We start from the raw sequence: 232,889 nt of genomic DNA, 5'->3' as shown, positions 1-232,889 counted from the left end.
AATGATAAACACCACTGAATAATTGAATAATTCAGGTCTCATGGTTAAATACATGTAGATGTGTAGGTTATAGAATCTTTTAGTATATGTGCTGCGGAAGCAAGCACATAGAATATTTAACATCAGACTGGCAAACAGATCAGAAAATACATGTGAACACAGGAAGTCCTATGGAAGTCCTATGAGTTGTGTTTTGAAGAATTCCTCAAGGAATTTATAACCTAATACAGATGAAGCCATCAGTGCAGGCAGCCCTCTTGCAGTCATGGATTTGGGTGTGAACTGAGATTTTGGTAGTTTGCTATGCCAATCCATGCTTTTTCCTCGGCCAGTAACTAGATTTTTGCTCAATATTGGTGAAGTCCAGAAGCAAAGGAGAGGGCAGATGGTGGGTAGTTGCAAGACTGTAAACACATGTTTTACTCCTGAAATTTTATACTATTACTGGAGTATGCAGGTAGCCTCGTTAGTTTCCTCCAATCTAACTATGTGTTTGAAAGTATTCCTATAATATTTGACAATATGTATGAAGAGTCTTACAATGATCATATTATTTGATCTAGTACTTTTTCTTCTAAGAAAGTATGCTAAGGAAATAATCAGAAATGCGAACAAATGCATCTGGAACAAGGGAAAAATTTGTACTCAATATGGAAACAGCTAAGTAAGCTTTTTTTTTTTTAAGATTTTTTTTATTTATTTGGCAGAGAGAGAGAGAGACAGCTAGAGAGGGAATACAAGCAGGGCGAGTGGGGAAGGGAGCACGCTTCCTGCCGAGTAGGAAGCCCGATGCGGGGCTTCATCCCAGGACCCTGGGATCATGACCTGAGCCGAAGGCAGACACTTAACGAAGGCAGACACTTAACGATTGAGCCACCCGGGTGCCCAGCTTTTTTTTTTTTTTTTTTTTAGGTTAGGAAAGTTTTGTTACAGATATAAGACAATTCTCATGTGATCTTAAAAAATATGGCACAAAATTGGGGTTCCTGGGTGGCTCAGTTGGTTAAATGTATGACTATTTGTTTCAGCTCAGGTCATGATCTCAGGGTCATGAGACTGAGCCTTCCATTGGGCTCCACGTTCAGAGGAACTCCCTTTCCCTCTGCCCTGTCCACCCCCGACTCTCTCTCTTAAATAAATAGATCTTAAAAAAATATGGCACAAAATTACTATATGTTATCCTTGACTAGAAGGATTACAGGTGGTTTTGGTTTATTCTACTGTAAAAAAATCTTTGAAATTTAGTGGGTGAAATTTAGCTCATCCATTCTGGCTATTTTTGCTTTCATTGTCCTTGGCTATTATTTTACAACTTTGCAGAGAAAGAGGTTAACATGTAGAAAATTGATAGTAATGCAAATATTTCCTATTGTAGCTATGCAAATTATTCCATTAATGCAATGGAAATGAATTTTGTCTGGTAGATAATAAATATCTCCATAATCCAAATCCATTTGAACTGGTTATAACATCTTACTGGTTCCCTCATTAATTAATGAGTTAAATAAAATCTTTGATATGTACTCATTGTATATTTATATGAGTCATGATTTTACCTTTTATGAAAGCTACCCCTTAACAGTAGGTGTTTTCTATATTCTAGATTTTTTTTTACAGTAAACATGTATTGCTAATTTTTAAATAAACTTTTAAGTATAACATGCATGCTATACCTAAGTTTAACATGTATGCATGTTTTAAATATGTATTCATGCATACAAAAATTTACAGCTCAGTGAATTTTCACACAGTCTGTATAGCTATGTAAGCAATCCACAGATCAAGGAATAGAACATTCTTTTTTTTTTTTTTTAAGATTTTATTTATTTGACAGACAGAGAGCACAAGTAGGCAGAGAGGCAGGCAGAGAGAGAGGAAGGGAAGCAGGCTCCCTGCTGAGCAGAGAACCCGATGTGGGGCTCGATCCCAGGACCCTGGGATCATGACCTGAGCCGAAGGCAGAGGCTTTAACCCACCAAGCCACCCAGGCGCCCAAGGAATAGAACATTCTTATGACCTCAGAAGTTCCTTCATGTTTCCTTCCTAGTCACTATTACCTCCCCACCAAATGGGTGAACAATCCTGATTTCTAACATCAGAGATTCATTTTATCTGACTTTAGCTTTATATAAGATTTATTTATTTATTTGAGAGAGAGGGAGACAGCACACATGTGCATGTGTGAGCAGAGGGAGGGGCAGAGAGAGGAGAGAGAGAATCCTTAAGCAGACTCCCTGCTAGGCTCAGAACCTGACTCGTGGCTCGATTTCAGGATCCTGAGATCATGACCTGAGCCTAAATCAAGAATTGGACACTCAACCAAATGAGCCACACAGGTACTCCTGACTTTAACCTTATATAAATGCAATTACATGGTGTGTACTCATTTGTGCCTGGCTTCCTCTACTCACTATTATGTCTGTGAGATATTATCTATGTTGTTGTATAAAGTTTTAGTCCTTCATTCTCATTGCTGTGTAGTATTCCATTATGTGACTAGTATACACATTATTTATTTTTAAAGATTTTATTTTTATTTATTTATTTGAGAGAGACAGATAGTCACAGAGATAGTGAGAGAGAGCACAAGCAGGAAGGAGAGGGAGAAGCAAGCTCCCACTGAGCAGGGAGCCGGACCTGGGGCTCAGTCCCAGGACCCTGAGATCATGACCTAAGTCAAAGGCAGAAGCTTAACTGACTGAGCCACCCAGGTGCTCCTAGATTACACTTTATCTATTCTACTGCTGATGAGCATTCAGATTGTTTCTGGTTGGGCCAGAATAATGTGTCTGTGCATATTCTTGTACATATTTTTTGGTGAAAATATGATTTCTGCTGACTAGCACATGTAAATCCGAAAAAATAAATCAAAACTACATAAAAATCAAAACTACAAATCAAAAATCAAAACTACATTAAAAAAGTCATTTTCCCTTTTCCCTCTACAGACCATTCTATCAATATGCAATTTCCTCAATAAACAAATTCTTTTAAAATATAAATGGTGGTGCCTGGGTGTCTCAGTCGGTTAAACGTTTGCTTTCAGCTGAGGTCATGGTCCCAGGGTCCTGGGATCTAGCCCTGCGACAGGCCCCTTGCTCGGTGGAGTGCCTGCATCTCCCTCTGACTGCTACTCCCTCTACTTGTGCTCTCTCTGTCAAATAAAATCTTTATATATATATATATATATATATATATATATATATACACAAGTGTATTCCAGAATTAATCCCCATTCACACCTTATTGTGAATTTCTATAATCTGATGAAATCAATAGCTAGTTGAGAAGCTTCCCCTGGTGCTAGAGGGGGTAAGGAAATCTGGATGAGGAAAAAGGAGTGGGAGATTGGGTGTGATAGGAAGACAGTGAGTGTTGGAACTTGAGGGGTGAGGCCAGGGAGAAGGAGGCAGGAGAGGGGAGATATACTGACTTTTCCATTCATTCCAGGTCTTGGCTGTTTCCTTCTGACAAGAATCACTAAAATGATAGTTAATGTGATCTGTCTGATTTAAAATGGTTTACAGTTGACAAAGTGCTTTCATATATCCATTACCTCGTTTGATCTGGCTCTCACAAGAAGTTGGGTGTTTTCACAACTGTTCTTCTTTTAGATGCTTAAGGCTTAAAGTTGGATATCACAGTTGGATGGGTAGGATTCCAATTCCTCCCTCTGAGGCCAGGCTCCATAAGCTAAACACATTTAGTTCACCCTCTCCAGAACAATTTGGTATCTCCCTATTCAGTTCCCATCTCAGAAAGTAGAGAAAGAAGGAGGAATTGAAGTGCAGAGGGAGCAGAAAATATGCCTTTGACATCTTTCTTATCAAATATTGTAGACCTTAAGGGATAAGCTGGAGGTCTGTCATAGGTGATTAAAGGGGCAAAGTGGTACAGATTTGCAGAGTCTACACTTTGGCCTTCTGCAAGCGGGCAGTGACTGGACAAAGATGGTAGGGTAGGGTGAAGTGGGTGAGTGGGGGTGTGGAAATCCAGGATAGGCCCAACCCAGCAGGCTTGGTAGGGATGGAACATGGGAATAGGAATGAAAATGGCATTGGAGCTGCTGAGCACAGTCTGAGCTGAAAAGAAATGTTAGTGTTTTTAAGCTTTGGGTGAAATGGTGCAATGGATGGGATGTCCTAAAGAACTTGTAGTGAGTCTGGGAGTGCAGGTGGGTACTAGGTAAGTGGTTGAGCAGCTAGTCTGAGATCTTGGAAGTGATGAGCAAAGAGGCCCAGGTTGGGGTGTGGTCAGGCATCTCAGTGAATCTTGTTTCAAGAAGGATTTTCAGAACTTTTATTTGGACTTGTAGCTGTTTGAGAGTCTTTGAATATGGTTCAGTTGAGCTTACTGTAAAGACCCCCAGCAGTCCTAACATCAGATGGCAGGGGAGGGGGATGTAGCGCAGGCCTCCTGTGAACAATCAGGCAGAATGAGATTCACATGAAAACCCCTGACAGCTACTTCCCTGTGTCTTTTGCCTCAGTGCCCTGAGAAAGGATTAAGGCTGATCCATGCCAACCCTGTCAATGGGCTCATTCTAACTTGGCAAGCAAATCGTTGTTTACAGTTTCTAGGTGTGCATTTTCTTAGAGATGGATTCTGTGCAAGAAAAATCAGATTCTTGTTGCCAAGGTATTAATTTAACAAATAAACAAGTTGCAAAATGCCAAAGGGGAGCATGAAAATGTTTCCAGGCTTCCCATTGGGCTCATCAAGAACTGCTTGTCTGCTACCTCCCACACTAAAAAGACCCAACATCTTTGCTGTAGAGTGTTTCATCCTTTTCCTAATCAAAGCTTACAGTTATACCTTGGGACCTCAGCACTGTATACACATAAGAAGCCTCTCATTTAATATGCAAAATAAACAAAGAGTATGTTTTCCATTTTGAATCTATAAACATAAAAGGGTATAGGAGATTAAGTGTTCTGCATCACATAATAAGGGATTAAAACTGGATCCTTAATTTGTGATTAGGTATCTATCCTCCATAGAGAACATAGAGTTTGGGAGTCTCACTTTCTATAGACTCAAACCATTAGCCCCGTAACCTGGTCAGGCTGTTGGTTTAGACATATTTCATCAGGGCTTGGCCCCCTGAAAGAGCAGGCAGCCCTCAGTGCTTCTTATTCTCTAACTTCTAAAGCATCCGAAGGATTTGGCTATCCCACAGACCTCTGAGATAAGGGCCGGATTGCCCTTCCAGGATTTCAGAGTTGTTCTTTGGGGACAGCCCAACCCTGATTGCTCAATTTTGCAGGCACAAGAACAGATTAATTATCCCTACGTGAGTTCCTTTTCCAGGCTATCTGAGGTTTCTTGGATAACGTTTTAACTTATGAAATAAAGTAGTAGCCTCTTTAATGTTTCTGCTACAAATGGCCTTTTCTATGTATATTTTAAATTTCCAAAAAACAGTCTTCCTACAGATGAATATAAATATGAGTTTCTTTCTTTTTTTTAAAGATGTATTTATGTATTTATTTGAGAGAGAGAGAGTGGTGGGGAGGGGCAGGGAGAGGGAGAGAAGAATCCACAGGCAGACTCCCTGCTGAGTCTGGAGCCACACTCGGGGTGGAGCCATTGCCCTGAGATCATGGCCTGAGCCGAAGTCAAGAATAGGATGCTCGGTCAACTGAGCCACCCAGGTGCCCCTAGAAACTTGAATTTCTTAAAACTTCATGAAGCTCTTTATATAAGGAAAAAGACAAACAAATGAGGGGCTAGTTATACATGCTATTAACACAGATGGGTATTGAGTGAGTTTTGCAAGGCATGAAATTGGGATGTTATGTATCTTTTAACTTAAAAAGTGTTCCATTTGGGGTGGCAGGAGGAAAGGAGATAGCTCTTGGAGTTGAGTCATGAAACCTGTTGCCTTTGGAGAAGAGGAGCAACTGGGTGTCCACCAGCCTGGTGAAGGTGGAATGAGTGGTACAGATAGTGTTAAAAAATTTTTTTAATACAGTCTGCTTATTAAAAAGGAAGACTTTCTCATATTTCAAATAGGAAATATGACAAAAGACAGAGGGGAGAAAACAAAAAACACCTTAATACACCACTGATTACTAATTTCTGCAGTGGTTTTCCATTATTTTGGGAATTAACTTCTAAATTCAGGGAGGAATGATAATTACCCTTGAAAATACCCTAAGTCACTCAGTTTTGGAACAGAATGTTGCTTCCTCAGTGAGCAGCTAATGAAGTAGTTGTGTTTATAAGCCTTGTTATTTAAGAAACAAAAATAAAAGTTTCTGTTAACACTGGAATCGCACTCAGCACGACTAGATACTCAAAGCATGAAAAGCACATGGGACCAGAAATGGTTCAAATTCACATCACCTCCTTCATATTTACTGAGTTAAGTTCAAGCTAACTGAAAGGAAGGTAAGGCAGAAATCACCATACCATTTAATATATTCTCACCTGCTCTCCCCTCCTCCTTTCTTTCTCCACTTTTCCTCTTTGTTCTTTCTTTTTTGCCACCTACTCTTACTAAGTTTAAGTGAACCCTAGTGATGATAATGCTAAATGATGCTACTGTATTTATAATACATTTGTATCTATCCTTCACTAACTTTTAAAGTTACAAAAATATATATACATTCATGAAAAAATTCAAATAGTACAGAAAGTATGAAATAAGAAGTAAAAATCTTTTTCCAACCTCTTGTCTCATCTGTTGACATTCTTTCCACTTTGAGAGAAGGAGCAAGACCCAGTGTTGGGAGCTCCTTTCTGCACTTTTATAAACTATGCTCTTTGTGAAAGTTGTGGTTTTTTTTTTTTTAATTAAAAATTTTTAAAAAAAGATTTTATTTATTTATTTGAAAGACAGAGCAGGCAGGTGGACAGAAGGAGAGAATCTCAAGCAGACTCCCCACTGAGTGGGGAGCCCGATGCAGGGCTTGATCACACAACCCTGAGATCATGATCTGAGCCGAAATCAAGGGTCAAACACTTAACCGACTGAGCCACCCAGGTGGCTAATGAATGTTTGTATTTTACAATTATTTTAGTGGGACTTGGAGAGCAAGAGGAGAGGAAATGCATCTGCTCAGTCTACCACCTTGAACCAGAAGCCCTTTAAGAGTTTTAAAAACTATGCTTATATTCACACATTTATTTATTTTACAAAATTGGAACCATTGAGCACATATTGGTTGTCACCAGTGTTTGTCCTTAATAAACTTTAGAAAAAAAAATTTTTTTTTAGGGTTTACATAAAGAGCGTTTATTAAAGCCACTACTTAAAGAGGCATGATGAAAGCTATGGGAATACCTGATTGTGGGGAGACTGAGAACTAACAATGAGACATTCCTAAACCCTCATGGAGAGACACCCCTTCTGCCAAAGTCTGCAGCACCCAAACAGGGAGGGATTAAGGACAAACAGCATGATTATCTACCTCCTCCTGACACCTGTTCTCATGCGGATGCCTCCCTTTGGCCAGACCAACAAAGAAGCCAGCCAGCAAGGGAACCTGAGTGATGCAGACTGCCCTGGTCAATACCTGGGGTTGCAGAGTTCAGAGACTGGATCTAAGGCAAATGAAGAATTATCAGCACAGAAATCATTCAAATTATGTTGCAAATGTACAAATTATTTACATATGAGTAGAGGGAAGATACAACCTTCTATTAGTAAAATGTGAAGTAATGTTAAATATTTTGGGTTGATGAAGGCTACCTTTTAATCCTCAGATCACCTTCGACCTTAAGACCTAAGTTGTCAACCTAAGACATTCTGTGTTACTCATGAAAATAATGAGATAATAAGAGGTGAGATTAGGATGTCCCAATCAGACTGTCTTTTCTCTTCTAATTTATTAAACTTTAGAAATCTTATCACATTAATAAATATTTACCTATAACATTACTTTATTTATTTATTTTTAAAATTATTTAATTGACAGAGAGAGACACAGTGAGAGAGGGAACACAAGCAGGGGGGTGGGAGAGGGAGAAAGAACCAGGTTTCCCTCCGAGCAGGGAGCCTGATGTGGGGCTTGATCCCAGGACGCTGGGATCATGACCTGAGTTGAAGGCAGACGCTGGACGACTGAGCCACCCAGGCACCCTCCTATAACATTACTTTAAACATAAATAGTATACCTTCTATGGATGTATTTAACTAAACTCTTATTATTGGATATGTAGGTTGTTTTTACTATTTTGGTATGATAACTATAGCCTAGATAGTTTCACTGTAAACATTTTTGCTGTAGACATCTTTGCAGTACTGCAAACATTTTCACTGCATAACTAATTGGCCAGAAGGCAATTATGTCATAAAAGAGAAAATAATGAAAAAATAAAAAAGAGATATTAATGAGGACATGGTGAAACATAGAAAAAAGTTAATAAATTAATTATTAATTTCTTCTTACTTTAAGAGAGGTATCAGTTTTCCAAGTGCCAGGATGTATATTTGTAACTGAGCTTTGTACTGGGTTGTGAAAGCCTTCGATGTGGTTGTTTGTTCTTTGCCTATTGTCACAGGCCCCTAATCTACGTTCCAAAGTTCCATAGGAAATGTGGAAGAAATGCTAACTCTAGGATGCACTTGTTACTGATCTTTGTTACCTTTATAACTGGTATTTTATCATTTTCTAGTATAGTCTAGTATGCAGTTTGGCTTTATACTCTCTTATTTCACACTTCTAGTAAGTTTATCACCATATTTCCTCACAAGTTGATGTACATATTTATCATCTACTATTTTAAGACCACCATGTCTACTCATTGCTGCATAGACCATTATGAGAACTAGCTAAGATTTAAATAATATAAAAATGGGAACTTTATCAATGGAGAAATGAAACCAAACTGTCAACGAGTTATTTTATTTTTCATGGCAAAATTGCCTTACAGCCAATTATTATGGGGCAAAAATGTTTGTGGCAAAGATGTCTATAGCAAAGATGCTTATGGCGAAAGTACTGGACACAGCTGAGATGATCTGCCTAGTAAGTAGCTCAGTCTTTGCACATATCCTTAATTATTTCTCAAGATATAGTTCTAAAATTGAAATTGCTCCCCAAAAGATATGTGCATTTTTAAAGCCTTTAAGTGCAATGGGTATTTGCTATTTTTACCTCTTAACTGTGCAATCTAGAAGCTAACAATGAATATAGCTTCTTTAACTAGGGTGGGACACTACTAAAAACTTTTTTCATGTCAGGGCACCTGGGTGGCTCAGTTGGTTAGGTGTCTGCCTTCAGCTCAGGTTGTGATCCCAGGGGTCTTGGGATTGAGTCTTAAGTAAGGATCGCTGCTCAGTGGAGAGCCTGCTTCTCCCTGTGCCTCTGCCCACTGTCCCCGCCGCAGCCACCTGCCCCCGCTCCCCCCTGCTCATGCTTGTGCTTTCTCTCACTCTCTCGATCTCTCTCTCTCAAATAAATAAATAAATAAAGTCTTTTAAGAAAACAAAACTTTTTCATGTCAAGATCTGCCTCATCTTCCAATGTAGGATTTCCCAGCACTAGGCTTGTGGGGGTGGAAGCATGATCCACCTCCTTCCAAAAACTGGAGTGAGTCACTATCCGCTTTCTTTTCTCCACCCTCACATCCCAGCTTTTTTTTTTTTTTTTTTTAAGAGAGAGAATTCAGCCTAAGGGTTCCATTGGATTGGAATTGGAGAGAGGTATCTGTTCCAGGTCTTTTTGCTTCCAGACTGGAATTCACCTCATCTCTTAAAACAGAGCATTCTTAAGATAAACTCTTATCTAAAGGCTAATTTAAGGTAACTTAACCAATGTAACAAAGTAAAAAGAAATCTCAAAAACAAGTTTTTGAAACTATTAGCAATAAAAAGGGCCATTTAAAAAATAATAATGGCCCTTTCTGGCTCTCAGCCATCTTGGTGGCTGCTCTTGGTTGGGGCTGTCCTACGTGTAAGGCAGGAGGATGATGGCTGCAAAGAAGACGAAAAGTCACTGGAGCTGGTCAACTCCAGACTCCAAGACATTATTGAAAGTAGAAAGTACGTGCTGGGGCACGAGCAGACTCTGAAAATGGTCAGACATGGAAAAGTGAAACTGGTCATCCTCACCAGCAACTGCCCAGCCTTGAGGAAATCTGAAATAGAACACGGTGCCATGTTGACCAACACTGGTGTCCATCACATCATTATAGTGGCAATGATATTGAACTGGGCACAGCATGTGGGTAACATTACAGAGTATGTACCCTGCCTATCATTGATTCAGGTGATTCTGATATCACTAGAAGCAAGCCAGAACAGACTGGTGAAAAGCAAATCATGTAATTTTTCTTTAACAAAACTGGCCAGAGCTTGTGTTTTTTTTGTTTTTTGTTTTTTTGTTGTTGTTGTTTTTTTAAGTGAAATGAACTTGTGATGGATATTATTCTGGTGGTAAGATTAATGTGAATTCTGATGTCTGGGTAGATTCCCCATGTAAGCTACATTCCTTCCTATCTGAACTCTAGAAGGCTTTCACAGACCATCTTGGGGCGTGAAGAAAATCCAGCATGTGGGCATGCACACATACCTCACCACGCACACTCCTCTTTCTGTTTTCCTTGCTATTGCTACTACCATACCACCATCATCAAAGTCTAGCAATGCTTTCAAAATATGTAATGTGGTCATTATGGCTGATCAAGGCATTTTCTAGGTTAAAAAAGCAAAGGACATACAAAAATGAATTTTCAAAATCTGTAATGGTGTATATATTGTTTTAAATTTTACAGGGCACTTTCACATATCTCACTTGGTCTTATAATACTCCTACTAAATAGATGTTAAGACCCCCTTTCACAGATAACAAAACTAGGTGGATAGAGGCTTAAAAATTCTTCAAGGCAAAGTTTAAGGTTTTTCCATTTCAGGACGCTCCCCTTCCTGTAGGTTCTGTGCTCAGGGATTTCATCCTACTGAAATTGCTCTTCATCTGAGGAGGAAGCAACAAGATGAACTGCTAATTCTCTGGGGTCAGGGATTTTATGTTTCTTCTTACAAAGCCCTGACATTCTGCTTCCCATCAGGATCATGGACAGTTTGAGCAGGTTCCTGTACCAGACCTACCTGATGAATGAAGCAAATGATTCTGAATTTCCTTTCTCTAGGACTAAACTCATGGACACAGAAATACAGGCTAAGATCTTTCAGTAAAACTAATTCCTACTGTGGGTCATCTTACATTCAGCTAATTAGGAATTACTTTTTTTTAATGTGCATATTTTTTTTAAAGATTTTATTTATTTATTTAACAGACAGGGATCACAAGTAGGCAGAGAGGCTGGCGGGGTGGAGGCGGGGAAGTAGGCTCCCTGCTGAGCAGAGAGCCCGATGAGGGGCTTGATCCCAGGGCCCTGAGATCATGACCCAAGCCAAAGGCAGAGGCTTAACCCACGGAGCCACCCAGGTGCACCAGGAATTACTTTTGAGACAAATAAGCATAATTAGAACTTCGCAAAAACACTTCTGTAAAATCTTAAATGATTCCTATCAGAGAGCTTTGTTTTGCCTGAAGTGGACAGAAGCACTAACTTGCTTAAATTAATAATTGGGAGTAAAAAAGAGAGAAAATACCAGAAATTTCCCTTTAAAGTGGCCAGGTTTATGAGTTAAGATATCTAAGAAATGGAAAGAATTTAACACGGTTCATAATCAAGGAATGTGGCCAGACTGGGAACCAAAATTGTTCTGGGGTGATATGTTCATATTTTTCCATTAAAAAAAACCTTACATTTAGTGGTTGGGTACCAGATTTATTCCTAAAACCTACTGAAATTCATTGACTTTGAAATGGCACTTTCAATTTCCCAGAGATTCCATCCTCACCCTAATCCCTATGGAAACCTTGAGTGTAGCAGAGAACTGAGAAACTGAGACTTGAGATCCATTGGACCCTGAGGAGGACTGCGGGGGAAAGTGGACTCTCTGGGGTTCAGTAGCTCTCAAATGAGTGTTATGCTACCTCTGGGAGACGACCCAGAAGAAAGAACCATCAAGAACAACAAATAACTGTTCATGGCTAATGATTGAGAAACTTGGGTTTCTTCCTTTAACTAGAAATTAAATTCCATTTGTGTTTTCTATGGAAGGGACTCTTGTATTTCTTTTGCTCCCTATCTCAGTCAGTTGTCAGAATTTGCATTGAACATATAGCTGATGCCTAGAAATACTTGCTTCACGAACGGAATAGGGAGATTAAGATAACTGGCATGTCTTGATGTGCTGGGTCTTTGCAAAGATAAATTTGAACACAAGTGGAGATGATAGCACAGGATTTGTCTAAGATCTGAGACGTAGAGCAAGGGTGGGCAAATGAATTATTAATGAGTAGTTACACAAAAGAGTAAAGAGAATCCTTCCATAGCAAAAGCTTTACCACTAAGGAGCTAATAAGGGGTTTGGGCATATTACCTAACCTTAAAGCCCTCATCTATAAAATATGGATAAAAATAGGAACTATCATATTAGATTACTATGATGATTAAATAGGACAATGCATACAGAGTAATTAGAGGAGTGCCTGGCAAATAGGAATCAAAGAACCTAGAAGGGCTGTCAGGTGCATCTATGCAGATGGTTAGATCTCTGGGGCACCCAGAATCAACAGAAGCCTCTTAGACATAAAGGGACCATGGGATACCTACAACATAAACCAGGCTTGGACATCATATTGTGAACTAATTAAGGACCAGCTAAGATACCCGTCCCATTCCAGAAACCATGAACTGAGCCACCCTGGTGCCCCAGAGTGTTAACTATAGTTGTCATGTTGTACATTACATTCCTAGTACTTATTATCTTATAACTGTAAGTTTCTACTTTTTGACCACTTTCCACCAATTCCCCCTCCCTCACCCTAGTAACCACAAGTCTGATCACTTCCTATGAGGTCTTCTTGTTTTTCTTTTGTTTTTCTTTTTAATATTTTATTTATTTGACAGAGAGAAATCACAACTAGGCAGAGAGGCAGGCAGAGAGAGAGGAGGAAGCAGGCTCCCTGCGGAGCAGAGAGCCTGATGCAGGGCTCGATCCCAGGACCCTGGGATCATGACCTGAGCCGAAGGCAGAGGCTTTACCCCACTGAGCCACCCAGGTGCCCCCCCTTTTTTTCCTTTTTAAAGATTGCACAAATAAGTGAGATTATACAGTGTTTGTCTTTCTTTCTTTGACTTATTTCACTTAGCCTAAAGCCCTCTAGGTCCAACCATGTTGTCACAAAAGGTAGGATTTCTTGTGTGTGTGTATGTGTTTATGGCTTAATAATATCTCATTGCATTTCTAAACCACAACTTCTTTATCTATTCATCTGTTGATGAACACTTAGGTGGTTTCCATGTCCCCAAACCTTTTAGAACAATGACCTATACTTGACCATACTTTTATTTTTATTTTTATTTTTTAAATATTTTATTTATTTATTTGACAGACAGAGATCACAAGTAGGCAGAAAGGCAGGCAGAGAGAGAGGAGGAAGCAGGCTCAGTGCTGAGCAGAGAGCCCGATGCGGGGCTCGATCCCAGGACCCTGTGATCATGACCTGAGCTGAAGGCAGAGGCTTTAACCCACTGAGCCATCCAGGCACCCCTTTACCATACTTAAAAAAAAAAAATTATTTATTTGACAGAGAGCACATGAGCAGGGGAAGGGGCACAGGGAAAGGGAGAAGCAGACTTCCCACTGAGCAGGGAGACTGACACAGGGCTTGATTCCAGGACTCCTGGATCATGACCTGAGCTGAAGGCAGATGCTTAACCAACTGAGCCACCAGGCACCCCCTGACTACACTTTCTTAGATTGGGCAATAAAACTACATTGCTTTAAAAGTATACTAACATTCACATTTACTCACCAAGTTCAACCCTGGTCTTTTATTTGGAAGCAGATCAATTCTTACTGCAATTATTGAAAAAGAACACAGTGCTCTTGCAACAGTGATGACATTCCAAGAGGTGGGGTAAGAAAGGAGACATACAAAGCAACTGCCTGAGGTGGAGTGTTGACATTTGGGAAGGATGGAATGTGGAAAATCACTATCACAGATATTTGAAAAGAGGTTCAGAAAAATTCACCATTTGGAGCCACCTGTTTTACAGTGTAAAAACTCAGCAGCCTAACTGTCAGACATGGTCTCTAGGCATTCAGCATTCATTTTCACCACCTTGCATAGATAATCCATTCCCATTTTGCAGTATTATAGGAGCTGGAAGTCTCAAAACTTATATCGTTCTTTTCATCATACACAAAAATCAATACCAGATGAATTGTAAATCTAAATGTAAACGGTAAAACAAAGTTTTCACACAAAAAAATTGGAAAATACTTTGGGACCTCAGAGTCAGCAAAGATTTCTTAAATTGGGCACATACAAAATAACCGAGCCATAAAGCAAAGCCTCTGATAAGCTGAACTACATCAAAATCATAAATGTCTTTGGGACACCTGGGTGGTTCAGTCGTTAAGTGTCTGCCTTCAGCTTGGGTCATGGTCCCAGAGTCCTGGGATCGAGCCCCACATTGAGCCCTGCATTGGGCTCCCTGCTCAGCGGGAAGCCTGATTCTCCCTCTCCCACCCGCCCCCTGCTTCTGTTCCCTCTCTCACTGTCTCTCTCTCTCTCTGTCAAATAAATAAATAAATAAAATCTTTTTTAAAATTATCAATGTCTTCATCAAAAAACCCTATGAAAGGAATGGACAAATAAGACACAGAATGGCAAAAGGTATTCCCAATACATACACTCAACAAAGGACTCATAGAATAAAGAACTACAAAGAAGAAAAAGTCAGACAAGCCAATAAGAAATTGGGTGAAAAATAGGCAGTTCATAGAAGAGGATATCTCACTGGCCAATATACATATGAAAAGGTGCTCCACTTGTTAGACATCAGGAAAATAAAAACTAAAACCATAATACAATTTCAACACATCGTATCAGCCTTTCAACAGAATAGCTAAAATGTAAAAGTGGAAAATACAAGGTTCTGGTGAGGATGTGGCATGGCACATCCCTCACTTTGGAACACTGGTAGTATCTACTCAAGCTAAACATATGTATTCCCTATAACCCAGAAATCACACATTTATATATCTAACTGAAGGGCGTGCATATATTCACCAATGCTCCTGAAGCACTGTTTGTAATCACTCCCAAACAGAAACAACCCAAGTGTCCATGTGCAGTAAAATGTACAAATTACGTTATAGTTATCCTAAGGAATACTATACAGCAATGAAAATGAAGATGCTCTTGCTTAGCACAAAATGGATGAATCTTACAAATACAATATTGAGTGAGAAGAGCTGGTCACAAAAGAGGACATACTACCTCATTCTACTTTGTGGAATTGCTCTATGGTGTTAGAGGCCAAGACGGTAGGTAGCTTCTGGGAGGATAATGCCTAGAAAAGATCATGAGGGGGGCTTTCTGGTATACAAGTAATTTCTGCTTTCCAGTCTGGGTTATGGTTACATGGGAACACTCACTTTATAAAAATTCATCAAGCTGTACCTGATTGTGATTTGTGCATTTTTCTGTATATATACTTCTGTATATATACTGTATATATACTTTTCTGTATATTATACTTCAGTGAAAATTGACTTTAAAAAATCCCAACAACTATAATTCTTAGACTTTCCTGCTAATAGGATTCAGTATACAATTTGGATTTTGCCAGTCAGGTATAATGATGTGAGACTGGAAGGTAAAAGCAAGATGGAGGCTATTTCCCCCTGCCTATTAGTTTTCTCTGTTACTTTTTGATATGCCTGCTACATTAGATGTGATTTTCAACAGCCAGACTTTCTGTGCCTCTGCATTGCCACCAATTCCATTGGTGAGATGTGGCTGGGATGCAGCTATGGTCTCCATAGGTTCCTGATCTCTAGGTTGTTGCTGTGTGGTATGACTTGGAAGCCTAAGGGCCGCGCTCTAACCTCTGCTCTTCAAGCCCACCTAATTGTTTTGGAAACATCTAATTCCTTGTATTCAACACCAAGAGTGGTGTCTGCACTGAACTCCGGTTGACACATCAACTTATAACACAACTGATAGGCAGTGTGGTAGGGTCCAGGTTGGTTTTAAATGTCTTTGAAAAAGGAAGTTACCATTTGCAATCCTACCACCTAGGATCAGCATTATCATAAGATCTGCTTTAGAGCTAACCTAAATCTACTCTGATGTGCTGTAAAGCCATTTACTTCAGACGATATACAGCTTTCTGCTGCCATTCGAAGATGATTCTTAAGGCATTCTTTGTCTTCTCTTCACAGCTAAATAGTGCCAGTTCTTTGAACTTTTCTTTGCATGTTCTGCAACTCTACCTAGTTGTGGCTATTTGAAAACAGTATTTATATAAGGACTGCCTATTCTGGTAGGATTAGTTGTCCCTTTCTCTTTCTTTCTTTCTTTTTTTTTAAATTGAAGTATAATTTACATACATTAAATTAGTTTTAGACATATGATGTAATGATCTGATATTTGTCTATATTGTGAAATGGTCACCACAATAACTCTAGTTAACATCTATCACCATACATAGTTACAGAACTTTTTTCTTGTAATGAGAACTTCCAAGATTCACTCTCTTTGCAAATTTCAAATAAGAAAAACAATTTTTTAAATAAATATTTTATTTATTTATTTTTAGAGAGTGAGAGCACGAGTTGGTGGGAGGAGCACAGGGGGAGGGACAGGGAGTGGGAAAAAGTCTCAAGCAGACTCTGCACTGAGCATGGAACCTGACATGGGGGCTGGATTTCACAACCTGAGATCATGACCTGAGCTGAAATCACCAATTGGATGGTTGACTCACTGAGCTACCCAGGGACCCCAAATATACAATACAATATTAACTATAGATAATGCTGTATATTGTATCTCCAGGACTTTTTTTTATAACTGGAAATCTGTACCTTTTGGCTCCTTTCACCCATTTCACCTCCCACATCTCCCATCTCTGGCAATTACCAATCTGTTTTCTGTATCTATGATTTTTTAAAAAATTCCATATGTAAGTGATATCATATAGTATTTGTCTTTCTTTGTCTGAATTATTTCACTTAGCATAACACCCTCAAGGTCCATACATGTCAAAATGGCAAGATCTTATTCTTTTTTAATGGCTGAATAATATCCCCATTATATGCATATATATACCACATTTTCTTTGTCCCATCATATGTAGATGGACACTCAGGTTGTGTCCATATATTGGCTATTGTAAATGATGCTGCAATGAACATAGGGGTGCACATATTTTTTGAATTAGTGTTTTTTTTACTTTCTTTGGATGAATACTCAAAAGTGGAATTGCTGGATATGGTATTTCCATGTGTAATTCTTTAAGGAACCTCCATACTGCTTTCCATAGTGCCAGCACCAATTTACATTCCCACATAAACAGTGCACATCCTTGTCAAAGCTATTATTTTTTGTCCTTTTGATAATACCATTCTAACAGGTGTAAGGTGATATCTCATTGTGGTTTTGATTTGCATTTCCATGATGATGAGTGATGTTGAACATCTTTTCATGTTCCTTTGGCTATCTGTATGTCTTCTTTGAAAAAAAAGGTCCACTCAGATCTTCTGTCCTGTTTTTAATCAGCTTGTTTTTTTGTGGTTTTTGTTTATTTGTTTTGTTTTTTTGCTATTGAGTTGTAGGAGTTCTTTATATATTTTGGATATTTTTGATATTAACCCCTTATGAGATAGGTGATTTGCAAGTATTTTCTCCCATTCATTAGGTTCCCTTTTTATTTTGTTGATTGTTTCCTTTGCTAGGTAGAAGCTTTTTAGTTTGATATAGTTCCATTTGTTTATTTTTGTTGACATTGACATTGGTCATCACCAAGACCAATGTCAAGTAGCTTAGTGCCTATGTTTTCTTATAGGAGTTTCATGGGCTCAGATCTTACACTGCATTTTTCCATATATAGATGTAGTTTTGGTATGTCCATGGGAGATGGTGAGCTCAGGATCCTCCTATGTCATCACCTTGAACTGGAACTAGCTGTCCTTTTCTTTTGGTTATACTCCTAGGTACACTCTTGTTTATCTGACCAAAATCTTACACTGCTGACTCAAGTTTAGGTTATGGTCCAATAGATTTGTAGAAGGTTGAAAAATAAAACTTGCCAACCATAAGCAACATTTTTTGTCTGGCTTCCCAGTACAGAACAATATCTAATATAACAGCTTATAAACAGTAAGAATCAGAGGTCAAAATAAAAATTATAGGCAAAGAGAGATTACTGAATTGTAGATTCACACATTTAGAAGAGACTTTAGAAATAGTCTTTATATACCAGGATATTGAAGCTCAGATATGTATCCAGGCTTTGAGTCATTGCTTACTCTGAACAGTCTTGCAACTCAGAGTGTGGCCTTCAGACCAGTAGCATCAGCACCATCTGAGAGCTTGATAGAAATGCAGAATCTCCAGCCTCAAGCCCCACCAAATCAGAATCTGCATTTTAACAAGACCCCCATGTGATTTGTATGCATGTTAATATTTGAGAAGATATAAGCAAAAGCACCACAGGTTTTTGTCCTACTATTCAAAATCTTGCATAAATCATATTACAGAGAAAACCTGATCTCTTTTGGGCAAGAGCTGTACTATTACAGGTCCTGGTCTAATACATTATTTGAATAGCTGGATTAAATAAAAAGAAAAACTCTAATGATCTCTGGGAAAAGAGGCCATCTATTTGAGCTGTGCTTGTTTTTAATGTACCCATTCAGATTTTAATTCACTAGAAAAATTAATAGCCTATTTGGTGGTAGCAAGTCCTGCAAAAATAAGTGCAATAAAATGGAAGTATTTAAATGGGTATTTAAACTATGCAGTCATCAGTGATTTAGTTTTCAATTACACAAAGGTAATTACACTAGAATCCACCTCATTCACCCTTCCGTGAGAAAATGCTGGAGTGTTGTAATAAGCTGATGCTTTCAGGCAATGACTGATCTCCACTCCTTGTTGGCCAGGACCTGAATTCATTTACTTTAAACAGTTTAGGGTGTATGCTAGGAATATAAATTATGGAAACACCCTTTGTGACCCTTCTTACAAAGGAGGTCACATCATTATAAGGGGGCATGTGAGGCTACAGGCCTAGCTTCTCAGACTGGGAAGGGCTCACACAGCATGCAGATTTGGCTCAGGAGAGAAAGGCGGGACCATGGTAAAGAACTCCCCCACTAGGCTCTTCCTCTAACAGTGTTAAAGTTCCGTGTGTGGAGGAGGGTTTCTGGGATGCTGGTAATGTTTTGTTTCTTAATCTGGGTGCTGGTTACATGGGTGTGTTCAGTTTATGAAAATTCACTAAGCTGTTCACTTACAATAAAAACTCTTTTCCATGTGTATGTTATACTGCAATAACAAATTTTTTAAAGTGTAGAAAGTTAGAGTTGCATAAGACCAGTTTTTTGTCCTCCCTCCTATTCAGATGCAGGGGGTCTGTGTCCCCTACTTTGAGAAACACAGCCTAGAGTAATCAACGAGGTTATAATCAGGGAAAACTGATGAGCAAGTTTCATTAACCCACCATATTCATAGAGGTGGACAAGTAAATCCAAACAGACCATAATGCATAATGCAAGGTGCACTATGTTCTAGGTGCTATGTAAATACATTCTCCTGGTCCTCACCCTTGAGAGGACGATATTATCGTCACTTACAAATGAGGCAAATGGCATGCATACAGCAGGCTGGACCAAAAGACTTGTCAGATTTGTCAAAACCAAAGTCTATCTTATTTTCACTAGTGCCACTTCCAGACGGTTTGAAGGAGCAAGTAAGTCACAAGGACAGTCTGAGGGAGGTGAGAGTGGACAGAGAAGGAACATAGAACTCTTTGCCAAGATTAAGGGCAGATTGCAAGTAGGCACCCATGAATATTTTAGAATCCTCTGGCAGCTTCTCAGAGGCAATGCTCCGAGGCCAAACCCATGGGACCGCCAAGCACCTGGAGAGTCCTGGACCATAGCTTGAACTTGGTTGAACATCAATTTCACCTTGGGAAGGTTTGAAATATACAGATTCACCAGCTCTACTCTAAAGTTCTGGATTCAGTACCTTTGAGGTGAGGCCTGAAAACTCTTTAAAAACCACCCCAGGAAATTTTGATGGTCAGCTGGGCTTGGGAACCACTACTGCAGTTATGCTGACCACAAGAAAGAGTCAGACTTGGACTGACCTTGGCAGTAGTTCATCACAAGCCAACCAGGGGAAAGCAAAGGGTACATAGGGGCACCCTCAAACTGTGAAACTATAGCCAGATGTTAGGCCAAGAAACAAAGCAGAAAAAAAGGAAACTTGTTATCATGAGATAGAAACTCATGACTAGCTTATGTCTGCAAATAAAAAAGCCTGCTCTTGTTGTATCCTAGGCATTTACAGTCAACTAGAGTTTCTCCTTTAGTTTGTTCACAAAGAGGGCATTAAAAGGGTTAAATTTTTTTTAAATTTTACCTTTTTAAAATATTGAGATATAACTGACTTATAGCATTTAAAAGTTTTTAAAAAGATTATATTAGGATTTTTAAACATATTATAAAAAGAGAGACAAAGTACAAACTTCCAGTTATAAAATAGAGAAGTCATGGGCATATAATGTACAGCAGGGAGATTATAGTTAAAGCTGTAAAAAATGTAAACAGTAAGTAAATTTAATATCTCAGATCTCAATATGAAATCCTTGGTCTAGGCTGTTTTTAATTAGAAGTTTGAGAATTTTGAACAGAGTAAAAATGGGCTTTACAAAATTTAAGGAGATGGTATTGCAAAGGTAACAAGATCCAAGGGCACCCTCTTCTACCCCATCAACTTGAACTGGTTTATTCTAGATTTAAACTATGACTTTGAACAACCTAGATTTCTATTTGACCCCAGTGTTCAGTGGTAAAAGTACAGAGGTGATTATGTACGGTCAATAACTTCCCTATCTCATCTGTCAACTAGAATAAATAGCTAAAACTGATAAGTTGATAAAGTACTTTTTTCTATTGGAGAGTTAATAACTTACTCTGAAGTAGACTTTAATTACTAGACCTTGCTAACAACTGACATATGAATTAATTGCCAAGTTTAATCCCTCTGCAAGTTTAAAAGAGAACTTCACAGCACTCAAACCTAAGGGAAATATTTATGATATAAATGATAAAACACAATTCAATCCATTATTCATCAGTATAAATGGGAACAAAATACAGGGAACAATAAAATAAGCCTAGAACTGGAGCTAATTAGGTTTAAGAAAACCTTTTTAACCCAAACATGTTTTCATCCTAAGCCCTTGTCTCATTTGAGGAAACAACCCTAGTTCTTTGTGTATGAGATTAGAGGCCCATGTTTAATTTTTTCCGACATGTAAAAGTGGTGTAAAGGGATCCTTGAGCCAAGAAGTATATTCTGGCTTCAAACACCAGGGAGCTGATCAATGTCCATGAATTTTGTAAAAAGTTAACATTACTCTTCTGGATTTAAAAAAAAAAAAAAGAGGGGGGAGGGTTACAAAAAGGACAAATTAGAACACACACCCAAAGATTAAAGAGATCCTTGGTGTGTCCTCAGTTTCCCAGTTTATTCAGATTTTTGTTTTCGGTTTCGGTAAAACACTTCTAAAGTGGAAGAATGTTTAGTTGCAAGTATAATTTTCTAAATAGCTATAGCAGAACAAAAACAATTATTAAAGTAGGTTCTTCTTAAAAAGATTTTATTTTTAAGTAATCTCTATATCCAATATGGGGCCAAAATCACAACCCCGAGATCAAGAGTTGTACACTCCACTGACTGAGCCAGCCAGGTGCCCCTCAAGTAGTTTCTAGTCTGAACTTCTTGATTTAAGAGTCATAGTGGGGTGCCTGGCTGGCTCAGTCAGTTAAGCGATTGCTTTAGGCTCAGATCATGATCCCGGGGTCATGAGACTGAGCCCTGTGTCAGGCTCTGAACCAGGCATGGAGATTCTCCCTCTCTGCTGAAGATTCTCCCTCTCATTCTCTCTCTCTGGCCCTTCTGCACTTTCTAAAAAAATTAATAATAAGTTTTTTAAAAAGGCTCATAGTAACCTGAGATACGGCCTATTGTATTACCTCTTTAGAAGGGAAATTATTGGTGTGCCTGGGTGGCTCAGTTGGGTAAGCATCTGCCTTTGGCTCCGGTCATGATCTTGGGGTCCTGGGATCAAGCGTTGCATTTGGCTCCCTGCTCAGCAGGGAGTCTGCTTTTTCTTCTTCCTCTGCCCCCCTTCCCTCCACTGCTCATGCTCTCTCTCTCTCTCTCTCTCTCGCTTGCTCTCAAATAAATTTAAAAAATCTTTAAAAAAGAAAAAAGAGGGTGCTTGGGTGGCTCAGTGGGTTAAGCCGCTGCCTTCAGCTCAGGTCGTGATCCCAGGATCCTGGGATTGAGTGAGTATCAGGCTCTCTGCTTTGGCAGGGAGCCTGCTTCCCCCCCCCCACCCCCGCCTGCCTCTCTGCCTACTTGTGCTCTCTGTCTGTCAAATAAATAAAAATAAAAAATCTAAAAAAAAAAAAAGAAATTATAGATATCAGAAAAGTGGTATTTTAAAAACTCATATATCTTCGCACTTATGATCAACTGATTTTTGACAAGGGTTTCAAGATAATCCAATGGGGAAAGAATAGTATTTTCAACATATAGTTAGGGATAACTGAATATTATATGCAAAAAAGATAAAGTTGGACCTTTACCTCACACCAAATATAAAAATTAACACAGGGGCGCCTGGGTGGCTCAATTGGTTAAGCGTTTGCCATCAGCTCAGGTCATGATCCCAGGGTTCCAGGATTGAGCCCCACATCAAGCCCCTCATCTGCTCTGCTGGGAGCCTGCTTCTCCCTCTCCCTCTGCCCCTTCCCCTGGTTGTGATCTCTCTCTCTCTCTCTCTCTCTCATGAATAAATAAAATCTTAAAAAAATTTAACACGAAATGGAGCAAAGACCTAAATGTAAGACCTAAAACTATACCTTTAGAAGAAAACATAGGCATAAATCTTTGCAACTTTAGTCAATGGTTAGTTATATATCGCACCAAAAACACAAGCAACAAAAGAAAACATAGACAAATTTGACTTCAGCAAAATTTCTGTGCTTCAAAGGACACTAGCAATAAATGTACAGAATGGAAGAAAATATTTGCAAACCATATATCTGACATGAGAGCCACATCTAAAATACACGAAGAATTTTTATAGCTCAATAATGAGAAGACAGCCCAAATTAAAAATGGGCAAAAGATCTGAACAGACATTTCTCCAAAGAAGATATACAAATGGTCAATAAGCTCATGAAAAGATGCACAATTTCATTAGTTTTCAGGAAAATGGCAATAAAAAATCACAGTGAGATACTACTTCATAGCAACTAAGATGGTTAGCATAAAAAAGACAGATAATAACAAGTGTTGATGAGGAAGTACAGAAATTGGAATCTTCATGCATTGCTAGTGGGAATGTAAAATAAAGCAGCCTTTAAGGAAAACAGCCTGGCAGTTTCTCAAAAGGCCAAACACTGAGTTGCCATATGATCCAGCAATTCCCCTTTTAGGTATATAACCCAACACAAATGAAAACATGTCCAAAACTTGTATACAAATGTTCACAGCAGCATTATTCATGACATCTAAAAAGTAGAAACAGTGCTGCCTGGGTGGCTCAGTGGGTTAGGTCATGATCTCAGGGTCCTGGGATGGAGCCCGCATCAGGCTCTCTGGTCAGCAGGGAGTCTGCTTCCCCGCTCTCTCTCTGCCTGCCTCTCCGCTTACTTGTGATCTCTCTCTCTGTCAAATGAATAAATAAAATCTTTAAAAAAATAAAAAATAAACAGTAGAAACAACCCAAATTCCATCAATTGATGAACGGATAAATAAAATGTGTTATATCCACACAATGGAATATTGTTTGGCAATAAAAAGAAAGTACTGATCTCACAGATAAAGCTTGAAAGCATTAAGCTAAGTGAAAGAAGCCAGTCATAAAGGACCACATATTATACAATTCCATTTATATGTAAGGTCCAGAATTGGCAAACCTATACAGACAGGAAATAGATTAGTGATTGCCTAGGGCTAGGGCAGAATGACTAGGAGTGACTCCTAATGGATACAGGGTTTCTTTTGGGTGTAATGAAGATGTCCTAAAATTGTGGCAATGACTGCATATACGTGTAAATATACTAAAAATGTTTACAGATTCTTTTAGAAAATTTACCTTAAATATGGACATTAGTAAAACAGGCAAGGATACTCTATCAAATGAGATAAAATGATATCAAAAGTTGGGGAAAGTGCTTAGGGTACCAAAACTTTTTAGAAATCCAAAACAGGATTTTTACTTTTTACTGTCTGGGATACATTTTGGACCTATTATGTCAAATAAACCTAGAATAGTAATTTTGAAGAGTTATTCTTCACAACAGGTAAAAAATACATTGCAGGAGCCAGGACTGCCCCCTAAAATTTGTGAAACTGAGGGTAAAGGTACAAAAGGATGTCCATATTCCATACGTACATGTAAAAGTTATAAATAAAATATGTTCTATTTTCCTAACTTGATAACTTTGTCTTCCTAATGACCTGAAGTCCGAGTCTGAATGTATAATTCTTAGACACTTTGCTGTTCTGCACCAGGACATGGAGGTATGGGGAGAGCTGAAGCTATCCCCCTTCTTTGCCCATTCCCAGCTCTGACTGAGAAAGACATGTCTGGGATGTGTGGATGCCCCAGCCCACATACCACACTCTGTGCATACCCCTAAGACTCTCCTTGGCCATCTTCAGGCTACAGAGTGCATATACTGGCAGCATGGTCTGCCCTTGGGAGGATAGAACTGGAGAAGCATAGGCAGGCCTTGGAAGTGAACTTGGGGCACCGAGACAAGGAATTCTAAGGTGGTCCAAGTTATCCAGACTGTGATTGAGTAGGGATCGATGTGGATTCTGAATGGGTACATCCCCTTCATCCCAGTCTCCTCACTCTGTAGTGAGGGGCTCAGCCAGGGTGGGTCAGAGAAGGTCCCTCTAAAAGTTGAAAGGCAGTATCAGCAGGAGCTCTACCTTGTGGAATGTGATAATTAGTCTAAGACACAGAATCCTGGCACATACCTCAGACCTGCTTCAGCAGGAGGAGGGAGGCCAGATCAAGCTTGTCCAGACAGGGAAGATGGATCATGCTTCACTCACCCTGGAGGGTTCACAGAAGCTTATCAATTCTTGGCAAAGCAGAATAGCTCAATCTGGGAGAGTCTGTCCAGATCTGAATGCCAGTTTAGTTAATGATTTAAAGGGGCACTCAACTTTTTGTTTTATGGAGATAACGTCGGGAAGATTCTGGTGTTATTTTTGTAAGGGCTGCTGAACTCCCTGTTTGTCCTCTTCCTTGTTGTGACTTTTGCTCTCTCACCCACCACGGTTCTCATAGTGCCAAGGACCCACTTCTTCTTAGCCTATTATTGGTGTTGATGATTTCAATAATGATCCTGATAGAAACCCTCATCTCCTTGGTCCTTCATTCATTCCTGTCTTCCTAATCTCTACCCTGAATGAAATCCATCATGTACTTTCTGTTTCCATTCCCAAGCAGAAGATATTGCTGGAGAAAATTTAGAAATCTGATCCAAGCTATGTCAGGGGACCGTACAAGATGAGCCTTCACTACTAAAGGTGATTCTTTGAATTTTCAATCAAGATACATGCCTTCCTATGACATTCCCCTCTTCTTCTTTTCTGTATCTCTCCTACTTCCCCCAAGTCCAAATCCTACCTCTTGCATATCACTTTCCCATTTTGCTTAATGAAAGAAATTAAGATTCTACAACATGAGCCTCCCCTTTCTGTTTCTTTCCTCCTTCCCTCCTCCCCTTCCTTCACCCTTTCCTTCCTTTCTTTTGCATTCACTAAAACCTGGGATATATTCTATATTCCTCTCTTTCCTTTCTTTTCTACCCCTGGTCCGATCCGTAACCACGTCCTATTGATCTTCCCCCTTAAACATCTCCTCAACCCACCCTCTCCTCTTCATTTTGTCATTTTCTTGATCCAGGCCTTCATCATCTCTGCCGGTCTTCATTCAATTGTTTTCTAAATGGTAGCCATGGACACTAGTCTCAACCTTCTCCATTTCATCCTCTGTAGTCCTCCCAGAGGGATATTTCCTTAGAGAAGGAAGTAGAGGCTGAGTTGGGGGTGACAGAGCAGGGAAGAAGGGAGAGTCAAAAGAGAGGAAGGCCCAACATCTGGAAATCAAAGAGAGACATTGAAGGGAGAACAGAAATGCCTGCCATTTGGACTCAGTTTCTTCATAAAATCTTCAGTGAAATCTGCTGCTTTGTGGGGTTGATTTACTTTTAGAGAAATACAGCAAAGTACTGTATCCTGCTTTAAGGTGAAAGGCAGTGCATGTGAAGCCAGATCTTATCTGGTTTGCATGTTCAGTTTATTCTTCATTCATTCATTCGTTTGTTATTTAACAAATATTTATTGAGCACCTACCATGTATGAGGCACATGCTAGGTGTTGGAGCATATGCAGTGATCAGGACAGAAACAATCTTGTCTTGAAAGCATTTATAGTCTAGTCAGAAAGCAGATAAATAAAACAAATTAAAATATGATAAATGCTATGACCTGAGAAAGTTATGGGAGTACATGGAAGGGACACATCAAAGTCAGGGGTGAGAGGGAGGTCAAGAAGGACTTCCTGGCGAGCTGGCATTCACTCTGAGACCTGAGGAATGTGCAGGAATTAACCAGGCATAGGGAAAAGTTGGGGAAAATCCTCTAGAAATGTTAGAAAGTCCAGAGGCGAAAGAGAGCACAAAGAGCCCATGGAACTGAAAGAAGAGGGAAAATTGCAGGAAATGAGTTGGGAGAGGTAAACTGGGGACAGATCTCAACTTGTAAGTCAAGTTTAAAAGTTTAGAGTTTACCGAAAGGCAATGGGAAGGTACAGACAAGCTTTTAGCAGGTGAATGACCTGATCAGATTTATGATTTTGAAAGAACATGTGATAGGATGATATGTGAAGTATGAACAGAATGCACTCTCTTCACTCATCTCCTTGGGCTCTGAACTATAACCTGTACCCTGACACCAAGCCAACCAACACACACACACAGACATACACCCCCCCACCACCACCATGACCACCACTGCCACCACCACCAGACTCTTTTAATAGAGTAGAAAGTACATTAAATATTGTGAAGATAATCTGATGCTGAGAGACAGACCCAGAACTATACTGTAAAAAGGAAATACAAAGGATTCTGTTCTTTAACCCAGAGATTAAACTGAAATTGGGAGAAATTAAATAATTAATTTTTCTATTGTTTGAGATTAATGCAATTCCACACATGTGAATTAATGAGATTAAACAATGTACACATGTGTGACTATGAATCAATTTTTCCTGTCTGTGCTATGAGTGGAGAAGAAATGACCTGATATGGAAGGGGACGTGCTGGACAGAAGAAAGAGATGTTTCTGGGTTGCAGGCAATGTGATTGCTCCTCTGTAAGATGAAGCTATGTGGGACCTCATGTACACCCAGCCTGCCCATCACTCCCCATCAGAGCCCAGGGTCACAAACAATGGGCCCTGCTGGACTGACAGAGTAGTCAACAGTGGCATTAGCAGTTCATACCAGCATTCAAACCTTACCCAGATAGATCAGAGGAAGAGCTCACACTCCATCACACCATGCAGCCAATCATACATGGACCTCCATCCTCTCTCCACCAAGCAGTCAGGGATGACACACGAGTTTCCGGCTCCATCAATGAGTCCAGGGTAGTGCTTACTACTCATAGGGAAATTCAGGAAGAGGTACATGTTTGAAGAGGAAATGAGTTCACTTTAAGATGCCTTGGAACCTACAGGTGGAGATGCCAAAAATGTAGCTATCTGGGTCTGAAGCTCAAGAGAAAGATCTGGGCTGGACAGATATCTGGGAGCATGCAGGGGGTGTCACAGATGCCCAGGAAATAGAAAGTATGAAAAGGAGGACATGTCAAATGTCAAGTAAAGAGAGGACTGACAGTTGTCCCTGGCGTGCAGCTATAGGGAGATCACTGGTTATTTTGGAGAAAGCAGAATGGGAGAGTGAACGGAAAGTGAGGTAGTTGAAACAGTGAGTGGAGATAACTTTCCCAAGCTATAATTTTTCCAAGTGGATAACTTTTCCACTGGCGAGGAGTGACCAGGCTGTAGGTGGAGGGGGAATGTGGCTTTTTTTGGAAACTGAGGAGGAAGGACCAGTAGAGAGAAGAGGTTGAATATATAGATAAGAATGAGAAACAATAACCGAGAGTGAGGTGAATGAGAAGTCAGGAGACACTGGACCCACACCGTGGGCCAAGACATGGGCCTTAGAGGCCTTATCTTTTGTAAAGAGGTGAGGTGGAGGAAAGAGGCAAGGTGGGGAAAGATGCAAGCTGATAGGCTGGCTTGGAAACCCAAGACTACTCACATCTCATAACTTCTGTTTCACCCCCCTGACAGGTGGAAAATAAAACCACCTACAGTGAAGAGTAAAGAAGGCAAGCTTGGAGGTTTGGAAAGGGGAATTCCCGAAATAGCTGCTCTGATGACTCAGAAAGAAAGAGCAAGCAGGTCAGGGGAATGTGGTAGGATGGCAGGCAGTACGATGTCCCACGTGAGGTTGCTGAGCTGAATTTTGGGCAGCCCAGTCTGTATGACCATGCAGTTTTCTCCGGCAGTGTCCAGTAGCCCAGGCAAAGGAATGACCAAGGCAAACAACTAGATTCAAGTTTTGTCAGGCAGTTGAAACAAGAATAGTGGAGCAATGGAGCAATGGGGTTGGGGCCACGTGTCAGAGGTTAACATTAGAAAGCGTGGAATCTTTTCTGGATAAAGAAGGAAAAGGAGCCAGCAAGTAGAGGGTAGATAAGGAGAAAGAAGAACAAAGAATTCTTAATTAGCTTGAAAAATCAATAGAGTAAAAATAACCAGAGGAAAAAAACTAGAGGAATAGAAAGTCATGAGTTCAGAGGTGCTTGTGGTTTCTTGATGACCGAGCCTGGGGTGGCCATGAGATTGGGTGATTGAAACAGAATAGAGAAGGAAATCAGAGATGGAATCAAGGAACTGAGAGAGATCAAGTGTGCCTCATGGTCATAACACATGTGCCCGACTGTTGGCAGAATTTGGAATGAAAAGGAATACTGGGGTTCATTGCTAATGTCTCTACTAAATAAAGGACATGGCTAGGCAGTCAGTGGATGACAGCTGAGGTGGAGAGTGTGACTTTATGGCTATGTATGTAGTCTGGGTCTCAGAGGGCAGAGAACTGAGGACCATGGAGACGACAGTGTTTGACAGAGGGTGCCTGACCCAGCAGCCTCCACTTGTGAGAGCTACAGGGGAAGCCACATTAGGGCTCGAAAGCCAAAGAATGTCCAGCAAAGAGGCTGGGAGTATCAGGGTCTTTGCTGATGAAGAAATGGGATTCCGGCAGTCACAGAGGAAAAGTTTAGGAGGAAAGGGGGGACAGAAGCTGAATCAAGTATGAGGATGAGAGTTCAGGGAGAATATAATCCCTTGAAAGGGCTTCCTTCTTGGGCACACATCAATATGTCAAGGGTCTCAGGGATGGCAGGTTTGACAGCTGCATGGATGCAACAGAATTAATGGGCCAGGGCTCTCAGGATTCAGCTTTGTCCTGAGTATGTGACACCTCTGAGTCCTGGGTCTCAGAGTAATCTGGGTCTAGGCTCCAAGGAAAGTGCCAGAGTGGAGGGCTGTGGGTGGTGTGCGGTGGTGTGGCTCTTGAGATGCGTGCAGGCCAGGGGCTGGGTGATACTCAATATCCCAACTTCACTCTCTCATATTCTGCATTATCTCAATGCCTCTTAGTCTAGTCATTTTAGGACTCAGTTTTGTCTCTCAACTTAAGACTCCAGGGGGAAAGTATTCAGTAGCCTTAGAGCACCAGGAGTTGTTTTGGGAAAGGCAGATTTCCTGACACATCAGAGCATTAACCGATTATAACCCAAGGAATATCAAAAGGTACTCCTTCAAGGAAAGATACAGTGTTTAGTATAATGTCCTGGAATGTTTGCTTTCATTGAAGAAAAAGAGAGAGAGACAGAGACAGAGAGAGAGAGAGAATTTAAAAGGACTCTGATACAGTGCAAATTGATTTTTTTCTAAAATGTGAATGGCAATCCACTTAGCCTCAGGTTGGTCTATTTATGTATTATAGTTATGTTCAGTCTCCATGGTGAGGTTTTTGTTTTTGTTGTTTGTTTAAAAGGTCCAGGTCACATTTTAGCTTCTGTTCAGTTCATTACACATGAACAATTTAGTGTTCTTTAGGATACCCCCGAGCCCTTGAAATGCCATATGTTGAAGGGGTACCTTCCTTATGGTCTCCTTGTCAGCAGATTTTGCTATGAACATCTTGCTGGTAGACCCCATTGTTTAAAAAAAGAAACAACAACAACAAAAAGAAACAACAGGCCCAAAATGGAGTCATTTATGCCAAGCCTACACCACCGAACCAATACTTAATACCTAACTTAATTGCAGTTTCAGCCTCTCCCAGGAATGTAACCTTGAATCAGTCAGGTTGAAATTTCCTGGTCAGCAGTAGTGAGGTAACCTGCCTGATAGGTCCTTTCCATCCCCTAAAGAAAGATGAGATGATCTGTCTTTTCCTTACCCCTGCCTCTACAAAAGCCTTCCATTTTGTACAGTTCCTCAGAGCTCCTTTCTAGTTGCTAGATGGGATGCTGCCTGATTCATGAACTGTTGAATAAAGCAAACTTGATTTCTAAATTTATTCAGTTGAATTTTTTTTTTAACACCATGAGAAATAATGTTTTAAAAAACCTTAGTGAGGCTTTGAAGTAAAGTATATAGGTCTTCTCTCTAACTCTGTTCTACTCCTTTCCTCTTGCATAGTAAATTCCACCGTAAGTTGCATGCTTTTAATGGAGTGTTACCTTCTGCTTACTTAAACTTCAGTGCACCATCTGGTGACATGGGGATCATTTTACAGCAGGTTCAAAGCATCGGTTGACAAAAGGGCCAGTAAACAGCACTGTTTATATCTTAAATGAATCCAACACTCACAGCAAACCAGGTGGCTTGGAGTTTGGCCGTATCAGATGCCCAGTGTCATGATGCAAACGACCATGCTTATATGACTTTCTTCTGCATGGTGTGGGAACACCGATGACATTATGGTTAAGATATAGAAAACACAGCTAGCGTGGGAGAGATGCTAAGTGGTCAGTTTCCTCATTCACTGATATGTTTGTCCTTAATTCTTTACATCCCCACATGACTGATTCAATCTAGTCGAAAAAATTAAGTGTAATCATCATACCTTAGGTTCTGCTTAAAAAAAAAAAAAAGGAAGAAGGGTGAGTGGAGGGTAGGCAGTGGATGGCCATTTGCTGCTGAAGTCAGTTGGCTCTGAGCTTTCCTGGCATTTTTTCATCTGTGCTGCCATCTAGAGAGGAGAGTTAGAAACACACAAAGGTAAACTGGAAGTCCCAAGATGGAGTACGGGAAAATGGACTAATTTGTAGAAAACTGTAAGAAACATCAGTGAGATTTGGGGGTGATAATTTTATGTTTTTTTTCCCCTCTCTCTCTCCGCCCCTCCCACATACAAGGCAAGACTTGGATATCTGTTTATTGTTGTCTATTACAACATTCCAGGTATCGTGGGGAAGCCGTTTCCTGGATTCAAACTGACTTCTTACATAAATAAAATTCAATTGTATTAACTTTCTAGTACCTCCAGACTAGTGTCCATAGTTAAAATATTACTGAAAGTGCTCATATTCTCAGTCCTGCAGGATTTGGAGAAGAAATGCCAAGGGGTGTGTGTGTGTGTGTGTGTGTGTGAATTAACAAGGTAAAGAGGGCCTTTGAATGCAGTAGGACAGTTTCCTGAAGTCAGTGTGTTCAACAGAAACTACTAGTTCTGTTTATAGGTGAAATATTGGCCAAATAAATTGGGGGGAATGCTAGGTAAGCAATTTTAAACACTTTTCTTTATTACAAGCAGGACTTCTGATAGGTTATAATTTACCAATATACATTGAACTTTCAAAAGAGGAGAATGACGGGCAAAATTTCCCAAACTTACTTGAACTTGAAACCCTGGGCTTTTCATAGAACTGGTTTTGTGTGGAGCAAACTTTAGGAAATATTACAACAGGGAAAGGCAGTTGGCCTGCTTTGGTTTGAGTAGAGATTGGGGAATTTAACTAATTTTTCCCTGATGAAGGGTTATGGGAGTAGGATTTGATAATTGCTACTTCCAGGTAAAACAAAGTAAATTTACCTACAACGTAGGCTAGATTATCTCTCGCAGCTTGTACATCAACTAGCTCATAATAAGATAGGGTCTTTTTAGCCACATTTAGGGTGCTCTCACCCTATGCAAGTACAATTTGGTGGAGAGAAGAGGGAAAACTGATTAAATATTATTCCTGCCTTTGTCAAACCATTCCATAAGTGGAATGCTAAGGTTAGATACAATTTACTAAAATTATTATACCAGATTTATTCATCATAACTGAAATATTAGGGCTTTGTTTCCCCCATGGAAGAAAATGGCCTTAAAGAAATACTGTTGTAGTAGTATCCACTGTTTGAGGATTTCGCTTTATTATTTTTTTTTAAATTAAAATGTCAGTGGCGATGAGAATATTTCTGTATTAATTCTGAAAAATGACATTCTTGGTGAAACTAAGTGAACAATATTAATGCTTCTCTTTCAATAATTTTCCTGCACTTTAGGAAAGGAAATATATAATTCACACTTTTGACTTAAGAAGTAATGTCTCTGTTTAGGTATTAATAAGGATAATGATAAATTATCATCTCTCACAAGGGACACACATTACTTTCATTTTGTAGAAGCAACTGGGGCTCAGAAAAGAGAATCAGTTTGTCTGATTGCTTGTAAATTGTGGGGGTGTGTTTCAATTCTAGTCCTGTTTGCCCCAAATCCTTATGGTACCTAAGATGGTGGGGCAGAGTAAGTTTAGAAAACGTTTACATACCCCCGTTATTCTGTAACCTAAAAATATGACTTGCCAAACTGAAGTGAGAAAAACGGTTTTCCTGGGAGGTAGAGAATTTTACACATACATATACATATATGACACTGTAGGCTTTATGAGAGCAGAAACCATCGTACCATGTCTGTTCTCTTTACCATACTAAACACAGTGCTTAGTATGTAGGTTCTCAATAAAGATTTGCTCAATGAAGTACACACAAATGATGATGTTTGGGATTGGGTGGTGGGCACACAGGAATACCTTCAATATCCTATTGTCATTTTTTACAAAAGAGTTCACAGGAGATGACTGGGTGGCTCAGGTTGGTTAAGCGATTGCCTTTGGCTCAGGTCATGATCTCAGAGTCCCAGGAAGTCCCAGGATCAAGTCCTGCATCAGGCTCCCAGCTCCACAGGGAGTCTGCTTTTTCCCTCTGACCTTCTCCGCTCTCATGCTCTCTCTCACTCTCTCTCTGGAATAAATAAATACAATCTTAAAAATAAAATAAAAATCAGAATAAAAAAAAGAATTCACGGTTATGAATCTATGAAGTCTTCTCTCTTCATGAAATGGTCTGAACTTGGTCAAGGGCAGTATCCAAACTTGCACATGTATTTCCCAATCAAATCTCAATAATCAGTTCATCACATTGTGAGTCAATTTGTGTGGTTACTAAGAACCTTCCCCTGCTGAGTTGTATTCATTCTCTAACAAATTCAGTTCCTGTAAGTGGATAAAATTAGCAGGCTTGAAAGAAAACTAAATTTGAAGGCAAAGACTCAATATTTTTTATACTTGTATTCTTGGTGCCCTGCTATATGATAGGTGCATAGCACATGTTTAAAATGAAGGAAGAAAGCAAGCAAGTGAGGGGCCAGTGGTGGGTGATTTAGCGTTGGTTCAGCCGTTTAAACTTGGCCCCTCATTTCCCCTTTTTTGTTCCTCAGTTTGCTTATCAGGAAGCTAGTGTTGATCTAGTTGATCACTAATGCCCCTCTAGATTCTTTCGTGGTATAAACAAGACCATGTTTCTTTGTGTCCACTAGGGGGTACTGTAGTACCAGTGCAGTAGCCGCCATCTTCCAATTTATCCAATTCTGGTAAACTCTTTTTCCTGAATTTACTCCCCTGAGAAACATTCCTTACTTTTTACTTTCAAACTCAAATTCATACTATAAAGTATAAAGTATATGATTTAATTCAGTAATAGAAACTGTATAAACCTGGGAAGAATTTAGCTTAATGACTCATTCAGCTCAGTAGGGAAACTAGAATCATAGAGTGATTTGCATAGTAAAATAATGAGATGTTAAGATTTTGCTTGGGCCAAAAGAAGGGCCTTGAAACTCTTAAAAGAAAATAAAATGGAACAAACTCTAGCTACCCTAACAAAAAAAGACATAAACTTAAGAAGTGTGCCAAATCTAAGCCAAGAGAGCTATATCAAGAGTATAAAAGGAGGCTTAAGAAAATAGAGATATACCATGTTCTTGGATAAGAAGATTCAAGATTGTAAATATTTTAAATTATTTCTCATATGTATTTATAAATATAATACAATTCCAATTAAATTCCAATGGGATATTCTTGGAAACATGATAAAAGAGCTGTGAAATTCATTGATAAATATTAAGCTGAGAAGAGCCAAGAAAGTCTTTAACCTTTTGAGGGGGAAGTGTTGAGCCATCAGATGTTAAAAAATATTTTAAAATGGGGGCGCCTGGGTGGCTCAGTCGTTAAGCATCCATGCTCGGCTCAGGTCATGATCCCAGGGTCCTGGGATCAAGCCTCACATCGGGCTCCCTGCTCAGCAGGAAGCCAGCTTCTCCCTCTCTCACTCCCTCTGCTTGTGTTCTGTCTCTCTCCGTCTCTCTCTGTCAAATAAATAAATAAAATTTAAAAAAATATTTTAAAATGGCTGCAATTAAAACTGTCATAGTGATAACAAAATAAACAGACCAATAAAACAGAAGCACAAGTCCAGAAATAAACCCAAGGGTATGGTGGCCTGGCTGTGTGTGTGTGTGCCCATGTGTGTTGGCTACTTTTTATCCCAGCACTTTTTCCAGTATGGAAACTGATAAAGGGCAGATTGTCGCTCTTCTAGACAGTAAGGCATCAGCACAGAGCTGAGGTTTGTCCAGTGGGATTCTGACACTCAATCCAGAAGGAGTGATACAAAGGTGCATGGACTAGCAAGTTATTTACAGAGATGGTAGTGACCTCAATAATCCAGGAGAAGAGAATGTCTGGTGGTGGCAGTGTCACTGAAAACATTCTGCTTAGCCTCTTCCCATAACGGCTCTTGGCCAAGTTCTGGCAGCATTCTAACCAGACTGTTTCTACAGAGGTTCTTGGCTGAGTTTTCTGTTGCCAGCCTCTTTTGGCTCCTATCCATTTTCTGAGCCTTGTTTTTAAATTTCCCATAGATTTTGTGAGCCCTTGTTTTCCTTCCAACAAACTCCACTCTGTTTAAGCTACCTAGAGTTGATTACTAATGCTTGCAACTATGAATCCTGACTTGTACAGAAACTGGTGATGGGGAATTGGTTATAAACAACAGACTCTTAACAAAATGAGACTAGTTATCTAGACTCATTATGTTCGAAGATAATAAAAACTCAATTAATATTCAGAGATGGGATGCTGGAAGACCATGGCTTGTTATAGTTAAAGAAATTAGTGCCTGTGAACATTAGGACTAAGGTGGGCATTGAAGACAAGAGCATGGAGGACCTAACTGTTGTTACCATAGAACAGTATGAAGGATATGAGGAATTCAAGAGCTGTGTGCTGAGGTTAGCTGTTTCTATTGAAGAGATTAACAAATGAAATCTCTAGCTTCTCATTTTAAAACATGCAATGAAACCCAAACTAGAATTTGTTAAAAGAAATTCTTATCACCCTAGGACTGAGATAGCTACAACTCAATATTTGTTTTTTTCTGATTGCTTACAAATGAGTTGAATTCACCTCCCACCTCTGGGGGTCTTACATGAATATATGCTAAGGTGCTGATCCAAAAAGAGTTATAGTCTTAAAATTAAAATGCCGTGTAGAAGAGAATTTGGAGAACTTAGATAATTCTCACCCTTAAACTCCACTGAACCTCCCTTGCCAGCTGAAGCATTATCTCCGTTTGCTTATGAGGCTGTTCCTCCTTTGTCTGATAATACTGAAGCACCTAGTTTGAGGGAGTTACCTTATAAGAGGAAGCCAGTTTTCTAATGCCCACTCTTTTTTTTTTTTTTAAAGATTTTATTTCTTTATTTGACAGACAGAGATCACAAGTAGGCAGAGAGAGGGGGAAGCAGGCTCCCTGCTGAGCAGAGAGCCCGATGCAGGACTCAATCAGAAGACCCTGGGATCATGACCTGAGCCAAAGGCAGAGGCTTTAACCCACTGAGCCACCCAGGCACCCTCTAATGCCCACTCTTACTCCGAATATCTCCAGATCTTTAGAATTAAATTCTGGTATGTTTCAAGAGACCAATTACAAAGTGAATTTCAGGAAGAGATAGCTCCAGCACCAAAGGAATTGAAGAGTTTTGCTAATTAATCTGTGGAGTGGGTTAGAATATATTTTAAGAATGCTGGATGAAGGAGAGGAGGACCCAACTGAATCCTGAGCTGATTTACAAACAGGGTTTATAAGAGATTCTGGATTAACTGTTCTAGCTTGAGAAGTTGGGGATAATTCTGTTTGTTCTGCTAAAGTTTGACTGAAATCTGGACATAACAGTGACTCATGTAAAATGAAGTTAAGATGCAAATCTCTTCAATAAAATGTAAAAGAACACATTTAAACATTTCAAGAGACAGGAATGATGGGGCGGATTTATCATTTCTGACCCAATCACTCACCTCAACTATGTCTTTCAATAAGGTCCAGAAGCCATTCTTCACAAATGCCTTTAGAGAGTATGTGTGGCTGTGAATCTAAAGTGAGGGATAAAGCATTGTACTTGAACCCTTTACCAATATGAAGAGGCACTATTTTCGTGAACTTTTTTGGATTTTAGAGTCTTGCTACTGGGTCCCAATGTAACAACTAACCCTGGGACACCGAGTGATAGTAATTTCAATCGCTCAACATGATCCAGATGTTATCTGAGACTCCTAGCCCAAGTTGAAAAGGTAAATATAGAACCAGGCTTGGACAGGTTTTTGAAGGCTAGTAAATTTTATGAGAAAGTTGCCTATATTCTCTTGTTGCTTACTCATGTCAGACTGCTGTCCCTTACACATATGGTTTCATGAGGGTATTCACATGACCACAGAGCCCAGAAGGACAAAGGAAAAGGATAATCCTCACAATGGGAAGAACTTGAACTAGTAATATATCTCATTGTTCAATTTGCCTGGAATCAGCAGTGTCTAACAATTTGATTTTGTAACCTGAGCAGCAACTTGGGAGGGGTAAGACTGGTGACAAGGATGTTTGAGAAAAAGGCATGTGATAGGACCCTTTAGGAACAGACCAGGGGATGTGAATATGATTTCCTATACTGTTAAAAAGAGAAGAGATGATCAAATTCCCTGGTTATAATATTTAAAATTTTAATTAGCTTTGGAGCTTATACTGGAGATTAATAATTAAAACAAACTTGATCCGGCAGTAGTTGAATGTGGTAGGGTGTGTGTGAGTGTGTATGGCAAAGATCTCACCTAATTCCTCTTCAATCTTCCCTTATAAACCCTTAGGCTCCTCAGAGCATGGTTTGAAAGCTGCTAATCTAGTCCATCCTCCTTATATATTTTTTTAAATTTTTAATAAAGATTTTATTTATTTATTTGACAGACAGAGATCACAAGTAGGCAGAGAGGCAGGCAGAGAGAGAGGAGGAAGCAGGCTCCCTGCTGAGCAGAGAGCCTGATGCAGGGGCTCGATTCCAGGACCCTGAGATCATAACCTGAGCCGAAGGCAGAGGCTTAGCCCACTGAGCCACCCAGGTGCCCCTTTATTTTTATTTTTTTAAATTTTTATTTATTTATTTAACAGAGAGAGAGAGTACGGGAGGGAGAACATGCCCATGTAGGGGGAGCGGGAGAGGGAGAAGCAGGCTCCCCCCTGAGCAGAGAGCCCGATGTAGGGCTCGATTCCAGGACCCTGGGATCATGACTTGAGCTTAAGGCAGACGCTTAATAGACTGAGCCACTCAGGCACCCCGTCGTCTTCCTTTAGAGATGAGAAAATGTCCAGAGTTGACTTGAACTGCCTCAGGCCATACGCTAGTGGCATAGCCAGGATGAAACTCAGGTCTGCCTCTCAGGTTAGTGCCCTCTCTGAATAGCATATTACTTCTGTAATTGGGAATAAGTCCCACTTAATGGCAACTTCACTCTTCCCTGTTATTTAACTCATAACTTATTGAGACAGAAAAGTATCATCATTTCTGTTCTTCAAAACAGGGAAAACAGAATGGCAGGGGTAAAGACCAGAATTAAAAAGGTTAGGGCGCCTGGGTGGCTCAGAGGGTTAAGCCTCTGCCTTGGGCTCAGGTCATGATCTCAGGGTCCTGGAATCGAGCCCTGCTCAGCAGGGAACCTGCTTCCCCCTCTCTTTCTGCCTGCCTCTCTGCCTACTTGTGATCATCTCTCTCTCTGTGTCAAATAAATAATAAGTCTTAAAAAAAAGAATAAAAAAGGTTAAATATTTGAATGCATATTTATAATCTCTGTTATATAACATTTTCCTCTCAGGCTTGGAATGGCCTTCCAGCTATTAGTGTCTAAGACTGTGCTAAGCATGTTGTAGTCATTATGTCATTTAAAGGTAAGGCAGATTAATTCTTTGAAAGACATTGTGTCCAGTGGTAACTTTTCTCTTAACTAAAGGCTGTATTGTCCAATATGAAAGCCACTAGCCACATGAGGCTACTGATCACTTGAAATTTGGCAAGTCTGAATTGAGATATCCTATAAGTGTAAAACACACACCAGATTTTGAAGACCTGGGATGCAAAAATAATGTAACACATTTCATTAGTAGTTTAAAAATATTGATTGTATGTTAAAATGATATTTTGGGAAAAATTGGTTAAATAAAATATTAAAATTAATTTCACAGGGTTCTTCTAATTTTTTTTTGTTAATGTGTCTACTAGAAAATTTAAAATTACATATGCAGTTTGCTTTAACTTTCATTGATCGGTGTTGATATAAGGAAATCAAACCAAACCAAGTGGAATTCGGCCAAAGTTCCCAGTAGTTCATCAGAGTTGTCAGAATTCTAAAGATGTCAGTTACTTAAGTCTATGAGCTGCTGAGCTTTTACTTTTGACAAAATTGCCATTCACAAATTGGAATTTTCACACTTTACAGAAAATATTGGAATGGCAGTGAGCAAGCTGGGACAGTGTCTAATTCTGTTTTTAATACAGAATGAATTACCTTGTTGGCATTTGATATTTTTGCTTTAGAAATCAGTAGACAAGAGCTATTTAGTTCCCCAGAGAAGTTATAGCAAAAATGTGCCTTCTGGTTAATTGTTTCGAACATAGAAATATTTACACTGAAAATCTGAGCCTCATATCACTCTATTATATCCTTTCCAATATTATTTCACTATAAAGTTTTCATTTCTCTACCTGCAACCATGAGCACAGAGTAGGCAATGAGTTGATGGTATTCTTTATGATGTGTGATATACAAAATTTAGGTTGGCTATAATTATTCTTTTAATTATATTCACTAAATAAAACCAATAAGTCAATAGAATATACTATTTTAGATCTATTACATAAAATGTATTATATTATACGGACACACACCAGCATGACAAAACTATAGTTAATGCCTTCCTTATCAGAGAACAAGTAGGAATCCTAAATTTCCAGAACTTAATGATTTCCGTGGCCTCCTACCTGGAGGAATTCCAATAAAGTACAAATAGCCTGTCAAGATATAATCATATTACAGCTGTCTTTGAAATGAGATATTCTGTGAGTGCTACCTGGGGACAGAACAATCTTACTTGCTAAAATGGATCATAAAGGTCAGTGGTGATGCTCAGCTAGATTAGTGTCTTCTCAAATCTGTTCTCCACCTTCTCCTGTGTTGATGGTATCTCCATCTATTCACCGTCCTTCCATACTTCCTCACTTTCATTCCCTATATCCAAGCGATCGTTAAGTACTGCCAAGTCTACCCCTGAAATTTCTCTTGAACTCTTCCCTTTTCCAACCAGGTGAGTCCCTTATCAACTAGGCCTCATACACCTGGAATAAATAGCCTTTATGTGATTAGGGTTTCCAGAATAAGGACCTTTGAAACTATTTTCCCATTTCTAAAAAAGATTTTATTTATTTATTTGACAGAGAGAGAGAGTATGAGCACAAGCATGGGGAGTGGCAGGCAGAGGGAGAAGCAGGCGGAAGCAGACTCTCTGCTGAGCAGAGAGCCCAATGTAGGACTTGATCCCAGGACCCTGGGATCATGACCTGAGCTTAAGGCAGATGCTTAACTGACTGAGCCATCCAGGCACCTCTGTTTTCCCATCTTAATTTTTTTTATTTTATTTTAAAGATTTTATTTATTTATTTCACAGAGAGAGACACAGTGAGAGAGGGAACACAAGCAAGGGGAGTGGGAGAGGGAGAAGCCAGCTTCCCACTGAGCAGGGAGCCCGATGTGGGGTTCAATCCCAGGACCCTGAACAACCCTTAACAACTGAGCCACCCAGATGCCCCTATCTTCCCATTTTAAATGAAGTTCCATACTGCCACCAGGATATCCTAAAGATCCAAACAGATCACTTACTTGCTTGAAAACTTTCCAGTTAGATCTCCACTACCTATAAGAAAAAGTCCAAACTCTTTAGCATGACATTTAAGTCTTTGTATGTTCTTTTTTCTTTTTGTCTTTGTATGTTCTAATCTCAGTCCCTTTTCCAGACTTACGTCCTGCCTTTCCACCAATCTCATCTAAGAAAATTTAAGTTTAAAAAAAAAATCACATAATCCATTAACATTCTGAATTTTTTTTATTGATAATATGTGAGGGAACTGAGAGGATTTGTATGTGGTATAATAAAGCTGACATTACTCAAATACAAATCTATTATTTATGGAAGATTTATTCAATGTATTTCCTTTTGTCAAAGAAGTGAGAGTTCTTTTGATAGCAAGTGACAGAAATCTAATTTGAATTAGCCTTGGCAAAAAATGAGAAATAATTGGCTTATAAATGCCAAGGAAGCATTATAAAACCAACCTAAGAGATGGGCAGGGCTGCAGTTGGCCTCAGGAACAACTGCAGGAAATCCACTGCCATCAGAATTCCTTTTCACAGTTGGCTTGGCTCTTCTCTGCATGTCAGCTTCATCTGCTCTCACTGCAGGATTTCCCCACAAAGCAGAAAACAACAACAGCTCTTTGGGTCAGTGTCTTTTAACAACCATATAAATGACTCTTTCTTGACCCCAGCTTGAAAAATCCACAGGAAACTTCTGATTATACTGGCTGAGGCCAGGTTCCTACCCACAGACCCAACAAGTCTGACCAGGGGCGTGGGGTCATATAAGCAAGAGAAGTTCTACTTATAGCCGTGTGGATGGTTGTGGGGCAGGGTGATATCTTAGGAAAGAGCTTTTGGGGAAGGCAGTCTCACTGACATCTATGACGGCAATTCTTAAGTAATTTTAGTAGAATTAAAACAGCTGAAAATTGTATGACTAATTATATTTAACTTCAATTATAAATACTATTTGATTGCTTATTCTATCTAAGATTTGCTATTTGTTTTAAGGTATCTAGTCATAGGGGTTCCAGATACTGTAATTATATTTCCTAATAGTTACAGCTTGTATTTTGTTTTGTTGCTTATTTTATTGGTCAGAACTTCCAGAATCACATAAAAGAATCATCTGTATAATTGTAAAATTTTCAGGTATATGTATAAATAAAGCTTAATAGGGCAAGGAAGCAGGAAAGGGACATCTCAATTGAGTGATATATATGTTCCTGTTGGAGCTAGAAGGGAACTCAGATACAACATACCAAAGCTTATAACAAACCAGGATGCAGAGTATGGCATTTCCAGTTTTTAAAGCATTGGATCAATTCTATACAGGTTGATGAACTTCTGTGGCCCTGAGATATTATCCCTCTTCTACCTCTCTGCAGTCCAACAACTAAAGATTTATATCATGGCATAGTGGGGGGCTAATTGGTTCTAACTCATTGTTTAATATTTTGAGTGTCAGTGATACTAAAACACAGTGATATTAAACACATCGTATAATTTGACCCCTGGTGGGATATACCCTCAGTACCAAAAAACCCCACAAAACAACAACAAAAAACCACCACCACCATCACAACAACAAAAAAAAACTTGCAAAAATTTTTCATATTATTTAAAAAAAAGATTTAATTGATTTATTTATTTTGAGAGAGAGTAAATAACGGGGAGGGGCAGAGGAAGATGGAGAGAGAATCTTAAGTAGACTCCCCACTTCACTGAGTGTGAACTTGGGGCTCAATCCTACAATCCTGAGATCACGACCTGAGCTAAAATCAAGAGTCAGATGCTTAACTGACTGAACCACCCAGGTGCCCCTCAAATTATCTTTAATGACTAAATTTTCTGTAAAAATTCTGAAAGTGTTAAAGTAGTTAAAGTAGTCTAAAAGGAGGGGACAAGATTTTCAGCAAAAAGAATGGAATACAATTATAAAATCAAAGAAGTAAAACTCTGTAATCCTAAATTTGAATAGAAAATATCAGTATGAACTCATAATAGATTTTCTTATTTCTGTTCACAGAAAAGGCCTAGAAGCAGTTAACAAACCAACCATAGAAGTAAATACAATTACTGCCCAGATTGTAGTCCCTAGGGATTCTTAGAGAAATGTCTGATTAGAGATCTGGGGCAAGAAATGTATGAGTCTGGACATCTTGTCATACAAAAAGTGAAGAAGCTATCAAAGACTACTATGTGTCAAAAGGACCCTGGAGCCAACTGGAAGAGGTTCTTAAAATCGGAGTGTCCGTAAGAGTAACCACAACTGATCAAACACATTAGATAGGTTTAAATCCTGAGAACATAATGATATTTTAAAAACAGTTTCCTCAGTCACCTTTAGAGGATGATAATGAACCAAGTCATTATTCTGAAAACTGGTAAATAAAAGGAAAGAATCAAGCATTTAATCTGCCTTTCTTTTATGAACTGTGTCTCATGGCAATTAACCAGTTGAGGTCAGGAAAATTGTAGAAATAGGTATTATAGAAATAGTCTAGCTAATAAATGAAGAAGAAAAGATATAATTAGAATATTACCAATTGCAAACCCCAATGGAAATAATGGAGCTAGGCAATTATCATTAAGGATTGTTAATGTATAAAGAAAGAAGATTAGATATCACTATCTCCTGATGGAAAAACTCCTTACCCTTGTGAAGTGTTTTTGTAAAGAAAAAAAATCAAGCCTGAACCAGATCAAACCACTAGACCTAACTAGAATTTTATAGGTGATAAAGGGAACAGAGAAATATTTACAGATCAAATAATATATGTAGACTATTTCACAAGAATCCAGTGGGCACAGGGGTAGGGAGGAAAGTGGGTGGAGAATAGATGAAGAGAGAAGGGCTATGAGGTGCTGACTATTGTGGCTGGGGGACAGGTCATTGGACAAGACTCTCGACTCTCGTGAAAGTTTGAAATCTTCCATAATAAATGTCAACAAATAAGTTAAATTTATTTAATATCATCCGTGGACGTCACATAATTAAATTCCCTAATTTTACAGATGGTACAAACTGAAGTCTAGAGAATTAGTCAGTGGAAAAAACTTCTCACTTACTCTACTAGCTATGTGACCTGGGCCGAGTTACCTAACTTCTCTGAATCTCAGTTTTGTGAGAATTAAAGGAAATGAAACCTCTAAAGTGCCTAGCACAGGGAGCACAGAATAGGTGCTCATAGGTAGCAACTGTCACTTTCAGGATCCAAGATCACACAGCTTATTGTGGCATAGAAAGATCTAGAGCACACATTTTCCTTTAAAAAAAAAATTATTTACTTTTGCAAGAGAGAGAGAGAAAGTGCATGCACAAGCAGGAGAGGAGGGACAGAGGGGGAAGCAGACTTCCCCCTGAGTAGGGAGCCTAATGCAGGACTTGATCCCGGGACCCTCTGATCATGACCCCAAAGGAAGGCAGACACTTAACCAACTGAACCACCCAGGCCCCTGAGCACACATTTCCCAATTGGTATTTCTGTCATAATATGTCATTTCTTTTGAGTAACAGGCTTTTAATAAACACTAGTTGAACTGGGGGGGTGGGGGCCGGGGGGAGCAACTCCCCAATAGAAATTGGCAATTGACAAGAAGAGGTTTTATCTGAAAAAGATTTATTTTTCCAGATATCATACCATATTATATCTTTGATAATGGCAAAGTTTAGTTTCTCATCTGATAGTCAAGGCCTGACAGGATCCTTCTGCAAGTCCACACATGATTCCATGAGGGAAGATTGAAATAAAAGAAAGTTCCTTTAGTAGGCTTTCTATTTCGAAATCTGTAACATGAGGCAACTAATTATACATGGTAATAGACTTGCCCAAGTCACTCTGCCACACAGGGGTGAATGGGATTAGAACCTAAATTCCCAGATCTATGTGTTTGGCTTCAGTGAATGTATCATTTTTAGGTGTTTACACATTAGGGAGGATGATTTCCACTGCAAAACATACAATGCACGGTATTATCCTTCTAAGAATCAACAATAAGGCAGTTCAATTTATCAGCACATGGGCTATTTCTTTGTTTGAGATATTAGTTTCAGTGGATGTCCTTGGCATTTTAAACTTCTTATCATCTGCTATGAAAAATAGCCATGGGGCTTTAAACAAACACCATAGCCAGTGTTATGTATTTGTTGGCATTACTTGTTTTGTTCTATATCTTTATAAGCCTCTTTCTTCTCTTGCACTTCTTTTAGTAAACTTTCATAAGAAAGGCAAAGAGGACAGGATGCCTCTATTCTCTGCACTTCTCTGTGGAAGTGAGGGAGAACATACGATGAATTGATGAATGGAACCGATCAGACTAAAGGACTTAGGCCCAGTCTTGTACTACAACAATGGGAAAAAAAAATCAAGCTAGCTTAATCAATACCTAACATTGTGTTAGATGCTGAGATACAAAGATGATTCAGACAACATATCAGTTCAGCGTACCTGCCCTCAAAACAGAGTTTAGGAGGTTAGGTGGATGGGTATCAAAACAACTGTGATTTAAAAAAAAAAAACAAAAAACAAAAAACAAGCAATATAACTGCTAAACAGGGGTAAAAACAAAACACTTGGGCAAGAGGAGAGAAGTTCTGACAAGAACAGGCAGGCTTGGGACACCTGGGTGGCTCAGTTGGTTAAGCAGCTGCCTTCGGCTCAGGTCATGATCCCAGCGTCCTGGGATCGAGTCCCACATCGGGCTCCTTGCTTGGCAGGGAGCCTGCTTCTCCCTCTGCCTCTGCCTGTGCTCACTTACTCTCTCTCCCTCTCTGTCTCTGACTAATAAATAAATAAAATCTTAAAAAAAAAAAAAAAAAGAACAGGCAGGCTTTCAGAGAGAATGTGGCACGTGGTTGGGACTTTGACAGACCTCGCTTTAGCTGACTAGGAATCAGAATTCAAGACTTGCCACACAAAACTCTTGGTGGTTTCAGTATGTAAAGGAAATGCTACACGACAGGGTGTGTCCTGAGAACACTGGTGTGGCTGCAAGAGCCAGCTGCATTTCTACCTGAGGGTTCTTTCTCGCCATTTGGAAATAAAACGTAAAGGCATGGAAGATAAAAATAAGCAAGCCAAATCAAAATAAAAAGAATAACCACACAGAGGACACAGTAAGAACAGGGTAGTTTCCCTCTGCTCAGAGCCTGTGTGTCAGGAAAGGGGCTGTGTGCAGGACGAGTGTGGCCGTTCATTCAACAGATACTTAACAAGCCCCTCCATGTGCTGGACACTGTGATAGATGCGAGGGTAGAGCAGTGAACGAGACCCCTGTCATCTCTGGCTTCATGAAGTTTATGTTCTGACTAAGCAGTCAGTCTTTGAAAAACAGCGAAGTATAGAATTGCAACTGTAATAAACATTGTGGAGGAGAAGGGCAAGATGCTAGGGGAGCCTCTGACCAGGGCCCTCACGTATTAGGGAAGTTGTCCTTGAAGAAGTGACATTTGAGCGGAACCCTGAAGAAAAAGTAGGGGTGCACAGGCCGGAGTTAGGGTTAAGGGCAGGGGGGAAACCAGGCTGGTGGTAGCACAGTGTGGGTGGTCCACAAACAATGAGAAGGCTAAGGAGGTGGGTGAAAGGCTCTCTTGCACAGCCTTGGAGGCCCCACTCATGATTTGGGTCATTACCCTTGCATACCAGGAAGCAACACCTTTTTGAAAGGTCATGCTGTGTGCAGAATAGAGAAAGGATCAAAGGGAGACAAATACAGGTGTAAAAAGGCCAATCAGCAGGTTATTGAGGCCTCCCTGCCCGGAGTCCAGGCAAACAAATGAAGGTGACTTGGATTGGGGTGGAGACAGTGAGATGTAGAGAATCCAGAAGAAAGGTTGGGAGGAGGAGGGCACCATCTGAAGAGAGCATGGCTTGACCAAGTCAGACAGTGTATGTGTGTAAGAGGGGACCAGATTTTATGTCAACAAGACTGCACTGTTTTTAGTTATACTCTCTTTCTCTTCATGCCAGAATCCCCACACTCCCAAACCTGGCCCCAGGTCAGAAGAGAACTTCAAGAATCAGGCATTCTTTTCCTAATCCCCATATACAGAAACTGGGCAAGATGTGGCTTGTGGGGTCACACCCTAGGCTTTCTCACTCCTTTTCCAGAATCTTGGGTTCAACCTTAACCAGAGGCAACAGGCAAGGATGCTAGGAAGTTATAAGAGGAAAGAGAAAACTTATAATCAACTAGAAAGAGAGAGTAGCTGAGTAAATATGGATTAACTCTACACGCTGAGTTGGAAAAATAGATCGTTATGAGTCCCCCAGCCTCCCTGTCTTGAGTGGAGATAAAATCACCCTTTCGAGTGAATGTTAGCTGTAATCACGTTTGAGGCTCCTGTCTGCTGAAGCAACACCTAGTACTCGACTTGGACCTTGCGGTCACTTAGTCAATATTTGTTGAATGGAAGCATGATTATAGCAAAGGGTGAGGGCTGTCCCAAGATCCTGTGAGCTATATATTCTCAGCACAATTTAGAGTTCCGCAGCTCCTGTCATTTCATTGTAGAAAGGAGAAGGAAATAGGGAACAGATAAGGGCTTCCTTACTGCTGTGGAAACAGGAACTTTGTGGCATATGAAGTAAGTTTTGGGCCAGGAGTTCTAGTAAAAAGTTGACCAAGGCTGTGTCTTTGCTTTCTTAAAGTAAGGGGATCATATAACAAGGGCTGTAAGTCTAACTAAGTATGAAGAACAAGGCCCCAAAACTCACATAGATTTGGGTGGGGAAAGGAAAGAAAGCAAGCCAGTTATTGGAGGCAACTAGAGAGCTTTTCCCCCACCCACATTTCAAAACTAAACTGAGACAGTGCTCAAGTGTGCATTCCTCTCTCTGGTTCCTGACTAGGAAGTGATTCCTTTATCTGTTTTTGTTCATATCAGCAGCTATTATTGTCTAAAACAAGTATTCTCACTTCACAAAAGTCCTTAGTTTCCCAACAACTTTCCTTACAACACAGGAAACCCAGTGACCTTGCCAAGGACCTGGGTTCGTCTCCTTTTCTTCAGCCACAGTCTCTTAGGGTCCTTACCCAGGGTGGCCAAGACTTAAGCCTCCTTTCCAGGCACTTCAGTGTTCAAGGGCCAAGGGAAAAAAATTTTTGTTTTAACCTCTAGCAATAAAGATGGTTTTATAATTTCTAATGAATTCTATTCTTCATGGGAATGAGAGCGGGCATGGGGAGGCTGGCCCGGGATCTCTGAGTTTATCTGCTCTTGCAAACCGTGGCCTCTGTAGCCAGGGGAGCACCCTGGACTTTAGGATACAAGTAACAGGTAATTAAGGCTCTGGCAAACTGAACTCTTCCAAAAGAGGTTTGGGCAATGGTTAGATCCCCTTGACGTGTCAATCGAGGTAGAAATCAAGGGCCAGTGGTAACACATTGAAACCTTCTTACTGGAAACACTGATGGCCAAGCATTTCCCTTATCTTTTCTTTTTATCTGAGGAGTCAGCAAGCATAATTCTCAAAGAGGGATTTTTGACAAAGGGCCTTCAGATAAAAATGTAATTATCAAAACCAAATTTTCAACAAAGGGCCTTTACACACTTATAATTCTCCTTCCTTATAATAAATATTCAATCTCTTTCTTTGAAGGGTCCCAAAGGTCTTGCTTAAGAACAATAGATAATAGTCATAGTTTCCTCATTCTATTAGTCAGAAAAAATTGTGAATTCAGAGGATCTTTAGTCATAGGTGAGCCTTTCAAGATATCCTGTAACAAGGGTTGACATAGAAACATGAAAAACTCCCAGCAGACACAAATTTAAGAAAAAAAAAAAAAAGCATTAAGTTGGCTTTATTTGGGTCACTTTGAGGGGATAGGCTGGGGCCTACTGGAGTCTAGTTAAACAGCAATATACTGGTTTGCCCTATGTTCTTTCAACAGGGTTTCCATGGCAATTCTGTAGATTTTCTGGCTTGTCAATAGCAACTGCCTCTGACTTGCCAACAAGTGTAATTACAATAGACCTGAAATTCTAAAGCCATATTCATCCTACTTGAATGAAGTTGTCTTGTTAGGGTCAGAATAGGGTATTTGGCACCCAATCAGCTTCCACAAAGAATCATCTAGAACTGTGCTAATACGGCATCCATTAGCCACATGTGGCTATTTAAATTTAATAAAAATTAGATAAAAATTAAAAACTTAGTTTCTGAATTTCAAGTGCCATATTTCAAGTGCTCAGTAACCACAAGGAGCAAAATGGCTAACTCATGGGCAGTCCAGTTACAGAGCATTTCCATCATCACTGAAGTTTTGTTGGATAGTACTATCCAAAAGAATCATTTATTTGCAAATATATCAATTAGTAATCCAATCTGTAATTCATTTAAATTGGGACAACTCCCTAAATTCTTTCAGCCTCCTAAAAAAACTGAAAAAAAAGCAAACAATCTCTTCTTCACCTCTTGAAATGGCTCTTTAATATTATATTTCTATGTAGCTCCAAGTTGGGGGAGAGAGGGATAAGTGTCCTTATTAGTGAAGTTGGGGAATGATCCATATTGGTCAGAATCCACATTGTTCCTGAATTTGAAAGACTCATGGACAAAGGCTATCCATATCTTGTATTAACTTAAGGAACTGCAGAAGGTTCTTTTGTCTTGCTTTGAATATACCTTTTCCGCCTACTCATTGATATATCCTCTTTCAAGGAGGATATATATATTTTTAAGTGGTAATATTTTTTAAAAAAGATTTTATTTATTTGACAGAGAAAGAGAGAGAGAGAGATAGATAGATCACAAGTAGGCAGAGGCAGGCAGAGGGAGCCGAGGAAGCAGGCTCCCTGCTGAGCAGAGAGTCCCATGCAGGGCTTGATCCCAGGACCTTGAGATCATGACCTGAGCCCAAGGCAGAGGCTTAAGCCACTGAGCCACCCAAGTGTCCCCCCCCCCCCAATATTTAAACATTACCATATAAAGATTTAGTATAAATATCCTTGGGAGAAATACACTAAGCTATAAATGACTCCTATTTACTACTTTCCAATAGGTTTTTATTGGAAATGGAAGAGAAAGTTCAAAGTTGCTAAATTCCTAGATTGAGATGGAATTTGTTAAGAAGGATCAGAAGGAGAATGATTTGGAGTGGGGATAGATTTTTATTGCTCAATTTTTGAAAGGTTGGCCTTTGGTATTTAGGGAATATATAATGACAACAGAATGGACAGAATATTCAGCTCTGGTTTCCATTTGTTTTGAAAGCGGGGTCCTCCTGTCCCTCCAGCAATTTACTGATTGCTGTCAGCATGAACATGGTCAATATTGGTTTAGGGTGGTATCTTAAAGAAGCATTTGACTCTTGGTGACATTGAATTACAGAATTTCAGAATGAGAAACTTTGGGTAGCATTTTGTCCACTTCACTAAACCAAGACTTTTCAGATTCTCTTCTGTTAAATTTCAGGGGGCATTTTAAATATCAGGGGATATCACAAAATTTTATCTGATTTTCATTTCTAAGTTGCAAAACCTGGTAGATTAGAGTAGATACTTCCTGCCTGTCATCTCTATTTTCCATCACATGGAAAAACACCTACTAATGTTTGTGGAACTGCTGAGCTGCAGTCCCCTACTTTAAAGACGAAGAAAATGAAGGCTAGAGAAGGAAAAACCTTCTCCTAAGGTCACAGAGTGGGGTAACAGTAAGATAGCAGCAGGAGAAAATCTTCTGTGTGTATTTTCCGCTCCACTCTGCTGATTGCTCACAACTGCCTTCTTTCTTCAAATACTTAGTTCTGGAGGCTGGTACAGCTTCCCACCCACAGTTTAACTGGGTGCAATTATTGTATCTCTCTAATTTTTGCATTTATTTATTTATTTCTTGTCCAGCAGTGTTGAAAGCATCAAATGATAGTATTTTTCTTGTACCAAACAAAGACAGTTTAACATTAAAGAAAAAAAAATACTAGAAAGGAATACAATAAAATACTATCAGCTTATCTTTCTGGGTGGTAGAATGATAAACTATTTTTATTTTCTTCCTTATCTTTTCTGGCACATTCCAATTTTTCTACAATGAACATTAATTTTAAAAGTTTTTATTAAATTTTTTCTCATGAATTACTTTATAATCAGAAGAGAAATATACATATATATGTATATTTATATACATATATAATATAAATAAATAAATATACATATATGTATATGTAAATATATACATATACATATATTTATATATTTATATATGTATATGCATATACATATATGTATGTACACATACATATACATGTATATACATATACATATATGTATATATGTATATATGTATATGTATATATATATAAATAAATATACATATATATATATTATCTCCTTCTCCTCCTATTCCTACAGTTTGAAAGGCTCCTGCCTTCACTTAAATAGAGTGGAGCAGTGGGCTTCCATTAAACCAAGTAAAGGGCACATTAAATATCCAACAGATTTTTGTAGTCAAGGAGGACTCTCACCTGTGCTATTCCATTTTCATATTTTCAGCTGAAAAGGAAGACTGTTGTCTGAAATGATTGCTGGTCTTTCAGTTGAAACCAGCTCAATCTCCTTTTCATTTTATAGCACATGTCTTGGCTTTCTGTAAATGTGCAGTTTTGCTTCATTCTCAACAATCCATTGATTTTCGTATTTCATATATGTGTGTGTGTATGTGTGTGTTTTAAAGGAAAACACCCTTTATATACCTACATAATTCAAGACAATAAGGAAGTATAAAATATTAATCCTAGAGGTAGACTTTTTACTTCACTTGGCAGGTAAAAGGTAATTAGTTTAACTTCCTGAATATTGCACCTACATATTTTCTCATGATACATAAAGAGGAGTATATTCTTAGGCTTTTGTATATGAGAAATAAAAATAAATAAAAAATAAACCTCAGAAACTATTAATGATCTGTGACTGTGTGTCCGTGTGTGAGAGAGAGAGACAGAGACAGAGAAAGAAAGAGACATAAAGAGATTGAGAGAAAGAGAAGGAAGGAATGGGTCCTGATCCTCTATTGGTTAGCCTGCGTATGTTTTAAGATGTTTTTCTGCATCTACCACCACACACACACACACACAAATCTACAAAATCCCACAGAAGTTAAACTCTGAGTTTCTTCCAAAGTGAGGAAATGTGAAGAATTTGAATTTTTAAAAAAAAGATTTTATTTATTTGAGAGAGAGAGACCGAGCACACATGTAGTGTATGTGAGCAGGGGTAGGGGGGAGAGGGGGAAGGGAAAGAGAAAGGGCAGAGGGACAAGCAGACTCCCAGATGAATGTGAAGACTGCTGCAGGGCTAGATCCCAAGACCCCAGGATCACGACCTTTGCCAAAGTCAGATGCTTAGCCAACTGAGTCACGCAGGCACCCTGAAAATTGGAATCTTTTAATAACTATTTAGACATTTGTTTCTTTCCCCTCTTCTCCTTTGCTGAACCCCAAGCACCCTCACCATACCAGTTCCCTTATGCTGCTAATCAAAATAAAAATCTGTCTGTAGCATCTGTTTTGCTACTTTTCAGCTTTGCCCAGATACTAACAATTAGACAATGGTCAAAATGGACAATTAGAAGATGTGCCAATTTTCTCACTGACATTTTTCTATTTAACAGATATGTAATATATATTATAAAATTATGTTTTCCCCTAGGGGACTTAATAGAGGAGAGGTATTCATTTAGAGTTTTAAAAAATGTAGCCCAAAACATTTTTTCCCCCAAGTTGGGTTTCATGCAAAATAGTGGCTCACCACTGAGCCAAGATCACATCCTTGGTCATTTAAAACATTTTTTACTTTCTGCCATTAAAACCACATTCCTCAGTATCTCCTTCTCCAAGGGCCAAGTGTGAAGACCAGGAAATACCCCAAACACTATGGATTCATAGTTTATCCAGTTCAGTTAATGATTTAAATGACCTCTTCGGGAAGAATCCCTTCTGAAAGCCACCTTTTAGTTACTGAAAAAGGGGGTTTCAGGAGGCCCAAGGCAGGCATGGAAGGCCTTTTCTTTACATCTCCCACTTCCTTGCTCCCCTGTCTCTCCATCTGTTGTCTCCTTTCCTTCTCTCCTCCTTCTCCTCCTCTCTCTCCTTTTATTTTTACCACCTTTTCTCCCTTTCTCTCTCCCTGCCTGCTATAGAATTTAGCCATGTAGAAGATGGATGGGCCCTTTAATGCCAAAATCTTAGTGTATAGCCCTTGGGGATTATACTATGAGACTGTGAGAACATAAACTACTCCTATTTACTACTGTTATCAATAATAACAATTATTACTACAACCAATAAAGTTATTATAACTATAACAACTCTTTATTTTTGTATCATGATACTCATAAAAGAATGTTTCCCTCTAATAGCTATCTGGTTTGATTCTTAGGGCCTTGTGAAGAAAGGCAAGCATTATTTCTATTTTTCAGATGAAGAAATAAGGTTGACGTGCCTGTAGTAGCACAGGTAGCTAGCAATGAGTTTGGGACTGGAACCTGAGTTCTGGTGGCTGTATTCTCTTAGATGGAGTTGAAACTGTAAATTTAAGTTATGGAGAGTGGTACCCAATAACAAAGGTTTGTGGTTACGAGTAACTGCTGGTGTAGATAAAGGAATTGTGCCTAACCAGCAATTCCTTATACACTTGCCAGATGTGGTTGAGATGGCTTTTGCCTCGTCTTACTACCAGGGGCTATTCCTGCAATACTCTTTGGTTGCCTCACATTTGAATTTTAAGATGAAAGCCAGGATTTAAGCAGACACAAACATATACAGGGTTTGGAGCTTACTGTAAAACAATAAAATAATTTTCTTTTTACAAATGTGTTACTTTGGGGTGTCTTTACAGTAAAAATAGGCTTTTAGGGCAAAGAGGAGTAAGTGGGGCAAGGTCAGTGAGTAGAGGACAACAAAGACAGCAGGGGCTAGAAAAAAGAGTGAAAAGACAGCATGGGTGACTCACGACCTTGCTCAATTGTGGTGGCATTACTATTGAACCTGGGAGAATTTTGCCATAATCTCCTGCAAGGTTGGCTCCAGGCAAGCTTGTGAAAGAAGCTTTTTTTGTAATTCTTCCAGAACCACATCCCTTTGTATAACTAAGAATCCTTCCTAGAACCCTTATGCAATCTCTAAATTACACCTAAGGGCTCTTTCACTCCATGCCCTGAAAGTATTCTAGGCCTTTTCTACTTTTCCATCTTGGTTTCACTGCCGGAGAACTGTGCTCTCATGCTCAATGGGATCATTGTGTTACTCTAGTCATACTTCACATGGCAGTGTTATCTTTCTGCCTTTATTTGTGGGGAAACTGTGAGATAGCTCTGTGTTACTTTCTACTTTCTCTGTGTAGAAGAAACTGGTGTGTGAACTCCTGAACTATTACCTTTAGGTGATAACTTTCAAGTCCAAACTCAAGTCCATGTAGTAAAACTGTAGGCATCTCAAAATCAACATGTCTTAAAACTGGACATACGGTTTTCCCCTAAATTTGATCTTCCTTTTGTGTTCTGGCAATTCATTTCTCAGTTGAGTAGGCTTGAAATTTGCTAAGTTTTATATGGCAAGAGCTGGTTGGAATTTCCCCCATATCCCTAGATTCCTCCAATTCTCTTAATCAGAGTAAATCCCTCTCCTACCTCTGGTACCTTGGAGCCCTTTGCTTGTATCTACAGGAGAGCAAACCACATTGTATCTAATGGTGGTCACTTCTGAGGATGTGTGTGGTCTCTCCTCCAGGAGCCTACAAGTTGCCACCAATCTCTTCTCTGTCCTGTTATCTAGGCCCTGGTATATAGCAGGTAGGGCTGGTGGAGTGTGCTGGAATGTCACAGGTTATAGGAATTGAAGTCTCTACCAAAGCATGCTCCTCAACTTAGCTATGCTCTCAAATGTGTCCTTAGTGAGAGCTCTTCACCATTCTTCTCTGCAGGTATTCTGATCGTGAGTACCCTGTTCCTTAGACACCTCCCTGGCTTACTCTGGAGAAAGAGCCTCGCCTCCTGTTTCATTCTGAAAATTGAGAACACTAAGGAAGAACTTCCTTCCCAGACAGTACTTTTTAGGCCAGAGATCTTTTTTCTTTTCTTTCTTTCTTTCTTTTTTTTTTTTTTTAAAGATTTCATTTATTTATTTGAGAGAGACAGAGCAAGCATGAGCAGGGGGGGAGGGAAGAGGCTGAGGGAGAGGGAGAAGTAGACTCCCCACTGGGCCGGGAGCCTGATGCAGGGCTCGATCCCAGCACCTGGGATCATGACCTGAGCCAAAGGAAGATGCTTAACTGACTGACCTGATTTTGCATCCTGACTCTCCTAAATGACAAGATGCCTTCTCTCTCCACCAAATTTATAGACAATTTGTCTGTAAAACTGGGATAATATTAGTGCCTTCTCTAAATGGTTACTGTAAAGATTGAATTATACAACCTATGTAAACCACTTAGTGCAGGGCCTGGTGTCATGAATATTAATTAATGTTGTTATTAATAACTTTCTCTCTCACCACCTACAACTTCGTCTTTCTCTCTTAGCCCACCTTCTTTTTTCCTCTTTCTACCTGGGCCTAATTCCTCCTCACCTGTGATTTGTCCCCTCTGCTCTTAGTTATCCAGCCTCATGAAGCACCTCTCACCCCAACTGCCCTGTTTCTTAATCTTTCCTCTCTATTGACTTTTTTCACTCCACATTCAAAGAGGTTCTGATTTTCTCATTGTAAAATAACCCTCCTTCAGTGGTGCATCTCTCTTTCTCCTTTCTTATATTACTCCTGACCCTTCACAGCCAAATTCTCAAAAGGCCAGTCTACACTTATTGTCTCTACTTCCTTACAGCCTCAATCCCTGCAATCCCATTTCCTTGATAACACTCTTGCAAATGTCCCTAATAATCTCATGACAGCTAAATCTGGGAGACACTCTAATGTCTTCACCCGGGGCTCTGATATTTCTGGCCAACCCCTACTTGAAATTCTCTCCTTTCCCTGTGCTTCTGTTTTCCCACTGTTTTGAGTTTGCACGTCCATGGCCAGTTCGCTTTAGTCTCCCTTTGAGCCACTCTTTTTCCACTCTACATTTAAGTGTTGGTATTTTCCTAGTTCTGGGCCTCAGACCTCTGTTCTCTATAAGTTCCTCAGTGACCTCACCTACCCAAAGGTTTCAGCCACCACTTTTCTCCTGATGACTGGAACATCTCTATTTCACAACAGGGTTGACCACAGGTTTCTTTACCACAGGACTCCTCTAAAGCATTAGTGTGCTAATGGGATTGGTAGCTCTTTGGAAGAGGGAATGATGGTATACATCATGGGAATGATGGTTTCTCATTTATTTGACCACGAAACCTTCATTTTGTTTTGTTTTGTTTTGTTTTGTTTCATTTCATTTCATTTTTCATGGAGAATCTTGCAGACTGGTGCTCCAGGAAACATACTTTGGAAAATGATGTTTCATTCCTTACTATTCCCAGTCTGATTTAGTTGTGTTTCCTCTGGGTGCCCGTAAGCATTTGCACACAGTGTACTCTATCTTCACCATGCTGTACTTCTCTGACTCTGCCACCCACTCCTTGAAGGCAAGGCTTCTGTCTCTTTGCATCCATTGCACAGAGAGTTTGCTCAAAAATACCTGATGCATGATGCAGGAATGAATGGTAACCTACTTCTTCCTGGCATAGTAAAGAATATTCTATGGCACATTTAAAGTAGTACTAATTGGGCAGTACTTGACCCTGACAGTTGGTCTTGAACGGTCTTATGTTAGGGGCTACAGTAGCTGAAAAGAAATATGAGACAAATTCTTTTTCCTCAAGGAAGACAAAATAAATGCAAATAAAGCCATGTGGAAATATTTAAGTGTTAAGCTGTATGGGCCTGACTATAAGTGCTAGGGGTACTCTGAATTTGTAGAGATCACTGAGGTCTGGAGAAGTCAGACTTGGTAAAAGGTATTATAAGTGATACTTGAGTAGGACTATTCTGGGAGGAATGTAGGTTAAGAATAATTAAAAAGAGGGAACTTGGAGAAAATTAGAATGGCTGGGAGTGAGGAGATATGGCCTGGCATAAACTGTGGTGGTGGGAATAGGTGGGAATAGTGAAGAAAAGGCCATTCCTTTTCTGGTATAACTTGGTGATGGTCAGAATGGAAGTGGAAGGACAGGAGACAAGTAAAAGAGAGTTTTCAGGTTTCTATTGGAGCCTGACAGAACAGTGGCAGCACCAGCAGATTTGAAGAAATTAGTTATTGCAGGTGTAGCCAATCCAAGCACTTGGAAGTTACAATTCTAGAATATACTGAGAAGAATGTAGAGCTAATTACTATGCAAGGTACACACTACACAGAGACTTGGATTATAAATTTAAAGAATATGTCCAACAGCTGAGCTGACATCATTGACTTGATAAGGTCTACAGATAAAATTGACTAATAACTTGCATAAATTTCAGACCAGGTTTGCTAAAAATGTTATGCATGACAAACCATGAAAACAGTAATGAGAAGTTCATGATTTCCCATAAGCAAGTAATTCATTTTGTGATCTACCAATCCTGCTGTTTGCAACAAGTTCTCTAATTTCCCCGGCCAGGGGGAGATAATAGAGCAAAACATGTCTTGACCATGCACGTCTTCAAAATATTTGCTGTTTTCACAGTAATTCAGTACAATGAAACATGCTGGTACTGTAAGTCAACATTTAACAGTAAATTATTTTAAGGAAACAAAATCAGTAGGTTTTATTTTATTTTTTTAAAAGATTTTATTTATTTATTGGTTAGAGAGAGAGAGAGAGTGAGCGCGCACAGGCAGACAGAGTGGCAGGCAGAAACAGAGGGAGAAGCAGGCTCCCCACCGAGCAGGGAGCCGGATGTGGGACTCGATTCCAGGACGCTGGAATCATGACCTGAGCCGAAGGCAGCCGCCCAACCAACTGAGCCACCCAGGCGTCCCAAAATCAGTAGGTTTTAAAACTCAGACACAGTTTAAAAGTAACGTAAGTGATGAAGTCCCAAAAGTTCATTTTCACTTTTGTTTCCTTTGCCTTTGGAGATATATCATGAAAGAAGTTGCTGTGGCTGATGTTGAAGAGATTACTCCCTATGTTCTCCTCTAGAATTTTGACAGATTCCTGTCTCACACTGGGGTCTTTTATCCATTTCGAGTTTATCTTTGTGTATGGTGTAAGAGAATAGTTGAGTTTCATTCTTCTACATGTAGCTGTCCAATTTTCCCAGCACCATTTATTGAAGAGACTGTCTTTTTTCCACTGTTTATTTTTTCCTGCTTTGTCGAAGATTATTTTACCTTAGAATTGAGGGTCCGTATCTGGGCTCTCTACTCTGTTTCAGTGGTCTATGCATCTGTTTTTGTGCTAGTACCAGACTGTCTTGATCACAGCTTTGTAGTAAAGCTTGAAATCAGGCAATGTGATGCCCCCAATTTTGTTTTCCTTTTCAACATTTCCTTAGCAATGCGGGGTCTCTTCTGGTTCCATACAAATTTTAGGATTGTTTGTTTCAGCTCTTTGAAAAATGCCAGTGGAATTTTGATCAGGATGGCATTGAAAGTATGGATTGCTCTAGGCAGTATAGACATTTCAACAATGTTTATTCTTCCAATCCATGAGCATGGAATGGTCTTCCATCTTTTCGTGTCTTCTTCAATTTCTTTCATGAGTGTTCTGTAGTTCCTCATGTACAAATCCTTTACTTCTTTAGTTAGGTTTATTCCCAGGTATCTTATGGTTCTTTGTTCTATAGTAAATGGAATTGATTCTCTAATTTCCCTTTCTGTATTTTCATTGTTAGTGTATAAGAAAGTAACTGATTTCTGTACATTGATTTTGTATCCTTCCACATTACTGAATTGCTTTATGAGTTCTAGTAGTTTGCGGGTAGAGTCTTTTGGGTTTTCCATATAAAATATCGTATCATGTCATCTGCGAAGAGGGAGAGTCTGACTTCTTCATTGCCGATTTGAATATCTTCTATTTCTCCTGCACAGCAAAGAAACAGTCAACAAAACAAGGAGGCAATCAATAGAATGGGAGAAGATATTTGCAAATGACATTACAGACAAAGGACTGATATCCAAGATCTATAAAGAACTCCTCAAACTCAACACACACAAAACAGATAATCATTTCAAAAAATGGGCAGAAGACATGAAAAGACACTTCTCCAAAGAAGACATACAAATGGCTAACAGACACATAAAAAATGTTCATCATCACTAGCCATCAGAGAGATCAAAATCAAAACTACACCGAGATACCACCTTACACCAGTTAGAATGAACAAGACAGTAAACAACATGTGTTGGAGAGGATGTGGAGAAAGGGGAACCCTCTTACATTATTGGTGGGAATGCAAGTTGGTGCAGCCAACAACTGGAGAACAGTGTGGAGATTCCTCAAGAAATTAAAAATAGAGCTTCCCTATGACCCTGCAATTGCACTACTGGGTATTTACCCCAAAGATACAGATGTAGTGAAAAGAAGGGCCATCTGTACCCCAATGTTCATAGCAGCAATAGCCACAGTCATCAAACTGTGGAAAGAACCAAGATGCCTTTCAACAGATGAATGGATAAAGAAGATATGGTCCATATATACAATGGAGTGTTATGTCTCCATCAGAAAGGATGAATACCCAACTTTTGTATCAACATGGATGGGACTAGATGAGATTACGCTGAGTTAAACAAGTCAAGCAGAGAGAGTCAATTATCATATGGTTTCACTTACTTGTAGAGCATAAGGAATAACACAGAGGACACTGGGAGATGAAGCAGAGAAGTGAGTTGGGGGAAACTGGAGGGGAAGACAAACCATGAGACACTGTGGACACTGAGAAACAAACTGAGGGTTTTGGAAGGGGGTGGGGTGGTGGGGTTGGGTGAGCCTGGTCATGGGTATTACAGAGGGCACATATTGCATGGAGCACTGGGTGTGGTGCATAAACAACGAATGCTGGAACACTGACAAGAGATAATATAAAATAAAATGGAAAAAAAAAGAATGCAAGTGAGATCTGGCTTTATTGGAAATTCAGGCATTAAGAATCCTGAATTGGACCTTATTAACTTTCTCACTTTGTGCTTTTCATCTAAACTTTTTTTTCATCATTTATTGAATACCCCCAGCATGCTTACACCCACTTAGAGCATGCCAAAGATGCAGTCCTAGAAGGTCACTTTCTAAAACAAAAAAAATGGATAAATGCACAAAGATGGTTTTTTTTTTCTGGATTAAAAAACTGAAAGAGGATTAGGAAGATTGCTCATGAAATTCAGGGTGGGAAATTTATACCCAAATTCATGAAATTTAGGTATAAAATCTGTCCATTTTATACAAACATGACATTTTGTCCAATTCTGAACCCCACTCTCTCTATAATGTTGTTGTCAGATCAAGTTAAATATCAAGGACAGAGCTGCTAATATCTCATCCTCACCATATACAAATTTCCTATCATCTTCTCAAATAAGAAATAAAAGAGTACACTTGGAAGCATCATGATTTTTTTTAAAATTTTTAAACTTATTTATTTGACAGAGATCACAAGTAGGCAGAGAGGCAGGCAGAGAGAGAGGAAGGGAAGCAGGCTCCCTGCTGAGCAGAGCCCGAAGCGGGGCTCGATCCCCGGACACTGGGATCATGACCTGAGCCAAAGGCAGAGGCTTCAACCCACTGAGCCACCCAGGCGCCCCAAGAAGCATCATGATTCTTGCCATGTGCTGAGATATTATGAGCTCCTTCCTTTCCTTTTTATAGTGTTCTTATGAATCTGTAACCTTCCCCTCCCTTCATCCTAACTAAGAAGTAGTGGACTTATTGCTGCTTCTATTCTACCACTTGCTGAGTGTTTGAGTATCATCTTGAATTCTCATGCTTTCATCCAGGGAATTAGCAGGCTCACGAAATTTGGTCACCCATCTTGATTATGACTTCCATGTACAGAAACACTGAATTTATATGTGTATATGCGAATGTTTGTGTGTGGAATAAGCTTTCTAGGTATGTCTAAAAGGCTCGATTCTGCACAATTGGCTGAACTTACAGCTAATAGAAAAAGGTTTTATTACATAGATTTAGCTTTAGTTTCATATTCAAATGTTAAGAATATGCTACCACGACCCTCATTCAGGACACTAATAATGAAACTCAGATTGACTATTCTGGGCCACCATTTGCAGAATGATTTCATCAATGATCACTGTTCTTTGGGTGCTGGCCTTGGTTATTCATATCTTGAGCATATACTCTGTAGGACCTTAAAATTAAGCCAATGTATTCCAAAGGTGTTAGGAGGAAAATCATTCTGTGGATGAAACCCTATTACACAGGGTTACAAAGAATTTCAGGACCTTTAATGAGTAAATGGGCAATTTGACTTTTCAAGGGGGCAGAGTTACAGTAGGAAGTGTTTCCCAAATTTATGACAGTAGAACCACAGAAACATGCTCAGTGTCCAGAAGAACTAGCATCCTACCGAATTTACTCTGGGAAACCTCCAACTATATAAATTTCCAAAGTGGCAGATCCCTGCAATCCATTCTCTTTCTCCGGGGGAAAAATACAGAACATTCCATAGGCCTCTGGAAAATGCCCAATGGCTATTTGGTGTTGGACCGACTTTCAGTAGGGTACCAGAACCAGATGTATAACTACCAAACTAGTCTGATCACCTAACTCGTTCTAGGGTAGAATGCAGAAATCCAGTTTCAATGTAGGCAGTTCTTCCCATTATATTATACTTGGTGTGTGTGTGTGCGCGCGTGTACATTACACTTGCACAGAATCTCAACTTAAAAAAAATTTATATTAAAATTTCCATTTATCACTCTAGAAACCCTAACACTCTACCTTAAGGCTAAAGCCAAAACTTTGCCTAAACCAATAGGAAATTATTAGTCATAGACTGAGAAAGGGAATGTGAAATAGAATGTAAAGCTTTATTAGTTTTTCTATAATTATATTAAATATTTGTGAGCATTTGAACTGTGGCTGAAGCAGACTTACCTGTTATTTTCCTCTTATTTGGATAGCCTGTTATTATGTTATAAAATGAATTTATTTGGTATCGCTTCTCTTTAAGAAGCCATTTTAATTGCTATCTGAGCAAGGAATTGGTACTTTCCTGATGGATTAATATATTATTTTACTGATTTTAGTTTTTTTTTTTAAGATTTTATTTATTTCTTTGACAGAGAGAGAGACCCAGTGAGAGAGGGAACACAAGTGGGAAGAAGGGGAGAGGGAGAACAGGCTTCCCGCCAAGCAGAAAGCCTGATGTGGGGCTCAATCCCAGGACTCTGGGATCATGACCTGAGCAGAAGGCAGATGCTTAATGACTGAGCCACCCAGGTGCCCCTGTTTTAGTTTTTTTATGTATATCAAAACTGAACTAAGCTGGGTTGTCCTTTACTTTCTGTCTAGGATTAAATATTTCATTTATCTTTTTGCAAGTTTTAGGAAGTTTTATCTTCCAAGGTCTAAAGCAGAATGACGAAGGACAACATGTTCTTAGGAATACTGGTGTTTTTTTTAGGGTTATTAACTTTGAACATACTTTCATTTGTACTACTTCATTTGAAGTTAACTATAGCCCATCAGATAAACAAGATTAAGATCTGATTAAAAGGTAACTGTGAACAAAGTTAAGGAAAAGAAGAGAGCAAATGTGATACAACCAGAACTTCAATCCAGATCTCCTGACTCAGGGTTTTGCGTTATTTCTACAAAAGCAGGTTTCTTTCCCTCACTAATACTGTGAGGTGTATACCATCAGACCCTCATGCTAAATATATTCAGCAATTAAAAATAACATATCTGACCCAACGTTTGATTTCTATTCTACTTCATCAAGACCAACTGTTGTACCTCACTAAATTATTTTAAGATTTGGGGATAAAACCACCACCACATAGAAACCATTAACAAAGAAAAACAATTATCATTACATGTCAATTGTAATTACTTTTGCTTTCCTGTTTCGGGGAGTATGTGTGAGATTTTCCTCACTCTTCCATTAATATACACAATTGAAGAATGCTTTTCCGTTAACCTTTATATCCATTTTATATATATTTTTAAGGATTTTATTTATCTATTTGAGAGAGAGCAAGAGAGAGAGAGCACGAGCGTGGGTGGGGGGTGATGTGCATAGGGGCGGAAGGAGAAGGAGAAGCAGACTCCCCTCACAGAAGGGAACCTGACACGGGGCTCCATCTCAGGACTCTGGGATCATTACCTGAGCCAAAGGCAGACACTAAACCAACTGAGCCACCCCAGGTGCCCTTTTTATATCCATTTTAGATTGTATCTCATTTCTTATTTATCTTTCTCTCATCTTTCCTTATAAAATAAAAAACCATTCTTCATATTACTCTTAGGTAATTTGGTCTCAAGGAATCTTATCTAGGATCGGAGAAAATTCCCTGAAATATGAGTGACTATAAGATTAGTTTTTTAAATGAAAAAATAATAAAAAGAGTTTTAATGAGTTGACAATAGTTTTGAAGTCACAATATGAAGGAATATTCCCATATATTCATTTTAATTCCTCTGGAAATCTTGGAGGTGTTCTGCCCTTAGGTAGAACCTGGATAGAAGGACAGACTGCTGATCTTAGATGTAGGTATGTTCTGTCTGACCTCTGAACTCCCTCTTAGCTGCTGTGTCCTTGTAGTATTTTGATTCCTGACCTTTCAAAACGTGCTCTTAGGAAAGAATCTGCTATTAATCACTTATTCTTTGGTGAGATATTACCTGGCTTTTATGAGGTTTTCTTTCATGTTTGTGTAAAAAAAGATTTATTTCCTATGCTACCCTCATTGCCTCCTACTTCATACACAAATCATACAGGATAAACTTCTACCTGTGGTTAAGGACAAGCCAGTCTGTGGGAATTCTTCAAAAATAAACATATGAGAAAGGAATTAGACCTACTGCTAGGATCAACACTGTTCTTCCCTGGGCGAAAGTGTCTGCTAAAGTGAACCTAAAAGGAAAACCTAAATAATTTGGCAGCATAAACATTATAATGCATGGAGTGTAAATCAGAGAGGAGTGTCTCTTCATCCTGAACTATGTAATTATCTGTTAAAGAATAAAAAATATTTTATTTTACTTGGGGGGGGTGCAGTATAGGTCTTCATTCTTTAGAGCGGTACAAAAAAAAAAAAACCCACAAAAAAGTATAAACCTCCTTTAAATAGATACCAGTGAATTATCTTGACAGGAAGAAAAAACCTGACAACAATATAATTCCACATGTTCTGATAACATCAAGAAAGGACTCAAAAAGGAATCTATACCTCAGAATTGTAGGATATTGAGAAGACTGTTGGGTTGGGAGGAGATAATGATTAATAGTGACTATTAGACTCAGAATGAAGAGTCACATGCATCAAACTCTTTCCATTAAAAAGAGTTAATTTATATTCAGCTGATTGCAAAAATGATTAAGTCTCTCTTACCAATGAGTAAAGTTATCATTAAACCTATTTCTTTCATGATAACTACTATGAAAGTGAAAAGATGTCACTCATCTTTCCTTTTTTCTTCTACGGTAGTTAAATAATCATTCTTTGACTTGCACAATTTATCAATTTTATATTTTTAAAAAGATTTTATTTATTTATTTGAGAGAAAGAGAGAGAGCACAAGTGAGGGGGCGATGCAGAGGAAGAGGGAGAAGCCGACTCCCTGTGCAGGCTCCCCACTGACATGGGGCTGGATCGCAGGACCCTGGGATCATGACCAGAGCCAAAGGCAGATGTTTAACAGACTGAGCCACCCAGGTGCCCCTGTTTACCAATTTTAGAGCTACTTTTGAGTATGTTATTAGTTTTCATTTTTGACGAGATAATACCTACTTGCCAATACATCACATACTTCATTATAATCTCATCGACATCATAATTTTAAAAAATAGGCTTCTCTAGGTGGACTGGAATTTGTCTACACTTCAGTGATATGTCCATATCAATTACTATCAAGTTATTGGGTTATTTGCAATGATGACTTGCATTCTGAAAGTATGGTAGGAAACCCTGAAATGCTTTTCAAAACCACTAGTGCTAGAAATCAACACTGTGTGTGGATTTAGAGATGAATACAGAGGAAGAGGCTGAAGCATAACTTTTAATTTGGTATGTATAAACTGAGGCCTAGGAATAGCGAGGGGCTGTCAGTTTATAAATTTTCCAATGTTTTCTTCAAGGCCTCTAGTTATGGGTATGGAAGATTATTTACTTCCTTTGTTGAAATTTTAAGGTTGTGGACAGCAAAAACCATTTGCTGTATTTTCTTTCTTTTCTACCATGATTCTTTGGTTGGGGTGGCTAAGATCTCAAATCAACAAAAAAGCCAGGCTGGAGTATTTGTGCCAAGACAGACTGAAGTCCACTAGGGATGAGACTAGAAACCAGGAGCCAGTTTTTGGCAGAGGGGCACGCATGATTCCATTTGGGAAGGGCGGGGATAAAACAGAATTTAGCAGCAATTACCACTGCTGTCTATTTAGCTCTGAATGTAGATAAGCTTGGCATCCCTTGGCTTGGGTGCTTGATAAGTGTTCTCTGCTTTTATACACAGAGATTTATAGCTGTAAGTATTTGCACTTTTAAAATAAGTTTTACATGACTGAAAGTTACTGTTTGGATCCCTCTTTAGTTAACAAAACCATCCTAGACAGATTAGGGTCCAACTATACTTCACTCAAAGGCAACCCTTGAAAATCTACCTTCATATATCCTATCTCTAATATTTGAGAGTTACTGCTCTTCTTCTATCCTACATGTAGTAGCTAGCCTCCAAAATGGTCCCCAATTATCCCTGCCTGCTGCTATTCATATCCTGTGTTTCCCCTTCCATGATGTACAAGGGTTGGTCTGTATGACCAACAGAATAAGACATAAATGATGGTATGTTATTTCCAAGACTAGATTATAAATGACTGTTGCCTCTATCTTATGTGCTCTCTCATCTGCTTGGTCTCCTCTTTCTCTTTCTCTCACTCTCTGTCACAACACTTACTCTGTGGGAAACCAGCTGCCATGTCATGATGGCATCCAGGAAGCCTACTACAAGAGAGGCTTGTAATGGAGGTTGGCTAACAATCTTGTGAAGTGAACTTGGAAATGGACTCTTTGACTCTAGTTGAGCCTTGAGATGACTGCAACTCTGGCCAACAGCTTGATTGCAACATCCTAAGAGATTGTGGGCTGGAACAACCTGCATGAGCCACTCCTGGGTTCCTGACTCTCAGATACTATATGAGATCATAAGTGTTTATTGTTTTAAGCTGTTAAATTTCAGCAATCGATAACCAGTATACTGAGTGTAGTGGATTACGTGCTGAGTGTACTGAACTGGGAAATACTGGCTTTATGTTAGGTTGAAGAAATGACCTCTTTTACTGTTTTTGCACGTGGCAATTAATTTCTCATCAGTGCTTTCTCAGGGTGCTTTGCAAAGCTACTGCAGACAATAATTGACCTGATGATGTCTTATTCCCTGACAGAGTTCATTCAAATCATGAAGGACAAAAACATTTCTCTCTGGTATCTATTTACTCATGTTGGTTCACCATTGGACATGACCTTGCAATTATGACTTCTGAGTGGAAAAGCAGCACAATGTATTTTATAGCTGTTTTTATCATCTCTCACTTTCACAAACATGGGGTAAGATCAGTTTCATTCAATAAGAGAGAAATTATGGCATGAAATTTAAAAACTACTTGGGGCTACTAGAACCACTGATCAATTTACATTTATGAAGTAACATTATTAGCATATTTGATATTTGAGTGTTGGGAAAGGTCATTATGTATGCTGAGATTTTTTTTTCTCCTTCTTTACACTTTACTACACTTTCTAGAAACTTTAGAATCTGTATTGATTGTTTTTGAAGTAGTAATAAAAAAGACCAGAGCTAATATTTAAAATGTAATTCTTAAGCTTCTTATTACAGAAAGTTTTAAACATATATAAAAGGAAAGAGTATATGAATTCTCATGTAGCCACCACCCAGCTTTAAGATGGCCAATTTTGTTTGGACTATTCTCTAATCTGCTTGCTGCCTTCCTGGCTCGCCTACACTAGATTATGTGGGTAAAAACCCAAAACATCACATTCTTCCATACACAAGGTAATTTTAATAATCCTTCAAAGCTAGGAAGCAGAAACTTACCTGTTGTTCTTATGGATTGGTTCTAAGGAAAATGTGCTTTAGCTGAAATATATTTTTATTCTAAGCAAGTTGTGTAACTGGTTTTTGACCTATATTTTATGAATTCCTGTAAGCTAACATGGAATTTTCACACAACATTATGGTGGTTTTATGTATTCATATATGGAATTCTGGGTTTCTGAAATTTTTTTCCTCATATTTTAAGATCTGCTGGAAGATCCACAGATTGGTTATAATAAACAAACACCCTTGATAATGGAGTCATCTTTAGAAAATCATGATTAGAACTTGGGATGGAGCTGACTACAAATGTACTTGTAGCTAAGTAGCAAAAGGGCAGGTTAATGGGTAGCCACTGAAGGCTGATTTCCCTGACCTCTTAAAAGTACCACCCAGAACTAGTATACAAAGTGATTCATTCACTCAAACATCTTCCCGTCCCTTTGATAGAACCTCTGGCTGCTGTGCGGCCTAGATGTCTTCATGATTATTATTGCACCTGGTGTCATGTTTTTCCAGCTGTTGCACTGTCTCCCTGTAGGAGATTTTTTGATGTTCATCCCTCTACCAGCCTCCTGCTTGCTCTCTGGAGGCTCATCCTATGACCCTACTCTACATAGGCAACCTTCTAACCTGAACTGTGACTAAATAGCTGGGCTTAAAAGCTGTTTATGGATCATATGGCTCATCATAAAAATAAATCACTAGAACTGGCTATAATTAAAATTTCGGTAATGTGAATTTTAACTCTGCTCCATCCTCAACAACACATGAGCAAATCAAAATATTACTTTTGGCCCAGGAGCTTTGGACATTTTCTCTCTCTCTCTTTTTTTTCTTTCTTCTTTATTTCTCTCTCTCTCTCTCTCCCCCTTTCCTTTCCTTTCTTTTTTTCTGAAATAAGAAATGAATTGGAGCCCCTGGGTAGCTCAGTCAGTTAAATGCCTGACTCTTGATCTCAGCTCAGGTCTTGATCTCAGAGTCATGAGTTCAAGCCCCATGTTGGGTTCCACGCTGGGCATGGAGTCTACTTAAAAAAAAGAAGAAGAAGAAGAAATAAGAAATGGATCACAGTCTCCTGATATTTAACTCCCTTTAAAACAGAAATGGAAAATTATCTAATACTTCAAACACACCATTATTTTGCACACAAGCTTAAAACAAGCTGGACCAAGGATACATTTTGAGGACTATATTCAGAGGGTCAGAAAATGTCCTTAAAGAGTGTATATTAAAAGGGTCCCCTTTAGCAGAATTAGTTGGCCTTGAAATGACCATCTTCACTTTCATGCCTTGCAATCTAGCTATTAGTGGTTCTACTCAGGGCTCAACTTTGAGGTGTGTTTCCTGCCTTGATTTCTCTTAGGAGGATCTCCCAACATTAGCTTTGGTTGTCTTCCCATGACTGTTTCATTTTAGTGACCCTGAATACTTACTTTCCATACATCTTTTCTAGCTCTGATTATATTGGCTCAAGTTGAAAAACTAAAAAGAAAAAAGATAAGTTTTAAAAGAAAGAAAAAATACAAAGAGGGGGGCTGTTAAAGAATTAGGAAAAAAAATAAGAGCATGAAGAAGCTACCATATAACTTTGTTTGAAAATACAGTCATTTAATATGTCAACATTTTGTTTTTTATTTTTAAAGATTTTATTTATTTGAGAGAGAGAGCACAAGTGTGGTGAGGAGCAGAGGGAAAGGAACAAGCAGACTCCCCACTGAGCACAAAGCCTGACACAAGGCTGGATTTCAGGATCCCAAGATCATGACCTGAGCCAAAGGCAGACCTTTAACTGACTGAACCACACAGGCACCCCTGATATTGTTCCTTTAAAAGCAGATTTTGGGGTACAGTGGAAACACTGCATGGGTAGTTAGTAGATCATTTTAAACATTTGATTCAAAGTAGCTCTCATACCTCTTTAAGCTTCAAGGAGATATGATTGCTGGTGGTCGGAGGTAGTGCCATGGTTCAGCAAGACTAGAGAAAAAACTTCTTTAACTGTAAAAGGATAAGAATGGGATGACCGTTAGAGGTGTGTGTATCTCTAATACATTCACAGTAGCTTTCTTGTAAAACAACCTAAGGCAGTGGGAAGTAAAGACGGCTCCCCTATTCAGGAAAGATAATAATGGGAAATGGTAGAGTAGAGAGCGAGCTGAGGGACACCTATAAAGGGTTAAGCAGGAAAATTATTTCCACCATTAGTTCTCCTAAGTATGGAGTAGGGATTCCTAAAGACGTATATAGTCCTGAAGCAGTCAAAAGTAGACTTAGCCAGAGTTGAGTTACAGGCTCCCGGAAACCACTGACTTTTTTGCCACAACAGCTTTAAACTTGGCTCTTTGGAGCTTTGGAGGAGTCTTAGGGCACTCAAAGACTTACTTTGTTTCTTTATACCCAAAGAATATGTTTGAGCAATGGAAAAAACAATTTCCAGCATTCCTGAAACAGGACAGAAAGGATTTACCTTTGAGAATATTTCTTCTCCTGGGTGCTTGATTGCTGTTGTCCACACATACAAATGGCTAATCAGGAAGGCTTAAGAAACCTGGAGGTATGAAAAGGCCAAATGCTAGGATTTGTGAATACACAATTTCCAAGTTATGATCCTCACAGATTTAAAAAAAATTCACGTTGGGAACAATTGGCCCCGAACATCCTTTTAACTATTTACCACTTATCTAAATGCAATGATAAAAATAACTTTCTAAGTCCAAAATGGGAGTGAGCCTGAATTTACAAGGTAAATCAACAATTTAATTAATGATTAACAAAACATGTTGTCACAAAAGTCACACTAAATTCATTAACCCCAGTTATAAGAATTAATTTTCTGTTCATACATGAATTGCATTTCAAATTTTTATTTTATTTTTTCAAACTTTGATTTTGAAGTGTAGGAATCACTTTCAAAATGTATAAACTTTAAAAATATATATTTCATATAGAATGTATCAAAATATTAAATTATGCCTTAAAAATTTTTGACAACGCTGTCTTTTATCAATAATGGCACTGCATACTACTTTATGGTAATAGAACTACTCTAGCATCTAGTTGTTTAGAGTCAAACCTAGCAAACATTTGAGCAGACATCTATAGGAATACTTCAGAGCAGCAGTTCTCAAGATGTGGTCTGGAAACACTTGTAAGTTCTTGAAATGCTTTCAGGGGGTCAGCAAGGTCAAAACGATTTTCATAATAAGATTTAAGATGTTATTTGTCTTTTTCACCTCATTCTCTCATGAGTGTCGAGTTTTCCAGTAGTTACATGGTATGTGATATCTCAAAAGATTGAATTCAGAAGCAGATATGAAAATCCAGCTGTCTTCTTTTAAGCTATGCATTAAAGAAATTTGCAAAAATGTAAAGGAATGCCATTTTTCTCAGTTTTTTTTCTGAGAAATACAATTGTTTTTAGTAAAACTATTTTCAGATTAATAATAAAACCAATAAATAAATAATAAAAAATAAATAATTTAATAAAACTAATTCAGATTAATATTTGCTTATCATTATAAAATAATAAAGAAAGACTTTAATGTTTTTCAGTTGTAATTCCTAATATGGTGTAAGTAGGTAGGTAGTTAAGTAGAAAGGTAGGTAAATAGATATAAACAAAAGCTCTTGGGGGGGTCTCAATTTTTAAGATTATAAGAAAGCCCTAGAGACTTAAAAAATTTTAAAAAGTTTACTGCTTTAGAGTGTTAATTAATAAATATCAAATCTTGCTTTTATATGTCCCAAAGAAAATAATTACTTTAAAGTGACTTTGACTTTGGTTTCCAAAATCTAGCACACTTATCATTTTACAGTAAATCTGACAGGTAGGCAGGTTAGAAATTACTCTTACCTGTAACATGAAGAAATAAAGAAACAAAGAATTTAGATTGCACAGTAAGATTATAAGAGAACATAAAGTACTTTCAACTTTATCCCAGTGATTTGGCTGATTAAGTCAGTTTCTCCTTAACCTATATAGTGTGATTGTGACATCCTGAAATAGAAATGTATTGTAACAGAACATGGAACCTCCTGTAGCACTTTCAGATTAAACATCTTCCCTACCGAAGCTAAGTCAGTGCCCCTTACTGGAGTAGACATCTAACCATAGTTCAATGTCCCCCTGTCATTCAAAAATTTGTTAACTTCTTTTGTGGTTTTTTAGGTCCTCGTCATTTGTCATTTGCTAATTCGGTTTCTTCTTACAACTGCTAAGGGGTCCTCAGGTATACCCAATAGGCTGACTTCCACTTGAGAATGAATTCCTAAGTAGTAGTCTTTTCAGGCTTATCATGCAAATCCTCTGCTCAAGAACTTCTTCTTTTTTTTTTAATTAATTAATTTATTTTAATAAACATATAATGTATTTTTATCCCCAGGGGTACAGGTCTGTGAATCGCCAGGTTTACACATTTCACAGCACTCATCATAGCACATACCTCCCCAATGTAAATTATTCTTTTCAAACACAAATGAAAACTACTTGGAACTGAATAGTAACAAAAATACTGTTATCAAAAGGGGAATGAAGTCAATTACTAAGAGAAAAATGTATAGCCCTAAACACATATATCAGAAAACAAACATCCAAAAAAGGCTGAAAAATCAATGAAGTAAGCTTTCATTTCAAGAAAGTATAAAAATAAAAAGGAAAGGAAAAGAAAGGAAAGGATAAGGAATATTAGCAGAAATTAATAACAGAGAAAACATACATATAATAGGGTCAACAAAGTCAGAAGTTGGTTCTTTAAAAGAAAAGTATAGGGGCACCTGGGTGGCTCAATGGGTTAAAGCCTCCCTTCAGCTCAGGTCATGATCCCAGGGTCCTGAAATGGAGCCCCGCACTGGGCTCTCTGCTCAGTGGGGAGGCTGCTTCCTCCTCTCTCTCTGCCTGCTTCTCTGCCTACTTGTGATCTCTGTCTGTCAAATAAATAAATGGAATCTTTAAAAAAAAAAGTATAAAATTGATAAATGCCCGGCAAACTGATTAAAAAAAAAAGGCGAAATAACCAATGTTGGGAATGAAAAGTGGGACATTATGGAAGATCTTATAGCCATTAAAATGATAATAGAGGATACTGTGAAAAACTTAATGTCAATAAATTTGGAGGTATAAATGAAGCAGATAATTTCCTAGAAAAATACTGTCAAAGACTGAAACAAGTAGAAATAGAAAATCTGAGTAATATTAAACTATTTAATCTATAAATAAAAACCTTTCCATAAAGAAAACTCTAGGTTCAGACCATTTACTTGATGAATTCTAACAAACATTTAAGGAAGAAATAATAAGCAATTTTACACAAACTCTTCCTGAGACTTAAAAACCAAAGAGATTCTTGCTAACTGGTTTCTTAAGGCCAGCAAAAGCTGACATGTTCCTATTAGAGAACTAACAGACCAACCTTACAATATACAAAATCTTCAACAAATTTTAACTCGGTATTCAGTAATATATAAAAAAGCCAATACCTGTCCATTAAAAAGGCCAATACAATGACCAGGCTGGATTTATGCTAGCATTGCAAGGTTGGTTGACAGTGGAAAACTGTTCTATGTAATTTACCGTACTAACAGGATAAAAGAGAAAAATCACGTGATCATCTCAAGAGATGCAGGAAAAAAAACCTGATAAAACTCAATATCCATCTATGATCAAAACTCTCAACAAACTAGGATTAGAAGGGGAGTTTCTTAATCTGCTAAAAGGTTAAAAAAAAAAAAAGAATAATCAGCAACCCACTTCAAACAATGGTAAAATGTTGAGAGATTTCCCTTTGAAACCAGGGACAAGATAAAGGTGCTACTCTCACAACGTCTATTCAATATTGTACTTGAGGTTCTAGCCAGCCAGGGAAGGCAAGAAAAAGAAGTACTAGGTATAAGGATTGGGAAGAAATCAGCTGAAAAAAATCAACTGTTATTGTTCACAAATGATACAATTGTATGAAGAAGATCTAAAAGAATATACAATAAGTTAAGACAGTGTGATACTGGCATAAGAGAGACAAATAGACCAATGGATAAAATACAGAGTCCAGAAATACACTAATGCTATATGGACACTTGACTTATAACAAAGATGGCAATGTAGAATAAGATCTTTTTTTTTTTTTTTAAGATGTATTTATTTATTTTTTAGAGAGAAAGAACTTGTCTGCATGCACAAGCTGGGGTGGGGCGGGGTGGGGAGAGTGACAGAGGCAAGGGAAAGAGAATCCCAAGCAGACTCCCCAGAGTGCAGAGCCTGACACAGGACTTGATCCCACCACCCTGAGATCATGACCTGAGCTGAAATCAAGAGTTGGATGCTCGATTGACTGAGACACCCAGGCACCCCTGGAACAAGATCTTTTTGACAAGTAGTGCCAAAACAGTTGGATACTCATATGGGAAAAAAAAAAAAAAAAAAAAAAAAACCCAGAGACTTGATCTCTACCCCATAAACAAAAATTAATTCCAGTTAAACTACAGATGAAAGGAAAAACAATAAGGCTTCTAGAAGACAATACAAGAGATTTATCTTCATTACACATTCACAAATGATGATACCCAAACGGTCAACAAACATACAAGAAAGGCCCTCGATCTCATTAGTAAAATCAGGGAGATATAAATCAGAATCACAATTAAGATAATAGTATATAATAGCTAAAACTAACTAGACTGACAATAACATATGGTAGAGCAATGGCAATTCTCATATGCTCCTGGGATTCATTTGTACAATCTCTGTGCAATAGTTTGGCATTTCATTATCTATTGAACATATGCATACTTGGTGACCTAGTAATGTTATTCTTATGTGGGCACTTAACAGAAATTCATCTACATGTCTACCTCAAGACATATGCAAAAATGTTCATAGCAACCTTATCCACAATAGTCCCAAACTGGAAACAACTCAAGTGTTCATTAATTATAGAATAGAGAAACTCTGGTATATATATATTTAAAGGAATATTATACAGCAAAGAAAATGAATGAACTACAGTTACATGCAATAACATGGTTGAGTATCACAAACATAATGTCGAGTCAAAGAAACCAGACACAAAAGAATGTACCATATGATTATTTAAATTTAAAGAGCTGGTAACGGATGCATACTTAATTGTTAGAACCATAAAGAAAAACAAGAAAATGTGTACTATGAAACTGAGGATTGTGGTTACCTTTGGCAGATAGGAAGGGCTAAGCCATTTGGAGAGGGCATAAGGAGGACTTCCAGGGTGCTGGCAATGTTCTATTTCGCAATCTAGATGGAAGCTACATGGGTGTTTGAGCTGTGATAATTTATGCTTTGGTTCACTTTTCTCTGAGTTATATTTTACAAATAAAATGTATAAAATGCAAGAATTCTTTCATTCAGGGAATTCCTTAAAAATAGGTTATTCTGTTGACATATGCAAAATTTATAAATTTTTCTTCCTGAGAATTGGTGAGACTCATATTCATACCTCATTTTGGACAAAAGTGAAGAAATCAGTTAACTTTTGCCTAGTGTTAGACTAAGGTCTCTTGAGAGACAAGTAAAAATGAATAGATCAGCAGCTCTGTAGAGAAGTAATGGAAATCAGTGCAGTAATGTGGTGCATGTAATTTGGTACTATCCCATTTAGAATTTTCTTGTGCCTCATGTCAGAAGAGGTATCATAAATGTAAATAAAAGCCATTCCATTTAAAATTCCTTTTGTTCTTAGGCTCACCCTTTGTTTCTGTACATGTGGTCTGCCCTTCATTGGATCCAGGTTATTAAGGGCCAAGTGTTCCAGGACCCAGAAGGACCAGGTGTGTTGAAATGGCCCTCCTGAATGTTATATTCACTGAGGTTTTGCTTTTTGTGGGAATCATAAGCATCTCAATGGACCACACTTTGTGTGGAACATTCTCTCTTTGAAATAAATTTCAAGGCACTCTGCTTGGGCTTTGTTCTTGTTAGGAGAGAGGGTAGGAAACCCTTCACCCACCTCACACTTATCCCACCCAACAGAATCATACATCCCCCCCCCCACATATATCCTAACTCCTAATTAGCCTGATTATATCATGCAGATGAGGCACTGACTTACATACTTTTATATCTCCTAGCACATAGTAATGAATTAGGTATGTATGTTTTTACTGTCTGTATTTCATTACTGTATATATATATTTGAAAAAATATTACTAATTTTTCCACTGGTATAAAATTTTGGTTTCTATCAAACTTTTCACCACCTAGGAGAAGAGACTTCTTGTTATTCTGTTGATATGTGCAAAATTTATAAATTTTACCTCCTCAGAGTTGGTGAGAAGTATATATCGATACCTCAGTTTGGACAACAGCGAAGAAATCAGTTAACTATTGCCTAGTGTTAGACTAAGCTCTCTGAGAGTCAAGCAAAAATTAGTAGACCAGTCTCATTCAAAAAAAAAATTCTGAGGAAGTTATTGCTTATTAATAGCACTTTTGGCAAGAAAAATGGCAATTTTACATGACTGTAAGCAATTTTAATGCTCTTCTAGTAGCATGTAGAAAGACTGTGAGAAGCTTGAGGGTTAGAGTGGCTGAACTCTCAAGCTTGAGGAGACTTTCCCCTTCCAGCACTCAGCGATTTGCTCCTGTTCCTTTTCTTCTCCATTTCATATAGCCAATGGGGAAAAGGAGCAGCTACACAGGAGTTGGGCTCAGTGATTCCAGAGCTAAGCTGGATATTTAATGCTGAACTATCTTTTAAGAGCTGGAGATCTGTTATTTAAATCATCTTTCTCATTGTCTGAATTTTCTCAGAAGTATTAAGTAGTTCTTTTATATTAGTCAAATAGCTCCTGGGATGTCTTAACTCTTTCACAGAGCCTGTGTTAGAAAGAAGGTGGTTATTTGATAAGAAGGTGACTTCACTGGGCTTGGAATGCCTATGGCAACCCTTTCTCTTACCATTCCTAAGACTTATCTTTGAATTGCTCATTATGCAAAAAGGAACTTTACTTCTGATGGTTAGAGCTGCAAGGTGCACTGCCCTGCGAGGTCCCCCTAATTTCACCAAGTGTTATTATCCAGAAAGTCAATTTGTAGAAAAGCAAGAAGTCCTAAGAACAGCTGTTGGGCAATTCTGTCTGCAGCAATAAAGTCTGGCTCCATTAAAGTAAGGAAGGGCATAGCATTCAGTAAGGAATGGAAAAAGAATCTCGGTTGCAACTCAGCTCTACGTCCTCAGGCAAGTTAGTGTCTCTGAGCTTCAGTTTTTTCATCCGTAAAATGGAGATTACTTGAGATCTAGCATTAAGCACAGTGCCAGTCACTAAGTAGATGAGGAGAAAATGCGCGCTATTTGCTCTAATGGTTACAAGCAACGAGACAGTTTGGGGTTACTTTAGTGACACGGAGGGGACACGGGGAGTAGCAGGAGCTCATTCAGAAGAATGGCGCTTCTTAAGCTGTCAGGTCCAGCAACACCCTGGTCCTAGGCGTCTGCCCTGTAAAGCTGCTCCGGAGGCCAAGGCGACACCCGAGGTCACCACCCTGAGTACTAGACCAACCCGGGAAGCTTGTGGTTTGGATTCTGGTCCAGCTCAACCCAGCCGTGTCTGGACCAATGCGGGACAGCTCAAACTCACCTGCTAGGTAGGTGCTCGCCGTCCGAGGCGTGACCGCGGAGGGCGGGCGGGCGCGGTGGGCGGGAGCTGAGATTGCTAGACTCCCGGCGCATGGCACCCGCCGCCCAGTCGCCGCGGTGGCTGCCGGGATGCGCCGCAGCGAATGGTCGCGCCGGGCGCCGCTCTGAGCGACCTTTCACCCGCGCCCAGCGGTCCGGGGCGGCGGCACAAGGCGGAAGCCATGGCGGAGGCGGCGGCTGCAGCGGGTGGAACGGACGTGGGTGCGGGCTCCGGCTCTGCAGCGGACCGGGACCGGGACCCGGACCCAGACCGGGACCGCGCCGGGCGGAGGCTCCGGGTTCTCTCGGGCCATCTGCTGGGCCGGCCCCAGGAGGCTGTGAGTACCAATGAGTGCAAAGCGCGGAGAGCCGCGTCGGCGTCCACGGCTGCGCCCACTGCCACTCCCGCCGTGCAGGAGTCAGGCACCATCCCCAAGAAGCGGTGAGTAGCGGCTCTGTGGAGCTGGCTGGCCGCGAGACCAGGCCAGGCCTGTGCAGCGGGAGGGCAAAGGCAAGGTGGGAAGGGAGGTGACACCGGTGGGAGGAAAGCATCCCGGTCCCTCAAAGTGAAGAACCGTCTCGAGAGAGAGTGGACAAGACCCTGGACTCTGGCAGGAATGGGGCGGGATGGAATGGTGCATTTTGGTCACTAAGAGTAACAAATCTGAAGGACTGTTATTGGGGAAGACTTCAGGGGGTCCCGTTTTCTTGGAGTCTTAATGCCAGGAATTCGTTATCCTGAATTAATACTTGGGGATAAGGTCTTCAAATGGATAGAAAGATTTAAGTTTGCACTAGGTGATGGTTTTCTTCAAATTCTCGCTAGCCTGGGAGTGGGAAGAGGTGGTTCTTGGGGGAAGGTGCTGACTGGTTTCTGTGGGGGCCGGTTTCCATTTGCTTAAGGGCATGGTCTTTGACTTTGAAAGGAGAAAAGTGAGGGATGGGTAAGAAGCGAAAAACTTCGGATACTAGTTAAATGATTTAGGTTGTGGTGGTGACTACTGAACTCTGCTGTAACTAGAAGCTGAAAGACCCTTGCCTGTGGCTGAGGATGTTTTTAAGTGATCCTGGCTTACTACTTTTTGGAGAAATCTTAAGCGCTGATGGCAGCTACCAGAGAAAATATTTTCTGAGATGTGGCTTTGTCATGTGGATGAACATCAAAAAGTGTTGCTAATGTTTAATGATACTGTCAGTGTGCCAGAGATTGTGTTAAGTCTGTTATTTCTTTTACTCCTCTTCAGACTCTTGAGTTTTCTACAGATGAAGAAATAGAACAGATTTACAAAGCCTGCTTCAGATGTTGCATGTTAGAATTCCAGAGTAGGTCGTATTAACTTTAGGGTCAATTTCTTAACTTGTACTACTTGTGGTGAATTCATTTATTAATTCCACATTCATGAGTCCTTTGTCTGCTAGTATTTACTGTACTGGGAATACAAAATGCAGTATTTACTTAAGGAACTAATAGCCTAGTAGGGTAAAGTCATAATACAGTGTGGTAAGAAATTTAGCTGATAACCATAGCAGATGGTCACTAACCCTAGTTTTAGGTCTGTATGTCAGGGGAAAGGCTTCCCAGAGTAAGGATTGAGTAAATCTTGAAGTTTGGGTTGGAAGTAACCTGCCAAAGGAGAAAAGTGTTTTTTGGCAGGAAAGCAGTGTGTTCACAGATAAAGCAGCGAAAGACAGATTGGGAAACTGTTGGAAGTTCACCGGGGTAGGAGGGGGTGAGAATGACAGAGGGTGAGGGCTGGAGGCAAGTTTTGTTTGCAGGATTTTATGTGGGGCAAAATATTACATTTACCTTTTAGAAAGGTTGCACTGGGGACTGAATTGAAGAAGGTTAAGCAGAAGGTTAAGGCTGGGAACCAAGACCTGAGTTTGGATTTCTACTACATGATTCTAGTTGCATGACCTTGGGCAAGTCACTTAACTTTTTTCAGAGCTTCAGTCCCTTGTCTGTGAAAATGAGGACAGTAATTCCTGCTCTGCAGTGTTGCTGTGAGAATTCAGCAATACAGAGTTAAGTGATCAAGTGCTTTAAGTGAATTGCTGGTTATATAACCCTTCAGATGAAATGGTAGGTGCAATTTTCATTGAGTCCAAGGACAGGGTAGCCAATTAGGAGACTATTACTCTGATGACAAATACTGCCATTCTGAACTAAGGCATAATACTGGGAGTAGGCAAACCTGTTTGAAAAAATATTAAGATGTAAATTTTTTATAACTTGTTTACTGAATGATGGGGGAGGGAGGAATCAAGGATCACATCCTGGCCTCAGGCTTCACTTGATGTTATTTGAGCCATCATTGGGTTTAAACTTTTTTTCCCCAAATGGCTTCATGTACATTTATGTCTGTTCATTTGTATGTATGTGTATGATGTACATTTTTATGCATGTTCACAATCTTAGAACTAAGTAGGTAGGTCGGATGTTCCTTGTAGTTGGATTTAGGGGCCTTCATCTGCAGCAGTCGGAGAAAAATAATAATGTTTATAAGGCACACTGGGGTAATGAATGAGGCTTCCCATGGCTGAAGGTGACTGGTCTCTGTGGTTACTCCATAGACAGAAGGCACAACTGTTACCTATTGTTGGTGTAGATTATGGTTAGAAAGCTCTGGTCTTTGGTTCAGAGTTAGGTGTGGCTAGTGGTAAAATCTAGCCCTGTACAACTGTTGTGAAGTTTGAATCAAAATATGAGGGAACATAAAAACTTTTATTAGATGGAAGAGTGATCTCCCTTGGAGAGTGATCTACTTGCTATATTGTTGGGGAGCCAAGGTCTCCCTTCAACTTCCTCCTGCTTAGCTGGGCTTCAGTTTGCCAGCAGCCAAGCTGAGTCTAAAGGGAAGACGAATGATGGAGCACGGAGCCAGCATGTAAATCTAATAAAGTGTGAGTGTGATTGTTTGTCTCTTATTTTGGAATCACTTGCTGATGTGTGTTATTTGTATAACGGCTTCTCTTTGATTACTTTGGATGATGTCATTGGTTGTAATTCTTCTATCTCAGGGCTGGTTGTCATCACGGAATTGAAGGGGTGACTTCTTGAAACTTCATGTTTTCATTTCCCTCACAGGACAGTCACATGTATGTTAATTTATCCAATGTTTATAGAACAGTTGCTTTATGACAAGTATCGTCCTAGGCACTGAAGGCGGAGAGATGAATAATTGTCCTCGCCTCAAAGAATTCACAGTAGTAAGGGAGATACACATTCCAGTACAGTTTGAGTAGAGCTGCTATGAATACAGATATAGATAGATGTAGCACAAAGGAAAGAAAGAGTGATTATCCTTGGGGTCAGGGAAAGCTTTCTGGAGACAGTTTTAAAATATGGATGATGGTGTGGCAGATTGATTGGATGGTGAAGACAGTTCCAGGCAAAGATAATAGCATATGGCAAAGCAAGGGGGCATGAAAGTGCGTATTGTATTTAGGTAATTGAACAATTCAGTATTGGTAGAGCTGGGAGTGGTGTAAAAAGAGGAGGGCCCTGGCCAGTCGTGGAGGCCTCGGCCTGTAGATCATCAGTCCATTAATTCATTCATTTACCCATTCACTCATTCATGTGTGACTATTTTAGTGCTTACTGTGCAACATATAGCAGTGGACAAAAACTCTGCCCTTATGGACTTACATTCTAGTTGGGGTGGAGATAGCAAATAAGTAATACAGTATGTCAGATGGTTATAAGTGTAATGAAGAAAAATGAAGCAGCCAAGGAGATTAGGTAACAGCAAACCCTTGAGGCAGTTAAGCTGGGAAGAGACTTGATCGTATTGGGTTTGGGTTTGCATCCAGGTACAGTGTTAAGAATAGACTGGAGAAGGATGAGAATGCACATAGGAAGACCAGTTAGGGAGCTGTTATAGTGGAACAGGTGAGAAATAATGGAGGATTAAATCAAGATGATGGCAGTGAGAATAGGGGAAAGATGGATTTGAGTTTTGGAAATTAGTGCATTAAGTAATACATAAAATTATGTGACTCTATGCCATGGGAGTTTTGGAGCAATGATAATGGAAGAGGGATGGTAAGAGTCCTGAGCAACATGGATATTTAAGAGGGTGGGCCAGTCATAACCTGTTGCACTTATCATGTTGGTCTCCTATGAGTTGGTTCTAATTACTTCTATCCGGGAACATATAATCTCATTATTTGAAATTGCTGAGCAGAGTTTTGAGAGTGATGGTTTGCTTTTGGACCCTCTGTTTTTCTTTAAATTGCATGAACAGTTTCTTTTTTTAATCTTGCTACTGGTTGCAGTTTTAGATTCTTGAAAATCATAGTAAATGCCAATTAAGCATGTGACGTTTTTATACCCTGGTTTTGGATTTTTTCAGTTTAAAAAAAGCTATTGTAATGTTAGAAAAAGTGAAGAAAAAAATCCCTTGTGACATCCGTCCCTCTGCACTGTTAACGGCTTTCCCAGTTGTGGTTTGGGTTAGTCAGAACTGTTCTATGGCAATTTTTACAGAGGTTATAAACTCTCCTCAGAAGAAAAGAAGATCTGATTAAGACTGCTACCAATTGCTTAATTTACTTATACTGCCATTTATGCACACCATTCTTTAAAAAATGATGTATTATTTAAGAGCTCCCAGAATCCTTAGTGGATGTTTTCCAGACGGAAAAAAGCTGAGTTGACCTTGTGTAAATGTTTCCTAGGAGGGCATCTTTGTCATGCCAAGTTTCAACCATTTATGATTAAAGAGATCATGATCAAGTACAGTGTCATATGGTTAAGGCACTAGTTTATATTGTACTTACTGAATAAATTACAAAATATATGATCCTATCAAACTGAAATTCTTAATTTTCGAAAATGTAATGCATGGTTTTAAAAAATAGACCAACCTATTTACTTCTATGAGTGGATTTTGCTGTTTCATTTGTGGGAGAGAACTATTTGAGAAGAAAACAGAAACATACTTCTCTTAGATTGCAAGTATCATTTTGGAATGGACCACATTTTCTGCAAGTAGACTTCTTTATGTCAGGAAGTTACTTACTATAAAGCCACCTACCCCCAGTCACTTAATAAAAATATCTAGGAATAAATTAAGTAATCTATTTTTAGGCTGCAGGGGAGTGGAGTGCTGTTGTAGTCAGATGATATATTTTATGGAACACTTTAAAAGGAAATGCTAAGCAAGTATTACTCCTTTCAATTTTATTTTCTTATTATTGAGAAGAGAATTTCTGTTGTTCAGCAGATTAGTATGTTAATTTCAACTCCAAACCAAATCAAAATATCCTGAGTAGAGTTTACTCTTTTGTCATGAAATAGTAATCGCCCTCCCTCCATTAGTATTCTCTTCATTTGTTAGGCTTTAGGAGTAATAGTTAATTTTATCACTGTCCCACATCTGAGTTCAGCATCAGTTGAGAATATATAGAGTATAGACAGGTGGAGATAAAAATGCCAGCTTTATTACAAATAAAGTTGGTTGGAGAATATGGCTTGGATTTGGACTACCTAATAATTACTCTGAATTGGATAGACAGTTACAGGTAATGCTGGACCACAGAAGGCCTCCCCTGCTAGGGCAGAGCCAGCTCCAGTAAGCTTTATACATGGCCCTGAGAGAGACTCTATTATAACTACTTTGTAACTGATAGATTCTAAGGAGAGAGAAGGCTGACTCCAGACACTTGGTGCCTCTTCTCAGAAATTACTAACCAGGTAAATCACTCCTCCCATGAGTAGGGATGACTGTGTGACCATTGGGGAGGTCAGGTCAGCTACTCTTCTGAAGTCCCTCCAGACTGGAAACTGGATGCCGGAGAATGGAGGTATTACTGACACATTTTTGAGTAAATTAAGGGAAAGGGTTGAAAACTTTATGGTAGGTAGTCTTCCACCTGCATCATTTGCATGTGTCATTCCCATTGCCTACTGAATACATTCCACGGTTTTCTTGGTTAGGGCACTTAAGGTCTTCCAGGGGAACAAACTGGCCTTTCTAGGCCTCTGATTTCCTTGGTACCTACTATGTACTCTAGCTCTACACCAGAATTATTGCTGTTCTGGGGACATGTCCTTCCTTTCCCCTTTTCTTTGATATGTTAATGTTTCCAAAGTATAGTACGCATAGTAGTGATGGTCCTGGGATAATTCAGGATGGTACGTGGCTTACAGTCTTATTTGGGTGGTTATAAATGTTTGTGTATATACTTATTATTTTTTGTTAAACTTTATTGAATTATTACATAATTTATTATAAAAGTAGATGCACAAATTATGTTTACAGCTTAATTACTTTTCACAAAGTGAGCACATCCATCTTATCAGTATTTAGATTAAGAAACAACATTGCCAGTCAGTCCCCAGAAGCTTTCATGTTCCTCTTCACCTCCCACCAGGATAACCGCAACCTTGACTGGAGTTGGATTTGCTTGTTTTGAACTTTACGTACATGGAGTCATGCAGTGTATATTCTTTTGTGTGTGGCTTCTTTCCCTTATCGTTATGTTTGTAATACTCATCTATGTTTTCATGTCTAGTTGTATTTTGTTCATTCTTACTGCTGAGTAGTATTCCATTGGATGGATATACAATGTGAGTTATACATTATATGTGTGGTTTTGTTTTTTTTTTAATTTTATTTACTTATTTACAGGGAGAGTGAGTGAGAGAGGACAGAGCAGTGGGAGGAACAAAGGGAGAGGGAGAAGCAAACTCCCTGCTGAGCAGGAAGCCCAACTCTGGGTTCTATCCCTGGACTCTGGGATCATGACCTGAGCTAAAGGCAGACCCTTAACCGTCTGAGCTTCCCAGGCATCCCATTCAGTTTATCCATTTTGTTCAGGATGAGCATTTAGGTGGCTGCTAAATTTAGGTTTGAAAATTTATTGATTTTAATATGAAGTACATACCTAATGTTTTTATAGATATTGCTGCATAGAAATCAGCTAAAATAATTAAAATGGTAGTTAGTATATAATATGTTCAATCTTCTTAAGTATATCATTTGTTTGAGGTAATAAAATGTTCCTAGATACTATATCATTCATGTAAACATTAAACTGCCTTTTTAAACACTGTGACCTTAAAGTCTTTGCAGTGTTCAAATGTTATTTATAAACTTATAAGATCAGCTTAAAGTCACAAGTCTAAATCTATAATTCAGTTACACATTTGAAATTTTTTACAAGCCAGTCATTCTTATAAGTGAGATCCTCTTCAATTTTCTAAATATATAAAAGATCAATTTCTGCATAGCTTTCTTGAAACAAAAACAGTAACATCTGATTTTGAGTCCCTTCTCAAGCATTTGCATATTAATTCTAGATCTTTTTATAGTTGAAATAAGCTTATTCATTAAGGAAGGCTATACCATTCTCGGTAGCTGCAGTTACTTTTGACGAGGGAGTTTGCTTCTTGGGTGAGATTTGGAGCTATAAGTATCTTATCATTCACTAAGAAAACTATTGTATTGCATGTAATATTTGTCCTGCAGGCATATCTGAAGTTACTAACCAGAGATTTAAGCTGGCATGCTGACCAAATTCTTGCCGGTAACTTTACTGGGCTTCTCCAAACTCTATTTATAGTTGACCTCATATTATCAACTTGGGTGTGTTCATGTATTCTAGGACCTTGTAATGAAATAATATGAATTATTTCATTTGTTATATTCACATTTTGCAATTCCAACTCAGATTGTTTATGTGGTTGGATTTTGCATTTCTTCATCTTGACCTTTCCAGGAATTCAGCATCAGGGATATTAAAATAACACTCGATTTCTATTCTGCTGTCAACTCAAAGTTTATAAATCAGCACTGTGCTCTAGAGCTTTCTGTGATGCTGGAAATGTTCTGTAATCTGCTCTACAATATGGTAGCCACTAACAACATGTGGCCATTAAGCACTTGAAATATGATCATTATGACCAAGGAGCTGAATTTTAAATTTTATTCAATTTTAATTAATTTTTAAATTTAAATAGGCATATGTGGCTAGTTATATACCATGTTGGACAGCACAACTGTATATGGAAATCTAACTCATTATCTGTCCTTTCTTGTTTCCAAATGAAGTTACCTTTCTGGCTTTCATTTCATTTTTTTTTCTTTTAAGTTTGAACACTCTCTCTCTCTCTCTTTTTAAGATTTTATTTATTTATTTTGTCAGAGACAGAGTGCGCACACAAGCAAGGGGGAGCAGCAGGCAGAGGGTGAAGCACGTTCCCTGCTGAGCAAGGAGCCTGATGCTGGACTCGATCCCAGGACCCTGGGATCATGACCTGAGCCGAAGGCAGATGCTTAACCAACTGCTACTCTTATACACATTTATCTCATCCGATCTTCACAACCACCCATTTTGCAGATTAGTAACTGAAGTTTGCAGACATTTGCTAGAAAACAGTCATTTGCTGTATATACTAAGTGGTAGGGCTTAGATTTGAATCCAGATCTTTTATCTCAAGTCTAGAGCTTTTTCCTTGATACTGTGCCGATATCACCAGTTCTAGTCATTTTTATCTTCAAAATCTTTCTTAAAACCATTTTATGGATTAAACAAGTTTTTATTGGTCATTTGTGTTCTAGGTGTTTGGGCTACATCAGTAAACAAAATAGGCAAAGATCTACTCTTTCATGGGACTTATATTCTTATGGGTGAAATAGATAATTAATAACAGTAAATAAGTCAATTATTAAGTGTGTTAGAAAGTGCTAAGTGCTATGGAAAAAAGAAAAAGAACAGAGTAAGGGGGTAGTGTTCAGATTTTAAAAAGGATATCACTGAAGAACATGACATTTAAGCAAATATTTGAAGGAGATGAGAGTGTTAAGCTCTATGGATATTTAGTTGAGTGAGCATTCTGGGCACAGAAATACTATGTGCAAATACCTTAAGGGGATGCACATGTGTGTTGTTTTAGGCGAGTAACAAGTGCAGCTGGAGTCAATTCATAATCTTCCCACCCCCACACTGTTTAAAATGTGTACTGTTGAAACCTTAGCTCCTAGTTTACCTGTCTCTTCTGTTTTAGTCAAGATCTCTTATTCATCCTACACTTTCTAACTTCCACAACTTTCCTTGTGCCACTTTCTGGAAGATCTTTGCTTGTCGGACACCAGGCTTCAGGGTCTGTGAGTTTTGAGGGTCTTTTTATTTTTGAGAATCGAGACTGGGCAATTGTCGGTTATCTCTTCCCCGTGATTTCTTATATTATAAATAATAACTTTTAAATCATTGTTAAGTATCATGCGATATAATATTTAGGCCTGGAGACTTTAATTCATTTAAAGCAGCTAGATACCTCTTGGCATCTTCTCAGCTGTTTGAAACTTTCATCTACTCAAGTTTGTTGGCAGTTGATTATTGTTTTCTATGTGCTAAGCACTGGGGAGAATTAGCACATAGTTTCTGCCTTATGGGACATGTAGGTCTACTAAGGAAAACTGATATGTCTTCTGTTAATGCAGGGTGCTAAGTGCTAGAATAGAGGCAAGAAGTGGGAGGAATGATGAGTCGTACAGCAATGGAAGGGCCTCTTCATTTCAAAGAAACATAGATTAGAATGGTGGAGGAGTGCTCTTCTATGTTAAGATGCTATGAGAAAATTCTTAAATCTGAGGGTAAGAACATAGATGAGAGCATTTGGATGAAAATAGAATCAGAAGAATTAGAGTAAGAGAATGTGGACAGTATAATAAAGAACCAGTATGGCACTTGGCCCAGTAATGTCGGGGGCCTTCAGCTACCTGGATAGCTTTTAGAAGTCTTATTCTGAGAGCAGAATATCTGTTAATTTACAATTTTAAAAAATCAGAGGGTACCTAATTGATGCTGAAATGTAACACATTTTATTTGAAGAAAAAAACAATGAAAATAAAGACTTTGAAAATAATGAAGAGATAAACACTATAGCTTCTCGACATCTTTTAGATATGGCATATATGTGTAAAGTTGTGCTGTAATAATGTCTTGAAACCACTATTTTTCACTATCTTATGTCTATAACTTTCTATGTCAAGAAATGTTAATGGCAACCTCATCCTCAGGGACTCATTAGGTATTGCATTATATGTAGGTACTCTAAGTTCAACCAGGACAGTATCACTTTTTATTGTGTTCGGTCTTTCCCTATTATAATGAATGCTGTGATAAACTTTTTACAATTAAATCCCTAAAAATTTCCATAAGACAAATTTTTTAAAAGGGTTAAAGGACATTGGGAATTTTTTAAATGGGTTAAAGAACATTGGAATACATATTCATTCATCTCAGTGGACAGAGGCAGAAATAAAGCACAGTTGCTTCTTCGGATTTAATTTTGACCAAGAATAAAGAATTGGAAATTATTGGAATCTCAGGAGAAAGACTCCTATCATGTTTGAGCAGATTTATATCTCACAATTTAAGAAAGCAACTTTCCAGAAATTCACCTAAAAGGAAATGCAATGTTTAGGCCTGGGTTGCTAAGGGGAATCTGAAACATGACCACAGAGAGCCTGGGAAATACTGCTTAACTTTGCCTAGGCCTTGGAGGTGATGAGGAGAGAGAGCTGAGGCAACTGGCTAAGATGTGCCAGTTTATTTATTTTTATTTTTAACATTTTATTTGTATATTTGCCAGAGAGAGAGAGACTGCACACAAGTTGGGGGAACAACAGAGGAAGAGGAGAAGGAGGCTCTCTGCTAAGCTGGGAGCCTGATGTGGGGCTTGATGCCAGGACTCTGGGATCATGACCTGAGCCGAAGGCAGACGCTTAACCAAGTGAGCCACCCAGGCACCCCAGGTGTGCCAGTTTAAACCACTTATTGTTATCAGTAAATATTGTACACTACATGCTTATTCAGATGGCTCATACTCTTTGGTCAAATCCTTCTACATGTTGCGATGCAACTTAAGAATTGTAATGTCAGGGCGCCTGGGTGACTCGGTCGTTGGGTGTCTGCCTCCTGCTCCTGGGATCGAGCCCCAAATTGGGCTCCCTGCTCAGCGGGAGGCCTGCTTCTCCCTCTCCCACTCCCCCTGCTTGTGTTCCCTCTCTAGCTGTCTTTCTGTATCAATCAAATAAAAATCTTTAAAAAGAAAAAAAGGAATTATAATGTCTGTAGTTTTCTTTTTCTCCCAACATATTATGTTGAAAAAATTTAAATGTACTGCGAAATTCAATTTTATAATAAACATTTAAAAAAAATTTTTTAAAGAATTATTTATTTACTTACTTATTTGACAGAGAAGTCACAAGTAGACAGAGAGGCAGGCAGACAGGGAAGCAGGCTCCCTGCCGAGCAGAGAGCCGGACTCGGACCTCAATCCCAGGACCCTGAGACTGTGACCTGAGCCTACGAAGGCAGAGGCTCAACCCACTGAGCCACCCAGATGCCCTGTAATAAACATTTTTATACCAACCACTTAGATTCTACCATAACATCATACTATGTTTCCTTATCACATATTTGTCCATTAATTCATCATTTTCTCCATTCAGTGTTAGTCTATCTTATTTTTTGATGAATTTTAAAGAAAATTAGTAGCTTCATTTTTGAAGTAAAATCTCCTGTATTAGCTTTCACTACTATTGAGGGAATTTTTAAGTTAATATCTCTAACTCTTCAATCTCCATTTTCACATTTTCAATTATTGGACATTTTTATCTGAGAATTGGTGTTTTGACATAGTGGTAATCCCTTTTTGAAGTAAAATTTCAAAAGTCTATTTTTTTAAAGTAAAAGGTTATGCTTTTGTTCTTTTATGTTGATCTTGATTTCCAGATAGTATTTTGTCTGCTTTGTCTTTGCAAAATATTTGTAGCTTCCCAACATAATTATTAGATTCCCAGTCTGATTTTGGCTTTATTTCCAAGTTCTTTCCTGCCATCTGTCATTATTTTCAGAAAGTACATTCTAGTTTGCTATGCCTGTCTTCAGATTTTTTATAAGAGGCAACCTTTTTTAAGAATGAATTCTTATTTGTTAGCATGTGTGTTCATTAGGACTTTTGTTTAAAAGTATCAATTAATTTGAGCTAACTGAAAAAAGAAGAGTGCAAGGACACCGGGGTGCCTCAGTGGCTCAGCTGGTTAAGCATCTGCCTTCGACTCAGGTCATGATCCTGGAGTCCTGGGATCAAGCCCCACATCAGGCTCCCTGCTTGGCAGGGAGTCTGCTTCTCTTCTGCCTGCTGTTCCTGGAGCTTGTGTGCTCGCTCTCTCTCTCTCTCTCTCTCTCACTCTATTTCAAATAAATAAATAAAAATATTAAAAAAAAAAAAAGTACCAGGGCACCTTCCTCAAGGGCAGGAATAGAGCTTTGCCTCAGGGTGGAATTAGAACTAAAACCCAGAAAGTCATCAGGTTTCTTGCTAGCATCACTTCTTGCTAGTATCTGCTACATGTTTCTCTAAGGAAATCAACCTTTTCGGCTCTTCTGTCCAAATGGTAAAATATGGTAACCCCTCTCCTCCCGGATATTCAGCCAGTTAGCAGCAAATAATTGGAACTGTCTTGTTCCCAATAGCTGAGTCACATGTCTACGTTGTTCTAATCAGCAATTGCCTAGAAATGAGTGGTGGTGATCTTAGTTCAAAAATAGTTGCCTAGGCAGCTAAATGAACTGAACTTACTCTGGTTATCATACTTAGAAATATGTCACAGCCGGATCATCTGCTTGTCTTTTTTGATGACTCCTTCCCCAGAATCTTGCTCCATGAGTCATCCTTTTGTTTTCCTCTTGGGCCTCAATCTTTTTTTTCTTTTTTTCCTAGTTGATGATTTTTTAAAAATCAAATTATAATTAACATGCAGTTTCAGGTATACAATATAAGGATCCAATTCTGTATATTACTCATTGTTCATCAAGATGAGTATACTCTTAATCCCCTTTATTTCATCCATCCCTCTGCCCACCTCCCATCTGCAACCACCAGTTCTTTGTATTTAAGAGTCTGTTTTGGGTCTCTTTCTTCCTTTGTTTGTTTGTTTCTTAAATTCCACACATGAGCACAATCATGTGGTATTTGTCTTTCTCTGACTGATTTATTTCACTTAGCCTTATACCTTCGAGGTCCATCTATGTTGCTGCAAATGGTAAGAACTCATTCTTTTTTATGACTGAGTAATATTCCATTGTAATAATATCACACATATTCTTTATCCATTCATCCAAGGATGGACACTTGGTTTACTTCCATATCTTGACTGTTGTAAATAATACTTAAGTAAACAAGGGTGCATATATTTTTTAGAATTAGTATTTTTGTTTTCTTTGGATTAGTACCCAGTAGTGGAATTACTGGATCATATCGAAATTCTATTTTTAATCTTTTGAGGAACTGCTGTATTGTTTTTCAGAGTGTGTGTTGCACCAATTTGCGTTCCTACCAATAGTACATGAGTGTTCCTTTTCCTCTACATCCTCATCAACACTTATTATTCCTTGGGTTTTGATTTTAGTCATTCTGATAGGTGTAAGGTGGTATCTCACTTTGGTTTTGATTTGCATTTCCCTGACAGTTAGTGATGATGAGCATCTTTTCTCATGTATCTGTTGGCCATCTGTATGTCTGTTTTGGAAAAATGTCTAATTAGGTCCACCGGCCATTTTTTAATCAGATTATTTTGGGAGGGGGTTGGTGTTGAGTTGTGTATGTTCTTTGTATATTTTGGATATTAATTCCTTGTTGGCTGTATCATTTGCAAATATCTTCCATTTGGTAGGTTGCCTTTTTTTTTTGTTTTGATAGTTTCCTTTGCTGTGCAAAAAGCTTTTTAGTTTGGTGTAGTCCTAAACTACACTTTAGTGTATTTAATTTTGCTTTTGTTTCCTTTCCCTCAAAGAGACATACCTAGAAAAATGGTTCTGCAGCCAATGTCAAAGAAATTACTGCCTGTGTTTTCTTCTAGGATTTTTATCGTTTCAGGTCAGACATTTAAATTTTTTATCTATTTTGCATTGATTTCTTGTTTGTGGTGTAATAAAGTAGTCCACATTCATTCTTTTGCATGTAGCTGTTCAGTGTTCTCTGCACCATTTGTTGAAGAGACTGTCTTTTCCCCATTGTGTATTCTTGCCTCCTTCATCTTAGATTAATTAACCATATATGCATGGGTTTATTTTTGAGCTCTTTATTTTATTCTATTGATCTGTGTGTCTGTTTTTGTGCCAGTACCATAGTGTTTTGATTATTATAGCTTTGTAGTATATCTTGCAATCTGTGATTGTTACACCTCCAGTTTTATTCTTCTTTCTCAGGATTGTTTGGCTATTTGGACTCTTGTGGTTCCATACAAATTTTAGTATTATTTATTCTAGTTCCTTGCAAAATGTTGGTATTTTAATAGGGATTGCATTGAATCTATGGATTGCTTTGGATAATATGGACATTTGAAAAATACTGGGTCTTCCAGTCCTTGAGCATAGAATATCTTTCCATTTGTTTGTGTCATCTTCAGTTTTTTCAAGAGTGTTTTATGGTATTAGGAGGGTTAATTTTATTCCTTTTGGTGTAATTGTAACTGGAATTATTTGGTTAGGTTTATTCCTAGGTAATTTATTCCTTTTGGTGTAATCGTAAGTGGTATTATTTTCATAATTTCTCTTTTTGCTAGTTCATTATTAGTGTACAGAAATGCAGCAGGGGTGCCTGGGTGGCTCAGGTCATGATCTAGGGGTCCTGGGATCGCACCCCACATTAGGCTCCCTCAGTAGGGAGCCTGCTTCTCCCTCTCTCTGCCACTCCCCCTGCTTATGCGTTCTCTCAAATAAAATCTTAAAAAAAGAAAGAAATGCAATAGATTTCTGTATATTAATTTTGTGTTCTGCGACTTGACTGAATTCATTTATTAGTTCTAATAGTTTTTTGGTGGAATCTTGAGGACTTTCTATATATAGTAAAATGTCATCCTCAAACAGTGGAACTTTTACTTCTTCCTTACCCGTGTAGATGCCTTTTATTTCTTTTTGTTGTCTCATTGGCTGGAACTTCCAGTACTGTGTTGAATAAAAGTGGCAAGAGTGGACATCCTTGTTTTGTTCTGATCTTAAAGGAAAAGCTCTCAGTTTCTCACCATTGAGGATGATGTTAGTTGTGGGTTTTTCATATATGGCCCTTATAACATTGAAGTATATTCCCTCCAAACCTTCTTTATTGAGAGTTTTTATCATGACTGGATTTTGTATTTTGTCAGTTATTTTTTCTGCATCTATTGAGATGAACATGTGATTTTTGTCCTTTCTCTTGTTAATGTGATGTATCATGTTAATTGATTTGCAAATATTTGACCATGCTTGCATCCATGGAATAAATCTCACTTGATCATGGTGAGTAATTTTTAAAATTTATTGTTGGATTTGATTTGCTAGTATTTTGTTGAATATTTTTGCATCTGTGTTCATCAGAGATATTGGCCTCTTGTTTTCTTTTTTGGTAGTGTCTTTCTCTGGTTTTAGGGTAATGTTGGTCTTATAAAATGAATTTGGAAGTTTTCCTTTTTCTTTCTTTTTTTTTTTTTTTTTTAGATGTATTTATTTTAGAAAGCGTGTGTGAATGGGGGAGGGGAAGGGTGAAGAGAATCTCAAGCAGATTCCCTGCTGAGCATGAAGCCCAATGTGGGGCTTGATCTCACAACCCTGAGATCACTACCTGATTGAAGTCAAGAGTTGGATGCTTAACTAGCTGGGCCCCCCAGACCCCTCTTCTTTTTCTGGTTTGTTTGTTTATTTGTTTTGAATAGTTTGAGAAGAAGAGGTATTGCCTCTTACTTAAAATTTTGGTAGAATATTTTGGTAGAATTCACCTGTCAAGCCATCAGTTTTGGACTTTTGTTTGTTGGAAGTTTTTTGATTATGCATTCAATTTCATTGCCAGTAATCATTCTGTTCAAATTTTCTGTTTCTTTCTAATTCAATTTCGGAAGATTATATGTTCCTAGGAATTTATTCATATCTTCTAGGTTATCCAATTTGTTGACATATAATTTTTTATAATCTCTTATAATCCTTTTTATTTTTGTGGTGTTGGTTGTTAGTCTTCAGTTCTGATTTTATTTGAGCACTCACTCTCTCTCTTTTTTAATGAGTCTGGCTGAAGATTTATCAATTTTGTTTATCTTTTCAAAGAACTAGCTCCTAGTTTCATTGATCTATTCTATTGTTTTTACAATCTTGATTGCATTTATTTCTATTCTAATCTTAAGTACTTCCTTTTTCTGTTGGCTTTGGGCTTTGTTTGTTCTTTTTCTACCTCCTTACGGTGTTAGGTTCACTTATTTATTTGAGATTTTTCTCGTTTCTTGAGGTAGGCCTGTAATACTCTAATCTTCCCTCTTAGAACAGGTTTTGCTGTATCCCAAAGAGTTTGGACTATTGTGTTTTCATTTTCATTGTCTCTGTATTTTTTTATTTCCTCATTGATTTCTTAGTTGACCCATTCATTGTTTAGTAGCATGTGATTTAGCCTCCATGTATTTGTGTTCTTTCCATATTTTTTCTTGTGATTGGTTTCTAGTTTCATACCATTGTGGTTGGAAAAGATGGATGATATGATTTCAGTCTTAAAATTTATCAAGACTTGTTTTGTGGCCTAAGGTGATGTATTTTGGAGAATGTTTCATGTTCACTTGAAAAGAATGTAAATTCTATTTTTGAATGGAATTTTCTGAGTATATATGTTAGGTCCATCTGGTCTAATGTGTCATTTAAAGAATTTTCTTGATTTTCTGTTTGGTTGATCTCTCCATTGATATAAATAGGGTGTTAAAGTCCCCCATTATTATCTTCTTATTGTCAGTTTCTTCCTTTGTGTCTGTTAATTGTTGCTTTATGTATTTAGGTGCATCCTTGTTGGGTACATAGATATTTAGAATTGTTATATCCCCTTGTTGGATAGTTTTCTTTATTGTTATGTAGTGTTCTTTGTCTCTTGGTACAGTCTTTCTTTTTTTTTTTTTTTAAAGATTTTATTTATTTATTTGACAGAGAGATCACAAGTAGGCAGAGAGGCAGACAGAGAGAGGGGGAAGCAGGCTCCCCGCTAAGCAGAGAGCCCGATGCAGGGCTCGATCCCAGGACCCTGGAATCATGACCCGAGCCGAAGGTAGAGGCTTCAACCCACTGAGCCACCCAGGCGCCCAAACAGTCTTTCTTTTAAAGTCTATTTTGTCTGATATAAATATTGCTGCCTCAGCTTTCATTTGCTCCCATATGATGGTAAGTTTTTTCTATCCCTTCGTTTTCAATCTGCATGTGTGTTTGGTTCTGAAGTGAATCTCTTACAGGTAGCAAGATGGGTCTTGGTTGTTATTTTTTTATCCATTTAGTCACCCTATGTCCTTTTTTTTTTTTTTTTAAAGATTTTATTTATTTATTTGGCAGATCACAAGTAGGCAGAGAAGCAGGCAGAGAGAGAGGAGGACGCAGGCTCCCCGCTGAGCAGAGAGCCCGATGTGGGACTCGATCCCAGGACCCTGGGATCATGACCTGAGCCGAAGGCAGAGGCTTTAACCCACTGAGCCACCCAGGTGCCCTTTTTTTTTTTTTTTTAATTTTAAAAAATTCCAGTATAATTTACCCTATGTCTTTCAACTGGAGCATTAAGTCCGTTTACATTTGAGGTAATTATTAATAGGTAAGTACTTATTGCCATTTTGTTATTGTTTTATGATTGTTTTTGCAGTTCTTCTCTGTTTCTTTCTTCTTTTACTCTTCCCTTGTGGTTTGATGGCTTTCTTTGGTGTTACGTTTGAATTCCCTTCTTGAGATGCCTGGGTGGCACAGTCAGTTAGTGTCCAACTCTTGATTTCAATTCAGGTCATGATCTCAGGGTCATGGGATTGAGCCCCATGTTGGGCTTCAGACTGCTGAGCATGGAGTCTGCTACGAATTCTCTCTGTCCCTCCCTCTGCCCCTCCCTCATGCCCACATGTGCACATTCTCTCTTTCTCTCTTAAAAAAAAAAAAAAGAATTCCTTTCTTTATGTTATAGGTTTTTATTTTTGGTTACCATTTTAGGTTCACATATAACATTTTATGTGTATAGCAGTCTGTATCAGATTGGTGATTGTTTAAGTTTGAAAGTTGTTTAAGTTTGAAACCATTCTAAAAGCACTAAATTTTTACTACACCCATGTTTTGTGTATATGATGCCACACTTTACATCCTTTTATTTTGCGAATCCCTTGACTGATTTGTATAGATGTAATTGACTTTACCACTTCTTTGCATACTAGTTTTATAAGTGATAAATCTACTCTTATTACATATTTGCATTTCCTGTGAAATTTTTTCCTTTCACAGTTTTCTTACTCATTATGGACTTCTCTTTCTACTCAAAGAATTCCCTTTAACATTTCCTATAAGGCTGGTTTAATGGTGATGTACTCCTTTAACTTTTGGGAGTTATGGGAAATATGGGAAACCATATTTCCATCTATTCTGAATGGTAATCTTGTTGGGTGGAGTATTCTTTGTTGAATGTTTTTCCTTTCAGTACTTTGAATGCATCATGCACCTCCCTTTTGGTCTACTAAGTTTCTGCTGAAAAATCAGCTCATGGACTTGTAGGATTTCCCTTATATGTAACTGTTTTCTTTTCTCTTGCTGCTTTTAAGATTTCCTCTTTATCATTACTTTTTGCCATTTTAATTATGTGTCTTGGTGTGGACCTGCTTCGGTTCATCTTGTTAGCAATCTTCTGTGCTTCCTGGATCTGGATGTCCGTTTTCTTCCTCAGATTAGGGAAGTTTTCAGCTACTGTTTTTTCAGATAAGGTTTTTGCCCCCTTCTCTCTCTCCTCTCCTGAGATTCCCTATAATGCAAATGTTATTACACTTTATGATGTGGCAAAGTTCCCTTAACCTAGTCTCCATTTTTGTTATTCTTTTTTTTTTTTGTTTTTCTTTTTCCTTTTTGCTGTTCTCTTTAGTGGCTTTCCATTACCCTGTCTTCCAGATTGCTGATCTGTTCTTCTGATTCCTCTAAACTGCTGTCAATTCCCTTTGTGTATTTTTTTTAAAGATTTTATTTATTTATTTGATAGAGATCACAAGTAGGCAGAGAGAGAGGGAAGCAGGCTCCCTGCTGAGCAGAGAGCCCGATGCGGGGCTCGATCCCAGCACCCTGGGATCATGACCTGAGCCGAAGGCAGAGACTTTAACCCACTGAACCACCCAGGTGCCCCTTCCTTTGTGTATTTTTAATTTCAGTTATTTTGTTCTTCTGACTATATATATCTAATTCTCTTTGTTGACATATAGTTATATATGTATCATCTCTTTGTTGAAGGTCTCACTGAATTTTTTCTTAAGTCTAGTATCTTTATGACTGTTACTTTGAGTTCTTTATCAGGCGTATGATTTATTTCCATTTCTTTCTTTCTTTTTTTTAAAGTGGGTGTCGAGCCCTATGTGGGGCTTGGACTCATGACCCTGACATCAAGACCTGTGCTGAGATCAAGAGTTGAGCACTTAGCTGACTGAGCCACCCAGGCACCCCTAACTTATCTCCATTTGCTTTAGCTCTTTTGTTGTGGCTTTGTCCTGTTTTTCATTTGGGACAAAGTCTTCTGTCTCTGCCTTTTGTGGATGCACTGGGCAGGGTTTGGTCCTTGTGTTGCTAAGGGGCCAATGTGGGGCCACTGCTTATGGTTGGATAGTGTCAGCAGTCAGACCAGGTGACCGTCCTCAGCTTGTCTGTTGGTCTGTATTCACACTGACCTGCAGGGTGCTCTTCTCACACTGTCCCCTGAAAGGCTTTCATTTGTGGGCAGCGTGGGCCATCAGACCAGATGCCTTCTCCTAGTCCAGGACTAATCAGAAGGGCATATTCTTTGCCCTGCTAGCTTTGAGGTTTGTTCCTGGGACTGCAGGCACACCGGTGTGTGGTTATATTCCCCGCTCCCCAGGACAGGAGTCACTTTGAAGTTGCACTGGTCCTTGTTGGGGTAGCTTCCAGGGAGAGTCGGGGCAAGAGCTGCTTTGAAGGGACACCTGCCGAGTGGGTCAGGTTGGGAGGGGTGGATCCAAAGCAGAACATTTGCAGGGTGCCTGGTACTAACAAGATAGGTAGAGAGTGTCTTTGCTGGTTCCTATAAGTGACCGGCTATCTAGGCTTGGGTATGGGTGAGAGAAATGGTGCCCACCAGCATTTTTGTTTTTGGAGAAGCTCCTAAGGATCCCTGTCCCTCCAGTGCCCTTCTGAGATTAGTGAATAAACCTTCATTATATCCAGGTGCTTTTCAAACTGCTGCTTCTATGCTGTATCTTGCTAGGTTATTTGTTATGCTGGCCCTTTAAGGGTGGAGACTGTTTTTTAATCTCCCTCTGGGTGTCTCCCAGAGCTATGCTGGCTGATTTTTTTTTTTTTTTTTAAAGTACCTAGAGTTAAGCCCTGCTTATTGCAAAAACACCCTGAATTAAGCCCCACTGGTTTTCAAAGCCAAATGTTATGAGAATTTGTCTTCCAAGGGCCTCCAAGTCTGGAGTGTTTAGGGTGGGGTCTGATTCTTCCACTTCTCTCTGCTTGTGGTATCCCTCTTGTTTGTGGTTAGTCTCCTGAGAGAGGGTTGGTGGGAATGGGAGGGAGGGGTGAGCAGGAGAGGTGCAGGTGGGGACCAGAGTTTGGTTCCCAATTATGTCTCTGCAACTCCTACCCTTTTGATGTGGAAAGTCTGTTCTGACAGTCTTTGGGTGGTTTTCAGAGTTAGCTGCACTTGTATAGCTCTATCTTAGTGTGTCTTGGGACAAGATGAGCTCAGGATCCTCCTACTTAGCCATTTTCCCAGAACCCCATCAGTCTTTTTTTCTTTGTTGCTTTTTCCTGCTTCTTAAAATCACACTCAGATAATTTATTGAGATTGTTTTCAGCCTATGTCACTCTTTTGAAGCAGCCCTTTTAAAAGGCATCAATAATCCAATTATAAAATCCTTAGTCATTTTATTGAGCAGTTTCCAATAACCTGGTACCTAATATCTCTTTCCTTAGCTCCCATGTTATTATATTATCTTGGTTTTCTTCCTGCTCTTCTCGCCATGATTTTGCTGACTTTTCTTCCTTCTGCTTCCTAAATTTACAAATCCTTGAGATTAATTTTTTAGTCCTTTTTTTTCCTTTCTTTTCTTTTTTTTTTTTAAGATTTTATTTATTTATTTGACAGAGGGAGAGAGAGAGAGAGAGAGAGCACAAGTAGCCAGAGCGGCAGGCAGAGGGAGAGGGAGAAGCAGACTCTCCACTGTGCAGGGAACCCGATGCAGGGCTTGATCCCAGGACTCTGGGATCATGACCTGAGCCAAAGGCAGCTGCTTAACCGAGTGAGCCACCCAGGTGCCCCAGTCCTTTATTTTTTTCTTAACATTTTCTTTCTTAATAACTTCATCGACTCAGACTGTATTAGCTTTACCACTATTTGGGGGGAACTTCTAATATTTCTGTAACTTCCATTTTCACATTTTTAATGTACATTTCTGTCTGACTATCTTGCTGAATTCTTCAACCTAGTATGCATGTCATTATTTTAGCCTAGTACTAGTATTCAGTCCTAATATTCCACTATTTCTGTTTACTTCTGCTGTTATTTAGATACTTTTCAAGGCCAATGTCTCAGTTATAAGGCCTTGCTGAGCTCCATTCCCTCTCCCTTATCCAGGCTGTTAACACACTAGATAGAGTCTATTAGTTGTGATTATCGAGACATTTTTGTTTTTCTCCCATTGACACCAACCTAGATGAAATCTTAATTGTCTTCACATCTACTCTGGTCTTCCTTTATTTTTTCCCCTTCAGATGATTCTCCATTCCATTACCAGACCAATCTTTGTTCAGAGGAAGTGTGAGTACTTGCTACCTGCTAGTGCTGTGCTACATTCTAATGTCGCAAAATTTATTAACAGCCCAGTAGAGATATAGACAGATATGTAGAAGTTATAACATAGTAAATGCTATAATCAATGTAATGCAGAGGGAGCCATAAATTCTTCCTGAGGAAGATAGGAAAGGCTTTAGAGGAAAAGTAACTTTGGACTAGTTCTTGATGGATAAATAGTTTTCTAGAGGGAGAAGGGTATTTCAGATAGAGAAGTGTGTATATATGTTTATATATATATATATATATATAAAATTTATATTTATATATATGCATAAAAGATCAGTGGTGTGTATAAGGAAATGTGTTAACTTTCAGTGTGGCTGGGGCGCCTGGGTGGCTCAGTGGGTTAAAGCCTCTGCCTTCGGCTCAGGTCATGATCCCGGGATCCCGGGATCCTGGGATCGAGCCCCACGGGCTGTCTGCTCAGTGGGGAGCCTGCTTCCCTTCCTCTCTCTCTGTCTGCCTCTCTGCCTGCTTGTGATCGCTGTCAAATAAATAAATAGAATCTTTAAAAAAATAAAAAAACTTTCAGTGTGGCTGGAAGAATCGTTGTTAAGGGAGGTAAAAATGTAGTTTAGAGCCAGATTGCAAAAGACATTGTATGCTATGTTAAAGAATTGGAGTTTCATCCACACTGGAGTATAGCAAAATTGTAAAGCAGATGCTGTTAGATTTTTACTTTTGGTGGCTGTGTGAAACATAGAATATACTGTTTTGATCCTATTGCTCCCTGTTGATTATTGAAGTAATAAAGCTTAATCCCTTAATTTGGTATTCAAAGTTCTTTTGCTGTTCTCCATGACTTTCTTGCATATGCTACATGCTTTAGCTAATTTGCGCTACTTACTAGCATGGGAAAAGTCCTTGTGCTTTTATGCTTTTGCTTGATTATTGAATTTTCCAAAGCAACTGGAAGTGAAGTCTTTTCCTCTCAGCTAGAGATGAATACTATATTCTCTGAGCTTTTGTAATACTTTGTATTCCACCTGTGGCAATCAGTGAATACACTGAAATCATAGCTTGGTAATTAAGAAGCATTGGAGCCACAAGAGCAAGATTTAAATACTAGTTGTGTCATGTACTGTTTGTGTGACTGGACAAGCTACTGACTCTTTCTAAACCTTTCTTATGTTTTATTTTCTAAAGATTTTATTTATTTACTTGAGAGAGAGAGAGTGCACGCGCATGCGTACAATGGGGGAGGAAGGGCAGAGGGAGAGGGAGAAGCAGGCTTTCCGCTGAGCAGGGAGCCTGTTGTAGGGCCCCATCCCAGGACCCGGGGATCTTGACCTGAGCTGAAGGCAGACGCTTAACTGACTGAACACCCAGGTGCCCCCTTTCTTATGTTTTAAATAGGAATAATAAAACTTACATCATTAATCTCACATACTTTAATGTGAAAAAGAAGTGAGGTAATGATTATAAAACCTTCAGGTTTACAGTATTACACACTGTTACTACTATTGCAGTGTACTGTATAGAAAGAGTAAGAAGAATCTGGTGCTGGAATAATGTCTGAAGGTGAAAGCATAGGCAGTGGCAGCCATGGCATTTTAATATTGAGAACAAAGTTCTAATAAATACCACCTTATGCGTTAGGAAGAAAAGGAAGAACCCAAAATTAGCAATTTCTTGTCCTACATGGTGTGCTGATTGTCAGTATGATCCACACAGTGGTCACCATTGTGCTGCTTGTCATTTGCAACTCTTTCCTGTGGCTCTTAGGAGTTGCTGCCTCTACTTGGTGTGTGGCCTTGGTGAATACATAAATTGGAATTTGAATAAACATATTGTGCTAAAGGCAAGTTATTTGATAAGCCATTATCTTAATTTTATACTTTATAACTCCTTTAACATGTGTAAACTAGGAAAATTTCCATAACAGGGTGATTGCTGAAATTCGGGTCAGAAACTATAGCCGTCATTCCCCCTTACAGGATAATCCTTTCTAAAATTTGGCTGTAGACCTGTCTACCTCCTCTGTCACATAACCAAATCTCCCATTTCCTGTTACTGCCTTTCCCCTGTCTTCCACTTGGTGAGTGCCCTCACTTTGCCCTCTTGCTGCCTGTTGTTTTGTTGCAGAATCCTCCTCAGGTCCATCCTCTCCTATAGTGCAGTGAGTTTAAAGTTGTCCCCTTCTCTCCCAGTTCCAGTCCCTTCTGATTTTGATAGAGGTTGGGTAAGAGTAAGTTGATAATTTACATTACATTTACATTAAGGCTTTGTATTCTTTTGTGGCTATTCAACAGGTGAGGCTTCTGCTCTCAACTTTTTCTCGTGTGTTAAGGCAGTGCTTACACAATTATGGTCTGTGGATGGCTAGTATGAGAATTTTTGAGTAGTGTTGTTTAAAATGTTTATATTCTGAGGGCGCCTGGGTGGCTCAGTGGGTTAAGCCTCTGCCTTTGGCTCAGGTCATGATCTCAGGGTCCTGGGCTCGAGTTCAGGGACCTGGGCTCGAGCCCCGCATCAGGCTCTCTGCTGAGCAGGGAGCCTGCCTCCCCTTCTCTCTGTGCCTGCCTCTCTGCCTACTTGTGATCTCTTTCTGTGTGCCAAATAAATAAATAAAATCTTTATTAAAAAAATGTTTATATTCTGAGACCCCACTTTCAGAGACTGTAATTATTGGCTAGGTCTAGAGTGATATCCAGATCTCTGCTTTCAAAATGAATACCTAAAGTGACATTTATACTCCCAAGATGTTTGGGAACCTCTACTGAGATTGTGATTGGGCCATGATTTTAATATTTCTTTTTCTCTCCCTCCAGACTTTGTGGGGTTCATTTTTTTTCTGTGGGTTTGCCAGAAGCAAAGGTAACAATTTCAGCTACCTGTCATTTAAAGTAGAAGGGGCTGCTGCTTACTATTATACTAAATAGAAAAATCCCACTTGTTAAAAGCAAGAATACTATGTATATTAAACAGGTATGGATTTTAGTCTTGGCTTTTTTAGGGTCTTGTTAAGGTTATTGGGTTGTACTCTGGAAGACAGCTGGGAGAGAGAACTCTGAAGCTTGGTTTCTATTGTAAAATGGCATACAGACTTTTGGAGACAATCATATTTTCTTTGTTGTTTGTAGAAATGTAAGACTGTACTAGAAATGTTTTTGGTCACTTACAGACTGGTCAGTATAATAAGCTTGTGATATAATTCTTAATTTCAATTACTAGCAAGCAGGGAGGGAGCAATAAAAGTGAATTGGCATTTTCCCAGCTGGTGGTAGACAAAGTCTGGAATTCGCTGCCTAAATTGCCATATTGATTAGATTATAGTGGACAGTTGGGGGAATAAAACACGAAATTTAAAGTACAGATTAGAGGGGCGCCTGAGTGGCTCAGTGGGTTAAGCCTCTGCCTTTGGCTCGGGTAATGATCTCAGGGTCTTGGGATCGAGTCCTGCATCGGGCTCTCTGCTCAGCAGGGAGCCTGCTTCCCCCTCTCTCTCTGCCTGCCTCTCTGCCTACTTGTGATCTCTGTAAAAAAAATAAATAAAATCTTAAAAAAAAAAAAGTACGGATTAGAGAGCTCACATGGTCAAGGGAAGGGTATATCCTTGCTTTGTCTTTTGCCAAGACAGCTCCCTGATACTGATTAGAACTGTTTCCTCACTACATAGACCTAGAAATGAAGGTAAGGGACAAGATAGTTATGTCTTTCCAGGCATTTGGAATGGCAGATACCAGGCTTGTGTGAGTACATATTTATATAACATGCATGCCCTAGCACCAAATATTTGGAATATGTACTAATACAGGTATAAATGACTAATGGTCTGTATTTCTATTTTCAAAGAGATTTTTCAAACAATAATGAATTTCCTGTTGGTAGAATTTAGTGTGTATAAGAAAAGTTTGGGGGGGGGGGTTAAAAGAAGACATCCCAGGAGCCTGCAGTGAATAACCAGATTATTCTGCCAAGGGGTAGACTTATTTGCCCCAGTCTTCCCTTCTTTTGCTGCTTCTTTGTGCCTCTGTTTATAAGATTTTTTTTCTCCTATAGCTGTATATTCCTTTTTTGTTCATTCATTGATTCATAACAAGTATAATAGGATTTCAACCTTGGGGACACAATTATTGACCCTTGAATTCAAGTTTTAAAAAGTTTCTTCAGTGAAGTACCAGTTTCTTGTAAACTAAAAAGTTGACTCTAGGAAATCAAATATGTATTTGACTTGCTGAATATTTGAAACTGATTCATTATGAATGAAATTCTATTATTTAAAAAAAATTTATGGGAATTGCTAAGAAATCCAATAGTGGGTTTTATAACAAATCATCATGGAATATCTATGTATATGTGAAAGAAAGAATTGTTTTTTTTAGAACAGAGAGAAACTGCACTGAGATTCAAGGGCTGAGCAGCATATTTGCTTGAGATGCAGAGTTGTGGTAATCGTACTTTTTAGTCCACTGCATTTGTGTAATGACATAATATTATTTAGTCAAATTAAAAATATATGCACAAAGTAACATATTTTACTTTAAACACATGCACATATATTCAAGAACATTCATCAGTGTCCATGGAAGGGGGCAGATAGGATTAGGAATCAGAAATGGAGGAAATAAAAATAAAAAATAAGGCCTCACATTTGTTCATGGACAAATGCCATGAACTAAAAAAAAATAGTATTATGCTATAGATTGTACTGTTTTCTCCTTATGTGTTTGCCACTGTTTGAAAAATCTTTTCATGTTTCCGTATATATATCTGTCTTCCTCACTGCTTTTGGTTGCTGCATATTATTTCACTGAATTTACTTAACACTTAACCATTCCTTTAATGATGCTTCTAGTTACTCAAAAATAATGCTCCATGGGAATATATCAAAGCTGTTCCCTTACAGAACTGTGTGTGAATTCCTCCTGAATATATACCAAGAAGTTGTACAGCTGGGTCATAGAAATGGCATTACCTATGAAAACTTAGCACGTGATAGGTCTGTGGAATAGTCTACCAGTAATACATTTGGGTTCCTCTTCTCCACGTTCTTTTTTTTTTTTTTTTAAGATTTTATTTATTTATTTGACACACAGAGATCACAAGTAGGCAGAGAGGCAGGCAGAGAGAGAGAGGGAAGCAGGCTATCTACCGAGCAGAGAACCTGATATGGGGCTCGATCCCAGGACCCTGGGATCATGACCTGAGCCTAAGGCAGAGGCTTTAACCCACTGAGCAACCCAGGTGCCCCTCTTCTCCACGTTCTTGCTAACAACTTTCTCTGTCATAAATCTTACATTTAATCTATTTTATACTATCACACCAGAAGAAATTAGAAAGCTGATTAATGATTTATTACATAGAAGGGCCAAATTTATTATGGCGGGTAGGGACTTAAAACTTATAATGGGGATTTTGAGGGCAGATTGAAATTCATGTTGAAGTTTCAAGTGTTGCATGATCCTGTGCAGGTTTTGCAAAGAGAAGGTGCACTGTTTAGAGGGCAGGGATATTATCTTGTTGAACTTCCCATCAACCTGATCTTGCCAGGATCTCAGAGTCCATCATATTTAGGTAGTCTGACTTGTGTTAACTATTCTCATTAATGGCCAAAGTTAATTAGAATGCCAGTGGACTAGTTCATGGTGAAAAAACACAATTATCAAACCTCCTGGCCGTTTCAGTTGGCCGCTTTTTCTTGGTAGAAAATAAAGTGTAATTAGAAGAGTTCACTTGGTGAGTTTTATATCCGGGCATGAAGTAGTATTCTGTGATTCAGATGTTTGATGGTATCAAGCCGTCAGAGGCTGATGACATCTATTTATTCCAAATCAAATGTTTTAACAGTCTTGGAATCATGGTATTTGTAGCAGTGTTAAGTGATGATAATTTATCCATGTCTTTTATTTTTTTGTTTGTTTATTTCATGGAGCCCAGGGTAGTGCCTGGGCTTGAACTCACCCTGAGATTAAGACCTGAGCTGAGATCAAGAGTTGGAAGCTTAACTCAACCCAGTTGCCTCCATATCTTTTTTTTTTTTTAATTTTTTCTATTCTTTTTTGTAAAGGGACTTTCTTTTATAGTATACACACATTACTGTGCTTTTAACTAAGCTGCTTAGGTTAGCAAAAGGAAATTAGTTGGCACTGTTAGATTGAGGAAGTAAGCATTGTAAATAGTTTTATATAGTTTTGCTATTAGAGTTTTTAGAAATAATTTTGTAGGGATGCCTGGGTGGCTGAGTTGGTTAAGCATCTGTCTTTGACTCTGGTCATGATCCCCTAGCCCTGTGATCAAGTCCTTTGTCAGCCTTCTTGCTCAGCAGAGAGCCTGCTTCTCCCTCTGCCTGCCGCTCCCCCTGCTTGTGCTTACTCGAGCGCGCTCTCTCTCTCTCTCTCTCTGACAAAATAAGTAAAATCTTTTTTTAAAAAAAAGCAATAATTTTGTAGGACCTGTAGACTAGATATGATATTTAAATTTATTTTAAAATGTAAACATTTTAAATTAAGTTTAGAATAGTTTTCTCCCCTCATTAGCCCCTTATATTTCTAATGGTAACTCAGCTTCAGTTTTTTTTTTTCAAATAAAAGAAGTTAGTGGGATGATTATTTCAGTTGTAGGAATTTTCTGTAGCTGGTCCTTGCAGAGATATATTTGTTTATTGATCAAATCTTGGTATGTTTCTCAAAACTTTTTTACTTCACTTTCATAATTTCCTTTAGGTTTTCTGGGTCTTGAGGTATAAGGATTTTTTACTTTTATACATATTGTACTGCATATGGGATTAATATGAGTTTATCTGATACTGAACATGGTTTGTTAGAAATCCAGCATTAAACTTGGTTTTGGCTCACATCATGATCTCAGGGTTGTGAGACCCAGCCCTGCAGAATATTCCTTGCTGGGTGGGGAGTCTGCTGGAAATTCTCTCAATCCCTCGTCCTCTGCCCCTCCTTCCACTTGAATGTACACTTGAATTCTCTCTCTCTCTCAAATAAATACATCTTAAAAAAAAAAAATCCAGGATTGAGGCTTAAGTTTTGTACTTTGGTTTTTATTTTCTAAAATCTCTGAGAACATAATATCTTTCTCTTATTGTTTAAACTGGAAAAGATAAAAATGTGGTTTTCATCTGAACTAAGTAGTGAAGAATCTTTCATTAGAATTTTGATTATTGGAATTATTTTGGAAAAAAATTGTTTTTAGTTATCACTTAGCTGAATTTTTTATTGCAAAGTCAATTAAAGCATATTTTCCTTTTCTATATTTTCTCATGAAAAAACGATTAGAAATAGTAATGGTAGGGCACCTGGGTGGCTCAGTGGGTTGGGCTGCTGCCTTCGGCTCAGGTCATGATCTCAGGGGCCTGGGATCGAGTCCTGCTTCGGGCTCTCTGCTCAGCGGGGAGCCTGCTTCCCTCTCTCTCTCTCTGCCTGCCCCTCTGTCTACTGTGATCTCTCTCTGTCAAATAAATAAATAAAATCTTTAAAAAAACAAAAAAGAAATAGTAATGGTAGAAGCCATGCCTTTGTATCAGGATGCTTGCAATTTATTAGGGGAGTAGTCTGACTATATATATGCAGAGATTTAAAAGTGAGTTTCTCCCATTTTTAAGAAAGGATCTCTGGGTTTCATAATAATAATGATGTTAAATCTAAATATTTCAGTAAAGATTGTGCAGACAGCAGCATGGGGAAAATGCAGAGTGCTGAATATGTATATCATGGAAGAATACTGCCACCTTGTGTATACATGATGCTATGTTAAGTCTCTCTTCTTTTGTTAATGCCAGCTAATAATACCAAGTGCTTCTTCACCATTTGGTACTATGGTTAGTTAAGTAAATGTGTAAAACATTTTTTTTTTCCCTTTCATTTTTCATGTAGTAAAATCAACCCAACTTTTCTTTTTTCTTGGCAGGAGGAGGGATCTTAGATTTTTAAGACATTAAATTTGGCGTAATTAGCTCTGAGAATCAGAAAGTCTGAGGAATCAGTTTGGTTAATTGATCTCTGGGGTTAGTAGAAAATTGAATCATTTTATTTGAATCTTATGGAACGTTGATGATTCTTTGATCATTCTTCATTTTAGCACTTGCCATGCTTTGGGATCATTATTCTGAATGCCAGAATTCATTATACTATAGATAAAGGAAGTAAGGGCATTTGGCTTACTGACACAACCATAGTCCTTGATTTTTAGATGTCAAGTACAGAAGAATGACTATAATAATAACTTGGAATAGTGCTTTGAGAAATATTGATGTGATGAAAGAAGAGTTCCTTTAAATCATTTTGGCTACTTAAGGGCATGATTTAGTGGGTTTTGGATATCACAAGACTGGGGGTTCACTTTCTGATGCTCACAACTAGCTTAGCTGTGTGTGTAATCATGAGTGCTTCTCTGGGCATAAGTTTCTTCATCTGAAAACTGAGCAGTTGAACTGGGTGATTTCTGAGGATATTTTTAGCTTTAGAATTCTGTTGCTATTAAGTTTTACTATTAACTTTTAAAATGTTAATGCTATAATGCTCTTCAGGTTACTCATTATTTTCTTCTGTATAAGAAATTGTTTTGAAAGTTTAATGTATAATCAATCACATAGCTGTGTTTAACTGTCATGAAATATATTAGTAACTTGAGGGGATACTTGTATACAAAAGTTTAATATCAGAAACCTAGGAAATTTGCCTACTTTTTAATATAATATGCAGGGTACTTGAAGATATCAGAAGATTGATTTTAGGGTAACCTAGATTTTAAATATACACTGTTTTCAACAACATAACACTGTTGGGGTTGCACAAATGGATTACAAATGCCTACATTTCAACTTCTGGGAAGGCGCCAAAAGTTGGTATGAATATGGTAATGATATATAAATGGTAATGGTTTAAGTATTATAGGCAGAATTTTCTAGTTGAGATGGAAAGAGAGAAAAAAATACCTTTAGCTTATAGTTGAAAACTTGGAAATTCTTTAGGCTATTACCCAACTGAAAATTTAAGACTAGTGATTCTGCAGAATGTAAATCTCTTTATTTTTGAGTGCACAGCAGCAGATATTTCCTGCTTCCCTTGATTCATTTTTCTTGTGCAGTGCTAAGAGTGAACACATGTAATCAGGTTTTCACTTTTTACTTTGAGGCCATATGGGAATAATTTTTTAAAATTCTAAACATAATTTTTAGGAAAATGATTTTCATTGTTAAGCTATGTAAACATGCCAAATTCAACATCTGTACTGAAATAATTTCCCAGTGCCAAGTGATTATAATACCAAAGCAAAATGACTATGTTGGTATTTTTGAATTTATTTTGTGTAACACCAAACTGTTATTTTATAGAGTACAGACTAAATGACAAATGTTTAAATTCACTAATAAAATGCATTTCATAAATAAACAATTTATGCCATATTATAAAACATTAAGTAAAAATGTGAATTAAAATGTACATATCATCCTCCTGTAAGTTATTCTGGAAATACAAAGTATTAAGTAAATTATACTTCATGAAAGCGAAAAGAATATAATTATGAAAAAAGTGAAACAGATAATAACTTCAGTTGGTTTTTAGAAAATGTAATTTTAAGAAAATGGGAAGTCAGTGGTGACATTAGCCATGAGGTTTTTCCAAAAGCTCTCTTCCAGAACCTCACTCTACAATGAGGTAGGAATGTGAAATCAGAAGAAAACTTTGGGTGGTAGTTCATTAACAAGCTCATCTACAAATCCAATCTCTGGATTGATACTCTTGAGATATTTTGAATAGTTTGTTTTTGTTTAGGGACTGGTGTTTTTATTGATAGGAAACTGTAGTGTTTTTTTTTTAAATTTTTAAAGATTTTATTTATTTATTTGACACACAGAGAAAGATCACAAGTAAGCAGAGAGGCAGGCAGAGAGAGAGGGCGAAGGAGGCTCCCCGCTGAGCAGAGAGCCCGATGCAGAACTTGATCCCAGGACCCTGCGATCATGACCTGAGTGGAAGGCAGAGGCTTAACCCACTGAGGCACCCAGGTGCCCCAAACTGTAGTTTTAAAGAGAGCATGCCTAGTTTTCTTTTTCTTAATTTTATGTGTAGGTAGAGACCAGTTAATGATGGTACTTGGTTCAGTTGTACTATGTTAATATTCTACTTGTTTGAAAAGTCTTTGATTTTGATGAAGAATTATGATTGTATTAAAACGTTTGCTTGTCAGTTGACATATTTTTCTTCCTTGGGAATTATGGAGAATTAGAATGCTTTCTAATGAGTACATCTTTGTTTATTTTGACATTTTTAAAGATTGAGATGTAATTGACATGTAACTAATTTCAGGTGTACAACATAATGATTCAAAATTTGTATATATTGTGAAAAGATCACCACAGTAAGTCTAGTTAACATCCGTCACCACACATATTTACAGATTTTTTTCTTGTGATATTTTTTGAAATTTTAATGCAGCAAATAACTTTCTGTATAGAGAAGAGTTTAAGTATTTTCGTCATAGACTGCATAATTGAATTTGCAATAAGATTTGTTGCCCAGATATACTAGGATACCCTGCTAAAACATGTAATAAATGCTGATAGAATACTTCACTGTGTTTGCTTATTGTGTTCTGCACAGGCTTAGACCTGCCATTTCTTATGTAATATTAAAAATTTAATGAGTCTAGGGGCGCCTGGGTGGCTCAGTTGGTTAAACGACTGCTTTCGGCTCAAGTCATGATCCTCAATCCTGGGATTGAGCCCTGCATTGGCTCCGTGGTCAGCAGGGAGTCTGTTTCTCCCTCTGACTCTCCCCCTTCTCATGCTCTCTCTTTTTCTCTCATTTTCTCTCTCTCAAATAAATAAATAAAATCTCCTAAAAAAATTTAATGAGTCTTTTTTTTTTTTTAATTTTATTTATTTGTCAGAGAGAGAGCACAAGCAGGGCCTGCTGAGCAAGCAGCCTGATATGGGACTCAATCTCAGGACCCTGTGATGATGACCTGAGCTAAAGGCAGATGCTTAACCTACTGAGCCACCCAGGCACCCCATTGAGTCCTTGATTTTGATGAAAATGATTTTTTTTTTCACTTATTTGACAGAGAGACACAGCGAGAGAGGGAACATAAGCAGGAGTAGTGGGAGAATGAGAAGCAGGCTTCCCGCAGAGCAGGGAGCCCGATGTAGGGCTCGATCCCAGAACCCTGGGATCATGACCTGAGCTGAAGGCAGACGCTTAAGGACTAAGCCACCCATGTGCCCCGAAAATGATATTTAAGACAATGAAATACTAGCATTTTGGAAATTCAAAGTACCATATCGTTTTGGAATAATAAAAACTGGTGTAGTCATTAACTGTTATGCTATTATGTAGGTCAAGATGGAAATTGGTAGCGACATGGAAGTTGGAGGATTCAGAATGTTTGTAAACCCAGCTCTCAGATTTTTTAATCTATTCTATTAAGTCTCTGCTACTAAGAGTGTCATTACTAGTGAACTGACTCTCTAAATTGGTCTTCTTCATCATAGCAGATAAATAATTGTGATTTTTCTAATATAGACAAAAATTTGATTCTTATTCAAGTTTTATTTTAATTGCAAAATTTTTTAGGCCATCCTATAATGTAAACTAATAAGGTATACAAATTGATGCATACTCTATATTTTTCTCTTATTCCTTTTTTTTTTTTTCTTTGAATGCATTAAATTTAGTTGTTGCCCTTTGGGAAACAGATGCAGCTCATCAGAGTGATTCTGTATTTAAAAATATTAACACATAGGGGCGCCTGGGTGGCTCAGTGGGTTAAGCCTCTGCCTTCAGCTCGGGTCATGATCTCAGGGTCCTGGGGTCGAGCCCCGCATCGGGCTCTCTGCTCGGCTGGGAGCCTGCTTCCCCCTCTCTCTCTGCCTGCCCCTCTGTCTACTTGTGATCTCTCTCTCTCTCTCTGTCAAATAAATAATAAATAAAATCTTAAAAAAAAATATTAACACATAGACATTTTGATATACTATTTAAATCAATGTAATATTAGTGGAATAAGGTCTTCTAAATGATTGTGAAAGTTAATATCAATGATATATTGTTCAGTTATGAGATGTTTAGTATAGGTCTAACATTTTTTTTTTTGTTACTAGGCAAGAAGTTATGAAATGGAATGGATGGGGATATAATGATTCCAAGTTCTTCTTCAATAAGAAAGGCCAAGTTGAGTTAACTGGGAAAAGGTAACTGGTTGCTTTATTCTTTTGTTCTTTTTTCCCCCCTCTTTCTTTCTATAAAAAACTTTAAACATAAATAGCAAACATAATTATGTTAAATAGACATACGTAAAAATAGAGAGGGTAATATAATGACTCCTCCCTCCATTTAAAGTTATCAACATTTTGACATAATTGCTCCTTCTTTTGTCTGTGGTATTTTAAATTCTGGCATTGTCATGTCACTTCTAAATATTTACATATGTCTCCTTTAAAAATAAAGGAACTAATATCAGCTAATCATAATAATGTCATTATCATACTCCTCAAAATAAGAGAAATTTTATATCTGATTATCCAGTCTACATTTCTCCTGATATCTAAATATGCCATTTTATAGGTAGTTTGGATCAGGATCCAAAAACGCCTGTAGTCATCCTCCCACCCAATCTCATGCCATTGACTTGTTCGAAGTAACTCCATTTTTAGGACTGGGAATTTATTTTTGGGTGTGGGTTATTATGGAAGGTAAACAATTTTAGGTCTTTATGAATATAAATAGTATTTTAATTTTTAATTTTTCATAAGATTTTATTCATTTATTTGACAGAGAGACAGAGCCAGAGAGCACAAGCCGGTGGGGTGGGGGGTTTGGGGGGTGGCAGAGGGAGAGGGAGAAGCAGGCTCTCCGCTGAGCAGGGAGCCCGCGGGGCTTGATCCCAGGCCTCTGGGATCATGACCTGAGCCTAAGGCAGACCCTTAACTGGTTGAGCCATCCAGGTGCCCCATAAATAGTATTTTTAAAATTAGCTTTCTGAGATACATTAGGGAAGAAATAATGAAGAAAGAGCAGTCATTTGTGTGGTAACTTTGACATTTCTGAAATATTTTTGGTAATGTGTGGATAAGAATTCTGAAGAATATTTGTATTGTTATTGTTCCAGATACAGACAGAATTGTAAAGTAAGTTCTTAGTTGATTTTAAGAACTGACCCTGCCAAAGTTGGTGTTTTGGGTGGTTTGTCTATTGAATTTTCATACTAACTTTTGAAAGGACAGTAAGTACAAATGCGTAAGATGTGAATGCTAGCTCTATAAATTAAAAATTCAGAGTAGATAGAAACTTGGATCAGATATATTTTGAATCTGTTCCAGTATTGTGCTTTGACTTAATATCTACTGGGCATTAATATGGTTAGGTTAATATTTTTGGTATGTTGACATATTGAAATATCAGCAGGAAAACTTTTATTCCTTTGGAGAAATTCTCTTTCTTTGCAACATAATCATTTCCGTTTTCTGACTTAAACATACTTTGTACCTGAAACAAAACCTCAGGAGTAGTAATTAGGGACTAATTTTAATCAAGGAATGAAATGTACATTTGACATTTGCTTTTTAATAGGAGAAATAAATATCTGTATTCTCATTCCCATCTTTAAGTGTGACTGGGCAGCATGTTGGTGGAGGCATAGTCGAGAAATTGTGTAAATCAGGTAGAAGGAATTTCTTGTTAAAATTAAATTTACCAGTGTTCTAAATGTTGAGTGTTTTGTGTTTTAAATAGAATAGTGTCTAATATGGTAGAAACTTATCTATGTGGAAACTGGCTTTGCAAAATCTCCTGGGGGGAAAAGTAAATCTTCTGAACTTAGAAAATCAACTTCCTCTCCTCTCAGACACCATCTTCATTTCTTTCTCTCTTTGGACCTAGAAAATACGGCATCTTTATTTTATGAGAGGGGACAAATTGTCACTTGTGCATGGTGCCACTGAAAGCATTAGACACCTCCTGACTTGTGTGGAGCACTGTAGGCTAGTTAGTGGTTTGTGTTGGAAGTCTGTGTGTGCGAAATGAATGATCAGTCACAGAAAATATCACAAGTAATTGTATTTTACTAGTGCCATGGATTCAGAAGCTCGTTCTTATTGCAGGTGTTCTGGCACTTGATGTGTCAGTTTTCACAGAGCGGATCAGGTTGTAGAGGTCTGACACATGTGCCACACTCATAATATAGTCAGGAAAAACATTAGAACCCCGGTGTATTCATTAATGTTTAGATTATTCCGTTTTCCATGTATAGAGGCCTTCATGATATTAAGATATATAGAATATAAAATGTAAAATTTATTGTTTGGAGAGCATAGGTTCAGAGTAAAGGGGATTCAGTGGCCTTAAGAGAGCTTTTTATCCAGGTTGTAGTAGAACCAGAGAATGTATTTGTTTGACTTCCGACTTTGGAAGATTGCTGCTTCTGCCACTCTAACCAGAATTAGTTCCTTAAAGCCTTCATTTCTTTGCATTATCTCCTGAATCAGGTCCAGTGGGAAAAAAAGGAAAGAGAAGGGGTGCATCTGACTGGCAGAGCCTACAAGGGAAACCCGTAATGCAGATTTTGGGCACGTTTGCTTTAGTGGAAGGTAGCCTTGGCTTCTCACTAAGATTCATCTAGAAGGCAATTCTCCAAATACAGAAATGGGATTTAAATGCTCTAGGATTAAATATGTACTACATAAACTATTTAATAACTAAAACTAATTATTAAATAATATTCAGTTCCCATTTTAGTGCTTCCAGAAGTACCATTACTTTGTCATAGACAGGATAATAAACCAGACTGAACTGGATCATAGCTTTCTGTAAATTTAGTCTAGCCTCCTGGGGATTTCTCTGGTTTTTATCAGAAAACATTTAAACATTCTTTAAGGTAATAATAGCTATTATTTAATTGAGTGCCTGCTGAATTATCTTAAAATAACTTTAAGATGGGTAGTGGTATTTTCTTAAAAAGAATTAAGAGACTGAGGATGAGAGAGGTTAGATAGCTTTTTTGAGGTCACTTGCTCAGCAGGAAACTGGGATTAAAACCCAAGTGTTTTTAAGCTTTGTTCTTGAGCTATTTCTTTTGTACTGTGCTTCTGTAGATAACCGTATTCATCTATTGCATTGATCTTGTTTTCTCTTCAAACTCTGAGAGCACTTTATAGTAGTCTTCTATCTGCTATACACTAGCACAGCAGAGTTAGTCATATTGTAAAAAATTACCCTATGAGAGAAATTCCTATTTTTCTAGTGAAGGGCACGTTGCAGACGCAAAAGGAGGTTGTGATATTCTTAAAAGAGAGAATGATTAGAAAGGATGAGTTACAAGAAAACACTGATTAGGTTGAACAGTATTAATTCACCCTTTTGTATTAATAATAGTAGACTGAGGACAATTTTTGAAATTCTTCGCAAAGACTTTTTATTCTGGCATTGTAGAAGACTGGACAAATTACAGACCATTAGTTCTGTATAACTGTATAGAAAACATGAATAAAATATCCTAAGAAAGATACAAAACAGAGCTGGGAAAAAAGGGGAATTCTTAGGTGCTGGCAACCAAGGGTGAGTGTCAGTGAAAATTTATGGGGATTCCCTTATTTCTGATCCAAAGACATTGAACAGGTAAGAAATTTTTATTAAGCAAATGTGTTTGAGTGTGTATATTTTGGGGAGGGTAGCGTTAACATTTCAAACCCAGCCATTAAATTAGTGTTTGATATGCTGTTGAAGCGAGCACTCCAGTCATTAAATTAAAAGCAGTTATTACAAACTATTATAGATCTTTGGGAAAAATCAGAAGTTCTTTCCTGAACACAGTCTTATCTTCTGAACATATTTACAATTTGTCAGGTTATAAATCCTTGGGTTTATTAATTTGCCATTACTCCTTCTAGATATAGATGAATTGAGTCCTCCTGGGTTTAAACAGGAGAAGGCAATACGTATTGTCAGAGCTAATGCTACATTTTTCTACAAACTAAAATTTTTGGAAAGTGTCATTATTCATTGACTTTAAAAGTATTAAATATTAATTGGTGCTTACAAAGCAAAAGTTAGTGCTCTAAATGGAGAGAATTTGTTTAGGTTTATGTACTTTCTATTTTCAGTGACATAATTTTTCATTAGTTTGTCTGATTATTAAAAGATTTTTAAATTGCTTAGCAATTATTACGGAACTCACTCTGAGGATAGAGGTCATGCCTACTACTATCTTGCTGCCTCTGTGCACAGCCACAGAGTGAGAGTGCTTTGTCTTTAGTCACAGTAAATCCTGATGTTCACCTCCTTCTTGGATATTTATGTTCACAGGATTGTCTTTCCACACAGTGATTTCTTTGGTCTTGAATGCTTCCCCTGGTTCTGTATCTTCTACAATATTGTTAATTCTGTCCTGATGAGAGGTGGAGAGTTGATCTCACCTTGTGTTTACAATATGAACCATTCCTTAAAATTTTCAAACTCATCTTTAGTCGTGATTAAAGATCCATTCGGAAGTCACCTGTTTCAATAATTGATATAGGTACCTGGCTTTCCTCTTACCATATTTCTGGCAAAAGTTGCATGTTTCTTGCCCATATATTCATCCTATCAATCAAGTGTCTTTGTAGCTTTGAGTAAACTAAGTTGTAAATTAATTTTTTCCTTCCTTCCTTCCTTTCTTCCTCTCCGTTCCTTTCTTTTTTCTTCTCTTCTCTTCTTTTTTCTTTTCTCTTCTTTCTTTCTTTTTTCCTGCCTTCCTGCCTGCCTACCTTCCTTCCTTCTTTTAGGTTGTAAGTTTCTTAAGAACAAAAGTTGTAATACCAAGTCTTTGTGTCCTGCAATATTCAGTACAGTCTTACGAGTGTTAAATACTTGTTTATAGTTTTGAATGTAAATCTAATTTTACTGTAATGTAATAAGCAAGTTATTACCTGGCTATTTCTTAAATTAAAAACCCCTTATTCCTTTAACTTTTCTTAAAATGTTTCTTTTCAGTTAATTTACTTCTGTGACTTCAAAGTTTTCGTTTTTACTTCATGATATTTTATGAGATTTTTTGAATGCTTGGCAATATGCTAGGCTTTATGATTATTGAGCCAGGCTTCCTTTACTGTTTCTCAAATCCCAGGGCATTAGATGCAAGAAAAAGTACAGTTGAAAGGTTTATATTCTGATATGACTTTTTGAACCATATGTTTTGTGCAGAATTATAGATAATGGAGCAAAGTCTCTCTCTCTCTTTTTTTTTTTTTAAAGAAACAGTTTTTCTTTTTTCTTAAAGATTTTATTTATTTGAGAGAGAGTGAGTGTGCATGTATGAGTGGGGGTGGGGCAGAGGAAGAGGGAGAAGTAGGCTCCTTGCTGAGCAGGAGCGGGGCTCAATCCCAGGACCCTGAGATCATGACCTGCGCTGAAGGCAGATGCTTAACCAACTGAGCCACCCCGGCACCCTGATAGTGGAGCAAAATCTTAAATATTCTGCCACACAAGATAACTTCTTCCGAGTCCAAAATACTGTGCATTCAGATGTGAAAATATATTGTGTTTGCCTTAATCGTAGAATGTAATTTTAAATTTTACACATGGCAGTAACACCAACTCTATATCTATTAATTCAAGTATCCTGAAGGTGGTCACTTTTTTATTTTATGGATAATATTATTTGTGAATTAAGGGATTCACAAAGGTCTGAATATGATTCTGTCATGAATATCAAGGGTCTAATATATTTTATGGAGACCCAAATTAATTGTACATTTAACGTATAAAGACCCAGCATTAAAACCTAATAGTTCCAAATTGGTCTTTTGGTAGGACATTACTAACATACAATGGCATATCTGTTAACAACCAGCTTTCCAGAATTTGTACTTTACCTCAGTTGAAATGAGGAAGATTTTATGTTGAATGACTATCTGTCATTGTTTTAGCTATGAGCCCCATACTCTCTTTCATTTCAATTTCCTTTTTTTTTTTTTTTTAAGATTTTATTTATTTATTTGACAGAGAGAGATCACAAGTAGGCATAGAGGCAGGGAGAGAGGGGGCGGGGAACGGGCTCCCTGCTGAGCAGAGAGCCCAATGTGGGGCTCGATTCCAGGACCCTGAGATCATGACCCGAGCCGAAGGCAGAGGCTTAACCACTGAGCCACCCAAGCACCCCTCATTTCAATTTCTTTAGATTTATGAAAAAGGTATTATAATATAGTACTTCAAACACACCATTTCAGTTTGATTTTTAGCACCTGTGGTTTTTGGGGGTTTTTTTGTTTTTTTTTAATGTAAAGAAACTGGCAGGGGTGCCTGGGTGGGTCAGCCTCTGCCTTCAGCTCAAATCATGGTCTCAGGGTCCTGGGACTGAGCCCAGCGTCGGGCTCTCTGCTCAGCAGGGAGCCTGCTTCCCCTCCCCACCCCCCACTCTGCCTCTCTGCCTACTTGTGATCTCTCTCTCTGTGTCAAATAAATAAATAAAATCTTTAAAAAAGAAAAAAAAACAAAGATACTGGTTTGATTAAAATACATGTGTTCTTCATGTTTTTTCCTTTCTCTGTCATTTTTGTTTTGTTAATGTTTATATAAAGACTGATTTGACAATTTTAGATAGGATTTTTGTTGTATAATTTGAAGTTAACATGAGGAGTGACACCCACTCAACCCTTGCTGTGTAACTGTTAAAATTATGTGACAAAATGAGTGCTTTTTGTCACTTTCAATTAAGCATTCCTTTGGATGGGGCCTAATACCAGCTTTTTAAATGTTGAATTCTGCATTATTATAAACATGTATTTAATTTTGAACAGAGTTTCTATACTACCCACTGGCTCTTTAAAATTTCTTTGTGATATCAAAGTAATCTTTTGAGGCTAGTTGCTAAATGCTTTGTCAGTACTCAAGTTCTGATGAAATGAGTGGGAAATAACCTTTTGAGCAAACATTATACTTTGAACTTTTTAAATAACTTGCCTCACATTGATGTTAAAACTGGTTTATTGTTTATTCTGATTCATTGTCAGTATTTGTTTAATTATTATTTTTTATTTTTATTTATTTATTTATTTTTAAAGATTTTATTTATTTATTTGACAGAGAGAGAGATCACAAGTAGGCAGAGAGGAAGGCAGATAGAGAGGGAAGCAGGCTCCCTGCTGAGCAGAGAGCCTGATGCGAGGCTCGATCCCAGGACCCTGGGATCATGACCTGAGCCGCAGGCAGAAGCTTTAACCCACTGAGCCACCCAGGTGCCCATGTTTAATTATTATTTTTTTAAATTGTTTTTTGATCTGGAATGGGTAGTGACTACTAGAGTATTTCTTCTTTTCTCCATTTAAATACACACATACACACACAAACACGCACGCGTAGGAAATAAAGATTGCTGTAGAGCCATTTAAACTATCATCTTGGAAAAAATTAATTTTGATGTTACTTCATGTCAGCTACAGAGATCAATTCCAGATAGACTGTAGACCTAAACGTAGAGGCTAAAACTGTAAAATTGCTAGAAGAATATGCAGAATGTCTTTCTGAATTTGAGATTGCCAAAAAGTAGAGAACAAAAAGTGTTAACTTTTTTAGTATATGTGCTGCCGAAGCGAGCACAAGTGTTAACTTTTTTAAAGGAAGAAAAAAATGAATGAGTTAGATAATACTAAAATATAAAACTTATTTTCTTTGAAAGACTCCACTAAGATAATGAAAGGCAAGTCATAAAGCAGAAGAAAATATTTAATACATACATCTTTGATTTCAGAATATATAAATAATTCTTATATATCGATGAGAAAAACAATAGTAAGCTAATAGGAAAATGAGTAAAAGATGAACTGGCATTGAAAACAATATTCATGTATCTATTATCCAGTTGGATAGAAACTCAAACCCATATGTAACCAGTGAAATTCAAACTAAAATGGTTAAGAGATAACCGGTAGAGTGTTTCTCATTCCCAGCACCAAGTGTGGGAAGGATGTGGAATAAGTCTATATAGCACTGTTAGTGGTAAACATATTGGAAAACTTATCTACCAGTATCTACTAAAGTTGAACATATGCATAGACTATGGCCTGGAAATTCCACTCTAGTTATATACCTGTCAGAAAAATGTGATACATTCTTTTTTTTTTTTTTTAAAGATTTTATTTATTTATTTGACAGATAGAGATCACAAGTAGGCAGAGAGGCAGGCAGAGAGAGAGGAGGAAGCAGGCCCCCTGCTGAGCAGAGAGCCCGATGTGGGGCTCAATCCCAGGACCCTGGGATCATGACCTGAGCCGAAGGCAGAGGGTTTAACCCACTGAGCCACGCAGGTGCCCCAAAATGTGATACATTCTTGAGAAAACAAGTTCAGGAATGTCCCTGCATGCACCAAAAACTAAATAACACTGTTGTCTATCAACAATACAGTGGATAAAGAAACTGTGTTATACTCACACTGTAGAATTAAGCCATGGAAATGAATGAATGTTAACAAGATGTATCAAAAAAGATAAATCTCGAGGTGCCTGGGTGGCTCAGTGGTTTAAAAGCCTCTGCCTTCGGCTCAGGTCATGATCTCAGGGTCCTGGGATCGAGCCCCGCGTCTGGCTCTTTGCTCAGCAGGGAGCCCGCTTCCCTCTCTCTCTGCCTGCTTCTCTGCCTACTTGTGATCTCTCTCTCTGTGAAATAAATAAATAAAATCTTAAAAAAAAAAAGATAAATCTCATAAATATAGTACTTGAGCAAAAGAGGGCTAACACAGAAGAGTACATTTTATCAGAGTTTATTTATATAAAGTACCGAAACAGTCAAAATTACTCTAATGATAACAGGATAGTGGTTCCTTTGGTGTGAGGGAAGGTGGTGTGCCTGGAAAGTGTATAAGGGGAGTGTTTCTAGGGTACCGGTTAAGTGTTCTGTTTCTGGATTTGAATGGTGATTACGTGGGAGGTTTACTTTGTAAAAATTCATTCAGCTCCAGACTTATTTGTCTGTATTTTTGAATGTATGTCGTACATACATTTACATATAGGTAAAATATTTATAAAATCAAACAAAAATAATGCAGCTATAATATAGGTTTATTTGGTTGTCTCATCAGCATTTTATTGGGGGAGTAGAGAAGTTGTGAGAACATTGTAGTGAAAAAAAATTTACTGAATGTAAGTACTATGATTTTATAAATATCATTCATGAAGAATTTTAGAGTAATGATCTCACTTGGAATGATGGTAAGGGAAGAATCAAACTAAAGGCAGCATCATATAGTGGTTAAAAGCACAGACTGAAGCCTTATTACCTGATTCAGATCCTGGTTTTGTAATTTACTACCTGTGTGACCTTGATTAAGTTACTTAAGTTACTTCACACCTTAAGTTAATTTCTGTTGCCTAATTTCTGTTGCCTTCCTCATCTATAAAATAGGGATAATAGCACAAACCTCATAACATTATAAGTTAATATACATAAAACACTTAGAACAATGCCTGGCACATGATAATGGTATGTGTTTATTTAAGTAAAAAGTTTAAAGTACTGTTTCAAAATACACATTTTAAAATGTTGTTTGGGGGGGCACCTGGGTGGCTCAGTGGGTTAAAGCCTCTGCCTTCGGCTCAGGTCATGATCCCAGGGTCCTGGGATCGAGCCCCGCATCGGGCTCTCTGCTCCGCGGGGAGCCTGCTTCCCTTCCTATCTCTCTCTCTCTTCGTGCCTCTCTGCCTACTTGTGATCTCTATCAAATAAATAAATAAAATCTTTAAAAAAAATAAAATAAAATAAAATAAAATGTTGTTTGGGTCTTTTCAGGGAGCTATTATATTAGTGCTGTTATAACACACTGGGTCATTATTGTTTGCCTATCATCCTTCTTCAGTATACTAATCTAGGGTAGGATACTTATTTTATGTCTTTATTTTTAGCACTTACTGCTATTTAATATTTTGCCACCTCTGACAAGTATTTCCAAAACTGGAAAGCTGTATTTCAAAGCACTTGAGTTTTCTGCATCAGTCTTTATATGTGTGTGTGTGTGTGTATATATATGTGTATATATATATAATTATAATAATATAATAATATATATATAATAATCCTAAGTTTTATATATATATAATTTAGGATTTCTTGTGTATATAAAATAATGTTCATATTACATATAAACTATTTAAGGATTGGGATGGAAAATGTAGGAAATGAAATCTGAGTAGCAAATCTAGTTTTTTCCATACTGTTCCTACTCTATAGAACTCTTGTGTGTGTTAAATTTCTTGTACAACTTCATGTAAAATCTAAGTATCTTTGAAATCTGTAGGTTTATTTGCCATTCTGTATTCTTTTTATAGTTGTCACATCATAAATTCTATGACATAGTGATAGAATTTGGGTTTTGGGGCTATTTTTAATATTTATTTGTTATTCTAATTTATTAATTAACATATAATGTATTATTAGTTTCAGAGGTACAGGTCTGTCATTCATCAGTCTTATGTAATACCCAGTGCTTATTGCGTCACCTGCCCTCCTTAATGTCCATCACCCAGTTACCCCATCCCTCTGCCCCCCTCCCCTCCAGCAACCCTCAGTTTATTTCCTGTGATTAAGAGTCTCTTATGGTTTGTCTCCCTTTCTTGTTTCATTTTGTTTTATTTTTTCCTCTCTTCCCCTATGATCCTCTGTTTTATTTCTTAAATTGCACATATGAGTGAGATCATATAATAGTCTTTCTCTGATTGACTTATTTCACTTAGCGTAATATCCTCTAGTTCCATGATAGAATTTTTAGAAGCCATAAATACTGGACAGAAATTAAGAAAGAAGTCATTTTGTTTACCCACTTATTTACTTTCTGTTATTTATTGTCTTGAAGATTTCAGTTTATATTAAGTGTTGTATTTCCATTCAGCATATAGGAATCACTTTACCATTTCTTGTAGTATAGGTTGGCTGGCACCAGGTTCTCTCAGTTTTCATCCAAAAATGTCTTAGTTAACTTTTATTTTATTTTATTTTTTTAAAGATTTTATTTATTTATTTATTTATTTATTTGTCAGAGAGAGAGAGAGAGCGAGAGTGGCAGGCAGAGGAAGAGAGAGAAGCAGGCTCCCTGCTGGGCAAGGAGCCCGATGCGGAACTTGATCCCAGAACCCTAGGATCGTGACCTGAGCCGAAGGCAGCGGCTTAACCCACTGAGCCACCCAGGCGTCCCGAGTTAACTTTTATTTTTGAAGTATATTTTCACCAGATACAGAATTCTAGGTTGAAATTCTTTTTCTTTCAGCACTTTAAGAATGTTCAGTTTTTTGGGGCACCTGGGTGGCTCAGTGGGTTAAGCCTCTGCCTTGGGCTCAGGTCATGATCCCAGGGTCTTGGGATCGAGCCCCGCATTGGGCTCTCTGCTCAGCGGGGAGCCTGCTTCCTCCTCTCTCTCTGCCTGCCTCTCTGCCTACTTGTGATCTCTGTCTGTCAAATAAATAAATAAATAATTTAAAAAAATGTTCAGTTTTTTCCTGGACTTCATTGTTTCTGGTGAGAAGCTATTCATAATTTTTATTGTTACTACATTGTATGTAATGTGTCATTTTTCTCTAGATGCTTTTTAACATTTTCTTTCTCCCTCTTTTTCTCTTTCTTTTAAATTGTAGTTTGACTATGATGTGCATAGTGTGAGTTTCTTTGTATTTATTTTCTTAGTGTCTTCTGGCCTTCTTGAATTTGTAAATGTGTATCTTTCATCAAATTTGGAAACTTTTTGCTATTATTTCTTCCAGTAGTTTTACTCTGTTTCCCTCTTTTTTTTTTTTCCTTTTTCTTGGGACTCTATATGTATGTTGTGTATATTATATATATATATATGTTAGTCATTTGCTATTGTTCCATAGGTTTTTGAAGCTCTGTTTATTTTTTCAATCTTTTTCTCTGCCCTTTGGCTTGTATATGTTAATAAAACATTGACTTGACTTTACTTTATGCTTTACTTTACTTTATCTGTACATTTACAGGCATCTCCAGTCTGCCCTTCTGTTCTTTCAATGAATTTTTAAAAGTTCTAAATATAGAATTTCTGTTTTTTTCTTTTTATAGTTTCTGTTTCTCTGCTGAGATTTTTTCATTCTCACTGGAAACATAGTTTCCCATTTGTCCTTTAACATAGTTTTAGCCATTTTAAAATGGTTGTGTGCTACTTCCAGTGTCTTAGTTCTTCTTAGGGTCAGTCCCTATTTATTGCCCTTTCTCTTGATTATGGATTACAGTTTGTTTGTGTCTAGTAATTTTGGAGTGCATCTTGGACAATGTAAATAGTCTGTTGCAGAAACCCTGTATTCTATTATGTTCTTCTGAAGGGGCTTTATTTATTTTTTTAACATCAAGTAATTAACTTGACTATTCTCAAATTCCCATTTCCCTCTGTGGTGGTGAGCAACTGAGTTCTTTTAAGCTTAGTTGGGCTGCTTCAAGTTGGCTCCATATGTGTGTAATTCAAGGTCAACTAAGCATTTGGACAGAGTTTATGCATACATCACTCAATGACTCTCTCCTTTTCTGTGATTTCTATAGACTCTTCCCAGCTGTTGTGTTCACAGCAAATACTGCCTTCTGGTTTTTCAAGGCAGGAACACAATAGATTTTCTGTATTTTTGTTTCCATTTATGGTACCACCTGGGCTGTCCCTCAGTCTAAAACCTATATTAAAATTAAAAAAACTCGGAAACTTACGTAATGCTGTTTACTTTTTCTAAGTGTATCACACCCCCTACCCTCTATTATTGCCTCCTTTTGTCTGTCTGTACTGCCTTCAGAGTTGTGTTTTGTTTTTGTTATTGTCCATAGTTTATAGTTATATGTTGGGGGAGAGGGTGTTGTTTTAATAGGAACAACTTGACCATTACTAGAAGCCAAAGTGAAGATTTAAATTTAAATGAAGATCCTTTATTCTAATGTTTTATCTTTGTAATCTTAGGTACCCTCTTAGTGGTATGATTTTACCAACTTTTAAAGACTGGATCCAAAATACCCTTGGAGTAAGTCTGGAGCATAAAACTACCTCTAAAGTAAGCAAATAAGAATGATGACTAGTATGCTTAAGTCTGTGTGGGTGTGTCTGTGTGTGCATGGACATGTGTTTAATCCCAAATCAGTTAGATTTATCTTTGTAATTTGTTATAGTTGCTTTAATGCATTTGTTGTTATTTTTGTTTGTTTGTTTGTTTTTGTTAAGAAGTTTACTGGTTTTATTGGCCTTGCTAGGTTTTCTAGGGATGACTTTTCAGCATCACAGATCTAGATCCCAGTCTCAAAATTTATCTGAGATTTGTCTGGTAAACTTTTTATCTTCTCTGAGCCTTAGTTATCCTAATTTGAGAAATGAGAGCAATAACTGTCCATTCTACCTTTCATAGGGTGGTAATAAAATGCACATGAACTAATTCTGTGGGAGGACTGTTACAAAAATATTATAAGTTGCTATTAATTTTAGGATATTTAATGGACTGACAGTATTCCAGGATTAATATAGAATAATTTGAAATAAATGTAATTTTACATTTAATATCAAACCATTTAGAATATTAGAAGACTTATGAAATAATAAAAATTTGATTAAGATATAAGTGATAATTTTAGTTCATGTAGTTTCACTTTTCTTAAGCTAGGGTTAAAAAACTTTAAACTATATTCATATCAAACTAACAAAATAGCATTTCTTTATGGTTTTTATTATTTATTATTTGCTGTGGGATGGTATTCTGCATGTCCCTCTAACTCGATATAAGTTCTGTAAGTGCAGAGACTATGGCTTATACTATATTCTCTACTGTATCCAACATGTTATTAAGAACTTAAATATTCAGCTACTGCTTGTTTGATTTATTTCTAAATCCACAGTTACATTTTATTCTACTAAGTATATTATGTTAACAGCTAATTTTTACCCCTCCTAAACAAAATTCTTTCAACTTTTCTTAAAAGATCTTTTTTTTATTTCCTTAATTATTTCTTTTGACTATTTGTAGTTACTTTTTTTTTTTTTTTGGACATTGATGCTGTCTGTATACCATATTCAGAAATTTCACCGGTTTTACATGCATTTTTTTCTGATTTTGATCCCTTTTCAGTTTTTAACAACAAAATAGTAATATGTATGTTTTGTTGGGGTCCTTATGGTCATTTCTTTTCACCATAGCATAAATTCCTTGAGGTCAAGATTTTTTTACCTGATTATCTCACTGCTATATCCCCAAGGCCTAGAATATTGCCAAGTATATAACACACACTCAATAAATATTTCTCATATAATTGAATATTAAATACAGACCCTTTAATAAGATACAGTATGTAAATATCATATATTTTTTTACACATTCTTATATTTTCTTTTTTCCAAATACTATAGCATAGCTTTTTCTTTTCTTTTCTTTTTCTTTTTTTTTTTAATAGCAGGTTTGATTTGGTCAGCCTCTTCTTACAGATAAGAAGAGGCTGCCTACATATATGGTAGGCAGGTTTTTGGTGCTTTTCATAACAGTTATGACATTTAACCTTTCTTCTTTATGGTAGCTGTATAAATTTAGTGGTGATAATCTCATTTAATAGATGAAGAAGCCAGGGTCCAGAGAAGTTGTGACTTCCCCCGTGTTGCATAGCTTTAAAGTTAAAGATTTTCCCCCCAGTTTACCTCTTAGTTGAAATTAAGTATCAAATTATAATGTTACAAGTTTTAAAGCAGTTCTGTGAAAATGGACCTGTTACTTATTATGAGGTTTCTTGTTGATCATTTTAAAATAATAATCAAACTATAAGAAATGGTAAATTTTATCTACAGGTGAAAATGTAGATGATGAAAAAAGTTAGCTTTTCCCCAGTTTCCTTGATCTAAAATGAAAGATTTGAGACTTTGCCATCTTCTTTGTTCTTGATTGCAGTCTTCAGAAACAATGAAAAAGTGGGGCATAGATGCAAAAGAGGAAACAAATGGCTTTTATAACTTATGTTACAGAATGTGATTAACTGGACCATTTATAATTTGTTATTGTCACAGAGTTGGTTTCCATATGTGTTACTTGGTATTTTCTCATGCTTTTGTCTCAATTTGGATGTTAAAAATTTACATTTTTGGTCACTCTCCTAACCAGATATTCAGAATTTATTTTCTAGAAATAAGTCAAAGAAACCAATTTTATTTTCTAGGCATCCTTAAATCCTAGTGATACACCTCCTTCTATTGTAAATGAAGATTTTCTTCATGACCTTAAAGAGACTAACATTTCATATTCACAAGAAGCAGATGATCGAGTATTTAGAGCTCATGGTAAGCAACCTTATAGAAGCACTATTTGATTTTAATTTTAAAATTTCCTATAATTTAAGATGTTTTTACATATTCTTTTTTAAATTGCAAAACAGGTCATTGTCTTCATGAGATATTTTTGCTCAGGGAAGGAATGTTTCAGCGAATTCCTGATATAGTTTTATGGCCAAGTAAGTTCTTTCTTTTCTTTGTGTCATTAATTTAGTATTATGAAATCTTAAGTAAATTTAGTATTGGAAATATGTACTTTTGAACATAGGAGTTGTAAAAAGTACAGGTAGCTGTATTTTTAAAGTTTACCAAAAGTCATATAATTCTTTCTTGATCTGAGCATCCTGAACTATTGGTTTTCATGACTGATCTTGCTGATGATTAAGTTTTCATTTTAAATGTTAATATCATATTGGGAGGTCAGTTAAAAAATGTATTTCTGGTTAGTTTGAAAGCTTAATGAAATTAGTATCGATCAATGATATATTCAGAGGTAGAGAAACCCTTAAGTATTAATTCCTGCAAATTTGTTGTAGTAATTTGTTGATATCAGCTTGTGGCCTAAAAAGCATTATGTCCAAATGGTGAAACAAATTGTTTAAGATACCCATTGTCTTTGATATAAATAATTAAATTCTGAAAAATTAATATCATTCATGATTTTGACTCGAGAAAGAGGATGGATGAGCTTTATGTTGTTATTTTGCTCTTGCTGATGACTAGACAGTCAGTATATTTGTATGATTTTTATATCTATCTCTTAGTAGAAAATTTAAAGCAGAATTGGTATAGTGTACCTTACTGTCCATAATTACAATTTTAAAAAAATTCCAGTGGTCTGGTCCTTTTTCCTCTTTAGATTTTATTAGAGGAGTAGATGGAGTATTTTATTTTTCATAAGTTGGCACATCTGTTTTTAGATGTGATCCTTTTACTTTACAGGGAGTATCTGAAGGAGAAAATCATACTTTAATATAGAGGTAGGAGGGAGGTGACATACATAGGAGGAAAATCCAAGAGCATGTGTAGCTGAGATTAAATTACTGTCTTGATACTTGTGGTATATATTCTCCCAGTATTCTTTTAGTAGCTTTAGGCTACTTCTTTACCAAGATTTGGGGAGGATTTATTTCCATTTTTTTACTGGAAAAAATGAAAGCAAAACTTATCAGTTTTCATTTTCCATAGGAAGCTTTAATAGACCATCTTTTGATGATACATCTTGAGTAGAACTTTCAAGCATGCCTTCTAGGTATTTTCTTCATGTGTCTGACTATTAAAATACTGAGAAATTACCATAATGAAAATGTAGGTCTTGCTTTAGGAAATACAAATATTTCAAAAAATCCAGATTTAGGAAACATGCAGAATTAGTCTATTGTTGCATAAAAGTTTTCTTTGTTCTGTGAAATCTGTCCCATTTGGCAGTTCCCTTAAAACGTTGTCCTTTTTTTTTTTTTCTATTAGTTTTCAAATCAGGCCCTTATCAACACATAGCTGGATTTTTCTTAATAGCCTGTGAGGTTCTCTCTCATGCTTCAATTTCTTGTTCCCTCCAACTGTCCCATATACTCTTGAGAGATTAGTTTTTCTAAAATATTCTCTTTACCATCCTGTCCCGTACCTCAGGAATCTATATAAATAGTATAAAGATGCCTGAAGTAAGTTTATAATTTTATTCTGTTGAATATTTCAGTATAATGACTTCTTAGAAATAGTTCCCCCCTCAACAGGTTATCAGATCTCTGAGGCCTTTATTTAACTTTAATGTAAATTTTCTGTTGGTGATAAAGTTCGGGTTTTTTCTTTGAATGAGGGCAAGTTTTGAGACAGTGTGGTATGCCACAGAGTGGAGGTGGCTATCTTATCCTACAGTTTGAACACACACACACACACACACACACACTCCCCATATGGATACACATACTTAGGAGATCTATCCTTGTGGATGTCTTTAAGTCTGGCTATAATTTGAATCTGAATTGTATATTTGCTTTAATAGGATGTCTAGGGCTTGTCTAAGCATAAGAACTTGTAATATATGTAATTTTTATGACTTGGACTCATCCTTAAACCAGGATTTGTCACCATCGTGACCCTTAACACAGTGTGAATATCTCTGCCTTTCACTTAGTTTGTACAAATAGTTAGTCATCCATTTATGTTGTCTGTGGTTAAGTATGCTTATAAAAATAAAGTCTCCCTTAACAATTACATATTTTTAAATCATTTCACTTATTAAACTTAGTATTTATGCATTATTTTTAACTGTCTAAATACCAAAACTTTAGTACTGTGAAAATATGTGCTAGGAACTCTTCCAGGTATTAAGGATGAGTTGTGAACAAAACAAAAATCTGTTCTCAGGTGCCATGCAATTTAGTGAGGAAGGAGACAGGAAAAAGAGAAATGAATGTATAATGTATTGAGCGGGGATAAGTGCTGTGAAGAAAAGGCACAGTAGGAAAATAGAGAGCTGTATAGGTGAGCAGTGGGTTGAGGACTCGAGTGCTATGTCAGATAGCGTGGTTGAAGAAAGCTTCTGATTAGGTGACAGTCCTAGAAGTAGTTTAGTCTTGTTAAAGGATTTTTGTTTGGGTATTTTATTAGTTATTAATCAACCGGTATTCCACTTAGTAAAAAATTTTACCACACATAGTAATTTTTATAAGCTTAATCTGAAAGCTTAAAAGGGATTTTTATTAAAAATTGGAAAGACATGGGGTGCCTAGGTGGCTCAGTGGGTTAAAGTCTCTGCCTTTGGCTCACGTCATAATCTCAGGGTCCTGGGATCGAGCCCCGCATCGGACTCTCTGCTCGGTGGGGAGCCTGCTCCCCCCCCCCCCGCCTGCCTCTCTGCCTACTTGTGATTTCTCTGTCAAATAAACAAATAAAATATTTTAAAAAAATTGGAATGACACAAATGACATATTCCTAGTTTTAAACAACCCTGAGAAATTATAATTCTTATAGGACAATATTTTTACTTTCATTAATGGATATTCACTTGTATGTTTTACATCCTTAATTTCCCTTTCAAGCTCTTAGCAGGTAATACTTGATTTTTGCTTTGTTTCCTTGCATCAAGTCTTTTTCTCTTCTTTGCCATGCCATATTAAATGGAGAAAGATTTATCTTTCTCAGATAGTTTCTTTGCCATGTTGGTCCCTGACTTAATGCTCTATTGCTAGTCAAATTCAGGTTTAGCATCTTGTGTCTTTATCTAAGATCTTCTGTTGTCAGGTTTTTGTTACTCATATAACGTTTACTCTGATAAAGAATACTCTGATAAAGAATACAATAGAAAGGAATATATGTAGTACATTATGTATAGCATTTTAAAAATTGCTTAAAAAACAGTGGAGAATCAACAGCTGCAAAAATTAGTGGGTGAAAGTATGATGAGAAACGTATTTATATAGAGTAACTATCTCCCCTCAAGATACTTATTAATTATAGTCTTCTTATAGTGGAAAAACCTAGCAGATACTTTATAACCAAAGGATGAAAGTTAACATTACCAGAAATGAGACCTGTCTATATCATGTGCCTCCAGATGTTACTCAGTAAGAAAGGCACAACATTACTTCTGTGGAATTCCTGCCGAGATGTGTAACCTGAATTTAACGATGAGGCAGAAACCCAAATTGGCAGATACTCTATGCCATAACTGACCAGTGCTTTTCAAAAGTGTCAGGGCCATGAAAATAAAAAATAGACTTGAGAAACTCTCTCAGATTAAAGAAGAGTAAGGAGAGGTCCCTGGGTGGCTCAGTCAGTTAAGTGTCTGCCTTCTGTTCAGGTCAAGATCCCAGGGTCCTGGGACCGAGCCCCACATCAGGCTCCTTGCTCTGCCAGCAGCTCCCACTGCTTGTGCACACTTTCTCTCTCTCTCTCTCTCTGTCAGATAAATAAATAAAATCTTTCAAAACAAAAAATAAAGAAGAGTAAGGAGACATGACAACTAGATACAGTGTGTGATTGGCTGGTGCAGAAAAGGGGACATTAGTGGAACAATAGGCAAAATTTGAATAAGGCCTATGTATTAGTTAATAGTATTGTGTAATAGTAAATTGCTTGATTTTGATAATTGAAAATATAAGATGTTAATATTTGTGGCTGCTGGATGAAGAAAATTCTTTGTACCTTTTTACAACCTTTTTATAAGTATGAAATCATTTAAAAGTGAAAAGTTGAAAAGATAAATAGTAAACATTTTGTTTTAACATAGCTGTTTAATGTGTGTTAATGAATGAATAAAGAAAGAAAAAGTTTATACACTAAAGAACTTCATGGACCTTTACTTTGCAGGGTTATCCAGATTTTGTTCATATCCTTGTGATTAATTGATTTTCCTTTTTTTTTTTCAACAGCATGTCATGATGATGTAGTTAAGATTGTGAATCTAGCGTGCAAATATAACCTTTGTATCATACCAATTGGTGGTACGTATTGTGCCTTTTAAATTTTAATATGGTAAATGTGTTTTTTATTTTTATTTTTATTTGAATTATTTGTATTCTAAATATTGGTATCATCCCATTGAAAGCAAACATTCTTGTAATTATGATATGATTATTCTGAAAAAAATTTTTATGCTCATTTTTGAGTAGATCTATCACCTAAACTGTTTGAAACATGTTGTTCATGGGTTCTTTGCCATATAGATCCCAATTCACACTGTGACTTAATGCTTAAATAAGAAAATATTCCCACCTTAGTAATTATTTTATAACCTTTTTCTTTATGGAGAGAATGTTATTTTTCAGAGGCTAAATATATCCAATATATACTTTTGAGAAGGAACACTATGCAGTGTGAAAGATCAACTAGGACAATGATGACCAGATCAGTAATACATTTTAATGTTGAAAACTAACATTGCTTTGCATTTTAAGACAAATTTGCCTTTAAGACAAATTTGATCTCTTCATCGTTTATCAACCACATGCTAATAACCTACACAAGCCAAAGGAAATTGACTTCACTGATTCAGTTAGCATTGATGAAACAGAAGTGGGACCCCAAACAAATCAGCTCCAGATTCCTTCTTCAGCAGATACTTTTAATTCATGAAAAAAAAAGGCACTACAGTGCTGCTTTTAGTGAAATATTTTTCTGATTTCAAATGACTGTGACAAGCAAATAGTATTTACTAATTACAGGCATGCTCTTAATTGACAGTTTACAGTCTCACCTTGTAAAAGTAAACTGAATATAGTAGGTCACCACCTCCTGTAATTCTTACTCATATCAAGAGTTTTTTTATCCAAGACACATGGAAATACCAATTAAGAATTTCCTCTCGTATATGGTAAGACAGATGGTTAAGGCCTAAACGCAGTATTATTTTATGTTGGTATCAAGAAGACATTTTTCCTTCGATAGCAAGTGTTAATGGGAAACAGGAGTACATTGGTTATATACTTGTATATATTTATTCTATATTAAAATCACCTTTTCATCATTAACATATATATTTGTTTGAATATTATATAATCTGGGCAATTTTAAGTTGCTTAAATTCTAATTTATTAAAGTATTTTTGTATGACAATATAAGATATTTCAAATGATAAATGAATTTTATAATTAAGGTAAGGTGTCTTTGGTTGAATTAGGAAGTATTTTTTCTTTTAAGCAATATCTCCAGAGTAATCATTAGCTTAGAATTTTTCTAATCATGTTTTTGGAGTTTCACAAATTGCTAGGGGCGTCACTTGAGTGTGCCCAGGGGATGGAGCCATATCCCATTGCTTTCAGCTCCATAATATTTCTTCATTTTGGCACGCAGCATAAAATAAAGGTGAGTTTGCTTTTAGTGTGTTAGCATTTGCAAATTACATTTTGCAAAGTAGAAATAGGTATTACTTTTCTAGCGGGCCTGTTTGTATACTTTGTATTAGGGATTTGCCCTAGAAATGTAGCTAAAAAATAAAATACTAAAATTGTTTTCTGTTTTGGCAGGAGGAACAAGTGTATCATATGGCCTAATGTGTCCTGCAGATGAGACAAGAACAATTATTTCTTTGGACACTTCACAAATGGTATATGATAATTTCAGACATATTTGAAGATAGTGTTTGCTTTAAAAAAACTCTTATGGCTCTGTCTTAGTTGTCACTAAAAAGGTATATTTTGGTACTTTTTGTTTTAAATTTATCATTGTATTTTACCATTGTCTTCAGGTCTCAGAAAGCTAAGTTCACTCACATTCAGGTATATATCTTGGTAATTTCTACCAAATTGGCCTGAGAAATTGATAATTTAAGAAGCATGGGTTGGAATATTGATACAATAGATGACCTGATTTGTATTATTAAAAGCAAAACAAATATTATTACTTAAGGTTGATTTGAAACACCAAGACTTATCCCCCAGATTTTCAATGCTCTTGCACTTTTGCTTCTGGAAGAATGGAGAGCAAACTGATTTTAATCATAGGATTATTTTGTGACCTTATGGCTCGCTATGGTCCAAGAGTTGGACATTGTGCCATGTTAAAGCTTTGATTTGGGAATGAACTTAAACTTTATATAGTCAACAATATTTGTGGTTGCATATGCCTTCATTACTATAAAAAGTTTAAGATTTATTTATTATTTATTTTATTAATTTGAAAATTTTTTCAAATACCAAAGTAGAGACAATAGTATATCCATTTTCTAGATTAAGTAATTACTGACTTTTTTTTTTATCATATTGGCTTTATATTTCTTTGTCTCTCGACTAGTTTTTAAATTTTTATTTAAATTCAGTTAATTAACATATAATGTGTTATTAGTTTCAGAGCTAGAGGTCAGTGATTCATCAGTCTTATGTAATACCCATTGCTCACTACATCACATCCCCTCCTTAATTTCCATCACCCAGTTACCGTGGCCCCCTTCCCCCTTCCCTCCAGGAATCCTCAGTTTGTTTCCTATGATTAAGAGTCTCTTACGGGTTGTCTCCCTCTCTGATTAAGTCTTGTTCTGTTTTTTCCTCTCTTCCCCTATGATACTCTGTTTCTTAAATTCCTCATATGAGTGAGATATTATGATAATTACCTTTCTCTGTTGATTTATTTGGCTTAGCATAATACCCTCTTGTTCCATCCACGTCATTGCAAATGGCAAGATTTCATTTTTTATGGCTGAGTAGTATTCCATTGTATATATATTTGATATCTTCTTTATCTACTCATCTGTCAGTGGACATCTGGGCTCTTTCCATAGTTTGGCTATTGTAGACATTGTTGCTATAAACATTGGGGTGCACATCCCCTTCAGATCACTACATTTGTACTTTTGGTAGTAGTGCAATTGCTGGGTCATAGGGTAGCTCTATTTTCAGCTTTTTGAGGAAGCTCCATGCTGTTCTCCAGAGTGGCTGTACCAGTTGGCATTCCCACCAACAGTGTAAGAAGGTGTTTTTTTCTCTGCATCCTCACCAACATTTGTTGTTTCCTGACTTGTTAATTTTAGCCATTCTGATTGGTGTGAGGTGGTATCTTGTGGTTTTGATTTGTTTTTTCTTGATGCAAAGAGATGTTGAGCATTCCTTCATGTGTTGGCCATTTGTTTATCTTCTTTGGAGAAATGTCTGTTCATATGTTCTGCCCATTTCTTGATTGGATTATTTGGGTTTTTTTGGGTGTTGAGTTTGATTAAGTTCATTATAGATTTTGGATACTAGCCCCTTATTTGATGAGACATTTCCAGATATCTTCTCTCATTCTGTCAGTTGTCTTTTGATTTTGTCGACTATTTCCATTTCTGTGCAGAAGCTTTTTATCTTGGTGAAGTCCCAATAGTGCATTTTTGCCTTTGTTTCCCTTGCCTTTGGAGGTGTGTCTAGCAAGAAGTTCCTGTAGCCAAGGTGACAGAGGTTGCTGCCTGTGTTCTTCTCTAGGATTTTGATGGATTCCTGTCTCACATTTAGATTTCTCCTCCATTTTGAGTCTGTTTTTGTGTATGATATAAGAAAATGGTCCAGTTTCATTCTTCTGCATGCGGCTTGTCTAATTTTCTCAACACATTTGTTGAAGAGACTGCCCTTTTCCCATTGGATATTTTTTCCTGCTTTGTTGAAGATTAGTTGACCATAAAGCTGAGGATCCATTTCTGGGTTCTCTCTTGTGTTCCAGTGATCAGTGTGTCTGTTTTTGTGCCAGTACCATACAGTCTTGATGATTACAGCTCTGTAATAGAGCTTGAAGTCTGGCATTGTGATGCCACCAGCTTTGGTTTTCTTCTTAAACATTCCTTTGGCTACTTGGGGTCTTTCTGGTTCTATACAAATTTTAGGATTATTAGTTCCAGCTCTGTGAAAAAAGTTGATGGTATTTTGTTAGGGATTGCATTGAATGTATAGATTGCTCTAGGTAGCATAGATATTTTGACAATATTTGTTCTTCCAATCCATGAGCATAGAACATTTTTCCATTTCTTTGTGTCTTCCTCAACTTCTTTTATGAGTGTTCTTTTTTTTTTCTGAGTACAGACTCTTTGCCTCTTTGGTTAGATTTATTCCTTGGTATCTTAAGGTTTTTGGTGCAATTGCAAATGAATCAACTCCTTAATATCTCTTTCTTCTAATTCTTAATGTATAAAAATGCAGCTGATTTCTGTGCATTGATTTTATATCCTGCCTCTCTGCTGAATTGCTGTATGAGTTCTAGCAATTTTGGGGTGGAGTCTTGGGTCTTCCCTACAGAGTAGCATGACATTTGCAAAGAGTAAGAGTTAGACTTCTTTGCTAATCAGATGCCTTTTATTTCTTTTTGTTGTCTGATTGCTGAGGCTAGGACTTCTAGTCCTATGTTGAACAACAGTGGTGATAGTGGACGTCCTTGCTGTGTTCCTGACCTTAGGGGAAGCTCTCAGTTTTTCTCCATTGAGAATGATATTCACTGTGGGCTTTTCGTATATGGTTTTTATGACATTGAAGTACGTTCCCTCTATCCATACACTATGAAGTTTTGTTTTTTTTTTTAAAGATTTTATTTATTTATTTGACAGAGAGAGAGATCACAAATAGGCAGAGAGGTAGGCAGAGAGAGGAGGAGGGGAGCAGGCTCCCTGCTGAGCAGAGAGTCCGATGCGGGACTCAATCCCAGGACCCTGAGATCATGACCTGAGCCGAAGGCAGCGGCTTAACGCACTGAGCCACCCAGGCGCCCACTATGAAGTTTTAATCAAGAAAGGATGCTGTACTTTGTCAAATGCTTTTTCTGCATCTACTGAGTATCATATGGTTTTTCTTCTTTCTTTTATCAATGTAGTGTATCACACTGATTAATTTGCAGATGTTGGACCATCCTTGCAGTCCAGGAATAAATCCCACTTGGTTGTGGTGAATAATCCTTTTAATGTACTGTTGGATCCTATTGGCTAGTATCTTGGTGAGAATTTTAGCATCCATGTTTATCAGGGTTATTAGTCTGTAATTGTCCTTCTTGGTGGGGTCTTTGTCTGGTTTTGGGATCAAGGTAGTGCTGGCCTCATAGAACAAGTTTAGAAGTTTTCCTTCCCTTTCTATTTTTTAAAACAGCTTCAGAAGAATACATATTAATTCTTCTTTAAATGTTTGGTAGCACTCCCCTGGGAAGCCATCCAGCCCTGGACTTTTGTTTGTTGGGAGATTTTTGATTACGTCTTCCATTTCCTTGCTGGTTATAGGTCTGTTTAGGTTTTCTATTTCTTCCTGTTTTGCTTTTGGTAGTTTATACATCTCTAGAAATGCATCCATTTCTTCCAGATTACCTAATTTGTTGGCATATAATTGCTCATAATATGTTCTTACAGTTGTATTTTTTTGGTGTTGGTTGTGGTCTCTCCTTTTTCATTCATGATTTTATTTACTTGGGTCCTTTCTCTTTTCTTTTTGATAAGTCTGGCCTGGGGTTTATCAATCTTATTAATTCTTTCAGAGAACCAGCTCCTAGTTTTATTGATCTGTTCTACTGTTCTTTTCATTTCTTTTTTTTATGATTTCTGGTTTAATTTTTGCTATTTCTCTTCTACTGGGTCTAGGCTTTATTTGCTATTTCTCCTTTAGGTGTAGGGTTCGGTTGTGTATTTGAGACCTTTCTTGCTTCTTGAGAAAGGCTTCTATTGCTATATACTTCCCTCTTAGGACCACCTTTGCTGCATCCCAAAGGTTTTTGAATAGTTGTGTTTTCATTTTCTTTTGTTTCCATAAATGTTTTTTCTTTAATTTCCTAGTTGACCCCCTCGTTCTTTAGTAGGGTGCTCTTTAGCCTCCATGTATTTGAGTTCTTTCCAAATTTCCTCTTATGATTGGGTTCAACTTTGAAAGCACTGTGGTCTGAAAATATACAGGGGATGATCCCAATCTTTTGGTACCAGTTGAGGCCTGATTTGTGACCTAGTATGTGATCTATTCTGGAGGATATTCCATGTACACTCGAGAAGAACGTATGTTCTCTTGCTTTAGGATGGAATGTTCTGACTGTATCTATGAAGTCCATCTGGTCCTGTGTGTCATTTGAAGTCCTTGTTTCCTATTTGATCTTCTGCTTACATGATCTGTCTATTGCAGTGAGTGCAGTGAGTGTGATACTGTTATTGTGTTCTTATCAATGTGTTTCTTTAATTTTGTTATTAGTTTGTTTATATAATTGGCTGCTCCCATGTTAGGGGCATGAATATGTATAATTGTTAGATTTTCTTGTTGAATAGATCTTTTAATTCTGATATAGTGTACTTCCTCATTTCTTATTACAGTCTTTAGTTTAAAATCTAATTTGTCTGAGGTAAGGATTGCCACCCCAGCTTTCTTTTGATGTCCATTAGCATGATAAATGGTTTTTCACCCCTCACTTTAAATCTGAAGGTATCTTTGGGTCTACAGTGAGTCTCTTGCAGATACCATATCTATGGGTCTTGCTTTTTTTAATCCAATCTTAAACCCTGTATCTTTTGATTGGGGCATTTAGCCCATTTACATTCATAGTAACTATTGAAAGATATGAATTTAGTGGCATTGTATTGCCCGTAAAGTAACTTTCTGTATATTGTCTCTGTTCCTTTCTGGTCTGTGTTCCTTTTGGGCTCTTTCTTCGCTTAAGGGATCCCTTTTAATAATTCTTGTAGGACTGGTTTATTGATCACAAATTCTTTTTAGTTTCTTTTTGTCTTGGAAGATTTTTTTTTTTTTTTTGTTAAAGATTTTATTTATTTGAGAGAGAAAGAGAGAGTAGGAGCTGTTGGAGGGGCAGAGGGAGAAGCAGGCTCCCTGCTGAGCAGGGAGACCAGTGCAGGGCTTAATCCTAGGACCCTGGAATCATGACCTGAGCCAAAGGAAGAAGCTTATTCAACTGAGCCACCCTGCTGCCCTTGCCTTGGAAGCTTTTTATCTCTCCTTCTATTTTGAATGACATCCTAGCTGGATAAAGTATTCTTGTCTGCATATTTTTCTCATTTAGCACAGGAATATGTCATGCCTGTCCTTTCTGACCTGCCAAGTCTCTGTGGATAGGCCTGCTGCCTGTCTAATGTTTCTACCCTTGTATATTATGGACCTCTTGTCCCGAGCTGCTCTCAAGAATTTTTTTTCATCTCTGAGATTTGCAAGTTTTTTTTTTTTTAAAGACTTTATTTATTTATTTGACAGACAGAGATTACAAGCAGGCAGAGAGGCAGGCAGAGAGAGAGGAGGGAGCAGGCTCCCTGCTGAGCAGAGAGCCCGATGCGGGGCTCGATCCCAGGACCCTGAGATCATGACCTGAGCCGAAGGCAGAGGCTTAACCCACTGAGCCACCCAGGCGCCCCGAGATTTGCAAGTTTTACTATATGTCAGGGTGTTGACCTATTTTTATTGATTTTGAGGGGGATTGCCTATGCCTCCTGGACTTGGATGCCTGTTTCCTTCCCTGGATTAGGGAAGTTCTCCAGTATAATTTATTCCAATATACCTTCTCCACTGCCACCCCCACCCCCAGGATCCCAATTATCTAATATTGTTTCACCTTATGGTATCACTTATCTCTCAAATTCTCCCCTCATGATCCAGTAGTTGTTTATCTCTCTTTTTCTCAGTTTTATTCTCCATCATTTTGTCTTCTATATCACTGATTTTTTCCTCTGCTTCATTTATCCTGCAGTTAGAGCCCCCATTTTGATTGTATCTCATTAATAGCCCTTTTGATTTTGATTTTGACTTGATTAGATTTTGGTTCTTTTTTTTTTCTCCAGAAATGCATTCTCTAGTGTCTTCTTTGCTTTTTTTTCAAGCCCCACGAGTATCTTCATAATTGTTAATTTGAGCTCTAGTTCTTATATCCATACTGATTAGGACCCTGGCAGTCAGTACTGCCTCTTGTTCTCTTTGTAGAGGTGAGTTTTTCCATCTTGTCGTTCTGCCCAGAGAAGAATAGATGAATGAGAGAACAAAATACTAAAATGGCAACAACGACCCCAGAGAAATATACACTAAACAAATCAGAAGATACCTGAAACTGAAAGAAAAGAAAAAAAGAATGTAATCAGGTGAACAGACAGAGCAATACCCCGGATCATGTGTGTATTTTGGTCTGTTTGTTAGAAAAGTAGATCCCAGAATTGTAAAGAAATAAATATTTGTATATGTATGAAAATAAAATTAAATGCAATGAATGGATAGAATGTAAATGTAAAGGTGAAAATTAAAAGACAAAAAGAAAGAATGAATATAAACAGACAGGTGAACAGAACGGAGCAGTATACTATATCCTGAGTGTATTTTGGTTGGTTTGTTAAAAGAAACTATATCTCAAAATTGTAAAGAAAGAAAAACATATATATACAGAAATAAAATTAAATACAATGAAAGGATAGAGTTTAACTGTACAAATGAAAATTTTAAAAAGATTTCAAAGAAAGAGTTGATAAAACAAGAAATTGGTTGAAAAAGGAAAAAGAAAAAAAATGGAAAGACTAAAGAATCGTGGGAAAAAAAAAAAAAAACATGATGTCTGTATACTATTTTCCCCTAGTGCTGGAGTTTTACATTTCTGTGTGATTGGTAAACTTGGTGTTGACTGGATGTTCTTGCAGATCTTCTGGGAGAGGGGCCTGGTGTATTTGCCCCAGTGGTATTTCACCACCCTTGCCAGGGGGCCAGGCTAAGTAAGCAGCTCTGGATTGCTCTATGTGGCTTTTTGTTCCCTGAAGGCTTTTCCTGCCACTTTAGAGGATGAGAATGAAAATGGCAGCCTTCTAATCTGAAAGCTTGGGGCCCCACTCCTCAGTGCACCCTCAGGGAAAAGCAGTCAATTATTCCTGTCTCCCTGGTCTCCATCCTATAACCGAGTGTTTCTGTATCAGGCATGCAGCCCCATTTCAAGTCTCTAAACCCTGTAGACTCCTGTGGTGTGCATCTGTGCTGGTCCTCCTGTCGGAAAGAGGAAGGTCTCCCTGGTTCTGCTGGTTGCTGGGCCCCTGCTCAAAGAGCAGTCACCCAACTGTGCCATGGGTGGCAGTATATGGCATCCCCAAGCTGAGAGCTCACTCCTGGGCTTGCTTATTGCAGCTGGCTTTCCCACTCTGATGCCTGGGAACTCTGCCACACTCAGGCACCCCTGGTCTTCCTGTGACCCCAGGGATCCTGGGACCACCCCGTCCTGCCTAGGATTCCACCCTCCTTCGCCACCTGAGCACCTTTCAGGCAGGGATGTCCCTTACTGGAGCAGACTTCTAAAAGTTCTGATTTTGTGCTCTGTTGCTATATCACTTCCTGGTTCCAGCTTACATAGGCTCTCTCTCCTTCCTGCTGTAGATTATCTTCCCATATATTGCCTTGGATTCACTCCTCTGCACCTCCTACCTTACAGAAAGTGGTCACTTTTCTATTTGTGGAGTTGCAGCTATTCTTTTCTTTGATCTCTGGTTGAGTTCACAGGTGTTCAGAATGATTTGGTAGCTAGCTAGCTGAATTCCGGGGACTGGATGAAACTAAGGTCTTCTACTCTTGCCATCATCATAGACTGTCCTCTTGACTATTTTAAAAGTAAAGCCTGATATTATGCTACTTATCTAAATATTACTTATGTATCTGTTTTTTAAAAGGCATTTCTCCCTATATTATTATTTCTTCTGGCAAATTTAAAAAGAATTCTTTATATCATTTAATATCCAATTCACATTCAGATCTTATAGTTGTTTCAAATTGTCTTTCTTTTATACTTTTTATACATTTTTATACTTTTTACTTTATACTTTCTTTTATACTATATTTGTTCATGGGGGGATTCAGACAAGGCCCATGTTAGCTTTTGGTTGTTTCCCTGTTTCATTTCATCTGAAACCTCCTTCTTTCTCCTTTTTTGAATGTTACTGACTTTTGGAACATGTAGGTTATTTGCATATAAAATGTGTCATATTTTGAATTTCCGTGTCATTTCATCTTGGTGTCATTTAACTCTTCCTCTAGGCTTTGTATGTCCTCTAAACTCAAAGTCAGATATAAAGTCTAGTTAGATTCAGGCATAGCTTTTAAATTTTTTTTTAAGCAAGGATATCTTGTAGATGGTGATGTATTTTTCTAGATCACGTCACATCACATCAGGAGGCACATAATACCTGGTTGTCCACTCTAAGTGTTGCTAAAATTAATCAGGATGTTCAGATGGTAACAGCCTGATTATTCTTCTGTAAAGTTCCCCATTAAACTTTGTCCTTATCCCGGAGTTTAAGAAAAGGCGGTTCCTTAGAAGATCACTTTAGAGTAGCCTATTCTGTAATAGGCTTTGGCTGTGTTTCGATTTCTGTATACATATACTTTACTGTGTACAAATTTACCACTAAATCTGTTAATGAATTTGTAAAATAGAGGCAGTAATAAACCAGAAGGTAATTGTGAAGATTAAGTGAGATAATATAAAATAAAAGTCTTTTACACTGAGTAGATGCTTAAAATTCTGTGCCAGGATTTTAAATGCCAGGTTTTTAACCATTTATTTTATAGAAAAACCTTATATATTCCCTGCTTTTAACATTGAACTGTCTTAAATATTGTAGTGGATGGGTGGTATTTAAAATTGTGATTTGCTTTAGAGTTGATAAGCTATGTCTCTGCATGATTTTGCACAGAGTACTTCTGATACTGTATGTGTTAAATATGATAGTCATGCCAGTTTTTTATTTCTGTATTTCTTTTTTTTTTTTTTTTTTTTTTTTTAAAGATTTTATTTATTTATTTGACAGACAGATCACAAGTAGGCAGAGAGGCAGGCAGAGAGAGAAGGGAGGAAGCAGGCTCCCTGCCGAGCAGAGAGCCCGATGCGGGGCTCGATCCCAGGACGCTGGGATCATGACCTGAGCCGAAGGCAGCGGCTTTAACCCACTGAGCCACCCAGGCGCCCCTATTTCTGTATTTCTTAAATATAGAATATTGTAGGACCTCTTGGTCTCAAAGTTTTATTGTTAACTTGTAATGGGTAGTGTATACTGAATATAATAGGGTATTCTATATATTTTCTTTCAGCTTTTCTGTGAGTACCTATAAAGGGTTGTGGTATTGTTTTTTCTTTTTCTGTGCTTCCTTCAGTTTTTTTTTTTTTTCCTACCAAAAATATGTTTGGGCTCCTGGTAAATTGAAGGTATATAATTAGCACAAGTACGTAATCTCTTTAAGAGCCAGCCTACTAGAGGAGAAGATGTGTGTAAGTTATTATAAGGTACCAACAGATTGTTGAATTCTGTCTTTTTACTTCAGTTTAATATTTCCTTTTGTTTAGTGGCTATAGAACCAAAAGACTGATTTGGTTATAAAATTACTGTTGTCTTATTGTGAGAGTATAATTAAAATGAGAGTTTTATATAACACAAAACAAAAAGTACATTCACATATATCACCTTATTTGATATTTATCATAATCCCATGAATTAAGTAGTACAGCTATTTGTATGCAAATTTGAAATATAGGGAGACAGTTTTCATATTGTCTGTTGTATTCTTTCCTTTTTATTATTAGCTAAACTTACCTGTGTTAGTTATTGCCATGAAACCGAACATATCAAAGTGCAAAGAAATCTTCCCTGGGATCCAGAAGAAGAGTGTATATGTTAACCTGATTGCTCAGCCAAACAGAAGGGGGAAGAAGTCTGTTTTGAAAATTTAAAATTTATTTAGAAATAAATTTAAATTTTTAAAACAAATTAATATAAACAAATATTAAGTAATATAAATTTTAATATAAATAATATTAGTTAATGTAAATAATATTAAGTATTATTATATTATAGTATAGATTTCATATTACAATGTTATAATATAGATTTTATATTAAAGTATAATAATTTATAGTTATAATATAAATAAATATTAAATATATATACTGAAAATAATATTAAATAAAAATTAATATAAATTTAAAATTTATTTAGCAAATAAGTCACAAAGATTCATATATACAAAAAATAGGTTAGCCAAGAATGTTAAAAACATTTTTTGGGCAGTCTTACATTTGGTAAATTGAGACAGTTCATACTCAGTTCCTTCTTTTAAACAGGAGGCAGAGGTATGCTTTGGTTTCTGTCCTGGTCCTATTTTGGATTAAAAATAAAGCAGGAGTGCCATTTAGTATATTCATATGTCTTCGTGGGTGACTTTTTCTCCTCTCACAGTGGCCATCTTCTGGTATTCTTAATTTACATATGATTGTTAACTATTAATAGTAGTGCAAAGAGTATTTGCAGAATGCTAGGAACTTTGTATGCTAAGTGGTTTTGTTTTTTTTTTAAGATTTTATTTTTTAATAATCTCTTCACCCAACGTGGAGCTCCAACCCACAACCCGAGATCAAGAGCTGCATGCTCCACCAAATGAGCCAGCCAGGCACCCCTGTATGCTAAATTTTTATGTGCAGTATCTCATTTAATCCTTACACCAACCTTATGAGTAGTGTTACTATTCACACTTTACAAATGAGGAAACACTAAACTTAGTTACATAATTTGGCTAAGGTAAGAGGTAGAGTTTAATTCAAACTAATCCCTGGATAAAGACAGAGTCTGTGTTTTAAACCAACTCCTGTGTAATATACTGCCTTTGTTACTATATCTGTCATGTTGTGTAGTCTGGGATATATGGGTAGTGTAGTAGCATGGGTAATCCTGTTTACTAGTTTTCTGTCTTGTCACTTGCTTCCTTGAGTTAGGAAGTTATATTTCCTCAGAAAATGTCAATAGACATTTGGATGAGACGTTTGGATTAGACGTTGGAGATGAGACTTTTTTTCTTCCTTTGCAACAGAATCGAATCCTCTGGGTTGATGAGAACAATCTGACAGCTCATGTGGAAGCTGGTATCACAGGACAAGAGTTGGAAAGACAGGTATGTTATTTCTTTAATTAAGATTTTCAAAATTGCTATGTATCCTCTTTACTTTATTTTTTTTAAAGATTTATTTACTTAGAAAGCAAGTGGGGGGAGGGACGGGGAGAGAGAGGGAGAGATAGAGAATCTCAAGCAGAGTCTCTGCTGAGCACAGAGCTAGACTCAGGGCTTGATCTCATGACCCAGAGATCATGACCTGAGCCAAAATAGAGTCAGGCGCTTACCGGACTGAGCCACCCAGGCACCCTGCTTTGTGTCCTCTTTATGAATGGAGTATCTTTTACAGCACATTCTTTGAACAGATTTGCTCAGTTTCCATTGTGGGTCAGGCACTAGATACTGAGGACAACCCCTACACTTGGAATGCTTATCTTATAACAGAAAGTTAGGTAAATAGACAGTTATGATTCAGAGTGAGAATTGCAAGGTGAAGGCCGAATGCAGGGTGTTATAGCTCATCAGGGTTAGCAGGGAAGGAATTGGACAACGAAGATATCACAGGGAACACAGCATTTAAAATGAGACTTCAGCATGGGTGAAAGTCAGCAAAAAATGGGAGTGGAGAGAACAATCCAGTCAGAGGAAGCAGCAAGTGCAGAGGCTTTTAGGGCAGCTGTTGCTTTTGGGGGGCCTGCAGACAGCTGAGTGTGGCTGAAGTCTAATGTGTGTTTATGGGAGAATACACATTCTTGGTATTTATATGTTGGATGGGAATATGTGTAGTAGTGGTAAAGGATGAAGCCAGGAAACATGAACAGATCAGATTAGAAAGGGGCCTTATAAAGTCCCTTTTAGAAGTTTGAACTTTACCTCTGTATTCAGGTAGTTCTGGCTAGTTCCTGTATGGAGGTTGGGTGGGGGCACGTAAGGGTGGTTAAAGGTTACTGGCATAATTCAGGCAAGAGCTGATAGTGACTTAAATTAATGAGTAAGAATTGAGCAAGGAGGAACGTAGAGGACATTGAACTCTCAGAAGTTGATAAATTGGATGAACTGGTAGATGTTGGTATTTGCTATTAATTTAACTTTTCAATGCCTAATTTCTTTTTCTTTTTAAGATTTTATTTATTTTAGAGAGAGCGGGGTGGAGGGTTATGGAAGAGCAGAGGGAGAGGGAAGGGGGATGACTCTCAAACAGACTACATTGAGTGTGCAGCCTGATGCAGGGCTTGATCTCACAACCCTGAGATCATGACCTGAGCCAGAATGAAGAGTCAGGTGCCTAACTGAGCCACACAGGTGCCCCAATGCCTAATTTCATTGAAAACTGCTCATCTCATGAATTAGTCAAACTCTTGGAGACCTTGTAGCACTTTTTTAGGATCCTAAAGAATTCTTGGAAAACTTTAGGTTCCTTTCATGCATTCTAAGCAGATAATTATTAAAATGTATTTCCAACTTCCTCAGACATGGTCAAGATGACTGTAACTCAGCTTTTGTAAACCAAAATTAGAAAGTTTAATTTGTTGGTGATGTAGTGACCACTTCGTTAAACGTGAGTTACAGAGACTCTTCTCTTCTACCTTTGAGTGGGACAGAGAGAGATGAGACATCCTTGTAGGTCTTATTTTTATTGTCTTTTTCCTTATTTCTTGGAAAAAAGTTGAATGAAATTGGTATGCCACTGACCAATTCTGGATGAAGGGCTTTGAAAAAAATTATTAAACTATTATTTTTATTTTTGATTTATGCACTAAGATAGAACTGGAATGAAATTGAACATATTAGTTGAGGCAGTGTTAAAGATCTTCAATAAGCCAAAGTTTTATATAAACCCAGGTAATAGATTTATTAATTATTATAGTATATAATGAACTTAAGTGGGCAAAATAATAGTATTTAATGAAAAAGACTGTAAAAATCCCTTATTAGTTTTCTGTTATATCTGAATGAGGCATTATCAACACACCAATATTTTTTATAACAAAGGGTGGCCTTTCATGTCTCTAATTTTATATCTTCTTTTATTACAGCATTTGATGGAGTATTTTAACCTTTTCAAGTTTTTTTTTTTTTTTTGAAAGGTCAGAATTAAAATTCAAAGAACATATTTCCTTGAAATTTAAATGACATTTTCCTAGACTGGGAGCTTCTGATATTTTACCTACTAGTTCATTTCCCTAAATGCCAATATAGAACTTTCTTTTTTGCCTCCAGTAAACTGTAATGTAGTTTCTATAGCCATTTTGATCCCAGTTCAAGTTATTCCTCATTAAACTTCTATACTCTTCAGTTTCTTAATAAGCTGAGGTAACCAGCTTAAAACATACTGCTTTTTCCTTCTAGAAATTTTAAAATGACACAAAGGTAGTAGTTGGGTAGCACATGTTTTAATCTCTTTAGTTTGTAAAACACGTTGATTTTATTATGTGTACAATTTAAGGGAGGTCATTGACATGTCATGTCTACATGTTGTAGAGTAACTTCATTGAGGTATAAGTGTCATACAGTAAATTGCACTTATTTAAAAGATACAATTTGATATGTTTTGATACATGAGTACAATCATGAAACCATCACCACAATCACAATAGTGAACACTGTACGAAACCCAAAGATTTCCTCTTGTTTCTTTATGATTCTCTCCACCCAACCCTTACCCTCCACCACTGACAATCACTGATCTGCCTTTTTTTTTTTTTTTTTTTAAATAACAGAAGTGTGTTGTGTCACAGTTCTGGAAGTTGATCTGCTTTCTATCACTGTAGATTTGTTTAATTGTCCTACAATTTTACTGAGAACTAATCAGGTACTCTTTTTGAGGGGGGATTGAGGGTATGGCTTCTTTCACTAGGCATAATTAGTTTGCGATTCATGCATATTGTTGCATGTATCAATTAGTTTGTTCCTTTTTATTGCTCAGTAGTATTGCATTGTATAGCTATACCACTGTTCGTTTATCCATGAACACTTAGATTATTTACAATTTGGGGCTATTTCAAGTAAAGCTGCTGTGAACATGCATGTGCAAATCCTTGTATGGACATATGCTTTCATTTCTCTTGGGTAGATATTTAGAAGTGAAGTGGTTAAATCAAGTGGTATGTATATATTTACCTTTTTGAAAAACTACCAAACATTTTCCCACAGGGCATCATTTTATATTCCCACTAGCACTGTGTATGAATTCCAGTTTCTCTACATCCTCTCTAGTACTTGTTAATGTTAGTCCTTTAAGTTTTAGTCATTCTACTTGATGTGTTATAGTATCTCATTGTGGTTTTAATTTGTATTTCTCTAGTGTCTAGTGATCTTTACAAGTGCTCTTTGTCATCCGTGTGTCTTCTTTGGTGAAGTATCTGTTCAAGTTGTTTGTCTAATTTTTAAATTGGTTTGTTTGTTTTCTTACTGAGTTTTGAGAATTCTTTACATATTCTGGATAGAAGTCCTTTTGCCGATCTATGCTTTGCAAATATTTTCTCCCAGTCTTTGGCTTGTCTTTTCAGTCTCTTAACAGAGTCTTGAAGAATAGATCTTTTTAATTTTGGTGAATTCCATAATGTATTTAATTTTTTACTTTATATTTCGTGGTTCTGCTGTCATATCTTGAAATCTTTGCTTTACTTAAGGTTACAAAGATTTTCTCCCATTTAAGTTTCGTAGTTTTTGGTTTCCATTCAAGTCTCTGATAAGTTTTGAAGATTCTGAATTAATGTTTATGTATGGTGCAAAGGATGGATTGAAGGTTTTTGTGTGTGTGTGTGTGTGTTTTTTTTTTTTTTTTTGGCATATGGATATCCAGTTATTTCAGCACCATTTGTTGAAAAGACTACCTTTCAAATTGTGTTGGTTCTTCTGGGATTTTTCCCTTTCCATACAGACTTTCAAGATTTTTTATATAACTATCTGACAGAGAGAGAGCACAAGTAGGCAGAGTGGCAGGCAGAGGGAGAGGGAGAAACAGGCTCTCTGCTGAGCAGGGAGCCCGATTGTGGGGCTCAATCTCAGAACTCTGGGATCGTGACCTGAGCTGAAGGCAGACGCTTGCCCCACTGAGCCACCCAGGAGCCCATCCATATAGACTTTAGAATCAGTTTGTTAATATCTGTAAATACCTTGTTGAGATTTTGACTGGGTTTGTTACACTGAATCTGTAGATCAATTTGGGAAGGACTGACATGATAATATTGAGTCTTCCATAAACATGGAATATCTCTCTCCATTTATTTAAAACTTTGACTTTTCTTTATAGATTTTATAATGTATCTGTTAGATTTATACCTAAGTATTTCATTTTAGTGGGCCTAATGTAAATGGCATTATGTTTTTATTTTTAAATTCCACTTGTTGCTTGTTGATATATTGGAAAGCAATTGAGTTTTGTATATTAATCATGTATCCTGCCATCTTGCTTTAAGTGCTTAATAGTTCAAGGTTACTTTTCTGTTTTTTCAAAGGTATTTTAACTGAGTATAGAATGATAAGTTGATAGTGTTTTTCTTTCAGTAATATAAAGATAATGCTTCACTATCGTCTCACTTTACTGTTTCTGGCTAGAAATCTTATCTTTGTCCCTTTGTACATTCTGTGGGTTTTTTTGCCCTGTGTTTTGCTTTTAAGATTTTCTTATAACTGCTTTGAGTTATGTGATTGTGATAGACCTTGGTTTAGGGTTTTTTTGTGCCTGTATTTATTACACTGGGGCTTTGTTGAGCTTCTTTTATTTGTACATTTATACTTTTCATCACGTTTGGAAAATTTGGGGCTATTATTTCTTCAATTTTCTGACTCTCCCTACCCCATCTGACTTTTAGGGACTCTGTTTACTTATATATTAGGCTGTTTGAAGTTCTACAGCTTACTGCTGCTCTTCTAATTGTTTACTTCAGTTTCTTTTGCTATGTCTTGGAGTTCACTAATCTTTTATTTGCTGAATATATTCTGCTCTTAACCCCACTAAGTGTATTTTTTATCTCAAACATTGTATTTCTTACTTTTCTAGATATTTAATTTGGGTCTTTCTATATTTTCTGTGTCTCTACTCTGAACATAAGGAATACAGTTATGTAACTCTTTTAATATCCTGGTCAGCTAATTCTAACATCTGTGTTAGTTCTGGGTTAGTTTTGATTATTTACCTCATAATGATTGTTTTCCTCATTATGGGTTGTGTTTTCTTGCTTCCTTGTACATTTGGCAATTTTTTTTAAAAGATTTTATTTATTTATTTGACAGAGAGAGAGAGATCACAAGTAGGTAGAGAGGCAGGCAGAGAGAGTGGGGGAAGCAGGCTCCCTGCTGAGCAGAGAGCCCGATGCAGGGCTCCATCCCAGGACCCTGAGATCATGACCTGAGCCGAAGGCAGAGCCTTTAACCCACTGAGCCACCCAGGCGCCCCGGCAATTTTTTATTAAGTACCAGACATTGTGAATATCATCTTGTTAGGTCTTGGATGTTTTTCAGTTCCATAAATATTCTTGAGCTTTTTTCTCTGGGTTATAGATATTTGGATATAGTTTGATTCTTTAGTTCTTGCTTCTGTGATCTTTTAGGTGGGTTCAGGAGCAGTGCTCAATCTTAAAGCTAATCATTTCTCATTACTGGGGAATGACCATCTTGGGTGTTCTATCTCATGCTTTGTGAAGGAAAAATGTTCCAGGTCAGGCTGATGGGAACAGATTTCTGGCCCTGTATGAGTGCTAGTACTTTTCTCTAATATTTTGCATTGTTTTTAACTCTCATCCTGGATAGTTTCCTCACTTATATGTGCTTTTCGTTACTCTGCTGACTACTTTAAAGGGGACCCTCTGCCAATTTCCAGGGTTTTCTCTCTTTGCTGCTCTCTTCTCTTCAGTACTTTCTCTTGTGAATTTTACATGCTTTGGTTTCCCACAGCTTCAAACTCGGTCTCCTTACCTCACACACAGTGTTTGCCAGAGTTGTGCTTGGATTCTCTTTCCCTGCATCACCATATGGAGCATAAGCAAGGGGCATTCATAGTATTCACTTCCTTTGTTTGCTTTCTCAAGGGATCACAGCCCTTTGTTACCTCATGTCCAGTTATTTAAAGACTTTTGTATCTTATATTTTTTCAGGTTTTTTTTTTCATGTGAGAGGATAAATCTAGTTCCTTTTACTTGAACTTGGGTGAATGTCTCTGCAGCACTTTTAATTTTTTCCTTTATACTTTTAATTGTTCTGTATTTATTTAATTATGTTTCTTGTTAATTTCAGTTCCTTCTCTTTATATATAATAACAAGCTCTGCAATTTAGAATTTGCTCTTAGTGATGTGTCTCATGGCTAGAACATAGTAAGTATTTGTTGTTTTAATATTGAATGGGAGTACAGAAATGAGTAAGATAAATTTCTTATCCTGTTTTATGGGATACAGATGGAGAGGAGAGGTTATTTTATTTTATTTAAAAAGGATATTTGATTAACTATATGAGTTAAATCTGTAAACCTTTGTTCAGATTTTCCAGCAGCTAATGGCATTAACAAAGACACAGCAAGTAGTGCCTGAGTGGCTCAGTTGGTTAAACATCTGCCTTGGGCTCAGGTCCTGATCCCAGACTCCCAGGATCAAACCCCACATTGGGCTCCCTGTTCAACGGGGAGTCTGCTTCTCCCTCTGCCTCTTACCCGACTATTGTGCTCTCTCATTCTCTCTCAAATAAATAAATAAAATCTTAAAAAAAAAACAAAAACAAAAACAGAACACAGCCTTTAGAAGAAAAAGTCGCTGAATGTATATGGTCATAGATACCATTTATTAAGCACCCAACCATATGCCAAAAATTGTTTCCTATTAATAAGTGTACTGTAACATGCAGATTTTCTAGCAAGCATAAATGAAAGTTTCAAGTTCAGGTTCTTAACCATTACACTTAATTCACTTACCTAGTGGGAAGTTAGTCAGATTTTAACGAAGTAGTAGATTTAAAATGGTGTGCTAGGTCGAGGTCCTTGAGCATAGAGACTTTCTTTTTTTCTCCCCATTCTTTTTATATCCTCATTTTCATTGCTTTACATAATTTGGCTTGTGGTAGCCGCTTTATAATTGAGGAAGGTAATGAAGTAAACCTACAGGCATAAGAGGCAAATTATATGTAACATTGGATATACTTACAGAAGTAGTTTAGATTTAATTTGCTTTGGTGTAGGTAATGTGGAGATTTTGTCATCAGAATATATGAAAACTCACTGTTTAGTGCTTAGGATATCTAAGTGCTCTATTAATGTTTTTCCTTTTTCTGCTAATTTCAGAAAAATTGAGTAACAGTAGTCTTTTTTGAGAGTAAATAATATGAATATAGATTGGGAGTTAAGGAAGAACTATAAAATAACAATCTGATGATCTTCATTTTAAATTGTTCATATATTTAAGCTACTTCTTTGTGAGTAGCTAGTAATTTCTTAAAATTAAATACCTTGAATATTTAGTGAAATTTATTATTAATAATTGATATCTTTTTAAATGCTGTTTTTCTAGCAAAAATGTTAGAAAAGATAATAATTTGCAATGCTTATGTGCAAAACCTAACAAATTATGTTTAACTTATTAAGTTCTCTCAATTTGGATCACAACTTTTATACCATACTTACAGATACAAACATAGCTGACATATTCTACATCTCTGCATGGCTTACTTGAAAAATAGAAGCAATTGCTTAACTGGATGACTATCAAAATGGTCAATTCAGATTGATGGGCTTGAGTGCAGTAGACAGTGAGTGTGCAGATGGTGGTGTCTGTACCATTTGACATGAGATGCCTGAGTCTTTAAAATGATTTCAGTGGAATGGCTTTGGTGGTGTTGCAGTAAAGGGCATCCATTCAACTTCAGGTGCTGTGCAGATGGCAAAGCCAAGCTAATATAGAAAAATGAGAAACAAGTGACTATTTAATGTACAGGAATGCATGATCTGCATCACAAATAAATGACGGTATTACATGCAGGAAACCTAGCCAGATGGCTGTACATTAAAACACATGACTCCTTGAGAGAATTAAGTACAGGCAATTTGCTTAGATTTTCTGCAGGCCTGCTGCATATTATGTTAGGGTAGGGAAAACAAGAGATTAAGTGCTTTATTTATTGAAAATGTTTAGGTGAAGTTGGCAGTTATTTAAACATAATCTGATCTCCGTAAGTATTTAAATTATCTCTTTGTGGTTAAAAAAAAAAAGTAGGGATGGTAGTTGGTTTTATTTTAAAAGGATGAAAGGAATAAGATTGGCTAGCAAGCCTGTCTTTTGGTCCACACGTTTCAGTTTTACAAAGTTTTCCACTGGGCAAAAGCCTAAAAAATTTTTTGGATGAGCATGATAAAAGTATTTCTTTTTTTATATGGGTTTTAGTGAGTCCAAATACCAGTGACATATGGAAATTTTAAAGTGTGAAGCATGAGAGACTGTGGACTCTGAGAAACAAACTGAGGGTTTTGGAGGGGAGGGGGGTGGGCGCGTGGGTGAACCTGGTGGTGGGTATTAAGGAGGGCATGGATTGCATGGAGCACTGGGTGTGGTGCATAAACAGTAAATCTTGGAAATGAAAAAAAAATTAATGTGTTGAATGCTATATGAAATGGTCCCATTTTCACTAGTAAAATACTACATTTTTTGTTTTTCAGCTTAAAGAAAGTGGTTATTGTACAGGTCACGAACCAGATTCCCTGGAATTCAGCACCGTGGGAGGATGGGTTTCTACTCGGGCATCGGGCATGAAGAAGAATATCTATGGCAATATTGAGGACCTGGTAAATTTTTTTCTGGTTACTATGTCATAATTGATTAGTATATTACTATAAAATGATTAAAGCCTTTTTTAGAGTTGTATGGTAGGGTCTTCTCAAAAGTATACCCCTTTTGATTATAGTGAAGTTGACTGTAATAGAAGCAGTTTAAGAACAACTGTGGTCATTATTTACAGGTGCTCCTTTTCAAGTGACTGATATTTCAACTTTATAGATGCTTCATAGTATCTGACTTATAAAATATATAAACATTATTTTATAAGCCTCATGGAGCCTCAGTCTTTAAATCCACCAAGGTTTTAGTCCATTTATTTAGATGATCTCATCATTGCCACTCTTGCCTTAGGAGAGTTTGTACTTACTTCTCTTAAAAAATATTTTTTTCTATATAGAATTAGAGAGCCTGATTAAAAAGATTCTAGTAGGTGGCAGTATGACCTGTAGTGGTTTACGTGCACACCATTTTATTTTAGCTGATCTGGTGCCAGTGTTCTGGGAATTAGTGTGGTGATAGTGTAACTGTGGGCATTCTGACTAGGGATTAGATATCATTTGTTCCATGTGTAGCTTTTCCAGTGATTAGTTGTGTGACCTTGTACAAATTGGCTCACCTTTCTAAACTTCTTTCCTCTTCTGTAAAGTAGAATAATGATATTCACTGCATAGAATTATTATAAGTGTATATTATAAACACTTAAAATGTTCACATTATCCTGTTTTTTTTAATTGAGGGTATTTTAGAAATCATATTTTTCTTTTTGCAAATAAAATAACATTCAATTTCAGAGGAGAGAATTTGATCCTTTTACTATTGGATTATTAAAAACTTTATCATAGTTAACATGTGATAGACTGCTACATTTAGTACTGCTAAAGCATGTAATTTATATTATTCCTTTTTTGGAGAGCCTTAAGGGCCACAGATTATAAGCATATATCCTAATGTGCTTATTTGTATGTGTTTATCTAGCTTTTGATACAAAAAAGGATCATGCTGTGTTTAATCTCTTTAGACTATGTTATCAATATATTAACTTATAAAAGAACAAAGATAAATGTATTTATAAACTATCATTTTTAGACTGTGTATAATTCACTTTTACTGGTAATTCATGGTTTATTAAAGTAATTCCTAATTACTGAATATTTTAAATTATTCTTGATTTCAAAATTGTAGGAAACAAAGAGGAAAATATCTTCTTTAGTAATTTCCTTGGCATACATCTTTAATCACTTTGGGGAAGTTCCTAAGGCTTGAATTGTTGAATCAAGACATTTATATATGTTTTTTAAGTCTTTGAATTTTTATCGCCCAAATGTTTCGTAGAAATTTGTGCTAATTGGCATTCCCACTCGCACTATGAGAATATTTCTTTTACTGGACCCTTTATTTATATTTTTGTCTTTTTAATTTTTTTATTTCTTTAATTGCTAGTGAATGTATCCTTTAAAATGTCTTCATTGGTGATTTTTGGTTTCTATTTTGTGAATTGTTTATTGATGTCCTCTGCTCATTTCCTTAAATAATAAACAGACTAGTTTTGTTTATCTGTCAAAAAGCTGTTGTAAAAATGTGTTGGATTTTCACCTAACCATTTCCTGATTTAAATTTCAGGAACTATTTTTGAGTGACCCTCTCCCTCAAGTATGCTTACATTCTCACTGGTGTGAGACTTGTATCACATGCATCTCTCTTTTCTTCTTTTCAATTCAATCACTACATCTCCCTCTTCATCCCATTTTTTACCTGATTATAGTTAATACTTCATTCTTTTCATTCTTTTCTACTAAGTGGGCAAAGTAGATAAATTGAGGGTGGGAATAAGGCAAAAGTAAATTTTTTCTTAGAATTCTAAGCATCGAAGCAGCTTGATGTGATTAATAGTGCTTCATTCAAAATTAAGTGAAAGGATGAACCTATTAAAATATGATCATTATTTTTTTCGTCCTTTAGTTTTTTGCCACATGGATAATCCTAGACTAAATTTGGTTTAAAGAAAAGTGCTTTTCAGTTTTTTAAGGTGATGAACATACCCAAATCAATAACAATCTTAGACAATCCTTTAAAGTTATATAAAATTATATAAAAATTATATTAAAAAGTTATATAAAATTTATTTTTAGTCTAAGAATTATTAAAAGATATTAGAATTCTGAAGGGTGTCACCATTTATCACTTAATCTATTATTTTAAAAGTAGAGTTTTTTTTAAAGTAGAGTTTTTTATAAATATAGATGGTTGTGTGTACATACATGCACAACATTCACTGACAAATATGTAGACTTTACATCATGCATTGTATTAAACAGGTGGTTCATATAAAAATGGTAACACCTAGAGGTATAATAGAAAAAAGCTGTCAAGGACCTCGTATGTCAACAGGCCCTGATATCCATCACTTCATCATGGGATCTGAAGGTAAATATAACTAAATTTATTACAAAAAATTGCAGGTTAGTGACTCAGTTTTGTGAAAATCTGTGATATTGTGATATAAGATCTTTGAAAGAAAGACACATTTTATATATTTAAAGAATGGTGATTTTTTTTAAGTTTTATTACTTTAATTTAGTACTTAATAAAGTTTTTATTATGAGAACATCTTATTAAACGTCCTTTTACATTTTGGTTTTTTATAGTTTTAGAGATAAGTTAGCCTTTTTGGTATTTTATTTTTGTTTTACAGTTTTTTAGGAAGAGTAGTTGTTAAGATTTAAAATGGTTTGCTTTAAAATTTTATATAATAGTATTCTCTAACCTTGTCTGACTTCTCAGGGGGGAAGGGCTGAGAAAGTATTGTCTTAGTGTCTTGCCTTTCTGTAATTGTACTTTCTATTACTTGCTATTTGATTCTTTGAAGAAGTGGAATTTAAAATCCTGTTGATTTATATATCTTTTAAAACGTATGTTGGACTTTTTTTTTTTTAACTATTTACTATTCTTTGCTTGGTTACTTAATGCTGGGTTGATTAGAATGTAGTTCTTTATCTCACATTTAATTGCTGTACTGATCAGGAAAAAACTGACCTTCTATTTTGCAAACTAACTGTTCTGCGGTGAATGTTATGGAGAAGATGAACATAGTCGTGTTTTTTAATTCTTAGAATAGTAGGGAGGGATATCCCTTAAATTCAGAGAAATAAGATAAAACAAGTGTCTCTAACTTAGTGGAGGAACTCATTACTAATTTAGAAGATGGTACAAGCTAAAAAAGAGATAGATTTTTGAAATGCTTAGCTGTATTCATGGGTGAGAGAGCAATTTTAATAAATGAGGATGATAGGACATCAATCCTGTCTTTTGATAGAAACATCAAGGAGGGAAAATACAACAAACTATGTCTCAGTGACATGTTAGAGGTCAACTGTTGATTTGATGAGCAGTGATATAGCTTAAATATTTTTTCATGATAATCAATGATAAACCTTTGTCAAGATGTCTCACCAGTTTACTTTCTTATTTCTTTTCTGATCAGTATACTCTTCTGTGGAAAAATAGAACTACATTTTTATGAAAAAAATGTTAAATTCCCTTAAAATAATACAGTTCTTTGGTAAATATTCTGCAACTTCTATACTAACACATCGTCCAGAAGTTAACTAAAATATATAACCTTTTGCCACCTGGTGTCAAATTGAGTAACAAATAGGTATTAAAACTGAGAGTTATTAATTATACTCTTGGTGCATACATAGTTGGAGTCAACTCTGTAAATATAAATGATCTTTTTAAGTAACTATATCAGACATTTTTTTCTCCCTTCACTTAGTATTTTAAAATTTTTGGTGCTAAGTACTGTTCTGGCACACTGAAGGGACACAGGTAGCAATTGACCTTTATAATATAGTATGATAAATTGTATGATTAGAAGTAAATGCAGGAGAAATACAGACAAAGTTCATATTAATGGGTGCTTAAGAAGACCTCTTCAGAAGGGCCATGCCTAAAATGGTCCCTGAAGGTTGATAGGAGTTGACGGAATAAGGTGGTGAGGCAGTTGCCCTGCAGAGGGAACTGCAGGTGGGCAGACTTAAAGTGAAAAGAACCGTCTCTGCGTGGTAGAAGCTGCCGGGTTTTCAGTATAACAGGAACATAAGATTTAGCTATAAGAGTGTAGTAGGCAGCAGGTCTAGGGTAGAGTGGTAAGGGTTACAGGGTAACTGGAGAGAGAATTTGGTCTTTTATGTCTTTTAAAATAGTTTAAACTATATCTAAATGACTAGACTACCTCTCTCAATAATAAATTATTTTCTGAATTTAAGGAAGGTAAACTCATAATAGAGGAAGCAAAGAAATATGATTTATTAAACATATACTAGGGCAAATTACTGTATTTAAATGAGATTTTATTATACACATATATGTAAAATGATTTAGGAGCATGAATGATGAAATCTTTCAGATCTGGATTTCAGTCCTGGTTCCACCACATAAAATTCTGTGACTTTGTGTAAATTAGGTAATTTTCTATGCCAGTGTTCTCAGCTATAGAATGAGGATAATAAAAGAAACCATTTTCATAAGCTTTTGTGAGGATTAAATGAGATTATATAGAGATTATAGATAAGCAGTCTATAAGCATTTAGTAAATACTCAACAAGTGTTAAGTTTATTACTATTGTTGCTATTTATTATTTTGGCATCAGTGGTCTTTACAAGTATAGTCTATACAAGTATAGTCCTTAATCCCCATCTCTGTATGTGGATATAGAGTCATCTTAATGTAGGCCGGGAGACAGCATGATTGAGAAAGTTAATTTATGTGAAATCATATTCTTTTTTTATTTTACTTTTTACTTTAGAATTTTATTTTTTTTACGTTTTTAAATTCTAGTTAGCATACAATATAATACTAGTTTCAGGAGTATAGTATAGTGATTCAGCACTTCTGTATATCACCTAGTACTCATCGCAACAAGTTCATATTCTTTCATAATATGTATTTTTATCTGTTGTCTTGAGCCATCTAAATAATTACCTTCTGCCTTAAATGTGAATCATATACTTTTCTTTAAGTTTAAAAAAAATTTTTTTTGCTATAGTTAAAATTATCTCATGATAGCCTTGAAAGCATTATCATTAAAGAATGCATTTTTCTTTTTTTTTTTCAAAGATTTTATTTATTTATTTGACAGATAGAGATCACAAGTAGGCAGAGAGGCAGGCAGAGACAGAGAGAGGGGGAAGCAGGCTTCCCTCTGAGCAGAGAGCCTGATGTGGGGCTCAGTCCCAGGACCCTGAGATCATGACCTGAGCCGAAGGCAGAGGCTTAACCCACTGAGCCACCCAGGTGCCCCTAGAATATATTTTTCTGATCCTACTAAGTTCTACATGTGTCTAACCATGTTGAATTTAATGTTTTTATCTTGTTTTGTGTTACGAATTTTTCGTAATGATTTTTTTCAATTAGCAGCTTCCTTCCATTTTAGACACTATAATAGTCAAAGCCTCTGAAATGCTTTACATCTTTTCTCATGTATGAAATTTATTAGTAACTCAAAATAATTTGTTCTTTCATTTGAAAAATGGTTAAAACTACATTTTTATTTTTTAAGCCTATGACCCACCCTTGTTTTCGTCTTTGCTCTATGTTGAAATAAGTGAATTGCTTATTATCAGTCCTTTTGTGTAATTTTACCTTTTGTATGACCTTGACACTTGTAAGACAGCTTGAGTGGTTATAATGTCCATGGGTTGCACTTTGTTTCCTTGATTCTTGAAAATGCTGCTCCAGTGTTGCTTGGTTTTATATGTTGCTTTAAAGAAATCTAATGCTAGTTCTTTTGCCTTTGTAGATTGTTTCCCTTTTTTTTTTGCCTGAGTGTCCTGAGGATTTTTTTTTTTTTAAGATTTTGTTTATTTATTTGACAGACAGAGATCACAAGCAGGCAGAGAGTCAGGCAGAAAGAGGGGGAAGCAGGCTCCCTGCGGAGCAGAGAGCCCAATGCGAGGCTCCATCCCAGGACGCTGGGATCATGACCTGAGCTGAAGGCAGAGGCTTTAACCCACTGAGCCACCCAGGCACCCCAGGACTTTTTAATTATTGAAGTCTACTACTTTTATAGCTCAGAGTTGACTGTTCTGTGTTGTTTCGCATGGCACCCAGTGGACCCTTTCTATGTTTACATTACATCTTTTATTCTTTCGGGAAAGTTTTTTTGGATCTACTGTTAAATATTAGGGGTTCCCCCACTTTGTTTTGATTTTTCTTCTTCAGGGACACCAATTATGCTATGCTTGACTATGTTTGTTTGGCATTTCAGGGAGTGACTAACCCTTTTTTATTCCTCAGCTTTTTTCTTTATTTCATTTTCATTCCCTCCATTATTTTCCTGCTCTTCTTCAGTGCCCTTTATTAAGTCTTCATTTGAATCTACTCTCTGTTCTCCTTTGGATACCTTATAACTTAGCCTTCATTTTTTATATGTCGTTTTATTGTTGTTGCTGCTCTTTTTCTTTCCTGAGATTAGTCATCTCTCATTTCATTTCTTCTTGTTTTTTGCCAACTTTTAATGATTGTATTTCTGATTCAGGTTTTGTTTTATTTTTTTTAAATATCCCCAAAGGCTTGCTTGACAATATTTAATTCGGTTTGAGATGTTTATTACTGTTTTCTTTTCAGGATCATGGTTGGTTTAGGAGAGAGACTTTTCATCAGCAGAAAAGCTTTTATTTACATTTTGTCTTTTTCTAGTAGTTTTTGTGGATTTGGTCTGCTTTTTTCTATTGCTATTTATTACTTAGAAAGTGTTTCCTAGTCTGGGAATGCCCTTTCCTGTGTTACTTCCATCTCTTGTGCTACTTGTTTTGTGGATGGTGGTATTTTGGTGGGAAGAAGGCATGGCATGTCTTCTTTTTTATTTCTATAGGATCTTTAATTTCCCTCTCTTACTTCATTCTTTCCCATCATTACTTTGTCTCCAAGGAGTACCACATTTCTCTGAATATGATGCTCCTCTGAAAATACTCCTCTTGTCTCTCTAAGGATGCCTTTCTAGTTCTTCCCATTTTCAGACCCCTCCCCATAGCCAGGGCTATGGATTTCCCTGTACAGGATTCTGGTGTTATTGTTGCACTTTTGGTGTCTGTAGTTGATTTTGTCTTTGCTTTCTCCAGGTCCTCAGATACTCTTTGTTTTTCCATATAAAATCTTTTAAGCCTCCCCTTACTTTCTACACTTAGAAGCTTGCAGCAGGTGGAAGGCTATAGTAGGTCTTTCGGAATTTTTTCTTTTTATCTCTATTTAACAAGTAATGTGAAGGTCAGAGTGTTTTTTTGTCTCCTAGTAATGGTGAAAGTTTTATTTCAATATTATTTGTAGTTTTCTGTTTCTTGTTGATTTTTATGTTTTGGGCTGGAGGAAGGTAGAGAAAGAGGGGGAAGATTCAGAGTCAAATGACTTACATTCGTCTTAGGCCTGAAGTCACCTGAAAGTATATTGTTTAATTACAAAAGAATGTATTTACTTTAAGCAAATATTTGTATTTTATATCAAAAAGCATGTGAAGCTTTCAGTTTTCTTGAAAAGAAACATATTTGAAAATTATAGATTAGAAAATTCTTAAATTTATTGTAGTGTAGTTTTGATGAAACAGAAAAGTGAATGATGTATAAGATGTATAATTCCATATTGCCATGGAATTATTTATAAGCAATTATATAAAGTAGATTTAAAATATAAGTGTATAAAGTGATAAAATGTACATATATTCAAGGTATAATAATTCAAGTCGTTTATATCATTCCACTGGCATAACATTCCCAAAGCAAAAGAATCAATAAATATAATAAAACACAATAGAAACGAGCCATTTGATTGAGTGAATTTAGATATATCCATTTGTGATGGGCTAATTTGAATGGAAGTTGAACAGAAGCTGCTCTCTTGAGACCTGGGTGGCTTTGCTTTCACAGTGGGACCTCCTGTAGACTCATAGCTGGATTGCAGAGACTTGCTTTGGGCATTTCATTAACCTTGTGATAATTTAGAGTCTTACTTTACAAATTTTTTTTTTTGTTTGTTTCACTTACAATGTTATGGTGGGTTTTATTACTTGAGAGTGCCTACTCTACATAGGAAGCAATACAGGTATGTGGAAGTTTAAGGCATGGTCACTTTCCACTGTAGAATTAGAATTTTAAAAGAAGTTTGCTAATGTAAAGGTATATATATTTTAAAATAAACTTCTTGAATATAGTAATTACATGCACAAAATTAAAATATGGACAGATGTGCAAAATTCAAAAGGTGTTAAGGATGTATAATGGGAAATCTGCCTTCTATCCCTTCTTCAGAGCATTTCCTTTGTTCACAGTAAACACTTTGTGCTATATTTAAGTGTGTATGTATGCTCTTTTAAAAGCACAAACAGGAGTTTACTACTCTGCTTGCACTTCCTTTTGTAAAGCTTACTCCATATCATTACGTTTAGAGCCACTTCATTCTTTTGGACAGCTACTGACTGTACACTAGCCAGACCCTCATTGATTGGCATTTAAATGGTTTCCAGCTTTTTCCTGGATTATATTTAAGTCGTATTAGGTAATATTATATACTATAATTCAAAGAAGGATTTTCAAATGGCTCCATTTCTCAGATGTTAAGGAAAGAGGTCACAAAAACCTGGGAACTTGGAGTTTAGTTTTAAGAAGAAAAGTGTTCCTGTCTGCAATCATGGCTTATTCTGAACTTTTCCTTAATGGAGTTCAATCTGGTGACTTTTGAGTTTCCGCAAGTATTTATTAAAGTCTTCTGTAATCTGTGGTCAGATTAGAGTTAAATAGAGATGATTCCTGTGTTTAGGATTATATGCCTGTCAGTTCATTTGTAGAAAGGACATTTAGCATGAGGTGTTAATTCCAAGGCTACCAGGAGCTTCTGTAAATGTAAAAAGGGTTGAAAGAATTATAAATAAGCTTAGTGGTACTGTCAGCATTGTGGTAGGAAAATTAGCAACTTTAAAAATTAAAGTGATACCACTTGTATTGATAGGAACGAACAAGTGTGGTAAATAATTCTGTACTGGTGGATGAGGGGACATCATAGTAGTAGTAGTTTACTTGTCAGCCTTTTGCCTCTTCTCTGGCAAAGATTTAGAAGTTCTTTTAGGTGCCTTTTATAGAATAAGATACTTATATAAGTTCTTTTAGGTGCCTTTTATAGTGTAAGATACTTTTATAGCGTAAGATACAAATTTTCCAATTTGTAAAATGTATAACTGTTAGCTCCTTATTTAAAAAAAAACTCTGATGTTTCATTTGTAATTTGTTTAGAGAATTAATTAACTTATAATGGTTATTTTTTAATAGCTTCATTGAAATATAATTCACATGCCGTAAAATTCACGCATTTTAAGTGTATCTCTTAGAAAGGATAGTTCCTGAGGTTAGTGTTTGGGATTCTTTTCTGAGCATATTTGGCGTCCTGCGCACTGTTTCTATATAAGCAAACTAACTGGCATACAGTGTTGCCTTTATCTACAATAAATTTACCTATGTCCTCCCAGTTGCCTTTTACCACATCCTCCACTGTTTTGAGAGTGCTCTTAGGCTTGAACTTTTCTATGCTCTATTTGTTGCAAACAAAATAGTTTTCTTTAGAAAGAGATTAGGAATTGTTTTTTTGGCTTGTATTCCCTTCCCCCCCTCCCTCCTCAGGCCCTTGAGACCAAGTCTCCGAGCTTGAGTCTCCGAGCCTCTGAGTCTCTGAGCCTGGCTCAGGAGGGGAGTGGAGGGGAGCAATGGCATGCTTTTCTCTGAGGACATTCCTACTTTGGTAGCTGAGTGCTAGGGAAAAGGGGAAAAGAAAACAGATTTTCTTGGTGTGCTCCTCCTGGCAAGATGCCATCTCTTTGCAAGCCAGGCTAAGGGCAGTTGGGATCCTAGTAAGTGTGTCACTCCAAGTAGAGCCTCTGTCCCACCAGGTGGGTACAAGAAGGGAACTAACTTCCTTCCCATTCCCCCAACCTCTTGGTGGTACTTGCCCAGAATGTAGCCTTAGGAAAAGGTAGCTGAGAGTAGGGTAATGTGGAATAGGACCAGAGGTTTTTCTAAAATTAAAAAAAGTCTTCATGTATATATTCCAGAGAAAGGAAAAGATACATCCACACAAAAATATGTATGTAAATTTACATGTATAGTCACAGTAGCATTATTCATATGAAGTAGCCAAAATGTGGAAACCTATGGACCTTTCAGCTCTAGGGAGTGGAGAGGGACTGGACATTGAATTAGTGGTTTAATCAATCATGCCCATGTATTGAAGCTTCCATAAAAATCACTAAAACGTGGGTTTCAGGGAGCTTGCAGGATGGTGAACACATGGAGGTGCTGGGAGGGTGGTGCATCTGCAGAGGGCATAGGAACTCTGAGCCCCCTCCCCCATACTTTGCCCTATGCATCGTGCTTGTGTGTGTGTGTGTGTGTGTGTGTTTTATATTTAAAAAAATGTGGAAACCCAAATGTCCATTTACTAATGAATAGATGAACAAAATGAGTTATATATACAATGGAGTAATAGTCCACAATTAAAGAAGAATGAGTAGTAATACATGCTATAATAGGGATAAACCTTGAAAACAGAAGCCAGTCACAAAAGACCACATACTGTAAAATTCCATTTCTATGAAATGTCCGGAATAGGCAAATTTGTAGAGATTTTACGAGATTTATAGATTTGTAGAGACTTATGGAGATTTATAGATTTATAGAGATTTACGAGATTTTACGAGATTAATGATTGTCTAGGGCTGAAGTTTGTGTGTGGGGAAATGGGGAATGGCTATTTCATGGGTACAGGGTTTCTTTTGGGGGGTAATAAAAATGTTCTAGACTTAGAATTTTTTTTTTTAAGATTTTATTTATTTATTTGAGAGAGAGAGAGAGCTGGGGTGGGGGGGGGCAGTAAGGAGCAGAGGAAAATAGACAAGCCGACTCTGCACCGAACATAGAGCCCAACACAGGGCTTGATCCCATGACTCGGAGATCGTGACCTGAGCTGAAATCAAGAGTTGGTCGCTTAACCATTAACCAACTGAGCCACCCAGGTTCCCCCTAAACTTAGATTTTGATGACAGTTGCGTATATCTGTGATTATACAGAAAACATACTGAGTTTTACCCTTTAAATGAGTGAATTTTATGGTTTGTGAATTATATTTCAATAAAGACGCTGAAATAAAAGATAAAGCCTTAGTCACTTTTGTGATCTTTTAAAATTTACAAGATATATTTACTTTTTATTTAAATACTAATTGGGCCAGACTTGCAGAGTTTTTGTGATTTACAAATTATAGTAGGGTCATATTTGATATCTTGGTAGGCAATCATTTGTATATGTGATGAGCATACTGTGATCTAATGTAACTTACTTTTTAATGAACTCTTAGTTTTTAAACTTGTATCCTGTATTGACATTTTGGGTGTATTATAAATTTACTGGGAGCTTTGATTTTTGTGATACTTTTTATTTATTTCTGTTGTTATCATTAAGTTCTCCAATTCAGAGATTTCCCTCTTTCTTGATTCTTTTTTTCATCATTCTCAGAAAATTTACTAATAGTATTAATAATTTCTACCATTTGTACATCAGAAACCACTAATTTGAAAAGCTTGGCTTTGTGAATATAATCGTTTTAATCATGTCTCTTCAGATATTTTAGCATAGTTATTTAGATCTCATAGAATGTAGTTTATATTTAACTTGCTTTTTTCCTCTTTGATTTGTCCCACCTCTGTGTAAGGAGGAAATTTCCACATAAGGAAAGAACATTTGTTTCATTGGTGGTTCTCTTGTACTAGGTATTTATGGCAATTACTCTGTCTCTGAAATATCTGGGGTTTTTTGTATCTTACAAGGGCATCTTAGTATTGCCATTGTCTTCGTATGAATTCCTAGGAAAAAAGGCAGGGTAATAATAGTCCCTCTAATTTCTTCTATCATTTTTAAATTCTCATAGAATTTTCTTTTGCCCCAGCAAATTTTTCTCACAGTGAAAGTAGGCACAAATATCAAAATATACTTTTGTCTGAATGTTTGAGGTATACAAACCTGTTGTTTTTTAAATTTTTTTTCTTTTAATAGGTTGTAATACTTTTAAAACTATTTAAAAGTAACTTCCTTGTAGGAAGGTTACCTTAAAAATGTTTTAAAGTATTTATACATAACATAAGAAAAATGTATTCCAAAACCTTTTTTTTAGAAAGTATAAAATTTATTTTTCTAAAAAGACTTGAGTAGCCATTATTCCCCACGTAGAATAAATAGATTTAAATATGAATAGAATAAATTAATAGAATAAATAGATAAAATAGATTTAAATATGATTTAGAAAATTGGCATGTGATATATTGGATTATTCCCCCTTCTTTTTCAGGAACTCTTGGTGTGATAACAGAAGCTACAATAAAAATCAGACCAATCCCTGAATACCAAAAGTATGGCTCAGTAGCTTTCCCTAATTTTGAACAAGGAGTAGCCTGTTTAAGAGAAATTGCAAAACAGGTAAAAACAACAACAACAACAACAACAAAAACCCACCCATCTATATTTATATTTTAAAAATTCTACTGCATAATTGATTTTGATATGTCACAGATAATTTCATATTTAGTTGTGTTATATATGTGGTTTTTACCCAGTTCTCTATGAAAAGGTAATGTAAAATCATCCCTATAAGTGCAGTTGCTATTTCTTTATATTTTGGTTTAAAGAGTGCTGTGTGATTTTAAGCCAAGGTAAGATGTGTACTTGGGTTGATGGCTTTGAATGACTCTGCCTTTAATGAATGTTATGTTTTCTTAAATTATTTTTAGGTAGGACATTTTGTGATTAATTTGAAGTATAATTTTTCTTAAACTAAGACAGTTATCGAAGTTAAAATAATGGCTGATTGTCAAGGATAAAAAAAACCAGGAATTAAGTATAGTATATCAAACTTTCTCAGTTCTTAGAATGTGCTACTACTATGCCCTACTTTGTTTTATAATACTACCTAAGCTATAGTTTGAATTAAATAACATAATATAGCATAATATAACATAATATACTTAGCTGTAAGTTAAGAAGACTTCCCATTTTCTCTCTCCTTCTTAAAAAAAGATGTATTATTGAGGATTTTTAAAAGACCAGGTAATGCCACGTAATTTTATTTCTATGTTCTATGTATCATTGTAGAAATTCTTGCATTTCTTTAGGCATTTGATTCATTGTTTGAACTACAGTGGTTTTATACAAAATTTTATTGCACATTTCTCAGTAGGGAGGAAATCAAGGAAAAATACTCCAGCCTGTTTCTTCTTGCTTTCTCCAAACTCCTAGAGTTCTTTAATACTTCCCATCAGCTATATATTACTGGAATCTTGAGGGCAAGGGAGCTTTCTGACCTGACCCATATAGGTCAGCTTCCAGGTGTCATGAGCAGGGTGAAGGGAGGATCTGATGAGGCAAAGGAATGATATCCAGCAGACATTCCATATTCATTGTAGACTTTGTAAGGTATTGAAATGGAAAGTGGTCAAGATTCTTATCTTTCCACCATCCCAAGACAACTACTCTTAAATGGTTTAAAGAAATTAAAATTAGCAGAAATATTTTACATTTACTCACTTACCGTTTCCAGTGTTCTTGAGTTTATACACTTAGTTTTTCTTTCTGAGACATTCATTTTTTTCTGTCAGTTTTCCATTTGCAGGACATTCCCAGCTATATGGTCACCTAATCTCATGGTTGACAAAGATAATTTTTATAATTTCTAAGTAGCTTCAGTTACTTATCAGATTGCTTCCTTCAACAAAACTTAGCCATAGCCCCCTTAATCTCGATTGTCTTACTGCTAGGTGGGGGAAGAGTTTAAATAAAGAAATATAGTTCTGGAGTGAACATTCTTGAACTTGTGGCAGGTTACTTTGGTGGTGTTAAAGCAAAAGTGAATGTTAATATTTGAAATTTTTACAAGAAGAGCTTGTAATTCCTAGAATTTGTGGATATTATGTTATGGTTAGAGAGCTAAAATACACAGTAAGTATTATGCTATGTTTGCTAAAATAATGAGATGGTATAATATTTAAATATTATTTTAATATATAAAAATATATCAGCACATCTATTATTAAACATCATTAATATATTATGTATAATTCATGTACTATTAAATATTTATAATATTTAAAAGCAGGATTATTGAATAAAGGAGTGGAGATAAGTTTTAGGAGTAAATATTTGTTATTCTAATGTAATATCTGAGCACTGAGCAGTAAAGTTCAAGTGTGTTTTAATATTGTTGTTAAAACCTTCCTCACTTAGAAGCAAAGGAGAGTAATTTCAAATTTAAGATAGCCCAGGTGTTAAAGAGTAAAAGAACTATTTGCAAAGCCTCATGGTTTTGCTGGAGGTAGTTAAAACCTAGAAGAGTGGAAAGCTAGGTTTTTGTGTTCTTTGTTTTTATTTTGTTTTGTTTTGTTTACAAAATAACTGAGTTCACCAATTAAAAATTAGAACTGACCATTTTCCATAATTAAGTTATATTTTCCTATTAATTTCAGTCTTAATTTTTTTATTAAAGTGTTTTCACTTGGTATTATAATTTATTCTTTGTGTTAAGTACTTTTATTTGCTTTCTGTCTGTCAAGCTTGATTATTGCCCTCCCCAAAAAAGCTTTATAGTAAAAGATATAGTTTATCTCTCTTGTTCAAGTTTTGAATGACATCTTTTTAACTGGCCATTGTTGTGTCTGTTTTTTTAATGGCAAAATAAGCAGGAATGCCAAATTGGATTTTCTTTTTAAATCATAGAATTTATAAAACTATTTGGTATGTATGTATTTTCAACAAAAAATCTCACTGAGGTCACATTCAGTCTATGTTGGCCAAATCTGCCCCTTCACAAGATCTCGACTCTAGAACACAGATTAAGTAGACTTGTCAAAAAGTGTTGTTATGTGATCTTTGAAGTAGAGGTAGACATATTTTGTGCTTTCCTGCTTTTCCATATTATAAATATGTATACCTTAGGTTTCATTAATGAGAAATGATATACAAATATATCATAATCCTAAATTTATAATTTTGTTAAAATGGAAATGTTGGATTTAAACATAGTTGCTATAATCTGATGTGGTTTTTGGTACAATTTAATGTGCCCCTGGTAGAAAGTAACAGAGAAGAACTGCTTGTGCTAATGAAAAGCAGAGGGTGAAATTTTCCTTCATCCTTGCATAAGTCAGTAAAAATTGCCCTTTTATTCATTTAAAGAATTCTTGGGATATTCACCAGTGACCATAATCTAAATTGACTACACAAAATTGTTCTGGGTATATGGTTTGGAGTAAACAAAGGTGATGGTTGATAAAGTGCCACCCTGTGGTTAAAGACATCGAAAGAAAGCTCCTTTCTAATCTATAGTTTTAATAATTTGACCCTGTGTACTTAGTAATAGACAGTTTTTAAAGACATACATACCATGAAACTAGAGAGCTTGCCTTGCTTGAAACTGATTAAAGAGCCTAAATACATAATATTTTATTCTCAAAAATTGCTTGTATGAATGAAACAATTAGGATAGTTACTGCGGTTTGGAGATATTCCGCTGTTTGGGGAGCATACATATTTTACTTCTGCACATAAGCATTAATGTTTACCTTCCCTGGAAATGGGTAAATCCTTGTATTATGGTTTAGGGACATTTACATGTCAGTTTATAGAATGTACAAATCTCATAGGTCAAGAACAGAACTGTGTGTGCTGTAGTGCTTTGTAACAGTATTCTGAGGCAGAAAAATTGAGAAAATGATCATATTTTGGCACGAATTCTTCAATTTGCAATTTGGAATTTCAACTGATAGCAGGAGAATTAAGATCCATTAAAATAGATGGTACATGGTTTATGACTGTGCCAAATTCTTGATTGAATAATGAGTTGGCTGCTTGTAATTTCTCACTGTCATTTCATAGTACTTCCATTTTTGCAGTATTTTCAGACTCAAGTTGCTTTTGAAATGGGAAACTATACTTTGGATATGTATCTTTTGGAAAGGCGTATACATGCTTGTTTACAAATAGCAAAGTGGGCTCTTTGCATATTTTCATCACTTTTCCTACTGAAGGAAATAAATTAAACAACTTTATACTGACAGCAGAAGGATTCTACTAAGGTCTCTCAACTAATCTTTGTCCATGTGAGGATTGTCCTCTTTCAATACTTCACTGCCTGGTGAGGAACTAGAAAGGAAGATTTAGTGGAAGATTAATGTGATTCTATCTTACAAATGGCAATCCAGTATAATCTCCAACTTAATTCAGTAGATGGGTAAGTAAGTGATTTTTAAGACTTTCTGAGAAAATAGATTTCCCTCTGTGGCCTTTCAGGAGAGGAGAAAGTGTTTCTTAATCAGAATATCAGTTTCGGGTGTATTTTATTATTCTCTTATTGTTTGTTTAAAGATGACAGTGATATCTTTATAAAATTTTAAGGGAAAAGTGTTGAACTAAGCTCAAAAGCAATTTTTGAAGTCTGGGGATTCCCCTTCCCAGTAAACACTTAAAAGTTCTGCCCTGTAGTATTGAGGGAGGACCATTTGTTCCATTAATGGGAAAGACGGTATGTGTGGCACAGATCAGTATGCATTCCTCTGAAAACACTCTTTCTCAGTATTAGAACTAGGTTTTTAGAATTATAAATTAAAAGGCAGCTTTTTCTCTCCCTTTTGACAAGGGGTGGCCCATTTTACCTACCATCACTTTTATTTCAAGCAATTTTAAACTGATATGGTGTTGTTTTCTAGAGGGTTTAGACCATAATTTGGAAAGAAGTACATAGTTCGTGTTTGACACCTCAGACTGTTATATCTCAATTCTGATTGTTCTGTCTTAAACTTTGTTTATCCTAGAGGGGTTGAAATAAATTAAAAGGAGCTAGGTTTAGCACTTACATTATAAAATAATTAAAACTTCTTTATATTCAGTGGTAATTCTTGGAAATAATTTGTTACATGTAGAAAATGGCATTGTTACTTTAAATGAGTGTGTGTGTGTGTGTGTGTATGAGTATGTGTGCATGCACGCACATGTGAATGCATGTTCTTTCCTTCCTCTGAAGCAGAGTAAATAACCTCGCCAAATGTTTGATTAATTGGAATCTGTACTCTGTGATCCAGCAAAATGTATTAAACTTGAGGACAGTTACAAGACCTACTTTCGACCAGGAGCTAGTCAGAACAAGTCATTATACCCTTACAAAAATAAAAAATAAAAATGAACCAGAGACTGTTTGGCATTAACTTTTGGCTCTTCCCTTAATATAAATGGAGGGAAATACCTACTCTATAAGATGTATTGTTTCATTCTTTAAAACCAAGAGATAATTCTCTTGTTAAAGAACATTCTTATTGTTTACAGTGTGGACTCCTAGCTGTCACTTCAAGTGGGACTGATAGTTATACCAGTAGCCTTAAATGCTGTCTGATTTCATCTGTGGTATCAGCTCTGAGGAAGAACCAATCACCTGTCTACATTTTAAGTTTTGTCTCTCTGGAGATTTGCAATTAACAGAATTCTCTTCACATACCCTTTTTTGAATTTATTTATTAACTTATTTTTTTGTGTGTATCTGTATTTGAGATAGTGGCTCTTAACTTTATATCCAACAAAGTACATTGGATATTGTGTAAGTTAAATAGACATCATTCCTGGCTTCTAGCAATCACTACAGATGGCGTATATCATAATAAATTTTAGGTGTTTAAATTTTTATGTGGTTAGGTACAAGGAGTTTGGTATTGAGCTTTGGCTTCTGATACAGTATGAGATTACTAGACTATCTCCCAAATAGACTCACGGTTCAGGAATTTGGGCTGTTCTAGAGTCTACACAGAATGTTTTGATTTACTTCTTGAATAAACAAGCCTTTTCAATACAAAGAAGATTCATGTGTTAACCAAGGTTGTTTAGATATAGGACTGCCATTCAGTGCTTTTATTTTATATTTCATCTTTATAAAATTGGAATAGCAGAAATCCTGCTGACATTTGAAATGTTTTAGTATTGATTTGCCAGTAACTAGTTAACTAAGAGATACCTATACAAATAATGTGTCACATCTACAATGCAAGTTCTGGTTTTCCTTGTGATAAGAAAGAGATATGACTTAGTTCCATAAAAACAGATTTTGCAGAAATTTTCTGATGTGCTTCTTATAGGGATTATTTTTTGGAGAAGATGTTTGGATTGAGAAATCTACTGGTTTTTAAGTTAGTATAGAGAATTCTACTCAGTAAATAAGACTAATCAGTGATGGTCTTTTATTTTTCAGGTTTTATATTCAAGTAAATTCCTGGTTGTAGTGTCATTAAAGGGAAGAGATTGCCAGCAATTTAACTGAGTCAGTCTACACTTGTGCTCTCAGGTCAATGTAGTTATTTATTTCTTTTCAGATAGAACAAAGATAATTTGATATTTCCTTATTAGTCGATAATGAGTTTCTCATCTCTTTTCAGATTATTTACTAATATAAAGTGTGCTTGGCTACAAGTCAGATGACATGAGGGATTCTAGTGAAAATAAATTTATCATAGTAGAAAATATATCAATTATTTCATTAATTCCTGTTTGGGAAAGCAAATTTTATTTGAGTGTTCCTTAAATTCCCTGAATGCGTATTATTAACCCACCAATAAAATTAATTGTTATAACTGTTCCCTCTCAGGTTAGTTCTGACCACAAACCACCAGGGGTCACTTTAACTCAAGGACCCTTTTCCCCCTTTCCTCATCTGTGGAATACTCTTAGCATAATTGAATAGCATGGGAATGAATTTAGAGCTCAAATTCTCAGAATTTGTGATGTCTCTAACTTTTAAAGGAAATATTTTTAGGTTTCCAAGTGAGGTTTTTATAGCAGTTGAAACATAACCTGATCTTAACCATAGGTAGAGTTACCCAGATTGAGTGTTGTTGTTGTTTTTTAAGAGTAATATTATTTTGATCTTTTGATTATAGGAACTTAAACTTAATTAGTTATAGTGGCAAGTTTTCATGTAAAACTCTGAGAGACTTTTCTTGCTTTGTGTTTTTAGAATGATCCACAGTCATTACAATTATCAATTGCCAGAGGATCATAAAGCAATCTGGATGCTGTTTTTTAATTTGAGAATTTATTTTATGAGAGAGAGAATGGGAATTTACTCATGAGACTTTACTTGTGATAACTAAAAAACTCATTTACTGACTTTTAAAAGATGTGGCATTATGAAAACAGACTAAATAAAGCTATTTATTTAGTCTGTTTTAATAATAGCTTTAATAATAAAGCTATTATAAAGCTAAATAAACAGATTAAATAAAATATTTTTAAAAGTCAGTATTGAAAACTAATATTTATTATCTAGATACAATAAACTTTCTTTAGCTTTTCATTCTTTTGTGGTAAGTGTTAGTCTGTAAATATCTATCCTGCCTCATTATAAATAGGAATAGCGCATGATTGACTAGTTATGTGACTCAGCTGTCAGGTTAAAATCGTGGTCAATATTATTGAGTATGAGTTGTTATATGTACCAAGTGCTCTGAAGCTTACTTAGTTTTCCAGTTTTTTAATTTGAAAGTTTTAAGCATATAGAAACTTTAAAAGAACAGAGTAATGCTCCTCTGTATATCTACAAAATACATCTTGGTATAACTGGAATAATTTCAGTTATACCCAAGATTTATTTTGTAGATAGTCTTTTCAAACCAAGATTTTATCAAGGCCTGCATATTTATTGTATTTTAGCTGTTTCAGAGATAGAATTCTACTACAGATTTGCTGTACTAGACATAATATACTTCCCTGCCATTTTCTGGTATATGTGTCCTGTGTTGGTTGTTTTTATTAATAGCACTTGCTATAGGTATAGGAGTAGTAGAATCTATGTAGCAGTAGGAGATAGAAGTTACAGGTTGTTGTTAGGAATTTAAAAGTTGTTTTTTGTGGGTGGGGGTGTATCTGGATGGCTTAGTCATTGACTCTTGATCTCGGGGTTGTGAGTTTGAGTCCCATGTTGGGTGTTGACATTACTTGAAAGTAAAATCTTTAAAAAAAAGGTTTGTTTTCTAATAATGATAGAAGGGCTCTGAATTCTTTCTTATATGTTACTGGTGTGTGTAAGCCAAAACATATAAATATGTTTATTATATGATATTCTGTTTATTTTATGAAGAAAAGAAACTTTGTCTAAGCAGTCTTCATATGTCTTACTAGAAGTTGGTACACCTGGGGCTCCTGGGTGGCTCAGTCAGTTAAGTGTCCGACTCTTGATCTCAGCTAAGGTCTTGATCTCAGGGTCTTAAGTTCAAGCCCTACATTGGACTCCATGCTGGGTGTGGAGCCTACTTAAAAAAATAAGAATAAAAATAAATTTTGAAAAAGTTGATATGCCTGTTAAATAGGAACATTGTAGGAAGATTGATTTTTCTTTAGTATTTTGGAAACTAATTTGGTTTTTAGAAGTGTAACCCAATTACAAAGGTATCTTTATACCAAGATTTGAAATTACTGATGTTGTATATTTTTTGTTATATAACTGCATAGTGAATAGATAGTTTTCACATATATTTTGTTTCAAATATGATTTGAAAGGTCTGTGTGTGTGGTGTGTGTTAAGTCATTTTTTGGGAAGCTTTGTGGTGTATTTGAAATACTGCTTTTCTAGCAGTCAGGGTATATCTTGGTCCTACTTCTGTCTTATACTTTTGTCTATTTAGCAGTCATATGACCTTAGACAAGTCTTTTAACTTCTCTGGTTCTTATGTACTCATCTGAAGAATGGGGATAATACTGGTTCTGGTACCCTGATGGGGTTGTTTCTTATATTAAATAAGACATGTGAAGATAAGTTAGACATCACAGGATTCTATAAAAGTGAGGCATAGGTTATAATTATACTATATATATAAAATCATAGTACTGTTTCTTTATATTTAGCAGTGACTTTTTAAAATACAGATTGAATTATCTCACCTTTAGTGTCAAAGGTGAGTAAATAAATTGTGCAGTGTTCAAAATGAGAATCTCGTTATTTTATTGGATGAAATAAAATGTGTATTGTGAGTGATTTTATAAAATTAAGTATTCATTTAATTAAAAGTGAATAGTAGCAAAAATGCACAGTTATATAGTAAGTTTTGTTCTCTTGAATGATCTGCATAAATCTTAATGTCATATTGATGCAAATTTTATTGATAAATGTGAAAATTTTGTCATCTGAAAGTAACCTCTTGGTAGAACTTTAACCATGTTAAAAATTTACATAGAAAATAAAATTCTGGAGTCCAGCTTGCTTTAATGTTATGGAAAAATTATAGCTAACTTAAACCTTTCTAGTGTTTGTGTTGTAGTATTTCAGCATCACAAAATTTATATGGCTATCAGCTCTCCTCATTTTTCTTTCCTTGTAGCATTTAGTGTGATGCCTGGGCTGAATTTAACACTGGTGTGGTTTTAGATACATGATGTTATCCCTCAGAGTTTTGTTGCTATTTCATACAAGTAACCTTGAAAGACTTTAGAATTCTGGACATTGTTTGATAGTGTCCAGAATTTTCTATTTAAAAGGGATTATGAGAAGGGATTAAAAAGGGCAGTTCCTAGAATTATGTATGAAGGCATCACAGATAATTTTTTTTTAAAGTGCTTTTACTCACAAAAGTTCCACCATCATCTTCTTCATCTTAAAAGTGTATTTCCACCATCATCTTCTTCATTTTAAAAGATGTTATAAGAACCCGAGGACACATTATCATTCACAAGTGGTGTAATGTCCTAGGCATTGATTTTAGTCTTTGAAATTTCTACTTTGTTCCAAAATAATCCACTTCAAGCCCCAATATTTTGTTTAGGTGCTTCCATAGATCTTTGCTAAGCATTAAGAAGATCTAGTTGCAGACAAATTAAAGATTTGGCAACATATGTGTGTATGTATTATACATGGGGATTTCTCCTCCAAGTATTTTATAGAAGTTACTGATGTTCTGTCATCTTAAAGTTATATAAAAAGTTAAGATTTTTTTTTTTTACTGTATATATTCCTAGGAACTCTACTCTTGATCTCAAATACAGAAAGATGACATTTCTATTCTGTCTAGCTTCTCTACAGTATTAAATTTATGTCACATTTTCTTCTTTTTAAAATAGAGATGTGCTCCTGCATCTATCCGCCTCATGGACAACCAACAGTTTCAGTTTGGTAAGTAAGGAGTTGTCATTTTAAACACTGCTCATGAAGCCACAAAATTTGTGAAACAGCTGTTACCTGCCAGGAAGAGTACTCAGTGAAGAGGTAGGAAGATGAATGTGATAGTTCCTGTCTTGCAGGAAGCTCTCAGTCTAATGAGGACAGACAATTACATAAAGAATGAGTGTAGGATTATTGTGGGTGTTGTGAAAGAAGAGTGCACTGGATACCCTAGGGTGCAAACGAAGGAGTGGTTGAGCCTGTTGAATTTTGCTGCATGTTGACATGGGGAGTCAGGAAAGGCTTCTTAAAAGACGGTAATTCTTAAGCTAAGTCTTAAAAGGGGAATATAAGTTTGCCTTTTCCCTTTACCAAATTGTTCACTTATCAGCAAAAAAATATGGAATTGTAAAACCTCAGTGGCATGTTTGTACTTCAAATAGTTCAATATGGCTCAAACAGAGGGTGGGTGAGAGTTGTTGCAAGAGATACCGGATGGGTGGACTAGGGCTTAGCAGGATCGATTTGGATTTTATCTTGTCAGCAGAGGGATTTCTTGTAGAGGTAATAAAATAAATTAGATTTACATCAGAGAAAACTCCATTCTACTAGCATTATGCAGGATGGAGTAGAATGGTACAAGTGTGGAATAGGAGTTGAAATGCTTCAAGAGGCAAATTTTGGGGACCCTGATCAAGGCAGGAGTAATGGAGATAAAGAATAAGGCAGAGATTTCCCAAAGCTCAGTTTGCCAAGGTTCAGTAATGGAAAGAGTTGAGAGCAACTCCCAGATTTCTGATTTGACTGACTGTGTGCATTGAGTAACTGTCTAGAGGAAGAGATGATGATTTGGTGGAAGAGATCTTACAGTGGGTTGCCTTTAAGGTACCATTTGGAATAATCTGGTAGAGAATTCACTAGCAGATAACCATGTTTCTTTTTCTCCTTATTTTGCTTTAAAGTATTCGACTTTCTGATGCAGTTTATCATCTTTTTAATTCTAATTTTATTCCTTCTTTATTTTTCCCATATGCTGAAATTGAGTTTGGGATCCAAGTTTATAGAATTGAAGTCTTCAGAGCAGTCTCTGAAATTATAGGAATGATTGCTCAGTAGTAAATATTAATGGCTAAGATAGGCAGGTTTTTGTTTGTTCTACTTAAAAGTAGTTTAGATTTTAATTTAGAGAAGAGTGATTATTATATAGAAACTTAAGGAAGTCATGTTCATAATATATCAAGAGTTAGGTTTAAAATTAGGTTCTTCCAAGCCATAGCTTTTATTCCTTTAAGTAAATTATTTTCAAAATGATAGAAGCTTAAGATAAGTGTGTCCTATAAATAATGAAATAGTTAAATCAAATGAAAATGAAGACTTCTGTGTGTTTCGGCCGCATTTAGAGATGTAGGTCTTAAGAGAGCCATGTATCTGATTAATAATGTTGTGTTATCCATTTATATGCTGTTATTATAGTGAATTATGTTAAACATAGACATATTTATAAAATTAACTGATTTGACTAGATTTTATTTATAATTGGGATTTTAACCATTTAAAATGAAGGTTTAAAGCAAAGTTCCTCTGGCCATCTGTTGTCCCTATTCCACATTCTCATTGGTCTGTCTAGGAACACGTTCTAAAGCAGGTTCTATCATCTCTAGTCTGGACTGTATCTCTTCTTTCTACTGTTTACATGGCCACCCTTTACATGGCCATTAAAGTGATTTGTTGAACAGACAGATCTGATTCTGCTTCTTGGCTGTCTATAACCTTTTTGATTTCTCACTACCTGTTGAAGCCTTTCCATCTATATATCTTGTCATGGCTCCATGATCAGGCAACTAAAGATTAACACTTAGCACAGCAAGGGATATCTAGGACTTTTTACTAGCTGATTGGCGGTATTTGTACCATATTGGTTGTTAACAAAGCACAAGCCTTATTATTAGATGTTAGTTTTTTAATTTCACTCCTACCTCTGATGCAACCCTTCAATTTATTATATTGAAATGATATGTTTTAATATTTTGAAATAATATATATCATTGAGTATATTGAAATGATCTGTAGATTTCCTCTGAAAAACTAAAGTTTGTCAAATTTAGGGGATGTTTCTTTATCATTTTTGTATCTCCTACACCTGTCATATGATAGGCTCTGATGTTGATTGACTTAATCATCCACTTAGCAAAAGAGGGTGAACCAATCTTGAATAGCGCTTAGTACCATGCCAGGCACAATATCAGTATCATAGTTTATCAAATACTCCTCACAACTGTTCCTGAAAGTGACTCCCAGTTTACAGATGACTCAAAGGCTAGATATTTCGGCCAAAGTCCACAGGTTGTATGTGGTAGAGCCAGGGTTGAACGCAAATTTGAACCCAAGGCCCAAGACTTTTTCCCACCTTTTGAGATTGCTTCTTTGAAATGTAGGTATTTATTAAATAACTAAAAATGTTTAACAGTGTAACAACACCACATTTACTAATCAGACTGTTCAACTAGTAAATTTGAAAACCTAGTTCCTTCATTTACTATAAAAAATAAAACACAGTAGCCAAAATATATTTAGAATGTAATTAATTTGAAAGGCAACAATAATTTAAGAATAAATAAAAGATCATATCCTCTTAGGTGACTACTAATGCTTGACACACTTAAGGATAGTATCGCTTTTATGATGATTATTCTTCAAAACTATCATGTCAGCTCATTATTTGGGATATATGTGACTAAGTCCCACTAGTATTAATGGAAATTGTGCAAATAAATTTCCATGTGTTAAGATGACCGTTAAGGATTATTTCACATTAGTGACTTTTGGAGTCCCCATAATTATGTAAAGATGTGTGGATCAGAAGGCTTATATGGGAACAGATAATTTCAGTTTCTTGCAAGAATATGACTAATATACACATTTATGTTTATTCATTTCCAATTATTAAAGTAGGATAAATTCCATTTGGGACAGGAAGTGAATATTTTGATGGTATGTTATTTCTAACTTTATACTTTCTAGAAATGGTATTTTTTAAGGCACTGATTATGCTGGAGAAACATTTTTTGACAGGGTACAGTAAAAGAAAAAAAATTTCCCAAACATGTGATCCAGGAACTTGAAAAGATTGCTAGGTTGATCTCTATCTAATCTGCCCTTCATTTTTGTTGTTTTTGTTTTGTTCAGTTATAGCATGGATAGTTAACTCTTTACCTTTGGTTAAGACTTATGTTACTTGGTCTTTCATGTCACAATTTCCTACTGTAAGTAGTAGAAATATAGTAAGTATAACAGATTCAGATTCTAAAAAAAAAAAAAAAAAGATGAATGAGGAAAAAAAAAATACAAGTCATTGTTTTTTCCCCCTAGAAATCTCTCCCCTCCCCACCAAAGAAACTCCTTTGCTGTTTGCACCTATTTTAAAGAAGAGATCTCTGTTTTAAACAAACAAACAAAAACAACATCCCAAAATCTTAAAGCTGTTTTTAAAAAATAAAATTTTTATTTGAAAATAACTTCAGATTTACTAGAGACTTTTAAATTCTTTATAAAAATTCTTTGTAAATGGTATGCCCCATTTTTCTGAATGGGGCTTTAGCACTAAGGCCAGATGTATGACTCTTAATCTAACAGTCATGGGAGTTAAGAAGTTGTTACTCTGAAAACAATGAGAAAACAGTAAAAGACTTTCACTCAATTAAGCCCAATCCGCAGGCAAAGATGTTAATTTAACAGACTCTGAGACACTGTTTATGTTATTTTGGCAATTTTAACTCTCTGGGTGTGATTAAGGAAGCAATTACTAGTTTTATGCCAAGAATTCTGGAAGAATTAAGAATTAATTAAGAAACAACCTTAAACTTGGCATTGACTGCATATTTGGTTATAGTTCTGAATGGTTTCGCATAATTACAAAAAATAAAAGTAAACTCAGCCACCATTGGCTGTTCTTAATGAAATAAAAATTAATGAAGTGATTTTACTATGTATAAACTATACCATTGAAAAATAACCTAAACTATATGTAGTATTTATGTATAGTAATTTGAGTTCAAAAAGAAACAAGAGAAGTTTTATAACAGAAAGTTGTGACTTTTGAAAAAAAATAAAGTTAAGAGATGTAGATATTAATATCAGTATGCTATGTATAAAACGTAGGAAGATTTAAAAAATTGGAGACATGAAACATTCACTTTTTTGGGATACTAAATTAAACTAGCCTCTTAATCTTTTGAAAAAGAGAATTTACTATTAATTTAAATTATGAACTTTTTCTTCTTAGGTCATGCTCTTAAACCTCAGGTTTCCTCTATTTTCACATCATTTTTGGATGGCTTAAAGAAATTTTATATTACAAAGGTAAGAATTTTTATAAAATGCTAAAATTATAAGTGTTTATGATATTTTGTTTTCTGCCTTCTCCCCCTTCACATGTACCTGTTATCAAGTATGTTTTTTTGTGGTGCTATGTACATTTTTAATTATTATTTTTTATGTTGGAATACATATTTTATCAAGTAAATCAGTTATGCATTTAATTTCAGAAATAATTTTTTTCCAGATATGAAATTCCTAAAAATATCATCAAACAGTTTCATGCATGTAAGATTTTTTATAGTTTGATTTTTTTTTTTTTGTAGTAGATATCTGTATCTAGTGAAATGAGAGCATGGATTTTTTTTTTTAATCTTTGCTGAATTCCTTTCCTAAAGGATTATGCCAGCTTACATTACCTCTAGGGACACACTGGTGCTGTTTCTTTGTTTCATCCTTGCTATGGCATGTGGGAGTTGTGTTCTGTTATGTTTTAAATGTACTGAATCTGGGGGGGAAAGTAGTACTTTATTTTAGTTAGTGTTTCTCATTGAAATTCCAGTGAGACCCATCATTTCCCTGTAATTCCTAGTATAGTTTTTGTCTGCATTAGTTCAGTATGGTTATTTTGCCAGGGGTGGCAACTTCGTGGTTTTTTCCCTTGGTACTTTGCATGTGCCCTTTGAGTAATGGGATTATTAATGCCTTTGTCATAAATGCGAATAATTTTTTGAGTCAGGTGACTCCCCTTTTTTTTTATTTATTTATTTATTTATTTGGGTGACTCCCTTTTTAATAAGAGTTTTTCTTTTTGGTGCAAAAGTTTCAAAATTTTGTATCTTTTCCTGGGATTATTTAACCACTTCTAAGTTGGGAGCATTTCTTCTCTCTTGCTTTTTTTGTTAAGTGGGAATTAAAAATTTTTTATCTTTATTACTCTTTGAATTTATTTCAGTTTTATGATTTGAAATAAAGCTCTAAATTAACCTTCACCTTGTACTCCCCCAATTGCTAACCAGTTGTGGCAGCACCGTTAACTAATCCCTGCTTCTCTTACATTGACTTGCCATGTCTGAGACATCTTATGTACTGACTCAGGACGTAGACTCCATTTTAATGTATCAAATACTGTATGATTTCTCTTATAAGTGCAATCTGGAAAAAAAATTCAAAAAAACACAAAAAACTAAGCTTATAGATACAGAGAACAGACTGGTAACTGCCAGAGACAGGGGGAGGGGTGGGAAAAGAAGATGAACTTTTTTTGTTTTTAGGGGTTGAGGGGTGGAAGGAGAAGGTGAACTGTTTTTTTTGTTTGTTTGTTTTTTAAGTTTATATAAATTGAATTTTAAAAAGGTATCACATTTTTTTAAATGGGTTTTTGTTCTTGAAAAATTCAGTGGATTTAATTGCTATAGGTGTAGTTCTTGTTTTTTAGAATTTTCCTTGTTTTCCATCATAGCCTACTGTTCATCAACCTAGAAAAACTTTAGAAACTCTTCACCATCTTAGGAAGTCCATTAAGGTTTCTATCAGAATTGGAATGAACCTGTATATTAAGTTGAGCAAGAATTGACAGGTTTATATGCTTAGTTGAGGCATTCTAGAACATAGGTCTTTATAATCCATTTTTAGACATGTTTTCCTAATGAGGTTACAAATTTCTTTTTGTGGTTATTCGTAGGTTTTTAATTGTATATGTAAGATCTCCTTTGAAAATGTTATTTGATAAGAAGTTATTGTTGGTATGTAAGGATGCTGTTATTTACTTTTTGCTCATGTTACATCTTGCTAATTCATTATATTCTATCATTTGGTATTTTTATTTGCTTCTTTATTGCAGCTATAATTCTTACATGTTCTATTGTTGTATTACTTACCCATATGTTATTATAAGTGACACCATGGCATACTTTGAAAATAAGTAGTTTCCTATAGCTTTGTTATTTGTAACAACCTGAATAGGTGCATTAAACATTCTTTTTGATTCACATATAAAATTCCAAAGCTCAATTTTAAAGAGTTGGTATCTTTGAGCCCAGATCAGAAGGGAAAATGAGCAAAATGTATTTTGATTTACTGTTTTGTAGGATAAGACTTATCTGTAATAATTTTTTTTTTTGGTAGTTCAAAGGATTTGATCCAAATCAGCTAACTGTCGCTACATTACTATTTGAAGGCGACCGTGAGAAGGTTCTCCAACATGAAAAGCAAGTGTATGACATCGCTGCAAGATTTGGGTATGGCTTTTAGTTCATAATGGCAAGAGAATGTTAATCTAAAATTCTGGTATCTGGGGGCACCTGGGTGGCTCACTGGGTTAAGCCACTGCCTTTGGCTCAGGTCATGATCTCAGGGTCCTGAGATTGAGCTACGCATGGGGCTCTCTGCTCAGCAGGGAGCCTGCTTCCCCCTTTCTCTCTGCCTGCCCCTCTGCCTACTTGTGATCTCTCTCTCTGTCAAATAAATAAATAAAATCTTTAAAATAAATAAATAAATAAAATTCTGGTATCTGTAAACAGTTGTTAATGTATCCTTTAAAGTATTAAATTTGGGTAATATATGATAGTCAACTTAAAATGTGTTGGTTTACTTCTGAAATTTGTGATCATACATGTGATATATTAAATATTTTATTATGTTTTTCCATTAATGCTGATTTTATAATGTTTGCTTTCATTGTACTAGAGTAAAATATGAAAAATTCATAGTCCTCTTACTATGTAGTGGTAATTGTATATGTATAAAACATGTTATTAATATGTTTTTAAAAGGAAATATTTTAAACAAAAGAATTTGATAAATTTTCTGTACTCCACCCCTTGTCACTTACGGTTTTGTGCTGGTATAAAGAAACAGAAAACATTTCACATCTATAACCAACTGAATAATGATTGGGTGGTTTCTTTCTGTCTGCTTGATGGATTATGAGATTGATTGATGAGAACTATAGTGAAGATGCCATTTATCAGGACTACATTTTTTTCCTTTCCTTTCTAAGTACATAAACTAAGTTTCCTGGATAACATTTTCCTTTTTTATTTCAGAGCTTAAAATATACATTATGTTTAATCTGAGTTCTTTGTAAATATTTACTTTAATTTCCCTTTTTTGCTATAATGAAAATAAATGGGCACTTAATTTGTAGCCTTGTCTTTTAGAATGCCTCACTTTTATGTATTTTTCTCACATGCAATATTCAGCCCTTCATTTTTAGGATTTTCTGAACTTAGTGTTTAAATGCAGAATTCTTGGAAAAAGATCTAATCTTGGGCTTAATTTTTAGTTTACTTTTGTACTGTTTTTGAGTATTGTAAATTAGTTTCTCGGTTTTATTTTTCCCTTACTCTGAAATTGGCAAGTGGAATTTCTTTAGTAAAAGAGGAAATTAGTTAATCTTTCACTTTTCCTCTTTCACAGTACCTTTTCTGGTAATTACTGATTTTTTAACTAAATTAATTAAGAGTAATTGTGCTATAAAAGTTCAGTTAGTAAGTGAAAGGCTTAGATTATAGGCTGATCTCTGAATTTATTTTTGAAATGTACGTGTACCTATTTTTTAGTTTCTAAGTTTTGGGAGTTTATACAAAATTTGATTTTTAAACTTATTTCCTAAAATCCATGGTGTTAGAAAAAATTAAGGTGGTTTAGATGAAAACCTTTTATATCTAAAGTAAATCTTTTATTTCTGTTCTAACCTTAAATAGTAGAGGTTGAAACTTAAAAAAAAATTTTGATATATTTAAATATATATATATATTTATTTATTTATTTAAAGATTTTGTTTATTTATTTGACAGAGAGAGAGATTACAAGTAGGCAGAGATAGAGAGAGAGGAGGAAGCAGGGTCCACTTCGAGCAGAGAGCCCGATGTGGGACTCGATCCCAGGACCCTGAGATCATGACCTGAGCCAAAGACAGAGGCTTAACCCACTGAGCCACCCAGGCGCCCTATATATTTAAATATTTAATTGGGTTTCAAAATTGTTCAGGAGCACTTGTAGGGAAATGTACACTATAATATTTGAATCATGTTATATAAATAAGGTAAATTTGCTTAGTTTCACCTTAATCCCTTGGTCCTCAACCTTCTTCCCACACACACCCCCACACATGGATACACATATATAGAAATTCTACTTTATAGTATCTTTAAGTGTAATTACAATTCAGAGTAGCCAGCAAAATCATTAGTAGTTAATAATGTGCTACATTTCCTATTGGACTGGGTGGATGATGGCAAAATGCCTTTTCATGTGAGGTAAGACATAATTTTTATAGGGCATGTCCTATCTTCTCTTGGATATCACTGCTGATGCCTAGTATATACTAGATGCTTGATTGAACATTTGTTGAAAGAATTAAGGAAACTGAATATTTTTCCCTAACAATTTTTATTCTGTTTCATATATGCCTAACTGCTATGCCCCTCTTTAAACAGTGTATTTTAATCTTTAGGTATTTATCAGAGCCATTTTGTCAGTTTTAAGTTGAGCCGCCAGCTGTCATGAATTCTACTGTCATATAATTCGTCTTGTTTTTCCCATATAATTCCAGTCATTTACAACTTAGAAATTAAAAATGAACTTCCTTAAGATGAATCCAGGTCTTTTTAGATACTGATACTGAAGCCTCAGAACTACTGAGTTCATTTGAGTTATCTGTTTATATCAAACAAAACATATCAAAATCATCCATTAAAATAGGTTATAGTAAGTGAGATACCTATTTAAAGCAAGAGCAAATCATTAAAACTCAAACTCTGATTGGGGTCTCGTTTTTTTGGCTATTATTATTTGCTACTTATTAGTTATGTTACAATTAATTTCTTAATGTGCTTTCATCCTGGTTTCCTTCATTTGGATGCAGAAATCTTCTGTATTAACAATTCAGGCTGTCATTAGGCAGATGACTTAGGGATATTTTGGTTTTGACTTGATTTGATACTTGGAAATATCTTCGTATGGTTTTCTAGCAGAAGTCCTGGTTTTCTCCGTGTTTCTCCCTAGGCACTAGTTCTTTGTTCTAATCACTGAAAGATTCAGGGATATTTTTCTTACTTAAGATGCCACTTGGCCAACCCTTGCTCCCCAGTGAATGATTTCTTCTGCATAGCTAAAAAGCAGCATAAATTTCTTTCTGCTAAAGTTTGATTAGTTAGTTTAGTTCATGTATTTTATTTTGAATTAGGACATTATTCATCTATCCTTTATTTTCTGTTCTTTTGTTTTATCTTCTGTTCCTACCACCTCATTAGCTTTGAATTGATTATTTTAAATAAAGTACTCCCAACAGTTTAGAACATTTTTAAGTGTTATCTTAGCCATTTTTCCTTCTTTCCTTACACCCCTACCCTAACACTGTTACATACCTTTGAGCACATATGCGCCAATGGAACATAATAGGCAAATGTTGAATAATCATACTTTGGTTGTTTATCTATGTTTGCTAGCAATATGCTTTCACTTCTCTAAGGGTTAAACAGAATAAACATTCCCTGTCAGCAATCATGACAGATGTATTGACATTTATCATAGAACTTAAGGTAATGTGTTATTGTTATTTTTAAAGTGTGTGCTTAAGTTGTTTAATGTAATTCAACAGGAGAGTGATTAGGTTCACCAGATGACTCTTTTATATAAAAAGATTGTCTCTCATTCCTCTTTCATTAGTCTTCCCAGCCCTTTCTCATGAAATAGGTTTAAATTTGTTTAAGAACCTCGTTAATTGATGTTTGAGATTTGTGGAGGGGGGAGTAGGAAGTAAGAGATGGATATTGCTACTTTGCCATAAAGTGGTTTGAACCTTAGTATACTTTTAAAGTTTCTCACAAATAGAAAATCTGGAATTAGAAAAATTTTAGACATATTTTATTTAGAATTAATTCTATATAGCAATCCTCACCAGTGAACCAATTACTACTTGGACCCAAGTTAAATATCAAAATGGCTGCAAAATGGCAAGTTAGAAGCATTTAATTTCTATACCCTACTCTTGTTTATACATAGTATTTTAAAGTAATCCTGTCTAGAAGATAGAGTTCTGAAAGTTACAAAAAGAGACAGAAAGAGAAAGAGAGATCGAGGTTACAGAAAGCTAAATTTGCCGGAAAACCTGTGATTCCAAAAAGCAAGCCCAGAATGACTTTTCTTCTCCTTTGGGATTTATGAATAATTAGAATGACTTCGATTTTTTCCTGTTTTGGATAAGAAAATGCATGTTTCTGTGTGGTTTGTCACACTGAATTCCAAAGTGAAGCAGATCTTCCCACCCCACCAGATGTTAGAACAGGATCTAAAGAAAAATGGCTTGACATGGGATTGCAAAGTAGGACTTTTTCTCATCCTGGATTTAAGAGAGACAGGTCTACTAAATGTCCCTACCTGTTACTTCACACCAAATACCTGCTTAGAGCGTGCCTTCTCAGGGATTCCCAGCACAGGTGTCCTGTACCCTTTGCTAGTCTTCACTGTCCTTTCTTTCTGCTGCTAGGCCCAAGATGAATTGTTCCTGTTTCCTAGCTCAGTAGTGTTTTTTTCTTTCATGGGCTCAGTGTCTGACTCTGCTTCATATATACCTGAGGTATAGACTCAGATATTTTCCTCCATGCACTTACTTTGCCACAGCAACCTTCTGACTTGTTTGCTTCTTGTTTTGGAGCTTTATTTGACCTCCTACCCTGACCTCAAATCCATATATATTCAATCCAGAATTATATTATTTCTTCTTACTTTTCACTCTCAACTGGTTGACTTTAAGTTTTGTCTTCTTTGGTCATTAACATTTAGTAATACAAATAGCGCCCCCTCCCCCCATTTCATTTCATTGTATTCCATTCCAGAGTGGTTGTAAGACTAGAGCTGCTCCTGTCAAGTGTTTGCCACTTCCCTGGTGATACTGATTTGTTTATAGGCAGCTATATTCTAAGTCAGGAAATCTGATTTGGCCCTTACATCTGAGCCTAAAATTGCCTTACAGTATTTATATAGCATTAGGGTACATCTATGCAATATTACTTACTTACTGCTAAATCCAAGCAAAACTTAGGGGGAAGCAAAAACTTAACTCTAACGTGTTAATCGAAGCAATAAGAAAATTGATTCTTCCAGAGAAGACTCAAATAACACAGGTTCAAGACCTGAATCTTAGGCAACACTGTGATTAAGGGCTCAGCATCTTGAGACCAAGGAGGTGTAATTTTGGCATTCTACAGAGAGACAGAGAAGTTAATCACCCATTATGACCCAAGAAAGTCACATAAAAGTACACTTTTCTTTTTATCTGGTTTTATTGAGGGATTTTTTTTTCCATGGGCACTTTGGGAGTTTATGGTAAATTTTCTTTAGTTGACTAAGAATAGTTAAAATGTAATTTCTGTCTGATGATGGGAACAAGCAAAAGTGAAAGCTCTTTACTGAAGATAGTAGAATAAGAATGACTTTCACAAAGCAGAGTGCTTGGACTGAATAATATGTCATATGGGATTAGTTCTAACTAGATCACCAAATACAGTTTCTGTGGATAAAACTACTTTCAAACTGAAATGAATAGTTCATAGTAATAAAACCTTACCTGTTTCCTTTAAATTGTCTGTATGTTGCTTCATAAACTTTAATATTTCTGTGTACATATATTTTGTCTCATTTAAGTTACAAGTTTCATAAAATAAACACTGTGTCTGTTACTTCATATGCAGTGTGTATGAGTATGCAAAAAACTTTTTGGCATTTGGAAGATGTAGTCCATCATTGTACATCTTTATATGTGAATAAGACTATAATGACACATGAATATATGGATAAGAGTATATGAATAAAATAAGAGTATTTTAGGTATCTTGTTATGCTTGTGAAGTTTATTAAAATTTTCTTAAATTTGTTTCTCCTGGCTAATTCTCTGTTGTCAGTATGGGTAGAAGTAGTTGAGTTCATATGAGTCAGTTTTATTAGTTTGATATAAGAGTTTGAAATTAATGACCAAACTGAAATATTATAATTGTTTTTAGGTTTTTGTTACCTAAGCTTATTCTTTTGACAGCTCTTTGATACATTTGTGATAAATTAGATTAAAATAAAAATGAGATGCAATGTAATATTTGTTAATCTGTTAAGCAGTTATCTTCGGATGTCATATTAGTTTGGTTAGTTTTATTTATTTTTAATAAATACATATGATATATATTCACAGTTTGTTCTTTAATTACAGTGGATTGGCAGCTGGAGAAGATAATGGACAGAGAGGTTATTTGCTGACCTATGTCATAGCATACATTCGAGTAAGTTACCTCATATTTCCCTTGTCAGTTTATGTTGCAGACCATACTTTTCCTTACTTTGAATGAATAAAATTATTTTCTTAAATTTTAATCTAGTATGGTGTACCACATCATTTTATATGAATGTAGGACTAGCTTACAAGTGTTCAGAAGCCCAGTGAAATCTTCCTTATATGTTTTTGAGGAATTTAAAGATTATTTAGGTCATTCTACTCTGACTGGTTCATAGTCTCTTCTAAAGATATATAATCTTTCTTTAACTCTTCAAAAATTGTTATTTAACTTGGTTCCAAGTAGTAATTGGTTCACTGGTGATGATTGCTATATAAAATTAATTCTAAATAAAATAAGTTGTCTAAAATTATTCTAATTCCAGATTTTCTATTTGTGAGAAACTTTATTAGTCATGTTGACCAAGAGTCTACTATACTTACCAATAGCAAAGTATTCTTTCAGAAGTTTATTCATTTATTTTGTTTTGTTTTTCTGCTTTGGCTGTAATAAACTCAAGTTTTGTAATTGTTTTTGCTCTTATTAGGGTTACATTTTGAAAATATTGCTTGTTTATGTAATTTGAAGAGTCTTATTTTAAAAAGTCATTCCTCAGATGTCCTACTGAGAATTTAACTTTCCCAAGTGCTGAATTTTCTAAATATTCACTTGGAAATTGTTCTGAAGGAAATACATAAACTTTTATAAAATTTGTTTTTACTTCTCTAAGAAAGCTTGGATTGTGTTCTCATTTTAAAAATAACTTAATCCTTGGGGCACCTGGGTGGCCTAGTCGGTTAAGCATCTATCTGCCTTCAGCTCAGGTCATGATCCCAGGGTCTTAGGATTGGCCCCGTATTGGGCTTCCCGCTCAGCAGGGAGCCTGCCTCTCCCTCTGCCTCTACCTGTCACTCTGCCTACTTGTGCTCTCTCTGTCAAGTTTATTAAAAAAAAAAAAGTCTTTAGAAAAATAATTTAATCCTTGGTAAGATCTAAATTTTAGGTTGCAGTAAAGTTGAAGCATATACGATTTCCTTGGCAACCCCATTCTTCCATGCTGATAAGGAAAATTACATTTATTGCTTGTCTGTTATGTTAGAAATTCTGATTAAGGGATTTACAGATCATGAAAAGTAATAGATGATTTTAGGTCTTATTAATAATGTTTACCTCTATAGACTGTTACTACCCAAGCTCTCCCATAGTAAGCAATTTGAATATATATAAGTGTTTTGTTGGGCATTTTCTCTAAGTATGTTGACCATTTTCCCATAATACTGAATTTAGAATTCTAGAAAATGAAATATAACTGTAACAAGTACAGCATAGACACTGTTAAAACGGAATCAGAAGCAATTTTGAGATTTGGGGCAGGGTGATTATTTGTTTTGTCATATTTTTTATTTTCCCAGCGCTTAATACCTTGTCACCAAGTGTATGTACTGCATAAGTGAATGCAGAAGAGAAAATCCACATATTTTAGATCAGTAATTTGGGGATTTTTCCTGTCAATCAGTGGTAGAATTGAAATGATTCATTTTGCTAGAAGTGAAAATTTAACATGTATTGATTTTTCTACTTATAAAATTTTCCTTCCTATCTTTGCACTTCTGTGGTAGCTTATGAATTGCTTTTTCCAGTTTTGGTATTAAAGCAGAATTGTATTCTGGTTAAAGAAATTTTTATTTATTTATTTTTTTTAAGAAATTTGTATTGTAAGTTAGTTACCAAATAAGAATTATATCTTGTGTGTTATAAAATACATTTTCCTAGCAGAGATGCTTCCAGATATCCTATCTTATTTAGTTACTACAAAGAGAGGCACTATATTTTCTAATTTGTTTTTAAAGAAAAGTTGATTTCAGGAGAGAGAGATACCTTCTTCCTTTAGTACCCCTCCCCCACTTCTCTTTTGGCCTGGTCCTTCCATCCTCCTGACCACTTTTTAATGTTGTTTAATTTGCTGTTTAGGTTACTAAAAAATCAGTCCTAATATCCTCTGCATGTACACAGACAGTTCTTAGATAGAGACTCCATTCCTTGGAGAAATATTTAAATTCCTGCCATGTGTCAGGCACATTGCCTGGAACAAGGATACAGAAGACAGTAAGACAGACAAAGTTGCTGTCCTCCTGGAGGTTATAGTTCACTCTCAGGGCCACTTTCTAGTGCTTTTATGGAGTGGAGAGTAAAGAGCAGTGGAGGTTACATTAGAAACAGGTAATACTAAAAATTATGTGAAATACTAGCAATATTTCAATAGGATTAATTCTTCTGCGCCTGTTGTAATATCTTGATTTTTGTATATATGTTTTAACAGGACTTGGGTTTGGAATACTATGTATTAGGAGAGTCTTTTGAGACTTCTGCTCCTTGGGACAGGTAAAATATAATAAAATACCTAATATTATTCAAATATGCTATAGGAGTTGCTGAAATAATGTATCTTTGTACATGAATATACAAATTTTTAAATTTTTGTAAAGAAACACTTTTATTTAAATTAATGTCTTTGGGATGCCTGGGTGGTTCCAGGCATACTCCAGTTGAGTATCTGACTCTCTCTTTCAGTTCAGGTCATGAGATTGAGCCCCCGCATTGGGCTCTTGACTCAGCAGAGGGTCTGCTTTAAATTCTCTCTCTCCCTCTCTCTCTCCCCTCCCCTCCACTCGTGCTCTCTCTCTAAAATAAATAAGTCTTTAAAAAAATCAATATCTTCTTCAGAATGTCATATTTGTGAGCCTTTTTGTTTGTTTGAGGCAGATTTGTCCATGTCCCATAGAAGAAGAAGAAACTACTGAAGTCTACGTTTTAAAGAATCTTATTGAGCACTTAAGTGTCACTGTATAGTTTCACTAGCTTTGGTGTAAAATTTTAAGTGCTTAATAGCTTAAATGTTCTCTGAAAAGTCCCCCCAAATTTTAAAACCACTGTTAACCTTCTTTTGTAGCAAATGATTTAGCTTTTGATATTTGTAGGGGTACTATTGAGTAAGATTTTAACTTATATTTCAGTGATTTCTAAGAGAAATCCAGCTTAAGATATTATGTACAATTTCTGGTTTTGCATTATACACATTTACATACAGATACTGGTTAGGGAATTGATAATAAAAACTGATGAGCAAATGTGAGGTGGTTTTATTAAAAAGGGACTTTTGAGTTAACTCATTCAGTAATAAAAATTCTTAAGACTGTTGGTACATTTCTATTTGAGTATGCCTTACATTTTACTTTTTCTTTATAAAATCTACAAATCATTTTAAAGCTATTATAAAGGAAATAAGATATAACAGATCCATCCCCATGAATCCACATGTAGATATTACATATCTTAACATTTTTGTTCTACTCTAACCTCTTTACTCCCCTCCCCCAGAAAACTTTTTACTTTTCTGCATTTGTTCTTTATCTACTATGGGTTCTAACTTTTGGTGCATGGATGTTCATAGTCCATGCATTATAAAACAGTGATCAAGTGTATAGTACCAATCTGTTACTCAGTTTTTGATGCTATATTTTAACAAGGGGATAAATCTTATAAACAAAAAAATCAGCTTACTGACATCTGAACTTTTGAACAGCAAATATCATTTGATAGCTATTCATAGTTGTCTCAAAGACCATTTTAGTCTTTTATATGTTTACTTGCTGGGAACGGTAGGTTAGCGTAGTGTTAACTTCTTCAGCATTATGAATTTCCTCATTTACTATTAACTGATGATTGCCATTTGTCTTTCTATTCTTGCAGCTATGGAAGCTAATCACGTATTATCTTTTCACTATTTAAATCCTTTTCTTGTGTATTTTTTACATATTTATTTTACTCACTGACAATATCTTTTATACAGGGTTATATATTTGTTTTGTTTTCATTTAAAACAATATCATCAGCTGAAGTTTTCATAAATAAAATTAATGGAAAGCAGCTACATTCCTGACATAAAATTTACTTGTTACCCATTCAGCAACTTGCTTTTTCTTTCAAACATTTAGCTACGTAGAAACCATGTTTAGCAGAAACCCATGGGATCAATCTTCAACTCTCACACATTAGTAGATTGGTAGGCCTTTTCATGCATAAGTCTCTTACAGGATTATTTGTCTTACTAGTTTTTGTGTATTTCTCAGTGGCCCTAGCAAAATGGCTATACCTGTTAAGTGCTCAAATGAATATTCTGCAGAGTCCTATGAGTGAACTCTGGAATGGTGTAAGAATACAGCCTATAAAAATAGCTGTCTAAAAGGTCTGAATTTAAAAATTTAAAGATTTTGGAGACTCACTGGCATGAGACTTGGGATTAAAACCAAGAGAGTAAATACAAACCCTTATAGGTAGTATAGGTAAATGGAAAAAAAAGAGGGCCTGAGAATGAATTCCAGGGAATCCCAACATTTAAGGGATGAGCATACAAACAAGGGCTAGCAAAAGAGAATAATACCTAGAGGATTTGGAGGAAAACCAGTGATGTGAGAGAAGCCCAAGGAAATTTTTTTTCAAGTAGGAAATTGTCAACAGGGTTAAATTTGTGATAGGTCAGGTAAGAATTTAAAAGTATACACAGTTATTTTCTTTCCCATAGGATGATTAGTCCAAATGGACTGAACTTTGTACAAGTTCTATGAGAGAATGCTTTCAGAACCCCCTCTATATAAATCATTTCTAGAAAGTATCCCATTAAGGATTTTAACCATTCAGTCAAGTTCTTGGTTCCATCTCCTCCTTATTACTACTGTAGGTTATTATTATTATTGTTATGTAACAAATTAATGTTATGTAAAAAATTCTATCTTCTAGAGTCATGATAAAGAACTTGTTTATAAATTTATAATCTTTATTAACCCCTGTAGCTCTTAAAGTTTAGTAGCTTTAATTTATATTTCTGGTATTTGTTTTATAAGTTGGATTTTCAAAATAAAGACACAATAAATTCCAATAATCCAAATACTTTACAAGAGGTATTTTAAAAACATACATCCTATCATTCCATAATTGAGGCATAGATAACCTTGATAAATCATGTTTGCCTTGAACTCTCATAAAATCAATCAGAATTTATAAAGCTTGCAGATACCATATTAAAAAAAATTTGACATGCTACTACAGTAGCTAATAAAATACTAAAATCCCATATTTATATTTTAATGTATATTCTTTGTTCTTACTGGAAATATAAGTAACTTTAATGTGTTTAATAAAGCATAATCCATGTAAATATTAGTTTTTTTAATCAGATTGGTTCTCACACAGTCAAATCAGTCTTTAGACTAGAGATGGCCCAGCCTTTTGAGTTTCTTTGTTATCTTTTCTGTTCTCCTGATTCTAAAAAAACCAAGATTTAAAATACAGTCAGTAGCCAGCGTGTTTATTGGAGAATAAGGTGGCTTATATGTCCCTTAGGAGCTTTATTTTCCAAAACAAATGGAGTATGTAGTAATAACAAATGTTACAGCTCATATTAAAAAAAATAGATTAATCTTTTGTCTATCAAATCTTTTGTCTCTGGATCTCCACCCTAGAAGCTCTGATTGACATCCATTTTCTATTTCAGAACTTTTTCCTGAGCTTGTTCCCCAAATATGGATACGTCACCATTAGATCTCCTCCACTCCCAAATAGGACCTTAAAAATTATATCAAAAACTAAACAACAAGGGGCGCCTGGGTGACTTAGTTGTTAAGCATCTGCCTTTGGCTTAGGTCATGATCCTTGCCGGGGTCCTGGGATCCAGCCCAGTTCCCCCCTCCACAGGAAACCTTCTTCTCGCTCTCTCACTCCTTCTGCTTGTATTCCCTCTCTCACTGTCTCTCTCTCTGTCAAATAAATAAGTAAAATCTTTAAAAATAAATAAATAACTAAATCAAGCCTAAGGTTCTCTTTATTTAAAAAAAAAAGAACACTGAAGAAAAAAAGAAATTGGATACCTTCATATTTTAAAACAACAGTATTTTGTGCTCAAAATGAATTTTGGAATTTGATGAAATATGAATATAGTGTGTGTTTTAGTTAATAGTGATGTCCTTAGGTCAGTTTCTTAGTTTTGACAAATCTGTCATGGTTAATATAATATGTTAATGTTAGAGGATACTGGGACTAGAGGAACTCTTTGTACTGTTTTTGTGATTTTTCTGTATCTAAAACTATTTCAAATAAAAAGTTCATTTAAAATTTAGAAAAAAGGATTAACATTTTGAATATTATCAATCCCCTTTTCCCTTTAAGAACTATTTCTTACCTGTCTGTTTTCATTGACTTTGAATATCAGTCTATCATAGCTTTACACATAGTTCATGTCCAGTAAGTCTTTGTTGAGCTATATTTTAGCTCGGTGCTTGACAGTAGGCTATTGGACATTTGGTATAACATCATGACTACTATTTTTATATTAAGGGAAATGTTTTAGACATGGACACAGGTTGGTATTTCTATAAACCCAGAATTGAATTTTCATTTAACGTGTTCATTATGGCTTTTTTAAAGCTTTTCAAATCTTGTAATTAAAATTATTTTGAAATTGGGCTTGCCTAAATATAAGAAACCGCCTTCAGGAGGCTTGAGTATGCTTTTTCTTGAGTATGCTTCCTTTCCTATGGCAAAAAAAGAAAGAACTTTGCTCCTTTGAAGTTATAAGTGGAAGGATGCCGGGTAAACTAGCATTTTATTCACATTTTTAAAAATTTTTTGAAAACTTCGTATTGTGTTCAATGATGTTTTCTAGGGTTGTGGATCTCTGCAGAAACGTAAAAGAGCGAATAACAAGGGAATGCAAAGAGAAGGGTGTTCAGTTTGCTCCTCTTTCTACCTGCAGGTGAGTTGTTGTTGTTGTTGTTGTTCTTATACTACTTACCCTGAAAAGAAAAACAACCCACATTTTCTAATTAGTGGAGAAATGTAATTTGCCAACTGAGGAATATCTTCAGTCTATTCCATTTAGCAAGTTTTCCTAAACTTCCCTTTTGCCACCTTCTTAGGATTGTGCCACTAGGATTTTAAAGCAGTCCTTAGCGCTTTAGGTGTAGAATACCTTTTGATTTAAGTGAGCCTTCTACCCTACTGGGACGGCATGATAGTGCAGAGCCAAACCTTGGAGCTCCTGGAATAAATGAAGTACTCCCTCTTCATTCACTGAAGCTGTAAATCACATATATATTCAAGAAAGTATAATTTAATACACACTCAACATAACTTTTTCTTCAATAGACAAAAGGCGCTTTTAACCATTTTGTTATTGATTAAATGAATGGGCATAGAATAAAGGAATGAGTGGAGCAAAATATCCAGATAAAGATTAAGTCGTCATTTTCAATAGATCTTTCTACAGCAATGGAAATGTTCTGTGTCTCCCCTGTCTCTTATGGTAGCCACAAGCCACATGTGGCTGTGGAGCTGTTGAAATGTGACTGTGGAACTGAATTTTAAGTTTTATTTAATTTCAAATAATTGAAATTTAAAACACTCCATGTGGCTGATATCTTCCATAGTGGGCAGTTAACTGAAAGTCTTGTCCTCTTTGTCAGATAGCAGCAGTCCAAAAGGAGGTTTTTCTTGAGAAGGGGCACTTTGTAGTCAATCTTTTCTTATTAAAAGACCTGTATAAAACACCAGAAAATTAAATGTATGAAGACTGAATCAAGCATTTGACTTATCTATAAAGTTATAGAATTAATTGGAATGGAGAATAAAGGGAAACTAGGGGAGATTATGTGAAGGGGATCCTTAAAATAAATGATACAGTAGTTATCTAGCACTTTAAAATTTTTTAAACATTCTGTGTTACATAACTGCCTCTCCTGTGTGTGTGTGTGTGTGTGTGTGTGTGTGTGTGTATGTGGTTTTCAGGAATATAACTCAATATTTATTATAGAAATAAACACAAAAATTACAATAGAAGCAAAATTAGAACTTAAGGTAATTTGGGAAATAATGTAATATTCTTATTGTTAAGTGTACCTGATGCGGGACTCTAAACAACAGATATGCTTCACCAAAATACCATTTCTGTATATTTCTATTTGTGATGCTTGTTCTGATTTGCTCAGAATCACTTAATCTTAGCCTGGGAAGGCAGACCTGGGCCTAATCCAGCTCAAGAACCAGGCCCTGCTGGCCAGCTGTTTGGCCATGGCAACTTCCTGTTTACTTTTAAGTTTCTTTGTTTTGTAACACTACATGTGTATGACAGGTGAAGGCGCTGTTTTGCTGTTTATTAGTAATTTAATCTCTTTGAGCTCAGAGTTTATCGTTAGTAAGGCAGTGTAATACCATCTACTTGATGAGGCTTGTGAGTCTGAAATGTGAGAGAGGGCATGTGAAGGGCTATATGAATGCCATTGAATTGTTGTGAGGTCATTACATGAAACTTGAGGTAGACAACCTTTACTAGTGCTAGTGAGGGAAATTTAGGTATTGTTTTTCTTCTCCAATGACAAATCCTCATGAAGCCATCCAGTTGTTAAGTCCTCTTTAATATTTTAATGCAGCATGATAATTTGCATATATTTCATTTGTAAGACTACAAATATTTCTATGCTTTTCAGACTGCTATTTCTTTTGATTTTTTTCCTTTTTTCTATCTTTTATATCCTCATCTTGTACTTCCCTACTACCAGATTGTATTTCCTAGTTCTACTTATTGCCCCCTTTGGGACAGATATCTTTCAGAATTTGCTAAATTTTTATGCTTTTGCTGGGGTAATAAAGAAAAATTCTAACATGAGATCTGAGGAAATCCTCTTTCTTAGACATTCAATGTTCATGTCAGCTTGAAAGATCTACTCGAAATTGTGGTTTTGGCTTCTGTGTGGGAGGGAGAGTATCAGGGTTTGATGACATTTCAGGAAGTACTGAACCTATGTATTAATTTATGTATTAACATGTTTTAGAACAAGTGTATTTGGGGATGAATCTAAAAACATAAAAGCTCAAAATGTGGATTATTGACTGGTCATTTGCTATCTAAAGGAAGGGAAAATAGGGGCCTTGCTTTGTACAATAAAGAGCTTATAACTCGATAAACCTGCTGGTGGCCTAGTGACTGATCTTGGAGAGAACTTCTCCAAATAAAGCTGTAACAATATACACCTTTCTTTCTCCTTCTCTCTCTCTCTCTTTCTTCCTCTCTCTCTCTTTCTTTCTCTCTTTTTTAATTTGGAGATGTCTTTTAAAGTAAGATTTTTATCTTAAAGTCAAAGAAAAAATTTTCTGTTCATTTATATTATGAACCCAAATTGATGCCTAATTCTTTTGATAGTCTGGTCTGTCATGCCTCCTACTGTAATACTGAAAGCAAATCAGGCCTAATAATCCAAAAGTCATTTGTTACCAGTAAAATTTGAAATACTTTAAATAATGGAATCTATTTTTTTGTAGTTGAGAATTTTTTTATTCCTTTGTTTTACCAAGTAGCCACTTAATAGATTTTGTCCCCTCTTCCTTCTTCTGCCCCACCTCCCTATTTGTGTCCAGACTTCTCCCCTTCCATTATGAGAATATCACTGTGACAAACCACTACTTACTCAAAGTTATTGGGAAGTAAAATATTCTGCCCTCAAGATAGCACAAGTCTTGGCTCTTCAGAAGGAACTCATAAGGGCTCTAACTAAGGCTCTTTATTATGTATTGTAGGTAGATAGACTAAATTTGACATATGTCATTTATTAAGCAGCTATTTTTTTTAAGAATGATTTTCTGATAAAAGCTTAAATGCTCAGCTTCTGTGATCATTTTTTAAAACCAAAATTTAGAATGTGCAGTCTAGTTATTTGAATGGCTTTGGTAGGGAATTTTAAATATAGTTCTTGTATCTCATACTTGATAAAATTAACGTTTAACCAGAGTTTGATTTTAGTTTAGTTTGAGTTGAGCTGCTTAATAGTGTGGGCCAAGGAGGTTATTGTGTGTTGAATGTAAATATTGAATGTGTGAGATACATTTTTTAAACTATTTTTTAAAATTTATTCCAAAATTAACTTGAAATAATTATAGATCTCATTGAAATCAAAGATCCCAAGGAAAGTAACTAGCTGTAGGGTACATTTATTGGGTTCATTTATTTCATTTCTGTCTATTAAAATATACTTTATACTGGAATAGAAATTCTAATCCTAAATTTTCTGAAGTTTTATGGGAAGGAATTCCTGGCCAGTGAGTCTTAACATAAGAACTCCAAAAATTTATTAGAAATTAAAGAATAATATAATGACCTTGGCAGGCATGCTGTCACTTATCCAGATAATTTTGGAAGCTGTTGGTATTAAAGTGTCTTAAATGATAGAATTGATCTATTAAAAGGTACAGATAGACCTGAGTCGGTTTCTGAAGTAGATCCAAATTGAGGTTTTCAAAAAAATGTTTTTTATTATTTTTACTTTGTCTTTGAGTTACTGATCAGTGAAACTTTGTTATATGACTTTTAGAAGCCTGTTTATGTATCGAAACTGAACTCTGTGGTATAGATCCTAGATTTGTTGGAAGGTAGTAATGCTCTGTTAGTATTTAGTTGTATTTTCTGTTTATTGATATTGATTCAAATATGAGTGATACATATTTTACTAATTGCTATAAACTCATTTCATTCAGGTATCCTTTCAATGTATTTAAATTTGATTATTCCTAAATGATAGTGCCCTCATAGTTAAAACTGTTCTCCAGTTTTTCTTAAACTTTGTAAATCTGGTACTTAAAATGTAAACATTCAAGGGATCTTTTTTATGAGTGTGAATTAACACTAGAAGAAACACACAGCTGGCAAATTGACAGTAGCATTGTTAAACAGTTCATTTCTTCTGTTCTGAGGCACCTAACATTTGGCCTAAAAGGCCATTAAAATTTTAGATTAGATTCTGTTTGTATTGTTGTAGTAAAAAGAGTATTTCCTCTGTATGCTCCTTCTGTTAAATTAAATTCTTTGTAGGAACCTCTGTAAATTGCACTCACAGATCTGACTATGATTATCTTAGCCCTCTTTTAAATGCTTCACCTAATTGCATTTTGAAAGCCCAGATATATGTCATATATATGATTTAATAATTTAATGTGCTTGGTATCGTTTGTAAACACACATACAACATGTGCACATATGGGGCCTGGAGTGTAAAACCTTCAGAGACAGTATTTTAAAGCCATGTCACTGCATTTGATCTGATCATTCAATTTGTTTCCAAAGTTCTTAATAATTATTAATATGAAGTTAGTGAAGATGCTGTATTTTACCCAGCCTGATTATTTTTGGTATTTGAACATTTCTCTTATTTCCAAGGTTTACGTTCTCATGCCTATTTTGTTGACTTTGAGGAAGTTTAGAAGGCTTATGATGGATCACCAAGTCCCATCTAGTCTGTTTGGGGACTTCATTAACTTCCCTATACTTTGTAACAAAACCAAACCAAACCAGTCTCTTCTGAGGAGGTAGGGTTTTTGTTTATTTCAGATCAATTGGAGAACTATACATTGTTTTTAATTTTTTAAATTCTTTGGGTAATAATCCAGATTTACTAAAAAAAAAAAGTTGTTAAAAATCGTACAAATAGTTCCTGTGTTTCCTTCATCCACCCAATCTCCATTCCTTCCATGGAGTTAAGAGTCTGGGTAGAGAATGAGATTATGGCTTAAGCAAATTAAATGATCTTACCTTTACATTTCTAAATGTTAAATCTGATTTCACTTAAAGTCTTGTGGGGATTGTCTCTTTGTTTTATAGGGTGACGCAGACTTATGATGCAGGTGCATGTATCTATTTCTACTTTGCCTTTAACTACAGGGGAATAAGTGACCCACTGACTGTGTTTGAACAAACAGAGGTAATTTTGCATACATGAGTATACTTTTATATTCTTTTATTAATTTAAATAAACTTTCCTATCAATTTATGAATTTTACTTTGACTCTCTTTAATCAGGCTTACCTGGTTGGTAGTTCATAGAAATGAGAAGCATATTTGGTGCACTGAGTTGTATACTGAATTGTGAGTTTAAAATTAATATTCTCTAGAGATGTTAGAATTAATATTCTGTAGCCTGTGATTCTTTGGTTGTTACTTACAGGATTATAAAACCTGATTAACTTAAATAGCGAAGGACTAGGAATCCTTGGTATCACTTTGGCAATTCATCCATTTGCTGATGGTGGCGGCACTTGAAGTCAGCAGCCCTGATGTTCTTGCTTTTTTGTTGCTGTAATATCCTCATTCTAGTTTTATAATTTTCTATAGCTATAATTTTCTATAATTTGCTGTAGCTATACATAGGCCACTGAGGTTCATTTACTGCTAGTTTCTGTTAATATTCCTTCAATGGCCTTGAGATTCCAGTTGTCATTACAAGTATGCCTAGAGTTGAGGAGACAGACTAGACTACGGAGGAACTGGGAGGAGACTAAGGTTTGTTAAAACCTTAGGTGTGCTCCCGTTTAAACTAGTGTTCAAAACCTAGTGTCTTAGTGTTATTGCATGCCTGCCAAAGGTAGTACCATGCAATGATTTTCAGTGCCTCCTATGCCTTTTTTTTTTTTAACAGCTTTTTTGAAGTATAATTGAAATACAGAAAACTGCACGTATTTGGAGTGTACATTTTGATGAGTTTTGCATATGTTTACACCTGTGAAAATGTCACCTCAATCAAAATAATGAACGTATTTATCACCCCCAAAAGTTCAAATACCTTTCCATCAGTTTAGCCTTTCAGTGTTTTGGTTGCCTTTGGACTACTCAAAGGCCCTGTCCCTGTACTACTCTACTGCAAGAGTGAAATTATTCCCTTTTCCCCGATCCAAACTGCCATTCTCTAAGCACTACTAATTTTAAGTAGTTATTGCCTTATTTAAAATTATTTGTTTAATTAATGTAATAATTTATTAAATTTAAAATAGTTATTTAAAATAATTTGTTAGAAGGTATAATGCTAGCATTTTTTGGATTCATTTGAAAAACCCTAAATCCTAAGTGATGAGGCTTTATATAAGTTACTTTGCAATGAGATGTGGTCCATCTGTCCTGCTTGGGCCCTCTTCTACCCTGGCCTAATTCCTGATAGTTACGCACACCTGAGTAATTCTGAGTTCTAGGCACTGTAGCTATTTCATCTCATGGCTGGTATATACTCATGAATTGAATGTAATTCTACTTCTGTTCCCTTTTTTCCACTCTGCACTTCAGTCATTCTGTATTTTCCTTTAAGTGTTTATTTTTCTAACCTTAATGCTCTATAAGGAGATTAATCAGGGTCAAATATGTTGGGAGGAGAAAATAAGGGGGTTTTTTTGCACTTAAATGTCCATAGGTCTGACCATAATTTGTCCCAGGAATTGACCTATGAAATGTTCTGGGTGTGGTGCATAAACAATGAATCTTGGAACACTGAAAAAATAAAATAAAATTTTTAAAAAAAGTAATGTTCTTTATAAGGGCTTTTCTGGTTGATCTCTGGTAGCTTTGCAAGTGATTTTGAGTCTGATGCCCACTTTATGATATTTGGTGAGCAGTTTAACCATCTAAGCCTCATTTTCTTTGTCTGTGAAATATGGATAATTGTAATTATTCCATAAGGCTGTAGTGGAAAATAAATGAGTTGCTGCAGATAAATGGCTTAGTGTACTCTTGTAGACATAAAATAAGCAGTTAAATGTTAAAATAAGCAGTTAAAATAAATGTGGGCTAGTAACATTTGTTGGTATAGTGAGATGTTCACTTCAGAGTAGGACTTGACTGTCTTCACAAAACTTTTTATTATTATTAACAATGTAGTGCTGCTGAATTGATCATTTTTCTTCTTTTTGTTTTCTAGAATCTTGAAGTGAGTGTTGTAGACATTGTGACCATTCACTAGAAAAAAAAAAACCAAAACTAGAAAAAAAAGCTAGGCTGCATATTTTAATTGTTTCTTAAATGTAGTTAACCCAAGAGAAAGGAAAATTAGGCTTCCAGTTTGTTATTTAACCCAGGAAGTATGTGCCTCCTTTGGGAGCTGGGTTTTACTCTTTCCCTGCAAAGTGAAACCTAAGTAGCAACTGTTTGTTGTGTTTCCAAATACAGGCAGCTGCTAGAGAAGAAATCCTTGCTAATGGAGGGAGCCTGTCGCATCACCATGGAGGTAGAATTTCTAATATTCCTACTGTTAAAAATAATTGGTTTGATAAAGTGCTGGGGAGAGCCACAACAGTACGTAATTTGAGGGCACTTGATATTTCTTGGGAGTTTGTATGTCTGTCATTGAGGTGGCCTAGAGTTGTGATGGTAACCCACAGAAGAAATATTAAACATTACTTTTCTTCTTTTAAAGTATAAAATCTTATTTCTCTAATTTAGACACTAAGTTAATTACTTGCCAAGCTTTAGATGTTAAAACGGAAATGAGTCAACATTTTAATTTCTGCATCATAGACATTTATTGTTTTCTGAGCTCTTACATGTAAATCAGTTTGACTTTCAGATTGTTTTTTCACTTCCTCACTGTAGGTTTTTAACATGTTGTCAGTATCACGTAACAAAATAAATATAGGTCAGATCATGTTACAATAAAACTTCGGTAATTTATTTGCATTTTCGGGTTCTAGGCCCATAGGTCTTTATTTGTTAAAGATTCCCAAGTTTGATGAAATGATTTATTTTTAGAAATTATTGACTTGAACTTGAATGTAGCTAGGTTTGATTATGTATTAATTTATTAAGATTCTGCCTCATTTAAATAGAAATCTTATTTTTATTGTATTTCTCATATTTTTGTTTTCTGTGTGCTCAAAAATTACAGCTGCATAGAAAAAACTCTAAACTACCTGGTTTCCTCTAGTGCTTAGAAAAAGAAACTAGGTAAGCCTAAATACAAAGTGTATTTCATATGTGCTGGTAAAATGAAGATGCTTTCCCTTTGCTAGCTTGCCCTCTTCTAAACTAAATATTGGAGTGTCCTCCAGGACTCCTCCCTGAGCCAGTTTGTTCTTCTGTATTCACTCCGATGGTGATTACCTCAGTCCCAGGACTTAAAGATATGCTGATGATTCTCACCTACCAGAAAGCATCACCACCAGGGCATTCTAGTTCAGATCACTCTTTCTTCCTGCTGAGACTTCTACAGTAGCATGTTAGCTGGTCTGTCTGCTGCCACTCTTTATCCCTTACTGTCATTTCTGTTGCTGCCAGAGTAATCTTTTCCCAAAATTCAGTGCTTTCTCCTCACACTAAAAATAAAATTCAAACTCCTTATCAGGACCTTCAAGGATATAAATGTTTCTGTCTCTCCATCCACATCTCTTACTACTTTTTTACTCTAGCAACATTGGCTTTTTTGCTGTTCTTCAGACATACCAACCCCCTTTCCCCTGCAAAGGGGAAATCCCCAGATTTCCTTAAATCTTAAAAGCCTGCAAGGCTTTTGCTGTTTCTTTTTTTTTCTGATGTTCTTCCATTCTCTTGTTTTTCCCCTAGATATTTTCATGGCTCACTTTCCCATCATTTAGTTCTCTGATAAAAATGTCAGCTTCTTAGGGGTATCCTCCCTGTTCTTTTGTTTAGTTTCTGTGTTCCTCATTTGAATAAGTTCAGTGAGGTTACTGACTTTATCTTGTTCATCACTGTGTTTCCCAGTCCCTAGAACAGTGACTACTGGCTCTTCTGTATAGTAGGTGCTCAGTGAATATGTTAAGTGAGTGGCTAAGTGCCCAAGTGCTCACAGAATTTGGAGCAGTTTTGCAAATTCGCAAATAGCTTTGAATCATTCGTATTAAAATGGCTATAGTCTCATTGCTAATTTATCTTCAAATATTTAATGGTCAGGCCTTGTTTGAATATGGGGTCATGTTTAATGATGAAAAGGCTCAGTTTATTCCATAATATTTCTTTTTTTTTTAAGATTTTATTTATTTATTTGACAGAGAGAGAGAGAGATCACAAGTAGGCAGAGAGGCAGGCAGAGAGAGAGGGGGAAGCAGGCTCCCCACTGAGCAGAGAGCCCGATGCAGGGCCTAACCCCAGGACCCTGAGATCATGACCTGAGCCGAAGGCAGAGGCTTAACCCACTGAGCCACCCAGGCACCTCATTCCATAATATTTCTGAGAAAATATATTAGAGCCAGTTATTCAGTAGAAAAGTAGGGTAAAATAATGTGCATTTCTCTACAACTGTGTAACAGCAGCCATTTTAGTATTCTTCCATAGATGTATTATGTACATAAGGTTCCATTCAAACTTTGTCTTAAAGCAAATAAAAGGTTGAGAGGCTTATAAATAAGGCGAAAGAACATAGACATTGGAATCAAATCTGTATTTGACTCCTGGTTCTTGCACTTAACTGGCTGGTGACCTTAAGGAAATAACTTCTCTGAGCTGGTGTTCTCTTCTGAAATAGAACTAATAGTACGTACCTTGTATATTAATGCATTTAAAATAATAATTTAAAATACAATTATTATAAAAATTACATGTGATATGTAAAGCATCTAAGGTGCCATGCATATAGTAGGCGCTTAAAAAACAAAACAAAACAGTAGCTTAAAAAAATAGCAATAGACAACTCCAAATGGAAACTCTGGTTTATATTCTTAACCATTGAAGAAAGGATTACAGTTTATATGCAAAGGATACATTCATACATTTAAGGTATATAATACAACAATTGTCCTAACATATTTTCAGTTGTAACCTGCAGTTGGTCTCATTCTATAGGAAGTTCTCTTATAATCTGTATGAAAGAAATTTCCTTCACACTCTTGGCTACAAAATATGCTATACAAAAATGTCTGCTCTCATAAATGCCTCCTGCTTAAAGTTAATCATCTAATTTATAAATGTCAAATATCCTGTTCTGTTCAGTATAGTTTCATAAAACAGAAAGCTTTCTAGATAAATTTGAAATTGAATAGGTTTAATTGTCCTTCTAAACTTAACTAATGACAGAGCTTTTGAGAGATCACTTCTTTTTATGTGAAGAAAAGATTTTCCTTAATTTGCATCCTGAACTTAAAACTCAAGTTGACCTCATAGTGTCATCTTTATTTACTGACCTTCAGGCAGTGTCACGACATTCTCAGTACCATTTTTGAGTTCAAGAGTAGAAGGGCTGGCGGTTGGGAGAATATTGATGCAATTTCTCTTAGAGGGTTTGGCCTGTAATTGTGATTAATAATGGTTGCTTTCACTATCTGGAAACAGACAGGCTGATTTGTCTGCCTACAATCATGCTGTGATAAATGGAGCTGTTTTAACTCCGGTTTTGTGTATCAAAGAAAACAGATGTAGTCTGGAACTGGGGGCTATAGGAAATACAAAGCCTGCTTAACTTAATCTTCATAGTGCTTGTTTTTATAACTGACGAGCTGGTCAGTTTGAAGAGTTTTTACCAGCCATGTCCTTAATTTCAATTTATGACTTAAGTTTTTAAGTTGTTCGTTGGCTAATATTATACCTAAGTCCTTGTCAGGAAGTATAATTCTTTGATTAAATAAAACCAGTCCTAGTTTAAATATTGGTGTTTTTACCTAGCCAAAATTATTTCCTATTGTTCAGAGAATAACTCTGGGGCAGCTGCTCCAAGGTTTTGTTTGTTTGTTTGTTTGTTTGTGGTCTTAACAGAATCCAGTAGTATCAGAAACTTTAAAAGTAAAAAAGAGACGACTCAAAAGAATGAGCAAAAGATTGGCTTTAAAGCCCTTCGTTAAAACCGTAGTGTGAAATAAAAGACATACATATTGGAAAGGAAGAAATAAAATTCTTGCTATTAATAGGTGCCATAATCGTCTATGTAGACAATCCCAAAGAATCTATAAAAACAAGATCAGCAAAACTGCAGAATTTAAGAGCACACATAAAAATCGATCACGTTTCTAATATTAAGAACAAACATAGAGAAACCGAAATTTAAAATACAATGCCATTTCCAGTTGCTTCAAAGAAAATGAAGTGAACATAAATCTAACAAAATTTGTACATACTTAAGCATAAATCTAACAAAATATATACAGGATCAGTATTCTGGGAATTATAGCATGTTGATGAAAAAAATCAAAGAAGACTTTAATAAATGGAGAGACCGTGTTCATGGATTGGTTGAAAACTCGATGTAGTGAAGACAGCCATTTCCAGATTTACTTATTTGTTTAATGTGATTCCTGTAAAAATTTCAGCAGTATTTTGAGTAGGTACATTAAAGATTATTCTAAAATGTATATGGCAAGACAAAGGAACTAGATAGCCAAAACAGGAAAAACAATTATGAAAAAGAAGACTTAAGTCATAGGAATCTATCTACTTGATTTCAAGTTTTATATTGTAGCTCTAGTAAAATCAGGATTGTGCTGTTGGAGGAGAGAGAGAAACATCATCAATGGAACAGAATACAAAAGCCCCCCCCCATAAGTATGTCCAGCTGATTTTGATAACAATACAGAAGTAATCCAGTAGAGGAAGTATATAGTTTTTCAACAAACGGTTCTGTAGTAAGTGGATATCCGTAAGCAAAAAAAAAAGAATCTTGACCTGAATTTCCACATCTTATACCAAAATTAACTCAAAATAGATAACGGACTTAAATATGAAACATAAAATAATAAAACTTTTAGAAGAAAACAGGAAAAAATCTTCAGGGTCTAAAGTTAGGCAAAGAGTTCTTAAGCTGGTTGCCAAAAGTATAGTCCTTTAAAGGAAAAGTTGATAAATTGGATCTCATCAAAATTAAAAATGTTTGCTCTGTGGAGGACTCCGATAAGTGAATGGAAAGTTGAGCTACAGAGTGGTAGAAAAGACATGCAAACCACATGTCCAACAAAAGACCTATGTCTATGATATATAAAGAATTCTCAGGGTGCCTGGGTGCTTAGTGGGTTAAAGCCTCTGCTTTTGGCTCAGGTCATGATCCCAGAGTCCTGGGATCGAGCCCGGCAGCAGGCAGCATCGCAGCATCCGGCTCTCTGCTCAGCAGGGAGCCTGCTTCCTCCTCTCTCTCTGCCTGCCACTCTGGCTACTTGTGATCTTTGTCTGTCAAATAAATAAATAAAATCTTTAAAAAAAATTCTCAGAATTCAAGAGTAAGATGCAAACAATCCAATTAGAAAGTGGGCAAAAGATATGAAGAATTTCACTAACGAGGATATATAGGTGGTAAATAATCACATGAAAAGAGGCTCAACATCATTAGCTATTAGGAAAATGCAAATTAAAGCCACAAGGGAAATCACTATACACATATCAGAAAGCTAAAATTTAAAAATAGTGACAATATCAAATGCTGGTAAGATATGAATAAACTAGATCAATAATACATTGCTGGAAGGGATGTGAAGTGGTACAGCCACTCTATAGACACTTTGGCAGTTTTTTATAAAATCAAACATGCAACTAGCGTTTAACCCAACCCTGGTATACTCTTATGTATACCAGGGGATTGTATACCAGGGTATTAAAAACTTAGGCTCACACAAAAACTTCTGCATGAGTATTTAGAGCAGCTTTACCTATTATATAGTCCCAAACTAGGAACAGTGTAGATGTCCTTCAGCTAGTGGTTGGTACATCCATACCATGACGATTCCTCAGCAATATGAAGGAACCAACTATCAGTGCGTGCAACAACTTGGGTAATTCTCCAGAGAATTATGATGAGTAAAAGAAAGCCAGTCCCCAAAGATTACATACGATGCGATTCTATTTCTATGACATTTTTGAAGTGACTGAATTACAGAAATAGAGAACAGATTAAGTTTCCAGGGGTTGGTTGTGGGGAAGGGATGACTGTAGAACAGACAACACAGGTATCCTTGTGGTGATGGAATTGTTCTGTATCTCGACTGTATCAATGTCAGTATCCTGACTGTGATTTTGATCTTTTGCTGCCTACCAGATGAGTATAGCCTTTCCAATATTGAGTATCAGATTACCATAATATGGCAGAAAGTTTGTTTTGTCCTTTAAATTATTTTTTTTTCCTTTGGTTCCTTCTTTGTGACTGGCTTTTTCTCACAAAACTAATATTTTCCCACTGAAGCAATGTTGTAAATAGAGTTCAGGACCAGCCAATTTGACCCATAATTTCACTGAACATTTAATTATTACAGCTATATCATAGGACAAACAGATTAGAGAACTGACAGAAAATCTGTTGTAAAGGATGTATTGATCCCTGTGCCTTTCCATGTATACAATTCCAGAAGCTGCCTGTTGTAGCTTACACCCTCAGGTATATCACCATCATAAAATAGATGGCCTCGATACTAATATTTCTCTTTGGACCACTAAAGAGGTCCCAGCAATTTTATATCCAAGACTCTTCTAAGTAAGATGTTTGTCAGTCTGAATGTCTATACTACATTATTAGATTGTTAGAGAATAATTAACTTTTGTAGTTTCATGTGATAAACAAACAGTTAATTCTAATAGATATTTTCAAATGCTCATCAGGGACATACAAATCAAATGAGATACCACTCCACACCCATCAGAATGGCTGAAATTAACACCCAAAAGATGTTGATGAGGATGCAGAGAGATGGGAACCCTCTTACACTGTTGGTGGGAATGCAAACTGGTACAACCACTCTGGGAAACAGTATGGAGGTTCTTCAAAAAGTTAAAAATAGGACTACCCTGTGACCCAGCAATTGCACTACGACGTATTTACCCAAAGGATACAAATGTAGTGATTTGAAGGGGCACATGCACTCCAGTGTTTTAGCAGCAATGTGCATAATAGCCAGTCTGTGGAAAGAGCCCAGATGTCCATCAACAGAAGAATGGATAAAGAAGATGTAGGGTGTGTGTGTGTGTGTATGTGTGTGTGTAGTGGGATACTACTCAGCCATCAAAAAAAATGAAATCTTACCATTTGCAGTGAAGCTGATGGAACTAGAGGACATTATGCTAAGCAAAATAAGCAGTCAGAGAAAGACTTATCATATGACTTCACTTGTCTGTGGAATTTAAGAAAAAAAAACAGATGAATGTAGAGGAAGGGAAGGAAAAATAAATTAAGACAAAATCAGAGAAGATAAACCATAAGGGACTCTTAACTACAGGAAACAAACTGATGGTTGCTGGAGGGGAGGTTGGTGGGGGGATGGGGTAACTGGGTGATGGGCATCAAGGAGGGCACATGATGTAATGAGCACTGACTGTTATATGCAACTGATGAATCACTAAACTCTACCTCTGAAACTAATAATACACTATATGTTAGTAGATTTTAAATTTTTAAAAATGTATAATAGAAAAAACCCATATAGATATTTTTAGATGTGAATCTATTAAAAGTGATGTTAGTTGAAATTTTTTTTAAATGTTGTTATGTATTGTCTAATACAAAACCCACTAGGCTACCTTTGGCTATTTAAATTTAAATCAATTAAAATTAATTAAAATTAGGGGCGCCTGGGTGGCTAAGTCCATTAAGCATCCAACTCTTGATTTTTGGCTCAGGTTATGATCTCAGGGTTGTGAGATTGAGCCTCTGTTAAGCTCCGCAAGGGGCATGGAGCCTGCTTAAGATTCTCTCTCTTCCTCTCCCTCTGCCCCTCCCTTACCTCTCTGTCTTTAAAAAAAATTAATTAAAATTAAAAATTCACGGGCTGCCTGGGTGGCTCAGTCGGTTGAGTGTCTGCCTTCAGCTTAGGTCATGATCCTGGCATTCTGGGATTGAGCTCTGAGTGAGGCTGCTTGCTCAGCTGCCTCTCCCTCTCCCTCTGCTTCTCCCTGCTGCTTGTGTTCTCTCTCTCTCTCTCTCTCAAATAAATAATTAAAAAAATCTTTTTAAAAAATAAAATTAAACTAAAAATTCATTTCCTCACTTGCACTAGCTACATTTTAAATGCTCATACCCACATGTGGGTAGGAGCTATGATGCTGAATAGTGCAGATAAAGAACATTTCTATCATCATAAAAGAGTTGTATCAGATAGTGCAGATAGTGCTGTTAAGCTTTATTTCATATGTATATATATACAAATATATATATATATATATTTTCACGCATTGAATAGAAAAATGGCACAAAAAATGACTTACAGGTTTTTTTCAATAGATATTAAATTCAAGCTTTTAGGAGTTAACTTTTAAAATAAAGTAGCATTTGTCGGGGCGCCTGGGTAGCTCAGTGGGTTAAAGCCTCTGCCTTTGGCTCAGGTCATGATCCCAGGGTCCTGGGATCAAGCCCCACATCGGGCTCTCTGCTCAGCGATGAGCCTGCTTCTCCCTCTCTCTCTGCCTGCCTCTCTGCCTACTTGTGATCTCTGTCTGTCAAATAAATAAATAAAAATCTTTAAAAAAAAATAAATAGATAAAATAAAATAAAGTAGCATTTGTCGTCAGTGGTTGATGTTCTAAGATGTAACTTCCGTTTATCCTTTCTCCAGAATTTCAGTTTGGTCAGTAGTCTCAAATTTAGAGTAAGTTCACCTTAATCCAGTTGACTGTAGCAGTGAGAGTATTTTACCCTTATGGAAACTGTTTGGGCTTCTAAGAGAGCCCCTTGGAAGCACATAGTCCAGGATTTCTTCATTTTGGCACTGCAGATGGTGCTTTGTTCTGGAGACTGTTAAGGGCATTTAAGATGTTTAGCAGTGTCCCTGGCCTCTGTCCTTTAGATGCTGGTAACATCATCCCAGCTAGGACAACCAAAAATGTCTCTAGACATTACTGTATGTACCTTGGAGGGCAAAATTGCCCCCATTGAGAACCACTGATAGAGTTCAAAGAGTTCTAGAGATTTGAAGGAAAGAGCTTTAGGTTCTGTGACTGACCTCTTGTTTTAGCTACTATAAAATAAATAGCTCTGCTTATATCCAAGAAATAATGTCAGAATATAGGAAGTGCAAGGCAAATAGAAGCAATGGAAATTAAGGAAACTCAGATAGCTTTCCCTAGATACTTGAATTTCTGCTCCTAATCTAACAAGACTTACAGATAACTGTGGTTCAATATTTATTTTTTATGCCTACTAACATTGAATTTACTGTGTGACATACACTGTTCTACCACAGAACCACAAAAATGAATAAAACATGGCCCTAGTCTTCAAGGAGCGTATGATGTTTTCTTTTTTTTTTTTTCTGCCTTATGTATCTCATGTTATTTCACTTGTTCACTTGCTCTGTACTCTATTGTATAGGCATTAATTGACAACTTGGGTTTAAATTTCAAGTGTGTCAAGCCATCTGTGGGGGAAGTGTAACAGAATTATCACTTGGTTATATTCTGCAGACGGATCTCCTGTGATCTGTTATTGGCTGTAGTAATTCAGACTTTTATTCTATTTCATAATCTCTAAAGACCAATTCAAGGATCAATAAGATCTTCGAGCTATTGTGTGAACTGCACAGATGAAATCTGAGCATGAAAAAAATTGACATTTTAAATATTTAATAAGAGAAAAATCCTATTAGATTTTAATTGCTTTATTAAAGCCTGTTATATCCATGCGTTTGTCATCTCAATATCGGAAATTTCATTAGTAGAAAAGAAGTCGAATATCTGAAAAAGAAATGGAAACATGACTTAAAGTATCCACAAAGCACTAAACTAAACTCTTGGATAGGCATAGTCCCATCTCATGTGCCTTTAAAGCCTGGATGTTAGCATCCCTCAGTTGGAGATCTGTTGGCTTAACATTCAGCATGTACCTCTACCAGAACCAAACACACACAAAAATGTGCTGTGTAGCACAAATGCATGGGCAAGTGCATCCTCTTTTCATGTTGAAACCCTTGCTCTGAAGAAGCATCATCACAGTCAGATCACCTCAGAGTGGAAGTTGTCCATGTTCTCTCTTCTTATCAGTACCTAATAAGTTTCATGGGGCCAGAACCGCAAATGGCAAGAGGTTGTTGGGCTGATTCCAAAACATATTCCAGCACTGATTCCTTACATAATCCACCAATAGTTTGGTTGGATTAATTAAAACTTGAAATACAAAGTTAATGCTCAGATCACTCATATAAGCACCTAAGTCGAGATTTTCTCTTTAAAATCTGACCTATAGAGTAGTGCTAAAGTGATATGCAGGATGCCCAAACTAGAACTTTCAAAATATAATAGTTACATAGTAATGGTTAGGTGCTTTTAGCTGTGGCTAAGTTCTACTTCTGAGCTTTAGCTTTGGTAATCTTCTAAATGTACAGTCTGTTTCATAATTTGTTTTTTAAATAAGCATGTAATCTTTGCAATCTTATAATCAGATTCATAATTCAAAAAGTTTTTAATTTATCTAAAAAGAACTCTGGCCAGCAGACCCCAGATTTATCCCCCCCCCCTTTTTTTTTAAGATTTATCCTTTTTAAAACAGGACTGTTTGGGATGGGGTGCCTGGGTGGCTCAGTGGGTTAAGCCTCTGCCTTGGGCTCAGGTCATGATCTCAGGGTCCTGGGATCGAGGCCCGCATCGGGCTCTCTGCTCAGTGGGGAGCCTGCTTCCCCCTCTCTCTATCTGCCTGCCTCTCTGCCTACTTGTGATCTCTCTCTCTCTCTGTCAAATAAATAAATCTTAGAAAAAAACAAACAGGACTATTTGGTAGCTTCTGCAAAGCCTTCAGTCTCTTAGACCACAAAGAGTAGTTTCAGATAATTTTTGGTGACTAGGCTGGCTACCATGTACATTTTTCATTTTTCACACCCAGTGCTTCCGTACTCCCCATACATGTTTGGTCATTCATACCACAAAATACATTCTTTCTTGGAGCTTAAGCATCCAGAAGGGATTGTTGAACTTGTGATTTCAAATACTGTCCCTAAAGGCTTCCATTTCCTCTGTTCCAAAAGTAATTTTTAAAAAACATGCTGTATATTATGGAGGAACATAAAATACTTGTCTTATCCAATCTGTATACACATAATTAGATATTAAGTTGTAAAAAGGTGAATTCCACTTTAATTTGAGTGGAAAAAGAATTTCCCCCTTAGTTTTGATAACGTTCAGCATTTAGCTGGTCTGTATTTTTTGTATCTTTTTTTTTTTTTAAAGATTTTATTTTTTTGAGAGGAAGAGAGAGAATAACCAGGGGGAGGGGTAGAGGGAGAGGGACAGGCAGACTTCCCACTGAGCATAGGAGCCCAATGTGGGGCTGGGTCCCAGGACCCTGAGATTATGACCTGAGCTGAAGGCAGATGCTTAACCGACTGAACCACCCAGGCACCCAAGTTTTTGCATTTTTAAAAATATATCTAAGCCTCTTAAATACCTGGCTTTAGACTTTGGGCATCAATAGGATAATTGTCAGTTGTGGAGTACAAGGTCCCTATCTTGGCATTTTGTAGCTCTAGTGTTAGCTCTTAGACTAGGTTTATACTTCTGGAAAATCGGAAGTCAAATAAACATAGTTGAGTCAGTAGTCATGAATAACCCAGGTTCAGAAAGAGGCATAAACTTCATGTGGTAAGAATGTACATAAATGTCTTGTCATGAATAACGTGTGAATACACGCAAGGGATGCTGAAATAGTCTTTGGCTGCCTGTTATTTGCTATTCTTAGCCATTCTCCCCTCCTCCAATATGGCATGCTACATAAAGGACAGAGTGTTGTTTCCTCCATTTCTGAAATGAGCTCTGCAAATATTTAAGCACACATGTATTTGTGCACATGTGTGTTAAACGTATCCAGACCAGTACAGTCAACGAATTTCTAAATGCAGTGCAGGTAAGGATTGTACAAAGGACATTATTAGCATTGTTGTTTAGCTCTTCTACTTTGAAGTGTAATCTCTCTTTGAGATTATGGCCTTTGGGTTTTTGTTTTTTTTTTTTAGATTTTTATTTATTTATTTGACAGACAGATCACAAGTAGGCAGAGAGAGAGAGAGGAGGAAGCAGGCTCCCCGCTGAGCAGAGAGCCCAATGCGGGGCTCGATCCCAGGACCCTGAGATCATGACCTGAGCTGAAGGCAGAGGCTTTAACCCACTAAGCCACCGAGACGCCCCTGGCCTTTGGTATTTTGTTGTTATTTTCACTTATTGATTCATCTGCGATAGCTACCAAAGGTTCTTTAGCATTTTATGAAGACTATTTCTACTAATCATCTTAAAGTCTTAGAAGGCTGAAGATTTTTACTTAAACTGTGTTTTCTGTCTGTACACTTATCCTACAGTATAGCTGACCTAATTGTTAAGCAAAACTAAAAAGATTCCTGGTCACTTTAATTTTATAAGCCATGATTTCTGACCTCAGATCAAATTCTGTTATCATTGATGGAAGAAGCTCAGAGACCTCTGCCATCAAGGGGTTAAATTCTTTCATTAAATATGTTTATGAGGGACCACAGCCATTTTGCCTGTACTGCTTTTTTTCTTTTTCCTTTTTTTTTTTTACTTTCTAGTTCACTAATCAAATGTATGTTAGATTGATTATTGTAAAAGTATAAACCATAGAAAATTTGACAAGATAGATGTGTAAATTATCCTTCTGACAGAACTAATGATGCACTCCAAGCACCTTCTGTTTTCCAGCGCTTGGTGAGCAACTTCATTAAATATGCAATGGCTGTTGGGTGGCTTCTCAGAGGATGGTTCAGCTCCTTGTGGAATTGCATTATTATTAGAGGTGTAAAACCAGGCAGACAAGCTAGCTGTTGGGCATCCTGCTGAGGTTCTAATGTGCTCCATCTTGTTGGAGCAGTTGTTTGCAGTCTTTTCAGGACAATTACATCCATAACCACAGGACACATTCAGTGAAATTATATTACAGATAACGGAGACTAACATTGACTGCTCTTCACCCCTCTCCCTTGAGCTGCCTCTGTGTGGGTAGCTTATAATAATGCGACTTCTATCACTCACAAAGTAGTTGTGTTTGTTTGTTTTTTTTTAAATCCCTTGGAGCAAATCGGAAAATAATTGATTTGTAACTTTTTTGAGTGCTTAAAATCATAGGCTGTTTGAGTTGAAAGACTTCATAGATTCTAATCCCTTTGAAGATGACAGAACCAAGGCTAAAGCATTGTAGTGAGTTGTCCTTTTGGGAGCTAGTAGGAGGACGCGGTAGAACATCTTTTTGGTGGTAGAGATTGCATGAATAAGAATCTGTTTTGTTTGGCTTCTGGTTTTAGAGCTCTTTTAAACAGTTTTTTTCTTTTTGAATTTAAGATTTTTTTTTCCTGCTCTATCTCATTTTTCCCCATCTTAATTCCAGCAAACTTTTTTATTTTTGGAAGTCAAGCAGAAATACTTTGCTTTCTAAGGGTATCATGCTATAATTTTAATGACAATTTGATAGTTTCCTGGAGAACTGGACACAAAGATGGTTTCAGTTGAGCCTGAAATGGTATTTAAGGTTCCAAATGGCAGATGCTACAGTGTATCACTGCAGCCTGATAAATGAGATTGCATTTTAGAATGACAGGCTGAATACTTTAATGAAAGAAGGTTTCCTTTTCAGTTGGCCAATTAAATCACTGTTGATGACTTTGGATCATTAATGAACATTTGTGGAAAATGACCATTTGAATTCAATTATTACAATAATATGTTTGAAAAGTACTAACTGCAAATAAGCCTATCTGTAAATTAAAAGATTTATCCATTTTGCCACAGATAAATTAGCATATTGCTTTGCTTTTCTTAATGCCAAAGCAAGTTAACATTTCAAAATTTTTTTTACAGATTAAGTACATATCCTTTCTTATAAAAGTTCTACTTAGAAAAGTTTGTTTTTTCATTGGGTGCCCTCAAAAATAATTTATGCTGTGGATCATCATATTACTTCATTATTCTTAAATTAGCAAGAGCTGGAAACAGAAAAGGGGAACATTATACAATATATAAAAGTAGAAGATTAAGTTTTAAATGGATTAGGTATTTATTTAGTGCCTTAAAAAAATCTTTAATTCTGGAAAAACAATAGGAAGAAAATAACCATTATTAGGGAACATGTAAATTTATTTAAAAGCAATATGAAAATAAAATGCAAAAGAAAGTTTCATAACCACATTTTTTTCTTAAACCCATTACAGGTTCAGATTTCCTTAATTATTTTAAGCTTTACAATATTTTATGGATGTATATATCCTGCCATTTTTGCTATAATAGTCCCAATAAATTCATCTGGAGATGATGTTTTTCTTTAGTTAGCTTCATTTTCTCTGAAACTTTGGTGTGTTTAGGTACTTAAGACAGGAGGTGGGTTCTTTTGAAATGCATGTTTTTCTCATTTTGTTATTTGTGAAGTGGGCCCTGATCTCAGCCCAGGCTTCCTTCATCTCCGTTTCACAGTTTACAGAGAAATGAGACACTGTGGAGCTCAGGCTTCCCCTGGGAATACATTGGGCTTAATGAGCTTGATAGTCTGGTGGGCTCAATAAATCAAATAAAGCAAAACATTTCTCATTTTTGAATAAAAGCATTTATCACACAGTGTTTGTTCATTCATGGTCACAAGATTGATTGGTTCTCAGCATCATAGTGTATACTGAAGCATTTTTGATTTTGTTTTTCCAGTGGGCAAGTTACGGAAGCAGTGGCTAAAGGAAAGTATCTCTGATGTTGGCTTTGGGATGCTGAAGTCTGTCAAGGAGTATGTGGACCCCAATAACATCTTTGGAAACAAAAACCTTTTATAAATCCATTACTGTTGTTACAAAAAAAATCACTTTTTTTTTAAGTCTTCAACTATGGTTATACCAGTAATCAAATATATCATGGACTGTATTTCAGCAAAATTTGTTTGTTGGTTGAAAATAAGTTGTTAATCATTCTGTATTTGTTTTGTTTCTACATCTATGGATTGACAGATGGTATTCCTAAATCTCTCTCCTTGTAGGTGCATCAGTTGATCGCCAACTGGTTGTCATTTCAAATTTTAGTCAGGCAGCAGAAAGCTGCTAGCTGTTATTTCAAAGGAAGATGCTGCCAGCTGCTCTGTATTGATGCCTCCCCTTGGGAACAAAGGCAGATTTTGGTATCATCCACTGCTTATCCAGCCTCTTTTTCAAAAGGGCGTTGCTGGGAAGCAGATATCTAGGGAAGGATTCCGTTGCGGAATGATTACAAATTCTAGTTTGAGTAGGCCGTTAAGGAGACTCAGGAAAGAACGTAGGCAACCTGTTACTTAGGATACCTTCAGTTCTGTGAGGTGCTTGGCCTACATTTTTCTTTGAAATTAGTATACAGTTATAGACCTTAAGTCAGTCTAAAAATTATTGTTAGGGACATGTTTTAGTTTTCCGTGTTTCTGTTTCTACTGAGGTATGAATTGTATGTGTATAACTGAGAAAATCTCTTGTTATAATCTCGTTCCTTCATAATATGTTGTATAAGAAAAACTGACCTATTACTCATTGTATTTGAAGGACAGTTTTACCATGAAATGAATGCCTTTATCAGCTTAACAGTTCTGATGTTTCTGATTTCACATTCTTGTTGCTAAGATGTAGAAGAAGCTGCAAAAGGAGCAGAAGAAGGAAGATTCCTTACACTTCATATCTCCAGTTCAAAGAATCGTTCGGCTAGCGAAACACAGTTATCATTTAACTATTGAATTTGAAGACTTCAAGTTTCAGTGACAATTTTTTTTAATTAACCCAAACAACATGATAAATTTTCATATAAAACTAAAGTTTCAGTTTAGTTTTTAATAGTGATTTAACGCCTTTTTGAATTACTGGTTTAACCTAAATTTTGAAAAAAATGTATTAATACACATGCCATAATCAAAAGTTTGAAATGTCATATTTCTTAAATAATAGGGAGAACATTAATCACATTTAGCAGACATTTTTGCATTCAAACCTGGATATTAAAATAAGTGAAATTATTACTTTGAATCACTGTCTGTCAAGGTTCATGATTCACATTTTGGGATGGATTCTTTTCTTAATGCAATACCTAACTTTTGATAATTTTTTAAAATTAATATTTGATCAAATAATATAAGTCAAAGTGCAGATGATCCTTTAAAAGGACACACTGTCTATGTAGCAACAGCTCCAAAGTATTTTTGGGCAGTTTGATACCTTTTATATCTGAAGTATACTTAACCAGAAAAGTAAAAATTTAAATTGACAAAATGGTATTTTTAAGACTTCAAAATGATAAAACAATTTGTAATAAAATTGGCCTCAAACTAATAAACTTAAAATCTGTAAGCAAATCAAAGTTAAATATCAGTTTAACAACAAAAACTAAATGTTTATTTATTAGAAGCTGCCTCTCTTCACTGGTGATTTATTTTTAATTATAAAATTTCCAGCAGATCTTAGCTTTAAAAGCCCTTGCTATTTGAAATAGTTGGATGCTTGATGAGGAAATTCCACTTGCTTCTAGAATTATAAAAATCTCAGCTTTATAAAATGCATCTATCTATTCATGAAGGTAATTTCTCTAACTGGTGATCAAAATGTAAAACTTAATACAGTAGTAATATCTCACTGGAGTGTATACATGTTTCTGAGTAATTTTTTTTTTAATAAAATTTACAGATTCATAAGCAGACCCATTCCTTTGCATGTGATTGTTCTAACATTCTCTCCCAGGGAGTTCAGATTTCAACAACCTCAGAAATCTGTATTTGGTTTTAGGAAACTATAAATGTCACAGCTGAAAATTGTTGTGTTCACTGTTCTACATGAACCTTACGGAATAATTAGTGATTTATGTCTTTGTTTTTCTTCTTCCATGTATGCAGGACTCCCCAACCTTGATTTTATAGTGATGACTACATTCTGTTCTTGGAATGATTTCTACAGGGATTATTTTGAAACAGATGAACACTCGCCAGTGCTGTTTCACTCTGATTTAGTAAATCAGAAACCCTGTCCCCCACTTTCTCACACCTGCTTCTGATAGATACCTTAGAATATACTTAGTTTCTGTGGAGAACTGGGTTCTTGATTATGCACAGAGGCACTTAAATCTTGCCTCATATTTCTGGAATATCTGAAAATGGCTTCATAAAAGTTAAAGCCTGGAGTATATTGTTTATGTGAGGCTTTTAAACTCATTTTGAATAATTTCTTTAAAATTTTAAAAGCTCATAACCGATTTGGTTTTTAGTACAGCATAAACATTGACTTGCCTTTCTTAAATTAGTCATATTTCTAATATTTGTTGATGTTACATTTGGGTTGAGGTTTTAGTGGGACTAGGAACTTGCTGCTAGTCAGAAGTGGCATTGAATACTAAAGACTCAATGTGAACAGGCTTTATTGATCCTTAGAGAAACTGATGCCTTAATGTCTGGTGCAAAATACAGTGCATAAGTGAATTTTGTCTTATACTGAGTAACTTGAGCTTTTTTAGTTTAGTAAGAATTGTGGAAGCCACACGTTTATTGTGCCCAGCATTTTACCACAAAGAAAGAGGATTGAATTCTTTCGTCTTGGGAGGAATTGGGAATTTACATCCTAAACACTTACATATTTAGTACTACTACTTAAGAGCTACTTATGAAGCTGGAAGCCTTCTTAAATGTCGTTGTATTGATGTATTTTGGAAAACAAAAGTGCAGTGAAGGATGAGCTTCCATCAGTGTGTCAGATACAGATGGTTGCAAGGAAACCTGGTTTGCAGAATATTCTCTTAGTAACTGCTAAGTCCTAGCTTACATTTTTGATAATGCCTTTCTGCATGCTGGCTCCAGAGATTTTTCTTTGTTCTTTTCTTTTTTAGCTACAACTTCTTAACCAGAGCTGATCAAAGAAGCCCTGTAGTCCCAAGCTGAAGCGTGTAACCTCAGCTGTTCAAATGGGGCTGGGTGTGGTTGAGCATCTATTCTGTATAAATGTAGAACACAAACAGTTCCTTGTCATGGATTCATTCAGAAGCTGCATGTGCTGGCGCTTGAAGCAGCCACAATGGAATGCTGTGGAAAGTGTCTGCATTTTAAGAAACACTGAGACAGGCATTAAGGACAGCTTTAATAGTTTTTTGTTTACCACTTAATCTTCGGCAACTTTGCTTTTAATTAGGGCTTAGCTCATGGTGGAAGAAAAGCTGAAAATAACAAGTGCCAGTTTTGGATTGAAGAATCCAGAATCACTTTTGGCTTTACGAGTATGGAAGTGTGGCTTTGCTCAAGGCTCCAAATGAACCATATGTCAATTCATTCATTGAATTCTTACTCATTTCAGGGTTCTGAAAAAGAAAGAATGTATACATTGATGCTGAAATTCAGAAAATGTAAAAGATTTTTTTTTAACTATTGAATTTCATGCTGTCTGCTATGAAGGATGTAAGACACTTGGCTTTCTGCTTCCTAAACCACACTGTTTGCCTTCAGTGTGGAATTTGTAAAAACTACTTGTAACATCAACAGGTTATAGAAATGTATATCATTAATAAAATGCACCCAGGTCTAAGAGATTTTGTTTTCTTCAAAGGGAGTGGGAAGCTCATTGTTCTGTTTGCATATGGGTTTTTCTTTCATTTTTAGTTTTTCATCTTCATATTTCCACTGATTTGAAAACGAAATTTTATAATTTTATTAGTGAAGCATAATCAAGCCCCTTTAGAATATAGTTAGTTAGATTTTATCACTAATTATTTTTTAAATCAATGTTATATTCCTAGGAGGTGTTTAGTCTCCCTTGAACCTGAAGCATTCCAATTTGAACCTAGGAAGATCCTCAGAAAATGAGCACTGTGCTCTTCAAACAACAACTATTCCTTAACAAATGTGAGTGAGGACCACTGATATATGGAACACTAAAGCCAAAGAACCATCACAGAATGAAGGAACTTGAGTTCTGTGAACATGAAAAGATTTCCTTTTTGGTTCCCAAAGGAGTTTTTTTTTATAACTATTTTTTTCCCCACAAGGAAGAAAAATAACACATTAAGTATCATTAAGGACATTTTTCAGAGACTGAACTTCCAAATCTAAGGGGGAGAGAGAAGGAAAAGAAAAATGTTGTAGTGTGGATTTCTAAGCTGCACGAATACCTGTTTTTCAGGCATCTTATTGTTAGCAGTGTTTTTCATGAAAAATATGAGCACCCTATGAAACTTATGGTTTAACCTTTAAAGTAATCTTGTTCACATATCCGTAAAGAACATGAAATGCTTATACTGGTATACAGTTTCTATAAATAATTATTTTTTTGGACCTCTTAAGGAATATCCCCAAAAGTTTACAGTGCCTTGTTGGGATTTTTTTTTTTCCATGAAATAGCCATTGTTTAAAATGAGTGGGAGAGGATAATTAAGTCTTTTTAAAGACTGAGATTGTTTAGTAGTTCAGGGCTCTTCCTCTTCAAGAATATGTCAGGAATTAAGTAGTTATGTGTAGAAATACTGAAAATCCTTTCCACAGTGTGGGTTTGGATCACCTGTTCTAGTCTGTTTCACTAGTTATACAGTGGACCTGTACTTCATATATCCATTCAGTTGATGGGATTTATATGTACTTTCATTCTTAGATTTTCATTCCTATTGTCCCAACTTAGTAGCCCTAACTTAGTAGCCCTAAGATGTGGCTTAGTGGATGTGGCCTACTCACTCAGTCCCCGAGACACCCACTACTTGCTTTTGGATGTTAGCTCACACAGCTCCCTGAGGAGCAGGGCCTGTTGGGGGGGTGGGGGGGAGTTCTATTCCTTATATTGTGTGTCAGTCTTTTTTTCTGTGATGGTGCCTTCAGAATAATGAGTATTTCTGTTCCTGGACAATGATAAATCTCACAAGAAATATGTGTAGATTATATCTCTTAATTTTTGTCCTTTTTTGCTAAGCCTGTGAAATACTTTGGCTCTGATACAACTTGACTTGAATAATATCTTATCCTGAGTCTTCCTCCAAGGCAGTACATATTCCTGCCAGTACTGTAGTAATCTTTTGGGAACTACATGTGGGTAAGCTCTTGTATGTAAGCCATTATATTGCTGTAACTAATGCATACAAACAGTTCTTCTCTTTACGTTTATAGTTTAAATGTTGATACGTAGTGGGAAGGGAAGTTCCTGAGAGATTCAACACAGCTTTGTCAGTTCAGACTGAGCCATACTGTTTTCCACAAGGGCTCAAAACATAGTCTATCTACTGTGCTTTTGGTGTATGTTTGGATTCTCCTTTTATTGCTTTTCCTAGACTGTACTGTTCTATAAGCAAATGCCCGTGTATGATTTTTAAGATGTGCTGGGAAGAAATAAAACAATATCAAAACCGCTCATTGTTACAGAAGTTGTTGCTTATTTCACGTTGATCCCATTTAGCCTTATTTCAGCAGTGTCATGCTAGGCTGCCAGAGAGTGGATAGAGTATAATCTGTATCCATGAGTAGGCTCTCTATTACTGAAGGACATATGTACAGATACTGATTTTCTTCCTGCCTGTGGCTCCTGTACTGGAGGGAAGGTTACAGTTTTCTGGGCTCTGAAATGACTGAGGATCACACCTGTTGAACCTAACCTTACTAGGTATATTTCAATAACCACTTGCCTCACTAAGATTTCAGCTCTTAATTAAATAAAGAAAAAAGTTTTCTGCCTGGCTCATATGAGCTTGGACTGAATGAACCTTAGAAATCCTCTCATCTTACCTTTTCCTAAACATAATTGTCTAATTTCCCCATCCCCCAGGCCACAGATAACCAGTCTTCCTGAACATTTGCTGTGACCACATGGGAATTTATTGCCTTTCCAGGAAGCCTGTTCCAGCTTGAAATCTTAAAGTATTAAGAGGTTTTTGCTGTTTAGACAAATCCACCTTCCTCTTCTATTCACTAAGGTGACTTTTAGCTCTGTAGTCATAGAGAATTGTCCAGGTGCTCTAGTGAAGGGCAGCTCATGTTCCCCCACATCATCTTCGGTCAGCTTTTGCTCCTGTGACTTGCAGAACTGTCACCATCCTGGTCTCTCTTCCTGTGTGCCTCCTTGATACGGTGGGGGGGGGGGGGGTTGGTTGTTTGTTTTTTGTTTTTTGTTTTTTTTTTAGATTTATTTATTTTAGCGGGTGGAGGGACAGAGGGAGGAGGCAAGAGAGTCTCAAGCAGATTCCTTGCTGACTGCAGAGCATGACACAGGGCTCAGTCTCACAACCCTGAGATCATGACCCGAGCCAAAACCAAGAGTCAGCGTTTAACCGACTGTGCAACCCATGCGCCTCAAAATTTTATTTTTAAAATTTTATTTAATTATTACTATGTTTTCTTTTTTAGAAGAAAGTGTATGAGCAATCAGGGAGGAGGAGCAGAGAGAGTATCTCAAACAGGCTGTCTGCTGAGCAGGGCTGGATCCCACTGCCCCTAAGATCAGGACTGAGCTGAAATCAGGAGTTGGATGCTCAACTGACTGAGCCACCCACGTGCCTCCTCTTTGATGTTCTTAAAGTGAAGCGTCTAGGCCTGTCTGTGCCAGAGTAGTAGCAATGATTTCCTTATTCTAGTCACTAATAAATGCATTTTTGATGAACATTGCACTGTCACCTCACATTGAACTTGAATTTAACAAAGCTTGTCTTTTCTGCATATGCCATTTTGGCCACATCTCCCTGGAGTCTGATTTTTTTTAAGTCCAATTACTTTTACTTATTCTTACTAAAATTTGTATCTTGCTGGATTTGATTCCAGAGTTTCAAAATTTTAGAATCTTGACTTTGATCCAGAATTTTTTTTGTTCCATCCAGTTTTGGGTCCTTAGTAGAAGTGAGATATAATTATGTCTGGATCTGGTTACAAGTAATGGCAGAAAATTGTAGTACATGAGAGTCTGCCCAGTAACACATCCATGAAAGAGCTTTCTGGGCACAGGCAGCTATTCTTCCACTTCATGTGCTATTGTCCACTTTACATTTTTATATTTTGTCCAAAAATAAGCTTTTTTTGTCCCAATGAATCAGCAATTATTTCAGACAAAACTTAAACATGTAATTACATTTACTTAAGTCAGTTGCCAGACTGAAATCCTTTGATGAAGTTTGCTGCTCAAGTTTCTTGTCCTAGCCTATGAGAAAAGCAGATGAGGTCTGCCATCACATTTACTTTTGCCTGTGTTTGGCCTCAGGGGCGTGTTTCTATTTTCAATATACTTAAACCCAGTTTACGATGCGACCTGCTGATTGGGTCTAATATTGGCTGGTGTATAACCTCTTAAATCCATTCTTACACAGTTTCGTCACATCTTCTGTACCTTGTTGTATCCACAGTACACCTGGGAAAGTACTCTTTAAAAATTGAAATTTTGTCACTGTAAAGCTGTAAAATAAGAGAGGATGGGGTTCTAAAGCCTAAGAACACAATGGAAAGAGTTCTGTTCTGGAATTTTGAGTGTGTTCCATTTTCCTCTACAAACTACAAGTCATTTTCCCTATTTGGAACCAATTTCTTTTGTAAAATGAAAATCTCTAAGGTCCCTTCTAACTTGGTGATTCTGATTAAGTCTGGATATTTTTGCTGAATACTACCCTAAAAATGATGATTGCATCACTAATTTACTTTTTAATTCATCCTTTATTAGCCAGACACTGTGCTGAGATTTAATCCTAGACAAGAGGTAATAATGATTGTTATAACAATCCTGTGAAGTGAGTGTTATTATCCTTTTATTTTTTTCTTACTGGTGAAATAACTGAGATTGAGTGAGGCTGAGTAACATCAACTGTTTGTAAGTAGCTGGCAAGTGGGTCTGACAAAATCCAGTGGCTCTGCTGGCTGATTCACTGCTCTAAGCTGCTTGTACTTGGTATCTATGACATATACAGAATTTCTGCTTTTAAAGTAGATTGTATATATTCTACATATAGACTATATAAATAATCATTGCCCTCTGCAGGAGGGCATAAGTAAGGAAATGGAGTCTCTCCTAGCTACAAAGTGGAGGCCACTGTCTTCAAGACTACACACCATAGAAAATACCAGGATGTCTTTTGTCTCAGATACTGTTTTGCTCTGTAAATGTTTAATCCAGAAGGTCCTGTATTGGTGCCTTTATAGGTTTAATATGAAACTTATAAAGGAAGTGCTGTGTTTGATGGCCTTAATAAATTTGCATTTTTAGAGCTTTAATGCTGTATTCCTTTGATCTGCACATAAAAATGTAAGAATACCTGTTTCTATAAGTTCTATACCTTCCCATAAAGAGACTGGAAATTGAAAGAACTGTTAAGATTAAGGAAATGTTTTATTATAATCTAGAGCCCATCTATGGAAAGTCACAATTGCTTAAAACTGCTAATTTAAGAATTAAAGTTGCTGCTGAAGGATTTGAGCTACATTAGGATACTAAAAAAGTTGCATGTATTTTATAGCTAGAATGAAAGTATAAGTTTAAGTTTAGAAAGTATAAGTTTAGAATCTGGTGGTTACAGTCATTCTGCTTCTGTGGTTGGACAGCCAAGAACCCAGAGTTACTGGCTCTTCACAAAATGTTCTGTTTAATACTCTGGGTACAGCTCAATAAGTGAGTACAAAAAAGCCCAAATGTCACTTTAGTCCCAGAGACAAGACAAAGGATAAGAGGCAGTTAGTGAACGGTAGACTGTGAGCTGCAAGTCACACTGTTGCTAGGAATTAGTGTGTCAGAGAATACCATCAAGAAACCACAATCTCCAAGGTATTTCTAGATCTAGACCTATAGCCATTAAGAAAAAGACTAAGGAACCTAAGACAAAAACATATTCAAAATGCTGGCATTCACTTGAAATGAAAGGTTTCGCTTTGGTGATGTTATCCTTTTAAAATTAGGTACTTTAAATAGCTATACCCTACTTACCTGGACAGACTTCCAGCACTGCTAACCCTCCGTATTCCAGTGTGGAAATAGGCCCAAGCCAAGATTACAGGACAGAGGGGTCAGAAAGTTATTCCCTTGAAACTTCCCCTTCAAATCATTTACCCTTTCTTATCTCACATTTTCTAGTAAGTTTATTTACCTGGGCATCAATCCCATAGCCCTCCACAAACAGTTAGAATCTGGGGCCGAACCTATCACTGGCAGTTGTGTATGGATCTGATCTGAGGAGCTCCTCTGAGGTTTGGGAGGCCATACCACTGTATTCCTGTCTCACTCTGCAGAGAGAGAGTGTGATCATCTCCTATGATTTCATTGCCTGATGACCGCCCTCTATCCCCACAGGTCTAGTTCCTGGCTTCTTATAAATAGGTCAGAGGTAATCACTATGCCTCTGACCTCACAGATGGAGTTAGTGTGAATATTCGTGCCACAGCTGAGGCCAGATTCAAAGAAGGCTGTCAGGAGGAATGGGAATCCTTTGGCAGGCAGTCATGTCACTGATCAAAGGAGTCTGCTGGTTGTTCTGCATGGAAAGATCAAGTTCCTATTCATGCCTAGAAAATGAAAATAACTACTTGTGTGCAAACAGGTTTATATTCTGAATATGTGGAGATGGGGGGTTGACTAGGGTTATGAAATACTGGATTTAATCTTTGATTCCTTTAAAATATACCATGCAGACATGGTGAAAAAAAGAAGTAAATGCTTTAGAAATGCACAGAAATCCTTTTGTCAAGAAACGTGCTTTAAACAATTATAACTCTGATACAAAGAGTTTGAGAGGCAGGGTGGGGGGTTTGGGGAGCAGGGAAGGAAAAAATGAAACAAGATGGGATCAGGAGGGAGACAAACCAGAAGGGACTCTTAATCTCACAAAACAAACTGCGGGTTGCTGGGGGGTGGGAGGGTATGGAGAGGGTGTTTGGGTTATGGACATTGGGAAGGGTATGTGATATGGTGAGTGCTGTGAAATGTGCAAACCTGGCAATTCACAGACCTGTACCCCTGGGGCAAATAATACATTATATGTTGATAAAAATAATGAAATTTAAAAAAAAAAGAAAAGTGCTTTTGGCACTTAATACATAATGTTGTAAGAGCATAGAACAAAACTTTCCATCAGAGCTTTAGGGATGAAAACCTTCAGTTAAATGGCAAAATACAGCCATTGTGAAGTCATTTGTTAGTGCCATAGTATCAATAAGCAGAGCTAAGTACTTCCAAGGTGAATTTAAAAGAAATATATCCTCAGGCACCTGGGTGGCTCAGTTGGTTAAATGTCTGCTTTCAGCTCAGGTCATAATCCCAGAGTCCTGGGATTCAGTCCCGCATTGGGCTCCTTGCTCAGCCAGGAGTCTGCTTCTCCCTCTGCCTGTGTCTTCCCCTGCTTGTGCACGTGCTCTCTCTCTGACAAAATAAAATCTTTAAAAAATATATATATATATATAATATATATACATACACATATATGTGTATATATGCATATATATACATATATATACACATATATACATACATATACATATATATGTATATATACACACATATATATACACACATATATATACACACATACACACACATACATATATATGTGTGTATATATATGTGTGTGTGTGTGTGTGTGTATATATCCTAAAAATAAAGAACAGTAACGTCTGAAGAGTTAGGAATGTCCTCAGTCTCCTCTAACATTCAGAAGACAGGGCAGCTTCCATAGGTGTGGTTCAAGAGTCTTTGCTGTTGCCAGGCAGCAGTCTGTCAATCTGAGGGGTGCCTCTCCAGAGAGCCTGGGTAAGGAAGGGGACAAATGCCATGATTGACCTTTATTCCTTTACTCAGAGGTAGGAGCAGTCAGGATTTCCTGATTCATTACTAACCAGGAAATCCCAGCTGCCCAGCGGCAAGGGGTTAAAACTGTTCTGAAAAGCTTTTTATGTTCTGGAAAGCTAAATTACACATACATGCAAACCACAAACACACAGCACCTGGGTAAATAAAATGTGACTGAATAAAGGCCAGGCTATTTGCAAAGGGAATCTGGAAAACATTTTGCTTTTGGGTGGTTAACATTACTTACACCTTATTTTTTTTTTTTTTTTACTTTTTTTAAAGAAAAAAATAGAAGAAAGCTGCAAAAACATCAGAATTTTAACATGGCTGTTGAAAATGAGATTTCAGTTCATTTACTTTCCTAATCTTAAGGGGCTATGGAGATTGAGAGGCGCATAGAGCTACTGCACAAAGAAGCAGCAATACTTTTAGTATAAAAGTTGTTAAATGAAGACCATTTCCCAGAGATAGAATTGTGCTGTGGGATGCACTGAAGTCATTAAACATGAACTGTCTTCCAAACATGGGATCAAACATCTATGGTAAATGATATTATACATAATTATAATTAAGATTAAAAACGCTTATAAATTTAAAACCATTGGACTTCATGGTAGGCCAAATTTTCTATCAGATCTAATAGAATTTGAGCACCTAGGAAGTCATGCTGCAAAGGGTTTATGCTGCACATAAGGGATTTCTCCTGGAAGAAAAAAAATCGTCATTTTATTATGGCAGGGATTTACTGTTACTTGAAAGCTATCAGATTGAACCATGCGAAACTGCTAGTTTTGTAGGTCAATAACTTTGAAGAACAGCAATTTCATGTAATTCAACCTAATACTTTCTTTTCTGAACCAGGTCAACTTGGGGTTGACAGTTACATTTATGGATAAAGGGTAGGTAAACAAATAGTAAAGCTCATATATGGTTCATAAAATAAAATGCCTAAGCAGAATGAGTAGAGTTCTCCTTGGGAACATTGTGGGTATGCAACTGGCATTATGAATCTACCAGATAAGGTTTCAGGACTTTTCATCTGTGATAGAGGTAGGAAAGAAGTTGGGTGGGGTCACGGGAATGGTGTAGATTTTTCCTTACCAGAGAGGCTACAGCACAGAAACAACTCCAGCATTAACCTAAGTAGGTAGGAATTAAGAATAAGTTTTTAGGGGGCACCTGGGTGGCTCAGTGGGTTAAGCCTCTGCCTTCAGCTCAGGTCATGATCTCAGGGTCCTGGGATCGAGCCCCATGTCAGGCTCTCTTCTCTCTGCTCAGCTCTCTGCTCCCCCCTACCCCAACTGCCTGCCTCTCTGGCTACTTGTGATCTGTCAAATAAATAAATAAAATCTTTTTTAAAAAATGAGTAAGTTTTCAGGGTACCTGTCTAGACATAAATGAGAGCAGAGTTATGAAAAAGAGTAACAGTGTATCTTGTTCATATGTTCACATTATTAACAAATGGAACAAAAGAAAACTATGTAAAGTTGTTTTTTTAGCAATTGTTTATTGTCTTTATACCACAGCACCATAATTTTGTTAAGGGCACAAGATTTCCCACTGAATCTTGTCCATTAAAAAAACAAGAACTTTTATCACCTAAGGAATTTTGGTTACAGAAAGTGTTAAATCTATATTGAAAAACCCTGCCAAAACATCTATGCCAAAACTCTATGCAACATGTGTGCATTTTAAATTAATACGAGGGTAACTTGTGAGAATAGAACACACAATCCCTAAAACTTAATACTAAAAGCCTAGAAATCCTCTATGTTAACTACTTTGTTCTGGGCTTGATCGTGCCAAGATAGTGCTGGAAACTGTAATCCCTGTGCAGGGTACACTCTAAATATAGCCAAGCACAATTGATAAAAAAGCAGAGGGAACATGGGCACTACAAGTTCCAATAAACACAGAGTCCCAATTCAGTTTTAAATTTTTCATGTATCTTTCTAGGTTAAAGTTAAAATAAGTAAAAAAGTTAAAGTAAAAATAATAATTTTTCATGTTTCTAGGTCAAAGTTAAAATAAGGTTAATCTAATTAATACGATTTTCAAATGTACAAAGTTTAACATGTGACAAATGTAAAGATGATAGCTAAATATAGATATAACTATAAAATAGATATATAAAACTATTAGGATAAAAGACATTATCAGACATAACTATATATTCCATCCTATAATCTCATAAATCAAAGCTTTTAACTGTCTGGACTCGTATGTGACTGTATTCTTTCCACTATGCATTCTTTCTTCTTCCAGGGGTTGTTCAATAACAGCAGGTATGTTCCTGCCATAAAGTTCACAGTGTTGTAGAAACTGGACACATTCTTGAATAACACTGTCACGAAGCATGATCGTGTGTTTTGACATGTTTTCTAATAAGGACAGGAAGCATCTTTTAGCATAATACCAGGTATCAGTTCCCAGTTTCTTATGATAAGGTTCTAGGCTTTTGATAACCCGAGAAATACCAAAGTCATAATTTCCTTTGGCACAGTAGAGTGTCCCTATCACCAAATTCACAATGCAGAGGTGGTAGATTTTCTTATCTGGGTCATCATAGGACAGCTGCTCCTCCTCCTTCTCGATCTTTCTCATCAACTCCTCGGCTTCTTCATTCTGACTTGTCATAATATATGAAACACACAGGTTAGCCAGCACAATAGCACTGACATTCAGGATGTTGTCATAGTGCTTCTTGACGATGGGTTCATAGAAACCGATAGCTTCTTTGTATTTGTTTTCCTGCATGAACAGGACATGAGCCACGTTCAGCTTCCACACATCATGGTCATTACAGAATTCCACAGACTTGCGGAAGATCTTTTCCACCATTGCATAATTCTCAAGGTTCCAGTAGATCTTCGCTTGGGCCATCAACACGGGAATATACTTCTCCAGAGTGTCATCGTACTCATTCACTGCCTTTTTGACAGCTTCATCATCTCTGTTGTGTCTTGCTTCCTGTACTTGTATGGTGAGTCTCCGGAGCTGTTCAGTCAGCATCCCTGCCAGCCCGTCCAGCTTAATGAAAGCCTCCTCCGGGGCTGTCTGGCAAGTGATCATGGCGTCCAGGAAGTCATAGAGATAGGGTGTGAGCAGCCTGTAGGTCAAGTGGGCATTCTCCGCCAGGACATCGGCCGCCAGGTCAAAATACTCGTACTTACAGTAGAGCAGCAGCAGGTTGCCAAAGGTCTCTGGGGGAAAGGGGTTCTGCTGGAGCAAAAACTGCAGCTTTTCAAACCCCTCGGTAGGCCTGGCATCCATGTTCATGAGCGCCTGGTTGTGCAGGGTCACGGGGTCTAACTCTTCTTCTGCCCTAGGTGGCATGTCCGTGAGGGCTTCCTGGGCCGCCTCGTAGTTTCTTAGTTGGTACTCGATGGCAGCCTTGAGGTTGAAGGCTTCCACCAGGGCAGTCTGATGAAGGACTAAGGTGTTGCCAACACTTCGCACGTCAATGCCCTCCGTGGTCATGCCCACGCCCAGCTCCGGGTGCTGGCGGATGCCACGCTCAATGATGTCGGCGATGTATTTGAGCGCCGGGGCGTAGTGCCGGCTGCTGTAATAGGCCAAAGCCAGGTTGTAGGAGAGGTCAGGCCGGTAGCCCGAAGCCTGGAGAGCCGCAAGGAACTTGGCGCACGCGGCTTCATACTGTCCCTCCTTGTAGAGCAAACAACCCAGGTTGACCTGGCCGTCCAGTTCGTTCTCGCCCCCACTGTCGTCGCCCCCTTCCCCACTCAGCAGCTGCTCCACCAGGCTCTTGGCCCCGGGCAGGTCGCCCTCGCTGTACTTGATGGCGGCTTGCAGGCGGAGGACCCGGCCGTGGTAGGCGGGGTTGTCCAGCAGGAGGAAGGCCACCCGCGTGGCCTCTGGGTAGAGGCAGGCCTTGTACAGGGCCTGGGCCTGGTACAGGCGGTACTGCTCCAGTTCGGGGTGCAGCTGGCCCAGCTGCTCATAGCACTCGGCGGCCAGCGCGAACTCCTGCAGGCGGTAGTAGCAGTAGCCCAGCAGCGACAGGCCGGCGCGGCTCCTCGGGCTCCGCTGGAGCTCGCCGCCCAGCAGCTGCACCGCCTCGGCGTAGCGGGAGTCGCGGATGAGGCGGTACACGACCGCGGTGAACTCCCCATCGGGGATGTGCGCGCCGCTGAGCCCGGCCATAACCGCCTCGGTGGTGGTGCGTGCTGGTTACCACGGCAACGAGCCCGCCGGAAGCGGAAGATACAAAGAATAGTTAGGGGTTTTTTTTCTTTTTGTGATTTTTTTTTTTTTTTTTTGGTCTACTCCCAATGTTACATTGCAGGGGAAGACCAGACTAGGGTTAGAAAGGAGTCACTAGTTTGAGTATTTCATGTCTGGGCTGTCACCAAGGCTCCAGAGTGTGAGCGGCGTTACCAAAGAAGAAACTGCTCTGGGTAGTTCATACACCGAAACTCCACTTCCCGTAATGCTCTGGTTCAATCGCGCCGCCGCCAAGGTCGTGACCGCGTTGCATGCTGGGAGACGTAGTCTCCGCCAGGCCGACGCACAGTCTTCAGGCGGTGAGGTTTTTCTGACTTTTTCGTTAGCGTTTACACTTGGTGCTACCCTCTGCCTTGAACCTCCAAATTTCGCTACCATAGAAAGACGGTGGAGAAAATCTATGACCTGGTCTTTTCCAAGGTGGGATAAGAATAAAAGCACGACAAAGTTTCTCAGCACTAACTCTTCTAACTCTCCAAACCCACTTAACCTAGGTGTGTGTGTGTGAGAGAGAGAGAGAGCGAGCGAGCGAACGAGCGCCTGATTCATGTACTTGTCAAGCTTTAATGTTTTTGGATATCATTGATGAAGATTGGATTTTATTTCGGTTAAGATAAAAAGAAAGTTTCCTACACTTTAATTAATTTTTTTTTGTTTTTTTTTTTTTTTTTTAAACCTCGGATTCCTAGTTTGAAGATCTCTGGAAATTTGTTCCAGTACAAAAAAATCCTGGACTTTCTTTTGTTCTTTTGTCATGTGTTTGGAATAGATGCTCTAGATTCCATGTTACTACCTTTGGGCTATATCTGTGTAAATACTTTTGAATTTAATATTGTCCCTCATGGGACAGTGGAAAACTAGGGACATAATTATCCTATACAATTATAATGGATCACTAACAAAAAACATACCCATAGTTTAGACTGATGTGGAGACTAAAATTTGTGAGAGATGAATATAATTTTTCAGTCAGAAATTAGAGACAAAGTTAGACCAAATAGCAAAAGACACAACTGGCTTACCCCAGCGAGGTAGCAGCAGTTCTTAAGATAATAAAATTAGCTATAATTTATGGAGTGCCTGGATGTCTCAGTCAGTTGAGTGTCTGGCTCTTAATTTTGGCTCAGGTCATGATCTCAGGGTTGTGGGATTGAGCCACATGTTGGGCTCCACACTGGTTGTGGAGCTTGCTTAAGATTCTCCTCTTCCACTGTGTGTGTATGTCCCTCTCTAAAGGAAAAAAAAAATAGCTATAAGATATGAATATCATATGCAGTGCCTCTGGGGTAATGGGGTTTTCTTTCATAGTCTGACACAGCCTTTCAGATTTCCATTGGCTTCACTATAATCCAAGCTAAACATAGTCCAGGTAAAAACATGTCTTTGCTATGTAATTAAAGACTTCAATGCAAATCCCTTACCTGCCTCAATAGTATTGTAGCCTATAAGCCTTTTCTATAAATTCATTTTGGAGCCAGTATCAGCTGTGTTGCAGGGCACTCTATTAAACTGTTCATATAGATTATCTCTAAGCTAAATAATCACCTTGTATTCTGCTTATTAGACAGAGAGAAAAAAAGAACAGCTGAGCCATGATATCCAAAAGCTAAGTTATTAGGAAAGAGAGACTATTGAATTAATTTAATGTATGTATTACCTAAGAGCCCAGTTTTGAGGCAATACTAGTGTCTTGGTTTTTTGTTTGTTATTTTTTCCATTAAAACAACCACCTTGGTTTGGGCAGTAAAATTGGAACTTTCTGGCCTGAGTTGCAGCTGTTAGCAGATGTAAGGAAGTGATTGGTGGGTGGCAGTGTAGTTCCTAGTCACCTGTTATAGCCAAAAAGAGATTTCAGTAAGGCATCTGGATGATATACTGTCAAGCAACCGATTCATGTATTTGAGCATTCTTTTCCCTTGCTGAGAAATTTGCCAAACCTGTGTTCTTCTAGATGGAACCAGACAAGGAGCCTTTCACTGCATGAATACTGGCAAAAGGAGAAACTGCACCCATTTCAGAGGAATTGAGGTGTCCCTGGGCCACTCAAGATTCCCTGAAAAAGCAGCTGAGAAGACCTCTATATAACCCTACTCAAAAGCTTCTCCCAACCCAGTCCCTGGCTGCAGCCTTTTCTGGTCTTCAACCAAAGGAGGTACATGGTTTGAGGGATGCTAGCTAGTGTGGCTGAATAATAAGGAAGTAGGGTGTCTTCTCCTTTATGGCTGCCTGATTGACTCTTGAAAAAAAAATTATCCAAAAGGCTCAATATTTTGAAATCTTAGTGTATTTTAAGTTCTTAAGTATGAAGCTATTACCTTTGGTAATTTGCTATTAAATCAAGGTAAAATGACAGAACACAGAAATGGGAAATTGCCTTTTATATCTTTTCGTGTGTTTGAGAGTTGTATCGTGAAAACATTCACCTTCAAATGGCTTCTTGGAAATGTATGAAAAATGGACTATCTGCTCTCCCCCAAATTTCCCTGATCCCTTTAGGCATCAGTTAGGGTCCCCTCTTTGTGTTGCTACCTGTCTATGGGTGAGGCAGCTGATGGGGGCAGGAGGGAGGCTGCTCTGTGTCTTTCTCCTTGTTTCCTGTGCTACTGTTCCTGAGGCCTGGCTTGCAAAAAGCAGGACATTCGGTTTAGACAGATGGAGGGCAGGGTCATTTTCAAAATGAAATGAGTGCACAAATCACACTGTGAAATTGGCATGACCATCACTGCTGCTGTGATAGACTGACTTTTATTTAGTC

The 232,889-nt window shown here is 36.7% G+C and overlaps 2 protein-coding genes, 1 long non-coding RNA gene and 1 pseudogene across 4 annotated transcripts; 2 read left to right on the top strand and 2 right to left on the bottom strand.

The window, feature by feature from the left end:
* Positions 1–9,915: 9,915 nt before the first annotated feature.
* On the top strand, positions 9,916–10,276 carry LOC308340259 (large ribosomal subunit protein eL30-like; annotated as a pseudogene). The gene has a single exon. The product of its transcript is annotated as a large ribosomal subunit protein eL30-like (transcript).
* A 47,243-nt stretch (positions 10,277–57,519) lies between these two features.
* LOC308339858 lies at positions 57,520–76,692 on the bottom strand. The gene is made up of 4 exons (XR_013966566.1): positions 76,575–76,692; positions 69,439–69,519; positions 68,886–68,969; positions 57,520–58,763 (listed from the first exon to the last, which is right to left on the bottom strand). It is a non-coding gene; the product is annotated as an uncharacterized lncRNA (long non-coding RNA).
* A 9-nt stretch (positions 76,693–76,701) lies between these two features.
* AGPS (alkylglycerone phosphate synthase) lies at positions 76,702–216,827 on the top strand. The gene is made up of 20 exons (XM_080798840.1): positions 76,702–77,054; positions 110,500–110,589; positions 123,303–123,393; positions 125,528–125,648; positions 125,744–125,818; positions 130,013–130,084; positions 131,606–131,685; positions 142,877–142,957; positions 151,537–151,662; positions 153,970–154,078; positions 164,034–164,161; positions 173,822–173,873; positions 178,144–178,220; positions 180,303–180,415; positions 186,382–186,451; positions 188,763–188,824; positions 193,161–193,250; positions 198,141–198,240; positions 200,469–200,526; positions 214,833–216,827. The coding sequence occupies exons 1-20, from the start codon at positions 76,717–76,719 to the stop codon at positions 214,952–214,954; spliced, it is 2,055 nt and encodes a 684-aa protein (XP_080654966.1). The 5' UTR covers positions 76,702–76,716; the 3' UTR covers positions 214,955–216,827.
* A 10,565-nt stretch (positions 216,828–227,392) lies between these two features.
* On the bottom strand, positions 227,393–230,053 carry LOC308340109 (intraflagellar transport protein 70B; the record flags this gene model as incomplete). The annotated part of the gene is made up of 1 exon (XM_080799274.1): positions 227,393–230,053. The coding sequence occupies one exon, from the start codon at positions 230,051–230,053 to the stop codon at positions 228,056–228,058; it is 1,998 nt and encodes a 665-aa protein (XP_080655400.1). The 3' UTR covers positions 227,393–228,055.
* Positions 230,054–232,889: the final 2,836 nt, after the last annotated feature.

Source organism: Martes martes (genome assembly GCF_963455335.1).
Source record: "Martes martes genome assembly, chromosome: 3".
In the NCBI taxonomy this organism is placed as follows: Eukaryota; Metazoa; Chordata; class Mammalia; order Carnivora; family Mustelidae; genus Martes; species Martes martes.
The sequence above is the reverse complement of the archived record's forward strand: the minus strand, read 5'-3'. Positions and strand labels throughout refer to the sequence as shown.

Excerpts from the sequence above, each read along its gene's own strand:
- AGPS (XM_080798840.1), top strand. The coding sequence starts at position 76,717 with ATGGTCGCGCCGGGCGCCGCTCTGAGCGACCTTTCACCCGCGCCCAGC. Across the intron at positions 123,394-125,527 it reads AGCATAAAACTACCTCTAAA|GCATCCTTAAATCCTAGTGA; the intron begins GTAAGCAAATAA and ends TTTATTTTCTAG. Across the intron at positions 151,663-153,969 it reads ATGGCAATATTGAGGACCTG|GTGGTTCATATAAAAATGGT; the intron begins GTAAATTTTTTT and ends TGTATTAAACAG.